The sequence below is a fragment of the Mustela nivalis genome, assembly GCF_964662115.1.
Source record: "Mustela nivalis genome assembly, chromosome: 5".
NCBI classification, from domain to species: Eukaryota; Metazoa; Chordata; class Mammalia; order Carnivora; family Mustelidae; genus Mustela; species Mustela nivalis.
The window spans coordinates 21,308,168-21,588,946 of record NC_139024.1 but is presented as its reverse complement, the minus strand read 5'-3'; the positions used below and the strand labels follow the sequence as shown (position 1 = coordinate 21,588,946).

The 280,779-nt window shown below is 39.8% G+C and overlaps 1 protein-coding gene across 10 annotated transcripts; it reads right to left on the bottom strand.

Moving 5' to 3' along the window:
• Positions 1-68,670: 68,670 nt before the first annotated feature.
• Positions 68,671-235,851, bottom strand: CDK19 (cyclin dependent kinase 19). 10 transcript variants are annotated; one of them, XM_082731965.1, is made up of 15 exons: positions 235,431-235,851; positions 227,796-227,850; positions 194,893-194,954; positions 173,275-173,350; positions 118,262-118,372; positions 115,921-116,061; positions 94,266-94,323; positions 89,122-89,253; positions 84,827-84,970; positions 84,589-84,658; positions 80,221-80,293; positions 79,718-79,815; positions 78,732-78,810; positions 77,763-78,029; positions 68,671-73,041 (listed from the first exon to the last, which is right to left on the bottom strand). In XM_082731965.1, exons 1-15 carry the CDS (start codon positions 235,556-235,558, stop codon positions 72,910-72,912), a joined length of 1,626 nt encoding a protein of 541 aa, XP_082588091.1. In that variant the 5' UTR covers positions 235,559-235,851; the 3' UTR covers positions 68,671-72,909. The 10 variants fall into 10 exon arrangements, with proteins under 10 accessions (XP_082588091.1, XP_082588095.1, XP_082588096.1 ...); XM_082731969.1 differs by lacking the exon at positions 227,796-227,850 and having other exon boundaries at positions 235,431-235,604; positions 235,800-235,842; XM_082731970.1 differs by lacking the exon at positions 227,796-227,850 and having other exon boundaries at positions 235,431-235,604; positions 235,814-235,839.
• Between the last annotated feature and the right edge of the window lie 44,928 nt (positions 235,852-280,779).

Sequence of the window (280,779 nt, the reverse complement as noted above, 5' to 3'; positions counted from 1 at the left end):
GCATATTAAATGAGATCAGTGTCTCCCCAACTTTAGCATCTAGCCATTGGGGACCACCTTCATAATTCCAATATCTATACACATTCCTGAATGCATTTTTATTTTTATTTCTTTAAAGATTTTTTTACTAATTTATTCAACAGTTAGAGATCACAAGCAGGCAGAGAAAGAGGAGGAAGCAGGCTCCCCGCTCAGCAGAGAGCCCGATGCAGGGCTTGATCCCAGGACCCTGGGATCATGACCTGAGCCGAAGACAGAGGCTTTAACCCACTGAGCCACCCAGGTGCCCCCATAAACGCATTTTTTTTAAAGATTTTATTTATTTATTTGACAGGCAGAGATCACAAGCAGGCAGAGAGGCAGATAGAGAGAGGGGGGGAGGCAGGCTTCCCGCTGAGCAGAGAGCCCAATGCGGGGCCCGATCCCAGGACTCCAGGATCATGACCTGGGCCGAAGGCAGAGGCTTTAACCCACTGAGCCACCCAGGCACCCCCATAAACGCATTTTTAAATGAAGTTCAAATCAACTCACATTTTTTAAAGAGATTTTATTATTTATTTGAGAGAGAGAAAGAACACAGGTGAGCATGAGCAGGGCTGGGAGAAGAAGAGGGAGAGGGACAAGCAGACTCCATGCTGAACACAGAGCCTGATGCAATTCTCCAGGAGAAAAAGCAATCTGCTGAAGGTTGCCCACACTGGGGCTGCAGAGCCAGATTCCAACCCAGCTCTGTCTGACTCCAAAATTATTGCTCATAACCATGACACTGGCACTGCTTGTTACCAAAAAAGAGTGCAGAATTGTGCACAGTTACCCTTAAAATGACTGGTGTGGAAATCTGGTGACTTCAAACCACCAATTGCCCCAACCTCCTTAAGAACGCCTAACGTTAGTATGCCATTAGCCCTCAGAGACACCCATCCAGCAGGGTGTTCAAGTCAAAGACCTTAAAGCTCAAAGAAGGAAGTAATCGCTCCAGGGTGAGGTAACCTTGAAGGCTTCCAGAAGAATCTGATAGTTGACTAAAGATTTGAAGGGTAAGTGAATATTGCCAGGCAGAGGCAAGGGAGAAAACATGTTTGGGTGGAGAAAATAGCCTGAGTAAAAGCCCAGAAATAAAAATCCAGGCACGTGTGAGGCCACAGTGTGTGGCAGCGCAGCTGACAGGCTGAGAGCAGGTGTGTTTGGTGCTTTGCCTCGTGCCTGGCACACAGAAAATAATGGGTACATTTCACCGAACGGCCTTGGAAGGCACTGTTAAGAGCTCACGCTCTGCAACTGACAACCTGGTTGTAAATTCCATCTTCATCACTTAAAAACCGGGAAGCCCCATCCAACTCACATGTTTCTGGGATCACTACCTGGTCAAAAGGGTTGAATTCAGTGGTGAGGTCAAATGAGCCGCAAGTGCTCTAGTCCCCTTTTCAGTTGCAAAGAGCAGCAGGCCACATTCAAACCAACTAAAGTAAGAAAGGGGCTTTTTTTGACTCACTGTGGAAGAAGTCCAGAGCTAGAGCTAGCAGCAGGTGCCATGGGATATGAAAGAACAATATCTCGGGTTTCCCTTTCTCTCATTTTCCATCTCTTCCCTGTGCTCTTCTCTGGTTCTTTGCATAGATCTAGATCCCAGATGAGAGAAATCCACTCCTTCCCACCTACAAGTCATTTTTTCAAAGCCAAGGTTGAAGGTGGGGGAAACCAGAGTGCTCTGCTCCACTGGCAGGCCGGCGGCACAGGGAATTCTCTGATTGGCCGGCCTGTGGCAGGGTAGGGAATCCTCTGATTGGCTGGCCTATGACAGGATAGGGAATCCTCTGATTGGCTGGCCTATGTCACATGTTCGATTCTCATTAGAAACAGCTAGACAGTCCCTCAGGAAAAAGGAGAACAGCTTCCTGGAAAGGGATTCCAGATGAATAACATTTAGAAACTTTTAACAGTGTGCTTAACCCGTGGTAAGTGCTTAATAAAAGCTAATGTTATGAAGACAGGCCAAGAAGGATAGGTAAATTAAGGCCACAGTGCTTAGAGCCTTGAATTCCAGGCAGCGATTACTGAGCTTTAGTTAATGGGCAGCGAGGAGTCAAGGAAGGCTTTGTCCCGTCTGGTGAACAAGGTTTGTTTGGTGAAAATTGGTCCGATAATGGGGTGTGACAGGAGGAGGAGGAAGATGGGGAAGATGGTGGTAGAAAAGTCCATTGGGAGGGTGATACGCTTGGAGTCCAGTGCTGAGGATGCAAATTAAAGAGGTTGTCAGTAGAAACAGAATGAAGGGAATTCCCATTCAAGTGGCGGAAAAGGCAGAACGACCGGCTCTGGCGACTGGCTGCCTGCAGAGGGCACGTACATAGAGGAGATGAGGAGTCCCGGCGCCTACATGCCTGAGTGACTGAGGATGATGGCCTGGCCGTATGGGTTCCTCTCTTCCCTCTCTTTCCATCCTCCTCCTCCTTCCCTACTCTTTTGGGGAAGATGCAAGTCTCTCTCATCCTAGAAAGCCAAGGCTTTGGTGCATTTCACTGGCATACCCACTGTGGGCTCCAGTGGGAACAGCTTTGAAAGGTTTGTTTCTTAAACAAATGCAATATGCTGACAAATATTCAAGTGAGTGAAATATTTTCCCTCTCACCATAAAAGATAAACAAACAAACAGGATCTGCAGGATGTGCAAAAGATTTGGAGTAATGGTTGTAGGTCTCTTTTAAGAGCATGAAATGAATAAAAGTTATGGCTAAGAACCTTGAGTGTTATAATATATCTATGTTAGAAATATAGGTGTGCCTGGGTGGCTCAGCCGGTTAAGCATGCATGGGATTCTTCAGTTTGGCTCAGGTCAGGATCTCAAGGTGGTAAGATCCAGCCCCCCCCCCCCCCCCGCAATGGTTGGCACTCAGGGTGCAGTGTGAGATTCTCTTACAGGCTCCCTCTGTCCCTCCCCCCTCTCTAAAATAAATAAATAAATCGATTTTTTTAAAAAAAGATATTTTAAAAAAGAAATGGTGAGCATAGCAGAAGATAGATTTCTCCAATTTCAGGAGAAAGTTGCAAGGGGTGTGTGTGTGTGTGTGTGTGTGTGTGTGTGTTGTTTCTGTGTTTGTATTTCCAAGTCTGTGAGTGAGCTGAAGAACAACAGACATGCTGGAAGCAGCTACATGTTACAGTGATACTGACCAAAGTATTCGGAAAGTGAGGAGCAAGTCTGAGGAAGGAAAGAGAGAGATTTTCTTAGTCCTACATCTAAACTGTGTTCCTGGGATGCCTGGGTGGCTCAGTTGGTTGGGCAGCTGCCTTCGGCTCAGGTCGTGATCCCAGCGTCCTGGGATCGAGTCCCACATCAGGCTCCTTGCTCGGCGGGGAGCCTGCTTCTCCCTCTGCCTCTGCCTGACATTCTGTCTGCCTGTGCTCGCTCTCTCTCCCCCTCTCTCTCTGATAAATAAATAAAATCTTTAAAATAAATAAATAAATTAATTAATTAATTAATTAATTGTGTTCCTTATGGGCCCGGAACACTAAGAGGAGGGTTGCAGGGTAAGGTGCACTGGAATCATCTGAAAGAACCTGTTACTTAAGCTACCCAGTCTATGGTATTTTGTTATGGCAGACCAATACTTGGGTATCTTTTCAGAAATTGCTTATGCATAAACAAGCAAAAATAAATATATTGGTTTCCATCCCTTTTTCACACAGATGATTCTGCAACTTACCATACTGTATCTTGGAGAACAGTTCAAGTCGCTCTATTTTATTTTAAATAGGGGCATGATATTTTCCCACTGTAGTCCATTTATCCAAACTTCTGTTGTTGAACATGATGCTGCAATGAACACAGAGGTCCATATAGCTTTTCAAGTTAATGTTTTCCAGTTAGTAGAATTGCTGGATCATATGGTATTTCTATTTTTAATTTTTTGAGGAACCTCCATATTATTTTCCATAGTGGCTGCACCAATTTACATTCCCACCAACAGTGCACAAAGGTTCCCTTTTCTCCACATTGTACCAACACTTATTATTTTTTTGATACCAGCCATTCTAACAAGTATGAAGTGATATTTCCTTACGGTTTTAATTTGCATTTCCCTGATGATAAGCAGTGTCAGACATCTTTTCATGTAGCTGTTTGCCTTAAGCTTTTCTTTAATTGGAACTTCCATATTTTGTTTAATTTATTTTTTTTCAGTTACAGTGTAGTCTTCCATTGCATCTACTGATTATTTTTCTCATTAGTAGCCAATAATTTTATATTAAAAGGCTGCTTATTCTGTGTGTGTGTGTATTTTTTTCAACCAAGCCAAATCACTTTCCATACTGTTTGACATCATTTTTCAGGCGATTCCCTTAAACTTTCAAAGGATAACATTACCTCATTTCCAAGTAGTGGTTATGCTATACCTCTAATTCTTCTCTTTTATCTAATTGAATTAGCTAATACCTGCAGAATGATGTTAAATAATTGTAGTGTTACTAGACATCCTTGTCTCATTTCTGACTTTAATGGGAACATATTATTTCTCCATTAAACTCAATGCTGGCTTTAGAGATAGATCTAGTTAATTGTGTTAAGAAAGTATCCAACTATTGCTAGGTTACTACATCTTACCAGGAATAGATACTGAATTTTATCAAATGCCTATCTAGTAATGATTGGACAGATAATACTAATTTTCTTCTATTATAATAGTAGATCTCCTAATATTGAATAGCCCTTGCATTCCTGGAATTCCTAATTGTTAATGTTGGTATTTTTTTAATATGCTACTAAAGTTTTATTTTTAATGTTTATGTTGGATTGTTGGATTGATATTTGTAAGTGAGATTACTCTATGGTTTTCTTTTATAAACATCATTGCATATTATCAGTATTATGTTGGCTTCATATAAAATAATTTGGATGTTTGAGGAACCTGGGTGGCTCATTCAGTTAAGTGTCTGCCTTCATCTCAGGTCATGATCTCAGGGTTCTGGAATTGAGCCCTAAGCCCCACACGGTGCTTCTTCCCCTCCCTCTATCCACCCCCAACTCATGCTCACTCTGTCTCAAATAAATAAATAAAATCTAAAAATAATAACACTAATTTTTCTCTTTCTATGCTCTGGAATAGTTTAAATAGCATTAGAATCATCTTTGTCTTTCATGGAATTCCTCTTTTTTTGAAACCCTGCTTTACCGACTTTTTCAGTGAACCATCTACTTGTCCTAACTGCCTTAGATAAGAATATTTTATTATTTCCAAACTTGATAAACATTATCCTTATAACCATAAGGACATTAAAATATCATGAAAATGAAGAAATAATCAGAGGAATGTACAAATGTCTGTGTATTTTAATACAGTGTTGTTTATAATAAAAGCAAAAAAGAAAGTAACTTAAGGGTTAACTAGTCACAGGGGACTGGTTAAATTATAATGTTTTCTATATAATAAAATACCATGCAGCTATTGAAAGTATTGTTTTGGTATGGGAAAATAAGTCTTTCAGTTTTAATACATTCCTGAATCATCTATAGCTTTTATACTAGGAAACTGTTACTTTTATAATAAATAATATATAATTTTAAAATAAAAATTAAATGATGGTATTGTTGTCTATTTATTCAGATGGAAAGATGTTCACAACAGATGACAGTGAATGTTTCAAAGCAATATGATCCCACTTTTTTAATGTGTGTTTCTTTAGTTGTAGAAAAGTTTGGAAGTAATTTTCTTTTTTTTTTTTTAAGATTTCATTTATTTATTTGACAAACAGCGAGAGAGGGAACACAAGCAGGGGGAGTGGGAGAGGGAAAAGCAGGCTCTCCACTGAGCAGGGGGCCAGACACCGGGCTTGATCCCAGAACTCTGGAATCATGACCTGAGCTGAAGGCAGATACTTAATGACCAAGCCACCCAGGCGCGCCTGGAAGTGATTTTCTTGAGCTAATTGAATTTGGATTTTTTTAATGTTTTTATTTTTTTAAAGATTTTATTTGTTTGAGGGCGAGCCTATGTGTGCAATTGGGGTGGGGGGTGCGCAGAGAGAGAGAGAGGGAGGGAGGCAGAGACTCTCCAGCAGACTCTACAATGAGTGGGGAGACCCACGTGGGGCTTAATCTCACAGCCCCGAGATCATGACCTGAGATGAAACCAAGAGTCAGTCACTTAATGGACTGAGCCACCCAGGCACCCGTGTTTTATTCACATATCGTTTCCATTTTCCTAGGGTGATTATACATTAGTTGGATGGATGGGCAAATAGATAAATAGAAGGATGAAACGCAGTATTTCAGGATTGAACAAAAACCGTTACAGAATTAACCAGATGAAATGTCAGAATGCTGGCTGGCTCTAGCCTACCCAAATAAAACCCCCAGTACCAACCACTGGTGAAAGTAGTAAGTATTTTCTAGTCCCACCCACACCCCCGCTTTGGAAATTGAGTACCCACCATCTGCTGGGCTGCCTAGTGCAGCAGCTCTGAATTTCCAGGACTTGTGTTAATCAAGCCTTTAACATTTGTCTGAGAATATCTATATACTATGTAGAGTACTATAGAATATACGTATATATATCCTATAGTAGGATATATATATCCTTTCCTATAGTAGGATCTAGAATAACAGACTATAACAGCTGCTTGGACCTTGGAGATCATTCTGGAACAACCCATGCTTTTTACTAATAAAAACACTGTGCTGAGAGAGGCAACTTGGCAAACAGCAAAATACAAACAAGGTGGGAACTCGTTTGTTTGAATTTGTTCCCATTAGACCACAAGAGGCCCCTAACTATGGTTACTTGTACCGAAGTGTCACCCACACTGCCAAATGGAGAAGTTCTGGAAGAGCCGAAGATTCTATGAGAGTAAGATCCTCCCCTTTCCAGACCAATGACAACTACTTTGCTGATCACTGGGGGCACAATCAGAGAAGTTTAACACATAGTACCTGCCTTAAATAGCTTCATTACCAACAAAACTATTCATCAGACCCATACAGGCAGAATTCAAAGCTAAGAAAATTCAAAATAAGTTTGAAACCTAGTGGTCATGTCTCGTTTGTGTCACTAGATGTCCTTTCACCCTCATTTTTATAAAATATTTTCTTCTGGGAGCAACCTTCTCACCCTTCCTTTAGCAGGGATAGATATAGGTTTTGTGAAATTTGAAGTTTATGCAATTTGGAGAAACCACTCCAGAGGATAAAAAAAATTATTTAGAATGAGAAAAAAATTCAATGCATCTTGCATTACAAATTTCAAAAAGCTGACAAATACAAAAAAACAAGATCTCAAAAACTAACCTAATATTTTTATTACTGAATGCTCTGACACTCTTTATAATCCTTTTATCCTCCTTAACGTTGTGCACTGGATCAAACCTTACCTGAACGTAACCACATCTGGACTTTTCTGTTACATAAGCCAATATTTCTCTTTGTTGTCTAAGCTACTTGGAATTATTTACAACACAGGATACTAACTGATACAGAGATAATGAAAAACTCATAATAAACCTTAAGGGTAAATAGATCTCCACGTATAAGGAAAAGCACTTGCAAAGCACAGCTTACAAAATATAGAATGATTTGTGCAATCATACAATTGCCTCCACTAGCAGAAAAGAACTTAGAATCACTTAATTTTTAGTACTGTGCAACAAATATAATTAAATCACGCAAGGATATATGAGAGAATAAAAACAACTGTAAGGCCAGAACAATAAAACAAAAAGATTGTTATTGCCTTTACTAAGTACTTATTAATTAGCACTTAATGAGAAATGGTTAAATGGCACCTTTGATGTGGTTGCCTAGAATTAATCATTGCCTAATACTGTTTTATTTCCAACAGAATAAAGAAATAATTGATCTGTGTAAAGATAAAAAAAAGGGGGGGGGAGTTTAATTGGCTAAAACTCTACTTAAAATCCATTCAGTGAGAACATTTGAAAGCAGCAAGCAGAAATCATAACATACAAACAGGCATTAGGTAATATAGCTTTGAGACATAAATATGCTATGGGAAAACAACAGCTCTGAATAGAAAACTCTATACAACTTTTTGCAGGATGGGGAAACAAATGGTCGTTTTGAAACTGTGTGAGCTCAGCATGGGTCTGTTTGGAATAATGAAAGAAAGGAACCAAAACAATAATTGCAGAATATGATGGAAAGGAATCCTGCTGGGATTCATGGCTTAATTACTGCCTGCTAAATAACAGAGAAGGCAAAGCAAACTAAGTTTTAGCATGTCTTCTACAATTACGGTTCATTTAATGATGACCTTTTTGTATTTGCCTGGAACCTTAAAAAGGAGAAAAGGACAGGATAACTTGAGAGGTCTGCAAAAACGGTTAATATTGGGGATGAATTTTCTTTACAGCAATTTGGCAAAACAACTTCTCCAGTTACTGCTCATAATGAAAAAATGGGTTCCTTGGCAGAATCACAGCAGCAGGGGGTGGGGCCTCAGATAGCACCTCATCTAGAATGTACTTTGCCCCTAAATTAAAGGACTTGTTGAAGACCACGCTCTCAGTTGGTAGCCCAGTGGGCAGTAACTAATTCTGTGTAACCTTGGTCAAAGAGAGAGTTAAGCTTAAGGAGAAATATTGCAAGTTAATGCCTAATTAAGTGCTTCCCGTCCCCCTGCAAATTCTCCATCAGTTCTTGCCACCTTCCTTCTCTCCACCTACCCTCAGCAGATACCTGAGAATATCCCCTTTTCCCCCAGTTACTTCAGTTACAAAATTTGAGATTTATTCTTACAGGAAAATATACCACCCTAGGTTATGTGTTCCAGGAGGGATCTCATCCACTATCATGTCTTAGACCTCCCAGCCTGGTGGTGACCCTCAGCCAATGTTTGTGGAATGACTGCCGTGCCACAAAGGTAACTGACTTTTCCAGTAAAGGCTCCTCCTATTAGCTGGCCTTCAGTTTCTTGGGTTTCCTAAGACAGCTCACCAGCCTGCCTTGCCAGTAAGCACAATGGTCTTTACGTGCCAATTCATTTATCTTCTATGACACAACTTGGACCAGCTGGACTCTATCATAGGCAGAACTTTCCCCTCACCCCTGATGTGACTGCCTTCAATCACCCAGCCTCTCAGTCTCAGGTGACACTTGTTATTTCACCAAGGACACGGTAAAGAAGAATTAGTAAAGGTCTTGTACACACTCCCAGCACCACATCTAACCTCTCTCCTGTCTTATGCCTACATACTCTGCTTTCTCACCACTGTGAAGGACAGACTCTGTTCCAACTCAGGCCACCCCTGCAACCTGTGACCCGTGTCCCCATCTCCTCTCTCTTACTCAAGGTCATCAGTCATGCAGTTACCTTCTCTCTCCCCCACATTCCCCTCTCTGCTTCAGATCTCTCATCTGCATATAAGAATGTCCCAATATCCTGCTCTAAGCATTCTCACTCCCTGGTTTCCTCCTGTCTTGAGGGCTATTCCTTCTCAGTGTCCTTTCCTGAATCTTCTCCCTCTTTCCAATTCTAAATGCTAGATTGCTATAAGAGTCCACGGACCTCTTCTCACTCTGCACTCACTCTCTCACAGGTGTCATAGTTTTAAATACTATCCTTACACCTGTAACCCCCAAATCAGGATCTCTGACCCTGAGCTTTTCCCTGAACTCCAATTTCTTGACACGTCACTGGAAAATCTGATGGGCACTGAATTATGATTTTTCCAAAACAAAATTTGTGACCATTGATCTCCCTAAAGCCGCTCATCCCCAGCATCCTGTATTTTAGTGACTGGTACCTTCAATCTCTTAATTACTTAGACCCCAAACGTTGGGATCCCTTTGACTCTTCTTTTCCTCTCAGATGCTACACCTGAGCAGCAGCAAATCATGTTACCTCTACCTCCCAGGTACACCCCCTTCCCCCCACTTGTCACCACCATCCTTGCCACTTCCCTGGGCTATTGAAGTGGCCTCTCAACCGATTTCCCTGCTTTTGTTCTTGTTCACTGACCCCAGATGATTCGCAATACAACAGCCAGAGCGATTCTTTGGAAATATGGGAACTGCTACCTTAAAGAAACTCTCACTAGGACAGGTACTAGAAATGTTATGGTTTGTGATAGAGGAAAATTGGGAACAAGCTGTCAATGGAGAAATACACTGTGGCATATTCCTATGGCAGAATACCATGCAAGAGGGGAAAAGTGAGGGCGTTCCATATGGGAGATACAGGAAGATCTTGAAAACACATTGCTTTGAAAAATAGCAATTTAGGAAAGTGGTTAAATAATTTATGATGCATCCATATAATGATAGTGAGTAAATAGAACAATATGTACTAAATGGAAAGATGTTGAGGTACCTCGGTGGCTCAGCCTGCTGAGTGTCCTGTGAGATTGAGCCCCACATCAGGCTCCACACTCAATGGGGAGTCTGTTTAAGATTCTCTCTGTCCCTTTACCTGGACCTCTCCCCCTACTCACACACATGCATGCTTATGCTCTCATGCTCTCTCTCCCTCTCACTCTCTCTAAAATAAACAAACAAATCTTTTTAAAAATATATATATATAATTTTAAAAACAAATATAAATTAAAAGATGCTCAGGATATATTGTGAAAAGGTAAACAGAAGGATCCTTTTTGCCTAGTAGAAATGTCCTTTAAGAAAAGAAATATAGGCATATGCTTAAATATATACAGAGTATCTCTGGAAGGTTACACAAAGGATGGACAAATTGGTGTCTTCTAGGGAACAGAACATAGGGATTAGATGAAGAGGAGGACCTTTATTTTTCACTTTACACTTGGGTGCTGCAAACTTTTTGCCATGAGTATATGTATTCTTTTATAGCCATATTCTTAATCCTGAGAAACTGTGCCCACCATGCTCCTTGTCTGCTAATATGCTTTCAGCCCAGCTCTGTGGGTGCATAACTGTGTGCTTAACAAGTATTCACCTGGATTTATAGCGTCATTTTGCAGGAAACTGCCTCTGAACCAGCATGTGGTTAGGACTGTTCATCTCCCATTTAAATGCTGCTGCATAACACTCCCAGCTGCCAGGGGGGCCCACAGGAGCTGATCTCAGTGTTAAAAAAGACTTGGAAAATTTCAGCTTTTACTGGGTTCCAATCACTTCTGTTTTCCCCAGTATATTCAAAAGGTACAATCCTGCTCTATTTCTTCTGGCCTTCCAAATAGGTAAGTTCTCTCTGTGTTCTACAGTGTGATCGCACTGCGCAGAAACGCTCTGTACATTCCCTACAATTAATCTGTCACTATAATGGTAACAGGAAAAGAATAGCAGTGATCACGCAGTGGAAAATGAATGCAGACTTCTGTATTACAGATTCAATTCTCTGGACAGACCTCCCCCTACACACCAGCTAAAAATGCTAGATGAAATTATCTGAGTGGTTTAATTTACCTAAATTTAAATATGTAAGAAAATGTTAAATTCGGAGTTTTGAGTGAGACATCAAAATGCAATCAATATTAGGCCCCAAACCAGTTATTAGACAAAGATGAAGATGTTCATCACAGGCGGCCAAGAATCCAAGCCGCTGGAGACAAAAAATAGTGCAGTCACTTTCCACCTGGAACCCCACTACGGTGGGCTTGTGGGAAGAGTTCCCTGATGAGAGCCTCACGATGCTGTGAGGGGTGATAGCCCCTTTCCCAGGTCTAGTAAGAGGAGCTTCCAGGAAACCTCTTAGATTGATATGTGTTTCCAGAAATTGTGGGACACAGGGGACAGGTGACTCATGGGTGAGGAAGCTAAAGGTAGAGGTCTGGGGCAGCAGGGCAAACAAGCAGAGTGTTTTTGTATCACGATGAATCTGCATTCCAAAATTTATATGAAAATGCAAAGCACTAGAATGGCCAAAAATCTTTGGGGGAAAAAAATTGTTGGAAAACTTATATTATTTGATTTCAAGATATATTATAAAGCTACAGCACTGAAGACAGTGCATGTTGGCATAAAGGCAGACATACAGAGCGACTGAACGGAAAGTCCAGAAATAGATTTACACTTATACAGTCAATCATCTTTTGACAAATGTCCCAAAGCAGTTCAATGGGAAAAGGATAATGTTTTCACCAATTGGTGCTTGGATAAATGGATGGTCCTATGCAAAAAAAAAAAAAAAAAAAAAAATCTATAAAAAATTAACTTGGATCAAAAACATACACGTAAGAGTTAGAATTTATAAATTCTGAAAGACAACTGTACTAGCTAGCTATTGTCTAGTAACAACATTACCACCAACTCAGTGGCGTCAATCAACACACATTTGTTGTCTCACAAGTTCTGCGGGTCAGGAGTGCAGACATGGGTAATGAGTCCTCTGCTTAGGGTCTTATAAGACTGCAGTCATGTCAGCCAGGCTTGCAGTCTCATTCAGGGCTCCACTAGGGACAGTTACTGGCAGAAGTCAGTGCAGTTGTAGGACTGAGGACTTCCATATATCGCTGGCTATTGGCAGAGGCTGCCCTTAGCAACTAGATGCCCCCCACTCCACCACAGTTCCTTACAATGTGTGGTTCTCCAAATGAATACTTGCTTCCACAAAGCCAGAGAGAAAGAGACCCCAGCAAAGTGGATGTTAGAATTTTAAGTTACATAATCATGTAATCACATATTTCTCTCAGTTTTGCCATATTCTGTTGATGAGAAACAAGCCATAGGTCCTATCTACACTCAAGGCCAAAAGCAACTGAACAATTAAAGAAAGTATATAGTTTTTCTGCACTAAAAGGGGAAAAAATGTGCATGACCCTACAAATCCTTTGTTTAAAAAAGTTTTATATTGCTGTTTCTTTTAAACTGAACTGTATGGTGATATCTTTTCTACATATGCTTTTTTTTTTTTTGAGGCACAATTGACATACAACATTATATTAGTTTCAGGTGTACAACATAATGATTCAATATTTGTATTTATTAGGAAATGATCACCACAATAAGTCTAGTTAATATGCATCACCACACACAGTTACAGAATTATTTTTCTTGTGACAAAAACTTTTAAGATTTATTCTTAGCAACTTTCAAATATGCAATATAGTATCAACTATACTCACCATGCTGTACATTACATCCCTGTGACTTATTTATTTGATAAATATAAGTTTGTACCTTTGACTCCCTTCACCCATTTTCTCCCAACCCCCATTCACCCCACTTCTGGCACCAATCTGTTTACTGTATCTATAAACTTGGTTTACCTTCTTTTAGATTCCCTATATAAGTGAGATCATACAGTATTTTTCTTTCACTGTCTGACTCATTTCACTTAGCAGAATGCCTTCAAGTTCCATCCATGTTGTCACAAATGGCAAGATTTTGTTCTTTTTTATGGTTGAATAATACTCCTGTGTGTGTATGTGTGTGTACATTTTTTGAAGCTAGCTCCACACCCAATGTGGGGCTTGAACTCATGAACCTAGGATCAAGAGTCCCATGTTCTACTAACTGAGCCAGCCAGGTGCCCTGTATACAATTTACACAATTTTTTTTTTACCCATTTCATCCATCAATGGACACTTTGTTTCCATGTTCAGCTATTGTAAATAATGCTACAGTGAACATGGTGGTGCATATTAGATCTTTTTTGAGTTAGTGTTTTTGTTTTCTTTGGATAGATACCCAGAGTGGAAATGGTGCATCACATGGTAGTTCCATTTTTTTTTTAATTTATTTATTTGACAGACAGAGATCACAGAGAACCAGGCAGAGAGAGAGAGGAGGAAGCAGGCTCCCTGCTGAGCAGAGAGCCCGATGCGGGGCTTGATTCCAGAACCCTGGGATCATGACCTGAGCCGAAGGCAGAGGCTTAAACTACCCAGGTTCCCCGGTAGCTCCATTTTTAACTTTCTGAGGAACCACCATACTGTTTTCCACAGAGGCCACACCTATTTACATTCTCACCAACAGTGCACGAGGGCTCCCTTTACACCACATTCTCACCAACATTTGTTACCTCTTGTCTTTTTGAAAATAGGCATTCTAACAGGTGTGAGATATTATCTCATACTGATTTTGATCTGCATTCCCCTCAAATTTGGTAATATTGAGCATCTTTTCATGTACCCATTGGCTGTCTGTGTATCTTATATGGACAAATATCTATTCAGATCCTCTGCCCACTTTTTAGATAGTTTGGGTTTTTGCTATTGAGTTATATGAGTTCTTTATATATTTTGGATATTAACCCCTTATTGGATATATTATTTGCAAATATTTTCTCCCATCCAGTGGGTTGCCTTTTGTTGATGGTTTCCTTGGCTGTGCAGATGCTTTTTACTTTGATGTAGTTTATTTTTGCCTTTGTTGCCTTTGCTTTTGGTGTCAAATCCAAAAACTCATCACTGAGATTGATGTCTGGGAGCTTACCCTTGTGTTTTCTTCTAGGAGTTTTATGGTTTCAAGTCTTCCATTCAAGTCTAATCCATCTTGAGTTCATTTTTGTGTGTGGTATAAGTCAGTGGTTCACTTTCATTCTTTTGCTTGTGGCTGTCCAGTTTTCTCAACACCATTTATTGTAGGGATGTTCCTTTTTCCACTGTATGTTCTTGCCTCCTGTCATAAATGTTTATTTCTTGGGTTTCTGCTCTCTTCCATTGATCTATGTGTCTCTTTTCATGCCAGTACCCTCCTGTCTTGATTACTATTCCTTTTTAATATAGTTTGAAATCAGGGGCAGTGATGCCTTGCGTTTTGTTCTTCTCAGACTACTTTCACGATTCAGAATATTTTCTGGTTCTATACAAATTTTAAGACTGTTTGTTCTATTTCCCTGACAAATGCCATTGGAATTTTGGTAGAGATTGCATTGAACATAGGTTGCTTTGGATAGTACAGACATTTTAACAATATTCATCCAACTCATGAACATGAATATCTTTCCATTTATTTGTGTTGTCTTCAATTTCTTTTATCAATGTCTTGTTCTTGTCAGAGTACAGGTCTTTCATCTCCTTGGTTAAATTTATTCCTAAATATTTTGTTATTTTTGATGCAATTATAAATGGAATTGTTACTTTCTTAATTTCTCTTTCTGATAGTTCATTATTTGTGTATAGAAATGCAACAGATGGGGCGCCTGGGTGGCTCAGTGGTTTGGGCTGCTGCCTTTGGCTCGGGTCATGATCTCAGGGTCCTGGGATCGAGCCCCGCATCGGGCTCCCTGCTCCGCAGGAAGCCTGCTTCCCTCTCTCTCTCTCTCTCTGCCTGCCTCTCTGCCTACTTGTGATCTCCGTCTTTCAAATAAATAAATAAATTAAAAAAAAAAAAAAAAAGAAATGCAACAGATTTCTTCAGGGCACGTGGCTGGCTCGGTTGATAGAGCATGTGACTCTTGATCTCAGGGTTGTAAGAACAAGCCCCACATTGGGTACATTTTGTTTCCTGCAACTTTACTGAATTTATTTACCGGTTTTAATGGATTTTTGGGGTATGGTCTTTAGGGTTCTCTGTATGTAATATTATGTCATCTGTAAATAATGACAGTTTTTCTTCTTCCTTCCCAATTTCCTTCCTTCCCAATGCTTTTTATTTCTTTTTCATGCCTAATTACTCCAGCTAGGGATTATAATGTTATGTGAATAAAAGTGGCAAGAATGAATATCCTTGTCTTGTTTCTGATCTTAAAGGTAAAGCTTTGAGTTTTTCACTGTTGAGTGTCCATGTAGGTCTTTATTTCCCTATTTAGGCTATAAGTTCCTGAAGAATGAGGAGTATCTTACACTTTATCAGTCTCAAGGCACCCAGCAGCAGTGTCTCACATGTCTTAAACACTCAAGAAACATTTGGGTAGGGACGCCTGGGTGGCTCAGTTGGTTAAGCGGCTGCCTTCAGCTCCGGTCATGATCCCAGCGTTCCTGGGATCAAGTCCCACATCAGGCTCCTTACTCAGCAGGGAGCCTGCTTCTCTCTCTGTCTCTTCCTGCCATTCTGTCTGCATGTGCTCGCTCTCTCTCTCTCTGACAAATAAATAAGTAAAATCTTAAAAAAAAAAAAAAGAAAAGAAACATTTGGGTAGAGAGTCAACTTGACACAATGGAGAAAGTATGCAGGCTTATGGAATAAGGGAAAGATGAATTCAAATCCCAGCTCTGCCATTTATTTGTTAGGTAAACTCAAACAGTACTTAATATCCTGAGCCTCAGTTTCCCTCTACAACCCCACAGTTTTGAGATAAAATAGGTAAATGTGTATAATCTACTGTTATTTGTAGATGTAAAATGAGTGCATGTTAACATTAAGCAAATAATTAAAATGCCAGCTTTCTGTGATGGATATTTCTTTGCTATCAAAACATCATGATTCCTTTTGATTCCTGCTCCCTTTAGTGTAAGAATAACCCCACTCAAATGTACATGCTGTAAGGTGCCCCAGCAATGACCCTTACCTGCAAACCATCTTTTCCCTTGAATAAACTTTCCTAAAAATAAATCCGATGAACAACTAAAATAGGTCAGAGCATCTTCTGAATTCTAATTATAATATTTCCTCCACAAGAGGGCACAGTGTGACTGTGTATACTGTATGAAAGAAAGGTTAGTATTATACAACAGATACTCTGCCTCAGTAACCATTTTCATTTGAAAATTGTTTTTATATACTTGCATTCATTTTATTCTTTAAAGCAAGAATAATTGAAAGCAGCATATTTCCACCACTTCCTTCTGGAACATCTTTTCTCAGGCTATAACTGGTTAAGTACAAACTTAGCATCATTCTCTGTTTAAAGTAGTGATTCATCTCTTTTCCTGGAGTCATTTCCTGTAGGTCCTTAAGAGGCCTTCTAGCTCCAAATTACTGTATATTCCCGGTTCTTGTTATGTTTCCTGCAGGCCATCAAGTTCATGGGTTTTATTATAGCCTTGCAAATTAGCAGGAAAAAATTTACTAGCCCATAAACATTTTATCAGCTTCATCTTGTTCCTGGGGCCAGATTGGTAACAAAACAGCTGAAAGCACTGTTATGCATAACTTCCTCGCCTATGAAACTAATGATTGTTATGCAACCCGTTTCTAACTTTTTATTTCCTCCTTGCAAAGGGTGTCAATGTACAGTGGCTACGGGCATGAATGTAACCAAATAAACCCGTGACCCAACACTATGCAATCTGTGGCATGCGTGGTGAAAGTGATGAATACACAGATGGATTTCATTGGCAAATAGAAATTCCCCCTCTCCTGAAAAGTCTCCTTGGCCTCTGCTCAAGGAATGACTGGCCAGAACATGTCAGTTCCCCCCTCCTACTCCTTGTCCCTTTGCTCCCCCTACCCTGCACCCAGACGCCTAGAGGGCGAGTAGGCAGAACCTTGGCACACTATTTTATAAGGGTTTCTGATCTCCGGACTGAGATGGATGTTTCCACACTTAAGAAGTTGGCACCTGGGTGCTGTGGTGCCATGGCCTAAGTCACTATCTACTTTTATCCCTTTGCAAAATCACATGTATTTCTTTGTGACTGCTACTCCCCATCTCAACTTAGACTTCATCCTGGCCAGCATTAACATGGCTGAGGATAAATATCCTTACCCCTATACTTTGGGAATGTCTGCCCCTTTCTGTAAGAGTAGTTGTGGTTCTACATCTTTCTCTTTCATACCAGCTACAGCTCTGCCCCAGGACCACACCAGTCTACCACCTAGCACCAGGTGGGAGAAAAGCCACACAATAATTAGTAATCCAGGCAGATGGGCCACAGAAGAGAAACAGTTTCACGTAGGCAAGAAGGCAGGTGAAGACAACCATGGAGAAGAGGCCAGTTTTTTTTCAACCATCAGGACTTCCCTCTTTAAAGTCAAGGCTCTGGGTAAGTCAGTGGGAGTCTGACTGGTCTCATTATTGGGCACTGGCTCCTGATTTGAGCTCTGCGCCATAAGCAAAGGGAGTTGGTAAGGAAAGTGGAGAGTTGGCACCAATAAGAGAGGGCAGTTGAAAGTAGGATCCCCAGTGGTTCCTAGTCCTGGGTTGCCGAGCAGGATGTGAGGATGCTGACAACATGAATTTCAAGTCGGACTGTAGGACCCCCTTTTTCCCAATGAATATACCAAGAGAGGTGAATTTCAGCCTGTGAAAATGGAGTTCAACAATGTTTTCTCCACTACAGGATTTCTCAGAGTCTTTCACAGGCCAAAATTTATATCTCCCAAAGGGAGAGATTATTTTACCACAAAACCTGTTTTTGGAATAATGTCATACAAACCTAGTGTTTTAAGTTGCACACAAGGGAACTTTTTTTCTAATCATCTAATTTGAACCAATTATCTAAAAGAAAAAAATGTGGACAGCTACATGTAAAAGAATAAAACTACACTGCTTTCTTACACCATACACAAAAATTAAATCAAAATGAATTAAATACCTAAATGTGAGACCTGAAACAATAAAAATCGTAGAGGAGAACACATGTAGTAATTTCTCTGACAGCAGCCATTTTGGTAGAAAAAAAAATCAACATTTCCTAGATATGTCTCCTATGGCAAGGGAAATAAAAGCAAAAATAAACTGTTGAGATGGCAACAAAATAAAAAGCTTCTGTATAGCAAAGGAGGCAGTCAACAAAATGAAAAGACAACTTGCTGAACAGGAAAAAATATTTGCAAATAACATATCTGATAAAGGGATAGTATCCAAAATATATAAAGAACTTACATAACTCAACACCAAAAAAGCAAATCATCCAATTAAAAATGGGCAGAAGACATGAACAGACATTTCACCAAAGAAGATGCACAGATGGCCAACAGACCCATGAAAAGATGCTGAACATCACTCATCATCAGGGAAATACAAATCAAAACCATGATGAGCTATCACCTTATACCCGTTAGAATGACTAAAACCAACAACACAAGAAACAACGAGTGTTGGTGAGAATGTGGAGAAAAAGGAACCCTTGTGCACTATCGATGGGAATGCAAACCGGAGCAGCCACTGTGGAAAACGGTATGGAGGTTCCTCAAAAAATTAAAGATAGAATTACTATATGATCCAGTAATTCCACTACTGGGTATTTATCCAGAGAATATGAAAACTCTAATTCAAAAAGATATATGACCCCTATGTTCACTGCAGCATTATTTACAATAGCCAGTTTACAGAAGCAGCCCAAGTATCCAATGATAGATGAATGGGTAAAGAAGATATGGTGTATATATACAATGAAATATTATTCAGACACAAAAAAGAATGAAATCTTGCCATTTGAAATGACATGGAAAGATCTAGAGGGTATAAGGCTGAGTGAAATAAATCAGTCAGAGAAAGACAAAGACCATATGGTTTCACTCATGTGAAATTTAAGAAACAAAACAAACAAAAAAGGAAAAACAAAAACAGGCTCTTCGGTATAGAGAACAAACTGGTGGTTACCAGAAGGGAAGTGGGTGGGGGGATGGGGGAAATAGGTGAAGGGGATTAAGAACACACTTATTATGATGAGCACTGAGTAATGTATAGAATTGTTGAATCACTGTATCACATATAACACTGTATGTTAATTATACTGGAATTAAAATAAAAATAATTTAATTTTAAAATGATAAGTGTCATTCCTTACTAAATAAGAGCAAAATTGTTTTTCATCTGTGACCAAAAAATAAGACTGAGGAATACCTCTAGGATGTTTTTAGGGGGTTGGAGATAGCATTACCCCTATACATTTGCAAATACCCAGGGTCCTAGTGAAGCGTATAAAAATTGCTTTTCATGCAGCTGCATCTTTAACCCAATGAGCTCTTAATGCTTCTCAGATGTCACCTTTTAAGAATCCCCAAGTTCTAAAAACTGGTTTATAGGTTGCCTGCCCCATGATGTGATAAACTGATAGATGAAGAGGCTGCATGTTCTTTAGGCAGGCTCTGACTGCCTGATATCAGGCAGACCTGAAATAATAAGGAACTAGGTGTTGTTACCATTGTCTTTAATAATTGCCATGGCAACGCAGGAGATGAGCACACAAGAAAATGTTTTGGCTGGGTCATTTGGAGGTTGGGGAGTGCTCCCTACCCATCTACAAGGCTTCCATGAGTCCTGCTGATCTTGCTCTGCTCTGCACTGTGAGTAGGTCAAGAAGAATGTCCTTAGAGCATGTCTGAGTAAGTGGGGAGAGCCAGGAGTTACTATCTGAATTCCAAATGGAGGAAACCAACCATCAGTCTTCAGGGCTCAAGAATAAATAACGAGGGACGCCTGGGTGGCTCAGTTGGTTAAGCAGCTGCCTTCGGCTCAGGTCATGATCCCAGCGTCCTGGGATCGAGTCCCACATCGGGCTCCTTGCTCAGCAGGGAGCCTGCTTCTCCCTCTGCCTCTGCCTGCCATTCTGTCTGCCTGTGCTCGCTCTCTCCCCCTCTCTCTCTGATAAATAAATAAAATCTTAAAAAAAAAAAAAGAATAAATAACGATAGCTCAGTATATATTGAATTGGGTTCATGTGATCTAGCCATAAACCTATAGACACTTTGCACCTATAGAAACTTCCTCTAAAGTGTCTTGTGTGAGTACCTGTGTCAGATTGGCCTAAAAGGTAACCTACAAAACTCTGACCTATGAAACTCAGCCATCTATTCTGAGATGAAAAAACCAGAAACTGAAGAGAGAGAGAAAGAAGGAAGGAAGGAAGGAAGGAAAGAAGGAAGGAAGAAAAAAGAGAAAAGAATCCTTAATCTCCTCCAGAAACCCAGGGAGAGGGAGGAGGTTCATACCAATACTTGTGGCCACACGGAGAGAGGACTTAAATGGCCTGAGAAAAAATGTGTCGTTCTAAGTGGAGAAGAAAACGGCTATTGTCTAACACTTAAATCAGAAATACTGTATAAACAGCCAACAGCTGTTTTTCAGCCTCTGCTTTTTAGAGCAAAAGCCAATAAAAGAAAAGACATACTCTTTCAAATGTGGTTTTTGTTCAGAGCCCAGATTTTCTACAACTAATTTCCAACCCAGAAGTAGGTTCTGTTTTGGATCGTCTTGTTTTGAAGACCAGAGAAAAGGACAATGTTTAGTGCGACAGCACAGATCTGGATTGAGGCTGAGCCAAACAGACTTGCCATACCACGGGGAAGGCGTATATGTGTCCGAGGGAATTTTAGTATTAAAAACCAGAAGCCAGGGGCACCTGGGTGGCTCAGTTGGTTGCGTGACTGCCTTCGGCTCAGGTCATGATCCTGGAGTCCTAGGATCCAGTCCCACATCAGGCTCTGCTCAGAGGGGAGTCTGCTTCTCCCTCTGACCTCTCCCTCTCATTCTCATTCTCTCTCTCTCTCTCTCAAATAAATAAGTAAAATCTTAAAAAATAATAATAATAATAATAAAAATTAAAAATAATTAAAAAAATAAAAACCAGAAGCCAGTCCTCTCAAAACGCTCCTCAGTAACTGCATATTATAAAAAAGAGATGTTCACTTTGCACGCGGAAGTAGGAAACAAGGTGCGTGTCTTTGAGGTATTGTTTGATTTCAGGACCCTGAATTACAAAATCATCAAGGAGAGTAAATGACACGGTTCGTTCTTTTGTTGTCCACATAATGAAAGCCACCTGATAAGACCAGCAGGACTCTAATGAGCACCCGTCTTGTAAATAAGGAAATTACAGGGAACTTTTAAAAGGGATATTCAGATGAAAAATTACTAGCTAAGTCTTATAATTACGAAACCAGAGGAATAAAATAACAGTGAGGCGAGGCCTGGTTTATAAACAGAGACTCAAAGATATGGCCTTACTTATTCCCTCTTGGTGCCTCTGTTAATGCTGTTTACTCCACCCTGAACACCAGCTTCAGTCCCTAAAGGAAGTATTATACCTACTTTGGGTATTAGCTCTTCACTCATCTCTAACTTTTCTATTATAAAAGTGTAATGTATGTACATACACATACATGTATGTGAGGAGTGACAGAGAGAGCTTTGAAATGTTCTCTTTCTCATATCTGCTATCTTTAAATGGCAATATGCAGGCTATGTTTGCTTCCGCGTGTGTATATCTTGTTTCTGTGTCCATCTGTGTCCATCTGTGTCCACATGATACCGCTCCCAGCTTCGTGGCAGAGCCGACCCTCTGAAGGCCCTCCTGCTACAAATCTTTTAGATCCTAAACACAAATTCATTTTTTTTTTAAAGATTTTATCTATTTGTCAGAGAGAGCGAGCGAGAGCGAGCACAGGCAGACAGAGTGGAAGGCAGAGTCAGACGGAGAAGCAGGCTCCCTGCAGAGCAAGGAGCCCGATGTGGGACTCGATCCCAGGACGCTGGGATCATGACCTGAGCCGAAGGCAGCTGCTTAACCAACTGAGCCACCCAGGCGTCCCCACAAATTCATTTTTAATGTGGCCTGCAGAGAGCAAAGGAACCCTCCAGAGTCCAAAGAAAGGAGCAGTAAGCTGAAAGCCAAGCAGGAGTGGTAAGGTGAGTACAGGACCAAATCGACCCCTATGTCCTGGGCCCATCGCAAGGTGCAGAAGGCAAACTCAAGTAAACTCTGACTGTCGATGGGGCTAGATCAGTCATCTGAGTCCTGGAGGAACCAAACGAAAAACTCCTTTGGAGTAAGTAACTCTGATTTAGGCCCTCAGCACTTCCACAGATCGAGCAAAATGAGTTCAGAATCAAATATCACCAGACAGCAAGAAAATAAGCCACAATAGGTAAGAGCAAGCAGAAAGCACAAATTCACAAATTGCTTCCAAGACTTAGGTACTGGAATTTTCAAAAGCAAATTTTTAAATACTATATATGAAATATGAACAGGCAGATTTGGAAAAGAGCTAAGTAAAATATTTTTAAATGAAAAATATAATTGTTGAAATTAACAACTCAATGGCTGGAGTAAACAATATCTAAGACATAGTTGAAAAGAGAATCAGGGAACCAGTGTGTCCGAAGAAATTACCCAGAATGCAGCACAGAGAGACAGGAAGCATATGAAAGAAGGATGAAGACATAGAGGATGGAATGAGTTCTAACTCATCCTAACTCATTCTCATGCTGATCCTAAGAGCTCCAGAAAAGACTAGGGACAACAGGTGAAAGGCATTATTCGAAGAGATAATGAATTGAGAAAGTCCAGCACTGATGAATGATAAGAATCCACAGAGAGGGGAGCACAATAGAGACTATGCAGGATTAAAAAAAAAAAATTAAATCTATACTAAGCACATAGTAGTCAAACTGCAGAATGCTAAACTCAAAAAGAAGATCTTAAAGGCAACAAGCAGGAAAAAAGGCAGATCACTAACAAAGAAACCTATAAAGCATCAAGAGAAACGGAAACCAGAAAACAGGTAGAATAATATTTTCAAAGTGATAAGAGAAAAGAACCCAGAAATGCATGTGTGGCAAAAGCTGCTTTTAAGAATGAGTGTGGAAGGGCGCCTGGGTGGCTCAGTGGGTTAAGCCACTTCCTTCGGCTCTGGTCATAATCTCCGGGTCCTGGGATCAAGTCCCGCATCGGGCTTTCTGCTCAGCAGGGAGCCTGCTTCCCTCTCTCTCTCTCTCTCTGCCTGCCTCTCTGCCTACTTGTGATCTCTATCAAATAAATAAATAAAATCTTAAAAAAAAAAAAGAATGAGTGTGAAATAAATCATTTTTAGATAAACATGATATATGAAGGAAAAAATGAACAATATGAAGGATGCTATGCTTAAGCCTCCTTCTGGGCATCATACCAAGAATGCTTTTTTGTGAAGAAAAAGATTTAAGCAGGAGTTTAACATTTACTTAGTTGAGTGACAAAGAGGGTTTTTGGTATTCCCTGACTCCCTGGGAATTCAGGAAACAATTGAGTTATTGGTGGTTTAAAATGTCAGAGAGCAGTAATCACAATGTGCTTCCCACTCTCAATTACTTCAAGTATTGTCTGATTTTGAGGCTATTCTTGAGAACTAAATGTTTTTCTAGTATATATTGTGCAGTTTCCACGTGCTCAGTGTGACTAATGCATTAGTCACAAGTTATAATATGAGACACTCAAGAAAAGACAGTCTTGGTCTCTAGAATGACTCTCTTCCCAATACTTAGGCCCCCACCGTGCCCCCCACCCAACCAATTATTGTCCCCTACCTCTGATATTGGCTCTATTCTGGACAAAAGATACCTCCAGAATACAACCTATTGCTTCTTGAAGCCTTTACTTCCCTAAAAAGCTCCAACATGGGCAGACATTCTTCCTGTATTTCTCATTCCTTTCCCTATAATCTCTTGTCTACTAGTGGGGAAATGTGTGAGCTCAGCTATTAAGAGAAGAGAAAGAGGGAGACAAGAGAAAAACTTAGCTGGGGTTGACACAAGTCCAACAAAGATATTTTAAGCTGTAGTTTTTGTAATATGGAAAAGCAGGGACCAACCCAAGTCTCTACCAATTAGGATCCAGCTAAGCAAATTTTAGCAAACTTTAGCATCTGAAAAAAAAATGGAATCTGATCTTGCCATGGTTGATGACAAATGCAAGCCTCTGTGGACTCTGGATCCATGTGGCTTATGGGATCGCATCCAACTGTTTATATAAACTCATGTCAAACTGATAAACAAAGGTCACAGACTCAATTGTGCACCAGGGTTACCACTGGTCATGCAGACAGAGGGCTAAGAATTAAGAAAAGATACAGATTTTTCTAACTTATTAATTTATCACTTATTAGTAAATTTATAGTGAAAGGGTTTTAATGTTGTTTCCAATGCTCCATGAATTTTTACATGTTTTTCCATAGAAGAGATACATCTTTATTTAAAATGGCAGACTAAAATATATATATATATATATAATGGTAAATATATTAGAGTCTAAAAGGAGACAGAAACCACACAGTAATCTAAAAGGGGAGTTAACTGTAAGGAAATATTAACTGGGAATTGGAGTACAAGAGATTGGCTAGTAAGAAGTAAAGACTGCTCTACAGAAAACAGGAATAACAGGCACAGAGAATAGCTGTCGCCCTTACAGCTGAGCCAGAACATTCAGGAAGAGGCCACCTCTTTCTAAGACTGAGATCTAGACCTTATTGGAGAGGGTACAGCCATGGTGCTCTGAAAGAGTTCATAAGGGGATGCACTGGTGAGACTTTCCAGAGACCTGCTGTCTGGAGTAGCGAGGAAGCCATCCATTGAACGAGATACCATGTCCTAGAAATCATGACAGAGCTCTCCAATGGGGTGCCAGGGAAGCCATCCAATGAGAGGTAGCCCACCTTTGGCACTCTATTGTGACCCTCCAGTGGGGGTTCCAGTGGGAATCATTCACAGGGATGGCCCCGGGAAGCTCCCCACAGGAAGGCCCCATTGTGGCCGCCCAGCTGGCGGGGCAGAAAGAGCCTCGCAGGCCATAGGAGCGTGCCAAGGCAAGCCCCCTGGAACCAGCAGAGAAGCCCCAGCCTCTCCCAACATCCCCGTCTACTGACAGAATCGCACACCACACTAGCTGGCAAAGCAGAGCCGCAAAAAGGGTCCTGGTCCATTATTGTAGAGCAAGGGTGAATTGGGACGTGATAGGTGACCAGTTGGCAACTTCTGCAAGGAATTTAGCTGATGGCTCTACCTATGTTCATTCCAGGTTGGAAGGCCTGGAATTTCCTATCAGAGAGTCAAGCCTGTGCCGGGAGCCTGGGCTGCTGAGCAGACAGCTGAGTGAGCTGGTTCTCAGCCTCCCTGTGTGCAAGAGCTTTTATGAAAGCCCACTGACTTTCCTTACGAATCATTTCTGGTCTACCCAAGGCAGGATGGGCCAAATGGGTCTCCCAGTCTGGTTATTTAAAATGCACATCTAACGATACAAATGGGTCTTTTAGCTGTGTCAAGGAAAATAAAGAAGTTAGAATACGGTAGGAATGAATTAAGAATAATGAACAATGAATAGGTTTAGTGGTTAAATAAATGCCACTCATGGTGTAAAACTTCTACAGCATACCTTGGGACAATGTCGTGAACAAGAGCCTCGGCTCGGAGCGACTTACTGATTGTGTCAGCTGGGGCAAATTACATCACCTCTCTGTGCCTCGGTTTTCCCTTCTGCAAGTGGGGACGACAGTACCTGCTTCAGAGGATTGTTGGGAAGACTAAGGAGTTCATGGTAAAGCTCTGCAGACCAGGTAGCACTGAGCTCCGAGGGAGCCAGTTATCACTGTGAATATTTGAGAACAGATACACCCAGGCTGATGTACGCGAGGTCCCTCGCAAGTCCCTTACAATCTCCCCTGCTCTCCTCCCATAAAATGTTGACCTTCCCCCTCAGTGTTGTTTCCTGGGGGGCAGGCAGGCACCGGGCAACCAAGGAATCATGCCGTGTAGCCCCTCCATTCCAGCGGTCACCCAGGACACTGGCTTAGCGCTCCTCTATCATCAACGCTGGACAAAGAGGCCAAAAGCCAAAACAAGTAAACTGGCCCCCGTAGAACTGATCCAAACGGCCTGGGGCCTGGCAGTACCGGTGGAAGGGCTTGAAAAGAAAAACAACCAAAAACAACACACAGGCTTGTCTTTGTCATGACTGACCCAGCTCGCAGCCAGGCATGGAAACAGAGCAGCTTTATGAGAAAATGCCTTTCTTTCCACGCGGTAATTGAATCCAGTTGTGGCTTGAGGTTGCACATGAGTGGGGTTTAAGAAACGTTTGCTTCTTAGATACATCTCCCCCAGCTGAACAGTCTTTTCTTTCTGTTGAATTCTCCTTCAGCAGGGTGTTAAAGCTCCCGCAGACCATACGATGCTTTGGGATCTGGCTCTCACGCTCACCCTAGAGATAACTGGCCATCCCGTAGGCACTTCAAAAACTAAACTCGTGGGCGAAGTCCAAGATGGTCTTTCTGGATCCTGGACCCTGCTTTGTAGCAAACAGTTGTTTGGGGGCAGTTTGGGGGGCAGCTGAATGTCCGGAACACGTTAGATCAACTTTGACAGAATTCCTCTTCAAAGGGGCCCTCCTTGTCTGATTACCATCCTGCGCCTGGAAAACCCCCACGGGGGAAGTGGGCTGAGGTTAGGACAGGATGTTTCGGAGTCAGATTTGGTTGCATCTTGTCCCATGGCTACTGCTGCCCGCTGACAGCATGCTTTGCTCCCTTAATGAAACGAAACAGTCCCTGTTCTAGCAATTGCCACCCACGTGAGGACAGCAAGTCTTCCACCGCCCAGCTGGAGTCCTGCCCTGGAGCGCTTGGGGCACACATTCAGAGACCTTAGCCAGAAACTCCTCAGTAAAGCATGTTTTTTAAAAATTTTTAATTATTTTGGTATTCTTGCATGATGAAATGTTCCACGTGGGAAGTAGTGTGGGATAGGAGTTAAGTGGGAAAGAGTACATTTCCTTCAGAAACATAAAAGCAAAAGATATTGGGCATTCACTCCATGCATTAGAGTCTGATGGGCAGAGCTGACACCATGTTGGCAGTCTCTCCTGTCCTCAGACTATGAGCTGCCGCTTCCAGCCTCCCCCTATGAAAGGCTTTCCACCCAGTTAGGTCAGGGTACAAACACTTGGGGGGCACAGACCACAGGGGCCACCCACAGAGGTGTGGGCAGGGCATGCAGAAGCCACCGGGATGGGCAGTGCAAAGGCACGGGGCCAGTAACAGTGGGCACAGGTACCACCCCTTGCCCAAGGATTGAAGACAACCAACCACTACTAGATCTAAAGAGAAAAAGTGATGACATGTCTACGAGGGCAATTCCATAGCAAGGAGCCAGGAGAGCAAGAGCCCCCACCCCCACCACGCTCGCCAACTCAGAGCTCTGCCTCCTGCAGGGGATCTCCACCAGCAGAGCCCTCTGGAAGCTGGAGGGTTGAGGGGGCCTGTAGATGGCCCCGCATGGGTCAGCCTCTCAGGCATAAGCAGGTCAGCAGAGGGATGTGGAAGAGCCAGTGGGAGACACACCCAGCACACACACACCATATCCGAAGCTCATAGAAGATAGGGCCTAGGTTTTACTCCTTGTTATATTCAAAGGCCTGGCCCATAGTTGCTACCTGGTATATTTGTTTCTGAACAAATGCATGAAGGAAAGAATGAGAGCGTACCCACATCCATGAAAACTATTAGTGCCAGATGAAAAGCGAGTAGGAACAAGGGATGACAGTACACCCACACTAGAAATTTTCACAGGAAAGGGAAGGCACTGTGGACTGCTTAAGTGGAAAGGGCTTCGTGGAGAAAGTTGGAAAGCTGGGTCTTAGAGGAAAGGCACGGATAGATCAGTGGGGACACCATTCCAGGTGGAGGAAGCAGGACAAGCAAGAACCCAGAGCCAAGTGTTGAGGAAACAGCAGCACAGAGTGGGAGGTTTGCGCAGAGACCAGGAGCTGTCATGGGGACCAAGCTCCAGAGGCCACAGCGTGGTGGCCCAGGAGCCTGTGACATGCCCTGCGTGCCGAGGGCAGACTCAAAGACCCAGACAGCTGAGCACATAGTAGTCAGACCAGGGAGGGGACAAACACCAGAGGTTCCAGATACACCTGAGCAACAGGAATGAGAAGGAAAGGAAAGAGAGGCACCAAGTGAGAGAGAAGAGAAGGACTCAGTGCACTGCTGTGGCGGGGGATGGGGGTAGACCGTGACACAAGAGGCTGAGAGCCTGGGCAATGACCGAATTGGTGACGGAGGACCCCGTCAGAGCTGTGCTCTCCCCATCGGCCACCCTACCCACCAGTCATGTCTGTGGCCACCCATCACTGTCGCCACAAGAAAACTGAGGCAGCTGCCAGAGGACACTACCCAGCCCTGCCACTAAAGTCCTCTCCTCAAACTTCGAAAGCTCCCAATGCCAGACTTCCAGGAGCTGTGGGGAGCAGGTATGCTCAGTGGCGGGGAGGGGGAAAAGGCAGCGCGTTAGCCCTGCCCCACCTCCTTCAGGCCTCAAAATAGTACCCACGCCCTGGCCTGGAGGGGGATCCTAGCCCACACTCATCTCCCCATCTCCACTAGGATGACGCAAAGGGTTGGGTGGGAAGGCAGACATCTCTGTCCCTGGGGAGCCTGGCCCCCCAGGAAGGCCCACCGGTGCTGGAATTCAGAAGGATGGACATGGTTGAAATCAGGAACTACTGTGCATCCCAGTTGTGAGGGGCAGATGCATCTCCAGCCTCCCTGGAGCTTCTTCCTTTGCCACCTGCTGCCCTGCTCGGTCACAGACTTCCAGTCACCTGGGCCTTGTGTGGATAAGTACACAGTGCTAGCTTGCAGGGAAGATTTCCCCTAGAGACCTCGGGAGCTCACGCTGGCTCCACTGCCATACCTTCCAAGACACAAAGTAAAAGAGAAAGAGAAAGATCTCAGCACTGAAACCTTTGTTGATTTTCTGAAACTGAGTGAAAGAGGAAAAAAAATGAAGGCAAAAGGAAATTACATCTGTAAGTGAAATTCTGCAATTTCTGTTTATTTGAGGCCAAAGTTTCTAAGCTCATAACCAAGCACCTGGTTGTGCTGGCCCTGGGGAGGCACAGAACACTAGATGCCCAGGATACAGCTCCTGGTCTGTTTCAGGACCCTCTTCCCCTTTACCAAACTAGATATTGCTTCCCACCCCCTTCTTAAAACTCTTCCTCAGTTTCACAGACCCCTGTTCTTTTCCGGTTGGACTACTTCTCTAACTCCTTCCTCCCATTCCCTAAATCAGCATTCTTCAAGGACTTGCCCAGTTCCCCTGACTTTTTTTTTATATTTTATTTATTTATTTGATAGAGATCACAAGTAGGCAGAGAGGCAGGCAGAGAAAGAGGGGAAAGCAGGCTCCCTGCTAAGCAGAGAGCCCAATGCAGGGCTCGATCCCAGGACCCTGAGATCATGACCTGAGCCGAAGGCAGAGGCTTTAACTCACTGAGCCACTCAGGTACCCCAATCCCTTACTTTTGATTGCTCCCTTAGAAACCTCTCATATCCTCATCCAGAGTTATGCCTCCAACCAAACCCTCAGTGCAGGTGACATGGGCTAAAAGCGTAGCTAATAGTTTAATGGGGCGCTTGGGTAGCTCACTTGGTTAATCTTCCGACTCTTGATTTAGGTTGTGATCTCAGGCCCTGAGATGAGCCCCAGGTTAAGCTCTGTGCTCAGCACGGACTCTGCTTGAGAGTCTTTCTCTCCCCCACCCCTCACGCTCACATTCTCTCTCAAAAAAAAAAAAAAAAAAAACTTAAAAAAAATTAAAACTTAGCTAATAGTTTGAGCCTCTGAGTTGTAGGTGCTCATATCCAGTTGCCTTCTAAGCAACCCCACTTACCTATCCCATCGATCCCCCAAACTTAGTATGTCCAAAAGGGGATTCATGGTCCCTTCTTTTAAACTTGTGCTTCCTAGAGGCCAACATGGAGTCTCCCATGCCATGCAGGGGCCTGTGTCCAGCAATGACGCAAGCAGTTAAGGTACTGCAGCTGGGGGATATCACCGGCACCCACATCAGCTGATGCCCCAGAACTGATAAGGAGCAGAACCAGAGGAGGTCTCAGAGATCCCAAACTGATTCAATCCCTTTAAAAAGGGGAAGATTTGGGCAGCAAATCGTCAGACTCTCCAGACCTGACCCCTCTACATCTGACCACTTCAAAAAGGCAAGTTCCACTGAAGGCTCTGCCCGACTGATCTCTGACAGAACCAAAGCCCTTCCCTGCTCCAGCATCAGAAGCAGTGAGTGTCAGAGCTGACCCAGACTGGACCGAGACCTCATCTCAGCTGCGCGCCCCCAGAACTGACTTTGCGTTTGGTGCGTTCACTTCCTGCAGCCTTCTGTTAGCTTGTGTGCTGTGTGCCTTGTCTTCTGTCCTGCTGTGTGCCGCGTAAGAAGCCAAGTTCAACCACATGGTGAACTGTCACTGAGTTTGGAATTCTGGACCTGCTTTAGAATTGTGACTTAACTTTGCTTTATGATCGAATACAGCTGATATTGTGGAAACAAACAGCTCATGTGTGCACCTTCATGGCGTGTTATGACATGCTTCCTCCATGTTCTTCCTACCTCTGCACACGGCACTACCATCCTCCCCATGTGGAAATCTTGGCACCGCCTGTGGCTTCCATATGCCCTCTGACCCTGTAACTTTTGTCTCTACAGTAGCTCTTCCCCACCCCCGTGCCATCTTTTCCATCCTGACACTCTCCAATTGCTAATGCCCGCCTTCCTGCTTCAGTCTGGCAGACTTTAGAGGCCCTCGCTCAGGTCTCCCTGCCTCCACTTGCTCTATATTCCATTCTGTTTCACATATCGTTAATAAATTGTTCTCCCTGAAACACAGTTCTGCTCCACCACCCCAAAAGCCCTTGGTAGCTCCCGCTGCTTTGAAAATAAAGCCGAAACCCCCTCAGATGAACCTTCAGTGCCCTCCCTAAAAACCGGCCCTGACCTCCTCCTGACCGCCACACCCCCTTCGCTCTAGCCACACAGATGAACGATCTGCCCTCTGGACACATCCCACACTTCCTTCCTCACCCCATTCAAAATAAGGGTTTCACAGTCTTCTAAAAGACCTCTTTTCTTTCTGTTAAAATATGAGTAACAAAATAAGGGATACTGACGAAAGAGAGGACTGCAAATTCCGCCAAATAGGATCACCCACCTCGTATTTCCTGTACGGAACAGAGAACACATCCCAGATTATTATCTGACAGGGTTACAAACAGAGCTTTGTTTGCTCATGGAATTCACCAACTTGGAGTGGAACCATCACCTTCTGAGGACCCAAACATTTTCTTGGTGACTCACCTGTTGGGGGGAGGAAAGCATCATCTTTCCTGCTCTGAATTTCTATAACTGAAAAGAGACTCTGGGAGCAGATAAGATGGTAACAGAAACTATCACTGCAGACCTGAAATCTTGTGACTGTGAGTTTTAGGAAGCCAAATAACATTGGAGATGTGGCGCAAAAATTAAAAGAAAACCAGCCCACAGAAATGCGTGGAGGTACAAAGAGAAGAACACCCCTGGGTGCTCCCTTCTCATGCATTCCAATTCCCAAGCCCTTGGCCCAACCAAGAGATGGCATCAGAATGCTTTCAAGAACCCCACACATGCCTCACCAGTCCAGGCACGCCAAAAGGCAAGAGGTTCTTTTGGAAAACCTAGGTGTGGCGTCCTTTAATCCATATTAAAAGACCCAATTCGTGCATCCTTTGGTCTATACAATATCTGAAATTTTAGATTCTTCTTTCAAATCCCTTGTCCATGTAGTGCTATTTCTGTCCCTGTGGCCTTTGAGATGTTCAAAAGCAACTGAATCTTTGGCTTCTGAAAGTGCAAAAGCACTCTGAGCACTAAAATCCCTCCAAAACGCAACCAAACATAAGCTTAGGGAATGGGATATTTTCTTAGCAGAGAATGATACTCTGGCCTATACAACCCGGGCTTGCATCCTGTGGTAGGAGCTACTAGTTGTGTTGCTCTGGGAAAAATTATTCACCCTCCCTCAGCCTCAGTTTCCTCATCTCTGAAATGGGATGAATCGGTTACTCTGCAGAGTCCTAGGAGGATTAAAAATAACATGTCAAGGGTGTAGGGCAGGACCTGGCACTGAAAAAGTTCTCCTTAATAGTGAAATTATTTTTAATGGTGAGAATTTGGTTGGAAAAGAAGACTAGGTTAAGACACATGAGGGGTTTTTTTCTTTAAAGAAAAAAAAAGTATTAGTAAATAAACTAAGGTGTATCCTTCAGATTTGTGTCCATTTGACACGATTTATTTAGTCACACCTCCAGTATGATTCTGGCACTTACTACACTCGAAAGCAAAATCTTCCCATAATCTGTCACAGTTCTTCTGTCTATGCAAGAAATATTTCACTGTTTTTCCAAGACAGAGATTCCCAGGATATTATTCCCAGAACAGAGCCTAATTTTCCGGTGAGACTCCACCTCTCCCCGCTCTCTCCATCTCCCCACTCTCCCCACCGCCCCACTGCGCCCAACCACCCCCCGAGCTTCCTCCCGTCCCCCCATGCTGGCCCCCCCTTCCTTTAACTTCCATTGGCTGGATGAGGGTTCAACCCCACCTCCAGGGATTGGGGAGTGGCCCAGAGGTAACCAATCAAAACATCATATTCTCTGGCCAGTCATTGGTTCAGAGATAAGCATGTGACCTAAATCTGAGTCCCTAGGGAATTGTGGGAGCCACTAGAAAAGATGCTCTCTTCCACTTGCCCATCAGCGAATCCGAGAGGATGTGAAGCAGAGGCCACTGAGGGGGTGTTATCATCCAGCCGCAGTTAGGAAGTAGCACAAAGGCAGGTGGGGCATTGGAGAGAAGATTCAAAGCCCCAAGACAGAACGGGATTGGAGGGGAATAATCCAAATTACTGAAATGGCAAAAGGGACGACAGAGACATTAAGGGGTGAAAGGAAAGAAATAAGAGGATATTAGAGAAAGAAGGAGTAGGGTGACTGGGTAGCTCAGTCAATTAAGCAGCTGCCCTCTGCTCAGGTTGTGATCTCAGGGTCCTGGGATTGAGCCTCACATCGGGCTCCCTGCTGGGCGGGAAGCCTGCTTCTCCCTCTGCCTCTCCCCTGCCCAATTTGTGCTCGCTCTCTCAAATAAATAAATAAAATCTTTAAAAAAGAAAAAGGAGTAGATGAAACAGGTAAACAGAAGAAAAGGACAAGGACATCTTCTCCAGGCTTCTCTGAGTTTCAGCCATTTCTGTTCCTCCACCTCTTCTTCTCTTCACTTACCTGTACTCATTTATTCAACTACAAATGTGTATTACTTGAAGAGTAAAAAGGAGGTAAGATAACCAAATGTCCAGGCTTCCAGTGGGGTGGAGCTCACCGGGTATGAAGGGCTCTTCCCAGGAGAGCCAGACACCCACCCTATCTTCAGGCAGAGGCATCAGCTGCAATTCTCCTGTGGCACTAACCTGGATAGCAGCTGTGCGAGCCTAGGGATGTTCCAGAAGCTGAGCTTGGACTCAGAAACCATCCCTCTGCTGAAAAGGGACACATGACATATGAGGCCTTTCCTTGCTGGACCAGGTCACTTTCTCCTGTTTTCCTTCCCAGCAGGTAGGCCATGCACTAAAGAACAGCTGGCTGCAGAGAAAAGTCACAGTCCAAGAGCCAGGCATGCTGGGAGTTCCCTAGAAGCAGGGAAGAAAGGATGGATGGTCTCATGAGCCCCTTTCTAGCCTCATTAGCATCTCCCTCACTCCTGAAAACCAGCACACTAAGATGAAAAGTCTTCACAAAAGTAGTTGTGCCTTTGGGAGGAAGACAATTTTTGTTTGTTCATTTTCAAGGCATTAAAGCTTTTTATTTTTCTTACTCTTCCCAGATGTACTATACCAAGTCTACCTTCTCCAGTGGGTAGTAGATCTCTTAATGGCATCATCAGCAGATCTGTAATTTTCAAGTTGTTTTCAGATATTAAACCTCAGTAGAATTTAAAACATCCTTTCCAATCTTGGTTCCATTCTCACATTCTTAGCTCCCCCCACCCTGTACAACCTGGAACCTGATTGATTGAAGGTCTAATTCTGGGTCGCTTCCTGCCCCTGCTTTCTCCTTCCAGATCAGGTTCCTCTAGTTTGTTGGGCTAAAAGTTAAGACAGGGAGAGGGCAGGTGTCTTATACAAACAGACCACTGCTGTAGGCTATACTGACAGTTGATGCCCTCTGGGAGGTGGACACCCAAACACTGGCCTCCTCTGGGGGATACATATGAGTTCTTCAGAGGCACTTGCAGGGCAGGAATATGGTAAATCCAGGTTCAACCCTTCCATGTTCTTCAGCTCCCATCACTGAATGTACAGCTACAGACTATTTGAGCTAGAGTTCCCTGGGGAGTAGGAGAGGACTATCTTAGGATGGAAATGGAACAAATCCAACTACTTTCTAAGTAACAAGCACATGAGCCACAGAGAACTCATTCCCTAGCCTTGGCAAACTGGGTGTGTTCCAGGTTCTCCCTGCAACCCTTCTGTGTGCCTTCTCTTCTTTCTCCAAGACTCTTCTCTGCTCCTAATGATGTACTGGTAAATCAGCAAATCCTTTCTCAGTTGTCCAACTGGAGAACTACTTCATATCCCAATCTTTATTAATGATTTTCTCAGAATCCCCTTACTGGAGAGAAAAGACAGCTACCTCTATTTTTCATCCCCACAGGAAGGGGAGGCATTGCTTTTCCTCATACCCACTATACTCCAATGACTCTTAGATTGACTTCTCTCTCTCTTTCCTCATCTTTTTACATATAATATGGTGGTTGGTCATAACAGGGCCACATCTGTCTCATCTTAGGAATCCTTGGTTCTCTGGCTCCTATGGATGTTGGCTTGAGTATTGAGAAATTATCTTTTCTCACTCTTGGGTCCTGGTACCCAGGCCAACAGAAGTAGACCCACCTAAGAGCTTGCTACATGTATAAATGAAATGAAGTTCCATCTCCAGAACTCTCCATCCTTTCGTGTAGAGGCAGAATTTTATCATGTTTCATTTTCCTTCTGCCTGAAGGACTTTCTTTCATGTTTCTCTAATATTTCTTCCAGTACAGGTTTGCTGGGGCTCAATTCTTTCAGGTTTTGTGTATCTAAAAAGTCTTCCTTTTGCATTCATTTCTTACGAGACTATTTGGTTGGGTATAGAATTCTAGGTTGACAATTTTTTCTTTCAGACCTCTGAAGGTTATTGTTCTTTTTTTTTTTTTTTTTTTGCAACTTGCTTTATTTCTGACAAGAACTCTGCTTTCATCCTTAACTGTGTTCCTCTGTTCATAACTTTTTTTCTCTGACTACTTTGAAGAGTCTCTCTTTTTCACTGGTTTTGAGCAATTTGATTATCTTATGCCTTGAGAGAATGTTCTTCACGTTTCTGTGCTTGAATTTCACTCTACTGAGTGCTGGATATTCTTTTATTTTTAATATATTATTGGGTGTTGTTCTGGGACACAGTTACTTGGAAATAGTTTAGTCCTTTCAAGGCTTGCTGTTAAGCCTTGTTAGGAAGGACCAGAACAGCATTTGGTCTTAGGCTAATTAAGCCCATTCCTGAGACAGTACCCTTCTGAGTACTCTACTCAATGCCCCATGAATTTTAAGGTTTTCAACTCTGGCTGTTGGTGTTAAGGACTATTCCCTGTCCTAAGTGAGCTCTAAGGATTGTTCCCTCTGATCCTTGTGTGTGCTTCTTTCCCTGGTTTAATGGAGTTCCCTCACATGCTATGTGATGATCAGTACTCAGCTGAACACTTGAAGATGATACTCTGTAGAACTCTGCAGTGTTCTGTGTGTACAGTACCCCCCCCCCAAGTATTCTGTCCTGTGACTTCTAGCTTCATTGGTCTCCCTGGGATCCCAGCTCCATCTCCTCTACTCAGGGATACTGCTGGGCCCCACCCATATTCCCCTTTGCTGCACTATGGCCTAGAAGTTCTCTGAAGGTAGTCCACTGGGGACAATCACAGGATTCACCTCATTTGTTTCCACTTTCCCAGGAATCAGTGCTGGTGGTTCAATGTCTGAAAATCATTAGTTCAGTCATTTTTCTGGTTTTTCACTTGTCAGAATGCTGGTTTGAGTGTGCATTTCCTGGAATTTCCAGGAAATACAAAGCTCTTAGATGGACTTTACAAATCAGCTAACCTCATACCTCCCATTCACCAGTAAAGAAACTGAGGTGGGGAAAGGGCCTGCCTGAGTTTGTGGCAGACCCTGAATGGGGCCAGTTCTCCTGACTTCAAATGAAAATTGTTTTGAAAGAAATGAGCTCCCAGGAGAAAAGAAAGAGCTTGAGGAATTTCAAATCAAGACTCCTGTGTGTCAAAGAGTAGAGTCAATTGCTGTCACTGCCCTCATTTCAACATTCGCCATGGGTTTAGTGCCTTCAATGACAGTGGCCCCTTACCTCGATTTCTGCATTAATGAGGAGGCTTTCACTCTTTCCCTCCATCCTCTACCATGTCAGTCTCCTAGAAGGATACTGTGAAATCTTCAGAACCAGGAAGAGGCAAATAGTAGAATTGGAATTTGAGCTCATACCCCAGAGACGTCCCAAGGGAGCCTGAATGTCCTCTAAGCAAATGCATTATTATATGGACAAGGAAATTGGGACCAGACAGGCTCACTGGTGCACCCAAGCAGGCCAAAGATCTTGGTTTTGTGCTCGGAGGCCCATGTCTGAGAGACAGTGTGTTTAAGTGTTAAACAGTCAGCTCTTAATAATGCTGAATTTTCAATATACCCTCAGCTCACTTCATTGTTTCCCTGCAAGAACCACTTCACACCCAGCTGGGTTTATGTGTCAGAAACTTTTCCAAGTCTTTCTGCCCATGTCTTCAGTGCACTTACAATAGTCTGTTTTGCTTGTTTATCCACGCAGTGGGGTGAAAACTCCAGACACAAACCTGGAGTCACTGTGAAAGGAAGTTTTGGAGAGGAGGACCAATGCCAGAGAGGAGGAGGAGGAGAAGGAAGGAAGGAAGCAATGAAAGCAATAAGCCCATTTCTCAGGTCACTTCAAAAGCCTCCAATTTGAGATACTGAACAGATAAGCATCTATTTTTTCTTTGCTTTAGGAACTGCCCCTCCCCGTTTACTTTAATACAATACTAAGCACACACTTCTCAGCACGTAAGAATTCAGGGACAGTCCAGGTTTTGATGCAGGGGGCAAACTCTGCCTTGCCTTGTTGACTAGTCAGCACAATGGGGCCTTTCAGTGCAAAAGCACATGGTTCCGGGCAACGTGACCTAAGAGCTGGCAAAGTCTCTGGGCAGCACAAAGGAACGGAACTTGTCTTTGTGCTATGAGCTCAGTGTTAGTGTTTGGATTGCCCTGTGGTTCAGGGCTCCATTCAGGGCTCAGGCAATGGTCAGTGCCACTCAGTTGCACTTCCTGACCCCTTTCCTACACCTTGCCAGCCCAACCTATGGGGAGCCCGCAGCAGACCAGGATCCAAGAGAAGGAGGCAAGGCCAGGGTGAAGATCCCCCAAGGAAAACACCTGTGTGCATATAAAGCTGTTTTTGTAGTGGTCAGAAAACACTACTCTCTACATACCGTGGTCATTGTTTTCACTTCTTTGGTGAATGTGTAAATTTTCACAGAGTGTTCCTTTTTTTTTTTTTTAAGACTGTATTGATTTATTTGAGAGACAGAGAGTGAGCAAGAGAGAGAGAGACTGAAAGAGAGAACATGAGCTGGAGGAGGACATGGGTCTTGATCCCAGGACTCCAGGATCACCACCCAAGCTGAAGGCAGACACTTAACCAGCTGAGCCACCCAGGCACCCCCACAGAGTGTTAAATTAAGCAAAGTCTGAAAGCGTAGAATTTTCACATAGATAAAAGTGGGGAAGTCAAATTGGGTCATTAGGAAGAGCCTCGTGTCAAACTACATCTTACATCCAACTGGAGGAAGAACTATTTTGAACATTGTCCTTAAGGCAATTTAATGGGTATTACTTAATAACTGTCCCCCCCCACAAGGCCCTCACAGCATGAGGTGGGGTCTCCAGGGACTTTTTATCTCAAGCCTCAGGTTGATGGGGAGGGAGCACCGGGGACAGCTGGGCTGGAGTGACATTCTGTCCACTGACCGACCGATCTTCACCTCTTCCTTAGGGCAGCAAAATACTAACCTGTCCTTCTTTAAACAGCAGCCCCAAAACCTGAGGAGGTCCTGATGTGCTTTCCAAGCATCAATTCGGCTGTTCAGCACAGTTCGGGGGGTTCACTGGAAAGGGCACTCAGCATACGGCAGTTACTGAACACCTACTACGTGGACTTTGGACCTGCTGCCAACCTCCCTGATCACCGTTTCACTGAGCTCTGGTCACCAAGAAAATCAAGAAGGCCAAGAGACTATTAAGGATAAGATAAAGGATATTTATGGAACCCTGCAGGACTTTATACTAGGCTCTTCCTTGCAGTATCTCATTTAATGTTCAAAACAATAACCGTGAGGAGGGGACCAGCCTCTCCCATCTTCCAGAGGAGCAAACAGGTTCAGCGAGTTGGAGTGGCCCAAGATCCCAGAACTAGAGCCCAGACTCACACCAAGCGAGTGGACCCACAGACCAGGCACTTACCCACCAGCTATTGTGAGAGCTGGAGAACAAGGAGCAGGAGGCAGAAAAAAGAAGGCAAGAAGGTGGAGTTGTAAGGCAGGTGGGGTTCACATCCCCTGTGAATCTCCCCTAGCTGAGATGGAGAGTTCCTCTCCACAATGCCAGATGGAGAGACCATAAAGAGAAAGAAGAAAAAAGAACAAAAACAAAAACAAAAAACACAAGAACCACCCCAGCTCCCAATGAGGAGCCAGCAGCGGAGTGCTGATGGCAAAGTCTCGGTGAGACACTGTGGTTTATGCTCTTTGTCTTCCTTCTCCGGCTCCCCTAGCAACGGAGCGGTCACACCAGCGCTAACCCACAGCACAGCATGCTTACTTGCCTCTTGCTTCAGGCAGCAGGACTGCTAAACAGAACCGCATGCTGATTTCTGCTCCGTTAAGCAAGGGAACCGTCACCAGGGTCTGCCTGGTGGAAAGGGACTGAAAGCAGATGGAAAGATGCTTAGACTTCAAGGTTATGCAAGAACAAAGAAGAAAGAACAGGTTGCAAATTATTTTTTGGAATATTGAGCTATGAACAAAACCCTGACACTCACCAAGACAGACAGCAGAGGAAGTAAAATGGGGGGCGGGGGAGAAGATCGTGACTGAGGCTGCTTTGGCACATCTTGCCGCTGCCACGTTTTTCTAGAGTGTCTGAAAATCCTGGTCTTTAAAATACATATGCTCTTTTTTTTTTTTTTTTTTTTTTTTGAGCCGTGTGTGTGTGTGTGTGTGTGTGTGTGTGTGTAGCCTCAGGGCTGAAAAACAAACAACTCTATCTCCATGAGCTCATGCTGGAGTCGGTGTAAATTGTTTCCCTCCTATGTATAATGTTTCTAATTAGGACTATTATGGAGGACGAGCTTTGTGGGTTGGTGAATTGGCTCTTTGTGCTAATTGCAAACAGAGGGCTCTGTGCCGGCCTGTACTGGGCTGACCTGCTTCTTAGATGCATCACTAGGTGGAGCGACCCCTCCAACCCGGCTCCCCTCTGTCCTGCATCAGGGGAGCCACCGAGAGGACCGGCTCTCTCCCCCTCATCACATTAGTCATTGAAAATAAGACCACGCAAAGAGATGATGACCCCGGCTTCTAGCTGGCCCTTTTACTCTGATAAAAACACCTTTCATTCACAGAAGTCCTGGGTGAAGCTGTTTCTCTGCAGGGGAACTATTTCCCTGAAAGGAGGAGGGTGAACGATACACAAATCTCCTTCCTCTGCATCAAGAATTTTGGAAGGATCGCACTTGGACATCTGTGAAATGAAAACTGGAGAAGGCCTCCCTTTCCCGGACCCGCTGAGGCCTCAGAGGAGGAGGTAATCTGGAAGGTTTGAGACTCCCTGGCTGGGACTCCATGGTCCCGCGAGAAAGACTTAAGAAATCAATCCTCCACCACCTAAGCAACTGACTAAGCTCAGGTAATTGCCTTCTACAGGTAAAAACCTTGGTCATCCTTTTAAGAACCATCTTATTAATTACTACCTCCCGGGTCTGGCTGAGGTATGCAAGGCCTAGAAACGCAGAGTTGGCTTGGCATGGAGGTCTCTGCGTTCCTGGTCACAGAGGCCCTCAGAAAGGTCCCTTGCTGATTGAGCAAAACGTTTCCATCGTGGGACTAGAGGCTTCAGAGTCTACAAGAGAGGCCAGAATTTTAAGGTGGGTGGAAGCTGGCACGTAAAAGCCTACCCCAGGGATCCTGATAAGCTCAGATGGGGTGATGGCAGTGGTCTTGGGCACGCTTCCCATTGCCTCAGTGCCCCGTCCAGGCCTGCAGAGTCAGGATAGCCCAGCTCACAAAGCCAAAGCCACATGGAAAGGAGCTCAAACTGTGGCCAGAGAGCCTGAGGCTGCCAGAAAAAAGTGCATCCTCGCCACCCCAAGGCAAAAATGAGACAACAGATCCTTCCGCCTGCAGATCCTTCTGCCCAGGGGCCCATTGGCAGCTCCCTGGACCCAGGAACCAAGCAAGGCGGAGAATCTCCAGAGGCGGCAGGACATGGGGTTCTGGAGCATCTAGCTGCAAGCCGGCTCGGGGCGTAGAAGCAGACAGCTGCTCTGAACCCCAGAAGCATTCATGCCTAATGCCCACTGGTCTGTCTGGATGCCGTACCCCCACTGGTCTGTCTGGATGCCCTACCTATGACTGAATTTTTTATTTGGCTTAAAAGGAGAAACACCAGTATAGCATAGTGTATTTTTAATGAATCAATTTGTTTGGTTTTGGAGAACTACCATTCGTTCTGGGACAATGTCCTTTCTACATTTTTGGTAGAAAAAATGGGGGGGGGGCTTATTATTTCAGAAACAGATGGGATATGTAATAGATGATAACATTTTTTGGCTTTGTTTTTTCATATTCCTATTTACCAAAATAAGCTATGACGATACTATGTTAGTCTTCCCTTTTGTTTGTGTGTTTCTGTTGGTGTGTGTGGTAGCTTGAAGATGGTCACAAATTCTTTGGCACTTCTCCCATGGAGAGGGGCATCTAATTTGTCTCCCCTTGAATCTGGGCTGGCCTTATTGACTTACTTGGCTGATAAAATAAAGTGGACATACTAGTTGAGATCTCCGACAACTAGGTCATAGGAAGCCCTGCAGCTTCCTCTTAGGCCTTCTGGAACACTTACTCTGTGTTCCAGCACCAACTGCCGTGCTATTGGAATGCCCCAGAAGCCATGAGCATAAGCCCATAGAGAAAGGAAGCAAGGCCCCTGGCCAGTCTTGGATGAGATGCTCCCTGATAGCCACATCCCACTTGCTAGACATTGATGAGCCCTTTCGAAAGAGGATCCTTCTGCTCCAGCTGATCTGTCACAACTGATACACATGGCCCAGACATGAATTCCACCAACGATGCCCAAATTGCAGCTTTGTGAGGACAATAAATGACTTTTGTTGCTTTCAACCACTAAGTTTGGGAGTGATTTGGTACACAGAAATAGATAACCAAAACAGCTTGTTTGTCTAAACAGTTTGTGAAATTCAAAAGTCAGAGAACTGCTGTTCATGGTGTTTGTTAAACATCTATGTCAGGTGGAATCATGGCTCCCCTCCCCCAAACATGTCCATGACCTCATCTCCAGCATTTGTAAATACGTTCTGTACATGGCAAAAGGGAATTAAAATCACAGATAGAATTAAGATTGCCAATCAGCAGACCTTAAAATGGGGAGACTTTTCTGGGTTATTTGGATGGACCCTATATAATCACAAGGGTCCTTCAGTGTGGAAGAGGGAGGCAGAAGAGGAGGTCAGAATGATGCAGAACTTGACCTCTGTGGCTGGCTTTAAAGATGGAGGAAGGAATGTGGATGGCCACTCAAAACCGAAAGAGGCAAGAAAAGAGGTTCTCCCATAAAATATCCAGAAAGAAACGCAGACCAGCCAACCCCTTGATTTTAGCCCAGTGAGGACCCATGTCAGATTTCTGACCTTCAGACTGTAAGAACATACATGTGTGTTGTCTTAAGACACTAAATTTGTGGTAATTTGTTACAAAATCATAGAGAACGAATACAAAGCCTAGCCTGTGCTACTATATACCGTTGACCTCTTACCCAGTGTCAGAATAGAAGGTTTAATATACTTGAAAATCTTGTACAGCCCCTATTTTAAAGATGGGACTATAGAAGCCTACAGACTTAAAAGTTAAACAGCTAATGTGTATTATATCGAGGACTAGAACTCAGGTGCTCTCAAATCTAAATTCCTCAAGGAAGGGAAATTTGGGGGACGATGGGAAGTTCTCTTTGATTCATCATTCTATCCCTCCTGTCTAGAACAGTGCCTGGTACATGGCAGATATTTGTTGAAATAAAGGGTAAAAAAAGTCACCAAAAGACAAAATCCATAGCTTCATCAAAGACAAAAAAATTCTCCATCACATCTTATATTTTACATCAGATTATGTGGCTTTTAACAATGTTCTATCTTCAATCTCACCATTTGCCCAATGTCAATTACAAGTTATATATTTTTATATAGATACATGGCACAAAACTTTAAAAATATGAAAGAATACAATGAAAAATCTCATTTTCATCCTAATCTCTACACATCACCACAGTTACCACTTTCTCATGCGTTCTCCCAAAGATACTGAGCCATAGCTTTGAGACTTTAGGTGGAACGGTTTTAAATGTGTCTACTGTAGTCATTGGATTTGTACCTTCTCAGCAGCTCTGTTGTCATTTGTCACTTTGGCTCTGAAAGAGTCTGAATTACTCCCTGTAACTAGGCAAGACTCACTCAACAAGGCGTTCCCTGCCCAAGGCGGAAGTCAGGGGTCTTCCCCGGTGCTGGGGCTTACACAGACCTTGCACAATAAGGCTTATGGTGGTTACTTAGCTCCAGGGCTGGTTAGTTGAAGCCCAGGCAAATCTGACACTGTGTCCCATGTCCCACAGCGGGTGGAAGAGACATGAAGATCTCAGTCATGCTTTCCAGAAATGCTCTATGAAGGTTGATGTACACGCAGTTTCCTGCTTTAACCACTGGTTACTGATATAGTTCAAGAGGCAAACTGGCTCATTTTCCTGAACCAGTTAAGGAGTAGCCGTAGGATGCTAAGTGGAAGTAGGGGGAGCAAGGAAATGTCACGCCTGTCAGCTGTCCCCAGATGCTCCTCCCCAGCGTAGGTGAGAATCCTCATTGTACCCTCTTCGCACTGCACACGCCGCCCCCTTGCAACTCAGTCTCTCCTTATTTACACGTACAATACTACTACACAGAAAAAGTTTGTAACATGTACGACTGATTACTTGTAATTATTTGATTAAAATCTAAAGACACTTCATTTAGACTAGAAGCTTCCAGAGGGCAAGGACGGCACTTCTTTGCCTCACGATTGTATCTCCATCAACTAAAGCAGCTTGTGGCAAATGGGTACACAATACAAAGGTGTTGAGTGAATAAATAAATGAGCGGAGAGCCAACCTTTGTACCAAATGCCAGGCATTCTCGAGTGCCCGATATGTACTTATTCTTCCAATTCTTCCAACAACCTTTTGAAAACAGGCTGTACTATTACCCCTTTTACATAGAGGGAAACTAAGGCAGAAAGTGCTTGAGTAATCTGCCCAGTGAATGGCAGCCTGGCCCAGAGCCTAGCTGCTTAACCACCACATGACATTGCCTTTCAACGAAATTTTGGGCAGGTGCCCAATGACCGAGGCTCAGCTGCCAAGTGAGGCAACGAGGGCTTGTGGAGCCCAAGGAAGCGGAAGCGTGTGCAAGACCAGGGACACAGGGAGGAGAGGAGAGCCGCAGACCAGTCGTCGGCCTGTCAACGGGGACCCTGGTGCCGGGCGTCACAAGTGGGAGTAGGAAGGTTTGGCCTTCAAGCCTGAGGGGTTTCTGCTCACATTCCTCCTGTGCCTCTGACCACGGCCAAATGCCAGCACTGCAGATTCTGAGGTGAAGCGGCGCCGTGGTGGGATTTAGGGTTTGAGGGAGAGGACGAGGACGGAAGGACAGTGCCGCCCCCTCGAGGGAGTCAAGCCCTCACCAGCCGCCAGCCTCAGCGGAAAGTGTTGACACACGGGCAACACCAGCGACCCCAGGCCCTGGCCTCAGTGGGCCCCTGCAGCCTCCTCTGCCCGTCCGGGGCCGCTCTGGGAGCCCGGCACACGTTCCCCGAGCCCCAAGCCCCTCGTGCCTCGGACTCACCCTGGAAATGGGCTGTTCTCACTCTGTTTCTGTCTCGCGGCCTCGTCCCCATCAGCCACCCTCCAGCCTCCCGCCGGGCTGGTCCGAAGCTGCTGGGCCAGCAGCCCCCGCCCTCCCGTCAGCGCTCCTGCCAGTAAATCAGACTCCGCGCCGCCCCTCCCCCGACCTCCAGTGCGGGACCTACCGCGCATGCGGCGCTGCTCTTCACGTTGCCGTGAGATGGCCTCCGCGTGGACCCCATGCTGGAGGCAGCCCCCTTGCGGGGATCTGGAACTCTCCGCCGTTGGTGCTCTGCGCCGGCTCTGTCTCACTGCGCATGTCAGGTTGAAAACCGGCGCGTGCTGGGCCCCTTCTACAGTTCTTAGCCCTGGGGACACACAAGTAAACGCTTTTTTGTTAAAGGAAGATGGGTTATTGTCAAGGAGGTGGGGAGGTATTTGGGGTGCAGGTAGAGAGGGACCCCACACATCGCAGGCCCGCGCATGCCCAGGCCGGCACCCCGCTCACCATGGCATCAGCACCAGCTCCGTGGCCTGCCTGCGCTGTCTCAAGATTTAATCTCTCCATGAGCCCTCTCGGGTCTCGGGGGCACTGTGGGGCTCAGTCAGTCAAGGGTCTGCCTTCCACTTAGGTCATGGTCCCAGGGTCCTGGGATGGGAGCCCAATGTAGGGCTCCCTGCTCAGCGGGGAGCCTGCTCCTCTCACTGTCTCTCTCTCTCAAATAAATAAAAATCTTTAAAAATATATAAAAACGTAATAAAAAAAAAAAATGAATCCCTTTTGATCCAAAAGGAGGAGCGAGAAGTTGTGGCCCCAGAGCTGTGAGCCAGAGTTTCAGGGAAGGAAGGAGATTGACAAGGAGAGAAAGTCTTCTGCCAATCGTCATTTCCTTCTCCAAACTGCAAGAAAGCATAAAGTAAGATATGAAATAAAATAAAATTTAAAATCCTTCCCAGTGCTTTCAGAGGTAGACCAGTCCTGGCCTCTTCCCCGAAGACACTAATAACCTCATTCGGTTTTGGTGTGAGAGCAACTGTCTATTTATAATAACGTTCAAGGTCCCCGCTAAGAACAGGGGATGAATTAATACTTAGGAATTTCTCTTCTCTGCAAGTGCCCTGCCATTTAAAAAAAAAAAAAAAAAAAAAAAAAAAAAAAGCTGCCATTTTGATGACTCACATTTCCCTCAAAGACGAGATAAGCACCTTGATTCATATCCATGTGCAAACGCCCCCATCGTGCAGGGAAAGCGGTTCCTCTGAAGGGCTGGGGGACTGAAAAGCCCCTGGTTTTCTCGGAGGACTCTGCCTGCCCCCTCTTGGTTTTCAGGAAAGAGGGGCCAACCGGTCACATTCACTGCCTCCTAATTCTTCCTTCCATGCTTGCTTTCTTTCTAACTTTTTTTTTTTTTAAGATTTTATTTACTTATTTGACAGAGATCACAAGTAGGCAGAGAGGCAGAGAGAGAGGAGGTAGCAGGCTCCCCGCTGAGCAGAGAGCCCAATGCGGGGCTGGATTCCAGGACCCTGAGATCATGACCTGAGCCCAAGGCAGAGGCTTAACCCACTGAGCCACCCAGGCGCCCCCTTCCATGCTTTCATTTTAACTTTTACTCTGTAGGAACTGAAAAGTGTTTTGTGAATCTTTCACCCCCATCAGTATTTCAGTACTCTCTACTCCAGGAAATACTGCAAGAAAATTCTTACTGAGGAATTTGGATCGGTAGTGTGTGTGAGAGAGAGAGAGAGAGAGAGATTTTTTTCTGGGTTTGGGATCAGGGTAATGCTTCCCTAATAAATGGAGTTGGAATGTGTTTCCTCCTCTTCTGTATTCCGGAAGAGGCTGTATAGAATTGGTATTATTCCATAAATGTAGTAGAATCTGCCTGTGAGAACATTTAGACTGAGCGTTTATTTTATTGAAAAGTTTTAAATTATAAATTCAGTTTCTTGTTAAAGATTTATACAGAATTTCTCTTTCTTCTTGAGTCAGTTTTGGTAATCTGTGCCTTTTCATGATAGTCCTATAAAATCCTTTCATTTTCTCAGGGGTGCCTGGCTGGCTCAGTTGGCAGGTCATGTGATCCTTGATCTTAGGGTTTTGAGTTCAAGCCCCATATTGGGTGTAGAGATTACTTAAAATAAATAAACTTGAAATAAAATAATAAATAAAAATTTAAAAATACTTTTATCAAATTGGTAGTGATACTCCCTCTTTCATTGTTGATGTTGATAATTTGTCTTCCCTCTTGCTGTTCCCTAATTGTTCAACTCTAACTAAAGGTTTATCTTTGAAAAAAAAAATCTTTTCAAAGTACATAGTTTTGGTTTAATTGAATTGATTCTGTGTTACTTTTCTGTTTTTTATTTTATTGATCTCCACATTGATCTTTATTTTTTTCCTTTCTTCCACTTACTTAAGGTTTCATTTGCTCTTCTTTTATGATTTCTTAAGATGAACATTGAGGTAATTGGTTCATAATATTTCTTCTTTTTTAAAGATTTATTTTATTTATTTTAGAGAGAGTGTGTGTGCAAATGAGCATGGTGAGGAGGTAGGAGGGAGAGGGAGAGAGAATCTCAAGCAGACTCAGTGCTGAGTGTGGGCCCAACCTCGGACTTGATCCCATGACCCTGAGATCACGACCCACACTGAAATCAGGAGTTGGATGCTTAACCTGACTGCACCACACAGGTGCAGTAATAGAAGTATTGGATGTGAATTCCTACCGACCACTGCTTTAGCAGCAGTTCATAAATTTTAATATGTTCTCTTTTAAATTAATTATGTTTTGAATTTTCCTTTAAAAAAAAAAGATTTTATTTATATATTTATCTTAGAGAGAGAGGAGGGGAAGAGGAGAGGGAGAAAATATCAAGCAGACTCCACCCTGAAAATTGTCAATTTCTTCCTTCAATCCTGTCAATTTTTGCTTCATATATTTTGGGGTTCTGTTTGTTAGGTGTGTATATACTTATATCTTCCTGATTTATTGAGATTTTAAGTATTATGAAATACTTTACTCTGTCTCTCATATATAGATTGTTTTAAAGTCTGTTTGATATTAATACAGCCATTCCATCTCTCTTATGTTCACTGTTTACAGAGCAAACATTTTTCCATCCTTTTATGGTCCATCTATTTTTATCTTTAAATCTAAATTTTGCCTCTTAGAGACAGCATATTATTGAATCTTATTTTATACCCAGTGTGAGAATTTCTGTCTTTTCCTTTCTTTTCTTTTTTTTTTTAAGATTTTATTTATTTATTTGACAGAGAGACACAGCAAGAGAGGGAACACAAGCAGGAGGAGTGGGAGAGGGAGAAGCAGACTCTCCTGCTGATCCCAGGACCCTGGGATCATGACCTGAGCCAAAGACAGATGCTTAATGTCTGAGCCACCCAGGTGCCCCAGAATTTCTGTCTTTTCATTGGGTGATGAGTAATGTAATTTAATGTGATTAGTGATAGGATTGGATTATGTCTATCATTTTGCTATTTAATTCCTATACATTGCAGGTCTTTTTGTTCTTCTGTTGCTCATTTGCTATTTTCTTTTGTGTTAAACAAATATTTTAAGTGCAACATCTTTATTGTTGATTTTTAAAGTATTTTTAAAATTTATTAATGATTCCTCTAGGGATTAAAATCTTACATTGTCATAATTTAGTTGTTCAAGTTAATTACTTGACTTAATTCCAATAAAATATAGCAACCTTACTCCAATATAACTCCATTCCCCCTTTCATTTATGCAATTTTTGTGTATTATATATGTGTTCATTATAAACTTAATCTTAGTGTTATAGTATATCTTTACAAAATATTGATTTTTAAAGAAATTGAGAAGAAAAAGTGTATTTATACAGTTTTTTACATTTGCCCACGTGTTTACCATTTCCCATGTTCTTCATTTTTTTCTATTCTTTTCTTTCCTTTTCCTTTTTTTTCCTTTCTTCCTTCCTCCCTTCCTTCCTTCCTTTCTTTACCTTTCCTTTCCTTTCTTCCTTTCTTTTTAATGATGAAAACTTCACATTTAGAATTAGCCAGCTGGACTCCGTTTAAATGACCCCCATTTTGTTGGCAACATCCAAAGCATCATAGTCAGGAGCCAGACATATGTCTTCTTCTGTTCATCAGGCCTCATCAGGGTGTTGACCCTGGACATCAATGTCACAGAGCTTCCTCATGGCCTATGTGATCCGGTGCTTGTTGACCTGGACATCCACAATGAACACAGTGAGTTATTGTCTTCTAACTTCTTCATGGCTGACTCAGTGGTTACAGGGAACTTGATGACAGCATAGTGGTCAAGCTTGTCTCTCCCCAGGCATTCTTCCAGAGAGATTTGGGTTGCCTTCTCAGCCGCAGTGTCGGGCCATTAGAAAGTAGGTGATATGTGGATCTTTCTGTGCGTGGCTATGAACACCTTTTAACACCATTATCTTTGCCTTCAGAGCCTTTGCTTTGGCTTTGGGGAAGGAGAAGGGATATCCTTCTTTGCTTTTGGCACCATCCTTGTAAAATACTTCGTTTCTTCTCTGGATTCAAGTTACCATCTTGTGTCACTTACTTTCAGCCTGAAGAGCTTCCTTTAGTATTCCTTATAAAGCTGGTCAGCTAGCAACAAAATTCTATCTTTATCTGGGAACATATTTATTTCATTTTCATTGTTAAAGAATCTTTCATTTTCATTGTTAAGGGATAGTTTTACTGGATATAAAATTCTTGGCTGACAGTGTTTCTTTTTCCTTTGTGCAATCTGAGTATCTAATTCTATTGTGTTTTGGCTTCCATGGTTTCTGACAAGAAGTTGACCATTATTGTTCCCTTGCACATAATGACACATTTTCTCTCACTGGTTTCAAGATTGTCTCTTGTATTTGGCTACCAATAGTTTGACTATGATGTGTCTAGATGTGGATCTCTTTATTCATTCTGCTTGGAGTTTGTTATGCTTCTGGGTCTGTAGATTACTGTTTCATCAAATTTGAGAATTTTTCAGCAATTATGTCATGAAATATTTTTCTGCCACTTTTTCTTTTAGCCTTCTGAGACACCAGTCACATATATGTTCGTATGCCTGGTGTTATCTCACCAGTCTCTGAGGCTCTGTTTACTTTTCTTCAGTATTTTTCTTCACTGTCTCTCAGACTGAATAATTTCTAATAATTTGTATTCAAGTTCATTGATTTGTTTCTTCTTCTGTGACCTCTCCTACTAGAGTTTTAAATTTCTGTTTTTATAGATTTCAATTCAAATTTTCCATGAGGTTCTTTTTTTTATAATGCCTACTTCTTTGTTGTGATTCTCTACTTGTCAAGTCATTGTCACTGAACTGTTCTTTAGTTCTTAAGTGCAGTTTCCTCTAGTTCTTTAAACATGTTTATAATAGCTATTTTGACATTTTTTTCCTGCTAAATCTAGTTTCTGGGCTTACTCAGAGAGTTTCTCTTATTTTGTTTTGTTTTGAGTATAGGGCACTTTTTTTTAGAGTATGAATCAGATTTCTTGTTTCTTCTCATATCATCATTTTCCTTGAAAATTTGACATTTTAGAAAATATTCTATAGCAACTCTGGACTCTAATTTCTTTTTCTGAGGTGGTTATGTTGTTTTTATTAACTTGTCTGAACTTAATCTGTGGAATATGTGTCTCCTTCAGTGTGTGGCTATGAATGTTTCTGTTCTGTTTTTTGTTTTTAATTCTTATGTTTAGTTTTACCTAGTTCCCAAAGCATTGTCCCTGGGTCTGCATAATTTAGTGGCCAGCTGATGACTGGGCAGATATTATGCTCAAATGCCTTAAGCCTGTAAGATCCATTCTCTGTTGATGGATCTATATGTGGGTTGTAGAATGCATTCAAAGATCAGTCAGTTTTCAAGTCTGCTTGACTTGTACTTTCTTCCAGGCTCTCTTGACTCTTCTTTGTAAATATGCATAGTTTCTTGGTCAACTAGAGATTCATGGAGAACTTACATAGCTTTACTATGGCTCTCTTATTTCTGGGGTTTCCCCATTAAATGTCTGACTGGTCAGCCACTCATTCCAATCAGGACTACAATCTCGGGCTAGCCACCCTTCTAAGTTTCTTTTTTAAATCCTACTGAGTTTGTTGCTTGGACTGACAATACTGCTGGGTGTGGGTTTTCACCTTTCATTCCAAATCAGATCTACCTCTGTCTGACAGTGAGAATGTTGGTTTTCACAGCCAGTATGGTGCAGGTAAAATGACCAGGCTAGATGTGTTGGGGGCACAGGGAAGGGAGCCCATGAAGGCCTCAGACTCTCATCTAATCATTTTAACATAAAAGGTTAGCAGCTTCTCATGACTAAATGCTTCTCAATTTGTTCTTTCCCTTTGCTTGATTTCCCAGACCCTGAAATTGTTTTTACCATTTTGCTCAGTTTTATATTTTATTTTTGGGGGTGAGAATATGCCAACCTTTCACTCTGCCATAGGCAGAAGTCCCACCCAATATATATTTTCAAAATACAATCAAACTGCACATTCTGTTTTCTATACTGAAAAGTCTATCTATTCTAGATTTTCCATTTCCTTTGTGAATTTGATAAGTAGACTTCTTTTAGTTGCTTTTCTGAATTCCAAAATTGAACTCTGGGGATCTTTATCTCCTTTGACCTAGGATCACTTTAAAAACTCAAAGAAATTTTAGATTACCATGTAGTTAGGAGACTCCTAACCTGGACCCTTTAAACCTTGGGAATAGGAGAAAGTAGTGACAAGGACCAAGAGGGGCAATTAATAAGATAATTTCCATATTTAAAAAACACTACATGAACATTGTATGATTACAAGAGATAAGGCAAAGCCTTCCACAGTGTCTCGTTTCTAAGTTTGGGGGTGGAATTACTTCAACTCAATATAAGGGTTCTGGTAATCTTATGCTGATCAGAGGTTTTTGCTGGTAGTTATAAATAGTGCCAGTTAACAAAAGTGGGAGAGTAAGCCAATTATTACCTAATAAAGAGGTTTATTTTAAACATGGGTGTGGGTCCAAGGGAACAAAGTTAACAAAGGGACCTTAGAGATAAAATAGATAGAAACCTCTGATGTGGCCCACACCTTCCTGGTACAGATCAGGAAACATAAAGCCAGTCCAGTAGGCCACATGGCAAGTTAATAGCAGGACCCAAACCTACATCTATGGGCAACTCAACTTTCCCTTTAAGCCTAGAAACCTATTACAGCACAGAGTACACAGTCACTATCAATTAGGTCCTGTGATTTAAACAATATAAAATACAGATCGATGCTATCTAACAGAACTTTCTGCAATGAAGGAAATATTCATATTTGTATTGTCCAAAGTGGTAGCCACTAGCCACATGTGGCTATTGAGTACTTGAAATATGGCTAGTAAAACTGAGGAACTGAACTGAATACTTTATTTAATTTATAGTCGCTAATGTTTTGGAGAATGAATATGTAAACAATGGAGTCATTCATAAAATTAAATTCCTCCTCTAAGCTACTCAAAGCATAAGGCATTTATTTTCAAACTTTATTTTTAATTTTTTTAAGATTTATTTATTTATGAGAGAGAAAGAGCATGAGCAGGGGGAGGGGCAAAGAGAGAGGGAGGCAAGCAGACTTCTGTGCTGAGCAGGGAGCCTGATGTGGGGCTCCATCTCGGGACCCTGAGATCATGACCTGAGCCAAAGTCAAACCCTGAACCAACTGAGCCACCCATGTGCCCTTCAAAATTTAATTCACAGAATCCATTCTTTAAAAAAAGAAAATATTATTCCCAAACTAATAATGTGTAAATCAGCAAAGCAAACATGAGAATGGGCAGGGAGCCAAACTGTCCCTCCTCTGCTTGCCACCTTTACTGAGCCTCACCTGACCCACCTGACCCACCCACCTGGGCCCTTGGATACCTCCTCATAAGCTCTCAGACTGCACTGAGCATCATGTGAAAATCACCAACAAAAAGTGCAGGAGAATAGAGCAGCAGCACGTAATTCCCCCAACAATATCAACTGAGCAGCAGTTGGGAACTAGATATTGGTCTAGATACTACAGAATTACCCAGGAAATATGGCCCCTGCAACAAAGAGACAGGAAAAGGCAATAATGCTTACCAATAATATCTTAGCCAGAAGCTATCCATACCTTATCTTATGTTATCATCATTTTAGCTCTGTGACATGTTATGATCTTCATTTCACAGACAAGCATACTAACTAGGCTCTGGAAGAGAAATAGCTCACCCACAACTGATCAGGAGGTGGTGAGACCCAGGTCAGCCAGACCCAAAGCTGTGTTGTACCCCCATTGGGGCTCACCATCTAGATGGGGGGGTTGTCTGTACCTGGGGGCTCAAGTATGCTCCCTTGGGACCTGGAGTGAGAGAAATAATATTGTTCTGAGGGTTAAAGTATCATTGGATCAAAAAGGACAGAGTCACAAGTAGCTCCCAGAAGCTTCTGCTGTCACCAGATAGAGCTAAGGGTAGGTCAGCCATAAAAGAACAGGAAAAGAGAGGCTGAGGCTGATAAAGACAAAGCAGAATTACAGTCAAGGCACTGGAATTTGGCAAAGGAGCTGAGTAGTTCTAGCCCTTACATAGCCTTCCAGGGCATCCAACTGCAAGAGGAAGACAACAGTGTGATACTGTGATATAATAAGAAATATATATTTGGTCTTTGTTCTCAGTTCCTAGCACAGAGCTCCCAAGCCCCTGGTAATTTTCTGAATGATAAGGGTAATAGGAGCATCTTCTGTTATAATATTTGGTCTTAGCCTCTGTTTCCTGACACAAAAGCTTCCAAGACCCTTGCAATCCCCAGAGTGAAGGGAGTGACTTTTCATATGCTAATGAGATTATGGGTGGCTAAGCCTCTAAGATACCTTCAAGATGGAGGACTGGTCATGATATCAGCCCGTTCCCCAGGCTCCAGGGAGTCTAGTCGAGAGGGGCTAGAGATTGAGTTCATCACAAAAGGCCAGTGATTTAATCAATCTGCCTCCATAAAGGCTCTGGACAAAGGGGTTGGGAGAACTTTCAGGATGGGGAGCACATCTGGGAGGGTGATATGCTCAGAAAGGGCAAGGAAGCTCCATGGCCCCCCATTTCCCACCATTCCTTGCTCTATGCATCTTTTCCATTTGGCTGTTCTTAAGTTCTAGCCAATACAATGAACTGGTAGTAGGTAGTAAACTACCTGAGTTCAATGAGTCATCCTACAAAATTACTGAACCTGAGATGGGGGTTGTAGGAATCCCTAATTAATAGCCCGTCAGTCAGAAGTATAAGAGGCCCAGACACATGACTGGCTCTGAAGTGGGGGAAGTCTTGTGGAAATGAGCCCTTAAACTGTGGGGTCTTCACTAATTATAATTAGTGTCTGAATTGAATTAAATTATTAGACACCCAGGTGGTATCTACAGAGAATTGAAGAATTCTTGGTGTAGTAAACCCACATGTTTGGTGTCACAAGGGTTTGGGTACAAAGGATCATATTAATCAGCATCGTGAGCTTAGAACCAGAGAATCCTCTGGTCCTCCAGCTCCCTCGTTTCTGTGTCCAGGCTCCCTGTGCCCTCTCTCTCCTGTTGTCTGCAAGAGAAGGAGGTACCAGCTAAAGGACATTCTCTTTGGTGATGCCTGTCACTGTAGTTCTTCCAGAAGGCTATGACCTCTGAGCCAGACCACCCAACCCTAGTGCATACTTCTTCCTCACCCTACAGCCCTCTATGCTTAGCCGTTCCATGCCCAGAGGAGGGTGGGTTTGCAACCAAGTCCATAGTCTGAGAAGCTTCTGTCATTGGATAGGGATTTCTCCTGGTTTTCTGTAAAGCCATGACCCCAGGAAGTGACTTTACTGATTGAATATTGAGATGTGAGAGTCAGAGTTGAATGACCAGCAGAGCTCACAGACTCTGCTTAGGCCCAGAAATTATATGAAGCAAAGACTTCAAAGCAGCTATTATAACTATATTCAAAGAATTAATGAAAACTATGATGATGAAGATTGAAATACATACAGAGTCTTTGACAGAGAAGTAGAAACTACTAAAAAGAACCAAAGGGACATTCATTTATAGCACAAAGGGCTGAGGAGGTCAACACTTCCTCTCACAGAAAAGAGAAATCTGGACAAAACGGTCAAAACATATATAACATTTTCTTTTTGAAATTGAAGATCCTTTGCTCAAACAGAAGTATAGATGGGAGCTCATCCGGCAAATGGAACAAATGAAAACACCTGCCAGTCAACAGACCGCCCTCCACCCCCAGCTGAACTGGCAGCCTCCTTTGGTTCATCGGCAACACCCCCGTCAGAACCCCGGCAGTGGACCAGTACCCTGATATTTGGGAGCTCACCTCCTGTTCTTAGATCCTTTAAAGCTGAGGTTCAGGTTCTGGATTGTCTGATAGTAATCCCACCCCCACTGCCCTTGGTTTAGCTCGGGGGATGTCATTAGAACCAGCTCCCCCAGTGGTCTTTTTAGAAATCTGTGGGGACTTTTAGGGTAATCCAATGACTGGAGAGTACTGCTGGCCTGCAGTGGGGGAGAGCCAGAGTTGCTGAGCACAGTAAACTGTGCAGGCTGTGCCCCACAAGAATTGTCCTGCATCCATTGCAACTTTTAAATGCCCTCAGTCATTTGTTAGGTGAATTTTATTTTTGGAGAGAAAAAAAGTGCACAAGTTGCAAGAGAGGAGTGCTAGGGGAAGAGGGGAGGAAGAGAAGCTTAAGCTGCACAGAATCCCAAGTGGGGCTCCATCTCACAACCCTGAGATCATGACCTGAGAGGAAATCCAGAGTTAGATGCTTAATGAACTGGGCCACGCAGGTGCCCAAGGGCCCAAGTGAAAATTTTGTTTATAATTATTTGAACCTAGAACCAAGTTTACCTTATATATAAACAAAAAGTATTTTTTGCATAGTTTTCATATACTGAATTGCTAGGAATGAGTTTACCACATAAATCAAGGTAAGTTGTACTTTTTTGCTTATCATTAAGATTGTTTATCATTCATTTATGATTTCAGAAAGTCCCATCATTAACAGCACCATGGCTTATGGCATTCCAGCTGCCAAGACCACACATTACATCAGCATGCAGTAATTCACTGTGGCTTCTCCTGTAGTTGTGACGTTTACATATGATAAACTATATTACTTACTACAAGTAATATACTTTATCATAAGTTCCTTTTCCTTTTCTTCTCTTTTATACTACAGCTAGAGCACTAAATTGATAAATGGTTGACCTTAAACGACAAGGGTCTCTTATATACAGATTTTTTTTTATGCAGTACAGAGCTGCAAATGTATTTTCTCTTCCTTAGGATTCTCTTAACAATATTTTCTTTTCTGTAGCTCCATTGTAAGTATACAGTATATGATACATGTAACGTACAAAGCATATGTTAATTGACTGTATCTTTTTTTATTTTTTAATTAGTATATAATGTATTACCAGTTTCAGGGGTACAGGTCTATGATTCATTAGTCTTATATAATACCCAGTGCCCATTACATCACATGCCCTCCTTAATGTCCATCACCCAATTACCTCATCCCCCCACCCACCTCCCCCTCTAGCAGCCCTCAGTTTGTTTCCTATGATTAAGACTCTTATGATTTGTCTTGCTCTCTGGTTTCATCCTGTTTTATTTTTTCCTCTCTTCCCCTATGATCCTCTGTTTAGTTTCTTAAATTCCACATTATGAGTGAGATCATATGATAACTGTCTGTCTCTGATTTATTTTGCTTAGCACAATACCCTCTAAGTCCATCCACATTGCTGCAAATGGCAATATTTCATTTTTTTTAGTGGCTGAGTAATATTCATATATATATATATATACAAATATTATATTTTTTCATATATATATATACATATGTACATACTGGTGTATATATATATATATATATATATATATATATGTCTCACATCTTCTTTATCCATTCATCTGAATCAACTGAGTATATTATTGATAAAGCTGCCAGTCAACAGTAAGCTATTAGTGGTTAAATTTTAGGGGAGTCAAAGGTTATATAGGATTTTCAACTGGGGGGTTGGTGCCCCCAAGCCCCATATTGTTCAAGGGTCAACTGTATTTTGAAGTTATATGTATAGGCCAGTTGCCTTATCTATGAACTTCATGCTAGATAAAGGGGTGTTACATAAGTATTTCTTATAGGAGCACTGGGTGCCTTAGTTGGTCAAGCACTCTATTCTTGATTTCGGCTCAGGTCATGATCTCAGGGACATGAGATCGAACACCGTGCTCAGGGGAGTCTTCCTGAGATTCTCTGTGTCTCTTTCCTTCTGCCCCACCCCCAATCATGTACACGGGAAGTAAACACCAAATAAATAAAGAAAATCTTAAAAAAAAAAAAAGGCATTTCTTATAAAATAAGTTTGTTGGACGGGACAGAGGTGAGCCACTGACCTGGACAATACTCTTGTCATGTCTACCTTCCCTCCATTCCTTTCATCCAACAGGGAGCCTAGACAAAACACAAACAAATAAGAGAAAACATAAGGTATTTCAGTTAAACGCCAAAGTGAATGATTCAGACTGGGTATCTAGGAAGAATCCTTCCAAAAGTTGTTTAATGGTAGCTGGAGTAACTTGGGAGATTTCTTGCAGATGGGACTTCAGCAGGGCTGTGATGGGGAATAAGACTAGGAGGAAGGAGAGGGGACCTACCCAAGTTTTGCACACAGGAAGAACTCAGTGCGAAAGAGAGAACAGTCTCAGCCCTGACAACATGTGGCAGACGCCAGGCAACCACAGGGAGACACAGGGCTGTTGTGTATGTCCTGTTTCCTACCTACAGTTCTGGCTCCGGGGCTTGTGGTGAGTTATGGATTTCACTGTGACAGCACTCTGATGATTGTTTATCATCTCAGCCTGCCCCTGCTGGGAAGGAATAAATGTTTCATTTCTAATTCAGAGCCACTAAAAATGGTAATATTAGAGTCATTCATTTAAATATTAAATAAAGGTTGCAGATCCTGGTGATAATTGTAGTAGACACTCAATATGTAATAGGCTATTGCTTTGTAACAATTAACGTTTCATAAAAAATTAACATTTCCAGAAACAATTCTTTGAATGTTCTATACTTGTGCCAATGGCTTTGAGACTCTGACTGGTGAGAACCCCATATGTGGATGATTTTGACTGCAGATATGGGGGGGAAAAAAAAGAAATTGATGTTTAAAGTAAAGACTATTTATAATGTCCCAGAAGAGAACTCCAGAGATAGGGCAGGTCTAGGGCTGGTACAATGAGCAATTCAATGCAGTTCTCAAGACTACAGGCTCTTTCCACTTTTCTTTTCAGTGATCCTTGGTATTTCTCTGCAGCTTCCAAGGCTGGCTGCCTTCATGGTCTTGAGATGGCTACCACAGCTCATATTTAGAAGTCCAGAAATAGAAAATGGAATGTTGGTGTCTTGGTTATCGTTTTAAGCTTAAAACAAATTCTCCTAAAAACCCTACCTGAAAGTTTTACCTCAGATTTTATTAGCCAGGATTGCATTACATGCCCATGCTTGAACCAGTAGCTTAGCAAACGGAATGAGTCCAATGAGTTGGGTTTGGTCCAATCACTTGTCATCCTCTAGAGCTGAGGAGGGGCCCAGCCTCCATGGAAGGAGAAAGCAACCCTAGAAAGAGTAAACCAATAGGGCTTCTGACAGCAGGGAGGAAGCAGGGAAAGGCCAGGGAGGAGGCAACAACATTGTCTGCCACAACCAGGGATTTCTAAATTGGTTTCCACAGAGCATTCTTTGGAGGTGCAAGAAATAAGAGGTCTTTGGTCAATTAAGTGTGGGATGGGGTGCATTAAATCATCTTCCTGGGAATTCACAATGTCATCAGCATATTAAAGGCTCTGAGAAAACCTGTAGTTCATGTTAAACCCAGAATTTCCAGATGTGTATAAACTTTTGATTGTGAAAACCTGTGAACAACACAACAGGAGTAGTGTTTCGTGAAACGTCTGTTTGTGAGACACTGGGTTGGGTTGGCTATTGGATCCTTGTTCAGCTTTTGTAATATTTTAAGTTGGATTTAGGTGTTAATAAGTTTTATGTGTCAATGCACTTATAAGAAAATTTTAGACAGTTTTATTTTAGAATGTTTTGCTACTTTTTAAAAAAACCTTAAAAATGTTGCAAAATTCATTTGTTCCCTTCTCCAAATTAGAAAGGGTGTGGTGGCAGTGGTAGGCTGGAGACCAACTTGTTTGCTGAAACTAGATCTGGTGTAAAGATCTAGATTCTAGATCTATTGTTTTCATTCTTAGCCTCTGGAGCAAACAAAAGTTAATTTTGCTGGCCAGGGTAAGCTCCAGATAAGCTGTCCAGCCTTTCTGTTATTTTGTTTTCCCACAGAACACAGGGTCAGGAATAATCCAAAGAGACTATCCAAGTCACATGGTACATAGCCCACTCCAAGGGCAATACAACAGTTAATAGTTTCCAAAATGAGGGTATGCGGCCTCGCTTAGGTTCACTAACCACTTAGAACAGTTTCAACTTGGGAAGTTGCTCTATATGCTCAACCTGATTCTTTACAGCTCACTCACAAATGCAACTGAACGTTGACTATGTGTGTAAGGCCCTGGAATTTCAAAGGTGAACAAAACCAGAAGCATGGTCCTTGCTTTAAAAAGTGCACTATCAGGGCGCCTGTGTGGCTCAGTCAATTAAGCATATGACTCTTGGTTTCAGCTCAGGTCATGATCTCACGGTTTTGAGATCAAGCCCCATGTGGGGCTTTGAGCTCAGCACGGATTCTGCTTGAAATCCTCTCTCCCCCTCTGTCCCTCCTGCTCGTGCTCTCTCTCTCCCTTTGAAATAAATGAATAAACGTTCAAAACAAGAACAAAACAACAAACAAGCGCACTATTTAGTTGATGTCACGATACAAGTCCAAATGTTAACATGATACCAGGATAGCTAAATGATGCAGGCAACTTCACCAGAGAAGCCACCAGAGAATATTAATTAAGACTACAGGAGACACACCCTGAATTGCTGTCTAAAAACTTATTTTCCTTTTTCCAATTTTCACTGGAAATAAAGAGCGTGTTACAACAAATTGTATAAGAATTTTCACATAATTTCGTTGTTGGAAGCCCCCACTTAACTAGTTCTTTGGATCATTTTCCTATGAAAGTTCCTATGAATTACAAATGAGTAATTATATATGAAAACTATGTACACACATATATTATAATCAAAGCTAAGCTCTTTTTTCTTAATATGGATGGGGAAACAAATATAAACCTATTCCTTGTTTATACAGAAAGAAGTACGTGGGAAAGTGGTTTTTGAAAAGATTTTTTAGATGCATGTGTACAATTGAAGTGCTCATGATTAAGAGAGCTTAATACATTTCTACAAATACCTTAGGGGGAAAACGCCTTTGTATTTTCCGGCCCCCTCTCCTCTGCTCCATGCTCTATTTTCATCTGGACCTTCTCTTTCCTTTTACGCTGTAGCCTAGGCCCTGCTCAATTTGGATGTTGATGGCTTTCTAGAAGGGAACTTTGTTTTATTGGTTTGGAGTTTGGGCTCCGCTCGCTCCCACTCCACAGGCCTTTCCTCCATGTCACTCCCCAGCAGACTGGAGTCTCACCTGCTAAGGGCTGCTCTTCTCAGTGGGACCCCTCATGTTGTCTAGGTACAGAGAGAGGATCTCTTTCCCTTTCTTTCTTCCCTCCTGCCCCTTGAGTGCCTCATACCATCCAAACTCAGCCTATGAGAGCTAAAGGGCAAAACCCAAGAGCTGTTTTTACTCCTGGTGGTCTTTCTCCAATGAGTGATACAAAAGTGTTGATAGTGAAGGGGTTTGCCAGTCTCTGGACTGTGTCTTTGTGAGATGTGATGACTCAGGAATTGGAAGTACAGATGGTAACTTAGAAGAACCACAGCGAGGAACTGGAGGAACTATGTTCTCTTTGGCCCTAGATTTTGTGGGTGGCTTCTGCTTCATGTTGCAATTTCATGTCCAGAAAAGATAGTTGCTCTCATTGGTGTAATCATAGCTACAGATGGTATAGAAACAGTATCTAATGCATCTATTCTCTCCTTTTTAAGTTTTTATTTATTTCTTTAAGATTTATTTATTTTAGAGAGTGGATGAGTGCGTAAGAAGGAGGAGGGGCAGAGGGAGAGAGAACCCTCAAGCAGACTCCCTGCTGAGCATGGAGCAGGTCACAGGGCTTGGTCACAGGACCGCAAGATCAGGACCTAAGCCAGAACTAACTGAGCCACCCAGGCACCCCTAAAGTTTTTATTTCAATTCCAGTTAGTTAACACAGAGTATAATATGAATTTCAAGTGCACACTGTAGGGAAATGTGGGAAAGCAAGAGAAAAAGTGATGGGTATTGCCACCAAAACACAATGAAAGAGTCCCTCATCTTTTGATGGTGTTTCCATAACGAACAAACCCAGATGCTTGTTATAGAGCCCCCTGCTTCTAAGAGTGCTCCTTGGCACAATGGGTGGTGTTTTTGGCATTCAAATGGCTGACCAGTAATCTGTGTAGATATAGACGTCATTCTCTGTACAAAGAGAGAGCATCAAATAAAGGAGATGAAGGGTAGTAAACTTCCTATTTATACTAGAAATGCATTCAAGCACATAAAAATTTCAGAGGAAGGAGTAAACCAACAGAATCCACATTTACTGTGAGCCTACTACGGGCCAGGCATTCTTCTGGGCACAACACATATTAAATGATTTAATTCTTAAACTCTATGAGGTAGATGCTTTTTTTGCATCTAAGATCAGAGAGGTTCAGTAACTTATCCAAGGCCACATAGCTCAAAAGAAGAAGTGCTGGGTTTCAAGCCTAAATTTGTCTTCAAAACTCATGTTCTTTCTCTCATGCCATGTTAATATGACTGATTATCACAACTCAGGGATCATTAGAGGCTATAAATGGAAATTATCCCAGTGATTTTTAAAGTAACCTTTATGCCCAACATGAGGCTCAAACTCATGACTCTGAGATCAAGCATCCCATGCTCTGCCCACAGAGCCATGCAGGTGCCCTAGGCCTGTGATATTTCACCAGCTCAGTTTTTATGGGGTCTTTTCTGCAATGTGGTGAAAATATAATGGGAAACACCATGAAATCAAATCATGGGGACCTTTGGTGAATTGAGGTTTTTCTGTTCTTGACATGAGAAATATACTTCCTTCCCCTGAAATGTCAAGTTCAGAGATTAGGTTCCCTCAAACACTTGTGAAGCTGTCACATGGGGTAACTACGAACCTCTTTGCTCCTACACCTACTGTCCTCATTGATATTCAGTGCACTGACACCACAACTACACAGAGTTTCAAGGAAAATACACATTTTAAAAAAGGACTGTCATTAACAAAACCTGAAGAAGACTTTGTATTTCGTGCTCAGGAAACAAAAAAAGATTTTTATATTTATGTGAGATAATCAATTTGCTTCTCCCTAATCCTAAAGAATGAGGTTCATTTAGTACTCAAGGACCACATGGTTTCCTGGCAAGGTTAGAAGCATTAAATAGACTTCCAAAAAAGGAATGTCAAAGGAGTCAAAGGCCATGCAGAAGACAAGAGGCCCAAGCAGAGCAGGAGAGGGGAGAGAAACTGACTCATTGAAAGGAGAACCAAAATACATTTTTTTAAGGAACAAGACAGGAGCGCCTGGGTGGCTCAGTCAGTTAAGCATTCAAGTCTTGATTTCGGTTCAGGTCATGATTCAGGGTCCACAATCAGTAGGGAATCTGCTTGAAGATTCCCACCCTCTGCCCCTGCCTCCATGCTCTTTCTCTCTCTCAAATAAATTTTATTTATTTATTTATTTATTTAGTAAAAGGAGTCAAGACACTATTTTTGGCCTATCAGATTTGTACATAATTTAAAGACTGCTCATAATGAATTTTGGTAAGGCTAAGGGACAGGGACACTCACACAAATTACTGGCGAAAATAAATTAATCTAGCCTTTTTAGAAGGCAATTCAGGAGTATATGTAAGAAGAGTATGGTACAAGTCTGGAGTTCTCAAACTCTAGCATGCATCAGAATCACCTTGAGGTTCATCATAACCAAAGTGCTGTGCCCCTCCCCCAGATTCAGAAGTATGGGGGAGAGTCAGAGAATTTGCATTTCTAACAAGTTCCCCCATGATGCTAATACAGCTGGTCTAGAGAATACACTTAGAGAACTACTGGTGTAGATGGCTGGGAGTCTGGCTCTGATGCTTGTCAGTTGTGTGACCTACACAAGTTACTTAACCTCTCTCAGTTTTTTGTTTTTTGTTTTTTCATTTATTAAAAATGGGGACGACAGGGTACCTGGCTGGCTCAGTCAGTGGAGAGTGCAACTCTTGATCTTGGGATCATGAGTTTGAGCTCCACATTGGGTGTAGAGATTACTTAAAAATAAAATCTTAAAAAAAAAAATGGGGGCAATAAATAGTGTCTACCTCAGAGAGTTGTGAGAATTAAAGGTTAATAAATGTAAAGTGCATGTGGGAAGTACTCACACTAAATGTTAGCTCAATAAATGTTTTAATTACCTGGGTGGCTCAGTGGGTTGAGCCTCTGCCTTTGGCTCAGGTTGTGGTCTTAGGGTCCTGGGATCGAGCCTCACATTGAGCCCTCTGCTCAGCAGGAAGCCTGCTTTCCCCCTCCCACCCCCGTCTCTCTGCCTGCCTCTCTGCCTACTTGTGCTCTCTCTGTGTGTCAAATAAATAAATAAAATCTTTTAAAAAAATAAAATAAATGTTTTAATTTTTTATTAAGATTTTACTTGAGAGAAAGAGAGAGAGTGCATGTATGCACACAAGCACACACGTGCACCATCAGGGAGGTGGGGCAGAGGGAGACTCCCGAGGAGCTGGGTGCCTGATGTGGGATTCTATTCCAGGACTATGACATCAAGACCTGAGCCAAAGGCAGACACTTAGCTGACTGAGGCACCCAGGTGCCCTTCAATATGTTTTCTTAATTAAAAAGTTCATTCTTTTTGATTGGACAATTCCATCTCTAAGTATATATCTCCAGAGAAATATTTATATTACAACCTAGATGAAATAAATTTATCTAAAAATATAGCTTAATAAAATATTCTTGACTCAGGAAGAAAAAATATAGCTCCATAAACTTTAGAGTAATCCCAACTTATAATGAAAATGTTTCTCATAAAGAAAACGCTGGGGGGCACCTGGGTGGCTCAGTGGGTTAAAGCCTCTGCCTTCGGCTCAGGTCATGATCTCAGGGTCCTGGGATGGAGCCCCGTATTGGGCTCTCTGCTCAGCAGGGAGCCTGCTTCCTCCTCTCTCTGCCTGCCTCTCTGACTCCTTGTGATCTCTGTCTCTGTCAAGTAAATAAATAAAATCTTTTAAAAAGAAAGAAAGAAAGAAAGAAAGAAAGAAAGAAAGAAAGAAAGAAAGAAAGAAAGAAAGAAAGAAAGAAAGAAAGAAAGAAAACAAACGCTGGAAGTCCTCACTGGTGTCTTCTACCAAACTGTTTAAGGAAGAAATAATATAAGTATTGTACAAACTCTGTCAGACAACAGAAGAAGACATAACATTTCCCAAATAATTTTATGTGTCCTGCATAACGTTGACACTAAACTTGACCAGGACATCACAAGATAATTAGAGACCAATATCCTTCATGAATATAGATAGAAAAATTCTTTTTTTTTAATACAAAAATTCTTAACAAAATATTAGCAAATATGTTGTCAAAAATCGACCTTTGTGCTCTGGAGCCAAAATATGTAATGCAAAGACAGAGTTTGGGTATAAAGAGGAACAATAGCTTTATTGCTTTGCCAGGCAAAGGAGGTTGCCTTCAAAACTGCAAACCCGCCCAGAGGAAGGGGCTGGGAGTTTTACAGAGAAATACAGGATCTAGCCAGTTTGGGTAGGAATTGTGTACGTGCTGGCAGCCTCCCTTGCCATGTCTTCAGGGTGGGATCAGGTTCCCGAAACAAAAGGCTAAGATGGGAGGGGAGGTTTGCAGAAGAGAGGGAAAAGGTTATTTAAAGGTTTATGCATTTCTTTTTGAGAGAGAGAAAGAGTGTGTGCGCGCACATGTGCAAGTAACGGGGAGGAGCAGAATCTTTCTTTCTTTTTTTTTTTTAAGATTTTATGTATTTATTTATTTGACAGAGATCACAAGTAGGCAGAGAGGCAGGCAGAGAGAGAGAGAAGAGGAAGCAGGCTCCCTGCTGAGCAGAGAGTCCGATCCGGGGCTGGATCCCACTGAGCCACCCAGGCGCCCCAGGAGCAGAATCTTTGAAGCAGACTCGCCAATGAGTGCGAGCCCCACTCGGGGTGCTTTATCTCACAACCATAAGATCACGATCCTAAGATCCTGACCTGAGCTGAAACCAAAAGTAGGATGCTTAACCAACTGAGGTGACTTTAAAATTGAGCTTTGCCGAAGCCTGAGTGTAGCCATTTTGATTTTGTTCCACTTTCTGCTTTTAAGCAGTTTCAAATCAAACCTAGCAAATTAGAAGAAATGGTAATACACTGTGACCAAAATCTGTATCAGTTTCCAATGTTTGTTGTAACAAATTACCACAAACTTGGGGGCTTAAAACAACAGAAACATATTCTTTCCCAGTTCTAGAGGCCAGAAGTCTGAAATCAGTGATGGCAAGGCCACATATCCTCCAGAGGCGAAAAGACAATTCATCCTTGCCTCTTCTAGTTTCTGGTGACTAAGAGCATTCCTTGGCTTGTGGCTACATCACTCCAGTCTCTGCTTCCATCTTCACATCACCTTCTCTTTGTGTTGATCCCAGGAATGCAAGGCTGTTTTAACATCTAACAAACAGTCCATGTCCACATCCTGCATATTTCCCCTCACTTGAGCAGGGCTTGTGGAAAGGATGGAATAGTCCTATTGGTGATTACATTAGATTATACAAAACCCCACTGCAACAGACCAAAGAGGAATTTTTCCTGGTGGCCCTAAAGAAGCCAACCACTGTGTTTTCGAGAAGGCCACGTGGCAAAGTACAGTCTCTTGGAGCTAAGAATGGCTCTCTACAGACAGACAGATCCTACAACCACAGGAGCTGAATTCTGCCAAAAACCAATGATCTTAGAAGAGAACCCTAACCTTAGATGAGTTCAAAGTCCCAGTTGCCACCTTGAAATCTGGTGAGACCCTGAACAGAGGACCCAGTCAACATAGGACCATACTCCTTACCCTCAGAAACAGTGAGATCACAAACTTGTGTTGTGTTAAGCCAAAAAAAATTTTTTTTAAGTTTATTTATTTATTTAAGTAATTTCTCCACCCAACATGGGGCTCAAACTCACAACCCCAAGGTCAAGAGTTGCATGCTCTTCTGACTGAGCCAGCCAGGAGCCCTTGGCTGAACATATCTTTTAATGTAATTCGTCATATTAACAGCATAAAGGAGAAAAATCATACAATCATCTCATATGCAGGAAAGGCACTTAACAAAATTCAGCACCTGTTTGTGATTAAAACTCTTGTCAAAACAGAAGTAGAAGGAAACTTCCTCCATTTGATTTAGGGCATCTATGAGAAACCTTTATCTAACATCATACATAGTGGTGAAATATAGAATAGTTTCTCTCTAAGACTGAGAACATTACAAGGTGTTCACTCATACCAGTTCCAGTCAACATTGTATGGGACCTGCTATCCCATGCATTTAGGCAAGAAAAATAAATAAAATTCCTTTAAATCAGGGAGGAAGCAGTACAACTGTCTTTATTCACAGATGACATGATTGTAAATCTAAGGGAATCCTCTCATATTAGAACAGTGAAATTGGCAATGTTGCAACAGGATATCAAGGCAATATGCAAAACCTGATTGTATTTCTCTATATAGCAACAAATAATTACAAAGTGAAATTTCACCCCTCAAAAATTCTACCTTCCATAGAACACTAGAGAACAATTGGCCATGTTCTTTGCAACTTTGTAACAAGGATTGCCTTTTCTCCAGTTTCCAATTACCTGTTCCTCATTTCCATCTGAGATCTCATCAGAATGGCCTTTATGTCCATATGTCTACCAACACTCTGTTCATGATTACTGTTGTGTTCCCTAAGAAGACGGAAGCTCTCTCTCCCGCTCTCCTCTTTTCTTTCTGAGCCCTCACCCGAATTGCCTCTAACATTTCTCATTTCGGCCACGCACCTCAGACTCCTCCAGCCTCCCATTATCCCCCAGTTTCAAAGCCGCTGCCACACTTTTAGGTACTTGTTACAGCAGCAGCCCATTTCTTGGTACCAAAATCTGTATTAGTCTGCATGAACTGCTGTGACAAAATACCGTAGACTAGGTGACTTCAACAACAGAAATTTATTTTCTCATGGCTCTGGAGGCTGGGAAGTCCAAGATCAAGGGCTGGCAGGGTTTGGTTTCTGGTGAAGGCTATCTTCCTGGCTTGCAGATGACAACCCTTTTCCTGTGTCCTCACATGGTAGGGAGAGAAGGCTGTGGGGAGAAGGAAGAGAAAGTCGGGGAGGGAGGGCGCAAGGTAAAAAGGAGAGGGAAGAAGGCTCTCTGCTATCTTTTCTTACGAGGAAATTAATATGATTAGATCTGGGTTCTGTCCACCCCCACCCCCAACCACAGTCTTATCCTTATGACTTCATTTAACTATAATTACTTTGATAAAGGCCATGTCCAAATACAGCCACAAATATGGAGGATAATGGACACATTTGGTTCATAATAGCATCTTGATGTGAAAAAATTCAGTAGTATTTTCTGAAAAAAAAAAATCTAAGCAGCAGAAAGTCTGAAAAAGCAGAATGTACCTAATACATCTTAATGTTGTCAGTATTTTCATCTCTTTCCCTTATATTCTCTCATTGATAACAAATGAACAAATGTTTCTGACGGGCATGTGTTTTGCTGGTCCAAGATGGCTTTCTACTGCCTGAGAGATAAAATGATGCTATTTGAGGTGTTAAAATGGAATATGAGGGGCGCCTGGGTGGCCCAGTGGTTTAAGCCTCTGCCTTCAGCTCAGGTCATCATCTCAGGGTCCTGGGATCGAGCCTCACGTGGGGCTCTCTGCTCAGCGGGGAGCCTGCTTCCCCCTCTCTCTCTGCCTGCCTGTCTACTTGTGATCTCTATCAAATAAATAAATAAAAATCTTTTTAAAAAATGGAATATGATCCAGGAATTCTATGCCAAGGTAATAAAAAAAAAATGATGCGAATGACTTGCCCTATTAATTGTTCTGTGTTGGGGATCATGACAGGTGCTGGGAGTGCAGGAGGAGTAAAACCCAGGGGGCTGCCCGGGAAGAACTTACAGTTGGCCAAGGACACAGACCTGTCCTTTCAAAGTGATTTCCCCAGGAGTGGTAAGGGGCTTGTGCAGTCGTCCACATTCTCTTATTCAGGTGGCTGGTTAGAAAGGCACCTATGGTCAAAGAATAGTCTTCCAAGGGAAGCTCTGCTCTCCAAATAGCACCATATTGAATACACATATGGTCTGTGCCAAGCTGTGAAGCGTGGACATGTGCAGTATCTATTTTAAATAGAAATGCAAGTTTTGTGTTTGTGCCCCTTAAATATTCTTCAGTTCACTCCATGATGCCCTTGACTTTTGGAGTAACCATGTTAGGTTCATCAAATAAATTATAAGGGACATCCCGGTAAAACAGAGCATTCTTATAAAAAGAAGTAGAACCCATTGCCTCTCTATCCACAAAATGCCGCGTATTTGTTTTTTTCTAAAAGGCCATTCTCATCTTCCTTTTTTAATAAAAAGGATGTTTTCCTGAGAAATGTTTTAAAAACTGTGATTTTGGTTCGGAGGCATATGTAAGCAGTGTGTCTGTGGTTTTGTGACATCATAAGCATCCTGAATAAAATAACATATTGCAACTTCCAGGGAGACTTTGCATCTCTGCAGGACGAGTTTCATCTGAAAAGCTTTTAGGCATGCAGATAAAATTTTGACACTAAAACTTATTCACAGTCTTCCTAGACTCAAAAAATCCACCAAGAAACAAAGTCAATTAAATTTTATTACAACCAAGAATATAAAATAAATGCAATGTAATTTATTTTAGCTTTAACAGTCATCTCAAGAAGGGTGTCAGGACAACTCAAATGCGGGGAAACACTCTGGACTCCAAAGTGGCTGCTCTCCTGCCCCCCACGGAGCTCACTTGCTGGGGGGACAGCTGGCTCTGAGTGCACACCTCGCCGCAGAGTGTGGGAAGCGTACGCGGTCATCTCTATAATCATAGAAAGAGGGATGCGTGCAGAAAATGGCTGAAAGAAGAGACAAAGACAGGTACACTTCACAAACAGGAATTATGGGAGTTACAAACTAGGCAGTTGAGAAAGGATATACTACATAACATATATAAAAAGTACTTTAAATTGCTGTTAAAAAGGACATCTTCAGTCCAGATTTTGTGTAATACTTTTAGTGTCTACACAGACAAATCTTTAAAAAAATTAAATAGTATTAATTTACTAAATATTTAGGAGATAACAGTGCATTAAGGATTTTTTTCAATATAATACATACATATCACTCCTTTGCAGTGATAGCACAGAAGAGTAAGTATGGCCTTAGGTACAACACATTTCTTTAAAAAATCCTAAAACAATGAACTTTGCTTTATGGTATCTGTGACTACTCTTGAAGATGATGGGGCCTAAACTGCTAGGTTTGATATAAAACGTTACTTAATCCTTGAATCCTTCGAGCCTCCTTCAGGCTAACTGCTGTCTTAGTGCCTTTCTCCATTCCCTTGAAAGAGATCACCGGAGAGTTAAGGATTTCCAATTTTCCTAGAATTTTTCCTTCATTGTATAGTGTCTGCCACATCGTTTTATTCAAAAGCAGATTAAGCTGCAAATCCTTTTGCCCGACGATTTTTCCTATTCCCTGGAGCAGAGAAAACAGCTTCGTTTCAGAGGCATCCACCCAGCAGCGGCTTCACCATGAGTGAGGCAGTGAACATGGAGGTAAGCGTCGTCCCTTTCCATTCTTCAATGTCAGGTTCACAAGAGCGAAAGAGTAGTGCAGAAGGCCAAAATTCTAAGTACTAAAGTTTTAAAACCACACAGATATAAAAATATACATGCCCTTGGTTTTCATATGTTACTGCACGACCTACTATCATCACGAAGATTGCTTCAGCCTCGTAGAAACAGCCCTGCCACCAGGCTACCTTACCCTGGAGCTGGCTCTCCTGAAACTAGAATCCCTTTTCCCAAACACACAGCTCACCAGAAAGCTATTTGGAAACTGATTTGTAATATGGAGGGCAGAGAACTTGTATTCCTTCCTTCCTTTCAAATAACCTCCCTCTGTTTGGGTATTCTCATGGCTTGGGGGAGGGGGACTCCCTGCGTTCTCAGGGAACAAGACAGTAATGCGTCTTCGAAGAGAAATGAGGTCATTTGGGGACTACAAAGGTAAATTTTAACCTCAAAAGGCGTCACAGGGCTCCCTCAAGGTCCCACAGTTTAGGGTTCATAAGAATGTTAAAGGCTTTGTTCCCGTTTGCAGGGAAAAGGAAATCATGAGTCTAAATTATTTCAAGGGTACTGGGCCCAACTGGCACCCCCAACTCTGAGTCAAGAACGGGAAGAAAAGGGCCAGTACCAGCACAGTGACCAGAATAATGCGGGCATCTGCCTGTATCCTGGAGAACACCATGGACTAGAAAAACGGATGGTACCCCTCACGGATTCTGCATCAGTTCTGCCAATAAACTTAGCTATCTGCAAGGAAAGCAGGGTACTCCTGTGATTACATAAGCACGTATCACAAGAACAGTATATCAAAGTTGCTTATGAAGTATGAAGGGGCGTGGTATTTTGGTCTACACCCATAGGTGGGCTTTCCTCTTATTAACTCTAAGTGCCCCCCCCCCCCGCCCCAGGGCAGCCACGGGGCTTCTGTTTTCCCTGTAATTTCCCACAACCACTTCAGAAGTGCATTCTGCTTATAAGGGCCACCAACTGTTGTTGAGAGGCTGCTGTGAACATTTCAAAGCCACATTAATGCCTGTTGTGATATTTAATCGCTGGCCTTCTCTAAGGTCAATAGAAACCTCTCGATAACACTATCACACAGCAGCTTTGGAAATGATAACACAGCAGCTTTGGAAATGATAACCCTAACCAAGTGAGTTTAGAAGTAAACAAAAGGACCCTCATACGCCTATAAGCCAGTCCTCTCATCCCAGGAGAACTTGCGGTTGTGGAATGGACCCTAAGCTCCTTAAGGACAGGAAGTATGTCTTGCCCTTTGAGTCTCCCAGCCGGAATGGCCCTGGGCACATGGTGATGGTGCAGCGAGCAGCTGATGGCCAATAACTCTGGACAGTGAGGCTTCAGGGCACAGAAAAGAATTTTATACAGGCAGCTATGTTATGCAAAGGGCTATTAATTTCCCATTTTAAAAAAAATGGAAGGGGTGAATTACCATTGAGGCAATCAGAAAATTCCTTCCAATGGAACATGCCAACTGCTTCATCTTCCATGTTCATGAGTGTCACTATATAGCTTCTATTATTAATAAGCATTATTATGCTGAGATCAGTAAGGTCCTTGCTGGCTACAGTATCACATTAATAGTGCAAAATGTATACTGGCTTCTGTCTAAAATCTTATTTGTGTATGGACCCAGAGTATCATAACCAGGTAGATAAGTTCACAAATAGTTTTAAAAAAATGCATATAGCTTGCATATACAACAATCAGCTATTTCTTCTAGCTCAAGAAAACATTTAAAACAAGGCTGGTGCTGCTAGTAGCATTCAGAAGAACACAAATTTCTTGCCCCTTACATTACAATGGGAGCTCTAAGTCTTTACATTTCCTGTGACTCTGGGAAGTGAGGGGCTCCTTTCCCTGGCTGAGAAAGAACTCAGCCTCTAATTCATAGATCCTGGAAATGTATAGTCGTGTATACTATCTGCCCACAGTTTTTTAGGCACAATTATTAAGTTTTCTCCTAGGGGCAAAGAAAGCATTCAGTGCAATGAAAAGATTCTTGATAGAATTAAGTTTCAGTTAACAACAGCAAAATTATGCATACATAATACATCCTCGAAACATGAATAAAACCTAAATTTTTAACATGCTTTAAAAATAGTCACTCTATGTCTAATGTAAATATGAATGGAGAACACTGCTCTTTATTTTAGAAGCAGGCTAAGTTGCAAATGAATTTGCAGGCTTCTGTTTGAGTACTCTTGATTATGTAAGAAAGTTACTCAAGCTAACCCCCAACGTGAAGAAACCAACAGTTCTTTAGAGAAGCCAACTTTATGTACAATACACACCAAAAGCTTTTCCTTCAAAGGTAAGTAACACATCCTTTGATCGATGTTACTCCTTAAAGAAACCCTAGTGCAGTTAATACTCTCTTCTGCTTTCTGGTGTGGGGCACCAGAGGGCTGCAGTTCTTCAAAGCTCTTGAAACCCTTTTTAAGGTAGACTTAGCTACGTGACGGTTAAGTGAAAATTCTTCAGTACTGAATACTCTTCAGAACAAGGTGATTCTGGGAACTACGTTCCATATGAATGATTGATTATATAAAAACTAGCACATACTTCAGTTCTTCGTAGCATAAAGCATAGTAACTGTAAAGATCTAGGCTGTTTTTGGTTGTAGGTTCCCTCAGTCCCACCGTTTGTCTTTTTTTTTTTTTTTTTTAAGACCTTCCCTGAAACTAGATAAATAAAAACGTAATAGTAAAGTACTTTGGGACAGTAACAGTTCCTGTTTAAGACTTCCATGAGCAAAACAGTCATATTCTGTGAAAACAACGTAGTGCTTTAAAAGGTGCATTTTTACCTGTGTCGCTAGAGCAGTTCATGACGTATAAAACTATACACCGCTGGAGTCCTGTTTCTAAAACATTAAAATCCTATTAAAAGAGCTTTGAAAAGATAAATCATAGTGATTGCTACAGCATGAGAAAGGTGCACCAGGAAATCCTTCCAAAAAATGCTGAAGGTTACAGAAGTGAAGTGCTAGGATTAGATCAGACACTGGAGGAGAGTCGCTGTGGAACACATGCGGGGACAGGGTGCTGCGGAGACTTCACAAAAATCTTCTTGAAGTCCATTAAGAAGACACATCAGTTAGTCCTGTAAAAGTCAGGATGGAGCCTTCCTCCTAAGTGGAGGAGCTTGAGACGGCATCATCGATTGCATTTTTTTGGTTCTTTTCAACGCGGACATCATATTGCTGGAGTCTGCGCCCTGGGCCGCCGTCAGTAGCGGTGGCCCGGGTGAGACGGGTGGTACTGCGTGCTCTGCTGGGACGAGGACGAGTAGCCGAGGGTGCTCTGGGACTGAGAGGATCCCTGAACGCTGCTTTGGTAATTCAGGCGAGAACTGGAGTGCTGGGGGGAAGGAAAGGGAGAAAGGGAGTCACTGGGGGAGGCAGAGAATGGCTCAGGGTGTTCATCCTGACAGCACGGGCTCCTGCTTCAGATCCATGGTAGCGCACAGCGGACGTAAGCTCCTTAATACATGTTGCGTATTTGAACACACGGCCTTCACCACTGGGACAACCAACGTGTTTTGGCAGGCATGGAAGTGTGGGGCTGGATTTCTTTGGGGCATAAACCGCAGTGGCAAAGAAAGGCAGAGGGGAAACGCAGGCTGACCCCTGCTCTTGATACTAACTCTGCTCAGCTGTTCTTTGTGTGACTGAGATTTGCAAACAAGAATGATCAATCTGGCACTGAATTAGTGGTATTCGTAATGTATCTGGATGTGCTGTTAATGTCCTCATAAGAAACAACAAAGTGATGATTAAGAAGTCATTTCTAGAGGCACCTGGGTGGCTTAGTGGTTAAGCGGCTGCCTTCGGCTCAGGTCCTGATCTCAGGGTCCTGGGATCGAGCCCCACATCAGGCTCCCTGCTCAGCGGGAAGCCTGCTTCTTTTTCTCCCACTCCTCCTCTTGTATTCCCTCTCTCACTCTCTCTCTCTCTGTCCAATAAATAAAGAAAATCTTAAAAAAAAAAAGTCATTTCTAGAGAAGAGAATTTGCAGAGGTGGCGGCTACAGTGGCCTCAGCAGCACCACCCATAGGACAAAACGCGGCAGGGTGGGTGGGATGGGGCACAAGAAGTGCGTTGTATAAACCTCAGGGAACATTTAGAATGAAAAAAAAATAGTTCATGCATGAGAATGCCCTCAAGAGAAAGCAGAAACAAATGATTTTAATTCAATATTTTTTTTATCACCTTAAATGAAACATTTATCTTCATGGTACCAAGAGGAAATACGAAAAGTATGTTTAAAAAACCATCTATAGGGGCACCTGGGTGGCTCAGTCAGTTAAGTGGCTGCCTTCAGCTCAGGTCATGATCCCAGGGTCCTGGGACTGGACTCCCTGCTCCACAGAAAGCCTGCTTCTCCGTCTCCCCCTCCCTGCTGCTCTGCCTACTGTGCTCTCCCCCTCTATCTCTCTGTCAAATAAATAAATAAAAACCTTTAAAATAAAAAATAAAAAATCCTCTATAGAATAAGAACACCTGTCTAGTTAAAGATAAGCATAGCTGGAACCAGTGTCTTTAGCTAAGCTCAGAAGGCTGGTTTTTCCCAGGAGCAAAGTGGGAAAGAGCTTACTAATAAAACCATTACTCAGAGTAAAAAATGTAAATGACCTTGTGGTGGCACTGAGGGTTTAAGGAAAGACATATCAGCAGGGTCCCCCCGCTCAGTGTGCAAAGGCTGCCAAACCGAACTTGGAACATCTGGTCTAAGACAGCAGGGCCAGAAGATAGTCTTGGTGAAAAACAGCTCTGCCTGGCTTCTTCTCTGTTACAGAACTCTGGCTAGTTGCAGAGAGCAAGATGGAGTCACTCATGTCAAGCAGCCACTAAGGGGCCCGCAGCTACCAGATACTGCCAAACCCAGCACCAGCTGACGACACTGCAGAACTCAATCACCAGAGGCAGGGGAGGCTGGCAGGGGCCCAAGACTCACTAAATCCCTCTAAAAGGGGAGAATTTCTGCAGCACACTGTCCCACTCCTCAGACACTGACCCCTCTATGCCCGACCACTTCAAAAAGACACCTGCAGCCGAAGGCTCTGCCTGACCGATCTCTGAACAGAACTGAGTGCCGAGAGCGGCCCCGGACTGGACCGAGACCTCCTCTCAACCGCGCACCCCCAGAACTGACTTCTGGTTTGGTTCGGTAACTTCCTACCCTCTATTCTACCTCGCTTGTTGTGTGACTTGTCTTACGTTCTGCTCTGTGTGCCATGTGAGGAGCGAAGGCAATCGTGTGGTGAAAAGTCACCGAGTCTGGAATCCTGCATCTGGTTTACAATGATGTGAATCCTGCTTTGTGAGTGAATAAAGCCGACATCACGGAAAGACGCAACTTGTGCCTGCGCCTTCCTGGCGTGCTCATCACGCTAGATGTGTTAGTGTAAGAAGCCTTTCGGGCTTCCAGATTCCCATGTTTTATTTTTAAGTTTATTATGAAAAACATGTTCTTTGCACTCACAATTGCTAGGCTGGCTATGATCACTTTACTTTAGCAGATTAGATTCAGCACGAAGGTTCCTCCACACTCGGCAAAGAACAAATGTGTTGAAATGTGAGTCACGCGTAGGTGCAAGGGGCCCTGCCACCTCCACAGCGCACAACCTCTCCAGCTGAGGCGCTGCAATATCTGCCCGTTCCATAGATGACGCTGTTTTATTTTTAAGTGGATAGCATAGTATGGGAGAAAGAAAAGCAGCTTAAAGAATTCTTGGATTTAAAAGGAATACAGTAGGATAGTAATCTGTCCATAATGAACTATTCTCAGGTGAATATAATACAGTCCAAGACACAAAGATGAACCAGTTATAAGAAAGGTTTGGTGCTCCCATAATAGGAATAAACTACTGTTGGGGCAAAACAAAATTTATAATAAAATTCAAATATGTTCATGACTACTACCCAAATAGCAAGCTGTTTTCAGTACATCAAAATGAAGCCTCGATTCGTTTCATTGTGTTTAGAGAAGAAAACCACAGGCCCAAATTGTGTCACTTAGGCCAAATCACCAAACCAGAGCTTAATACCAAAGCTAATTGCAGTTTCAACTTTCCCCAGAAATGTAGTTTACCAGGTCAGCCAGGAAATTTTCTGATGGGTGCCAAAGAGTCTGCCACCTGGGCCTCTCTATTCCCCCAAAGGAACAGGAGGTAATTTGCATGTAAGACCCCCCCTACCCCCCTACCCCCCCCTCCCGCTAAGGGAAAGTGACCCAGCCCAGACAATCTTTTCTACTCTTTAGCTACTCACTCTCTTACCCCGCCTTCCTTCCTAGAAAAACCTTCCATTTTATACAGCTCCTAGGAGCTCCTCTCGACTTGCTAGATGGGATGCTGCCAAATTTACAGATCATTTAATAAAGCCAATTCGATCTTCAAACATACTCTGTGGAATTTTGTTTTTAGCCTGTGGAACCAGTGTCAGTGCTAGTGTGTACCCCACTGCTTGCACGGACTCTTCCAAAAGAAGTTTTCAGAGAAGACATTGTGTTATAACACATTCATTTGTAGGTATATTAAAAAATGTAAAGCCGGTTGATGGAGCTATTTATTATGTCTTTCTCATTAATGTTTCTCTTGATTCCCATTTCTTATCAGTGAGTTTATGGCTCCCTTGTCTGAGGGTTTTTTTAATCTCCATCTTCTTTCTCCTCTTCCACCAGAACCCTGAGTCTTTTTTTTTTTTTTTTTTAGTTTTAAGGGTGTTTTTTTCTCCCCACCCCCACCCCCTAGATCTTATACTTTCCTTAAAAATGAGGACTTTAAAAAAAAAACAAAGAAAGAAAATGAGGGTTTTGTGGGTTTTTTGTTTTTCATTTTTGCAGTATTCCCTATGGTGTTCACAGGTATTTTTACCTCCCTCTTCCCAAATACTAATTATCCTTAGACTTTTTTCCCTTTAATTTCCCAAATTAGTAGTACCATCTGTAGAGGCCACTTTTAGACAATAGGCTCGAGCAATGGGAACTTGATCAAGGCAAAAGGGCCCACAGCAACCCCCTGGCTGAACACAGGCCCCCTCAGGGGACCCACCTCAAGGAACCACAAACCCCAACTGATCAGTGCGCTACTTACAACCAGGCACAGTTAGCGAACAAAAGGAGAATTCCATAGTCACCAAACCTCCTCACCTTCCCGCTTTTAACTACAGCCCCTGACCCACCGCCTCCTGGCACACTGCCTCTCCTGCGCTGTCCTCCACGGCTCCCTGGTGGTAGACTCAGTCCACTTCTATCTCCTTTGCTACCCTTTCACCGCCGGGACCACCAGCGGCCACTGGTTTCCACCCATCCCTGCCCCACACTTGGGAGCCCCCCTCCCATCAAGAGAGACACCACATTTCGACAGATACCACACAACTGTACGGTGTTTTTTATCTTCATAATAAAAAGTATCTTCAATTCTCAGAAATACTTCCAGTGTGACCTTAACAGTGATTTCTGAAAAGTCTCAATCTTAATCCCTTTCTATGCTTACATGGCTACTTACTGATTATTTCCTCTCAGTGAACAGCAAATCTTTCTCAAGTATGCAGCTTATTTTGTCCAAAATAAGCCACCGCTCCTCTCTCTCAGTTGCTTATCTAGTTATCTTTTTCTGACCCAAAGCTGACAGGCAGCTAGAAGGATAATAGGAGAGATTTTCTTTGAGGAGGGAAACGCCTGCCTCAGCTTCCCTCCTCAGGAAGGCAGGGAAAACAAGGCAAGAATGAAATGTTTTGCGATTACATGAAATATGACCAAAATGTTCATTTTCATATAATGACCTAGAAATAGGATTGTAGCATTTGTACAGTCGAACTTTAGAGTTAGGTACTACATAAGTCTAAATTGACTTCTGGGTTGCCTGGGTGGCTCAGTCCGCTGAGTGTCAGCTTTGGCGCAGGTCCACATTCTGGAGTCCTGCCATCCAGCCCCTCTGTGGGGTTCCCCACCTGCTTCTTCCTCTCCCTCTGCCTCTCCCCATTGCTCAGGTTCTCGCTTATGCTCGCCCTTTAAAAAAAAAATCCTACTTCCCATTTCACAAAATGTACCGCCGTTAAAAAAACCAAGTTGAGTACCTGATAATCTGAGGGCAGAACAGGCCCGCCTGAGTTTGCGCCCGAGGGCCCCAGGCGGGGCTTCTTGTTCGCAGGCACCTGACTGAGGCCCGAGTCCTGACTGTGCTGCAGGCCGGGCCCCGCACCCCCGGTGCCCGTCCCAGCCCCGCCCGCAGTCCCATTGGTCTGCGTGCTGTTCTGCTGCGGTGGGGGCGCCTGTGGGGGGGCTGCCGCCTGCTGGGGGGGCGCTGTGGGCTGCTGATGTTGGTTCTGTTGCTGCTGCTGATTCTTGGAAAAAAGAGAAACAGGTCAACTCGGTATGGAACCACATTAACAGGATGGTACTTTCTTTTCCTTTTCCTTTTCTTTGTAACAGGACATCACTTTGAGAACTTGATAACACGCACGTGACTGCCCACCGAGCTGGACTAGGTGAGACACGCAAGTACTGCAGCTGGCGACACAGCATCCCCAAAGGTCAAGAGTCCCGAGCCCCGAGCGGGATTCAGTCTCTGAAGTTCGTTTAGGATTGCGCAGTCATCTTCCACCCCAGTCCCAGACACCCCACTGGAGAGCATGCGGCACCCAGGAAGTAGTTCTGCACTCTTGGAGCGGTAATGATCTCCATCATGAGTTTGGAAAAGCAGAGGAATAGGGGGACGGCCTGATATATTCGATTACCAGCTAAGAGAAAGATGCTTTGAAAGCAGGCGGCACAAAGCGATGGTGATGACACCCAACAAACTGAACGCACAATTAAGAATTGGGGAATAAAACAGGCTCTAAAACGAATCGGAGGTTCATTTATCTGTAAACTTACTATATTTCAAATCACAAAGTACAACTGCAATCACTTAATTAAAGTGATGTAATTAATACATACTTAATTAAAGGCAGTTAAATACACAGGAATCATTAAATTATACTTCCCTAAATTCTTTCTGCCTCCTTTACTCTCTGGACGTGAAGCATATACTGTGTAGCTTATACCTTGTCACCTTTCTCTTCAGGTTCATCTTCGTTAAGGAATTCTCGTTTGGGGTACGGAATCTGGCAGCCAGCAAACACACTACAAAATCATTAAAAAAAAAAAAAAAAGAATATACATCATGGCCTACAGTCTACAGTATCAGTGATCTTGTTAACTTGAAATTCCACTTTTTTTCTTAACATATTTCCCATTCTTCATCTATAACTACTATTTGCTAGATGCCTCCCAAGATAATTCAATTCAAGCAAATCAGAAAAGAATTTGTGGTGTGCCTGGGTGGCTCAGTCAGTTAAGCTCCAACTTTTCATTTTGGCTCAGGTCATGATCTCAGGGTCGTGGGATTGAGCCCTGTATTGGGCTCCGACAATGCTGGGCGTGGAGCCTGCTTAAGATTCTCTCTCCCCTTCCGGCCCGCCCTCCCCTTTCTCCCTCTCTTAAAAAACAAAACAAAACAAAAAAAGACTTCATTGTCTACATTTTTAAAATATTTATTTATTTGAGAGAGACAGAGATAGTGAGAGCGAGCATAAGTTGGAGGAGGAGGAGAACTCAGGCTCTACACTGAGCAAGGAGCCAGATACGGGGCTCGATCTCAGGACACCGAAATCACAACCTGAGCCAAAGACAGATGCTTAACACACTGAGCCATTCAGATGCCCCTGTTGTCTACGTTTTATACCCAATTGTATAAACTCATCTGGCTGAACTCATCTGGCTGACTGATCTAAAAGTCCCACCTGTTCTCAGCTTGAGCTTTTTTCTGTAATACCAAATAACAGTGAACCCTAAAACACTTGTTTTCATTCACACCTCTCTATTGCTTTGCCTGTTTCAGAATACACGCCCTTTCTCTTGAGGACTTTTTCTCCAAGGCAGTATTCATGGAGAACTTCCGTAAGGCTGCGGTAAAGTGTTCTCTGACTTTCAGCCACCATCGAACACCCTCAACCTGGAGCAGAGGACACAGAAAAGGTAGGATACATACTCTAATGTTGGCAAGGGGTCCTCCTGAAAATAGGGATCCTGCAGAGCCTGCTCCGAGGTAATTCTCTTGGTGGGATCCATAGTAAGGAGTTTCTGAAGCTAGAGTAACACATAAGAAATTGATAGCAAGTGGAAAGATCACTTATAAGTCAATGTGTTGACTTTTGTATAAATGTCTAGCAGGATAAATATCAAACACCATTTTGTGGAGCTCACCATGCTATTAATATGCTAGATGCATGTATGTGAGATTGGCAGAAATCATTAGTGTTAAAGCCCTTTAAGAATGTAATTTTTTTTTTCCTGCTGATAAATCGCTGGAAAAAATTAAATCTAGAAGTCAAGGGGGACATCTCAAAAGAAAAATGTTTAACTTTGCCTCAACATCCACCAATTTCTTTTCTTTCTAAAGAGGAGGAGTAGCTAAGACAATTCCGTGGTGAATGGAACGAGGTGGGCTTGTGCCACGGACCCGAAGTCCCCGTCTGGAAGACAGGCACCTACCAAGAGGAACACTTTGCTGTCAGGCTTGACCTTGTGTTTCTCCATGTATTTTATGAGGCTACTGTTGGCGTACCTGCAAAGACATGACAATGACACATCACTGGGAACACTCACACATTTCATAAAATGTGTATTACTGAAGTACAGTTTATACAATTTGTATTTTTTAACGGAAAGCTCCCAGATTGGTTTTCCTATAAGGCACATGTTTAGACCACTGTATTTTTCTGATTAATCAAAGAACACATAACCAAATATTGGTTATGTGTGAAGAAGCAGAAATTGATAAACAGCCCACATAAGAGTTTCTATTGTTACGATGGCTTTGGAAAACAATTATACATTAACCATTAGAGTTGAAAATGTGAACGACCTAAAATCTAGCAATTCCTCTCCTGGGTACATACTCTAAGAGATTCCTTTGTGCATGGATATCACAGGAGACATGAAAAAGAATGTTCTTAGCAGCATATCTATAGCAGAAAACATGTAAATAATACAAATGTCTACCAACTAAAGAATGACTACATTGTTTTATATTCACAGAATGGAATGTTACACAATAGTAAAAATGAATACAGAGGCTGAGTGGGGAATAAAAGCAAATAAAAACAGACTATAATATAATTTATATAAAGTTCAAAGATATCTTAAACTGGAACAATAATCCATTTAGAGATACAAACATCTGTGGCAAAACCAGAATAAAAAACATGGAATGAACAGGAAGGCAGGGTAGAGGGTACACAGAGCACTTCGGTAATCTTAGTAATGTTCTATTTCTTCTGTTCAAGGGTGAGTAGAGGACTGTTTGTTTTATTATTCTAAAAAGACTGTGTATCATATTTTTGTCACATATGTTCTTTCCTAAATATGAAATATTTCATATTAAAAAGGTAAAAAAATAAGTAATATATAAGTTTATGGTAGAAAATTTAGAGAATAAAGTATAGAGAAGAAAACTGAAATCACTCATGGTCCAGCCATTCAGTGATTTAAAAGAAACACACAAAAAAACCACTGTTGAGATTTTGCTAATTTTCCTGTCAATTTGGCTACATATCTATAGATGATACAAACACAGAAGGGGTTTGTTTTATTTTTATAAAATTGGGATCATACTAAACAAACTGTCCTACCTCTTTTCACTTAATAATAATAATGTTTCATAAACATTTTTCCTTGTCTAACACTACCTAAACTACTAATCTGCAATGGTTGTATATTCCTACTGTTGTTACTGATGTTGTTTCTTTCACAACAGTTAAGATATAGGGGTCCTTGTAGGTTAATCTGATCCGCATAGTAGGAGACAGTGCTGCACAGCCTATGAGAATCAGAGACCCCTTCCAGAGCCTGACTCTGGCATTTACCAGCTGTGTGATCATGGGCATTCATTAACCCCTGTGAAAGCCTTAGGTTCCTCCTCTGGAAACTGAGGATTATAACCAATACAGGGTTGTCGTGAGGACCATATGAGAAAATGCAGGTAATGGCTTAGCACCAAGCCTGACACATAGTAAGGACTTAGCCATGCGTGGCTGCTCTGATTGCTTCCATAGGAAAAATTCTTGGATTTATTAGGTCAAAGGATATGTACATTTCAAAGCCAATTGTATGTGCTCTAGAACCTTGCTACACAAAGCTGGCCCTCAGATCAGCAGCATAGGCCCCTGAGAGCCTGCATTTTTAACAAGGGCTCCAGGTGATGTGTATATACATTAAAGTTCGAGAAACACTGAGAAACAAGGAAGCATGCCCATTTTATCATACCCTAGGTATGTTCATTTTCAAAATCTCTGCCATATATATTAATTTAAAATTTTCTCAGGGTGCCTAGCGGGCTCAGTCGGTAGTGAATATGATTCTTGATCTCAGCGTTGTTAAGTTCAAGCTCCATCGATCACTATAGAGACTGCTTAAAGATAAAATAAAATAAATTTTTTTTTTTTTTTTTTACAATTTTGCTCCAACACCAGAAGTATTTTTATTAGCAAGGTAACCACTAAGTTTGTTAATGGGAAGAAATTTTAAAGTTTATATAGAAATGGAGTTTGTCTATATACACATCTTTGGACTTTATGTTAAATCAACTGATTTCCTGGGTTAACTCCAGATTCTAAGTTATTTGTTTCTATCATAATATCGGGCCATGCTTACTGGAACATTCAATTTGAAAGTCAGCTTAGAGATTTCCTTTTAGTTCCACTTTCACCTTGCCTTCTACTGAGCTAATAACCCTGGATAGATTACAGAAAGTCCTATTCACTATCCTTCTCAATTCACTGAAGAGTAATTTTTTTGGTTCTTTTCATCTGATACAATGAAAGGAAGTTATATTACTTTTTATGTCATTTCAAGTCATGTTTTCTGGAATTTTTAAATTATATTTTACTTCAGTGACTCGTATGTACTCCATTAGATTTAGCTAATTTTTAATATATTCCTTTCATCTTATGTATCAGCAGTCTGCTTTCACTGGGGCAGAACCATTTGCCTTAGACATATGGGCTCTTATCACTGAGCTTTTCCTATTACTTTTCCAACTGAATTTCATTTATCTTTTAAAACTTCTCTCCTTTTATTTCTGGTGACTGTAAACACTATCATTTTATGTGAAAATTTTCCTTTGGTCTTTAAACCCTAAGATAAATGTTAAGAGCTTATATTAATTTTCTCCATCTTTGATGCTATTAGCATGTCTTCAATTACTTGTGCCACTTCCATTAATACCCATTTGACAAGTAACTAATGAGCATGGACTATATGCCAGGCTCTGGGGATACATATAACAGTGTATAGAGTAGACACAACTCATACCATCTAGGGGGAAAGGCAGGTGAGCATTGAAAAGTGAACTGTAGGGCAAAGTCATCAGTGCTGAGAGAAGCAGCAAGGATGCTACGGGAGTACCAAGGGGAAGTACCTAACTCAGACACAGAAGGTCAAGGGAGACCTCCGCAGGCAAGTGATGCCTAAGCCAAGACCTAAAGGATAAGGAGAAAGGATAAACAGGAGTTAATCTGAGGAGTTAAAATGAGTGGGAGGAAAGTACATTCTAGACTGAAGGAACAGCATGTATAAAAACCCAGAGGTCAAAAAAAAGCTCTGGGTTTTTCAGATTCTTAAAGAAATTAATGATGTCCAGGTTACAGAATACAAAGTGGACAGTGGTTTAGTAGATGAATTAAGCGATCCTTAAGAATTGAGAGCAGCGGTGAATTAAGAGCAACTAGGAGACCAACACGATCCAATTTGCTTTTGGCAATGACTGTAGTTTAGACAATGAGTTGGAATAAAGATTGGAGGTAGAAATACCACTTGGAAGGCCACAGCAGATCCCAAGTGAGAGATGGGGGTGGTCTGTCGATTGGGAGAGAATGGGATAAGAAAAGGATCAGGGATATCTCAGGTCTTGGGCTTCAACAACTGGGTGAATCATGGAGTCATTTCCTAAGATAGGAAATACAGCGGGAGGACAGTGTGGGAGGAGAGAGGATGAGTTCAATTTTGGACATGTAACTGAAGTATTTATGGAACATTCAAGTTGGGATTCCATAAGGCAATTAGACGTGGGTCTGGAACTTGGAAAAGAGATCTGACTCGGATGCATAAACTGGGAGTTATCAGCATAATCAATGGTAAATTGTGGCCAATAAAATCAGAGAAACTGCGGGAGAAAAACGTCTAGAGTGAAAAGAGAGCCCAAGAAAGAGCCTTGGGCAATACACGTGCTATCTTTAGGAGAAAGATAGAGGAAAAGCACCCCACCAGGACCATGTACAAGAACCACCAAAAATGAGGACTGCCATTTCCTGCTTTGCTTTATCAGGTCTGCTTTTGTTCCTATAAGCCATCCTGTCCTGAAATCTTCCTATTCAGTTCAGAGAATCTCTTTCGCCTTTTACTCTAGGCATGTGCATTGATAACAAACTCCTCTGATGTCACCTTTATTCTCTCATTTCTGCTCAGTATACACCAGTGTGTTCTACTTAGCTTCTGGGCCATGCGTTTGTCCTTCTGCTATCCTTCCTGGTTGCCTCACCCAACATTTCGGTCACAGTCATTATTCAGATAAAGATAAAAATCACAGTTGCGGCCTTGAACTCAACCCTCATTACGCTAAAATAGGAGAGATGTTTAAACACTATATTGACCCTTAAAATTCTTAAAGGTTTGTAAAATACTACAGCCTAAGCCTGACATGTATATTTGCAACATCTGGGAAATCACCTTTCAATCAAAAGCATAATTAATATATTAAAATCTAAAATTCTGGTTTAAATGCCAATCTATCTGTTTTTTAAAAGGATCAATTTAAATATTCCCACTGAAATTACTACTTATATTTAATATGAAATTACTTACGTTGTTCTTCTAAAGTCTTTCTGAAGTGTGGGGTATTCTGGCATCTTTCTAATATCTTCCCAATCTTTATCTTACAAAAAAAATATCAAATATTACTATAGAACATAAGGTTACTTACATAAAATAATCTACTTATTTCAGTTTAAAAAATACATAAAAATACTCAAAATATGCTTTTGAAAAGGAATTAGTTATGAAATATGACTCCAATATTATTTTGAAAAGAAAAATAAATTACCTGCAGGAAACCCCATGACACTAAATATCCGATCTAGTTGATCATGATGAAAGGGATTGCTTGTTTTTATATCTTCCTGACGACAGTGAAAAATAGGTTCTGAAGTCAACAATTCAGCAAATATGCAACCTATTGCCCATATATCTATGAAAGCAGGAAAACATTTATTATATTTCTTGGGTTATAATTCCCGAGTATAATCACAACCTACATATAAAAATATTTTTCAGCGATGGAATATACACAGTTTGACAACTATATTAAATATATATATACATATATATATATACATGACATGAAATAGCTGTATCATCACATAACAGATTAAAAGCCAAATAAAAAACATTTACTTATAAATTTCCTAAAGAAGATACACTTGGGAAACTCAATTTACATTTACATGAATTTACATTTAGGCAAAAGCTTTTCTAACAACTATTAATAATGTATCACTAAAGCATTCAACTGATCATCTAGTGCAGGGTTACTCATGATCTGATAGACTAAAACAATATCAGCATCAGGTTTAGTGATATATTCCTTTTTTAAAATATATTCCTTTAAAACAATCAAATGATTAACGATAGAGCATAATTTCTGATTTGTGAGTAGAGACAATACAGACCATAAAAAATGATTTGGAAAAACTCAACTTTTGTATGAAAGACTACCAACTTCAACATTTTCAACAAATTGTAAGATCCAGAAGCTGATAAACACAAGTATCGACGGATATAACATGACACCCATAGAGATCGATTTTATTTGAATATATTCACTTGGATTAAGCTGCTCCAACCCTCCAGGACAAAGTTAGGCATAAGTTTAAATATTTTAAATCACCAGTTACAGATTGTTCTATTTGGATTTTACACGTTGAAAACTGTAATTTCAATTCTGACTATAATATATTCACAACGTTTTGCCAAATACACAAGCGAATTAATTTCTGTAAGATATATATTCATACTTGACCACTTAAATAAATGCTATTTAATATTTTTTTAAATGCACAGACCACGGTATAGGATAGAAAAGCACAGTGTTCTATAGCCTACTAAACATGGGAATCACATTCTGTAGAGAAGCTAAATAAGAAAAAAGTCCATTAGCTAGAATTAAAGTTGGTATGCTATTTCATAAAACAAACTGCCAAATGAAAAAAAAAAACCCACAGAGTAATGTCTTACACAGCTGACCCCATTCAGGAGCAGCTTCCTTTCATGTAAGGTAGACTTCTGGATAACGGAAACATACCCCTTCAATAATCGTTTTTTATTACACTATTACCTGCCATCTTAAGAGGCTATAAAATATAATTTAATCTTTCTTAATGACTCAGAAGAGTCCTCCTAAATATCCATCATGAAAGAGTAGAGTAATAGTACTTGTCAGTGTCTACTTTTAAATTGTTCTCTCTCTCCCACATCGCTTTGTTGTCACTCTTACCCCCGAGGCAGCTGCCTCTGACACAGTCCCATGTCTCTTCCTGCTGGCTGCCTCTGCTATGCAGTCAACTGGGACTGGTACTGCATGTTCCTGGTCATGCCAGTTTCTGGGTTGCCTTCCATGTAAAGGACGGAAGCCAGAATCTAGATTCCCCTGAGAACTGCTAAGAGAAGGAACCTCAGGGTAGCAGGTAATGTTGAGTTCTAGGGTTTCTTGCTTCATATTAGCCTCTAATTTTAAATGGTCATCTGGCTCTTGTATCATCTATAACATTTCTCAGCTCTCCCTCCTTTGTCAATGACTTATTCCTCCCTCCCTCTACACACACACACACACACACACACACACACACACACACACACTTGTTGTCACTCCCCTCCCCCTCTAAATGTTACTCCATAAAACTTCACTGATATCAAATCATCAAACTCTTATAGTCCTGAATAGAAATAATACTCCTTTCTGACATGAACCAGGTATGGAGGAGAGTAAGAACAAGTGAATGCATACATATTTATTATATTTCTAATGTCTGCTATGACTATATTTGAAATCTAAAAATAACTGATTTGGGGATTATATTTTTATCTTTTTTCCTAATTTCTATCCAGAATGGATAATAGCAACTTGACTAAAATTGGAAGCTAGTGATTATACTTTTAATCTTTATCTGTAAGTTGCAAACTGGTTTAAATTCAATTTCGGTTGTCCTTGCTCTAAGGAAACAGGAAATACAGTTGATTTCCAATTCATACTCAATTATCTTTATTTCCCCCCAACAAAACATCTAGTTTTATTTCAAGAGTAGAAGAGTTCATCAGAAAATATTCATAGAACTGTGCTTCTCAAAGTGTGGACAAAGTGTATGAACCACATACACAGAATCATATAATGGCACTAATCAAAAATGGGACTTATTGGGGCACCTGGGTGGCTCAGTGGGTTAAGCCGCTGCCTTCGGCTCAGGTCATGATCTCAGGGTCCTGGGATCGAGTCCCACATCGGGCTCTCTGCTGAGCAGGGAGCCTGCTTCCTTCTCTCACTCTCTATCTGCCTGCCTCTCTGCCTACTTGTGATCTCTGTCGGTCAAATAAATAAAATCTTTAAAAAATATATTTAAAATAATTTTTTAAAAAATGGGACTTACTACCATGGGTTTGCTCTATAAAAATCTCTGAGAGTAGGACAGACTTTGGTGGGGAGTCATTTAGTTCAATGGAAGGTTTTGGCAGAATGTGCCTTTTCTTACTGTCCTTCACACTTCTCCTCTTCACTGTTCATGACTGAGAGATCTAACAGAAGATATAGACATAATTCTAAAAGTTGCAAAGATACAGTTCCCCAGTGAAAATCACTCACTAGAATGTAAGCAGAGTCAGGTTCTGATTTTAACCCCTCCCTTGAGAGCGTTCCATTCCTTCCCTCTGCTTGTGTGGTTCTCCCCCCTCTGGCCTTCACAGACAGCTGCCATGGGCCGGCCCGACACCAAGAGCATGGCCTTGGCGGCCTCTGAATGGGCCTTACTCTGGGCTCAGCTGCTCACAAAAGGGCTGAGGGTTGGTCTCACACTCCCCTACTGTCAAACACTCATAGGCTTTTTCACGAATCTAATAAAATCTTTCAGCAATATTCATAAAGTATAACAAAATGCCAGCACCATCCCGGCATCTCAATCCTTGGACAAAGGATAAACGTGTGCTGGGCGTCAGAATTCTGCAGAAATCAAATCTCCTGATGAACAAGGTCATCACTGTAGTTTAATCTTTGTTACTCCTTTTGCCCACAAATAGGTTCATTATCGGTCTAATCTATTTCAAAGAACTACCTTTGTCGTTCTTTGCATGCCATCAGGCTTTTTATAAATTTAACAGAGAGGCTTGTGCTCATCTATTTTTCATAATTTTATACTTTTATAGTGCCTTAATTCAATAGAACTTAACCAAAGCAGCTAAACATAGTAAAAAATGATACTAGTCTAATACCAGTAAATGGAAAATTCAACAAAAGGGAAATTTCAAGAAATACAACCTGGCAGATTTCGGTACCTTATAGAACTAGCCCATCACAGTGAGAGAACTATCTACCCTTCTCTGTCCTCTCTTTTTAACCTCATTTACAGAAATCTCGAGGTTTGAGGCGAGCTCTCTCTTCCTGACTTCCCCCAGTTCACAGCTGGGCCCTCCCGTGCACACTGGAGTGATCGGTTAGCAAAATCCCTGCTGTGGCTGTTCGGGAGCAGATTTTAAATCCTACAGAGAGTGTGTTTGTAACAGGTTTTCTTATTCCATTTTTTCACTTAGTGAAATGGCAAGACGCTGAGCACAGCTAATGCACCCAGACTCTATTTCCTGCTGTAATGGGGAAACCGCCATTCTGATAACGGTAATGGCAGGAGAGAAAAATTAGTCGCATTATTTCTTGTTGAGGGAAGGACTGACTGACTGACTTTTCCCCAGACAGAAGGGGTTCTCTTCCACACCATACTCTGCCTGGTTTCTGTTTTTCCTTCTGTGGAGAAAACAATTCTAAACCTTTCTCCAGTTCTTCTGATCAATGGTAGGTAAGTGCAAATAAAATTAGCGCGTTATCATCTCCATAGCAACTCAACAGGATCAGATAACTCTATTCTCTAACAGAAAATGCTTTCTTCTTTTTAAAGAACCATTTCTCCTATAAAGTTAAAAATCCTAATCTACCAGAATATAATATCTAGGAATACAGAAGACAACGGGACTTTTGAAAGAAGTATAAAAGTGGTTTTTAGAAAGCAGCTTCCTTATTATTATACCATTTGGTGTTCATGATAATTCGATGCTGCGACAGTACACCATTTTAGACTAACTTACCAATGGCCTTTGTATAATGCCTTGCACCAAGCAGAAGTTCAGGAGCCCGATACCAAAAAGTCACAACTACTGGATCCAAATCTGCCAGTGGCTTTAGAGGAGAATTGAATAATCTGGCAAAACCCATGTCAGCTAAAAAAAAAATGAAACAAATTAAGATAAAACTCAGTTTGGCATGCTACTAGAACCATGCAAGGTTGAGGACAACAGCCACTAGCCTTATAAAGCAATCCTTTTCCTCCCTTTTCAACCAGGGGTCTGCACCAGGCACCAGATCCCCCCTTCGGAGGTAGATATTACTACTGTGCCTATTTTACTGAAAAGGAAACTTAGGCTTAAAGATAGTCTGACTTGCCCAAGGTCATAGAGCTAGTAAATGACACAGAGTCATAATGAGAAGCCAGGTCTGACTTCAGACCCCTGGCTTTCAGAAACATTGCAATAATCTTAAATTATTTTATAAAATTGAAATAGTCTACAAGTTTCCAGGATTAATTACGACCCCTGTATGCCTGTGCATCTAAAGGCTGACTGTATCTTAGTTTGGTGTGAGTTGGAGTTGTTTCGTGGACACATGAAAGCCAATTTGCACACATTTCTTCCCAATTCTGAATTCACTGATGTCATGCTGGTGACTGGAAATTGGCTATGATGGAATATTTGCATCCTGAAAAACAGCAAATGCTACAAACTGGGGCTTTTTAACCTCAGAGAGTCACTGCTGTATAATTACTAGCACATCATAAACATGTTTCCAAGAACATTCCACACAATATGTACGACATAATCCTATAATTCAGGATTTAACAAAGGTCTATATCAAAGCTAACAGATTTAGATTAGAGATGTACACAAGTAGTAGAAAGAATAGTTATTACCATAATAAGTTCCTGGAGACTATTTAATTTTCTTAAGATTTCTAAAGAACAAATACCTTTTTTCCTCCTCTCTCTCTGCCTGCCTCTCTGCCTACTTGTGATCTCTCTCTGTCAAATAAATAAATAAAATCTTTAAAAAAAAAAAAAAAAGAACAAATACCTTTTATCTATCAAGCACTTTAGAGTTTAAAGATGGTTTTCACACATATCATCTATCACTTCATCTGATCCTCATACGAAAGCTGGCTTAGTATTTTGTTCACCACCTCTGAGATAAAGAATCTAAAGCCCATGGCACTGAAATGACTTGCCCCAGGTCATAGGGATAGACAGTAAAAATGTACTCAAACCATGTTATAATTTAGCACCTGTATTCTTAATCACTGATCTGACATCCAACAGACACGCCCATGTCACAAAGGTAAAATCATGAGAATAAAAGACCTCTATGACTTGAAATACATAATACACACAGTATATTTTGATTGCGTAAGAAATAATGTACATTCTGTAATAGCACATTAAGGTTTCAACTATAGAGAATCATTTAATCTAAAACTGACATGCTATGATATACATTACAATTTTAACTTAGAGTGATTTTGGTTTTTTTGGAGTTTGAATAGTTTACAAGGCTTTCTGAAGATGCTTTGGAGAACACAGGTCATAAAACAGAAAGCTATCCAAGGAAGACTATGCTATGCCTGCTCTTTCTTAACTAAATTGCCCTAGAGCAAACAAAAACATTCAAAATCATTCTACCAATATTACGCCTACTTAAAGCACCGCTTTATGTATTTAATAGATGCTGATTGTTACTGATGGCAAAGTTATATGAAAACCATGTATTTTTAAGTAAAAGCTGTATTTCTCCCCTTATTCTCTACCTTCTTAGTTTTAGACAAGCCTCATCGATTCGCTGCCAGATGAGATTAAGTCCAAAGGAAACAATAAGCATTTTTCAAAAATAACTTTTGTTTATCGTTTGAACTTTAAAGGAGTTTCAAACCCTTTCAAATAATCAGTACTTTAGGGGTGCCTGGGTGGCTCAGTGGGTTAAGCCTCTGCCTTCGGCTCAGGTCATGATCTCAGGGTCCTGGGATCGAGCCCCGCATCGGGCTCTCTGATCTGCAGGGAGTCTGCTTCCCTTCCTCTCTCTGCCTGCTTCCCTGCCTACTTGTGATCTCTCTCTGTATATCAAATAAAATCTTAAAAAAAATAATAATAATAATAAGTACTTTAGACATAAGTAACCAGCCCAAACGTTACTAACAGTTGTTTTCCTAAAATTAGATATGAGTGAAACTGTCCAATTCAATGAACTGCAGAAATAACATTCTGGTGTGAGTGCTAATTAGATAGTATCAAATGAAGGAGAAAAACAGGAAAAGGCAGTGTCTATCACTAAGGGACTTACAGGAGGCTGAGGTGACAAAATACACGGAGTAGATAAAAACAAAAAAGGGTAAGGGCTGTAAAGCTAAAAGGCAAGTTGCCGTGGCTTCTACTAGACTCGATGTCCTTTGAGGGGAGGGCTCATATCTCCTTCCTGGCTTTAACTGGAACAGTGTTTGGCAAACCTCTGCAGAGCTGGACTACATTGAACGTGGGACTTGAGCTGTATTTCTAAAGGGTGAGCCACTGTGAACAGCAAAGGGAGCGAGCAAGCATTTCAGGTGAGGCCTGAAGTCTTTAGGCTGTTGGGGCAGGGGCAGCTGAGGTACAGCAAAGGGGCCCCTGCATTTTCCATTTGCACTTTTATTTTCAAATCCTTTTCAAAAAAGGACTATGTTAAAATGTTAAGCATAGGCATCCATTTCTAAATAAAATTTAGAAACAATTAAATCAACCAGATTGTTGACTGGACTGTTGGCACTGCTTATTGCTTATTTTAACCCTGACTTTATCCCTAATCTTGGATAGAATTACAATCCTAGAACTCTTAACAGGAGGGCAGCTGATGGGCCTGGCTGGAGCCCAGAGTTTATGCTGCAGAGAACTAGAGAACCCTGGGGGTAGCGAGAAGACAGCAAGGGCGACGGACGAGGGGGGAATGAGACAATTGATACAAACCAGGGAGAGCACAGGGTGGAGATGATGAATTTGGTTTGAAACAAAGGAGGAGAGGTTACCAGCAACAAATAAAAGTAAAGATAAAATCAAACTAAGGATTTCGGCTAGGGTGAGAGAAGAGAATCTGAGATTCAGATTGTAAAACGATTTTTAGAGAATCCATGATTTTAAGGGCACAACTTAGCAGTTCCTTAAAGAAGTAATGGTAGAGGGAGGCCATGCCCCAAGCAGGTGCCTAGGGGATCTTGAAGCAAAGGCTAATAGGAGTAAAAACGAATAATAAATAAAGTGCAGAAGAAAAAGCAAAAAGAGTAAATAGAAACAGACCAAGGGAAAAGACAGTCCTGAAGTCAGACTAGTCAGAGGAAGGAATGACTAAGGCGATACAGGAAAATGGTGACTCACTATGGGTCTCTGGCTCTGGTGAGACAGAGGTCATAGGTGACTGTTGGGAGAGCAGTTTCGACAGAGGGATGGAATTAGAGGACAGATTATAACAAATTAGGGTGAGTGGAACCCGTGAGTGAACACTGTGTGTTCTAGAAGTAGAGGAACAAGGGGGAGAAAAATGAACACATGGTAGAGAAAACACAATGGATATGAGAAGATTTATTCTAGCATTGGGAATAGGGTTATCAATGTTTAAAGGTGATGAGGAGAAACCTGGGAAGCGGAGAGTGGAGACACAGCAGTATGAGAACTTAACTACAGCAGGAAGATATTTAGAACCTGGGGGTGGGAAGGGGAGGTCACCAGCCTGCACTCAGGAGGGGAGAGTCACTCTGTTGGAGACCCTCTCAAAGGCAGTGCGGTACTGACAGAACGTGGGTGGTGAAGGTACAGCAGACATCTTTGATATGGCTGGGCAGCAGCGCTGGTAGGGAAAGAGACGCCAGACGTGGAATTTAAGTTTTCAGAGATGCTGTGTAAGCTGCAACCTCTCTAAAGCCAGTTCCCCTACTTGCTCACATCCACCAGGCGGGGGGTTGAGTAAAGTAAGTGAGGTAACATGTGACGGCATTTACCAATGGACAGTGAACTGTCTACGTGACAGTCCCTCACAGGGAAGGCTACCATCACTACCCTTTCCCTTTCACCAATGTCTAGCAAAAAGTAGGGACTTGAGTGCCTACAAGAATAAAGTGTGAGCATGAAACAGGAGCAAGTGAGAAGTGGTGGAAAGGGGGTGGGAGTGCGTGGAAGGGGGTACGGGAAGGAAAGCAGCTACTTGGTTCTTAGTGACCACAGACAATGTTTTTTAGGACTGTGAATCTCAGTAAACTCAGCGTAGAGGTATAAAGAAAGGGAACGTGGTTTAAAACAGCTTTCTCTGGAATTGGGCTAGCAAACTAATTGAAGAAGTAGAAAACCAAGAAGCAGGCAGGCTCAGTTGCAGGAGGACAGGATGGATAGGTAGCAGGTCAAGTTAGCATGATTTCACATCACCCCTAGTATGATATATTGGGACAGCAAAGAAAGCAGGTTGATGAAACAAAATTTCTTTTAAAATCTTTCTAAAAACCATTGAACATTTAACAAATGTAATTTCTATTAAAAAAAATCAGAATAAAGCATTTCTTTAGCTTATTTTCTCCCCCAATATGTCATGGGTATGAATGATGCCAATTTCTCTTAGAACAACCTTCAGGGTTACAAAGGAAATTTTAATATATAGATAGGATTCTTGCTGGTGCCTTAACCTAAGACCACCACCAAGTAAGACAGTCTATAATGATATGTATTCATTTGGAAAAAATATGTTGGTACCTGGCCCAGGGATGCAGGGGGCAGGGGACAGGTATCTGGGAAGATTTGTGTATTAGATCAGGTGGCAGAGAGGCATTCAGGAAAAGAACACTGGTGAAGGTGAGACAAAAGCAAGACTTAGCAGATTATGTTTAGGGTAATATGCAGAACAGTAATCACAGCATAAACACAAGCTTAGGTACTGTATGGTTATGAAGTTTTCGTTTCGGGCTTGCTTGCCTGAGCTTAGAATCACAGAACCTTCTTTGGGGAATAAACCTAAGGAGTTTTATAAATTATTTCTCTACATTCCCCAACATATTTCCTAAAAATATAATGAGGAAATCATGTGAAAATTAGCTACTTAAACAAGAGTCTTAAAAAGGGGACACCACCTTTGCAGCCGCTACAGTATCTTAAGAAATTATTTTAGAAATAATTACCTACCTATTTTGACTCTCCCCCTTTCAGGACCTTCTCCCATTACTAGGATATTTGCTGGTTTCTAGAAATAAAAATAGAGCATTCAAATTACTATGTTTATTCTTTTGACATGCTCTAAAATGGAAAGAAGTTCTTAAAATATGAAAATACCATTTCTATATTTGCATCAAAACCGTAAGAGAATATTAAGTACCCTCTATAATAAAAGCATTTGACATACTTGAAGTTAGCACTAAACTTCTATAAACATCACTGCTTTGAAAACATCTTATTTTCAAAATTATATCATACAACTAATTATAAAGAAATCGAAGCTATCATTTCTGTTTACTCCATGGAAGTAACAAGTAATAATAATTTTTTTAAAAACCTACACATACTATAAATTACTGCCCATAACTAAGAGTTTTTGTGGTTGAAAATTTTTATGTAAAATTTCCACCCACATCACTGCCTTCATTTAAATGGTTCAAATGGAATATTCCTTGCTCGATATTTCTAAACTACTATAGGGAAGCGTGATCAACATTCACGAGACTCCATTAAAATCCGTACGCAAAGTGAGAAATTCCAAATAGAATTTCAAGATGTAAGAAAATAAAAACCAGGACTAATACAGAGCTCTATAAAGAAAAGAATGAGCTGCAAATGTATACACTGTTTTTTAAGTCATCCTCATTTGTAAATCTTTGGAAACAGAGGAACTGTGGAAACAGGCTTTTGGGCAAGTCAGTCCCCTCTGAGAAAATAATGATTTTCTCATAGGGAGAAAATTTATGATTCATTCGTTCAATCAATGAATATATTTTTAACATCTTCTAGGGAGAAAAAAAAACATTAACAATTAAAAGGAAACACAAGCGCAATGATGAACCAAATTTGTAACCTCCAAATGCTCATTACATAAGTAGAAAGAAAAAACAAGAGCTCTGTATCTTAAAAGCTAATGTCATTTATGAGTTACAGACAGAAGTGAGGTCTTGGGTTAGAGGTTAAACCAGATTACTTTAAATCCCCTCCAATTTGCTGGCTCTTTTCAAAGTTTCAAGGAAAACAATAAGCACTTAAAAAAAAAAACCAGCTCAAAGTCAGAAGTGATTAATCAGAGTTTCCATTGTTGAGGGAAATATTCATTGGAGGTGAGGGCAAGGGTGCTTTCCATTAGCCAGATCCCGAAAAATGAACAGGAACTAGCATGGTAGAGTAGAAGGGTAAGAGAAGGGCAGGAGGGGAAAAAGGCTATGAATGACGTAGGCTTAGGAGACGGTAACCTGGACAGAACTCTGTACAGAAACCAGAGGACTCATGTTGGGGGTGGTAAAGTGAACCTAGACTTGGGACAGTCTTAAATGCCAGGTGAAGTAATCCGACCTTTATGTGACAGGAGTGAGGTGACAGGAAAGGGGGCATTGTCAGAACTAGGCTATGTCCAAGGTCTTCTCGGCTGAAACAGAGTACGTGGTGTGGAGCTCAGGAGTAACACTGTGAAGGAGAAATTAGCAGGACTTTGCATCTAGTTGAAGTCAGAAGACTAAGACAAAGGGTGATAAAAAAAAAAATTTCAGCAAGGTTTTGAGTTTTTGCAACTGAAAGGATGATGGTGCCTTTATTACGGAAAAGTTATGAGAGGCCCTAGTCAGGGAGGGGAAAACAATGTGAGATGCCTAAGTCCCACTAGCCAGGGGAATGGAAATAGGAAGGTTTGGATTTGAAAGTCATTGTCACTGGAGTATGATGACTGAAGACGACATGAGACAAAATTAGTTTATCACAGCCAAAAGAGAAAAGAGCACTAGACAAAACCCAAACCCGCAAGGTTCAAGTCTGACAACAACTTATCAACGATCCATTATAGATAAAACACAGTACCGCAGACTTTCTGGGAAGAAAGAAAAATAAAACATGACGCTCTTAATTTCAAATAGCTTTCAAATCTAGTAGGGAAAGACAGACAAACTGATTTTTAGAATATCAGGCAGGTTACAAAAAGTACCAAAATAAACCAAAAGTAAGTAGAAGTAAAAAGATAACGGTAAGAGCAGAAATCTATGAACAAGACGGTATTTATGAAGCCTCTAGGACAACTACTCCAAAAGAAGAGAAGGTACAAATAAACATTACAAATTACAGGAGTGGCCATAAAAACAGGTCCAATGGAGGTTAGGATAGAACCCCACAAAGAACTTTGTATCGATTAATTTTAAAATGTGTACAAAATAGACCAAATGAAAAAGATGTAACGAACAAATTGACTCAAAATGAATTATAAAAGCTTAAGAAACCAATACGTGCTAAATAAATTTAAAGTTAAAAATCTTCTTACCAAGAAAACACTGGACCTCAAATCATCACAAAAGCAAGTTCTCCAAATTTTCGATGAACAAATTGTTCAATCTATTCAAACATTTGCAGAGAATAGAAAAAGAGGGAATGCTCCCATTACATTCTAGAAGGCCAATATAATCTTGGAAGAAAACCCAAAGTATGAGAAAGAAAAATTTCAGGCCAACCTCATAAATATAGATACAAAAATACTCATGAGTATAGATGTAAAAATATTGAACAAAATATTATTAAGTCAAAAGCTACTAACAGGAATTCCAGGATAGCTTAATGTGAGAAAACCTCTATATGTCCTTCACCCCCTTAGCATATTAAAAAAGAAAAATAATATAATTATCTCGATAGAGGCTCAAAAAGCACTTGACAAAACTTAACACCCATTCATGATAAAAATCTCTCAGCAAGTTAGACTAGAAAAGTACCTCCTTAACCTGATAATGGGTATGTATCAAAAACTAAGAAGTAGCATGGGAAACATTCTCTTTAAAATTGGGACTAATGCAGAGATCCCTACCATTACCACTTCTAAAATCAACATCACAATGTAAGTCTAGATATATAAAGCATTAATTAAAGGAATATGGATTGGAAAGGCAGTAACAAAATTATTCTCTGAAGATGACATGATTATTTACATAAAATTCAAAGTATTTACAGACAAATTACTAGCAATAGTAAGAGAGTTTAGTAGGATGCTTGACTAACTGAACAATATGAAAAAGCCAACCGTATTTCTATATATCAGCAAAAAAAAAAAAAAAAAAAAAAAAAAAGGTAGGAGGGACACCTGGGTGTCTCAGTGGGTTAAAGCCTCTGCTTTCGTCCCAGGGTCCTAGGGTCAAGCCCCACATCAGGCTCTCTGCTCAGTAGGGAGCCTGCTTCCCCTGCTCTCTCTCTGCCTGCCTCTCTGCCTCCTTGTAATCTCTGTCTGTCAAATAAATAAATAAAATCGTAAAAAAAAAAAGGTAGGAAATAAAATTTTTGAAAGGCAGCACTTCTATAGTAATAAAAAACTATAAGGTTCCTAAGAATAAATACACTAAAGGAGGTACAAGATTTTTATAAAGAAAATCTTGAAACTTGTTCTTAAATATTAGTAAGTCCTAAGTAAATATTAGTAAGTCCTAAGTAAATTAAGAGGCCAGCTTATAGATAAGAGAACTCTATAAAGACATCAATTTTCCCCATACTTATCTGTAAATTCAATTCAATTTCAATTCTAATTCCATCTAAGGTGTGTGTGTGTGTGTGTGTGTGTGTGTGTGTGTGTGTAAACTTGAAAAGCTGATTTTAAAAAGTGGAAAATAAAATGTATGTCTAAGAGCAAAGACCTAAGGTTGGCCAAAATAGTCATGAAGTACTAGAGGTAGGGGATGAGGAGAAGCACCTGGCTGGAAACAGGACATCACAATTTATTTTAAAGCCAGTAACTAAGACAGTGTTACACTGATAGAGAGAGAAAGAGAGACATATAGATCAATGGGATAGAATGGAGAGCCCAGATAGCACCATGATACTGGGAGAAGAGGAACTTCAAGTCAGTGGAGAAATGAGGAACCATTTACTAAATGCTGGTGGCACAAGAGGTCATCCAAGTGGGGAAAAAAATAAATAAAATGAAAGCTCACCTCGTACCATACACACAGTTTCAGGCAGATTAAGGATTTAAACATGAAAAACAAAACTTTAAAACTGTGGAGGGTAAAGGAGATTGCAGAGAATATCTTTCTGACATTGGAAAGAAAGGTATTTCTTTCATGTAGGAAAGAATTCCTTAAACAAGATTTAAAAAAATCATAAAAGAAAAGACTGATAAATCTGGCTATTAAAAATAACTTTCGGGGTGCCTGGGTGGCTCAGTGGGTTAAGCCACTGCCTTCGGCTCAGGTCATGATCTCAGGTTCCTGGGATCCAGCCCCACATCAGGTTCTCTGCTCAGCAGGGAGCCTGCTTCCTCCTCTCTCTCTGCCTGCCTCTCTGCCTACTTGTGATCTCTCTCTGTCAAATAAATAAATAAAATCTTTAAAAAAAAAAAAATAACTTTCAAGGGCGCCTGGGTGGCTCAGTGGGTTAGGCCTCTGCTTTCAGCTTGGATCATGGTCTCGGGATCCTGGGATCGAGCCCCACGTTGGGCTCTCTGCTCAGCAGGGCGCCTGCTTCCTCCTCTCTCTCTGCCTGCCTCTCTGCCTACTTGTGATCTCTCTCTGTCAAATAAATAAATAAAATCTAATAAATAAATAAAAATAAATAACTTCCATGATGCCTGGGTGGTTCAGTGGGTTAAGCCTCTGCCTTCGGCTCAGGTCATGATCCCGGGGTCCTGGGATCAAGCCCTGCATGGGGCTCTCTTCTCAGTGGGGAGCCTGCTTCCCCCTCTCTCTCTGCTGCCTCTCTGCCTACTTGTGATCTCTGTCAAATAAATAAAATCTTTAAAAAATTTTTAAAATAACTTTTAACCATCAAAAATAAAGAAAATTAAAAAACAAAGCACAAACTGCCAGAAGTATTTGCAATACACATCAGTAACAAAAATTTTGTGTCCAGAATAAAGAACACCCACAAGTCAATATAAAAACAATCTAATAGAAAAATGAGCAAAATGTCCAAACAGGCATTTAACAAAAGAAGAAACATTTTACCCGTAAGCATATGAAGATGCTCAACCTCATCGATCACGAGGGAAATGCAATTAAAATCACAGTGAGATACCATTTTACACCTAATATATGGGTTAAAAATTAAGAACTATTGAGTAGGAAGTAGGTCAGGAGGAACTCCAATACATTGTTAGTAAGAGAATAACTTGGTACAGCTTCTTTGGAAAGCAATTTGGCATCATCTTGCAAACCTGAACAATTACATACCCTTTGACTCAGTAATTCCATTTTTAGACACACCAGAGAATGTTCATAGCAGCATAGATTGTAACACACACACACAAAAAATCTGGACACAACCCAAATTTCTAGCTAATAGAAAAATGGAGAAATTAATTTTGGTAGAATCACACAATGAATTTTAAAATAGCAGTGAAAATTTGGCAGTTACTAATAAAGGTTAAAAAAAAAGTCTGAATCTTGGAAGCATAATGTTGAGTAAAAAAAGCAAGTTTAGAAGACTATATACAGCAGAATGCCATTTTCATAAACCTTAAAAACCAAGCAAAGCTAAAGAATATACTGTACAGGCACACATACAAATGGGATAAACTTATTTTTAAAAAAGGAGTGAATAATGGATTCAAAGCTTAGGATATTTATTAATGTCTTCAGGAGGCAGGAGGTTGGGAATGGGGGGGAGCATAAACAGAAGCAAGCTATCAGTAATGTCCCAGTTACTGGGGTAAGTGACAAGCTCTCGACTGTTAGGCTTTTGTAAGGTACATAACATTCCAAATACTCTTTTTTGTATATATCATATATTAGGAAAATAATAAAGACAAAAAACAAAGCGAGGAATGGGGATATGCATTGCTGGGAGGGTGTCATTTTCAAGAGTAATAAGCACTATTTTAAATGGCTCAGAGAATGCCTTCTTTTGAGAAGGGACCTTTTGGGATAAGACCTGAAGAAAGTAGAGTTAATAAGCTGCTGTAATCTAAGGGAAGAGTCGTCTAGGTAGAGGGAAGGGGAAACTGAATGGTTAGAGACAGGAGCTCGCCTGGTGAACTGGGGACCTGCTAGGGAGAACCGTGGGCATCAGGAAGCACAGGATAAGGTGCTGAGGATTCCAGAAAAATCTGGAAAGCCAACAGAAGGCTTGCTTGCTGTTCCCGATGGTTCTGCTTTTGGCACAAGTCATCGGAATACCAGAATTCGGTAGGTTCTCGAGCACCGTCTGGTACATGCTCTGAGAGTAGGTGAGGGCTCCCACGAGATTTGCAGAAGGGCAAGGTCATGGTGCAGAGCAGTGAGGAGAAGCCTTGGTGAACTTGCAGGCTGGCTAGCTGGAGAAGGAGTGAAGAGGTCAATGTGGCTGGAGTCAATGAGACAGTAGGAGAGTTAGCACAGGAGAACCAGTGGAGAGATACAGTGAAGCTTATCAGTCATACAGAATGACACAGGAACTTGGAAAGACAAGGTTTTACATGACTAGAATTCACATCACTCTATTATATATTACCTTTTGTCCTACCCATAATTCTCATAGGTTGTACAATATGGATTTTGCCATTTTGCCAAATCTCTGATAGAAGGATATGGAGAGACTATCATTTTCTGTAACACACATTTCTATAATGTTTGACTTTGTATTTTTTGGTATACATTAGAGAAACAGGTTTTTTTTTTATTTTTTTAAAGATTTTATTTATTTGACAGACAGAGATCACAAGTAGGCGGAGAGGCAGGCAGAGAGAAAGAGAGAGAGAGGAGGAAGCAGGCTCCCTGCTGAGCAGAGAGCCTGATGTGGGGCTCGATTCCAGGACCCTGAGATCATGACCTGAGCCAAAGGCAGAGGCTTAACCCACCGAGCCACACAAGTGCCCCAAGAAACAGTACTTTTTAATAAAAAAATAAATAATGCTGAGAGAAATAAAAGGTGCTTTGAGGAAAACAAGCCAACGAAAAACCCTGTGAAGGAGCAACTAAGGTAAGAAAACAGCATTAGGGTTCTAGAAGCTAAGAGGGCTTGAAAAGGAAGAGGTGGTCTTTAGGTGCAATAGAATGAGAGATGGGAAGAGACAACTTCTGCCCATTTAGAGACACCATAAATGAGACCCTAATAAGCAGAAAGAAGGTAAAGGCAGAAGTAGAGTATACTCTTGAAGGCCTTAGTAGGAATAGACTCTCCGAGATATAAAAATTCTTCAGGGGTCTGGCTGGCTCAGTCAGAAGGGCATGCAACTCTTGATCTTGGAGTCATGAGTTCAAGCCCCCCCACTGGGTACAAAGATTACTTAAATTAACAAAACTTAAAAATTATCAAATTATCAAATAAACCACCTTACATACCCTTTGCTACATTATTTGTAATTCCTAAATTTTGAGCTTAAACCCTTTCAAAATAAATCTGTAAGATAAAACACAAAGTATGTGATGCAGAAGCAAAGCTGCTTCACATAAGAAATGAAAATAGATTATGAGCCTTTGAATGGGAGAAGAGCAGGAAGCTGGTCTCCGATCACTGCCAGCTAACTCTCAGAAGTTTGTGCGGTCGTGTTCTATAGAAACAGGGAATGTGAGCACCACAATGGAATGAGGTTACAGAGAGAGACAGAGAAAAGAGGATTCTAGCCGGTACCGAAGTTTGTAAGGAATACCTTTAATAGAAGATACTTGAAGCCTATGGAAGCTCTAAGTGTGGGGTCCCCCTGTAGAGCGTGAGGTGAGGGCAGAGGCAATGACGTGGTTGAGGGGAGCAGTGGCTATAAGCTCTTTTGTACAACCTAAGAAAGGAACCCAGGACTTGGCGGTATCCACAGAGAAAGGCTGCCATAGTCAAGTTAAGACCCAGAATTGCACAGGAAGTCATTTTTAAATACGCACCCCTTAACTGGGATTACATGCCCCCCCCCACCGCCAGAACAAGTAAATAAATATTCAGGTCACATGATATGTGATTGTTTCAAAATAACAATGATAACAACAAAGCATCATTATATGCATCATTAAAATACATTTACATTTTCAAAGCATTTTCATATCAATCATTTCCTTGAAATACTCAAGGGCCTCCAGGTCTGGGGCAAGTCTCAGAGCGCCACCTGATCCTCAAGGTTCCAAACCAAGTCACATTTACAGATATCATGCTTCATTTTCAAAAGACTAACTTTAATAGTGATTACTTTAAGTGAAAGTATATGCTTTAAAAAAATAAATTAAGCCAACTGCAGCTCAAGCACACGCGCCCACACCCACGCACAACCTGAAAGAACTTAAGAGAGGATACCAAAGTTGTTCTGACCTACTTACATCCCAATTAACACGGACGACGCTTTACTAAAACTCCTCTTACTGTGAACACAAAATGCCAGCTGTGAAAGAAAGTGATACTGCTGGGTTTGCACACTTTTGTTACCATAGCAACAGCAGAAATGGCAGGAATTGGATGCCTCACATTTAAGTTATCAGCAATAAAATCAGATAGACAAATCAAGGCTACAGGGTTCGATTCGTTTAAATTGTACTTTAAAGGCAAAAGTCAGGGAGGTCATGTGACAATGTGATTACTTAGAAACTATTCTCGAAATAATCAGCATTTTAGCAAAATTTAGCTAATTCTGAAGTTACATTCAGGATGCTTTGCATGTACTTTGGATTTGCTTTCTCCGTCTATAGAATCAATTTTCTCCCCACAGGTTTAAATTTATTTTAGTTAATTGGCACCTCATAAAAGAACAGCCTAAAGATACACAATTATCCTTTGCTATATTTTCTTTGTACTCCCCACCCCAGGACATTTGCAACGAAAATATGAAGCCACAAGATGACTCTTACCAGCACCAATAAAGAAGACAGGAAAACACAAACACAATTGTCTACAATCCTGAATAATAGGGACAAAACCAATCAGAGTATCAGTCAGGCTCATTTCTGAACAATGAATACCGCGGGCTTCATATGGATGGCTAGAACTATTCTTTTACTTCAATATACTAGTGGCACCACTCTCCTCACATTTGATAGGGAAGTACATTCCCGGGAGAAAACCTTCCATTTATGTTCTTTATACCGTTTTCCATTGTTCACCCTGAACAAAAAAGATTCTGTGTTGAAACAAATTGCGCAAAGAACGAGTGAGATATATGTGCTTTGTTTCCTTAGCAAAGACAACGGTCATTTGCTAAGAGCCTCAGTTTAACATAACTGTATATGCCTTAAAATAACCTTCTTGATAGTATAAAAAAAGCAGTATCTGCTTTTTCTAACTGAAAGAAATACGAAGATTTCGCTTTTACAAAAAAGGTGAGAAGCGAAGATCGTCATCAGCTTTGTTGCACAGGAGCCCTCCTGGTGGCCGTGGGTCCCGCGCAGGGAGAATGGCCCGCCAGCTCCTTTCCCCACGCAGGACTCAGCATCAACCTACCACGGCTTGCAACTATGAGCATCTGGGCTTTCTCGGGATTTATGATGTGCATCTGGTAGCAAGATGTGTCCTAAGGCATCAGAAACGCCTGAGGGAGGTTATTTCTTGGCTCTAGGAAAGCTCAAAAACTTCCATAAAAATTAATGGTTACCATTTCTTTACTCCATTTCACCCTACAAAAGATTTCATAGGAACATTCTACTTTGGGATACTGGTAAAAACCCATAGAGGTTTTTTTTTTTTTTAATCCCAATTTTAGTTTATTTTAGAGTTTCAGCAACCATGCATATGCTAATGACACTCAAATCTATAACCACAGGTCTCTAATCGTCGATATAGCTTAGAGTTAGGTCAATGGTAGGTTGGCTGTCTCCAAAGTCATCTCCACTTGTTCAACCAGATTTTTTACTGCCTCTTTTTCTGGTATTCCTTTCTCAGTCAACAAAAGCAGAAGTCTGAACACCCTGTCCTTTATTCCTCAAATCGAATTCTCAGATCTGATTATCTCCCTTTCTAAATATTCAGCTACTATTTCCGCTCCTGTCTATCTTGATTACCTCTGCCAGGTCTTTGTGACTTCACCACCACCTGATTATGTGTCTGCCATCCCGGCACCCTCACACCAATTCTCCAAAACCCTGTCTCAGTGGTCTCTGTTAAGCAAAAACCTGACCAGCTCAGCTCCAAGCGGTCACAGGTGAAGCCCTCACTTCTGAACATGATGGTGAAGAATCACCACAGTCGGGTCCTTACTCTTCCTTTCTGCTTCGTCGTTCACTTCTCGCTTCGTTGTTCACTTCTCGCTTCGTTCCAATGATACCAACATGCTTGAAGTTTCTTACCCCATGCTCCTACTACCTGGAATGCTGCCCTGCATATCCCCCTTTTCGTTTTATAAATTTCTATTCCTCCATCAGAGTCAGCTCAGTGTGAGTCCTCTCAGATCGCCCCATCCAAACTGGTCAGACATCCTCCTGTGTTCACTACCTTACACATAGCAGATCCCTGACTATATCTCATAATGTCTTTTTTTTTTTTTTAAACATTTTTTTAAGATTTATTTATTTATTTATTTGACAGACAGAGATCACAAGTAAGCAGAGAGGCAGACAGAGAGAGAGGAGGAAGCAGGCTCCCTGCTGAGCAGAGAGCCCGATGCGGGGCTCGATCCCAGGACCCTGAGATCATGACCTGAGCCGAAAGCAGAGGCTTTAACCCACTGAGCCACCCAGGCGCCCCAGTCTTTTTTTTTTTTTTTAAGATTTTATTTATTTATTTGAGAGAGAGCACATGCATGGGGGGAGGGGATGGGAAGAGGAAGAGGAAGCAGCAGATTCCTCCTTGAGACAGGAGCCCAACAAAGAGCTGGATCCCAGGACCTGGAGATCAAGCCCTGAGCCGAAGGCAGACACTTAACCAACCCAGGCCCCTCCATCAGTTAAGCCTTGTTGTTATGTGATGATCCGTCTGTGTTTCTTCCCTACCCTACCTTCACTGAGGGAGGGGACTGTATTTCATTTATGTGCGTAGTCCCAGTGCCCAGCATAGCTCCTGGTACATATTAGATCAAAATCTGTCTGTAAAGCAAATATTCTGAGTCTGTGAGCCACCACTTCCCCCACAGAAATTCAGTTATAAATGAACCATCTACTTACAATGACAATTAGGTTCCATAGTTCTATAAGCTTCCTACTTTGGCTATATTGTGGATGAAACAGGCCTTTGTATTCAGAGAACCTAACCACTGTTCGAACTGCTGTTTCTAAGCAGAAATGCCTTCCCAGTTCAAAATTATTTATCTACAACGAGATGCAGGCTATCTGTAGCTCAGGAGCCGTCTGCAGTATTAAATGCTGTGATTCATTTCATTTTGCCTTAAAATTGTCTGGAGGCATCTGTAATAGGTTAATCTGAATAACCCCTGTTCATCAAACCTTGGTGTTCACAGTAAACAATGCCTGCCAACCCAGCCGGCACAACAGTTAACAATGCACTTCTTTGTTTTTGCCTTTTAGGAGTGGTTACAGGCCTGGACAGCAGAGATAAGGTTTTCTTTTCTCTAACAAGAACCAATAAAAAGCAGCCATTATGAAAAGCTTAATGCAAGACAAACAACAGGTATCTAGAAGACTACTTAGCTAACTAACTGCAAGGTCACTAAGAGTACAATCAAGATAAATCCTACACTGATGGCAATGCCAGGACTAATGCTACAAAGACACTCAGATTCTATCCTTCTCATTAACGAGTACAATCTGTCCTCAGAGGAGCCATGCCGGTAGGAAGAAGTTTTCTATTTACATCTGTGGCATTCATATTTAAGTCAAATAATTCAGTCTTACTATCATGAGACACTAAGAATGGCAAAGGCTCGGCTCCTCGCTCCGTTTCTCCGCCATGGTGGTATGTGCGGTTGACTGCTCCCGGCCATGTCTTCTCACCAGACTTTTCAGGATCAAGCGCTTCCTGACTGGGGAGCAAAAGCAGAGTCGTCCCATGCCCCCCGGCATTTGGATGAAAACTGGTGATAAAATCTGGAGCAGCTCCAAGAGTAAATAGGAGAAGAGCCAAGCTGGGTCTAGAAGGGACAGCGCAAGAGACAGCACGTGCTCACGCTGCACGCGGGTCACGTGATCACGCTGCACGCGGGTCACGTGATCACGCTGCACGCGGGGTCACGTGCTCACGCTGCACGCACGCGGATCACGTGCCCCCATCCTATCACTCTGTAAGCATCACGCCTACCTCAACAATAGACATGTTTTATAGGGGAGGGTGGATGGCTGTTCTCTGCTGGTTCAGCAATAAATAGGGGCAGCCTTTGGTTTGGGGGGGGGGGGAGGTCAGAGGTAGAAATTATGAAAATGAGCCCTCTCTTGTGACTCATGAAGACAGGCAGGTGAAAGACCTACAGCCTTACCCAAGTCCCATGTCTCCCTGACACTGGCAGACGCAGGCAGGATCAGAACTCAAGTCTCTCAGAAATGCACCACAGACTGGGGTTATGAGAACAAAACCACATCTGGAAAATGCACAACACTTGATTTATGGCCCTCACCTCTAGAAGCCTTCTACTCAGATGAGTGCTTAGTTGAGAATATGGTCACCCAAAATAATCATCATACGCAATCTCCCAATGAAATAAATCATCAGTCCGTGCATGTCAGATCCCCTTTTGATGATTACACCATCATTCTCAATGAGGGATGAGTGCTAGTCACATAGGATGCTTGTGGTAGTGATTACCCTGGTATACGCATTTGTCCAAAGTGATCAATTTCTAACTAAAATGGATACATGTTATTGTTTGTGAATGCTACCACAGTAATACTAATTTAATGAAACAAGATACCTGAAATGATTCTTCAGTTTTAAATGCAGGCCTCAAAGTGTTGGGGCTCCTGTCTGTAGCTCTTGGTTCTTAACCATCCTGCCATTCCTGCCACTGTGGAACAGATCTTGACTATTGCCTCTTGGCAACTTTGTAGTTAGTTTGGCAAACCACCCTCTAGATACAGATATCAGTACAGGCTACTAAAACTTCATGCAGAAGTCAGGGATCATCACAGGAGCCTGTCCCTGAGCTGAACCTGAAGAGGTCTCAACCCCTATGAAGTGGGCCCTCTTGGAAGTGTGATTCTTAGTGTCTATCACCTGTCTATGGAACAGATGGCGCAGCATTTCACTCCAGCTCACACTGACAGATGTGTAGGACTGTGCAGAAAGCTCCTGTGACTGGGGTATGGGTGTGCATGACGGAAAAACCTGTCATGGCCAAAAAAAAAAAAAAACAGCACAGGGGTACTTGGGTAGCTCAGCTGGCCAAGTGTCCAACTCTTGATTTTAGCGCAGGTCATGATCTCAGAGTTGTGAGATCAAGCCCCACATCCGGCTCCATGCTAGGCCTTAAAATTCTCTCTCTCTCTCTCCGTCTGGCCCCTATCCTACTCACACACACTCTTAAAAAAAAAAAGAAAGAAAGAAAGAAAGAAAAGACAATCAGAGTCCATATCTAGAAAACACCTCAATAATACTTTCTCACATCTTAAGGTATCCAGAGCACCTTAAGAAACATTATCTCGCCTCGTCTTCACAAGGCCTTACAAACAGGCAGAATGGGAGTCACTGCACAGGGGAGACATCACTACCATCAAAGGCCTTCGGGCTGCAGACATGAACTGCTAAGCTACAGACTCTCCAGGACTCAGCCCCAAGAACTAGTAAAGGACCAAAGGTCACCAGCAGGATCCCCAATATGATTCACCATGACAAGATCTGCAATCGTCCAAGGTCACCTAAACTCGCAAGTCAGAAAATATGCAAGCCATATTTTCCTTTTTCATTGTTAGCTCTGCATTCTAAAAGAAATTACGGTGATTAAGTCATATTAAAATAAATGCTACTTTCTGCCATAATTCTTCAAGTAGCATGTTAACTTAATAAACCAAATAAAAAATAATAAAAGGAAGTCATTCAATCAGCATGATTATTAGAAGGAAAAATAAGTTATTTGAGGCTCTTACTCATTTTGATTTCACTTAAGCAACCTTTTTTAACTGATATTTTTAAATATGAAGACTCGGTAAAAAATATTAGTACTGTTTAAATATAAACAGGGTGAAACACAGCTTACTTTTTTTTTTTTTTAAAGAATAACACCAAGAAGCATGTTCACATGTTTCTAATAGGGCTCTATATTGTAAAGCTGAAAGGGCTATAGTTTTAGGCGAAAGGAATTATGGGAAAGAACCAATTAAAAGAAAGGGCATCCTTGGATTACTGACGGGATCCAGAAGCTTCTACAGAGGGAAATTAGGAGGAATTCAGGAATTCTTGTGCTAAGACTGGGAGACTAACAATTGTACAAAGTACCTATCATTATTCTCATTTTATAAATGAATAAGCTGGGGCTTATAGATCAAGATTAGCTATCTTAGAAATAAAATTTTTTAAGTCTAAGATCTCAAAGCTCCCATTTCATAAGAACTAAGCAAGGCTAAACTCTAAAACATTACTAAAATTCTTCAAAACGCCAGCATGATGGCTGCAATGATATTTTAAGGGGGTTCATTGTGGTATAAAACATTCACCTTGCCGGGCCCTGTTTAGCACAGAGAGAAGCTGTGCTGCATACAGAGATTTCTAGAAAATTCTCCAACCACCGAGCACTTATTTTAATCAAACCTTCACAAAGATGAACAGTACAATACTTCTTCTCCAGCTGAGTGGAAACAGAGGCCATCTTTGACTTTTGGATATTGGTCTTTCATACAGTGATGTTCCTAAAGTGCCTTCAAATGCTCTCTATTAGTTAAAGGACTATAGTATTTCATGCCTCCACATGGTGTCCTTTTACTGCTTCTCAGCCACCTGTTACAACTCAGCAGCACTACCAAATTTTGGTACTGGGAAATTTAAATTTTTCTTTGCATTTTTGCCTTCATTTGACACAAATGCATGAAAAATAGAAATAAGAAAGTAGTACTGATAAGCATAGGCCTCAGACTGTACAACAAAGATGGGATCTCTAGGTACCTGTGCTTCAATAATGGGGAAGGAATGGAGGGGACAAGAGAGGATGCAAAATGAAAGGAATATATACCAAATGTTGAAAACAAATCACTGAAGAATGTTTGTAAAAGGGAAGGGATAACTAGTTCATTATAATATCTTTTAGCTCTTTAGAACCAGAACTATCCCCAAACTCTTGCCACTCAAGCCACTTTTCAACATGGAGAAAATGATACATGACTTCCTGCACTTTCTTATGTTTCCACTAAATAAACAGAGTAGTAACAGGATCCAAATACCATGTAAAAGACTCTTAGAGAATAGCACGGAGGACACTGGGAGAAGGAAGGGAAAAATGAAGCGGGGATATCGGAGGAGGAGATGAACCATGAGAGACTGAGGGTTTCAGAGGGGAGGGGGTAGGAGGATGGGTGAGCCCGGTGATGGGTATTCAGGAGGGCACAGATTGCATGGAGCACTGGGTGTTACACGCAAACAATGAATCATGGAACACTACATCAAAAACTAATGATGTACTGTATGGTCACATAACATAACATAACTAACGTAAAAGCCTCTTTAGAGGTCATGGTAAGCAGCACTGGACATGGTTCCCAATATACACTACCCCCGTCCACTGCCGCACAGCACACACACCCTTGTGTAATCACTCCCCCGCATCCCGAGTGTGGGCTGCACAAATGACTTCTAGTGAACAGGAGACGGCAACAGTAATGGGATGTCCCTTTCATGATTCACTAACAGAACACTTTGACTTCCGTCTTGCTAACACACACTCTCTTGCCTTTTTGTTGGCTCACTCTGGTGAAGAAAACTGCCATGTGCAGAAGCCTACATGGCAAAGAACCAAGGGAGGCCTCCACCTATCAGCTCATGAGGAAATGAATCCTGCCAACAACCACGTGGACAAGATGCTTCCTAGTCAAGGCTTGAGATGATGGCAATCTTTTAAGGAGACTCTGAAACAAAGGATCCAAATAAGCCACACGGAGATTCCTGACCCACAGAAGCTGTGAGATGATAAATGTTGTTTAAGCATATTTAAAGCAACTAAGTTTGGGGCAATTTGTCATACAGCAGTCAGTAACTAATACAGACTTAAAACATACACAGCCAACAGGTCATAAACAATCGAAAATACTGTTGAAAATCAAGTATTCTGCCTGAACAAGCTGGTGTCACGGAAAAAAGTAACAAATCAAAACTATATAGCTCTCTGTCAGTTAGTATGACAAAGTATCCAGAGTCATATATTACACATTTCTCTGTAGCTAGAATATCTATGATACCATTTTCTTTAGTCAACTGAACTATATCTGACTCTAAGTATTGGCAAGTTTATTATTATTATTATTATTATTACTATTAACCTCTAATAGAACAAATAAGTCCTTAAGTCTATAACCAAAGTGACTTTTTGACAATCCTAAAATGTTTAGTAGATGTTAACCAATAACTAAACTCAAAAGATTACTGGACACAAAATTATCTTCTCCTACAACTAGATCTTACAAATTTTCCATGTACCATGTTTGCAGATAATATAGTTACTTGTGCCCATAGACTTCAAAAGAGTACAAATTCACCCACTACTGTGAATGATAACTACCACATTCAAACCCGAAGTTAAAGAGTTTTAGGATGGGATGCTCACAAATATATTTTTTAAGATTTTATTTATTTATTTGGCAGATAGAGATCACAAGTAGGCAGAGAGGCAGGCAGAGAGAGAGGGGGAAGCAGGCTCCCTGCCAAGCAGAGAGCCCGATGCAGGACTCCATCCCAGGACCCAGAAATCATGACCTGAGCCAAAGGCAGAGGCTTTAACCCACTGAGCCACCCAGGTGCCCCCACAAATATTTTTTTAAAAGACAGAGCAGGTCAGGGCCCTGGGGGGTTTACTCAGATCTTTCATTCCGTAAAGACCTAGCATTTATCATGTGTTAGATACTGAGAAATGAAAGTGACAGAGATAGTTTAACTTCTAGTTTAGTTTACGCCACTGATCCAGTAGAAATACTGAGAAACTAAGGAGCCATAAAACCTAGCCACACTATGACTTAGCTAGTATTTCTCTCTTTGATAAAGAATAATAAGCAATTGCCAGATGCTTTGCTGAAATGCAATTCAAGTCCTAACTTAAAACACAAACAATATACCAACACTGGGAATACAAAAATTAGTAAGATATGATCCTTGCGCCCCAGAAGCTCCTAATTTTGAAAAAGGGATAAACTGTATCTTGGCACCCTTCCAGCCTACGAGAATAGTCATCTAATAAAAGTGAGTCATCCTAGATTTCATCTTCTTACTCTTAGCTATATCCTGCTGTAAAATTAAAATACATCTTTCTTCCCTTGGTGTTTACAAGTTCCAAATATTTATAGACTCATGTCTCTACTTCGCTGTCTCTCAGCCAAGATGAATATCTTTAGCTCCTCCCCTCCTTTCCTTTTAAAGCAATTCCTTAATATAAGTAATCTTTTTAGTGACTTCATTTAAATTCTCTATTTCTGTTTTAAATTCTGGGATCCAAATGACACAACTAAATACTATTTCAGATATGTAATCAATCACAATAAAAAACCCCAATCTTCTTTGATGATATAATGCCTCTGTTTGTAGAGTCCAAAACACTGACTTTTTTATTTACTTTTTAAATTTGGGGTGTTATACTATTACATTGCAAATTTATATTTAATGCCTTTGATTGTACGGATCTTGCAGGTTTCTCATGTCAAATGAAAATCTAGAGATGGTACATACTCTGAAACAATGGTAACCAACAAATAGTATAAGGCAAAATTTCTTACAGCAATAGGAAACAAAGCATTAAAAAAAAAACACTCCTGACTAAAACACAACTCTATTAAAATAGGTTCACACACAAAAAAATTTTTCAAATGTCCTCATCATGTTTTTTTTTTTTAAAGATTTTTATTTATTTATTCGACAGACAGAGATCACAAGTAGGTAGAGAGGCAGGCAGAGAGGGGGGGGGAACAGGCTCCCTGCTGAGCAGAGAGCCTGATCCACCATGTTTTTAACACCACATTCATATTTTATATACTTCATATTTCTATACTGACTACAGAATACATCTAAAGTAAACATACAATTTAAATCTTCTACTCCTAAAAATACTTTGGCAGATCCATGACAATACGGTCCAAGTACCAGGATTCAGCATCACTGACAAGAACTAAGCAGGCTGACACGGGGCAGAGTCTCACTGATTCAAAGTTTCAAATATTATTAGTTACTTACTTAAAGAGAAGAGGCATTCAGTGAATGCAAATTATGAATGTGCTATACAAGGTCAGTAACACATTCAGAATATATTTTTTTCAACATCATGCTATGGTTGAGGTAATAATAAAAGTGGCTTCTTTAATGGGAAAAAATTTTTCATTCTGGGGAAAAATATATTCATTCTGTTGTTCCCAATTTTTTTTTTTTTTTTTTTAGTTAACTCTACACCACATGCAAGGCTTGAACTTGCAACCCTGAGATCAAAAGTTGCATGTACTACCCACTGAGCCAGCCAGGCACCCCTGCTGCTTACAAACTTTCAGCACTTAAGAACAAACTCCCAGGGTGCCTGGGTGGCTCAGATGGTTAAGCATCTGCCTTTTGGCTCAGGTCATGATCCCAGGGTCCTGGGACCGAGCCCCACATCAGCCTCCCTGGTAAGACAGGGAGCCTGGTAAGACAAGCCCCCTGCTTGTGCTTGCTGTGTGTGTGTGTGTGTGTGTGTGTGTGTGTGTCAAATAAATAAATAAATAAATCTTGAAAAATAAATAAATAAAATATCTCTAGGCTGGTATCTTTGGCTTCCTTGATCAGGCTCTAACCAGTATCTTTCTGGTCTTAACCACATACTACCACAATTTAGCTTATCCATATTGGAATCAGACAGAACTCCATACTCTTTCTGGGACAATTCAAGAGCTTTCTCCCCTCAGAAGTTTTTACACCCAACACTCCCTTAGGTTACCCTACTTTCTCAAATCTCTACTTATGATATCAGTGTAGCCGAGAGAGGTCTTAGGTGCCAGACTCAAGCTTCACTTCCTTAAGTCTCTATTTCAATTCTACTTATCCTTCAATGTCTAGCTCACGTGGCAGTTCTGTGAAGCTTTCCTTTTTCCTTCTGCCCCTCATAGCCTCTTCTAACCTTGAGGAGCATGTAGTCTGTGCCTGTCACATAGCCACAATCACATTCTTTCTCATCTAGTTTATAGCGCAGCTGTTTGTGCCCATGGCAGATTTCTTCTCTCAGAGTAAAGTCCTGAGGAGAAGCTCTTCCACGCAGTCATCTCTGTACTGTCCCCATCCCTCATGCTTTAAACATACAAGGTCATAATAAGTGTTTATTATAGACAGTGTGTTGAAAGATATAAATACGTTACTTGATCCAAAAGCATACCATAATAATCAGTATTCTTACTCACATTCACTCACTGAGGAAATATTTACTCAGTACCTATTGTGTACTCAGGTACTACTAGCATGCCAAAATGAATCATAGACCCGGCTCTCTCAAGAAGTATATAGTCTAGAAGATGTTCTAAGGTACCTGTATATACTGCTACCATACTAACAGATAAGTATCATAAGAGAAGTAAAGAAGTACAACAGCAACCAGCAAGAAGGAAAGATTATTTCCAAGTAGGAATGGAAACGAGGATAAATTTTAACATTTGTCCAAGTCCTCAAAGACAGGTAGTATTTGAATATGAAGAGACGGGGTCATAAGTAAAGGCCACTGAAGCAGGAAATCTCCGGACACAAGGAACAATCAATGGTTTAATGGTACAGTGTAAATGAAAGATGATAGGTATAAAGAAAAATTGTAGGGGTGCCTGGGTGGCTCAGTGGGTTAAAGCTTCTGCCTTTGGCTCGGGTCATGATCTCAGGGTCCTGGGATCGTGCCCCGCATTGGGCTCTCTGCTCAAGCAGGGAGCCTGCTTCTTCCTCTCTCTCTCTCTCTGCCTGCCTCTCTGCCTACTTCTGATCTCTGTCAAATAAATAAATAAAAATTAAAAAAGAAAAAAAGAAAGAAAAAAAAAAAGAAAAATTCTAAAGGCAGTTGGAGCTATATCTGTTATGACCTGGAAAGCCCAATAAGGAACTAGAGCTTCAGTTTGTAAGCAATGAGGAACTATTTCAAAGTTCTTGAACAGGGGCTGTGTAGTTATTTAGATGGTCCAAAGTGGATGGAAGGGAAAGAGACTGCAAGGAGACAAGTTGAGAGGCTAGTACTATCCTTCAAGGAAGAGATAATAAAGGCCTGAACTGAGAATGAGGCACTAGGGATGGAAATGGCCAAATGGAAGAGATATTTTAGAGGTGAAACCAACAACACTAGGCAAGGTCTAGATGTATAGTGCAAGGGTCTGCAAGGGGTAAAAGAACCTTCTAGGTTGAGAGGAGGGTGATCCCATAAATAAAATAGACATGAAAGCAGCAGCAAACCGACTAGAAGAAAACTGAGTCCTAGTCATACTGAGTTTTAGTACAGGCGGATACTCACCTGACAAGATCAGAAATAAAATCTGTTAATCTATGCTATTCAGAATAAAATATACAACTTTGTGAAAAAAAGAGAAGAGCTGAAATTAATCTTCAATAAAAGATTCTGATCAATGATTCAAACATGATTATGAACTCAAAAATAACTCACATCAGTTATATTAAGCACACAGCAAATTAATATTTAAAAAACACATTTATGAAGAAGGTTTTGAACTGGAATGACCTCATGTACCCATGTAAAAATGTGCTGATTCTGTGGTTTAGAGTAAAATGACCAGGTCAAAGTCTTTGGGAACAGTTCAAATTTAGGAGATGAAATGCATCTACTGAATTGGGAAGTCCCTCTTTGTGGTTACCTTCATTGGGCTTCAACTTAACTTCAATGTCACAGCAAGAGATGGTCAAGTCAGACAGCAAGGGGTACTAACTAGATGTCCTTATATATTCACTCCTCTCTATAACAAATACTTCTCCTCAATTAGCAAAACTGAGTCGACCTAGATTTATCCCTACCATATCCCTAGAATTGCCAAAAGCCTAAGAAATAATGATCATGGAACCACTTCTCTGAGGGGAGTTGGGGAATAAAATTTCCAATTATAAACTCATGGGTATTACGATTCAGTAACTATTCAGTAACCATGTTTTCTCTTGAACAAACCAAAAAGATCTCCCCAACACAAGCTAACGTGACAATAATGCAAAGATAACCAGATTTTGACATTAATAAATGTTTGTTACATGTATACTGAAAAAAAGGTAAAATCAAACATTTGATTTGTTGATAATACTGATAACATTTATTGATAATACTGATAACATTCTGTTCACTGGATGCAATGTCATTATTTCAATTTAGCTCTTAAGGAAAAAAAAAACAATGAGAACTCAATCTTTAATTATTAATGTTTTTACTAATAATGAGCAGTAATACAAAAAAATGGATTGAAAGGTACTTATTTCACATATGACTATTCCATTAAGATTATACCAATCATTTTATAGCCATGCATAAATACAATGGAAGAAAAAACACCAAATGTTCATAATGGTAATCTTTTAACTGCAGGTTTATGGGTGATTTTATTTCCTTCCCTTTTGCTTATATGTGTTTCCAAAATTTTCTACAATAATGTTTATAATAATTGCACTAAGAGGAAAAAATATTTTTAAGAGAAGGTAAAAAATCGTATTGATCAATTTAAAAAAACATACTTACCAGATCTCTGTGAAGCACCCAATTTGCATGGAGGTAATGGATACCATCAAGAATCTGGTAAAGTAATGATTTAACCATAGATCTTGGCAACTGCATGGGCTTTTTATTTGCTTTTGATGCACGGTGAAACTTAATAATATGCTAAAAATTAAAAAAAATAAAACATTCAAAATAATATATAGTATTTGCTAATATTTATATCAATAAAACACAAGTCTACAATGAACTCTCCACATTTAAAAATTATTTATTCAATGCCAATAATGATGCAAAGAAAAATAATTTGAATACTAAGGTCAACCAAATAGAACCTGTATTGGTGGTCAGTCAATGTGACAAGGTTATTGGGGGTATAATGACTAGATTTATTGAAACCATCAAGATTTTCATTAAATAAAACTAAAAGATAAAAAGCATTGATACTTAAAAGCTTACATAAAAATAGCACTAGTTGTATTCTCTATTGACAGAATGAAAGACTTAAAAAAAAGAAGACCCTCTGAATCTTTACTGTTCTTTTTTTTTTTTTTTTTTTTAAAGGAAACTCCATGCCACACATGGGGCTGGAACTCACAACCCCAAGATCAAGAGTTATATGCTCTACTGACTAAGCCACCCAAATGCCTCTATATGTTTACCATACTATAAAAAGTTAGCACTTAGAGCATTTGTGTAATGTCATTGACTATATGTGCATTTCAATTATTAGAAAGTTCTACCTTCTTTGGCACAGCGTGAAATTAGGTTACATTCTAGTAGTTAATATTTAATAGGAAATCACTGGGAAGGAGGAGGGAGAGAAAAGTGGGAAATCCAATACCACTGAAATAAATACAACTACATCAACATATTCATATGTTTACGTCCATATGCTATTTTATAGGTCATGAAAACATTATAATCATAGGGAAGAAATGCTACCCGTCCCCCAAACCTGCATCTACATCTCCACCTCACCCCGATGCAAAACATGACATAATGGGTATTAACGGCCATTTAAGCCCCTATTAAACAACACTGGTAACATTGCTCCACTAACTTTAAAATGGTCAGATAGCATGGAAAAATTTTAAGCTATTTACATTGCTTTCTTGCTATTTTTTTTAAATAAACTGTTCAACAATATATACTTTATTTAAAGAACTAATAGAAAATTAGGGTTTATACTATTGCAACAGTGTCCAAAATATATATATAGTATGAACTTTCAACTTTCAACATTTTATAGCCACATCAAAAAAAAAAAAAAAGAAAAGAAACAAGTAAAATTAACATAATGTATTTTAACACAGCATATTAAAGACATTATCATGTCAACATATAGTCAATATAAAACATATTAATGAGATATTTTTCATTTTTTTCCTACTAAGTCTCCAAAAGTCAGTATGTATTTTATATTTATAGCGTATCTCAATTTAGACCAGCTACACTTCCGGTGCTCACCAGGCACATGCGGCTGGGGACCATCATGTTACAAACAACAGGTCTACAGGACCTGATACTCCAACATGCTACAGGTTTTTTCCTCACATCACTGATATTCAAAATGAATGTTATCAAATAAATCTTGAGAGAAATATAAAGGATACAGAGAAATGGAGAAAACATAATTTTGATGATCAGTCAGGAAAAAAATTCACTGGACATTCTTGTCAATGTCCTATAATAGTATACATTCTTAAAGTTCCTTCAAGACCTGTAAGTCTGTTAAAGTTTCTCCAAAACAGATGAGCCATATTTATAAATGACACGCCACACTATGTTAAGTCAAAACTTAACTACCAAAAATTTGGACTTACTGCCATGTCTGAATAATTTTTACTTTTAGCAACTCCTTGGGTAAAATGTTTAAGTACCCTGATTTCTAACATAAAAAACTTGGAATTAGAGTTTTTGGCTAACATTCATAAAACTAAACATATATACTTCTATATAATTGGCAAAATGCTGCAAGAGACTGAACCTTAACTTAGAAAGAGAAATTATTCACAAGTACATAACTGGTGAAATTTGAACTAGTGTGTGTACCACAAAAGAAAGCAATTTTCACTACACACTATGAGTAAACTGTCTTTGATGACTTGCCTAAAATTAGTCTCACACACATTAACACTTTTCAAGAGACATTTCTGAATGTTACAAATACCATCTTCTCAGTATATGACAGCGTTTATTGCTTGAGTTCTCTTAAATCTGCATTTGCATTTAATACTTATTTTAAACTCTGGTCAACAAAGCAAGTTTTCCTTCACGTGCATTAGCAATACGCAGCATTACATACATCTGTTTCTCCGTACCTAGATGAAGAGTCCTAAAAATAAAGCGAGTTTAGACTTACCCACAAATCATGTTCCGCATAATCAAAGAGCAGCCACACCTTCCTGTCACTGTGAGAAAGGAACACCTTCTGCAAGGCGATCACGTTAGGGTGCTTCAATTCTCGCAAAAGCTGAATGCAAGAGGAAGAGAGGGGGTCACTCTCCTGTTCGCAAGCAGGGGGCAATGATGCATTTTCTAGTGAAATCTTTGAAAATTTAGACAATCCAGATAAGCAAAATGAAAGAAAAAAAAAATACCCCTCCTCTGAGATAAGCTCTGCCCCCTCTTGGTGCATACCCTTCAAATTCTTTTTCCACACGTATGTGTGTGTTTTCAAAATGGGATCATTTTAAACAGTAAAATATAAAACAGTAAACAAAAGCAAATATCTTATCATGAAGTAATTAAATATAATTTGGAATGTGCTTTTTTTTTTTTTAACTATTGAGGGGCAGGAATCATGTATTAATTCTGGTTTTTTCTACCCTAGCACAGTAGGTACTCAGTAAATATGTGACAAAAGAAGGAAAGAGATTTAACAATCTCTATACTTACCCATGCCTAGAATACGAGTTTGAGGTTTTTTAGAAAAGCAGGGAGTATAAGGTAATGACTCTCATTCCCACTGATTTAAAAAAAAAAAAAAAAAAAGGTGTGGAGAAGAGGTCCCATAAATATAGAGAATAAGGCATAGGCCCTCACAGAATAGAAGCTGGACCCTGATAATAAGAAGAAAATCATAAGAAGACAGACCAGATCTGCAAGTGAAACCTTAGCCCTTGGCACGTACCAGGCAGCTGCTTGATAAATTACTTAGCAACAACTTTCGCTGTTCGAGGGCAAAGCCTTATAAACACGCCTGCCTCGGGCATTCCTTAACCAGGGTTCAGATTTAACACTAACATGCTCAACTTGCTATTTTAAATGTCTTTTAAACGTAAAACTCTGTGGGATATACAGAAAGAGGAAGCAAAATTTCTACTGGATATTTTTTGTGTGTAGGATATACATGCTTTTCTCTCGTTTAAACCTTCTAACAACCCTCTGATCTACATGAAACCTGACGGCCAGTGTTATAAAGTAACTTGACCAAAACCAAACATCTAGAAAGAACAGCAGTTTGGATTTAAAGAGATCTGCCTAACTCCAAAGTCCATGCTTTGTGCACTATGGCTAAAGCCCTTGTCTTCATTTCCTATAGTGTGACAGGCAAGACAGACATACAAATCGATCAATGAGGCAAGAGAAAAATTGTTTACCCATTTTAATAATTTTATTATTTTCTTCCTAAGTGCCTGAGCTGGAACCCTGTTAAAAAAAAAAAAAAAAATTGTGCAGGGCACCTGGGTGGCTCAGTGGGTTAAGCCTCTGCCTTCGGCTCAGGTCATGATCTCAGGGTCCTGGGATCAAGCCCCGCAACAGGCTCTCTGCTCAGCAGGGAGCCTGCTTCCCCCTCTCTCTGCCTGCCTCTGCCTACTTGTGATCTCTCTCTGTGTGTCAAATAAATAAACAAAATCTTTCCCAAAAAAATCATGTGAATTCCATTTCTGGAAGTTTTATAAATTACTTCCCAGTTGCTGAATTCTTTACTACTTTCAATGCTGTTTCCCAGTCCTTCAATTCTCTCAGTTTGGTTCTGTCCTTCAGCTTTTTCTCTTGGCCTGCCCTTTGACCACCTTGCTGGAAGGCGGCGCTCTACCAGGTATAATTTGGGCATGGTTCCCGGGTAGGACTCCCTGGGTTCTCCCTCAAGCCACCTGCCCCAGAACACAGCTAAGAAGCAAGAGTTAGGATGGGCCGGGCTGCCCTCAGATACCCCTCTACTTTGCACAGTGTGCCTCAGGGTTCTATGCACATTTCCTACTAGATCTAGGTGGGAAAGGAGAGCTGGAAAGAAATGTCCAAGGAAGATATAATAGTCCTATTCCCTTGGTGAGCAGGGAGGGCAGGGGGCCGTTAGGCGAGTGCTGGGCATCAGCTGCTGCCTCTGCTCCCACTGCCTAAGCAAGGTGAAACAATCCTGCCTCTTGCTTCAGATGCAAATGTTAGACATGATACGCCCCTAATCAATGACTGTATCTGAGAAAGTGGGGGATGCAGAACTATGCCCAGTTTTCCTGCTTGTGAATGGTTTAGGCTCCTAGACTCAGTGGGTTAATGTTTAATGACCCTATTTGCTATGGTCAACCTTCAAGCAGTGGACCCTGGTGAGAGGCCCTCGTGCAGAAGCAATGTCTTGTCCCCTCTCTGACTCTTGGTATTAATGAACTTAGAGAGTTTGGCTTGATGAAGTCTCTACCCAAAATACGTTCTCTTTGTCGCCTGCAAGTGGAAGGGAGGTGAAACTCACTTCTGCATCGACACCAAGCTCTGACTCGTCCGGGGGGGAAGGGTGGTCACATGCAGCAATATTTCACCCATATCTCTAAAAATTTATGTTTTCTGTGAGTACAAATTGGTGATCCCTCTACAATGCAACCAATTTAGCTCCCACGTTTAAACATTATTTTGAATAGGTAATACATTTACATAGTCCAAAAATCAAAAGTACATAAAAGGATATACACTAAGATGTCTCATGACCATGCCTGGCCCTGGTGACCATAGTCCTCTTTACCTGCCAGAACTAACAACTTTTATTAGTTAATCCTTCCAGTGTTTCTTTATGCCAATAAAAGCAAATATGAATATATATTTTTATCTGTCCTTACTTACTCAAAATACAGCACTTAACTTTCTTTCAATACAATCTATCCTAGAAATTCCCTCCACTATCAGTATACAGTATTAGTAGGTAGAAATCTTTCTTTTTCTTTATTACAGCAGCAATGTATTTCTAAGTCTTTTCCTTTCTAGTTCTTTTTTTTTTTTTATTGTGGTCAAGTGTGCATAACATAAATTTATCATTTTAACCATTTTTAAGTGTACTGTTATCCTTTGGTACTCGTTTTGCAGAAATATCTCACTTGTACTAACATGAAGTGTTACAGTCTTTATTCATTCAAGTAAGGCAAGGGGTAAGACAAAGGCCAAGTAACGGTGAGCCTTGTAAGCCATGTGGAAGTGTCCCCAGCAAGGGTCTCTAATATCACTGGAAGTTTGCTAGGCACAGGGGTAAGTGGAGAAGACAGCAGGTATTAAAGGTCCCACACTTTGACTATCTCCTGTGCATGTCTCATGGTCAGGTCACCGAACAAGGAAGTCTAAGGGTGATGGAATTTAAGACGACTCCCAGATTTGGCTTCACGGAATCATCTGTATTTCAGGTGTATTTATATTGGTATATTTTTATACTGCTTTAACTGTTTAAACTGCCCCCCCCCATTAAACCTTGAGAACAATGTTTAATGCATTCCTGTATCCCCGGGGATGAACGCAGAGCCCTGCACATAGAAGAAGCCCTGTTTTTAGTGATCTTATCTATCTGGAGGGCTTTCAATGTCACTGGTGTGCAGAACTCCCAAATGTTTTTCTCTAGCCTGCACATCTTCCCTGAACTCCAGCGATGTGTATCCAACCGCAACAACATCTCCACGTGAGTGTCTAAGGACCCAAACTGAGCTGGTGATCTCCACCTCCCCTGTCCTCTGTCCCAAATGCTCTACCCCCTGCCCCCCCCACTGCTCAGTACTTAGCAGCCTCATCATTCCAGTGACTCAGGTAAACAACTTCATCTACTTTAATTCTCTTCACAATGGCCCCTTCTCAGCAGTCTTTCCTGGTTCTTCTATTTGAAATTATAACGGCCCTCTGCACCTTTATTTTTCTGCAAAGCACTATCACTGTCGGAAATTACAGCTCTATATTCCTTATCTATAATTCTAAAGAGCTCAGAAAACAAAGGCTTCTAGGAACTCATGTAGGAAAAAAAAAATTTAACATCAGCGAAAAAAAAATACACTGTCAAGGACATACCCTTTCAGGTTATCAGATTCTGATTCTACCGAAGCTATTTTACAACTCTGTACATTAGAGACAACTGATAACAATGAAGGATAATTCTTGTCTATACACGTGCAAACTGTCCTGTCCAGGAGAGGTTCACCGACTTCCCTCTCCCATTACGGAAAAGGCGAGTTCTGCCTCAATTTGCCAATCATTTTAATATTCCTGATCTATAAATATGTCTAAGAACTCTCCTTTGAATGGGCTATACCATCTACTGGTTCCTTCATTTAACAAGTTAAAGAAAATCTTCAAATATGTTCCTTTTATACCTGTATCATATCATAATTCTATCGTTTTGGAAAACTATCCTTTGATACTCGTTTTGCGGAAGTATCTCACTTACACTAATGTGAAGCTGTTACAGTTTTTATTCATCCAAGTGTGAATGATCATACTTCTATACTAAAGAATGTTAACAGGTTTGATTACTGCTTCCCTGGGTGCTAGGTAACATAATATATATACCATATTATCTTTCTAAAATCTTTTTAAATTTTTTGACTCTAAAACACATCTGGGGGCGCCTGGGTGGCTCAGTGGGTTAACCCGCTGCCCTCGGCTCAGGTCATGATCTCAGGGTCCTGGGATCGAGTCCCACATCGGGCTCTCTGCTCGGCAGGGAGCCTGCTTCTCTCTCTCTCTCTCTCTCTCTCTCTCTCTACCTGCCTATCCATCTACTTGTGATTTCTCTCTGTCAAATAAATAAATAAAATCTTTAAAAAAAATAAAAAATAAATAAAAATAAATAAAAAAAACACACATCTGGTTCCTGAGGCTTCATTTAAGGAATTGGGGGCCTAGGTATTGTTTTATTTATTTTATCTTGTTTATTGTCTGTCTCTCTCCATTAACCTATAAACCCCATAAAAGCAAAGTTTTTGCTGGTTTTATACCTCCCGTGCTTAAAAATGATGCCTGGCACATAGTAAGCACTCAATAAATATTTGTCACAAGAATTAAATCTACTGAACTTACTGAACTTACCTAGTTCCTACAGAATAAACCAGTAAATAGCTTGGAATATTATAAAACTTCGGTATCCTTCCAAAGGTGTTTTGAATGCTTTTGTTTTTAAAAAAAAAAACTGAACGGACTACATCTAATATGGTTTTTCTAAGGATACTGACTTTCTGCAAGCTACATCTATTTTAAGCTTAAGAAGGAATAGTTCTCTCTACTAGTGCCCACACTACCAGAAGCAGAAGAGAGCTGCTTTGATGTGAAGAGCAGACACAGAGCTCTTAATAGCTCAGGGTGAGGTATTTCAGCAGCACAGAACCTGAAACGGAAAAGGGTGCTGCAAGAGTGTTTCCTGAAAGGACTGCGAATGAAATAAGTGCTACAAAATTCTGAAGAAAATGCACACAGGAAAAGGGGACCAGGGGGACACACCTGAGAAACAAAACAGAGATGAATCCCATCACTGGTTAATTTCAAGGCTAGTTTGCTAATAGAAGGCTAGACTAGACCCTAAATAAATGCCACACAAGAGTATATTCTCTACCCCAATTTACTGAAGCCGACAAATGAAAAAAAGGAAATTTCTCTACCACTCATTACTGAAGAAACAAATGTCCAATAATAAAATAATAAGAAAACCAATAAGTGAATTACAGTATAACCACATATTGTAGCCTCTAATGCATATGCCAAGAGTTTTTAAATACATGAGAAAAGACTTGCACTATAATATGGTGATGTAATATAAAAAGGCTGCAAAATATTGAATGTCCATAAAATAGGAACTACATCAAAACATTAATATAGTATCAGGGTGGTGAGATTAGGTGTGATTTTTACTTCTATTTTTCTGTTTTACAAGTTTTCTACAGTGAACTCCTATAATTTAAAAACTTACTCTTATTTAAAAACTCACACATGTAAAAAATAATAATAAAAATAAAAATAGGGTTGTCTGGGTGGCTCAGTGGGTTAAGGCCTCTGCCTTAGGCTCAGATCATGATCCCATGGTCCTGGGATCGAGCCCCACATCGGGCTCTCTGCTCAGCGGGGAGCCTGCTTCCTCCTCTCTCTCTGCCTGCCTCTCTGCCTACTTGTGATCTGTCAAATAAATAAATAAAATCTTTTTAAAAATTTAAAATAAAAATAAAAACTCACACACATGTATATATACACACACACCCCCTAGAGACAGTTCTTTCTCTCCAGAAAGATATGTTTTGCTAAGATAAGATACTATCAAATTACCACAGTTTCTTACGTGATTGATCTGTAAAGGGAGTCAAAGAAAGAGAGATGGTCATACTTGTACTTTCCTTCATTCTTGGCAATATCACATTTTACCAATGGACTTGAATTTCTTGTCACACAAATATTTGTTCAACGTGACATCATGCAACTACAGATATGCTTTAATCTTATCTAAATAATAGTTAAGCATAATGTGATTTTCCTGTGAAAATTCCACACTAAATGATAACACCTCCTGTGCAGATACTCAGAGTACTAATATTATCTCAAAGGAGCCTAATGAAGAATGTGCAATGACATCCCAAGATTTTATCTGATCTTCCTTCAAGGGCATATTAGTGACTATAAAAAGTATCCAATCTTCACTATCTCAAACATATAATAATTCAAAGTTACAATCCTAATCTTTTTTCTCTAAGGCACTATTTAGGATCCTGACTCACTTTGGGGAGGCTTGGGCTAAACTACCAATTACAAAACCCATCCTTACTTTTATACACACATCCTTCTTCCCCTCTTATCTCCTCTTTCTGTTCTCCAAGTCTCTGATGCCCCTATGGGTTCCAGATTCCTCTTTTAGGGTCTCTGAGTGGAAAGGGTCCTCTTATACTTCAATAACTCACTTATCTCAAAGTAGATTCAATTTTTAATTCTTCTTCTTTTTAAGAGAGGGAGAGAGAGAGAGGTGGGGGGTGGGGCAGAGAGAGAGAATCCTAAGCAGGCTCCATGCCCAGTGCAGAGTCCGACACGGGGCTCAATCTCACAACCCTGAGATCCTGACCTGAGCCGAAATAAAGAATCGGACACTTATCTAACTGAGCCACCAGGCTCCCTCATTTTGCTATTCTTATTTGATCTGTTGAAAGTAACTATACGATTCATCTGACTCTCAATCTTTCCCATGGTGAAAACGGCTTTACTTTAGGAAACACAGAGTGTATCATTTTTTTAAGGATATGACCCCCACCTCACACATACACAAAAAAGGAAGATAAATAAAGCAGTTTATCTTTAGGGCAAAGAGGGGACCCTAAAGTGCCGCAGTATTCCTAAACTGAAATCTAAGAGTTAGCATTTTGAAATCTGCCGTGTCCACATCTGTGACAGCAGCCCTTTGGGAAGCCGGTCCTTCCAAGAGCGTGGATGCATTATAACCTTCCAGCAGGTGGCACTCCTACTCTGAAAAGGGGGTCTACAAAACAGTAGCCCAGCTCTGGTTTCAGGTGGCCCTAAATTATTTGGCTTCATTTTACTCTAGGGACACTGCATTACCAGTCATAAGCTTCAGGAAGGTCAGTACTCCCACTGCCACAAAGCAGAGGTGACAGTGAAGCAGCAGGCCTAACGCAAAAAGTACGGGTTTTAGGATTCTGAGATCTGAGTTTCAGTCCTGATTTATTAAATGTATGATATAAAGCAGGTTGATTTCAAAACTCCTCTGGGCCTCATGGAATAATGAATATCTACTGCCAAACACAAACACAGGATCTGTAAGAATTAAATGAATATAAGTACATTGACTGTGTAACACAACACATAGGACATATTAAGTACTTGATATAGTTATTACTCTTATTAATTACCTCTTATTAACAAGAATGTGATGTGGACTAAATGACACAATATATGCAGAATGCCTCCTGGCATATAAGCTCTTGGTGAAAAACAGCTGTTATTACCTGTATAACTAAGTGGAAGAGATCAATCAGTCGGGACAGAGAACCTGATTAAAAGGAGATGTGGTGCTAGGGCGCCTGGGTGGCTCCTTAGGTTAAGTGCCTGCTTTTGACTTAGGTCATGATCCCAGGGTCCTGGGATCGAGCCCTGCTTCGGGCACCCATCTCAGAAGCAGACTGTCCCCTGGGCAGGGAGCCTGATACCAGGCGGTATCCCAGGACCCCGCAATCATGACCTGAACTGAAAGCAGATGACTATGAGTGTTTTTATAAGCACTGCGAATAGAAAAAGTTTAAGTATGAAAAACAAAACCAATGCAAGTCAAAATAAAGAGTTTACAAAGTGAAACCTATGGGAACTGGAATTCCAAGGGCTTTCTGATTCATTGAGGGGTAATCAGAAAATCTTTTCTTGTTTCAATGCTCCTAGTTGAAAATCCTCCCAACCTTCACAATTACTGAAACTAAATTTGTCTTTGACTCTGGACATTGTTTTAGAGTCTTGGGGTTTCAACAAATAAACTAACAAATATTTATTTTCCTCTCATCTACCCTTCTGTTTTTGTCCTAGAAGTAAAAGGAGGAAGGGGGGAAATCTAATTTAAAAACTGCTTATTTAGATCCTTGCTTAAAAAGAAAAAGAAAAAAAAAAAGGACTGTCTTATTCTCCATAATTCTGTCTCTGGTTCTCTTTTCCTTCTCTGTTCTGCAGTCCCTCTCGACATCTTACTCATGTGTCTGAGGTTAGCTATTACTTTTATGGAGAATCCCAAATCTCAATCTCTATCTCTAATCTTGCCCCTAAACTCTGATATCAATTTCCAACTATGTATATATACATCCATATGAAATCCCACTGCACCTAAAAACCCACAGATCCAAGACAGAACATCACTTGCCCACCTCTACCTCTTAGTGTGTCCACTATTTACTGCAGTTACATTAATATTTCCTCACCAATAAGGTGGGCTCAAAACTTATAATCAATCAGTGTCAGCCACTGAACAAGTAAGTGCTACATACTCTGCCTTTCCCATATCACTCATGAATTCTCATCTTTACACATATGCTCCTGTCTCTGCCTGGAAAGATCTTCCCTATCCTCTTTGTCTGATGAATGCCTACTTGCCGTTTTAGAAAGGCAGAGTCCTTTGTAAAGGACAAAGGAGGAGTTTATCACTGCTTCTAAGAAGTCTTCCCAGAAACTCCTACTCAGAACTGGGTATCTCTATTCTGTTTCCATCTATCCTGTATTTCTTGTTAACACACCACTAATGAAATAAAATCATGATGTAGTTTAATTCTCTATCTCCCTTAATAGATTTAAGGTCCTGGAGTACAGGGACTATGTCTTCTATCTCTGTCTACATTTCCATTGTCTTGAACAAGCCAGACACATGGTAGGTGTTCCATAAATGCTGGATGAATTCATGAATGATGATGTAATGCCTATCTCTTCTATTTTTTTATAAGATCTTTTTACTTACTTGAGAGAGAAAGAAAAGTACATGAGTAGGGAGGGGTAGAGCAGAAGGAGAAGCAGACTCCCCGCCAAGCAGGGAGCCCAGTGCAAGGCTGGGATCATGACCAGAGCCAAAGGTAGATGCTTAACCGACTAAGCCACCAGGCGTCCCTCTCCTATTTCTTCTAATACATTCTATGCACTGACATCAGAATATCTTCCTAAAATAAAATGTCTGATAATGTTAACTCTCCCATTCCAAAAATCTTAAATGACTTCAAAGTTAAAACTCCTAAACACAACATTCAAAACCATCCACAACAAATGGGGGATGGAGTACCGGAGGGAGCTGAGACTCAAGAAAAAACTGCATTGTAAATGAGGCAGGTGGATAAGATCCAAATTAAGGAACCATGAGCTTTTCCCTGATAAAGGGAGTATGATCACTACCATATAATGCGGTCTTCACCTTAAAGATATTCCCTATGCCATCATCACGAATAAGCTCCCCAGGTCTCAGAATTCAGCCCATTACCCACAAAGCCTTGCCCTTAGACATGCAGATGAGGCAGAAGTATGATAGAAAATACCAGGCAACTAGCAATGACAAAGAAAGAAAAAAAAGTCAAAATTCCTTAATAAACATGAGTGCCTAGCCTGCTGCAAGCACAGGGAGCCTCCGGTTAAGTTTACCACGTAAAAGAGACCAAAGAGGAGAAAGAGTAAAGAAATAATTTTTAAATTGTAATTATGATGAAGCTACTAAGAAAAATACAGAATATGCATACATAGCAAAGCTCACCTGCTCTGGGAAGTCAGAGAAGGTGCTCCTAAGGCTTGTTGGAAAGAGAACTGAGAAGTCCAGAGTCTCCACCAGCCAGCAAGTGCACCATGTCATGAAGACACCAACTCTAAGAGCTCCTTCCCCAGGGCACATGGGTGGTTCAGTGGGTTAAGCCTCTGCCTTCGGCTTAGGTCATGATCTCAGGATCCTGGGATTGAGCCCCGCATCAGGCTCTCTGCTCAGCAGGGAGCCTGCTCCCCTCCTCTCTCTGCCTACTGGTGATCTCTCTCTGTCAAGTAAATAAATAAAATCTTCAAAAAAAAAAAAAAAAAAAAGAACTCCTTCACCATTCATCTTTTAAGAGCACATATCAAATGAAATTCCAACTTTATTCTAAATTTTCCATGGCAGACTTCTATCACTGTGTAACAGAGATGTGTCATTTCTTTCCAGATGAATATTTATAAAACCACCTAGCCCAGGACCTGGCACAAAGCAGACATTCAGTAAATTTTGTCGAATGAAAAAAACGAAAGCCATAGTACTTGAACTGGTTTTCAAATATGTTGGTTAAATCACATTTATTCCACATGGAAAAAATATTTTTAAAACCAAGAAATAAAATTTCTAACAAGGAATTTAGTAAGCCTGAAAATTGAAGTTGATATTTGATGAGTTAAAAGCCAATAAAGTAATACTTTTATCCTAAATGGCCATAATAAACTTTATTTTTACTTCAGTGCACTCTCAAGCTATCTGGGTTCACACCTAACCTGTACCTGTAGAGCATATACTTCTAAAATATACGGTTTAGCTTTTCTTTAATACAAGCAGGCAACCAAGGAGCCTTGAAAGTCATCCCTTGCCAACTCCCTCCCTGACTGCCATCTAGATGGTTCCAGGTGGAGATCTTCAGGGAGAAGAAGAGGGTTTCGCTTTCTGAAGGAGCTTGTTTCATTTGTCCTGGATATTCTGCTTTTCATAATGACTGATGTCATCAGCGGTCAGACACCCCTCCCATACAATTACAAGAAACTGCACTAACATTTACAATTTATAGCTAAAGGTTTTGATTAATTATTAATAGCTAAAATACCAATACCAGTAACTCAACATATTTCACATCGCTATGCTTCCAGGGAAGATAAACACAATGAAGTCAAGGCTCAAAGAAATTAATCATTTATAGCTCCTGAAGACCTCACGGGAATTTAAACAGTAGTAATGAGTAAAGCTACTAAATGATCTGACCAAAATGTAATCCAGGAAATGTCTACTGTATTGTTTCCATTAAACAAAAATCTACTTCCTTCCTACTCTGCTTAAAAAACCTTTGAAGGCATTATAAGCAAACACAGAGGGGGGTGAGTTTCCACAATGAAATAAACGACTTCTTTTATATTAAACAACTACTAGAGTTAATGAATCCTAAATATTTCCAGTGAGTTTTAACTTTAGTTTTTTAAAAGAGTTACACTGTGACATATGTGACTTTTAGGAAAATATGTTAAAACAATGGGGGGGAACCTAGTAATTACTACATTATAAAAATGAAAGATAATTCAGGGCGCCTGGGTGGCTCAGTGAGTTAAAGCCTCTGCCTTTGGCTCAGGTCATGATCTCAGGGTCCTGGGATCGAGCCCCACATTGGGCTCTCTGCTCAGCGGGGAGCCTGCTTCCCCCTCTCTCTCTGCCTGCCTCTCTGCCTACTTGTGATCCCTGTCAAATAAATAAATAAAATCTTTAAAAAAAAAAGAAGGATAATTCAAAATACTGTAACTTTCAATAATATTGTGTTTAGCAAAGCACAGATGCAAAAAAAAGAACATTAACTTTAAAGTAAGCTTTCTTTGAATAATCCTGGAGCTTTGAAATGTCTTCATTCATGGCTGCCTGTAAAATACATATAAAGTGTCAAATCTCACTAGACCCTCCTCTTTGAAATGTAATTCTTCAACATAAGTTCTGGTCGTACTTAAAACAAACATCTGCTATAGGGAAAAGCTCCTTTTAAATAAAATTCACAAGAAAAAGTTTAATAAAACTATCTTGTTCTGAAAATATATCCCAAATAAAATCAAAAGGCTAACAACAAATATGGAAAAGATCACCAAATTGTAAGACATTAACATTAAAGGACTAATTTGCTTAATTTGCAGGGCTTATAAAAATCATTAAGAAAAAAAACACTTCAATAAAACAATGAGAAGAGAATATGAATAGACATTTCACAAAGTGAAATAAAACTAAAATAGTAAAAAAATTGTATGAAAATATGACTATCTCACAATATAAAAATACAAGCTGAAGCAATGGAGATATTTTTTATCTATGAGACTGGGAAAAAATTTTAAAGCTTAAGAGTTTCTAAATGGTATCAATAGGAAACTGACTGAATAAATTAAAGGCCCATCCCTATGGCAGAATATTACATAGCCATTAAAAAGAATGCAATAAGAATTAGATAGATCTGTATTGTTGGTATGGAAAGAGTACCAAGATAAAATGTGAAGGGACATAGATACAACAGAATATATAACATCTTTTGATAATTTTAAAAAATACAGGGGCGCCTAGGTGGTTCAGTCATTGGCTGAGGATAGGACTCTTGGTTTAACCTCAAGTCGTGATCTTGGGGTCATGGGATCAGGTCCTTGTCAGGGTCCATGCTCAAGGCAAAGACTGCTTGTCCCTCTCCTTCCCTCTCTGCCCCTCCCCCCACTCACACACACATTCTGTTTCTCTAAAATAAATGAATAAAGAGAACCTGGGTGGCTCAGTCAGTTAAGCAGCTGCCTTTGGCTCAGGTCATGATACCAGAGTCCTGGGGTCGAGCCCCACATTGGGCTCCCTGCTCAGTAGAGAGCCTGCTTCTCCCACTCTCTCCCCCCAAAACTCACTCTCTCTCTCTCACAAAAATAAATAAATAAAATCTTTTTTTAAAAATAAAACAAAATAAAATGAATAAAATATTTGAAATTTTTCTTAAAGACAGAGATATATATGTGCTAATATATATATTACAATACATTGGTAAGGCCAAAAGGAATCATTTATAGTAGCTACTTTTGTACAGAAGCACCAGGCTGAGAAAGAGGTTTAAAATTTTTCATTTTAAATCTTTAAATAATTTTTTGAATTCCTATTATATTATACTGTTCTGCATTTTTCAAGTTAATTTTTGTAAAAACCTACTCTAAGATATGGTTTTTCAAGCTGCAACCATTAATGGATTAAGAAATCAGTTTAGTCAGTTGCAACTAGCAGTTCCCATCCACCAGGGGAAATCACCTCAATTGGGACTGGAGAAAAAAATAATTGAAAACACTGTGTACCTCATAAATTATGAGCAAGAGAGAGCCAGAACATGAGTGGATCACAGTCAAAAAGAGCTTGAAAACCACTGCTCTCAGATATTATATGTTAATACTATTTTTAGTCAGGAGCAATCCTACTGACCCTATCCTTTCCAGTCCAAAGCCAAGAACCACCTTATATTAAGCTAGGTTTTTATATGTCAATTCTTAGTATGACCAAGTTGAAAAAAAATATTAGTTGAAATGATAATGAAGAAAAATATATAATTTCTGAAAAATCTAAAGAGATGTATTAACAAAACACTATACAATGTACATGAAGACTTGAATGAATTTCTTTAAATGAGTGAATTTTAAAAAATGAATCTACATACATTTATTAAGGCAACAGCCCCACATTTTAAGTTCTAAACATTAATAATCTCTGGAATTGATAAGATCAAAATTAAAGAAGTTTGGTTAAGATTGTTTATCTATTAAGAAATCACCAAAATAACGGGCTTTTTAAAAAATGCTAGGCTATCTGAGAATTTCAGAATATTGACAGAAGACCATATAGCTCAAATACATATACAAAAGATATTCGCAAAGTCATGTATTTTAGGATCTTTTTGGTGTCAAAGGATGTGTTTATTCTGGTTACAAACACAATCTATTGCCCAATCACCTGTTTGATGAGGGTAGATAAATAACTAAAAATTGATTAGCCAGGATTAGGAGCATAGTTCAGTCACCATAAATTAAGTAAAACTGAAGAACTACAGGAGAATGAAATCAAAAGACTTTTTTTCACTAACATGGCAACTAAACCCTATACATTATGCAGTCAGTGTTTTTTTAATTTCACAAACTTTAATTTCATGTATCTTTACTCCTTCCATCCTTTACTCCATTTCAGTCATGCCCCAGCCTCCACTAAGCCTTGCTGGCTTTTGGCTTCCTTTGTTCCTTTCCATTCATGAAGGGCTTTATTAATGATCTGTCACTCTTCCAAATCCCAATGGCAATTATATATACCACTCATTTCGAATTTAAGATTGATTACTTATATTATCTACCTTTTTTATACATATCTTAATACTTTTATATATTGTTATGTGCTTATAATAACTCTTTGGTAAACTATATGGTCATTCCATACGATGAATACAGTAAATATCAATAAATCGTTTTAGTTATATTTTTAAGTTTTCATATAACTTAGAAGTAAAATTGTTCCATGAACATGGGCATGAACATGTCTAAATAGATTCTAATACTCCACATCCCTCCCAGGAGTATGGGGTCATAGGCCAAAACTAATTTTGGAAGCAGCTTAGTCCAATAAGTCTTTAAACAAAGAGATAGGTAGGAGCGCCTGGGTGGCTCAGTTGGTTAAGCAACTGCCTTTGGCTCTGGTCATGATCTTGGAGTCATGGGATTGAGTCCCACATCAGGCTCCCTGCTCCACGGGAGTCTGCTTCTCCCTCTGACCTTCTCCCCTCTCATGCTCTCTCTCACTGTCTCTCTCTCAAATAAATAAATAATCTTTTTAAAAAATAGAGAGATAAGTAGAATACTCCTCAGCCATCAAAAAAAGTGAAATCTTGCCATTTGCAATGACGTGGATGGAGCTAGCAGGTATTATGCTAAGTGAAATAAGTCAATCAGAGAAAAACAATTAATATATTATGTCACGCATATGTCAAATTGAAGAAACAAAACAGAGGATCATATGGGAAGATGAAACAAAACGAAATCACTAACACCTTAGTTTTAGTGGGGGGGATAGGATTATGGGGTGATGGACTTTCAGGAGGGCATGTGATGTAATGAGCACTGGGTATTATGTAAGACTGATGAATCACTGACCTCTACCTCTGAAACTAGTAATACATTATATGTTAATGGAATTTAAATTTCTCTTGAACAAGAGACCAGGAGGGAGGATATTACTGGACATGAACAATGGCAATAAGGATAGAAAGGAGGTCAATAAAAAGAGGGATGCGCAGAATGAATATGATACGTAAGGGCAAATGATCCAGGATGACACAAACCACAGAACAGATAGTGGTGTGATTTCCTTTTTTTTTTTTTTTTTTAGATTTTTTATTTATTTATTTGACAGAGAGAAAGAGAGAGAGCGAGCGAGCACAAGCAGGGGGAGGAGAAGAGGGAGAAGCAGATTCCCTGCTAAGCAGGAAGCCTGATGCGGGGCTCTGTTCCAGGACCTGAGCCGAAGGCAGACACTTACCCGACTGAACCACCCAGGCACCCCTGAGAGTGCTATGATTTAGAACCAAGGAAAAGCATTACAGCTTTGAGGTGGGGGAGAAATGTTGATTTTACTATCAAACATGATTGAGTTTGAGATATTCATGGGGCACCTTGACAGCAGTCTTGGATATGAAGATCTGGAACTCAGGAGAGAGTGTGCAGTTGGAGACAAAAAACTGAGCGGTCATCAGCACAGGGGATAAGACGGGCCCAGAAGTGTTTTCATGTAAAGGTGAGAAGGGCAATTAGTAGAGAGCACTTTAGGGAAACAAAAACATTTTAAATATCTTATTTATTTGACATAGAGAGCGCATGTGCAGGGGGAAGGGTAGAGGGCGAGGGAGAAGCAGGATCCCTGCCCAGCAGGGACTCCATCCCAGGACTCTGGGATCATGACCTGAGTTAAAGGCAGATGCTTAACCGACTGAGCCACACAGGCACCCCAAAATGAAAACATTTTAAGAGTCTAAGAAAGATTTAAGAGAAAGAGGATCACACAAAGGCTCAGAATGCATACTCAGAGGAAAAGCCTTCTTCTCCCAGGAGAGAGGATATTGGTATAAAAACCGGAGGGTTTCCCTTCTCTCTGAAGGGAAAATGGATAATGATTTTGAGCGTTGAAAGAAGTGTCTATCTGTTAGATTTGTCAACCTCTGTTGGAGGAATTTAGGAAGCGTAGGAAGAACAGTTTTCTCCACTGACACTTTAAATTCCAAAGGAAAGGTGTCATTGCTATCTTACTCATTTGTTATTTACTGCATGGAGAACAAAGCCGGTCATTTGGTGGACACTCAACAAATTTTCTTGTGGAAACAAAGTCAGATTGCAACAATAGCTAGGCTGCTCTTAACAGTGGTGAGGAGAAACCATCAGGCCACAAATGAAGCGCTAAGGGCTCAGAAACGTGGTTCTATATTGTTTTGCTTTGTGTGGTAGGAGAATCTTCAATATTTTTTAAATATGGAGAGAGAAGAATCCACAGGGCAGGAAGAAAACGTAAACATCTGCTTAGACTTCATATATGACCCTTCCCAGAATTATCTAACTTTAGCTCAAATGAATATCTAAATGGTTGAAGATCCGAAACATTTTGTTTTAATGAGTAGGAAAAAAACAACATAGGATTACGATACAGAACAGAATAGCCTCCTTATAAGCGAGCAAATATAGCAAAATCAGCTACTGAACCACTACATATCTTCCCCAGCTTCCTGTCTTCCTCTACTTCGAACTCACAAATTCTTTAAAGGTGTCCCTATAGCAGGGGCAACAGCACCTTGTGGGAGTCAGAGGTTGGTACAGGTGTGATGGTAATTAGGGGAACTAAGGGAATATGGAAGGGAGGAGGAGGAGATGAAAGAACCTTCAGGAAGGCTATTGTTAAATCACAATAACATTTGTGATTTAACACAATTTGTGATTGGTAAGATCCACATCATTTAAAAAAGAAGGAGGAGGAGGAGAAGAAGAAAAGAAAAAAGAAGAAAAACATGATCTCACATAAACGTCCATGGTTCAGAAAACGTCAGATCTGGGGCGCCTGGGTGGCTCAGTGGGTTAAAGCCTCTGCCTTCAGCTCAAGTCATGATCCCAGGGTCCTGAGATTGAGTCCCGCATTGCATCGGGCTCTCTGCTCAGCAGGGAGCCTGCTTCTCCCTCTCTCTCTGCCTGCCTCTCTGCCTACTTGTGATCTCTTGTCTGTCAAATAAATAAATAAGATCTTAAAATTTAAAAAAATTAAACATCAGATCTGAATCTATAGCATCTATTAAATGTGAGCATTTTTAAAAGATCTGATCAAACAAAAAAATGGTTAGCAGTTTCTCTTATCCTACACCTATTTCTGAAAACATTGACACTGGAATTCCTTGACCTCACTGGCTGGCCTCTGGCTTGTATTCGACCTCAAGCCACACCAACCCACTTTCAGGCTACCCAGCGCCCCATGATGCCTCAAACCACAGCTGCTTCACTGCCAGAAAGGCCTTGACCCTGTCCTGCAAATACTCAAGACACTCCCCTTCAAGATCCAGCTCCATAACCTGGCCTTTTCTTGATAGCCCCTTTCCGCCTTTCTTGGCCCACCACTCCCCTTCACTCAAAATATAACTGACCACTTCTCCACTGGTACCGTACCGTACCCGCTCACTTTTATCATACCCACCTTTAACATCTGACTGTTCTGGTTGTGTAACTGCTCACCTGGCCAGACAGTCGCCTTTCCTGTTCATCTCACTCACTCCCCAGAGTCTAGAGCAGAACCTGATACATGTAAATGCTAAGCAAAGTGAAATACAAAAGACTGCTGCCATCCATTTTGGAACTACAAAATTAAGGCCCTCCACCAAAGCAATACCCTACCTAGATGTCTATAGCTTCGCCAACCACCTACACCACCATTAGAGCAACTGAACCCCAGAAATAAGCAATCACAAACAAAACCATTTCCGAATAGAGATAAACACACTGTTTTTGCCCAGATTATGAAGGATACAAGTTAAAACAGAACTTATCTTGGTCTCCCCAGATGTAAATGTGATTTAAACTATAATTCTACATTTTGGAATGTGTTTCAATTACACTACTACATTTCCAACGTCCTCAATTTTACAGATTTTCTATAACCACAAAAATAGTTGTGCATCTCTAAAGAGAGTGATGACGTCCGTATTATAAATCTGCATCATAAATCTTTCATCCACTTACCATGAGTCATTTTTGCTTAACTGGTATTATCATATGTTAATTACTTAGGCACACAGAAAGTTGTGTGGGTTTCTTTGACGATTTTTATTTACTTGACAGAGAGGGAGCACAAGTAGGCAAAGGCAGAGGGAGAAGCAGACTCCCCACTGAGCAAGGAGACTGACGTGGCACTTGATCCCAGGACCCTGGGATCATGACTTGAGCTGAAGGCAGAAGCTTAACCGATTGAGCCACCCCCAAAAGTTTTAAACATTTTAAAATTATAGAAGTAATATATGCCCAAATGCAATGCCAGAATCCAAAAACATAGAAAAGCACAATAGAAAAGCACAATATAGGTCACCTGCAATCCTACCAGACAACTTGCAAGTACTTCTGATGTCCTCCCAACTTTCCCCCACGCACATATACATATGATAACAATAATAATCACGATGACCACGAAAAAGCTGCTGCTTTATGTGATCTTATCACAGGATGACACAGGCATCCTGCTAAGCAATTCTGCCATGTTATTTCATTTAATCTTTAAAACAACCCAATGAGATAGGTGCTATTTTTAATCCCTCTTTTACAGTGGAAAAACTAAAGAGGCTGAGAGGTTAGGTAAATCACACAAGGTCACAGAGCTAGTTAAGTGGCAGAACGAGGATTAAGAGAAATCTTGGGATGCCTAAATCCCAGATCCTACTTACCTATGTATGTGTTTACATACACACACACAATCTTTTCAAATATTTACACAAAAGTAGGGAACACACTAACCACGTGGTTTTGGCACCAACCTCCTCTCACTTAACATATTGGGAAAACCTTTTCTGGGTCCATGAATGTCTATGGACATTAGCAGTCTCCTGGCTGCAAGCTATCCCACCGCAGGGGGTTGAAACAAACTGAACTGGCACATTTATGTTACTCTGATATTACCTATGCTTTTTAATATTAAAAACAGTGCTGTGATGAATAGCTTTCGTCTGATCCATTCCTTCTGAGACAAATAACCGAAAGAGGAAACACTTTTTAAGGCTTTTGGTCGTTATTCGGTTCTTAGCTCCATTTCAAGGGCTCCAAAGCCCTGTGACTAGTGACCACATACTGGACAGCCCAGACATTTCCCTGACTGCAGAGCTCTACTGGATTAGTCTACACTGTACTAGATCATGTGATCACTGCTGAGTTCTTGAATAGGTCACAGCCTCCCCGTTCAGCCTGAAGCTGGCAGGGGTAGGAAACTCCTCTATATTCACTTACTACTGAGGTAAATTACCCATCAAGGTAACGGCCACTCTGACCCCACAGCTGCGGCACTCAGGACAAACACTGGAGAGTCAGCGCCCCCCTGCAGCTCCACCTAGGGTAGGATAGAGATGTTACTACTGACATCACTGGTCCCATTTTGTCTCCAGCCCTAGCTCCCAGCCTGGATGTGTTACCAGGTTTACATGGAGAGGCAGGCTTTCTGATCAACCTCCTTAGCCAATTTCTCCTGAATGGGCTGGCTGGCTGGCATATACCCTCACCCACTTTTTTTTTTTTAATTAATTTATTTATTTATTTATTTATTTATTTTCAGCATACAGTATTCATTATTTTTGCACCACACCCAGTGCTCCATGCAATCCATGCCCTCTCTAATACCCACACTTTTAACTGTATTGTTTCCCACCACAGCTCTTCAACAGGAGGACGGTGGAAATGAAATTCTCCATCTGTTTTCCTAAGGTGATAGAAATTTTTCTTGCATTCTACCATTTGGGTTGTTTCAAAAGGAAATTGGTTAGAGGGTGAAAATAAAAATAATCACCACCGTGGACTCAGAAGTTAAAGCTTTTTAAAAGTTTATAGATATTAGAAGTTTTAAATAACAACTTGATATCTCAACTATCTCTCTTTACCTTTCCATTTAGAATCCTCTTAAGAAATAAGTACCTGGGGCGCCTGGGTGGCTCAGTGGGTTAAAGCCTCTGCCTCTCCCAGAGTCCTGGGATCCAGCCCCATAGGGCTCTCTGCTCAGCAGGGAGCCTGCTTCCTTCTCTCTCTCTCTGCCCGCCTCTCTGACTACTTGTGATCTCTCTCTGTGTCAAATAAATAAATAAAATCTTTTTTAAATAAAAGAAAGAAAGAAAAAGAAATAAGTATCTAGTGATGTAATGAGCTCGTGCAGTAAATAAGACTGATTAATCACTGAACTCTACCTCTGAAACTAATAATATTTTATGTTAATTAACTTAATTTACATTTAAAATGGTTTTAAAAAACAAATTTAAAAAATAAAAGAAATAAGTACCAAGGAAAGGTTTGCCTTGGTAAAGTATCAGAATACATTAAGCAAGAAATAGTATATTGTCACAAATTTACTACATAAATAGCAACTAGACTTTACATGGAATCTTTATTCATGGCAATGCAATTTCTTTGAGGTAGAAAGAAAGGAAGTATTTTCTAATGTTTTTACATAAGAAAATAAGTATCAGCCCACATGTAATTACAGAACGAAAAAGCAAAGACTAAAAAACAAGAATTGAAATTCTCAGTTCTCACAATCATGCTAGAAAGCCTTTTTAAAAGATTTTATTTTTGTTTATTTATTTGAGAGAGAGAAAGAGAGAGAAGGAGCATGAGTCAGGGGAAGGGTGGGGGAGAAGCAGACTCCCCATTGAGGAGGGAGCCAGACCTGGGGCTCAGTCCCAGGACCCTGGAATTATGACCTGAGCCAAAGGCAGACATTAACTGACTTGACCCACCCAGGCACCCCATAGAAAGCCTTTTTAAGGAAGCTATATTATTCTTTAAATTTTTACATACCATCAAAATATATATAGAAGAGTAGAACCCGACCAAAAATAATATTAAAGATAAGCTTCTGGTGGATAAATCATCTGTTTGCTGCAGATATTTATCTGTATATCATTACATGTTACTATTTTTCCAAAGAGACAAATAGGGTTTTGACTTTAGGAATTCATCGTCTCACAGACACAAAAAGATTACAGTATCAATTCTAATTTCATTTTCAGATTCCCTCTAATTCAGACAACAAAATATGTACAGAATTGAAAATATTATGCCCTAACAGCCAGTAGATCACAGCTAACAAGGCAAAGTACAAGACACCATTTGAGAGGCTGCTTGTGACTAGAAAAAGCAAATACAAGAGAAAAACATTAATTTCTAAGCAAACAAAATTAAAATCAGTCTTAAAGCCAACTCAAACAAAAGCAGAACTTTCACTTCATGCTTTGTCAAAGTGCCAAGACAGTCTTGTGAGAGAAGATCTGTTCTGGTTCATCAGGAACTCATCTGGGAGTCATTTCTATTTCATCTGGGAGAAGCTCTGAAAGCAGCATGTTCTAGCACTGCCAAACATGGCTGACGTGTGCGGAATCAGGAGCCAACCACACAGAAACAACTCTGAACAAAAACCTGGGTCACCAGTCAGAAGACAGAGCAGGAGATCTAAATGAAAACATAATACACCCGTAAAACACTCAAGAGGAATCCAATCCACAAGACCATAGGCTTTATTTCCCCATTAGATTCAAGCACCGAAACTAAAATAACAAAAAGGGGGGGGGCAAGCCACAAGAATCTAATTTTATTCCATCTATAATAAGAGAGCCTCACACATTATTTTTTTTTAAGATTTTAATTATTTATTTGACAGACAGAGATCACAAGTAGGCAGAGAGGCAGGCAGAGAGAGAGGAGGAAGCAGGCTCCCTGCTGAGCAGAGAGCTCGATGCGGGACTCGATCCCAGGACTCTGAGATCATGACCTGAGCCGAAGGCAGCGGCTTAACCCACTGAGCCACCCAGGCGCCCCAGCCTCACAGATTATTGATGAATATGAGCAATATCTACTATAAAGTTCTCAAGAATAAGAAAGAATGAAATGAGAGGCATATGATAAAAGAAACTCAAGAACATGAAACGACTAAAACTTTTTAAAGCTAAAATCCTACACTAATTACACCTAAAAGAGAAAAAATGATACCTACTGTGTATTTCATAGAAATACACCATGATACATAATTTTAATGTCTCTGTAGTTATAAATTCATAATGGATAAGCACCGAGCGCCAGCTGTTTCTGCAGAGAAGAATTAACAAAGTAATGAATTGTGCTTTATTAATTATACCTACTATACCCAAGGCTAATTATTTTTAAGAAAGGGCCTGTCTTAACAAAAATCCTTGGTAAATGAAAACATGACTTGGCTTTCGACGGGTGTTTGAATTAGACAGGTCTGAAATGTTATAACAGGATCAACAAATATATGTACTACAGCTTTAACAGAGCTGTTTATTTATCATTGAAAACTAGGAATGTCCTAAGTGCTTTAGTCACCCTTCCAAAAAATATTTTGATATGCTTAAGTAAGAAAGAGCAAGAAAATCACTGAAAGACAACAATCTGACACTATCTGACACAATCTCTATCTTGATAGAGAATTTACAGGATAACTCTCTCTATATGATGTATGTTACACAGACATATGAAGGACAGGTAGTTTTGGGTACTAGTTGGTCAAAGTAGCTACTTTTTGGAATTAAAATAAAAACGTAAATAATAGAACACTGTATGTTAACTAACTGGAATTTAAATAAATAAGTAAATAAATATAGCTACTTTCTTTAAACTGCAGTTGCACAAATTTACAATGCTCTAAGACAATGTCTTCCCAACTGATGTTATTATGTGAGATATTAATAGCTATGCTGTTCCTGCCCTCCCCACCAAACGCTCTAGGCTCAAATAAGTTTGGAAATGTTGAGTCAAACAAGTTTCTTGACTACGTTTCAGGGTCCTTAAAGGCTTGGGTGTGCCATGGACCTCCAAATGGGGATAAGCAGCATTTTCTAAATATATTTGACCATGGGATCCTCCCCCTTCCAAAGCAGAGACTCTAGTAATATTTCCAGAGACTAGTACTCTGTGGAACATATTTTGGGAAAGAAATAACTACCCTCAAGACAGCCTACATGTTCTACACTGAACAGAAATGCAAATTTACTAGATAAGCTATACCATAAACATTAAGTAATGTTTGATTTCTGGAAACAGCAGGCTTGTACGAAACCACCGTGCTCACATCTATGGACAATTCCTCTTCTAACAGATTTCACGAAGAAGACAGGACCTTTGTTTCATTAGCTCTCATTCACCCTTTCCCCTGTTTTTGTCTTTGGTGTCCTTGCTGTCCAGGTTTCCTTGGTAAAGTGGAAGAAGTGAGGATGCTGAAAAGTAAGATTATCTAGGTCACTGAACAGGACCACCATGAAGCAAGATCAACAAGGCGTTTATCCAAAATGGCTGGAAACAGTGTCAGTGAAGGAGTAGGTTAGTTAACGATAGAGACCTTATTAATGCTAATTGAGCGGTGTAGAGTTTCATGTAAGAAAGGCATGCATGAAGCTCACAACAGTAAGAAGTCAAGCAGATCTAGAAGAAGATGGCAAGGAAAATGTAAAAGGTTGAGAGACACTATCATGACCAAAAAGAGGGCCAGCCGGATAAAAAGCAAGGTACTAGTCACAGTATCCAGCGTGAGACTGCCTCTTAGTGACTTACTCAATCCAGCAAAACCCCTCTGAATGAGGCCCAAAACACACATACCTTGTACTGAAACCTGCTCTAAAGAATATTTATTTTAGGGGCACCTGGGTGGCTCAGTGGGTTAAAGCCTCTGCCTTCAGCTCAGGTCATGATCTCAGGAGCCTGGGATTGAGCCCCACATCGGGCTCTCTGCTCAGCTTACCCCTCTATCTCTGCTTGCCTCTCTGCCTACTTGTGATCTCTGTCTGTCAAATAAATAAGTAAAATCTTAAAAAAAAAAAAAAGAATATTTATTTGACTTCATACATATTTTCACTAAATATGTTTTTAATTTTTCTAAGCACAAAATAACAATATTGAAAAAAGTTTTGATTTTAAAATTCTTACTTTACTATTTCACTGAGAATTATAATTACACTGAATATTCTTTTTTACTGAGCTAAAATGCCTATAATATAAACTTTTCTATTTTAAAGTTTATTTAAATGTACTGGAAGTACAGTGACTTCTAGGATACTCATAAAGTTGTGCAACCAGCACCACTGTTTAATTCCAGAAAATTTTCATGAACCCAAAAAGAAACCCCATACCCGCTGAGCAATTACTTCCCATTCTTTGTGCATCCCAGCCCCTGGAAACCATTAAACTGCTTTCTGTCTCCATAGATTCAACTAGTCTAATCATTTCTTTTAAATAAAATCATACAATATGTGGCTTTGTGTATCTGGCTTCTTCCACTTAATATTATTAGGGTTCATCCATATTGTAGCAAGTATCAATACTTTACTCCTTTTCATGGCTGAATAATATTCTATTGTACGGGGATGCCTGGGTGGCTCAGTGAGTTAGGCCGCTACCTTCAGCTCAGGTCATGGTCCCGGGGTCCTGGGATCGAGTCCCGCATCGGGCTCCTTGCTCAGCAGGTAGCCTGCCTCTCTCTCCACCTCTGCCTGCCTCTCTGCCTGCTTGTGTGCTTTCTCTCTCTCTCTTTCTGACAAATAAATAAATAAATAAAATCTTTTTAAAATATATATAAATATTCTATTATACGGATATACCACCTTGTGTTTATCTGTTCATCAGCTGATAGACAACTGGGTTGTTTCTCTTTTTTCGCTATTATGAATAGTGCTGCTATAAACATTTATGCACCTGTTTCCAGTTCTCTTGGGTATTTACCTAGGAGCAGAGTTGCTGGGTTAGATGGCAGTTCTATGTCCAACTTATTGAGAAACCACAAAAATATTTTTTCCAGCTTCTACACTATTTTACATTTTCACCAGCATTGTATAAGGGTTCTAATTCTCCACATCATCATCAACAGTTGATATTTTCCTTTTTTATTACTATTGCCATTCCAGTGGATGACAAGTGGTATCTCATTGTGGGTTCCTTAATAATTAATGATACTGAAAATCTATTCATGTGCTTATTGGCCATGTGAATACCTTCCTGGGAGAAATGTCTATTCAAGTTTTTTGTCCATTTTTAAATTAAATCATCTCTTTTGGTGAATACTCATTTTTAAATCTATCAAGCAACTATCTTTTCTTTAATTTTTCATGTCTATAGACTGGTTTTACCAATATTTGGTAGGACATTTTCCTCTAACACTTAATATTTTCCTCTAATATTAATATTTTCTTCACTGTCCTCCATGTTTATATCTCACAATTACCTTCTAGGGCAATGAGGGCCAATTGACAATATCTAATATATCTAAGGGTAGCTTACTATGTGAAAAAGAGAATATTATGCTACTAGGTTAACAGGTCAAGATTTACTTGGTGATTTAAACTCAGCCAACATTTTCTGAGCTTTGTTAAAGTACTTAATTATAAGTCTCACGAGTACTGAAAATCTTCACAATGGTGCTACCATTCATTTCATGTTTTCAGTTCCTTGGCAAAAACTTGATTTAAATGATATAATCAAATCTCTGAACTCTGAAATGCCATGTAGTCTGCTTTTCATAGCACTTTTATAAGATTAAGTAATAGACTAAAAACAATGGAACACCTTTCTAAGAATAATCAAAGTATTTTGGGATTGTAAATATTTTTATTTTAGTATCCTAAAATAGTTGGCACTACTCAATGACATTCTTCATGAACAAAAGCATATTACATTCATTTAAAAAGCATACATTTTCTCTATGGAAGGAAGTGTAACAATACCAATTGTGTTTTAAATCCATGGGGACCATTAAAAAGAGTTACATAAATAATACTGTGGCTTTTCTGAGCTTTGGGGTAGGCAGGATTATGAAAAAAAAGATAAGATAATTAATTTACAGATATAAAACATTTCCTTCATTCCACATTTAACACTCAACTTTTAAGATTTTTTTTTTTTTTGACAGACAATGATCACAAGTATGCAGAGAGGTAGGCAGAGAGAAGGGGGAAGCAGGCTCCCTGCTGAGCAGATAGCCCGATGCAGGGCTCAATCCCAGGCCCCTGAGATCATGACCTGAGCCGAAGGCAGGGGCTTAACCCACTGAGCCACCCAGGCACCTCTTAAGAACTTTTTTAAATAAAGAAAGCTCAAGTATAAGGAAGTCATAGATATACCAACATATGTTGGTATACATACCATTTTTATCAGAGTATTTAACATGATTTTATACCATAGAATAAGTACTCCCTGTATAAAAAAAAAAAAATCAAGCCATAAAATTCATACTTCATCTATTTATAAAAAAGTACACCTTACCTGACCAACTATCAGTTCAAACATTTTATCAAACTTTGGGGTGCCTTGTCTGGCTCAGTCAGAAGAACTTGTGACTCTTGATCTTGGAGTCATAGGTTTGAATCCCACTTTGGACACAGAGATTACTTAAATAAATTAAATTAAAAACAAAGTGCCAGTCCAAATATTTTATCAAACTTCAATTTAAAAAGTATGACTTTAACTTAAAGGAAAAAGCCTGGATGGTTCAGTTGGTCAAGCGTCTGCCTTTGGCTTGGGTCACGATCCCAAGGTCCTGGGACTGAGCCCTCAGCAGGGAGCCTGTTTCTCCCTCTCCTCCTTGCTTCTGCTGTCTCTTGCTATCCTCTGTCTCACTCTCTCTAGTAGATAAGTAAAACTCTTTTTTTAAAGTATGACAAATAAGAATATCTAGTGAATGACAAGGGAACGATATATACAGTATAACCCACCATGATGCTGGTACTGAGGATCTAGGAACCACACTCTGAAAACCACTACCTTAGATCATGGCAAAGAGTCTTTCTATAGAAAGAGTCATTTAAACAAGTATTTTTAAAAATCTTGCAAGACAGTTAGTCTTCCCTAGGGTTGCAGGCTTTGATAGACTCAAGTTAAACTGGAAACAGGAGCTCAAGGGTATCGGTCCACAAGCGTTGTGTATTTAACAAATTGGCACTTTCAATCTCTCGGGCAAATAAAGCAATCAGTCAATCAGTCAATAAGAACCTGGAGCTCTGGACATATTAAATACTTCAGCTAACATTTAGAATAGCACTCTGGAAACCTCCTAACACGGAGAAATAAATCTCCTGTTTTCAAGACTCTCTCATTTTTTTTGTTTCCTACTGTTAAACACATATTAAATGGTGAATCCAAAAAGACAAAAAAGAAGATTCCCAGGTGCCAGAAACAAAGAGAAAACACTAATCAGAGCCAAAAGAATAAGCTGGTGTATAAAGCCTATGGAGATGTGCAACCTGGATACAGGCCCTAGAAGCTGAGGTTCTAAATCCCCACTGGAATATGGAAGATGACATCTTAGGTATCTAAGATTGGGGTACTGGGATAAGCCATTCCACAGAACCCTGAGGCCAGGGGGCAACACAGTGAGAAGTCAGTGAAAAGAGGACCAGAAATTCTATCCTCTGGCTGGAGAAGCAGTAAAGAAGTTTGCTGTATATCCTGGGCCTTGTATTACACAGTAAGCAGAACATGTCAAACGCAAAGGGAAAATCTTAAAATCAGAAAGAAAACAGATTACCCAGAAAGGTGAGACCATGACGCTGACAGCAGACATGACATGAGCAAGAATCAAGCCCAAAGGACCAAGAAGAAATCTTCAAAGTGCAGGAAAAAAACAATATTTAATTCTGTATCTACCTAAGTGATATTTGAAAAGTGAGGGCAAGACAGACATTTTCAGCCAAAGACTAAAAAACTGGTTGGGGCGCCTGGGTGGCTCAGTGGGTTAAGCCTCTGCCTTGGGCTCAGGTCATGATCCCAGGGTCCTGGGATCGAGCCCCAAATCGGGCTCTCTGCTCAGCAAGGAGCCTGCTTCCTCCTCTCTCTCTGCCTGCCTCTCTGCCTACTTGTGATCTCTGTCAAATAAATAAATAAAATAAAATAAAAAATGAATTTAAAAAACTGGTTAAACAAGTCCTTGATGAAAGAACCATTAAAAATATACCCCAATAAGGAGTATATGCAATAAAGAACCATAAAATAATAATAATAAGTAAACCTAAGTAAGTCCTGACTGTAAAGAAACCTAAAATATACAAAGTTGGGGGTGGGGAGAAGGGAGAGTAAGTAAAAACATGGTAGAACTAAAATAATAGAAGTAACAGGAGGGAGAGAGCTGAGTTAAAGAGGTTTCAAGTCTTACCACTTGCAGGAAACAGGGTAAAGTTGAGAATTTAAGTCAAATAAGCATGTAAAAATATAAGAATAAATGCTAAATTAGAAAAAAAAATGTGATTTTCAAGCCAGATGTTTAGAAAAAAGAGAAATAAAGGAAACTCAACCAATACTTTAGAAGCCAGAAAAGAAGGGGAAGAAAAATCAAAGCATGAGACATAGAAAAGAGAAAAACTAGAAATAAAAAGAAATATATGAATAAACACATTAGGGTAATGCATTAGGGTAAACTCTCCACAGTTAAAAAGGATACTGAGATTAGAAAGGAAAGATATTAAAAAGAAAACTAAAATTAATTCCACAAAAATCAATTCCATTTTAATTAGAAGAATGCTAGCTTTTCTTTGGAATAAAGAGCTAAAATAGTAAGCAGAATGGTTTTTAACATGCCAGTGGTTTTAACAATCCAATAGATTGCTACAAGTGTTCTGAAAACTCGGATTCACAAAGTTATGTAACAGCACATGGCACCAGAATTCCCCAGTGGTCTGAGACTTATTCTTAGGAGAATCAATGAGCTTCTTTGCAACAGAAAACAACCTTATATTCCACTCCCATCTCTCAAGAGAAGGTCTGGACAAGGAAGTGATTCAAGGCCCTGACTGGGATAAAGTGTGACTTTCAAGACCTTGGACAAGACTTCTTTCATGATCTTTGGCAGAGTCTTCGATGCTCATGTAAAAGCAATGATTCATGGGGACCTATGGAGCTTCCTTCTTCATGAAAACAGCAAAACCAGATGTATTACCAGGTATGCCATCAGTTTTGATGGTAAGCCACTTTTCACTGTTTTCTCTCTCAATAGTCTTTCCAGTGTTCAAAATGGGTTCACAAAACAAGAATCTTGATGGCCTCAGCATGCTCATAAAAGACAAAAAAGAGCAACCAGCTTTACTAAGGAAACAGCAGAATCTCATTTGGTTACATGCTCAAAGAAAATGGCTAGCTGCCAATGCCTTTAAAACCTTGACTTGTGAGAAAACAAAGGGAAAAAGTCAACCGCTCTAGAAGAATGTCACCTGAAAAAGGCCTTCATGGTTTGGCCTCTGATCACAAGCCATCAGGGGTTCGGAGATCTTCACTAAGACCTCTCCAATCATATCACTACTTTTACTTACCAGATTTTATAAGATAAGGCTTTTTGGTGCTGGGGTAAATCCAAATTTTGGTAAGGTTCAAGCCTTTTCAAAAGAAGCCACCTTCTTGTCAAAAGGAGTCACACTATCCAGTATGTTTTCTGGCTGGGCAGACATAAAGGCATCTTCAGCTGTGTGGCTTCATTAGCAAGAATTAATAAGAATCTTGCTGGAGAAAAAGCAAGGCTTTGTATCTTTGCACATTCAGCCTTTAGAGTAAGGTCAAAGGACACACAAGTTTTCTTCTACTTTCTTTTTCTTTTCTCTTTTTTTTTTTCCCTTTCCTTGTCTTTTTAATTTTTAATTTTTATGTAGCCTCTGCATCAATACAGACAGCATGGTAAATTTTCATTGATTCTTTTTTAAAAATTATTTTATTTTTTTATTTGAGAGAGAAAGAGAGATAACAAGAGAGAGCACAAGTGGGGAGGAGAGGGGCAAGCAGATTCCCAGCCGAGCAGGGAGCCCGATGGGGGGCTTGATCCCAGGACTCTAGGATCATGACCTGAGCCAGAGGCAGATGCTTAATCAACTGAGCTACCGAGACGTCCCCAGTTTTCATTGATTTTTATCAATGGGAAAGTGTCTGACATTGTCTCCACATGCATCAACAATGAAAACTGAACATAATCTAACTGGTTACACTAATGACCCAGGACACTGTACTTATTTAAAATAAGAGAAAGAAAAAAATACCTAAGCAATTTTGACTTGAAGGGGGGAGAAAAATATTCTTAAAAAGCCAATTGTCAGGGGCGCCTGGGTGGCTCAGTGGGTTAAGCCTCTGCCTTCAGCTCAGGTCATGGACCCAGGGTCGTGGGATCGAGCCCCGCATCGGGCTCTCTGCTCAGCAGGGAGTCTGCTTCCTCCTCTCTCTCTCTCTGCCTGCCTCTCTGCCTACTTGTGATCTCTGTCTGTCAAATAAATAAATAAAATCTTTAAAAAAAAAAAAAAAAGCCAATTGTCTCCCATCCAAGTTCTAACCAGGCCCGACCCTGCTTAGCTTCCGAGAATAGACGAGATCGGGCACGTTCAGGGTGGTATGGCCATAGACAAAAAACCAATTGTCAAAATAATAGAAAAACATACTTTTTAAAACCTTTTATTTTTTAATGTTTTCAAACTTCAGTTCACAGACTCCTAAAGTCCTAAATTCCCTTCAAGTAAACAGGTAAAGAATTCTTGGTCTTTTATCTCTAAATTCATTTGAAATATGAAATATGACAAATATGCATTTGAAATGAAAAAAAATTAGCAAATATTGGACTTGAATATTGTGGCAGGATGTATTGTCCAAAGATGGCCATAACAGTATCTCCAGTAACAAATGCTTCCCTAGAATTTGCCACCCTCCCAGCAAGAGGTGAAGTCTATCTGGGTGTACATATGCACACATTATAACCAACAAAATGCAGCAAATGTGATCTGCATAGTGTATGAGGTTTTATGAAAAACAAAACAATGCAACTTTCTCCTCCTTCCCATTAATACTTAAGCTTGATTTGACTATGCTGATACCACCATGTTGCACAGAAGTAAGGCCACACACATGGACAGGTACTCTGGTCAACAGTCCTAGACTCTTCAAGTCTTCCCAGCCCCCATGCCAGATATGGTGGTGACAAACTTTCAGATTGTGAAATGATTATCCAAATTATTCCAGCCCCTAACAGTTGATCCCAATCTTCAGGTTTTCCCAACTGAACACCCATCATCATAAGAGCTGAGAAAACTATCCCCATTGTGCCTTTTTGGAGTTCCCAACTCACAGAATCTACGTGCATAATGAAAAGTGTTTTATGCTACTAAATTTTATAATAGGTGTTAGGCAACAATCCTAACTGGATCTCAGGAGGGAAAAAGGTAATCTCATTTCTAAACTCCCATTTTTTTTTTAAGATTTTATTTATTTGACAGAGATCACAAGTAGACAGAGAGGCAGGCAGAGAGAAAGGAAGGGAAGCAGGCTCCCTGCTGAGCAGAGAGCCCGATGCAGGGCTCAATCCCAGGACCCTGGGATCACGACCTGAGCAGAAGCTTCAACCACTGAACCACCCAGGCGCCCCGTAAACTCCCATCTTTTTTAACCTAAACAAAAGGAGTCTTCCTATCTACAAAAGATTGGGGAAAATATGATTAAAATTATACCCAGGCTTTCTCTTGTGTCTACCATCAAAACTTTTAAATAAGTAAATCAAAATTTGGGCTCCTGGGTGCCACACATCAGGTTCTCTGCTCAGCAGGGGAGCCTGCTTTTCCCTCTCTCCCTCTGAGTACTGCTCCCCCTACTTGTGCTCTCTCTCTGTAAAATAAACAAAATTCTTTAATTAAAAAAAATAATAAATTTAAAAATAAATCAATCAATCAACCAAAATTTGTACTAATCCCTCCTGATTTTCACAAACGACATTAAAGGTCTTATTTATACTTCAACTCTTAATTAAGTCCTACAGAAATTACACGAACAAGCTCATAGCCTAGATGAACTGCTTATCTAAACTGTGATTTCTTTTCCTTTGTGAGAATTAGAAGAATATTCACTTCCTACTTTTTGAAAGAATGATTAACACAGTCCAGCAACACCTAGTATGTCTTCTATACATAGTCTACAATTGATAGTGATCATTTATTACAGAGGCTAAGAGCCTGGAAAACACACAAACATTCTAAACTAGTTTTAAGAGAAAATAATCCAAACCAGCCATTATAAATGCAACAAACTAGATGAAATCTTACTGAAGTGCAAACACTGACTCACGGCAATGGAAACTGGTTCTGAAATAACCTGTCTAGAATGATTATTCAGAAAATTCCTTTTATCTCTTCTATACTCTAGAAGTAAAAATAAAGAAAAAAACTACATATCAACAAAAGTCCATAACCTGGTGAGGAGTGAAAAAGCATGACTTACCAAGGCCCTGCTGATCCTCAGGGACCGCAAGGTCACCCCCCCACCCCCAAAATCTTAGTGTCTAGTTCTTATTCTAGCTAGAAATACTGTGGAGCAGGGAAGGATATGACCACATCTACAGTTTAAGAAGACCAATCTAGTGGCTATGTTGGGGCCAGGAGAGGCAAGGAAAGAGAGAATACTACTGCTAAAACTTAGGCACAAAGAGGGCTTAGACAAAGGTAATAAAAATAAAAATAAAAAAGGTAAAGATGAAAAAATTTTGAAAGAAAAATTAACAAGATTTGGTAATCCAGTTGGGTAAATCTTGAACTAGTACAAAAAAAAAAAAAATAGAGAAGATATATATCTAGCTAAGATTAAGTTTTGGTTTCTATGCCTGAATTAAATATAACTGAAACTATAGTGCAACACCAGAAGTATTAATATACAGACATCTAGCTGGAAAATGAAATATACGAAGTCACCCAGAATTCTAAATCATATGGAAATGGAGGAGGTATCAGCCAGTGGAGTCTTTCAAATTGATACTGTGAATATAGAGATGAAAAGAGCCAACTAAGCAAATGCAAAGAGTATTCACAAAAGCATTCAAAACAGTTAAGTCTTGGGAGGGGGGTGGAAAGACAGGGTAACTGGGTGATAGACATTAAGGAGGGCACGTGATATAATGAGCACTGGGTATTATATAAGACAGATGAATCACAGGCCTATACCTCTGAAACCAATAATCACTATATGTTAATTAATTGAATTTAAATTTTTAAAATGTTCTTAAAAAATAAGTCTTCAGGGCGCCTGGGTGGCTCAGTGGGTTAAGCCGCTGCCTTCGGCTCAGGTCATGATCTCAGGGTCCTGGGATCGAGTCCCGCATCGGGCTCTCTGCTCGGCAGGGAGCCTGCTTCCCTCTCTCTCTCTCTCTCTCTCTCTGCCTGCCTCTCTGCTTACTTGTGATCTCTCTCTGTCAAATAAATAAATAAAATCTTAAAAAAAAAAAATAAGTCTTCAGCTGATATCCGCTAGCTGATATCCGTCAGCAATTTTTTCACTATTGTATCTCCACATTTGGAATTTACTGAATGAATCAGTAATTAAAGTACATTAAATACAACCTCCATAAATATATCTATGCCTCCAAAAATATAACCTATGGTAACATCAAAGGATTTCTTACGGATCTATAGCTTTCAAAAACTCCAGCAAGAGAATGGGAAGGAAAGAGCATGGTAGCCAAACTAGAACATATGCTTCTGGAATTGTGAAAAAGCCAGAAAAGTAATTAGAGATTATTAGGCTAAATGAAATAAGTTACTCAGAGAAAGACAAATTTCATATGATTTCACTCAAATGTGGAATTAAACAAAACAAATGAGCAAAGGAAAAAAAAAGACAAACCAAGAAACAGACTCTTAACTGTAGAGATCAAACTGATGGTTATGGTGGGGGGGTGGGGGGGGTTATATAGGGGATGGAGATTAAGGAGAGCCTTGAGGGGTGGAGGGATGAGTTATATAGGGATGAGGATTAAGGAGAGCCCTTGCTGTGATGAGCACCATGATGGGTAACGGGTGACATGTGACATATGGAACTGCTGAATCACTATATTGTATACCTGAACCTAATAGTCCATTGCATGCTAACTAACTGGAATTTAAATAAAACCTTTTAAAAAGAAGAAAAATGGGTTTAATAATTTGTTATAAATATGTCTTCCCTAAACCTTCTTGAAAAAATAATGAATTAAATTCTGAGATGAAACTGATATTACTAAAAGCCAACAGATAGTAAGAACCAGCTCAAAATGGATGATATAACTTAAAATTTTAAATGTAAAAAGATTTAAAATTACTTGACATTGATTTTACAAATGAGTAGACCAAAAAAAAACCCCTACAAAAACAAAAAAGAAAAGAAACCAGAGGAACAGATCCTGAACAAAATCCACCATGCAGCCTAAGCGGTTGGAAAATCATTACAAGAGTATGATGAGCATCGCTCTTTGCACTAATAGTATTTCTTTTTTTTTTTTTATTTATTTTTTATTTATTTTCAGCATAACAGTATTCATTATTTTTGCACCACACCCAGTGCTCCATGCAATCTGTGCCCTCTATAATACCCACCACCTGGTACCCCAACCTCCCACCCCTTCAAAACCCTCAGATTGTTTTTCAGAGTCCATAGTCTCTCATGGTTCACCTCCCCTTCCAATTTCCCCCAACTCCCTTCTCCTCTCTAACTCCCTATGTCCTCCATGCTATTTGTTATGCTCCACAAATAAGTGAAACCATATGATAATTGACTCTCTCTGCTTGATTTATTTCACTCAGCATAATCTCTTCCAGTCCCGTCCATGTTGCTACAAAAGTTGGGTATTCATCCTTTCTGATGCAGGCATAATACTCCATAGTGTATATGGACCACATCTTCCTTATCCATTCGTCCGTTGAAGGGCATCTTGGTTCTTTCCACAGTTTGGTGACCGTGGCCATTGCTGCTATAAACATTGGGGTACAGATGGCCCTTCTTTTCACTACATCTGTATCTTTGGGGTAAATACCCAGGAGTGCAATTGCAGGGTCATAGGGAAGTTCTGTTTTTAATTTCTTGAGGAATCTCCACACTGTTCTCCAAAAAGGCTGCACCAACTTGCATTACTAATAGTATTTCTTTTAAGATTTTTATGTATTTATTTGATAGAGAAAGAGAGACTACCAGCAGGGGAAGCAGCAGAGGAAGAGGGAGAAGCAGGCTCCCCCTTGCTGAGCAAGGAGCCTATGCTGGGCTTGATCCCAGGAACCTGGGATCATAACCTGACCCGAAGACAAGCTCTTAACGGACTGAGCCACCAGATGCCCTGTTCTAACAGTCTTATAAACAGCCTACAAACTCCTGGATACAGGTATTGTGTTTAAGCAGAACTTACAAATTATTTAACTGAAATTTGGCAAGATTTTCATTTCTTATTTAAGCTGTTCAAATATTATTAAGAGGAAAAAATGTCAATTTAATACAAATTCAAAAGTGAACTCTTCTATAAGCAAGAAACTCACTGGGAAGCTCACATTACATTGATGTGTAAAATCCTCTGTTACAGTCTGCTTAAAAATGCTTTCTTAAAAATAAACAGTTATGTTCTGTTGGCTCGATTTTATAAATAAACTCTTACTGAAAGCATTTCTCTTTTTCAACCCAACTTGTGAAAGATGCAGCGTTTGCCGTAAGAAATTGGTAAGGTGTTGCTATGGGAACAATATTTTAATATTATTTTAAAACACCAGTAGCTTCAAAGAACAATGAAATAAAGAAAAACTAAGGGGAAAAAGGGGGAAAGAGTATCCTAATAGTTCACGATACAACCATTATTAATCATTCTGCAACAGAACTTCATATACCTTTTTCCTTCTGTACTTGTAGGGTAAGTATCAGGAGATACCTAAGAAGATAATAGGAGAAAGCCTAATAATGCCGGCTGTTTTGAATAAACAGCTATAATCAGGTCCTTCCTCCAAAAGTTAAAGAAGGAAAGGACTCATGGGTGAGCAAAAACTATTAAGGGGCCTTAATTTTGGAAAGCCCTCAGAATCAAAGCATTCTCAACAACTCAAGCCTGGAGAAAATGAGGCAGGGGGAACTAATTAAGTAATAACTGGTAACAGGTATGGCCTGAAAATATTCCCTGCCTTATTATAGATACATAAGTGGGGTTTTTCTTATCTTTATTGGGTAATTGAGAAAAATGTTTTAAACTAGTGGGTTAAGTTTATTTTATCTGTGTTAATTAAGAACTTCTTTTTAAAAAGATTTTATTTATTTGAGAGAGAGAGAGAGCACAAGCAGGAGGAGCAGAAGAGAGAAAAGCAGACTCTCTGCTGAGCAGGGAGCTAGATGGTGGGCTCAATCCCAGGACACTGGCATCATGACCTAAGCCAAAGGCAGATGCTTAACTGACTGAGCCAGCCACGGACCCCCAAGAACTTTATTTTTGTTTATAGCAAACACATTATAATTAAGTGAGAAGGAAAGAGTACTATATACTTCCAAAATATACCTTGCCTACAGAGAATGAAGCTCTTCAGACCCCTAAGACAAAGACTTAGGAGGAAAAAAGTCCACTAATGGCTATTCTTTTGCTAAAGAACAATTTTACTTCTAGATTCTAAATAGTAGCATGGAACATATGGAAGGGTTAATAACGACAATACTTTGCATTAGCATAAAACCATAAAGTCTACAAGGTACTCTCACATAAATTAAACTGGATGCCATTTTCCCCAAAAAATATGAAGCTAGAAAGGACAGCCATTACTATGTGGCACATCTGAACAGGTCAACAATATAATACTGAGTTTAAATAATATGAACTTTTCAATAAGTAGGAAAGATGGAACCATACAAGATAGAGTTACATTATATAAGACAATTTCTCATGATGGACATCAAGACACATCATACAAGTCAACCAATATATAAAAGATTCTTGGTTGAATTGTAATTAACACTAACACTAATATTATCTATGAAGCTTTGAGAATACCATGTCCAAAGTGGCCTCACTCCACTTACTCTACTATTCTTCCAAAATGTATTCATTCACAACCTTGTAGCACTAATTATATTCAAAAATGTATCTTGTGGGGTGCCTGGGTGGCTTGGTTGAGCGTCTGCCTTTGGCTCGGGTCATGATCCCAGGGTCCTGGGAGGAAGCCCAGCATCTGGTTCCCTGTTTGGCAGGGTATCTGCTTCTCCCTCTCCCTTTGCCGATCCCCCCAACCTCATGTTCTCTGTCTCATTCTCTGTCTGAAATAAATAAATGAAATCTGAAAAAAAGTGTCTTGTCTTCCCAACCAGCATATGACCAGCATATAAGCTCCATAAGGGAGAGAACCATGTCACGGATCTTTAAGGATCTTTAAGGATCTCCAGGCAATATGCAGGCCCATAAAGTTTGAGAATTTCTGGACTGTAGAATGACCGGCTGTGATGATAATGGAGATAAGCTGATATAGAAAGGATACAGGCAAATCCAAAAAGATAGAAAGTAGGTTAGTGGTTGCCACGGGCTGAGGGCAGTGGGGGGAAGGGACATGACTACCACTGCAGGGTACAGGGTTTCTTTATGGGGTAATGAAAATGTTCTGGAGTTAGTAGTGATGGTTGCACTACTGTGTGAATATACTAAAAATCAATGAACTGTACATTTTTTTTTTATTTTTAAAGATTTTATTTATTTATCAGAGAGAGAGGGAGAGAGCGAGCACAGGCAGACAGAATGGCAGACAGAGGCAGAGGGAGAAGCAGGCTCCCTGCTGAGCAAGGAGCCCGATGTGGGACTCGATCCCAGGACGCTGGGATCATGACCTGAGCCAAAGGCAGCTGCTTAACCAATTGAGCCACCCAGGCGTCCCTGAACTGTACATTTTAAACTGATGAGTTTTATGGTATGTGAATTATATCTCAATTTTAGAAAAGAATATTATAGCACTGGACCCTCTGCAGTCCCTCCCCTGAAGGAGTCTGATTGCTTCAATACTATATGGTTGACTATTAATATTAAATATAGAGAGTTACATGCAAAACTATTCCCTTGAATAAAACCACCCAGCTTTCTCTACTTCTATAAACTATACTTTGTTCACTAGTTGTATTTGATATAGATTGTGAATGGCAAATCATCTATGTCTTCATAAAGAGAAAAGAGAAGAATGGGTAATGAAGAGCTTCAGCAGAAAGTCTTAATTATAAGACTGTAATAATTTTAGTCTAATTATATTTCTAATTATATTACTATTATATCATCTTCTGTAACTTTCCCAAAACTAAGCAATCAAATCTGTGAAATTCAGGTCAACTTCTTGCCTACCTCTGCTCTTTTGCTCAGTATATCATGCGGTCATCCACCAAGCTGATCAAGAGAGAAACGCTGTGGTCAGCCTTGTCTTCTCTTGCATTCCCCAACACTAAATGTCTGCTTCCTCCAATCCCTTTATTATGTTCCAACACAAACCACTATCATCTTTCATTTTGGCTTCAGCAAAAGCTTCTCAACAGGTATTCCTCCATCCATTCATGCCCCCCATCTCCGATCCGCTGAAAAGGCAAGGATGGTTTTTAAATCAAACTTATGGGACACCTGGGTGGCTCAGTCAGTTAAGCTTCTGCCTTCGGCTCAGGTCATGATCCCAGGGTCCTGGGACTGAGTCCCACATCCGGCTCCTTGCTCAGAAGGAAACCTGATTCTTCTCCATCTCTGCTTGCCACTCCCCTGCTAGTGCGCTCTCTCTCTCTCTCTCTCTGACAAATAAATAAATAAAATCTTTAAATAGATATGTAGATAGATAAATGAAATCAAATTTAATACTGTCTCTCTTAAAAACCTTCAATGGTTTCCTGATACTCTTAGGATAAGTCTTAGCAATTTACAAAGCCATTCAAGATGGCCCAGCCCTGTTAACATAACATTCCTATCCCCAACTCTTTTCTCTCAACCCAACCGTATTAGACTTTTATTCCCTTAATTCCAAAACTCTCTAGTCTTTATTTTGTATTTTTTATACTACTAGTATTTTATTGAGGTAGAATTTACATATAGTAAAACACACAAGTCTTAAGAGATCAGCTTGAATTCTGACAAACATAGACATCTATTTAACCATTAACTAGATCAAGACAGAGAATATTTTCATCACTCCATAAAGTTCCTATGTACCATTTCTACCCAACCCTCCCTCCAACTCCATGCAATCACAATTCTGATTTCTATCACAATAGAAATTTCTGTCATTCCTGAATTTCATATAAATGAGATCATACTCGTATGTATTCTTTTGAGTCTGGCTTCTTTTATTCAACTTAACATTTCAGATACATATTACTGTATCAGTTTTCTTTTTTAGAGTTAAGTAGTAATCTTTCCTATAGATATACCATAAATTGTTTATTCATTTTCTGATTGATAGACATTTGAACAGTTTCCTGTTTGGGGCTATTATGAATAAAGCTTTTATGCACATTCTTCTACAAGGGTCCTATGTTTGTATGCATTAATTGTTCTTGAATTATATACCTACAGATGGAATTGCTGGGTCAGACAATGTGTCTCTGGATAAATTCATCAGAAACTGCCACGTTTTTTCACCAAAGTGTCTATACCATTCTACACGTTCACCAGTGCCAGTTACTGCATATCCTCACCAATGATGGATCACTCTTCTTAATCTTAGCCATTACAGTGGATGTATAGTAACTTTTAATCTAATTTTTTAATCAAAATGATATATTTATAATTTTCAAAAACAAAACAACATAGCAGAGATTATAATCTAACAATCCTCTAATCATCCCTCCCCTTCCCTATATACAACCACTTTTAACTTTTTCTGGTTTGGGTTCTCCTGATTATTGCCTATCTCTAAGCATTTATGTCATTATTCTTGACTTAACTTTAAACATTATTGGGTTTCATGTATTATAGATGGAAGTACAGTTCATTTGCCATGCTCCATCTCCATGTTCCCTCTCTATCTTTTTATACTCAGATGATCCTTTTCAGTTCATCTATTGTTTATTTTAAAAATTATCCTTAACACAAATTTTTTGTTTCAACTTTGGATAGCAAATTTATCATACATTACTGAAGGCGACCCTAGCTATAGCTGTAATTAAACCCCAAAATTCCAGATGCTTAACACAACAGAAATTTATATAATGCTCTTGTAATAACTAATAATTTAGTAGGCTTAAGAGAATTAAAACAGTGTACTTTGAAAACATACTTGTTCATAAAATTAAGAGCATCCAGGCTCATTCTCTCTCATTTCTGGGCCTTCCTACCTGTGGTTTCCTTAGGCCAAATGCTCTTCCCCACTTCTTCCCTTCTTTACCCAGCCAGCTCCAAAGTGTCCTTCAGATTGACACAACCACAAAAATCCCCACAGAGCCCTCCCCACTCCCTCATAAGGGCTATGTGTTCTTCCAGCATTGTGCTTAACTGTCCTAACACTGATTACATTGTGTTGAAATCTGTGTTTTCTTATCTGTGTCCTTCAAAACTATAAACTTTTTAAAGGAAAAGAAAAAAATTTTGTTCACTGCTTCTTCCTCAATTACAACAGATACTCAAATATTTCATGAAAAATCAACTCATTTAAATAATTATTCATATATATATTATTTCTGTCACTTATACATTAAGCCACACACAGTTAGGGGAAGTAGAATCAGAAGGGATCCCAAATTTTAGATAATACAAATAGTCCACAAAGTTTAATTTTATATTTCAAATAATAATTGGCTTAAGCAGAAAGCTTAAAATCTTCCACTACTGAGAAAACTTAGAACAAACACAATTGGTAATACTGTTAATGTAACAAATTCAAACTGTTGCATTTATTCAAGAATTTATTAAGAGGCCACTTTGTTCCAAGCATTGTAAAACAGATTCCAAAAATTCAAGACTGAATATATCAGACACAATCCCTGACCTAAAAATTATAAAGGCAGAGTGAATCTAGACTGAAAATACCTTTAATGTATTATGAACAACAACAACAAAAAACCCACAAAAATGAGAATCTCAACTTTAAGAAGTCTAATGGCTTATTAATTTTTGTTTTCAAAAAAGCACTTCAAATTGTTCATTAATAACTTAATTGAGCAATTGTTTATTAATAAAGGATCTCCTAATGCCTCTGGTAAAATTCTGAGTAAAAACCTACATATCTTGCATAACTGAACAGACAGGAAGACAGTCCCAAATAAGAAGAAAAACAGATAAAACAAGTGTAGTCTTTTTGGCTACAGTTGTGGAACAGATCTACTTTTGGCAAAGAGCAGAAAAAACAAAAATACCTAAGAAATAAGGCAGAAATAAAAAGAGAAATATCAAATAGGATAAACAATAGGAGAAGTAGTAGTAAGTGAAATGAAAAATCAAATGACAAGATAAAAGTATTATCTAATGTGCTAATGTGCTTCACCCTTACATTCCAGATTCAAGGTAAAAATCTAGGGAGCGAGAATCTCCTACGGCACTGTGAAGCCCACAAGTTAATCAATTGATATACACCACAGTATACGTTAGCACAACACAAAAAACAGTGCAAATTCAATGGTACCCAAAACCACACACTGCAACCCAACTCCATGTTTCACAATTAGGTATGCATCTAGGGATCTGATTAGCATTTAGATATCATAATAAAAATGCCTGGTTCTGCAGCCTGCGTGGCTCCGTAGGTCAAGCATCAGACTTCTGAGTCCAGCTTAGGTCACAATCTCAGGGTTGTGAGATTGAGCCCCACCATGGGCTCTGTGCTGGGTGCGGAGCCTGCTTAAAATTCTTTCTCTCTCCCTTTGTCGCTCCCCATCTTCCTTCTCTTTAAAGAAGAAAAAAAAATAGCCTTATTCTTATATATTTAAATATGTTATTTCATTACAAACTACTTTCCTTTGCTTTTTTCATAATAAAGGTTTATCATTATCATTCTGTTTTTAGTTATGCATGAAAATAGGTTATATTATCTATAAATTTCAGTTCAGGATAGTAAATAGAACTATACAATAATTCTTACAAAGGGGGAATTAATTAGGTCAACTCGCATTAAGGAGCACTACTACAGCATCTACATTTAGGAAGGAAGTTATTGGATAACAAGGCATGTGTGTCTTAACTTTACTAGATATACAAATTGTTTTCCTCAGTGCTGTAATATAATAATTTACAATTCTACTAGCACTATGTGACAGTTTCAGTATTCCAAATCATTGCAAATACTGGATGCTGTAACCAATCTAGTGGGCAAAAGGCATATCTTATTATGGTTTTAGTTTCTGTTTCTCTGACAAGTAACATAATTGGGCATCTTTTTTATTTATTGGCCAATAATGTTTCACTTTTTTAAAAGTTCTTATTTAATTCTTCAGATGCCTTTTCTATTGGATTAAAATTACCTAAGATTAGGGGCAGCTAGGTGGCTCAGTGGGTTGAGCATCTGACTCTTGATCTCAGCTAAGGTCTCTATCTCAAGGTTGTGATTTCAAGCCCTATGTTGGGCTCACAAAACAAAACAAAAACCTAACTTTAAGAATTCTTTCTGAGGGAGAATAACTTAAAGTAAACACCATGCCAGCAACAACCAAAGGCCAAAACCACAAATAAAATTGGGCTTCTCGGGGCACCTGGGTGGCTCAGTGAGTTAAGTCTCTGCCTTCAGCTCAGGTCATAATCTTGGGGTCCAGGATCAAGCCCTGCATCGGGCTTTCTACTCAGTGGGGAGCCTGCTTCGCCCCCCCCCACACCTGCCTTTCTACCTACTGGTGATCTCTGTCCAATAAATTTTTTAAAATCTTTTTTAAAAAATAAAAAAATTTTTTTAAATAAAATTAGGTTTCTCAATCAGATTATTTTAACATAAGATGGTAGGGTACACTTAGCAGAAAGGCAGACAATCTGGAACGGAAAAAAACTTCTCTTTTAAATTAGAACTTAGAAAAAAAGGTGACAAAGCAGTTTATACTCAAATCTGTTATTACTACGATGAAAATAAGATTTTCAAATATCTTTTTCTCTTCTTGATATGCTTTTACTATAAAGAATACTATAAAGATTACTATAAAGAATATCTTTTTCTCTTCTTGATATGCTTTTACTATATGCTTTACTATAAATTATCTTGGGTAAATTTCAATCCTCTGGCAGTTATTCAGTTTCAAATGCTAATTTACCATCAACTATTTGAATGCTGTATTATCTAATAATATCAGTAAAATCTACAAACTGTAGAAATTCCAGTTAGAATGAATTTCTCCTAAGTAGCCTATTCAAACCTTGAAATTACTGAGTTGCTGAGTATGTTCAGAAGCCTGTAAGCCAATATTTATGTTTAATCAGTTCATCCCACTCCCATTATATACTGCCTTTTATAATAATACCAAATTATCTGGGGATGCCGATGCCTAGGTGGCTCAGTTAGTTGAATGGCTGACTCTTGATTTCAGCTCAGGTCACTATCTCAGGGTTCTGGGATGGAGCCCCACAGTAGGCTCCATGCTCAGCAGGAGTTAGCTTGAAGATTCTCTCTCACTCTGCATATGCTCTTACCCCCTCCCCCACTTAAGCACATACACAAACTCTCTCTCTCTCTAAAATAAATAAAAATCTTTAAAAAAATAGAATTACCTGTTTTTGAATAATAATCTTCCTTTTTTCAATATGCAGTCTATTAACTCTAGTTTGTATCTGTTAAAGTTCTATTTCTCTCTCTTTTTTAAAGATTCTTATTTACTTATTTGACAGAGAGCGAGAGATCACAAGTAGGCAGAAAGGCAGGCAGAGAGAGAGGGGGAAGCAGCCTTCCCGCTGAGCAGAGAGCCCGATGAGGGCCTTGATCCCAGGACCTTGAGACCATGACCTAAGCCGAAGGCAGAGGCTTAATTCACTGAACCACCCAGGCGCCCTAAAGTTCTATTTCATCTTAACAAACCATCAGAATGGTGTGAAGTCATTTAAGTCAAAGACCTATATTAAAAATGTGAACAGCTAATGTCACCAGAAAAAGAGATATAAAGCCAAAGTAACTGAACAGTAATATGAGACTATGTCATTATGATAATCCACTGGTACTTGGAAGTAACTAAGCTGCTTTGCCTAATTATACTAAATTCTTAGCTATCATGTGTTATTGTATCAAAACCCTAATTATGGGCTCTCCCTGTTTCTGATCCCTATCACATTAGATTACCCCATTCACTAGCTCTCTAGTGATTCAAGACAGCTACTGACTGACCAAGAACCTCCATGCCTCATTCACCTGGTTACATCCTGAAACCCCAGCTGCCTCCCACGTCCCCAGCCTTCTCCGCGCCCTCATTATCCCTGCCCTCCTTTATTTCTCCCAGGCAAAATCCTAGTCCCCAGTCCTCACTGTTTGGATAAGACTATTTCTTTCCCTTTTTCTGGTTGCTGTAAAGCCCCCCTAATCTGTGACACTATGGCTAATCTTCCCTGATCCCTACTCTAGTTTCTAATGCCTCAGACCCCTGGTCAGTGACCTGGATGTGAAGAGCCTATTTCCTTTTAGAAAACTATGACAAGGCAAGGTATAGCCTAATATAGAAGACTTTAATTATGAACATGTTTCTCCCTCAAAACAATGTTATAAGTAGTGCTCAGGTACGGCAGTACTAGAGTACCACAGCTCAGTTACCTACGGGTAAACAGGTGTTGGTACAGTAGACTGGTAACCTGGGCATGACTTATATCAGTGTTCCCTGAAGCAAAAGGCATTTCAAACAACTGGCTTAAAAAATAAAGACTTACCAGGGCACCTGGATGGCTCAGTAGGTTGAGCATCTGACTCCTGGTTTTCACTCAGGTCATGGCCTTGGGGTCATGGAATTGAGCCCCATATTGGGCTCTGCACTCAGTGCGGGGTCTACTTGAGATTCTCCCCCTCTGCCCCTCCCCCTCCCACCCACATGTGCTCCTCTCCCTCAACTAAATAAACAAATAAATCTTTTTTTAAAGAAATAAAATAGACATCCATCTTCCAAAAAACCCTGTTCTGTATTCTCTCAGCAAGAAACACTATGTTACAAAGAGCAGTGATCAATTCCTCTAAATTGACTGATATATTTGAAGGAATGGGGGCATGAGGGCAAAATCATATCTGCTGCTATAAGTACGTTTTAAATATAATCCAGCATTCACAGACCACAGTGAAGTAACTGAATTTTTACAAGTGTATTTACTGGCCTCCTGTTTTTATTACTGATCAAAGCTAAGGCCACTAACAACTTACCTTTGCATCACATTGACAAACTCAACTTAAGAGAAAGGAGGAAACCTAACCTTCACTGAGAACTGATTATGATTTAAAACATTTATATGCTTTAAAAATGTTGTGATAGTAGGTACCATTAATTAGACAGGAAGAAACTAAGGTTCACAAAAATTAGGTATTTCAATAGTTGGGTTATGAATAATTTTTATTAGGCCAAAAAAAAAAAAAAGAGAGAGAGAGATTGGATGTTTAATTCCAAATCCAAATAAATCAGAATAAGTAGTCTGAAGGATGAACTAGAAACATAATTAGAAATTAGCCATATTTTAACCCAAGAGCTTAGAGGCCCATGTAGTTTACATCACTAAATATATGCTAAGGTCAGACTCTGCTCTCACAGGCAACTCCTCCCCTTCCTAAGAACTGTTAAGATTCTTGAACATGTCTGGAAAAAAGTATTTGTCCAAGTATTTCGTGTGATTTAGCTGATATTCTGGTTCCAAGGTACAGCTGAGAATGACCTGGAACATAAGCAAGAGACTCAGAGGCTCAGAGAATCTGAGAAATCTGGGCAATCTGTGGGCAGCTCCATGGCCAGCTTCCTTGGAAATGCGAGCCCTAGAGGCAACTCAAGACATAACCCGACTCCCTGCTCAAATAGCTTCATTTTTAAATCCTGATTATACATCAGTATTAATTAATTTAATTAAAATAGCTTCATTTCTACAGCTACCTAGAAAATGGGTCGTTGAAGAGCAACGTGCCCAAGACATACAGAAGTGATGGTGAAGTGCAGATATGACTCCAAGTCTTTCTGAATCAAAAGTCCATATTCTTTCTCAGTTTACAATCTGAAACCAAAGTCATATTTAAAAAAAAAGTTTTTGAAGTTTTCCTACTTTGATCTCTTTTATTCTGAATCTAAGTTACCAAATTTAAGTTAAACTTTATAATTTAGTATCTTCTATAATATGCTTCAAAAATTAAATGTATAGAGCCTTAAAAATAATTTACTTTGACCAGTGAAAACAATTTCAACTAAAAATTATATTTTCTTTGATTAGAGTTTAAATAGGAAAAAGTTGTTACTGTCAATAATAATAATAATAATAGTAATAAGAACCATTTACTGTACATTTACACTCAGGCTATAAAAGAAGCCCTTTTCATACCACTATCAGATTTATTTTCAGTGCTTTACTCTACATAACATCATTAGTATAATTTTGATTCAATATTATTTAAGAGAAAAAGAAGCAACACTAAAAAAATAGGGAACAGTCAATTAAATCTAATCTAATTAGAGCAGGAAGATGAAATTAATCATTTTATATTTTTAGAATTGAAATAACTAATTTATTTGATTTATTTAGTAGGGAGGATCCTGATACAGCAAAAAGCCAACTCTTCCAATTACACACCCATTCTTCACAGATAGAAAGGAACTACAGAAACCACAGGCCCCTAAAGGCACTGCTTCCAACCAACTAGTCTATTCTCCTAAACAAGAAGACTGAAAAGTGGGTGAGTTTTCAGTTACATATATGACCCATGTTCCCACACCAATCCATCTTCCCTCACCATAACACACATACACACATACACACAAACATACACACAAAAGTGGTGAGGAAAACCAATTTTACCTTTTCCAAAACTGTTCCTTCTCACCTTAGCTACCTTTATTAAAAAAACTCAGAAACCATTAAAAAAAAAAAAAACTCAGAAACCTACATGACCCACCACTTTTCTAGCACTGGAAACAATAGGTATTTATTAATTCTTTTTTTTAAAGATTTTATTTATTTATTTCACAGAGAGAACAAGAGTGCACAAGCAGAGCAAGCAGCAGAGGAAGAGGGAGAAGCAGGCTCCCTGCTGAGCAGGGAACCCGATGTGGGACCCGATCCCAGGACCCCAGGATCATGACCTGAGCCAAAGGTAGATACTCAACCATCTGAGCCACCCAGAAGCCCCAACAATAGGTATTTAAGTCAGCTTCTGAGAATACAAAGATTTACTGCGAGTCTTCTCAGAAGAAACAAAGTGGCTTGAAATAGAAGCACACACACACAGATACACACACACACAATGATAAATTATAAGAGACTCGTGACCTAACATATATAGTAAGGCAGACAGATCCACCACAAGACTGAAGAATCTGCTTGTGACTCCTCTTACCTCTCCCTTTTACCTTCTCAGCTCTTGAAAGGAAATGAAAAGTGCTATTAGCATGGTTCCTCCCTATGAACTGACACTATATCCATTTCCCAGATTCATCCTAAAATAATCCCGAACCCTATCCAACTCATACAAGATTCTGTTTTTCATTGTAAAAATATATTTATTTTGCCAAGAAAGCTAAATATATTTTACATATATATGAGGAAAGTAGTAAATATCACTATTCAATCAATGCAAAAAAAAAAAAAAAAAAACACATTTTAAAAAGGAAAAAAAAAATTATGCTGAGTCTTCAGTCCCAAAAGTAAACTTTTGTTTGTTTCTAAGGAGAACACAAGGACCATACCAAAGAACAGATTTTGCTCAAAGGCAATTTCATACATAATTCATTTAGTTCTAGTCTCCTAAAACCATGCCAAATTTTTTATACAGTTATCATTATATAAAAATAATTATTAAATAATCATGTTAAAAGTCTACTAGAGGGTGCCTGGGTGGCTCAGTGGGTTAATCCACTGCCTTCAGCTCAGGTCATGATCTCAGGGTCCTGGGATCGAGTCCCGCATCGGGCTCTCTGCTCAGCAGGGAGCCTGCTTCCTTCTCTCTCTCTCTGCCTGCCTCTCAGTGTACTTGTGATTTCTCTCTGTCAAATAAACAAATAAAATCTTTAAAAAAAAAAAAAAGTCTACTAGAAAAAAAACTTTTCTACTCTTAGTGGTTTTCACAAAAACTTAATATTATAGTTTGATTTTGTCTCCTTCATAGAAAGGGTAAAATACCTGAATTACACATCTATTTCCAAAAATCTATACAACTCTATAAAGTTGGACACATATATAATAAAAAATTTGTATTCCATGCAACATAAAAGCAATTGAGAGGATATAATTAATCTTGATAAGAATAAACAGGTATTTCTCAACCTTCAATATAAGAAACTTTAACAAAATAGTTTTAAGGTTGATAAAAAGAAATATATTAGTAAGAATTGGAACCTTCCACAGACATTTTAAAGTTCTTCTCAAGGAATCCACAGCAAATGTACATTTTATCAATTGCATTTCACACATTTAAAAAAGCAAAAGCTTATTCTTTGATGACAGGGGAAAGTTCCAGGCATTCCACCGAAGTTTACATAGTGGCCTGTTACACCCCCATAGTGGCTAGAGAGGTGAAGAAATGGTGGCAAGTCTGTTAACTGCCATTCCATCCTGTCCACTCTGTGCTATGCAGAAAAACTGCAAGGGACAGTACATTACAGCTGATCCCATCTGTCACCTGTCACCATGGAATCATCGGTGCTGGGTGCTGGCAGTTACATAGAGTCTGGACAAAACTGTGCAGAGGTAGGGGCGCCTGGGTGGCTCAGTGGGTTAAAGCCTCTGCTTTTGGCTCAGGTCATGGTCCAGGGTCCTGGGATCGAGCCCCGCATCGGGCTCTCTGCTCAGCGGAGAGCCTGCTTCCCCCTCCCTCTCTATCTGCCTCTCTGTGTACTTGTGATCTCTGTCCCTTTGTCAAATAAATAAATAAAATCTTTAAAAAAAAAAAAAAAAAGCTGTGCAGAGGTGAATGAGGAAATGGCAAATGAAAACCAGCAGTCAAGAAAATAACAAGAATGACAGGAAGTCAGGTTTTCTCTATTTCTCTTCCCTCCTCAGCCTATGCCTCTGCCCTGCTTCCCTGACTAATTGTCCTTTCGGTCTGTCTTCACTTTCTTTAGGAACAGCTCTGTTTTTTGAAGAGTACTCAGGAGTCTTACATATATATATATGTAAGAAATAGAAGCGTGTATATATATACACACACACACACACACATACACACACACATACATACACACTCAGGAGTTTGAGATAGAGAGAAATTATTTCATTTTTAAGTAATCTCTACATCCAACATGGGGCTTGAACTCACAACGCTGAGATCAAGAGTCACAGACTCTGGGCACCTAAGTGGCTCAGTTGGTTAAGCAGTTCAGGTCATGATCCTGGGGTCCTGGGATGGAGCCTCGCATCGGGGGTAGGGGGGTGGTTTATGGAGTTGTCTACATTCTCCTGGATCTACAGTCCAGTCCCTCTTCACTCACCTTACACTCTCTGTCCTTCTACCATATCAAACAGAAAAATCCAAATCTGCCTTCTCACACAGGGTTGCTAATGAAAAGAACCATACAGTCATGCAGACTGGTCCCATGACTCATCTCCTCCTTTAGGTGGACTACAATGCTTCTATAATCTTATCTTTGATCAGCAAATTTTCACATATCCTTCATCAATTACCTCAAATGCTCATCACTTAACACCACACCTACAAAAAAGAGGCACACAAGAATGTAACTACCTCATCATCTCCCTAGCAAACTGACATATGATGACATCAACATTTCTTTTCTCACTGTAGTTTCCAAGAATAAACTTAAGTATTCCATTTCCTATTGATGGTCCATCCTTCCAGCTGGGCTATGATCCACTGATTTTTAAAAATTCTTCATTTATAGACCCTTTATCCACTAAACCTATACCGCTTTACTGGTTTACTGATTTACTACTCCAGATTTACTGAGACATAATTAATGTGCAATAACCTGCACAAATTTAAAGCATACCATTTATGAGTCTCGACATAGCTGCACACCCAGGAAACCACCATGACAATTAATATGATGAAGACTTACATCCTCTCCAAAGATTCCTCACACTCCTTTGTAATATTTTCATTTCTATTCTTACCCTCAAGCAAACACTGATCTATTATCTACCACCATAGATTAGTTTGCATTTTCCAGAATTTTCTATAAATGGAACCAGGTAGGAAAGAGTGCAACTAGAAAAAAATATACTGTAACTATTCCCATGTACAAAACTGTGGGCATGTCCAGGAAACAGATAAAAAAGGCTCCAATTTCTCACCCATTAAGGCTATACAAGCAGGATATGAAAGCTAAAGCAGAGTCCCAAATTAAACAGCAAAAAGATACTTATTAGAACAGCTAATATCCAGAACACTGACAATAACAAATGATAGATACAATAAATGTAGAGCAACAGGAACTTTCATTCATTGCTAGTGGGATTACAAAACCGTACAGTCACTTTGGAAGATGGTTTGGTGGTTTCTTCCAAAGTACACATACTTCTACCATACAATCCAACAATTGTACTCCTTGGTGTTTACCCAAAATAGCTGGAAGTTATGTCCACAAAAACATGCATACGTCCATATATGCATGCACTGTTCATAGCAGCTTTATTCATAATTGCCAAAACTTGGAAGCAACCAAAATGTACTTCAGTAGATGAATAGACAAATGCACTACAGTACACCCAGACAATGGAATACTATTTAGTGCTAAAAAGAAATGGGCTATCAAGTCATAAAAGACATGAAGGAATCTGAAATGTCCATTACTAAGTAAAAGAAGCCAATCTGAAAAGGACACATACTGTATGATTCCAACTACAGGACATTCTGGAAAAGATAAAACTATGGAAACAGTAAAAGGATCAATGGTTGTCAGGGGCCAAGCAGGTGGGAAGGCATATAAGATAAATATGCAGAGCATAAGGGATTTTTAAGGCAGGGGAAATATTCTGCATGATACAATAATGACAGATACCTGTCATAAATATTGACTAAACCCAAAGAATATACAATACCAATAGTGAAACTTAATGTAAACTATGGATTTGGGGTATCAACATAGGTTCATCATTTATAACAATTGTACCACTCTGGTAGGGGATGTTGATAATGAGGTAGGCTATGATAGGTGGAGGAGAGAATATATGAGAAATCTCTATAGACTTTCTACTCAATTTTGCTGTAAACTTAAAACTGCTCTAAAAAATAAAGCCTATTAAAAGAAACACATAGTAATTTTGGAGTTGAAAAGTACAACAACGAAAATGAAAATTTCAGCAGCATATCTGAGTTGGCAGAACAAAGAATCAGCAAACTTGAAGGTAGGGAATTGAAAGTATCCTGTCTACAACAAATAGAAAAAAAAATAATTAGGAAAAATAAGCAGAGTCTCTGAGACCTGTGGAACACCATCAAGCCTATAAACATGTGCATGTTGGGGTCTCAGGAGAAAACAAGAGAAAGGGGCAGAAACAGTATCTGAAGAAATGATGGTGGAACATTTTCCAAATTTTACTGAAAAATATTAACCTATACATCCAAGAACACAACAAATTCCAAATAGGATCCACACTTACACACATATAATCAAATTGTCAAAGGAGAAAAAAGAAAAGAATCTTGAAAGTAGCAGGAAAAAAACTCCTTGTGTACAAGAGATTCTCATAAATTTAACAACTAAATTCCCATCAGAAACCAGGGAGGCCGGAAAGCAGTGGATTAATATAGTCAAAGTGATAAAAGAAAAACACTGTCAAATAATTCTATATCCAGCAAAACTATCCTGCAAAATCAAAGGAGAGCCAGTGAGGAAAGAAAAAAGAAGTAAGACATTCCCAAATACAAAAGCTGAGACAATTCATCACTAGCAGATCTGTTTTATAAAAATATACTAACTGGAGACCTTCAGGTAAAATGAAAGGACTACAGACAGTAATTTATCTACACAAAAAATAAAGGGTACTGGTAAAGGTAAAAACATGGGTTTAAAAAAAAGAGCATAAATGTATTTTTGTTTGTAACTTTTTTTCTTGTATATGATCTAAAAAACAACTACATAAAGCAATAATTACAAAACTGTGTTAGCAGGCTTGAAAGGTACAAAGAAATATGTATTCACTTAGCCACTACATAAGAACATCCATGCTCAATTTACATCAAAATCGCTATCACACTGGGGCTAGGTCATTCAGGTAGTGATAAAATACTAATCAATCTAGAAACTGCGTACTTTCTAAACATCTATTAAGCAAATTCTCAATAAAACTATGAAGACTGTGAATGGGTCATGCTTTTCCAGCTTCTGCACAGCAAAATAAACAAAATGAAAAGGCAACTTACAGAATGGGAGAAAATATTTGCAAACCATATATCTGATAAAAGGTTAATATCCAAAATAAAGGGAAGCCTGCATGGCTCAGTCACTTAAGCACCTGTTCTTGGCTCGGGTCATGATCCCATAATCCTGGGATCAAGCCCTGCATCCGGCTTTCTGCTCAGCAAGGAGTCTGCTTCTCCCTCTGCCCCACCTACTCCCCCCATGCTTGCTTACTCTCTCAAATAAATAAATAAAACATTTTAAAAGAAAAAAAAAAGAATATCCAAAATATATCAGAAACTCATACAACTCAATAGTTTAAAAAGAAAATCCAATTTAAAAAAATAGGCAGAGGAACTGAATAGACATTTTTCCAAAGACAACAAATGGTCAACAGGTACATAAAAGGAGCTCAACGTTACTAATCATCAAAGAAATGCAAATCAAAACCACAATGAGGTATCACTTCACACCTATATATGACTATCATCAAAAGACAAGAGATAACAAATGCTAGTGAGGATATAGAGAAAAGGGAATCCATGGATTCCTCATTATAGAGAAGTCTCTGTTTCAAAAACAACATCTACAACTAGGCTTTCATTTCCTAATAACTAATACCTTAAACATCAGCTTTTTTTTTTTTCTTGGGTCCCTTGGTGGCTCAGTTGGTTAAGCAACTGCCTTTGGCTCAGGTCATGATCCTAGAGTCCTGGAATCGAGTCCCACCTCAGACTCCCTGCTCAGCTCTGCTTCTCCCTCTGACCCTCCACTTTTCGTGCTTTCTCTCTCTCTCTCAAGTAAATAGAATCTTTAAAAAATCAAAACAAAACAAAAAAAAACCTCTTTAAAAAAAATCAACTTTTCTCCCAATTAACTCATAGAAAGTGAATTAATACTATACTAAATGATGGTACTCTGAAAGAGCAAAATTGCACACTATATTCATATTGGTTGAGATAATATGTTTAAGAATTTTAGGGAACTAAAAATCACTTACCAAATGCTTAATAGAAAGCTGCCAAGCTGAAGTTTTTTAAACAACGTATTTATATTCTAAAGCAAACTTAGGATCATGGACTGCTAGTAGAATTTTTTTTTTGTTCTTTTTATTCACTTATTAATTCAACAAACATTTATGGACCATCAGCTATGTGCCAGGCACATAGGAACTGGGGATAAAAAGACAAAATCTCTACTCCTTAAAGTGTGCACAGTCTACAGAGGAGCTCCCATTCTGAAAGCAAAGAATTTATGACTAGAAGAGACTTTATAGTTCCCTTATTTCACAAATAAAGAAACCAGCATTAGTGGCTAGTAAGCCAACAGACACTCAGGTCTACATATTTCCTGCTCCTGTGCTCTTTGCATAACACATTTTCTCTGACTGAGTGGTGATGGAGTCCTTCCATGTGGGTGAGGCAGAAAATGGAACTGGGAACAATACGTGGAGAGTTACCAAATTAGAAACTGAAACACCTAATGGATACAGATAATATAAATATTTAACAATTTAGAGACAGAAATCCCTAATAGATCTGATATCATGATAAAGCCCCAAAATGAAACTAAAGAACTAAAATAAGAAACCGAACTAAAATGAGGTAATATAATGAATGGTAAGCCTTCAAAGCCATAATTATGGCTTTGCCTCTGTTTACTGATAATGTTAAAAGGGGATATTAAAAGTACTTATTTCATATGACTGTTGTGAAAGCAAATTAAGTCTTGAAAGCACTTAGTAAACCTAATAAATACTCAGTAAGCGTCAGCTACTGTTATAGACAATCATTTATTTTTTAAGATTTTATTTATTTGACAGACAGAGATCACAAGGGGTGGGGGGAGCAGGCTGCCTGCTGAGCAGAGAGCCCGATACAGGGCTCGATCCCAGGACCCTGGGATCATGACCTGAGCCAAAAGCAGAGGCTTTAACCCACTGAGCCACTCAGGTGTCCCTAGACAATCATTTCTTAAATGCACAAGTATGTCATATAAAGACAAAAAAATGATCTTTCTTTAAGGATTTATCTTATTATTATAATGATAGCCCTATTTTTCTAGCACTCAGTAAAATCTAGTATTAAAGCATGTATTTCAAAAAATATATATTTAATATGCATAATATCTAATATCACCCTTTCTCTGTAGGCATAGATCAGTCCCAAAACTACAAGAATAAAATTATTATTTTCTTAACAATGAATTGTTAGTTCTATTGGTTAATTATATTATTAATTATGTTAATTCATAATTTACACTAATTAAATCATCTTGTAGTTCAGTATTCCTAAGATTATAAATCCTAAATATCATTAAAAGAATGTTTAAAGATGCCTTTCAAGTAATTAAAAAATTTATGCAGCTTTTCTCATCTTCTATAAAATATCATTGAACTAATCGACATCTTTGAAATAGATGGAATACATCAATGAAACTATTTCATATTAATACCATTCATCATCCAACATCAATAACAAAATAAATAACGTATTAATATCCACTTACTGCAATCTCTCTGCAAGCCGACATGGATATTCCTGTGCCTTCAATTTGCTTCAGTGCATATTCCTTTTCATCTTTTCTGCATAAAAACAAAAAAAATTTATTTTTTCTAAACATTATTTTCAGATTCAAAATCATAACTATGAAAACAATAAGTATACACTGGCTTCTCAGTGAAATATTAACACTCTAACTAGGCATGCACTGCTTACTGCTTCTGATAATATTAAAACTACAGAAATATGAAATACCAAAAAAATTCATGTTACGATGAAAACAGTAGACAGAGCCAAATCACAAAATTCAAAATTGAAACAGGATACTAAACACAGCACTACTTTCAAACAGTAAACAAGCATAAATATGAGCATATTGCAAGATAATTCTACTCCTGTCTTAATTATCTGTAATCTATGAAAGCATTCTGTTCTAAACATTAACTACAAAAATAAATGACAGATGTAAACTTCTATATCTGTTTAAAGTAATTTCAGAGATAAGAACCACTTAATAGGAGGGATGGGCTATAGAAGAATATCGACCCACAAGGGTCACCCTACTTCTGATCTAGAATAGGGAACATTCAAAAGCCTCAAAACCTCAACCAAAAGCCTTAGAAAGCCACCAATATCTCATTCTCAAGAACTCTAGGAAAAACCTAGTGTTACAGTGAATTTTCCAAATAATGTAGACAGGGTTAGGGATTCTGCGAAATCCCAGTAGTTACCAGGGTGCTCAATCAAGGGAAAACATCAGTTCAATAACGGTGATACAGTCCATAAAAATATAGTATCGCATGAGGGGCACCTGGGTGGCTCAGTCAGTTAAGCATCTGCCTTTGGCTCAGGTCATGATCCTAAGACCCTGGGACTGGGCCCCGCCTCCGGCTCCCCGCCCCCGCCCTACACGGAGTCAGCTTCTCCCCTCTCTCTCTGCCTCTGCCTCTCTCCCTGGCTTGTGCTCTCTCTCTCTCTCAAGTAAATACATAAAATCTTAAAAAAAAAAAAAAAAAAAAAAAGTAGTATCAGGGCGCCTGGGTGGCTCAGTGTGTTAAGCCTCTGTCTTCGACTCGGGTGATGGTCTCAGGGTCCTGGGATCGAGGCCCACATCAGGCTCTCTGCTCAGCGGGGAGCCTGCTTCCTCCTCTCTGCCTGCCTCTGTCCCAACTTGTGATCTCTCTCTGTGTCAAATGAATAAATAAAATCTTAAAAAAAAAAAAAAAAGTATCACACGAGTACAGCAACACAGAATCCTCAGGATATTGACACTAGAACCAGACACAACAAAATGTCAGAAATGTGGTTCAGGTTGTGGGTTCTGAGAAGAGGAATATAATCCAAGCCTCTGAGTTTTATCTTTTGATTATATTGGAGCCTCAGCAAATTTTCATCACGTCATGACCGTTTTCTCCAATGATAGCACCTAAATGGTGCCACATCTGTCCTACTTACCTATTCCTTATCTTCCCCATGTGCATTTACTAGCAGATAAAGCAGTTTTTTTAAGTAGGCTCCACACCTAGCTCATGGCCCAACATGTGGTTTGAACTCACGACCCTGAGATTCTGACATCGAGACCCGAGTTGAAATCAAGAGCCACACACCTAACTAAATGAGCCACCCAGGTGCCCCACAGAAAAAGCAGTTTAAGAGGTTTATTTATTATATGCTTTTTAAAACATTTTATGTGCCTTTTGAAGATTTTCACAATCATCTAGGGTTTGGGCAAATAAGTGAATTATAGTTACTTTCTCTTACCATCAGTTTGACAATTATATCCATTAAGGAGCATTTTGAAAAACAGAAAACATACCAGATATATCAACAGGATATAGACTGTTCTGCAATTATTAAAATGATAATCATGACCATCAGCAGAAAATGGAAAATGTTTACTATGTGTTAGTGAGAAAACACATGCATTATACCAGATAAAAATATACATACATCGAGCTATACGCTGAAGATTACTTAAAAAATGAAAATCAGTTGTGTTAAGATGTAGGAACTTATGTTAATTAACTTCAGTGCTAATATTATATTATATTGTCTTTTAAATTAGAATTAAAGGGAAAAAGAGAAAAGCCAAAATAATTTGACACCCTGAAAATAGTCACCTACTAAAATAATCCTTAGTATCTTCAAAGTATTATCTTAGACATGTTTTAAAAAGCAAAGTCAAAACTAGGGAAAGCTTAAGTGATCACTTTTTCCTTTTTCTCTATACTGTTTCCTCCAAGCATAAAACTAGACTTTTTCCAGCCTACCCAGTAGCCACTAAGAAGTACCAACAGCAGGTAACTGAATGTAATTAAAGCCAAATGTTCCCCACCCCCAACCTTAAATGTACATGTGAACATGTGTGCGAGAGCACTTATGCCTAAGATGTTTAACACAATGCTCATAATGCAAATTTCACACTTAATAATTAATTTAACTACCAAGTACTATTGCTAAATATTTAAGAAATTTGTTAAATTCTTAAAACGAAATTACATAAGCTCTCTGGCAAAATTTTCAATGAAATCATAATTTTTTAAAACACAAATATTTCAATCCCCAGTTCCTCTAAATGAAGTGCTCCAGAAGCTCATGTAATTGCATGGTTTTATTTTTAATACTGTAAAGAATATTACACAATCTGGATACGTTATTGTTGCTATGGAAACCATAAGTGGGTTTGTTTTTTTTTTTTTTTGCAGTAAGTCAAAAAGTGCAAAATTAACACATCACATTAATGACTTTTGAATTTCACATCCAGGCTGTCAAAGGAATTTGAAAGCTTGAGCAGAATAAACTGAAGCATACATAGGCCTTTACTCTGAATTACAGGATGGGATCTAGGAACAAACCCAGTAATTATTTCACTTAATAAGTTTAAATATAACTTCCATCTGCTAAATTAGCAAAATACTCGAAGATCTGCAAACTTAAGGTTTATCTGCAGCTTTGACATTGCGAGTGAAAGAAAGTAGATTATCTAATGGCCCTTTCTCTTGTATATTAAGTCAGATGATGAGTGATAGATAAGGTGGCACATCTGAGGTTTCCCATATGAAGAAGTGGCAGATCCCAGAGGGCACATGGGACTCACTTTCACCACTTTCACCAGGGTGCTATGTCAGTGCCAGTCTTTGGTCAGATGCCAACACCTTAGTTATGGAAAATGCAGATGCGTCCTTCCCCACAATGACCACAAATACTTCAAAGATTAGCATGTGGGACAGGGAGGCTTTGTCGCTCTCAACCTATGGGAGTGCTGCCCCTCTTAGAAGCTTTCTCCAAGTGGTAGTGACGATTCATACCCCACAGCTGGTGTGTCTCGGGCACACATAATATTAAGTATCACAAAGGAACAATTTGTTCTTTTACGTGACAAGGCTGAAAAGCAGGTACACCTGCCCTTCCTACATTGCTACAATAGCCTGGCTTTTGAGGCCGCTTGTTCTTTCTTAAAACGATCTTATTTCTAAATTACTTTAACTTCTAAATAAAAACCTGTACCCCTGAGACAAATGATATATTATATGTTAATTTTAAAATAATAAATAATAAAATAAAATACTTTATTATTTACTGCAATAAAGACAAAGCAATTCCAAAGCCTTCAGAGGAACTACTGTCTAAATTTTAGTGCATATTAGACACCATGGTTAGAGTAACTGCATATTCATAATAATCAAAGGTTACTAAATAAATCCAGGAGAATCAAAAACATGTAACTTTGTAGAATAAACATGGGTATATTTAATATGTACTTTTTTAAAAATTTAAAGACACTTCTTCTATATGGCTGTAATGTATATCAAAACCATGTGGGCTTCCCTCTCAGCAGTGACAAAGAAAAACAATTATTCAACAAGAACATTATGTAATAACAAAATAGAAAAATAAATTTGGAAGACACTGCAATTCTATTAAACTTTCCATCTGAGACACTATGTTCTGGAAAACTCATGATGCAAGCAATTCTATGCATAGTAGAAAGTATAAGCAGCACATATTTGTACAAGTTGTAGAAAATGCTGCCTTAAAATGAAAGCTTTGTCCCAGACAGAAACCAGGCTCAGTGGTAGAATTTAAATGTAATTCAGGAAAGAATTTCTCAAGTTTAAAGAAGCACGTTCAGGAACATTTCTTAAATAAAATATTAGGAACCGGTTTAATGGAAATGGTAGTCTCGTGCCTTTCACTAATGTCCAAACTTGGTGACCAGCCTCCAGTCACTTTTAGGAAGGTAAAGTACCATTTGGCAGCCTGTATGTACAAGTGTAGGCCAAAACCCCATCCGTTATCATCATCATTAGGCCTAAGTCTTTTTTGACTCCCATCAATTCTACTACCAAGCGTCCAGATCAGCCCTGGGCCATCTTTGGTCTTAAGGATCTACGACAGACAAAAAAAATTAGAAGCATCTTTCAAGATAAGATGAGGAACTTCAAGCTCAAGCAAGGCTGAGATAAAAATTGTAATCTTCATGGGGTGCCTGGGTGGCTCAGTCCAATGAGTGTTTGACTCTTGATCTCGGCTCAGGTTATGATCTGAGAGTCCTGGGATCAAGCCCTGTGTGGGGCTGGCTCTCTGCACTGGGGAGTCTGCTTGAATATTCTTTCTCTCTCCCTCTCCCTCAGCCTCTCCCTCTGCTCGTTCTCTCTCTCTCTCCCAAATCAATCTTAAAAAAAAATTTTAGTCTTCAAACTAATAGGGTTAAAATGCTTTTCTGTTTATATGGAAAACAGAGGAGACTTATTATTTTATTTTACAGCAACCAACAAAAAACTACTGAGTAAATATTGTACGTCCCAACATCCAAACTCCGAGGATGAACAAAATTAGAGACTGACAAACCTAGATATCCTGAAGTTCCCAATCCACCTAGAAAGAGATTCTGGGTGAGTGGAAAACATATGCGTATAACTCTGATATGATGCCCCCACACCCAGGCTGTATGCACACCAGACGCAGAGAGGATGAGATTAACGTTTCTCTCCGAGCTTCAGGGAAGGTAAACTCCATGAATGATGCCTTTAAGGGAGAAGCTCCTCAAACAGGGAAGGCATGAAGGGGTCACAGAATTGCAGACAGAAGTACAGCATGAGAAAAAAAACAGAGGCACATTCCAGAAACTACTACTGTTTCGCAGGGCTGGAAGGTGGGGCATGATACAAGAAGCAAGAGACAAGGTTAGAAAAGTAAGGGAAAGGGGGCGCCTAGGTAGCTCAATGGGTTAAGCCTCTGCCTTCGGCTCAGGTCATGATCTTAAGGACCTGGGATTGAGCCCCACATCAGGCTCCCTGCACAGCGGGGAGCCTGCTTCCCCCTCTCCCTCTCTGCCTACTTGTGATCTCTCTCTGTCAGATTAAAAAAAAAAAAAAAAAGTAAGGGAAGGGACTATGTGAGTCCTGCAAAAAAGTTTGTGCTTCATATTGTCAACAGTGAGGAACAAAAGGTTTTTAGAACAGAAAAGGTAGTTAACTGATCTTCGCTCAGAAAGATAACTCTGGTAACTAGAAAGGTGGCACACCAAACATTTGGTAGTTTGCGTCAAATGTCCAGATAAGAGAAGATGAAGAGCTAGATTAGAACAGTGGCAGCAGAGAACAAATATGGATTCAAAAGACATTTCTGAGGCAGGACTGACAGAATTTAGTAACCAATTTGATTCTGAAGGTGAAAAAAAGGAAAACTCTGAAGACGGATGGAGAGAACCCCACTAACCAGAGAGATGATGGCATGAATAAATGGAGACCAGGAAATATAAGCTTTTACTCCACAGGCAATGAAAGTTACATATGAAGATTAATCTCATTAGGAAGAACTGAGATTAGAGGTGTGAAAAACAATGAGGAAGTGACAGCAATGTAAGTGTGAGCAAGTAGGGATCCGGATTTATATAATAGAATGTTAGTTCCAAAACGGGTGTAAAATGACCCTGTTAAGCCCTCCTCATTTTAAAGAAGAAGAAGCTAGGGAAGCAGCTGGCAGCAGAGCTGAGACGAAATCTTCCAGTTCCAAGTCCAACATTCTCTGTAACAGAGTGGTAACAATAAGACTGGAGAAAAGAAGGAACCTTTGTGACAGTCATTCTATAGAAGGAGTTGGCAGGACCAAGTTAACAAATAGTGAAGATCAAGGAGGCTGAATCAAGGAGAAGTCTTGAGGTTCTGAGCTTGCTGATGGTGAGGACCAAACTACGAAGAACAAGACTTGGGCAGATCTCAGAAGGTCCTTCAGCTCACAAACGACTCTTCGACAGAAAGAAAAACTCCAACCAAAAATGAAAATATCTGAGAAGTTCAAAAGGGAGATGCCCTAAAGGAGAGAAACTACTATAGTACTTTCAGACTGAAAAGACTTGAGCCTATATATATGTTACCAAATTAAAGGAAGTAGCACAAAGATGACCTTATTGGTGTCTAGAAAAAAACTCAAGGCAAGAAGGGGAAAAAGGAAGAGAGACAGAGAAGGAAGAAAAGACAAAAGGCAGAACAATCTCTGAACACTTTCTCTCACATCCTTTAAGAAGACAAACTATTCTATGAATTGGTCAAACTTCCTTATCCAAATCTTAAGAATAGAACTCAAATAATGAAATCATCAGAGATATAGTATCCAAGATGGTACAATATTACCAGTTTTTATAGTTAGGTTTTATCAATAAGTTATCCTTCAAACAATACGACAACCCAAGTCTTACCAACAAATTTTTTTTCAAGATGTGGACATAAATCAATATCCTACCCCTTTCTTTTAATATGGGATGATTAGGCTTAACAGATTAAGAGGCTTCCGCATCCCACAGGGGAAAACATAACTATATGGAATTTTAAAAAACTGGAAAAACAAAAACCAAAAAAGATCACTCAGGTTTACATTGGTATCATTCTGAGTTATTCAATATTATGAACTCAGTATTCAGCCAGCCTAATAGTAATGATTCTTTACTGGAGAACTCTTTCCTTTGTTATAAAATACCATAATATTTTAAATTTTTTTATTATGAAATTTTCCAAAACTGAACAAAAAAATAAATGACAGTGATATCCTATGTATCTGTCACATGGCTTCAACAATCATCAACATATTGGCCAGTCTTATTTCCACAGCCTATCCTCCTCTTGATTATTTTGAAACAAAACCCAGATACCACGCCATTTCGTTCATTAACAGTTCAACCATAATATCAATCATAGTATCTTTATATATCAATATTCAACCATAATATCTTTAATTATCAGGAATTTTTTTGTTTAAACAATAAAAGACATTTAAAATAATTCTGAAATATTAAAAACCTGTAACACAAGTTACTCTATTTGGTATTCCCCTTATTAATGAAAAATGTCAAATAGTACTAGCACCCTCTTAATGTCTTCATCTGTCAAACGTTCCATCTACTCATTCTCTAAACATCACTAAAATACAATAATGGTCTCCTCATTGAAGTTCAGGATTCCCTTTCAACATGGAAATTTGACAAGTTTCTTTTTTTGCCTTCATTCGTTTGGAAAACTGCCTTTATTCGGGTTTTCTTAAAAACTGATCAATGTATCTCTTTCTCTAAAAATCAGTCTTTTATGTTATACTATGTCCATTCAGAATTCCAATTCCAGATAAACATTTACTAATTCAAAGGCTCTAAAATGATAAAATTTCCAAAACTCCTATATGGCAAATTTGTATGGCTCAGAAGTTATTTCAATTAAAACAACTATATCTGTGGTAATACTTTAAGACATAAGGCATCTGAGTGTTAAGTTTAAAACAAATAATTCAGGATTATATTACACAGAAAGCAATCATTAGCAAATATGTCGTATAAACCAAATTGTTAATATAAAATATTATCTTCCAGGTGCCTGGGTGGCTCAGTTGGTTAACTGGCTGACTTCAGCTCAAGTCATGATCCCAGGGTCCTGGGATCGAGCCCCCCCATCAGGCTCCCTACTCTGCAAAAAGCCTGCTTCTCCCTCTCCTTCTGCCCCTCCCCCTACTTGTGCTCTCTGTGTCAAATAAAATCCTTAAAAATTTTTTTAAAATAAAATACTGTCTCCTAGGAGAATTCTTGAATCTCAAATCAAATTTACTTGCTACAGAAGATAATATAACAAGTAATGCCAGACTCTCCTTTGTGCATGTGCTGTGTGCCAGGCCTTGAGTTGGGCTCTAGGAACAATAGGAAGAGCAAGATGATCCTTTCCCTTGTGAACCTTTACACTGAGAGGCACACCAGCAAGGGACACAATCTGATAAGCAGTACCACATATGTATATGCAAAGTACATCAGATCAAGAATGGAAAGGTTTTGGCTCTGGTGGGAGGAATAGACAGAAAGCTATCAGGTATGTAAGTTCAAAGAGAACATCTTGAGAGGTGAGTAGGATTTCATTAAGCAAAAAAGAAGGCTCAGGGTCTTATGGACACCAGAAATATATGGACGAAGTCTGAAGATTAAAATCTATGCTATATTCAAGAAATTAGCAGAAGACTTACATAGCTGGAACACGAGACATGAAATAACACAAAAAGAGCAAAGTAGAATTAGCATAGTCTTATACGGTATGCTAATAAGTTGGCATTTTCCTGTATAATGAATGGGAAACCATCAGAAGTTTTCAAGCAAGAGAAACCTATGATTGAACGGGTACTCCCAACAAGCAGACAGTGTACAGGATGGATTAGAGGATTTAAAAGCAGAGGTTGGGGAAATAGTGTAAAAACTCTGGAAAAGGTTGATAAGGACCAAAATCAGGGTAAATATAGTTAAGAATGGGAAGAATGTATGTAAGATGCATTCCAGAGATAGACTCATCTACCGTAGCCAAATGGGCACACTGAAGGCATTAAAGAAATACTTGATGCGTAAATGTGTATGCACATCTGTGTGTTTGTATGAGAGAGGGCTCAACAGCCAGAGAAGCAGCTGAAGATGACTGAGGTTTCTCGCAGAGTGTTCTCTCAGTGAAAGTAAGGCCACTGACACTATCCCTTCTACACTCCCCGCCTCCATAAAGAATGCTGACAATGAGCCAGCTCACAAGCGGAGAATCATTTCATTTTGGACCTGGTGATTCTGAAGGGGCTACTAGATAGCCAGAAGAAGATGAACCAAAGGAAATAAAACAAATGGAATTTGGAAAAGAAAACATCACTACACCAGCAACTGTTAAAACCATAGAAGTAAATGTGATCACAAGAGAAAGTGCTAAGAAGAAAAAAGGGCTGAAGATGGCAGTCACTGTTCTTTCATATCATGGTACCAACCTACCCGTATAAACTAACAGTGCTCACAGCAGAGGTTAAGGGACTCATAGGCTTCCAGGACCCCAAAATTCACTGATGGCCAAAGAACTTAGAGGATTAGGGGTTCCTGCATGGCGCAGTTGGTTAAGTGTCCAACTCCTAGTTTCAGTTCAGGTCATGACCTCATGATCACTGATTGAGCTCTGCATGGGGCTCCATGCTCAGAGCAGAGTCTACTTGAGATTCACCCTCTACCCCTTCCACTCATGCTCTCTCTCTTAAGATTAAGAAATAAATCTTAAAAAAAAAAAAAAAAGAACTTAAAGGATTAAACATAGGACCCATAACCCATTCACAGCACCCATGCCACTGGAGTTGGTAAGTTCTCCTATAATTAATGCTGCCCTCCAACAGCATACAGAAAGAGAAATTTTCAAAAGACCTTAACAGGCAAATCGAGATGTGAGACACTCTATAAGAAAATTGGCCTAGCTGCTAAAAAGAATGGAAAAAAAAGATTCATAAATAAAGTAGATGGGGGTGAGGGTAGTCTATTCAAGACATGTAATAACCAATAATGTGCATGAAAATCTTAAGTAGACTGCAGTTCAAATAAAAACAACTAAAAAGTAGGGCACCTGGGTGGCTCTGTCAGTTAAGCACCTGACTCTTGATCTCAGCTCAGGTCTTGATCTCAGGGTTGTGAGTTCAAGCCCTGCATTGGGATCCATACTGGGCATGGAGCTTACTTTTAAAAAAAAAAAAAAAAAGCTGAAAAGGTTTATTAGTGGGATACCAGTAAAAACTTAATTTATAGACTAGACAATTTTATTTTATCATTGTTAATTTTATCTTTTAATTTTTATTCTATTAATTTTATTTATTTATTTGACAGAGATACAGAGAAAGAGAGAACAAGTAGGGAGAGCAGCAGGGAGAGGGAGAAGCAGGCTCCCCAAGGAGCTGGAAGCCCTATGCAGGGCTCGATCCCAGGAGCCTGAAATCATAACCTGAGCCAAAGACAGTCACTTTAACTGACTGAGCCACCCAAGCCACCCAAGCCACCCACCAAGCCACCCAACTTAATTTTCCTAAATAGAGGATAATCTATGGTGATTATGCAGAATATCTTCACTCTCCGGATATACAGGTTCAAGTATTTTGGGGTCTCATGCCATGACACTTGCAATTTATTTAAAATGGCTCAACAGCAACAAAAGACACACACACATGTATATATATACAGAGTGAGAGATAAAGAAATACAGAAAAATGGTAACAAAACTGAAATCTAGGTGGAGGGTAAGTGTGGATATTCACTATTCTATAATGTAAGTTTTTTGTGCTTTTTTTGCCTTTTTTTTTTTAATCATGTATTTATTTGTCAGAGGGAGAGAGTTAGGGAGCACAAGCAGGGGGAGCAGCAGGCAGAGGGAGAAGCAGGCTCCCCACTGAGCAAGGTGCCCTGTGAAGGACGCCATCCCAAGATCCTGGGTTCATGACCTGAGCCAAAGACAGATGCTTAACCGACTGAGCCACCCAGGAGTCCCTCAACTTTTTTCCTTTTACAAAACTTTTCTCAATAAAACAAAACTGAGGAGGAAAATAACTAATAGGCAGCCATTAGAAAGGTAAAAGAAAAATAAGGAAGTTGTATACGGAAGCTAAAAGACAAGTATTAAATCATAGCTGGGCAACGGTGGCGAAATAAGAAAGGAAGGCCAAGAGCAAGAAGACTGTGGACTAGCCTCTCAAAGACCGTCTCCAAAGAACTGAAACTACTTCCAGGTTTATATAAAGAAAATATAGGGCAAAGGTGGGTGCGCGCGCGCAGGCAGGCAGTGAAGGTCATATGGAGGCGGTCATGGGCTCAGTCACGAGGCGGGGCTTAGAAGCTCAGGGCAGTCCTTACTGGTTCAGGGGGTAGTTTTGGTTCCCATCAGGGGATGCTCTGCCCTCAAGGTCCAATGCCTGAGCCAAGAGACAAATGGGAAAGAAAAACGCAACTAAAAAGTCTGAGTCAAAAGGGGGGCAGCTGAAGGCCTCTATCACGATTCAAAGCCAACACTTAAAATTTAAATATGTATCAGTTTTTCACCATACTACTTGAGTTTCTACTAAACCTAGACCACTCAGGAATCTTCTTTCGATAAAATTTAGGTTTTGCATGTTTTCCTGGTTAACCTTAACTACTGTGATGATAGAAAATGTGATATTGTGATAGAATAAGAAATATGTATTTTGGACTTCCTCCAGGGTTCCTGGCTCACATCTCCTAAAACCCTTGTAATTTCTTAAGTGTTTAGAGCGTAAGAGCATCTTTTATTATAATATCTGGTTTTTGTTCCTGGAATAGCTCCAGAAGGATAAAAGTAAAAGAAACTCTTTTGTTATTCATAACAAGTCCCTTTCAACCAAACCTGAGTTTATATAATGAGGCAATGTTTACAAAGTCTCTGGATGGCTGGTCGATATGGGGGAAAACTAGGTGATGAGAAATTTTACCCCAGCCCTCAACCTCACCCATATCCCCAAGAAGGGGGCTAAAGGTTGAAAATCAATGGTCAAAATTTAATCAATCATGCCTACATAATGAAGCCTCAGCTCTGAAGTACAGAGTTCTAAGAGCTCTAGACGGGTGAACAAGAATACATATACTTGGGGCACCTGGGTGGCTCAGTGGGTTAATCCTCTGCCTTTGGCTCAGGTCATGATCTCAGGGTCCTGAGATCGAGCCCCGCATCGGGCCCTCTGCTCAGCATGGAGCCCGCTTCCCCCTCTCTCTCTTCCTGCCTCTCTGCCTACCTGTGATCTCTCTCTGTCAAATAAATTTTCAAAAATCTTTTAAAAAAAATAAAAGAATATATATACTTGCCAAGAGGCTGGGATACCCCAAAACTGCATGGGGACAGAAGCTCCGGTGCTTCAGACCTTCCAGACACAGACCAAGCCCCATTTGTTCTTCATCTGGCTGCTCATTTGTATTCTTTAATATATCCTTTGTAATAAACCTATAATCTAGTAATTAAACTTTTCCTGAGTTCTGTGAGCCATTCTAGCAAAAGTCTGAACTTGGTGGAGGGTGTCACGGGAACATCGAATTTGTAGTTGAGCTGGACAGAGGTGTAGGTGACTTGGGAACCCACCACTTTCTATGAGGGTCTGAAGCTGGGGGCATTTTCCTGTATAATGAATGGGAGCCCTCAGTCTGTGAAGTCTGCACCAACCTCAAACAGTGTTGAAATTGAGTTCAATTGTAGACTATTCAGCTGGTGTTGGAGAACTGGTCAGTATGAGAAATCAATCACACATCTGGTATCAGAAGTGTTCTGGGAAGTGTTGGGTTTAAGTAAATAGAAATTATGAATAGAATAAAACAAGAGATTTTCCTTTTGGAGAATCTATTTAAAAATATAGTAAGTATACAGGGTGCCTGGGTGGCTCAGTTGGTTAAGTGACTGCCTTCAGCTCAGGTCACGGTCCCAGGGTCCTGGGATTGAGCCCTGCATCCGGCTCCCCTGATCAGTGGGAAGCCTTCTTCTCTCTCTCCCACTCCCCTGTTTGTGTTCCTTCTCTCACTGCGTCTCTCTCTGTCAAATAAATAAATAAAATCTTAAAAAATAACAATAATAATGATAATAATATAGTAAGTATCCCTGCTAAATCCCAAGCAAGGATTATAATTTGAACTATTATAATCCACAATCTTTGAAATACACTTGAAAGAAAAAAGTGAAACCCTTTAAAGGACTTTACTCGAAACTTTAATCAGCTTGGCACATAAATCATAAAGTAAAAAGTCAGCTAATTATTAGCTATTAAGAATTGATTTTCTGGGGTGCCTGGGTGGCTCAGTGGGTTAAAGCCTCTGCCTTCAGCTCAGGTCATGATCCCAGATTCCTGGGATCAAGCCCCACATCGGGCTCTCTGCTCAGCGGGAAGCCCGCTTCCTCCTCTCTCCCTGCCTGCTTCTCTGACTAATTGTAATCTATGTCTATCAAATAAATAAATAAAACTTAAAAAAAAAAAAGAATTGATTTTCTTTTAAAAATTGCAATGGAGGGGGTGCCGGGGTGGCTCAGTTTGCTTAGTGTCTGATTTCTTGGTTTCAGCTCTCATCATCTCAGGGTCATGAGATTGAGCCCCGCATCAGGCTCTGCATTCAGTGGGGAGTCTGCTTGGGATTCTCTCTCTCCCTCTGCCCCTCCTCCCACTTATGTACTCTCTCTCTCTAATAAAATAAATAAATAAAATCTTTTTAAAAACTAAAATAACATAAAAAAAAAAAATAAAAGTTTCCATGGAGGTTTACCTGAATTAGTTTGTATAAAAATCCAGGTAAGCCTAATGTTGTCAAATGATCCACTTCATACGAATGTCAACCTAAGACCAAATTTTAGTCACTAAAAAGCCAAAAGACAAGAAGTTAGGAATATAAAGCTGCTGCTCATCCAAGAAAAAAGATAAATAGCAATTGTAAGAACTAGCCCATCAACTTGTAATTTATGGGGAAACAACATTTTTTTTTGTTATCATAAAACATAAAAAGTAATACCATCCAATAGCACAACACATTTATAGTAAGCATTATAATAATGTTTATATTTATATGGTCTTCAGTATGAGGCAGGCACCACTTGAAAAGCCTCACTCTACTAACTCTTTCAATCCTCACAATATGCTGTGAAGCAGATACTATTGCCATTCAGTCATATAGATGAGGACACTGAAAGCAGAGAGGTTAAGTAACTCACTGTAGGTCACAAAGCTAGGTAAGGGGCAGACTCAGGATTCGCCTGAATCTAGGAAGTCTGTCTTCAGAGTCTGTGCTTTTTTTTTTTAAGATTTTATTTATTTATTTGACAGAGAGAGATCACAAGTAGGCAGAGCAACAGGCAGAGAGGCGGAAGCAGGCTCCCCGCCAAGCAGAGAGCCCGACATGGGGCTCAATCCCAGGACCCCGGGATCACGACCCCAGCCAAAGGCAGAGGCTTTAACCCACCGAGCCACCTAAGTGCCCCCGGTGCCCCCAGTACCCCCAGAGTCTGTGCTTTTTAATCACTACAGCTTCATGTCTTCTTATTCCCCTTCTGGAAAAAGGCAACAGCATGTACTGCAGACAAAAGAGTATTACGCCCTTGAGGGCGTAAGGTTGATGTAGAATAGGGGAAAGCAAGAAAAAGTTGAAGGAGGAGGAGGTTCGGCCAGATCAAGCAGAACAGGCAAGCCACATTAAAGAGACTGAACTTTTGTTTAATGATTTATTTATTTGAGAGAGAGAGAGAGAGAATCTGGGGGGTAGGAGGGTGGTAGAAGGAGAGGAGAGAGAGAGAATCCCAAGTACACTCCCTACTGAGCCCAGAGCCTGGCACAGGGCTCAATCTCAGGACTCTGAGACCATGACCTGAGCTGAAACCAACAGTCGGATGCTTAACTGACTGAGCCACCAGGTGCCCCCAAAGAAAATGGACTTTATCCCAAGAAAAAAAGTATTTTAAGCAATGTGTGTGTTTGTCATTTGATGTTTTTGGTAAGTTGAAGTTGAGAGGACTGTGGTGGTGTCTAAATGGAGATGCCCAAAAGGCATCTGGGTGAACCAAGAGCTTAGAAGGGAGACTATGGGCTGGAGACAGAGATGTGAAAGCATTTAGGAAAGGAAATCTTGAGACTGGAAGAGAGGACAGAACCCTAAAGAGCATCATTTAAGAAAAAGGATCCTACAGTAATAACACTGTAAACAACATGATTTGATGCTTAACATTGCTAAGTGGTTTCTCTTTATTTCCTTTACTCTGTTCTTCCCAAACTAAACACTAAATTCACTGAAAACAATGATACCTCTTCTCTTTACAACTCCACAGCCTTCACATATTAATTAAAGGCTATCTGTGGGGTACTTAACCAAATGAGATATGAGGAAGGGATAAATAAAACATACTTGATTTTAGGAAAATATTTTTTTTTAAGATTCCTTCGATCTTCCATTTCTCCCGGGCTTTTGCTCTCTCTGCATTAGCCACACTACTTGCTGCAAGACAAGGCTGGGGACCAATGACATGGAGGCAGTGGTTCTGTGATCTAATCTCTCATACTCAAAATCTGATAAGCAAATCCAGTTGAAATGATTTTAAGAGAAAAATGGAGGATAGGAATTCTCATTTAAAATAAAGAAGACAGGGGTGCCTGGGTGGCTCAGACAGTTAAGCATTTTGATTTCACGTTATATATTCTTTTTTTTTTTTAAGATTTTATTTATTTATTTGACAGAGAGAAATCACAAGTAGATGGAGAGGCAGGCAGAGAGAGAGGGAAGCAGGCTCCCTGCTGAGCAGAGAGCCGGATGCGGGACTCAATCCCAGGACCCTGAGATCATGACCTGAGCCGAAGGCAGCAGCTTAACCCACTGAGCCACCCAGGCACCCCACGTTATATATTCTGATCAAACCCCTCGCAGGCTCCACAATCAGTGTGCTCTAAATCAATCAACCAATCAATCAAGTCTTTAAAAATAAATAAAAGACAAAACTTGTTCTATGGCATTTTGCTACTACAGCAGGAATTTTTCTTATATTTTTATACTATATTGTCAAATCACAAAATACTTCCTATTTTTTACTGTCTTTTCCATAGTGATGGATCTCCCTGATCTCTCTTCCCACTTTTTTTTTTTAAATGAGGAAGAACCAGCTAATGTTATTTGACTCTCTGATTCTTTTTTTTTTTTTTAAAGATGTTATTTATTTATTTGTCAGAGAGAGAGAGTGAGTACAGGCAGACAGAGAGGCAGAGGGAGAAGCAGGCTCCCCGTGGAGCAAGGAGCCCAATGTGGGACTCGATCCCAGGACGCTGGGATCATGACCTGAGCCAAAGGCAGCCGCTTAACCAACTGAGCCACCCAGGCGTCCCTCTCTTCCCACTTCTTATTCCCATCCATTAGACAGGCTTTCCGAAAATTTTGTAACACTCCAGCCTAAGGTCAAAGCTCTCGTCCCTGCATTCACCAAGCGCAACTCTGTATTATACATAAGACATTCACCATTCACCACTTCATATGGTACTTTTACATGATGTATGACTTAGAGAGCATGGGATATGGAATTATACACCTGTTATACTAAGTCACACAATTAATAAGTTACTTACACCCTCAGGTTATCAGTTTTTGCATTTGTAAATTGAGAATAATAGTAACAACACCACACAATTGTTTTGAAAATAACTGAGATCACATATGTAAAGTGCCTAGCACGGTGTCCAGCTATAGGCTCAATAACTGTCAGTTCTTGCATCAAAATTGTAAACTTTTCTTAGAATAATATGAAAGAAGTCCATGAATAGGCATTTCAGTTAAAATGCTTGGGAAGAGGGTACCCAGTTGGTTAAGTGTCTGATTCTTGATTTTAGTTCAGGTGATGATCTCAGGGTTGTGAGATCCTGGCTTTGGAACCTACTTAAGATTCTCTCTGGGGGCACTTGTGGGGTACAGTTGGTTAAGTGTCTGAATCATGGCTTCTGCTCTGGTTGTGATCTCAGGGTCATGATCTCAGGGTCGTGAAATCGAGCCCCATGTCAGACTCTCTGCTCACAGGAGAGTCTGCCTGAGACTCTCTGGCCCTTCCCCCATCCCTCTCAAAATAAATAAATCTTTAAAAAAGAAAAAAAAAGGATTATCTTTCTCCATCTCCCTCTACCCCTCACCCCCCAAAAAAGAATGCTTAGGAAGTAACACAGGAATATGAGTTTTGGGCAAATATCAGCCAAAACAAAACATAACATTTGAAATTAACCTTTCCTCTATGGAAAATAAGTTTCCGGAGAGGAGGTGTCATTATCATGTGTACCTTTGTAGCCATCAGAATACCTAGCAACTAACAATCAAGTATCTTATGGATTAATTGATTAGAGGACTGATGTTATTGGTTATCTCCCTTTCTAATGGAGGTTTATAGGAGAGCCATGGTAGATGTTTAACCTTATCTGAGTGCTCCTAATCCCATCCCACAGAAATTTCAATGAGGGGAAGGAATCCTCCTATGATCTAATATGAATAGTAAATTGCATCTCTTGGACTACTGATTAGGATAATCTATCAAGATTCCTTATACTTCATGAAGAGAAATTAGATGGTTTTCCTGCTAAGATCAGGAATAAGGCACTCCTATTCAGTATCACATTGGAAGTCCTAACTAATACAGTAAGATAAGGAAATAAAAAGTATACAGATTGAGAAGGAAGACATAAAACTCTGTTCATAGATGGTATGGCTGCTTTTGGAGAAAATCCTAAAGAATCAACAAAAAACTCCTGGGACAAATAAATGATTATAGCAAGGTTGCAGGATACAAGGTTAATATACAAAAGTTAATCACTTTCTTACATACCAGCAATAAAAGTTGGAATTGAAACTGAAAACACAAGAACATTACATTAGCACCCCCCCAAAATGAAATACTTAGGAATGAATCTAACAAAACATGTACAAGATCTATACAAGGAAAACTGAGGAGAGAAATCAAAACAGATCTAAATAAAGGATAGATAGATATTCCACGCAGGTGCCTAAGAAGACCCAATATTGACAAGATGTCTGTTTCTCCCAATGTTATCTATGGATTCAACAAAACCCCAATCAAAATCTCACCCCATTATTTTGTGGGTATTGACAAAATGTTTCTTAAGTTGACATGGAAAAGCAGAGGACTCAGAATATCCAACATATTATTAAAGAAGAAGAGTACAGAACACTGACATTACCCAACTTCAAGATTTACTAAAAAGTTAGAGTAATCAAGACAGGGTAGCACTGGCAAAAGAATAAGCATATAGATTAACAGAATGGAATTGAGAGCCCAAAAATAGACCTATATAAATATAGTCAAATAATCTTTGACAAAGCAACAAAGGATAGCATTAGAGAAAAAACAGTCTTTCAACATATGGTGCTTGAACTAATGGACATCCACATGCAAAAAAATTAATCTAGACATAGACCTTGCACCCTTCACAAAAATTAATTCAAAATGGAACATAGATCTAAATGTAAACTATAAATCAATAAGACTCCTATAAGATAATGGAAGAGAAAATCTAGAATGACTTTAAGTTTGGGGATAACTTTTGACTAAAATTTAAAACTTCTGCTCTGCAAAAGACATTTATGAAACTAAAAAGACAAGCCACAGATTGGGAGAAAATATTTGCAAGATAGTGTCTATTAAAGGATTGATATTCAAAACATACAAGTTAATATTGTTTAAATTAGGGACACCTGGGCGGCTCAGTCGTTAAGCATCTCCCTGGGCTTGAGTCATGATCCCGAGGTCCTGGGATGGAGCCCTGCATTAGGCTCCCTGCTCAGCAGGAAGCCTGCTTCTCCCTCTCCCACTCTCCCTGCTCCTGTTCCCTCTCTCACTGTCTCTATCAAATAAATAAAAATCTTTAAAAAAAAAAAAGAAAACCTCAACAATGCAGGGCGCCTGGGTGGCTCAGTTGGTTAAGTGTCTGACCCTTGATGTCAGCTCAAGTCTTCTTCATCTCAGGGTGGTAAGTTCAAACACTGCATTGGGCATTGGAGCCTACTTTAAAAAAAAAAAAACCTCAACAATAAGAGAAGAAATAACTCCATTTTAAAATGGGCAAAAGATCTACACAAACATCTCACCAAAGAAGATATGCAGATGACAAGTAAGCATATGAAAAGATGGTCAACATCACATGTCATTAGACAGTTGCAAATTAAAACACAAAATGAGATACCACTATACACTTATTAGAAAGGTTAAAATCCAGAAGATCAAATGCTGAAAAGGATATGAAACAATAGCAAAACTCATTATTGTTGGTGGAAAAGCAAAATGATACAGCCACTTTGGAAGAGTTTGGCAGTTTCTTACAAAACCAAACATTCTTTTATCATATGATCCAACCATTACACTCCTTGGTATTTACCCACATGAATTTAAAACTAAATCCACACAAAAATAGGCACATGAATGTTTATAGCAGCTTTATTCATCATTGCCAAAACTTGGAAGCAATCAAGATAACCTTCAGTAGGTAAATGGATAAATAGACTATGGTATATCCAGACAATGAAATGTTACTCTGCATTAAAAAGAAAGGAGCATCAAGCCATGGAAAGGCATGGAGGAAGCTAAAATGCTTATTACTAAATGAAAGAAGCTAATCTCGGGCTACATGCTGTGTGATTACAACTATGCCATTCCAGAAAAGGTAAAATTTAGAGATAGGAAAAGATCCAGTGGTTGCCAAGGGCTCAAAGAGAAGGAGCCAGGGATAAATGGGTAGAGCACATTCAGGGCAACAAAATTATTCTGTATGATATCATATTCGTGAATACATTGATTGTACATTTGTCAAACCCACAGAACATCTACAATAAAAAGAGTGAACTATAAGGTAAAGTGTGGATTTTAATTCAAAATGACGTAACGATACTGGCTCATCCATTACAACAAATGTACCACATTAAAGCAAGACATTAATTAATAGGAAGAGGAAGCAGTAAGGGGATCTACGAGAGCTCTCTGTACTTTCCACTCAATTTTTCTGTAAGCCTAAAACTGCCCTAAAAAATAAAGGCAATTATTTTTTTAAAAATACTTTAAAAGCCATCCATGTCACCACATCTTTCTCATAGAAGCTGGAGGGTGAGGACCTGGGGAGGAGAGTCTTTCTCTGCCTTGACAGAAGCAGAACTTTCTATCTTTTATACTAGTACTTAGAATAACCTACTGAGATTCTCAACTGGTAAGAAAATATACCACACTCCAAGAGTTAATTAAGCAAATACAAGGCTGTAGAGCCAACTAGTCTGAAAATGAAGCATGAACAGGCCTCCAAGAAATTACATCCACTATTACTGCTAAATAGAAAATAGTAAAGGAAAGGAGAGAGGGCCTAAGAGGTAAAATTGCAACTAACCACAATATACAGTCTGAAACTCATCTATCTTCTCATTAACTCTCCCCCCGTTAATAAAAGAAGCTTCTCTGAATAGGAGGAAAGTGAAAGAAATAGTTAAACTCAGTTGATTTTAAGATGGAGTCTGTGTTGGGCACAAAATAGGAATTTAAAGAATATGTACCACCCTAAAATATACATATGCACATATATATATATATACTACCTTGACTTTGCGTAAGGTATACAACCTGCACATAAGATGTAATGTGCAGCCCCACAAATAAAACTTCCAGAAGACATAAGGAAATCATTCCTTTGATTCCCAGATTTCTCTCTAAAAACTAGCCACATTATGAACTTTATGTCTAAGAATACATTTTGTTAGCGGCTATAGATGGTTAAACAAAATAAACAATGGGCACCCAGGTAGCTCAGTGGGTTAAGCCTCTGCCTTCGGCTCAGGTCATGATAACAGAGTCCTGGGACCAAGCCCCACATCAGGACCTCTGCTCAGCAGGGAGCCTGCTTCCCCCTCTCTTTCTGCCTGCCTCTCTGCCTCCTTGTGATCTCTCCCTCTCTCTGTCAAATAAATAAATAAAATCTTTGTTGTGTGTGTCTGTAAATAAATAAAATCTTAAAAACAACAACCACAACAACAAAAAAAGTCCCTCTATACAAGTGTCATCTGAAGAAAGTTCATAAATGGTTTTATGAGTTCACAGAAAGTAGTAGTTATCATACCTGGCATATAAAAGGGAAAAAATATTTCTATTAAAAAAAAAAAATTAAAGAAGCATTGCCCAGGAAAGGTATGTCACATTATTTTCTTAAAAAGTAACTCATTAAGAAGGTCTCTATAAAAACATATTTTACAAATATGTGGGATGTGTTTGTTTCTCTACTGAAACAAGAACTAACTTGAGAGAAGGGCATATTAACACATTCTGAAAAGAGAGGTAATTAACATATTGGAAACTAACATTTTTGGCACATGGGACCTACAGCAAGAATGTCTATCCTCTAGTCATGAGTCATGGACTAGGCTGCCTCTATTGTGAAGCAATCTTTCAGTAAAAGGAGCAGTAGGGAAGAATACAGCAGATGAATAATGACTTGGACAACTTCCCAGGAAGAAATCATCATGAAGCTAGGTCTGAGACAGCTAGACAGTAGATACTATACATTATGCTAATGCTCTCTTTTCTTAATCACCCCTACTGTTTAGTTAACAGAAGAGGGTGAAATTCAGTCTTTAGTTCTGTCTAAAGTTTTCTATTTGGTATGGATTTTAATAATACTGAATAAAATTATACAACTTGTTCTTAAATTTTGTGAATTATTTAATGCATTATTATAAATTATTTGTGATGACATTCGTGAAGAGTTCTCACCTGTCACATACCCACCCCAGCACACACACACAATGACACCAGAAGGCAACACTCTGCTTTACCTTCTGCTGAAAAGTCTGCTACCTCCAACGCTTGAGGTCCATACACGAAGCCCTCCTGGTATCTATGAACACAGCAGAGGCAAAAGGCAGAGAAGTTTATGTAGATTTAAAGTTACACTGCCCAAAACACAAAATGCCAAATGCCTATCATAAGTCTATATATCTGCCAAGGAAATTGGATTTTAGATTTGACAGTGAGCACATCAACAATATATTGATAATATTCAGAGTTCATTATATCTTAGGTAGCTAATTATGTGGAAAAAAGTAAAAGGGGAGCCTTAATTAATGTATACTCCCACCAACAGAAGTGATTTAATGTCTCTGAAATACTAAAAAAGCAACAAGTATGAATTCATATATGGTCAAAGCACAATTTAATTTTTTAAATTATGTGAGAGATGGGGCACCTGGCTGGCTCAGTCGGTATAGCATGCGACTCTTGATCTCAGGGTGGTAAGTTCAAGCCCCACGTTGGGCACTGGATGCATTTAAAGATAAATAAATACATAAATATTAAAAATAAAATTATGTGAAGAGCCAATACACACATAAGAATATGAAAGAAATTACATAGAAAAATATTCACAAAATGGACTGTGATAGACCCTACAGCTCAAGCTAAATTCCATCTTAGGACATGAGATTATTGGAGATACTGGAGAAAAACAACTGGAAACAGACCTGGAAGAGGACAAGGTAGAAGAAAAAGGGAAAAGTAGGACTGAAAAGATATTCTAATGCCAAGTTTGACAGTAATTTTGAACTGAGCGAGGTACTACACATGCTAGGCAGTAAGGGGGAAAATCTACCTTGTTCCAATATTATAAAATGAATATAAGCATGAAACATGAACAGCTCTTCAGAAAACTTCCATTTAAAAAACTAAGTATGGGGCACCTGGGTGGCTCAGTGGGTTAGGCCGCTGCCTTCGGCTCAGGTCATGATCTCAGGGTCCTGGGATCGAGTCCCGCATCGGGCTCTCTGCTCAGCAGGGAGCCTGCTTCCTCCTCTCTCTCTCTCTCTGCCTACTTGTAATCTCTCTCTGTCAAATAAATAAATAAAATCTTTAAAAAAAATAAATAAAATAAAAAAATAAAAAAAAATAAAAAACTAAGTATGTAATCAGGTAAAATATTTAGAACTCAGATTTCATCTCATTGTTTTCTAATGACAGGGATAAAAGATTGTAAAATGCAGTTCGGGCATGAGGGAATCAGATAAATTTTAGTAGCTATTAAATTTAAAAGAGGGCAGATGTTATCTTTATGTAATATTTAGAGATCCTAAATGTCATCAAATAATTAGGAAAGAAGATACAAAGTCCTGTCTTAAAACATGGTACGTCAAGAAAGAAACATAGCATTACAAAACTTTGGCCCTAAAGTCAGGTGGCTTGAGTTCAAGCTCCAGATAAATCATTCAGTTGCCTTGCAACATCAGGCAGTCCACTTAATTTCTTAGTACAATCAGAGTTGTTCCATGAGGGCTCCTTTACCATCTCACAGATTTACAAGGAATATCAAAAGAAAAAAGATGTTAAAAATCACAGAATGCTATATTTTGTAAGAATTTAAATCAGTGCATTTGACTTAAATTAACAACTTAATAAAAGTTGTCATACAGGGGTACCTGGGTGGTTGAGTCAGTTAAGTATCTGCCTTCGGCTCAGGTCATGATCCTAGGGTCATGGGATCGAACCCCACATCAGGCTCTCTGCTTAGCGGGGATTCTGCCTTTCCCCTCTCCCTCTGCTGCTCCCCCTGCTTGTGCTCTCTCTCACTCTCAAATAAATATTCTTTAAAAAAAGAAAAAACTGGTCATATAGAGGGACTACAGAGTACCAAGCCAAGGAATTTGGAGAACTGGATGGGGAAGATGGCCCAAAGCAAAAAAGACTGAGTTGGCCAGAAGAGCCTAGAGTACTTGTCAGAGCTAAATGGCAGCCAGAAAGGTCACCATCCCCAAGAGAGGGTTGTATCATATTACTGATTTAGCATTTTGCCCAGCACTATCTGCCTCGGATTTATCTTAAGTCCCAAACAATCTTAGAGACTGCGCCTTCTTTAAAGTGCTGCTTGTGACTGTCTAAACTGACAGGATTATTGAATATATTTCTAAAAACCAAACAGATAATATCCCACCCGATAAAACAATAATGGCAGCAAAGTCTTCTATGGAACATATGATGTGCCAGACACAATTAAGAGCTCCACGGGCATGAGATCATTTGGTCTTCATAATTCGGAGATTTTACCCTCACTTTACAAATAAAGAAACTGAGACCCAAGACCTTAAGAAGCTTGCTTAAACACACACAGCCATGGGGCGCCTGGGTGGCTCAGTGGCTGGGCGGCTGCCTTCGGCTCAGGTTATGATCCTGGAGTCCTGGGATCAAGTCCCACATCGGACTCCCTGCTTGGCAGGGAGTCCGCTTCTCCTGCTGACTTCTCTCCTCTCATGTTCTCTCTCTCAAATAATTAAATAAAATCATTTTTTTTTAAATTTAAAAAAAAAAAAAAAACACACACACACAAACACACAGCCGGAAGTAGCAGATGTGCAATTCAAACACACTACTTGAAGAGCCACACTCTTTGTCACTGTGTCATACAGTCTATGGAATTAAAAATCATACAAGCCAGGCAATTATCTACTGTAAGAAACCACATAATAATAAATATTCAATTTCTTCATAAATGTTCAATTGAATTCAGTGTAATCAATCATGCTATATAGATCCTTTAGCATTTGCAACATTTTCCCGGAAAATTAAAATTCAAATGATTGTTGTAGAAAATATGTAAAAAAAAAAAAAAAAAAAGAGAGAGAGAAATGCTTATGAGCCCAGTCATGAAAGAGATAGATAGACAGACAGATATCTCCAAATAACAGTAAAATAATACTGGTGTTAGACTAGCAAGATTGAGTGATTTTGTTCCATTTTTTAAAGTTACTGCCATGTGGGACACCTGGCTGGCTCAGTCAGCAGACCATGCTATTCTTGATCTCAGGTTGTGAGTTTAAGCCCCATGCTGTGTGTGGAACCTACTTAAAAATAAATAAATAGCAGGGCGCCTGGGTGGCTCAGTGGGTTAAGCCGCTGCCTTCGGCTCAGGTCATGATCTCAGGGTCCTGGGATCGAGTCCCGCATCGGGCTCTCTGCTCAGCAGGAAGCCTGCTTCCTCCTCTCTCTCTCTCTGCCTGCCTCTCTGCCTAATTGTGATCTCTCTCTGTCAAATAAATAAATAAAATCTTTAAAATAAATAAATAAATAAATAGGGAAACCTGTGTGGCTCAGCCAGTTAAGCATCTGATTCTTGATTTGGCTCAGTTCATGATTTCAGGGTCCTCAGAGCCCCACATCAGGCTCCCCACTCAGCGAGGAGTCAGCTTGTCTCCCTCTTCCTCTGTCCCTTCCCCTGCTCTCTCTCCTCCCCTCTCTCTCTAAAATAAACAAATAAATATTTAAAAATTTAATTAAATTGTTGCCACGTGATTATATAACTCACTCTTAAACATGTTATAAGCTTCAAAAATGAGATAGTACCACATGCCCATTAAGATGGTTACTACCAAAAAAAAAAAAAAAAAAAAAGATGGTTACTACCAATTTTTTTTAAAGAAGGAAAATAAGTGTTGGTGAGGATGTGGAGACATGGGAACCTCTGTGTACTGTTGGTGAGAATGTAAAATGGTGCAGCTGCAAAACAGTATGGCAGTTCCTCAAAAAATTAAAAATAGAATTACCATATTATCCCACAATCCACTTCCAGGTAGAGCCAAAAGGATTCGAAGCAGGGATTCTCAAGGAGACATTTATATGCTCATGTTCATAGCAGCATTATTCATAATAGCTAAAAAGTGGAAGCCACCCAAGTCTACACTGGTGGATGAATGGATAAACAACTTGTGGTATACTTGGGGCATGCCTCCTGTAATCTCCAAAGATGGAGGCACCCACTTGACTGGGAGACCATACAAGCCCTAATGAAAGACTTGCAAACTTCTTGGAATTATCATTGCTCGTATCACCCTCAGTCATCAAGCAAGGTTGAAAGAACGAATCGGATCCTCAAACTTAAAACTTCAAAACCTGCAAAAAACTACTGGACTTCCCTGGCTAAACAACTGCTTTTGATCTTGCTGACTGTTCCCAGTATCCCCTTTGAGAAACGAATTCATTCCACATAAGAAAATTGCAGCAGACCAATGTCTGGCATACCACCTTCCGCTGATCCTTGGTTGCTTTGGGCCAGTATGACCAGCTACTGTAAGTCTCTAATGTCTCACGCTCAAGCCTATTATCAACAGGTTAAGCCATCCCAGATCCCAATTCAAAGGATCCTGTTGGTCAGTCTGGTGATGGTGAATTCCAGAAACATCACCAGGGGATCACAGCCCTAAAACCTTATTGCAAGGGATCTTATCAAGTGCTCCTGATGACTGACAACGCTGCAAAATTAAAAGGCATTGAACCTTGGATACGCATCTCACAGAAGGCTCCAGCCAACACCCACTACGTACAGACACTAGAAATCTCCAAATCAATTTGACGAGGAAGAGAAGTAGCTGACATCAAGGGAGACTGTTTCCACCCAAAATGATAGATCAAGACTCAATACTTTAACTAAACATGAAACTTTCTCCTCCTCCTTTCCTTTCCTCTAGCATTGGCCTGGAATGATTGTGCCCTCATCTTTATCTCCCAGGTCATTGCTGGTAAATAGAACAACCTTTTGTTTCAGACTAGGAGAAAATCTAACTTTGCCCCTAATTTTTTTTTTTTAAGATTTTATTTATTTGACACAGAGAGAGATCACAAGTAGGCAGAGAGGCAGACAGAGACAGGAGGAAGCAGGTTCCCTGCTGAACACAAAGCCCAATGTGGGGCTCGATCCCAGGACCCAGAGATCATGACCCGAGCTGAAGGCAGAGGTTTAACCACACGGAGCCACCCAGGCAACCCCCCAATTTTTTTTAAGGTTTTATTTATTTATTTATTTGACAGAGAGAAAGCACCAGTAGGCAGAGAGACAGGCAGAGAGAAAGAGGAGGAAGTAGGCTCCCTGCCAAGCAGAGAGCCCGATGCGGGACTCGATCCCAGGACCCTAAGATCATGACCTAAGCTGAAGACAGAGGCTCAACCCACTGAGCCACCCAGGCGCCCTTATGCCCCTAATTTTTTACAATAAAATGAGACATCTCATTGGAAGGTTCCCCTCAACTTACACTGCTAATTTAAAAGGGACCTAGCAAGAAATAGTCATGATTCAGGATCCACTTCTTTGACAGATCCCTATTTCCCTGGTTAGGGATAAATGTAATGAGGCTATGATCAAGAACTTCTTCATTCTTAAAATTATTGCAAAATCTGCTGCTAAAGTAATAGCTGCTCCCCGCCCAAAAAAAAAAAAAAAAAAATCCTTAGACTTTCTAGTCAAAGTTGTTCTTGATAACAGGATAGTTCTTGGCTATCTTTTAGCTGAGCAAGGAGCTCAGGAGTTTGTTAAAGCCAACACCAGCAGTTACACCGGGATTAACATTTCTGGGGAAGTTGAAACATCACTACTAAGATCACTCAGCAGGCCACTTGCCCAAAAAAGGTAACTCCTACAGGAGGTTTTTCTTTGACCTACATGATTTTGACTTGTTTGGGTCTTGGGGACCATGGCTTTGAAATGTCCTCCAAACACTGGAAATTATCCTGTTTACAGTAATCATAATACTCCCTGGCAAATTGTATTCTCACAAAGGCTCTAAGTTAAACGACTGTTTGCAGCCACTAATCACCAAGCAAAAGATCTCCTCAGAAAAGGAACAAAGAGAATGACTGACTTAAAAACTGCAAACCTTAACTTGTTACTTGTGCATATCACAGAGATTAAGCAAAAAAAATCATGACCTATGAATACCACACAAAAAAATTGCAACAACTGTGGGAACTTTCCAGAGCAGTAACCAAGAGTGCTACTCACGGCCTTAAATTATGAACACATCTCTCAGTTAAATCACGAGTGTGATCTCTAGGTGACAACTGTTAAAAAGAAAATCAAGGGTGGGGGAGGGGGGAATCCTGGGTGGCCAAGTCAATTAAGTGGCTGAGTCTTGATTGTGGCTTAGGTCATGATCTCAGGGTCCTGAGATGGAGGGCTGCCTCAGGCTCTGTGCTCAACAGGGAGTCTGCTTGAAGATTTCTCTCCCTCTGCCCCTTTCCCCTTCCCCACACCTCTTGCTCCCTAGCTTGCTCGCGCTCTCTCTCTCTCTCACCCACTCTCTCTCCAAAATAAATAAATCTTAAAAAAAAAAAAAAAAAAGAAAAATAAAGAAAAGAAAAGAAAAAAGAAAATCACAGGCCCCCAAATGGCATCACTTTGTTTAAGGTCCCCATGTCAGTAAACCAGGGCTTAATACCAGATCTAGTTGTAGTCTCAACCTCCAGTGTCTTTTTTTTTTTTTTTAATATTCTATTTATTCATTTATTTGGGAGAAAGAGAGCGAGCAGGGGGAGGGGCAGGAAGAGGCAGACTCCACACTGAGCACAGAGCCCAACAAGGGGCTCAATCCCAGGATCCTGAGATCATGACCTGAGCTAACCAACTGGACCACCCAGGAGCCCCTCAATCTCTAGTATCTTAACTGGTCCATTATAAATTTTCTGACCAGCACCAATGAGGTAATATGTGCCATGGGCCTTCTCTATCCCCCAAATGAAGATGAGGTAATCTGTATAATATGCCCCAGCCCATTCCCTTAAGGGCATGTTATCTTGCCTAAAACTGTCCTTTCTTCTCTTTTCCTTATAACTTCCTTGCCCCACACTCTTTCCTATAAAAACTTTCCATCTTGTTCTACTCCTTAGAGCACCTCTCCACTTGCTAGATGGAATGCTGCCTGATTCATGAATCATTTAATAAAGCCAATTAGATCTTCCTTTTTTTTTTTCTGACACACGCTACAACATAGATTAACCTTAAGAACATACTAGATGACACAGTAAGTCACAAAAGGACAAATACTATGTTATTCTACTTCTATTGAGGCACCTGGAGTAGTAGGCAAATTCATAAAGACAGAAAGTAGGATGGTGGTTGCCAGAGCTAGGGGAAGGGGAGAAATGAGTTAAAGGTACAGGGTTTCAGTTTTACAAGATGAAGAGTTCTGTGAAGGATGGTAGTGATGGCACACAAAAATATGAATGTACTTCATGACACTCTACACTTAAAAATGATTAAGATGGGGGTGTCTGCAGGGGGTCAAGTTGGTTAAGAGTCAGACTCTTAGTTTCAACACAGGTCATGATCTCAAGGTTGTAAGACTGAGCTCCACACTGGGCTCCATACTCAGCCCAGAATCTGCTTAATATTCTCTCTCCCTCTTCCTCTGCCCTTCTACCTGAGGGAGAGAACCTCAAGCAGACTCCACACTGAGTGCACAGCCCCACAAGGGGCTCAATCTAATGACCCTGAGATCATTTCTTTTTTTTTTTTTAAGATTTTTATTTATTTATTTGACAGACAGAGACCACAAGCAGGCAGAGAGGCAGGCAGAGAGAGAGAGAGGAGGAAGCAAGGATCCCTGTTGGCAGAGAGCCCAATGCGGGGCTCGATCCCAGGACCCTGAGATCATGACCTGAGCCAAAGGCAGAGGCTTCAACCCACTGAGCCACCCAGGCGCCCCCATAATTTCTACTGATGCCATTTTTCTCAGTGTTCATCCTCTTTAGCACCAAAATACTTAATTTTATGAAAAGCTTAGTTGGAAAGAATCTCTTTAACTCAAGGGTTAAAATAATTTAAGCATAATTTTTGCTCCCAGAACTTGAACAGAATGGTATCAAAATAATGGTTTCAGGAGAACCTGGGTGGCTCAGTCAGTTAAGCGTCTGCCTTCAGCTCAGGTCATGATCCAGGGTCCTGTCCTGGATCGTGGGATCGTGTCCAGCATCAGGTTCCCTCCTCAGCGGGGAGTCTGCTTCTCCCTCTCCCTCTCCATCTGTATGCTCACATTCTCTCTCTCTCTAATAAATAAATCTTTAAAAAGCAATAATAATAAGGGCTTCAATCTTCTAGTTTTCCCAGAATACATTCTCTATTTAGTTACCAAACACATTCTTGCATTTCTAGAGTAGCAATTAACTCTCTTCTATAAGATACTGCAAGTATTACTACTTAGCTCTTGTACTAAACTGGTCTCCCCAGCTCCATTCTCAATCCTCTTTGTGGCAGATACTGCTGGCTGTCTATACCCACTCTCTCTCTTCTCAGTAACAGACCCCGGCTTTATTCTGGGTCGCATGCCCCCAGGTAAAAGTGCCCCCTTCCCGGGCTTCCCAGCTGCTACAACTTGTCAATGAGCTGGAAGTAGAAGTCATGAATGTGACTTCCAGCAAAGTTACTTGAAGGGAAGTGACTTAGTGGGAGTGTGTCCGTTACTGGGACATGATGGATAGCAATCCGGCGGTGATTTTGTACCACAAGGTAATGGAAGAAATGCCAAAGGACAGTGAAGCAAACAGGAAGAACCCAGTCCTTGATGATCCCAGCTTCATCTTACAAACAACGACTTGTAGCCTTCGTGTACCATCCGGCCTTTGCATAAGCTGCTTGTGATGTCCTTTTCCTCAATCTTTCTCCACCTGTTTTTCAAGTCTCAGCTCTTCCAAAAAGTCTGCCTGCTGCACCTGCCACTGACACAGGCGCAGACAACACTTTCATGCACCAGCTATGAACAGTCTTCCTTTTCTGTGTTCGCCTTCTCTATGCAAGTTCTGTAGAATTTTTCAGTGATAATGTAACATTGGTTTTTTTATCTGCCTTAGTCCCTGAGGTCCAAGTCCCTGAGGACAGAAACCATCAGTAATTCTTTGGCTTTCCATAGCCCTTAACACAGGGTCTAGAGTACACAGAAGTACTCAGTAAATGTAGGGTGAATGAATGAAGTTCAGAGAAACAATCATTCGCGAGGCCTTTAAAATTTTAATATCCTCAAACTTTTTTTTTTTTTTTTTGGTGGGCAAGTAAGCAAAGTTTACTGAGCGGCAGTACAAGCTCCAGAAGAGGGAGGGGGACCCACAAGGGCTGCCCATTCTCAAACATTTAAAAGCACACTGTTGCCTTCATTTCAAATTACAAAAATTCTGATATCATGGAATATATCAGAAGACATTAGGATTTTTTGCCAATTGGTAACAGTGTACTTAATTTCCTACCTATAAAATATCATTTCTCTTCCAAAACAATACAAGTATCTTGAGTGAATAAGTAAATCTACACAAGTAAACAACTTGCGAGGTGTTCAAGAGAAAAAAAGCAATAGAGAATATTTTCTCTCTTTGCAAGATATCCTTCTAACACATATTGAGGACTATTTATGTGCCAAGCATTATACTAGGCAGTTATAGAACAGAATAATGAGCTCTTTGAAAGAGAAAAAGCCCCCAAAAACTGAGAGTGCATCTATCCCCATCTCCACGCAATGAGAAGGCTTAACGGAGATGGCCTTTAGAATTTTATTTTTAGAAGAGAGACTTTAGTTTTCCATTTTTTTATGAACTCGTTTGTTTTTAGGTAAGACAGAAGGAGCCAGCGTCTTTCAGCGCCCACTATGCAGCACTGTACCAGGTTCCAAACATACATAATTTCAACTAAGCTTCACAAAAGTTCCTTGAGATGGTTCTTCACCTCCTTTTAAAGGCTAAGTAGTACATGATCTGTGAAAGTTAAACAGCTAGGATCTGAACTCAGAAATGTGTACCTCCAACAATGGTTGTCCATTACATGCTCGCTCTTAAACTCTTAGACATAAAATATAGGAGCCAAGAGAAAGATACCAATAAATAACTCACCAGTTAACTAAGTTTTCATATGCTTCATCACTATTTACAACATTTTGGTTGGGTGCAAGGAAGCAGATTTTATTTATTTATTTGACAGAGATCACAAGTAGGCAGAGAGGGAGGCGGGGGGTGGGGGTGGAGAAGCAGGTTCCCCGCTGAGCAGAGCCCAATGCTGGGCTTGATCCCAGGACCCTGGGATCATGACCTGAGCCAAAGGCAGAGGCTTTAACTCACAGAGCCACCCAGGCACTCCAGGAAGCCACTTTTTAAATGATGAGAAAAAAACTAACTTTGAAGAATGCCTAGCTGGCTCAGTGAGGAGTGCATACAACTCCTGATCTCGGAGCTGTGAGTTCAGGCCCCACACTGGGCTGGACCCAAATAAATAGATAGACAGATAGATAAAATGACTGATAGAACCAAATCTATTTCCAACCTCCATCCCAAGTGCTTACACCAGCTGTCCTATATTACTTATTGCTGTTTCTTCTTATCATAATTTTATTCGTTTTTCTTCTTCTGTGTAGAATACAGAGATGTAACAATAATTTTGATTCTGTTCCTAATAGTCAAATTGCCTCCCACTGGTAGTTATGATAACGTCTGTAATCTAAGAAGAATAAATTCTCATTTATCTCATTCCGTACACGCTATTCCCATTGTAGCCTACAGTTCCACAGTTATACCAAGACACTAAATTCTTTTCTTCTAATCAAGGAAACTGATGTTTTTAAAAGGATAAAATAAGATGATGCTTTGTATCCACAGCCCACGAGATGATATTCGAGGAAGACAATGCAGAGTACTACATGTGGGAAGGGGACGGAGGAGTAAAGAAAAGCAAAGCAAGGACCCTAGATAAATTCGCAGCATAATTTTTCAGAGTACAAGACCTTATCGGAAGTATTATAAATTTTCTTATCAAGTAAAAGCATAATAAAGTTAAACTTGAAAACAATTGGAATATCCACATTACTTTCCCTCCTCCTTTTAGCATGAAAATTCCAAAGTTGGCCACTTCTTTAAAAACACATAATTGGGGGGGAGGGGAAAGGGAGAGGGGGTGGGGTTATGGGCATTGGGGGGGGTATGTGCTATGGTGAGTGCTGTGAAGTGTGTAAACCTGGAGATTCACAGACCTGTACCTGAGGGGCTAATAATACATTATGTGTTTATAAAAAATTAATTAATTAATTAAAAAACACATTATTGGCTTTGCCTTCCTTCAGTTTCTTCTACCACATAACAAGTATCAACAATCAAATGGAAATTAGAAACTATGTAAACTCTTCTTCTGATTATAAATTACATGAAATTCTCTTTCAAATCATATAAAATACAGAAACAAAGCCCAGATTTATAAAAATACAAACCAAACACATGGGAAAAAATCAGAATGTTCTTTCATTTCATTGTGTAATTGGGTCAAATGAAAGCAGCAAATAGCACTATCCAATACAGACTTCTACCCAGAGAAAAAGATAGGGAGGGTGCCTGGGTGGCTCAGTTGGTTAAATGTCTGCCTTCAGCTCAAGGTCATGATCCCGGGGTCCTAAGATGGAGTTCCAGGGCAAGCTCTTTGCTCAGTGGGGAGCCTGCTCTCCCTCTGCCTCTGCCATTCTCTCTCTCTTTGTCTCTCATGAATAAACAAATAAAATCTTTAAAAAAAAAAAACTTTTTAAAGAAAAAGCTAAGTAAAGAAAACAGGGATAAAGACAGTTCAATAGGTTACAATGGTTGAAGAGCAAATCTAAGGATTTTCATACTTTTTGTGCTGCATTATACAGTCTCGGTTCTATTAAAAAGAACAAAACTATAATGTTCTTAGCTGTAATAATGATATTATGGTTATGCAGCAGAATGTGCTTATATGTGGGAAAGGGATGTTAAAATATAAAAGGCTACAGTGCCATGTTTAATCCCATCTGAAAAAGCAAGAGAGGGTAACATTAATGACCTAAGTCTTTCTCACCCGGGAACAAATGACTTAGCTCCATAAACCCTGCCCACCATTAACCAACCAATCACCTTTTAGTTAACTGGATACAGAGGATCCTTCACTGAGTCCATGCTAACACTGCATTACTGTGAAGATGCCAGTGGGCCAAAGTTTTACATCATGAATTCTATAGCCTTGTTTCCAATGAGGAGAAACAGAACAGAATCTGGTGAAAGCAAGATCCTACTCAGAGACCTGGAGAGCCCTTAATTAGAAGTCAAAGAACCTCTGCCAGTAACTTGCCCAAGTGTCCCCTTTACCCCAGTCCAATCCCAGTTCCTCAAAATAAAAATCTAAAGACTGCAACAAGAACTTTGTGAAATGTAAAAATTATGCCTCAGTTACACACCAACAGAGAAGCTGCTAACCTTAAGTAATTCAAGAGAAGAACAAACAGTAAGACAAAAGGGCAAAATATAATATATAATAGCTCTTATCTGTCCAAAATAGAATTGAATTCTTAGGTTTACCCTCCCCTTCTAAATAAGCCTGGAAACACAGGATAAAAATAAGAACAAAGGACACACTTTCCACTAGAATGATGCCATTGGCAAAACTGCTATTTTTCCTTTTACGCCCCCTTCAAATGACCCCACAATTTGGTCCCAAGTTCTCACACCTCTGGTCCTCTCTGCCATCCATACCAGTGCAAAACTCATCATGAAATTCCTCACCATCAGTCTACACACCTAACTCTTGGCAGTAGAGATCTCTCAGGAATGCCTACGTTTTATATTGTCTGCACTTTGCAAGTATGTTTCCTTTTACGATCAGAAAAAAAAAAAAATTACTATTTCCATTTGGGGAACGATGACAATCTATTCCCTTTGGAATCTATTACTCCATGTCTCCATCAGGTTAAAGGCCAAGTTCTGAAGCCAGGCACACGATGATCATGCCATGATCATTGACTTAACTTTGAAGTGGTTCAGAAATACATAAACACATTTACAGAGAAAGCAAATACAGCAATCTGTTTAACTGTTTAATCTGAATCTGGGGATGGCAAACTACAGCCCAGGCCAAATCCTGCTGTGCCTGTTCCTGTAAATAAAGTTCTGTTGAACACTGCCATGTCCATTCCTTCACCCGTTGTTTTGGAGACTGGATGGTCTCCAAAATCTAAAGTATTTGCTGGCCCTTTACAGGAAAAAAAAAATAAATTGCTAACTCCTGACTAGAGAGTGGGCATACAGGTGATCATAACAGGACTAAGTCTTTAATAAAATTCCATGTATGTTGGGGCACCTGGGTGGCTCAGTCGGTCAAGTGTTTGCCTTCGGCTCAGGTTATAACCCCAGGATCCTGGGGTCAAGCACTACACTGAGCTCCCTGCTCAGAGAGGAGCCTGCCTCTCCCTCACCCTCTGCCTATTGTTCCCTCTGCTTGTTCTTCTCTCTCACTGTCAAATAAATAGATAAAATCTTTTTAAAAAAATGTCCCTGTATGTTTGAAAGTTTTTATAATCAAAAGTCGGAAATATATGCAACTTTATACATGAGTCTTTTGATGTCTCAAGAAAACAGATGAATACAGAAAGAGATCTTTGAGACAGAGAGCTTGGACACAACCATAATAGTGGTATGATACTGCAAAGAGTTATTATGCAGGTTTTAGTGCAAAAGGGAGAACTTTTTAAAACAGCATTTGATGATACCTATTTCCAAACACAGCTACCCTAGTAGAGATTTATGCTACAGAAATACACAAGTATGAAAAGATGAATAGTGATAGCACAGCTTGTCATCCTCCAGAGCCTGTTGCAAGCACTCCACGTGTCACGCAGTCCTCAGAGGGTTAACTTGCCCAAGTCAAACACCTAAAAACTGGTACAGATGGGATTATGAATCCAGATAATAGAACTTCGAAGTCCGATCTTAATTGCCAAACACACTGCCTTTTGAAAAAAGTATGAGGAGAAAATGAATGCGAAATACCCAAAAGATGAATACAACAGTGAATTCACAAATGAAGATGTTAAAACTCCCTGGTAATAAAATAATAATAATAATAATATCAATAAAGGTAAAATATCATCTGCCTAGGAATTTAGGTTAGTGGGCAAAAGCCAATGTGGGGAAGGACAAAAATAAAGAGAGAGGACTGAGCCCTTTTGATGATACAAATTGGCTCAACCTACCTGGAGAAAGAGTGTGATGATACAGTCCTAAATTTGAAAGAGGCATACCATGTGATCCAACAATTCTGCTTCTAAGAATTTATTTGAAAGAGATAATCAGACAAGTGGGCAAACAAATTATGCATTATTCAGTAAAAAAAAAAAAAAAAAAACTAGAAACCACCTAAATATTCATAAATAGGGGATCAATCATATTAAAACATTGCAAATGAAATACAATAAAACAAGATGATTATACAGATCTATGTTCCTATAGATGTATAGAAAGGTAACCTCATAAAGCATTTAGATTAAAAAAATAAGATTAGGGGCGCTTGGCTAGCTCAGTCCATAGAGCATGTGACTCTTGATCTCAGGGTTGTGAGCTTAAGCCCTATACTGGGTGTAGAGATTACTAAAAAATAAAATCTTTTTTAAAAAAAGATTAAAATTACATATGTAAAATGATCTTACATTTATAAATTATTTTTCTAAAGGCAAAATTTGTGTTTGTGTACATACCACAAATGGATAAAAAGATATCAGAAAGAAAATGCACCAAAACACTAAGTAATTATCACATAATGGTGGGATTTTGAGTGTTTCTTACTTTCTCCCTTATAGCTTTCTTTACTATCTAATTACTTTTACAGATTGTGCACTTTTATAATTATTTTAAAAACCATAGTCAATTGCTTTTTACAGCTCAAGAATCACCATCTCCTTATTAATAACACACGTATAACCATTTCCTTGTTCAGAGTATGCAGTGTATATTTAAGTAATAAATTAAGAAGAAAAAAAAAGAAATTCAGAACAGTTTGTTCTTAAGGACTTCATAATGACCTAGAAATAAAAAGATACTAAAGAACCAATGATCATCAAAATTTCATGTTAAAAAAAATTAATGGCAACAGCATTAACCCATATATTATTTATAGTATAAAAGCATCACCTTCGTTAATCCTCACAGTTCATAAGGAAAAGACACTGTCCTACAGATTTTTATTTTCAGACCCTAATCCTTTCCAGTTCCTCCCAAGGTATTAAAAAACTTTTTATACACATTTAGAATTTATCTAGCCCACACAGGAACTGAAATCTCCTCCAGACCTCTGAGTTCATTTCCTCTTTCACCTCCATACAATGTATTTACCACTCATCTTACTAAACTAAAAACCACTTCTCCGTCTGGCTTACTCTTTGGTCTTCGAAATTCAGTTATCATAGGATTTCCCCATACTGGGAGGGTTTCTCAAGCACCCAAACCCTCATGGATCAGTTCAGTGTCCCTCCTAGTAAACCCCACAGCATTTCATACAAAGCTATATAAAACAATTCATAGCCTTGTACTGTAATCTAGTTCATTTTTTTCTCTAGATCGTAAGGAAAGGAACTACATCTTTTATTATCACACTACTAATTCCTAAATAGGGTTTTTCAGTCAGTGCCAAATAAATAAGTGAATAGTACTGCTAATTATGCCATATATGTCTAATTTAGCCAAATACACTGTAGTCCTATAAGGCTGGAACCTTGTCACAGGTCCCCTACACTGAAATAAAGAAAACACTGCCAGACCTACATGTAAGAGCTGAAACTACAAAATTCTTAGAAGAGAACAAAGGAGTAAATCTTTGCAACCTTAGATCAGGCAGGAGTTTCCTATTACAAGCGACAACAAAAGACATAAACTGGACATTATCAAAATTAGAAACTTTTATGCTTCAAAGTACACCATCAAGAAAGTGAAAAACAATCCAAAATGAGAGAAAATATTTACAAATCATAACTCACACAAGATCCTAGTATCCAGAATGTATAAATAACTCTTATACCCAACAACAGTAACAAAAAAGAATAAAAAGAAAACCCAATGAAAATATGAGCAAGGGAGTTGAATAGACATTTCTCCAAAGAATATACACAAATACCCGAAAAGCACAAGAAGATATTCCACATCATTAGTTATTAGGAAAATCAAAACAAAACCACAATGAAATGACAGTTCACACCGACTAAGGATGACTAAAACCAAAAAGACAGACAAGGGGCACCTGGGCAGCTCAGGTGGTTAATCATCTAACTCTTGATTTCAGCTCAGATCATGATCTCAGGTTATGAGACTGAGCCCCCGGGTTGACCTCTGTACTCAGTGGGGAGTCTGCTTTAAATTTTCTCTCCCCCTCTCTAAAATAAATAAATAAATAGGTAGATAGATAGATAGATAGATAGATATTGCTCTTAATTAAATAAAAATAAAAAATAAAAAAATAAAAGAATGATGTACAGTTGACCATAGAACACAGGTTTAAACTACATGGGTTCATTTATAGGCAGATTTTTTTTCAATGAATATATGTATAGTACTGAAAATGTATTTTTACAGTTTTCTTAATAACATTTTCTTTTCTCTACCTTGTTATAAGAATACCATATATAAAAAATACAAAATATGTGCTAATCAACTGCTTATGTTACCATACAGCTACAGGTCAACAGTAGGCTATTCGTGGTCCAGTCTTAAAGGAATCAAAAGTTATATGCAGATTTTCATATGCATGGGGATTGGTGTACCTAACCCTGGCATTGTTCAAGGGTCAGCTGTATTCATACATTGGACAGCATGAGTGAACTTTGAAAATACTATGCTAAGTGCAAGAAGCCAGACACAAACCAGGTATAGTAGGATTTCATTTTTATGAAATATCCATAATAGACAAATCCATAGAGCCAGAAAGTAAAACAGTGCTCCTAGGAGCTAGGAGAATGGAGAAATAGAGAGTGACTGCTAATGGGTACAGGTTTCTTATGGAATGATGAAATATTCTAAAATTAGATAGTGGTAATAACTACACAATTCTGTGAATATACTAAAACCACTAAATTGTTAAAAAAAAAAAAAAAGCCTCTGCTAAGGTAGACCTAAATAAATATTTCACTGATGAAAATGGCAGTACTTATAAATCAGTATCTTAGAAAGTTTATAGAAAAGTACAACCCAAAAAAATGATAAGTAATTTACCTTCTTTAGCTCTTCATTAAAGATTATTGATGCTCCATAAGCAAACAGTTCTCATTACCTTTATATTAGACTTTTTCAGATAAGAATGTTGGGGTAGGAATTAGAAAATAATAGAAATATACCAGACACTGAAATATACCATGTGATCGTAAGGGAAGCATTAATATTTCTGGACTTCTTTTAAGGCAAGTGATTTGAACAAGATGTAAGATCCCACGAAGTGCTAAACACTTGTGTTTTTACTGCGAGCAGTAAGTACATCCAGAAAGAAAATAATTTTTTTAAGATTTTATTTATTTAGAGAGACGGGGGGGCGGGGGGCATGTGCAAGCAGGGTTGTGCGATCAAGCCCCATGCGGGTGTTCCATGCTCAGCATGGAGTCTGCTTGTCCCCTTCCCTCTGCTCCTCTTCCTGCTAGCGCTCACTCGCTTTTTCAAATAAATAAATAAAATCTTTAAAAATATAAAAATGAAAAATAAAATAATCTAATAAATAAGGTTCTCCTGTTTTATATGTTTTATTTTGAAGGATTAAAGTAAAATAGCCCATCAAAGAACCATTTCTCTTTTCTAAAACAATAAAGTTTATAACAATTCATTGTAAATGGGGAGGAAAATTCTAGCTCCCTACTAATCCTAACAAGATTAATCCTTTTCTCAAAACTAAGGTGACTATAATTTTTACTCAGTACCTACCTATTTGCTAATTTAATCTAAAGGGAAATTTAGCATGGAAATCCCCTTAATATATCTGGAGAATAATTAAACCAATACATGTTAGGAATTTTTATACATTATGGTTTAATTACCCCTCACAGCAACCAAATGAGAGAGAAATTTATTGTCATACAAAATTTAACAGGTAAGGAAATTAAGGTTCAGAGTTATTACCAAAACCTCAAAGCTAGAGAGTACTAGTTCAAACTTGAGGGGTTCTAGTTTCAGTCAGTAAAAAGGGACATTCAAGAAGTTATTTAAGAAGGAATAAGCTGGGGCACCTGGGCGGCTCAGTGGGTTAAGCCTCTGCCTTCAGCTCAGGTCATGATCTCAGGGTCCTGGGATAGAGCCCTCCATCGGGGTCTCTCTGTTTGCTTCTCTGCCTGCTTGTGATCTCTCTCTCTGTCAAATAAATAAATAAAATCTTTAAAAAAAAAAAAAAGGGAAGGAAGAAAGAAAGAAAGAAAAGAAGGAATAAGCTTTATTTAAATCATTTGGACTCAGAAGTACTTTGTTTATCCAAATACCTTTGTAATGGAAAATGTTTTTCTGATAAAAGTACTGAATTTATAACCCCAATAAACTAAACAAAGAAGTTTAGTTGGCAAGAGCAAAGATCACATGTAAAATTTAGTATTACTAAATTCTGTTCTCATTTAAGTCCCAAATTTCTCTGTTGTGTGTAGCCATAATGTCATATGGCTCTACTTAAAAGCCCATCTTTATCCACCTAATTTTATTTTTTTTTAATGATTTTATTTAATTATTTGAGAGAGAGAGCATGAGAGGAGAGAAGTCAGCGGGAGAAGCAGACTCCCTGCCAAGCAGGGAGTCCGATGCGGGACTTGATCCCAGGACTCCAGGATCATGACCCGTGCTGAAGGCACTCGCCCAGCCATTGAGCCACCCAGGCGCCCCAATCCACCTAATTTTAAAGCTTTATATGGACTTGAGGGTCTACAAAATTTGTTTTGGTTAATTATGGAAAATCTTTATATAGTGTGGGAGACAGTGACAGTTCACAAATTAATCATTAAGTACTTGGGTGATAGCTAAGCTTTGTTAAAAACAACAGGCTCAAATGGAATCACTTATTCTAAGCTGCCTATCACCCAACCTAGCTCTATTTAATTAGTTTAGGCTCTCCCAGAAATGGAAACTTGAACCAGTCAAGAATCTCTATTCAGCATTAGTTAGAGATAATCTGCCTGATAGACCCTGCCATGCCCTAAAGGAAAGTAACCTTGCCAAAACCAATCTGCTTTTTTGTCTACTAGAACTTTCTTGTTCCCTCTCCATTCAGCCTCTAAAAGTCTTCATTTTGTACAGCTCCTAAGAGCTCCTTTCTATCTGCTAGATTGGATGCAGCCCAATTCATGAGTTGTTGAATACAGCCAATAAGATCTTTCAAATATATTTGGTTGAATTTTGTTTTTTAACAGTTAAAAATGAATTCAAAGGTTTCTTTCTCCTTCACCACCTCAAAGTGAACTCTTCTACAATGTGTCACAGATTATTATCAACTAGCTTCCCAAAAGCCACTCACAGTCTGCTTTTCCTTTGCCTTCTGCTATGCTAGAGAAGGCACTTGCTTACCACTTGTTTGGCACAGCCCCTTTTGTCTCTCAGCTTTTGCCTCTTCCCGTTGCTTCCTGCCTAGAACCTGGAATCAGTACCTGGAGATTCAAAACCATTTGACCGTGTGTACAAAAACCACAAAACAAAGGGAAGGAATATTACAAGGATCTCTTGTAATATTATTGGCTAGCTGCACCAACACAGTACTCTCCAACTCTGGGCTTTTTGATACAAAAGAAAATAAATGCCTTACTTGTTTAAGTCCATTATTGATTGGTTTTTCTGTCACATGAAGCAACAACTGACACAAAAACACCCCTTAGCATGTGTTCTTTCCAGAATGTAAAGGACGGCTAGATCTACCCCTCTTTCCAGCAGTTTGAAACTTTTTTTAATGCTTTTTGACCATTTCTATATGTAAAACACATCATACAGTTTTCTTCAACACACAAGTAGGAAAAATGTGGATACTAAGATTACATAAATACATAGTTTTCCAAAGGGAGAAAAATGCTTTTCATATGTCAAAAATATTTATTAACTATAAACTGGATAAACACTGGTGACACAGACAGAAGATGAACTACAATACCTAAGAAGCTAAAGAGAGATATAAATTGTACAACTGACCAGACCTTTATCTGAGTTTCAGGAAAAGTATATAGAAAAATTGCTCTAATTCCTATCAGGCTAAGACAGAAATGATTGCACCTATCAAACTGTGATAATGAACATTCAAAGCATGAAAAGTATTTGAGTTGGCTCAGAACATGGAAGAATAGGAGGATCCTAAGCCACCTAGTGCCACAGACACAACCAGGTAACACCAACACCAGCTTCAATAACCCAGAAAAACAAATAGAAGACTTGCAGAACAAACTCCACAACTAAAACTGGGGAAGAGGCCACATCAAAGAACACAGGAAGGGCCAAGACACAGTCTGGGAGCAAAACAGACCTTGGTCATCCTTGATGGGGAGACAGATGGTGGCATGGAGAGAGGCATAAAAATAAGGCTTTCACACTAATGAGGAGGACAAATCCCCATATTTGCCTTTGAAAGCAAGAAGGGCCAAATTTCGTTAGTTCTTACAACAGTAGAACTTAAAGCCTGGAATTTTAAAATCTGTGGGCTCCACTTTCGCAGAGCCTGGATGATGTGAGGAAGCAGAGTCCCCACCCATAAAGAGACAGCAGACAAACAACCCATGCAGATACAGTATAAAACCAGTAATTTGAAAACTGCCAGGGGCAGGCAGACGGGAGAGTGATTTGCTCATCTCAGAGCATGGCCTAGAGAGATAGGGATCACAGGGAGTCCGCTCCAGGAACAAAGGAGCCGGCACATGCTATTTCCCTCCCCCACCCCAAAGCATAAACAGCCACTGTGGGAACTAGCACAGTGTGGACACTCACTACTTACCTTGCTTACACTAAGCCTTGGCCCCCTGCACATTAGTGGATCCACCAGTCTCAGGCATGCTCCCCTCACTCCTGGTGCTGTGTACCCCTCCCCAAGAAAACCAGCACAAATTACACCATCATTCCCTCTCCTGACCACCACCCATTGTAGGACCTCAGTTCTGGTTTCACCAGCACACTACCACACACCTTGTTAAAACACACTCCACCCATGCTAGGGACCAAACACTGCCCCCGATAGGCAAAGAGAGGCTCTGCAGACAACTGAACTGAAGGGAAAAGAGTCCCAGACTCAACAGCAAAGCACACACAACACACATAGGAGATATTCCTTGAAGTGCTAGGCCCTGGGGAACAGGGGACACCGCACTGCAGGGCACTATAGGACCCCTTTTTCATAAAGCTATTATCATTAAGAGCAAGAAAAGTAGCTGACTTTCCTAATACACAGAAACAGATGCAGAAAGTCAGACAAAATGAGGAGACAGAAAAATATTTCCCAAATGAAGCAACAGAACCAAACCACAACGAGATACCAAAGTGAAACATATATAAGTAATATGTCTGATAAGAGAATTTAAAGTAACAATCATAAAGATACACACTGGACCAGTGTGTGTGGAGTGGAGGACATCAGTGAGATCCTTTTACAGAGATTAAAAAAGAACCAATCACAGATAAAGAACACAAGAAATGAAATTAAAAATACACTTGATGGAACAGCAGTCTAGATAAACCAGAGGAACAAATTAACAACCTGGAAGACAGAGTAATGGAAAGTAACCAAGCTGAACAAAGGATAGGGAAGAAAATTATGCAAATTGAGAATAGTCTTAAGGAACTCAGTGACTCCATCAAACATAGTAACATTGACATTATTGGGATCTCAGAAGAAGAGACAGAAAAGGAGGCAGAAAATTTACTTGAAGAAATAATAGCTAAAAACTTCCCTAATTGGGGGAAGGACACAGATATCCAGACACAGAAGGCACAGAGATCACCCAAAAATTAAACCAAAGAAGTCCATATCAAGACATATAGCAATTAAAATGGTAAAAAATAGCAATAGAGAAAATTTTTAAAGTAGCAAGAGAAAGGGGTGCCTGGGTGGCACAGGTGCTTCAGCATCTGACTCTTGCTTTTGGCTCCAGTTGTAGTCTTGGGTCATGAGATCAAGGCCAGCATCAAGATCTGTGCTCATCTGCTTGGGATTCTCTTTGCCTCGACCCCCTCCCCTGCTCTCTCTTGCTTTCATAAATAAATAAATAAATCTTTAAAAAAAAAAAAAAGGGCAAGAGAAAAGAAGACAGTTACACAAAAGGGAAACCACATAAAGCCATCAGCAGATTTTTCAGCAGAAACTTTGCAGGCCAGGAGAGAATGTCATGATATATTCAAAGTGCTGAAAGGGAAAAATCTGCACCCAGGAATACTCTATCCAGCAAGGCTATCATTCAGAATAGAAGGAAAGATAAAGAGTTTCTCAGACAAACAAAAACTAAAGGAGTTTATAATCACTAAACCAGCCCTACAAGAAACATTAAAGATGACTCTTTGAATGGAAAGGAATGACCATAAGTGAGAGTATGAATAGTAAAAAACACAAAAGCAGTAAAAATAAATATTTCTGTAAAAATCACTGAAGGGATTCATAAAGTAAAAGGACACAAGGGGCACCAGCCTGGCTCAATCAGTAGATCATATGACTCTTGATCTTGGGATCATTTGTTCAAGCCCCCTGGTAGGCACAGAGTTTACTTAAAAAACAGCAAAAGAAGTATATAAAACACAATACCATATACCTAAAACATGATGGGAGGAGGAGTAAAGAATGGGTTTAAATTTAAGGAAACATCAGATTAGTATAGACTGCTAAATGCAGAAGATGTTATATATAAACCTAATGGTAACCCCAAATCAAAAACCAGTAATAGACATGCAAAGAATAAAGAAAGGAATTCAAGTATATCACTAAGGAAAGCCAGCAAACTATGAAAGAGAGCAAGAGAAAAAAGAACCAGAGAAAATCTATAGAAACAACCACAAGGGGCGCCTGGGTGGCTCAGTGGGTTAAGCCGCTGCCTTCGGCTCGGGTCATGATCTCGGGGTCCTGGGATCGAGTCCCGCATCGGGCTCTCTGCTCGGAGGGGAGCCTGCTTCCTCCTCTCTCTCTGTCTGCCTCTCTGCCTACTTGTGATCTCTGTCAAATAAATAAATAAAATCTTAAAAAAAAAAAAAAAAAAAAAAAAAAAGAAACAACCACAAAATAGTAACAAAATGGCAACACATATCTATCAGTACTTTGTCAATAGACTAACCACTCCCATCAAAAGAAATAGGGTGAGGGAATGGATAAAAAAGCAAGAAACTCATTTCAGACTGAAAGACACCTGCAGATTGAAAGTGACAGGATGGAGAAACATTTATCATGCAAGTAGATATCAAAAGAGAGCCACGGTAGCAACATTAACATTGGACAAAATAGGCTTTAAAACAAAGACTGTAACACGAGACAAAGAAGGACACTATATAACACTAAAGACAACAATACAACAAGAGGATATAACAATTATAAATTTTTATGCACCCAACGTGGGAGCAACCAAATACATAACACTGTTAATAACAAATAAAGGAAATAATCCATAGTAATACAATAACAGCAGGGGATGTTAACACCCCATTTACAATGATGAACAGATCACCCAAACAGAAAATCAACAAGGAAACAGTGGCTTTGTACATGTGCTGCCAACGCGAGAAAAGGAAACAGTGGCTTTGAATGACACACTGCACCAGATGGATTTAACAGACATATTCAGAACATCCCATCCTAAAACAGCAGAATACACATTCTCTTCAAATGCACATGGAACATTCTCCAGAATAGATAACATATTGGGCTGCAAAACAAGTCTCAACAAATTTTTAAAAAATCAAAGTCATACCATGCATCTTTCCTGATCACAATGCTATGAAAGTAGAAATCAACCAGAAGAAAAAATCTGGAAAAACAACAAATAACATGGAAGTTAAATAACATGCTACTACACAATGAATGGGTCAACCAAGAAATCAAAGAAGAAATCAAAATTTATATGGAAACAAAATAAAAATGATAACGCAAGAGTCTAAAATCTTTGGGATACAATAAGTCGTTGCAAGTGGGTAGTTTACAGCAATACAGCCCTACCTCAAAAAACAACAAAATCAAATAAACAACATAACCTTCACTTAAACGAGATACAAAAATAAGAACAAATAATTAATCTTTAACAAAGCAGGAATAGTATAATGGAAAAAGTCTCTTCAACAAATGGTTTTGGGAAAACTGGACAGCAACATGCAAAAGAATGAAACTGAATCATTCTTTCACCATACACAAAAATAAACTCAAAATGGATTAGACCTAAATGTAAGACCTGAAACTATAAAAATCCTTGAACACAGGTAGTAATTTTTCTGACATCAGCTACAGGAACATTTTTCTAGCTCTGTTTCCTAAGGCAAGGAAAATAGCAAAAATAAACTACAAAACTAAAAATAAAAATTTTCTATACAGCAAAGGAAACAATCAACAAAACTAAAAACCAACCTACTGAATGGGAGAAGATATTTTCAAATACTATATCCAAAAAAGGGTTAGTATCCAAAGTATATAAAGAACGAATGTTACTCAATACACAAAATACAAATAACCTAATTAAGAAATGGGCAGAAGATATAAATAGACGTTTCTACAAAGACACACAGATGGCCAACAGATACACAAAAAGATTTTCAACATCACTTATCAGAGAAATACAAATCAAAACTAAAATGAGATAACACCTCACACCTGGCAGAAGGACTAAGAACAAAAACACAAGTAACAACAAGTGTCAGTGAGGCTGTGGAGAAAAAGGAACCCTCTTCCACTATTGGTAGGAATGCAAACTGGTGCAGCTACTCTGTAAAACAATATGGAGGTTCCTCAAAAAATTAAAAATAGAATCATCCTACAATCCAGTGATCACACTACTGTGTATTTACCAAAAAAATACAAAAACACTAATTCAAAGGGATACGTGCAACCTTATGTTTAGTGCAGCATTATTTACAATAGCCAAACTATGGAAGCAACTCAGGTGTCCATCAGTAGATAAATGGATAAAGAAGATGTGTACACAGGCACACACATACACAGAGAGAGTATTATTCAGCCATAAAAAAAGGATGAACTCTTGCCATTTGCAACAACATGGGTAGAGCTAGGGAGTACAGTGCTAAGCAAAATAAGTCAATCAGAGAAAGACGAATACCATATTATCTTATCTTACTCATATGAGGAATTTAAGAAACAAAACAAACAAGCAAAGAAAAAAGAAAGACAAACCAAGAAACAGACTTTAAAGTTTTCATTTTAATTCCAGTTAGTTAACATATAGTGTTATATTAGTTTCAAGTGTACAATGTAGTGACTGAACAATTCCAGTGCTCATCACACTTCTTAATCCCTATCACCTATTGAAATAGATTCTTTTTTTTTTTTTAAGATTTTATTTATTCATTTGACAGAGAGAGAGATCACAAGTAGGCAGAGAGGCAGGCAGAGAGAGAGGGAAGCAGGCTCCCTGCTGAGCAGACAGCCCAATGCGGGGCTCAATCCCAGTACCCTGAGACCACGACCCGAGCCGGAGGCAGAGGCCTTAACCTACTGAGCCACCCAGGCGCTCCTATTGAAATAGATTCTTAACTACAGAGAACAACTGATGTTTCCCAGAGAAAAGGTATATAGGAGGATGGGGAAAATAGAAGATGGAGATTAAAGAGTACACTTATGATGAAAAAATAAAATGATTAAAAAAAAAAAAGAAAAAAGGGATGGCTCAGTTGGTTAAGCGGCTGCCTTCGTCTCAGGTCATGATCCCAGCGTCCCATATTGGGCTCCCTGCTGAGCAGGGAACCTCCTTCTCCCTCTGCCTCTGCCTACCACTCTGTCTGCCTGTGCTCACTCTCTCTGACAAATAAATAAATAAAATCTTAAAAAAAAAAATCTTTAGAGTTACTGAAGAGGAGAAAAGAGGGGCACATGTATACTGTATGTAATGGTGAATGAAACTAAATAGGAAAAGAAATTAGGAAATATCTATTAAGAGCCTTAAAATGATTAATGTACTTTGACACAATGAATTTCTTTATAAGACTATTGTAAGAAAGAACCAGATATATGAACCAAAATTTATATACTAAAACATCTATTAGTCTTATCTGTAATATCAAAATACTGGAAAAAACTTAAATGTTCAATAATTAGAAAGAGTTAACTAAAAGCATTACAAATCCACATGATAGAATATAGACATCAATTATAAATCAAGTTTTCAAAAGAAATTTAATAATATGGATAAACATTCTTTACATCTTAAATAAGAGGATCCCAAACAACTTAAACAATCTTAGTTATCTTACTAACTTGTTCATGACGACTCTAGGTCAAGAGATACCTAATAATTCCAGAACGGAGGTTCCTCAAAAAGGTTAAAATATAACAACCATATGATCCAGAAATTCTATTTACTGGTATATAGCCAGTATCCTGAGTATCCATGGGTAGATAAATAAAACATGGTATGTATATACAATGGAATATTTTTTATTCAGTCATAAAAAAAGAAAGAATCCTGCCATGTGTGACAATACGAATGGACCTTGAGAGTATCATGCCAAGTAAAATAAGTCTGAGTGGGGCATCTGGGTGGCTCAGTTGGTTAAGCGACTGCCTTTGGCTCAGGTTGTCATCCCACAGTGCCAGGATCAAGTCCCACAACAGGCTCCCTGCTTGGCAGGGAGTCTGCTTCTCCCTCTGACCTCTCTCCTCTCATGCTCTCTCTCTCTCTCTCTCTCTCCCAAGTAAATAAATAAAATCTTTTTTAAAATAAAATAAGTCAGAGAAAGGCAAACAGTTTACCATCTCACTTAAATGTGGAAACTTTAAAAACTAAAATAGAAATAGAGAACATATTGGTGGTTACAGGAGTGGGAAGGTGGAGAGGAAAATTAAAAGCAGTCAAAAGGTATAAATTTCCAGCTATGCGATAAATAAGTTGTAGGGATGTTATGTACAGCCTGATGACTATACTTAACAATACTGTATTGTATATTTGACAGCTAAGAGAGAAAATCTTAAACGTTCACATCATATGAAAAAAAAAATTGTAACTATGAAGTAGTGGATATTAACTAAACTTCAGATAATCATTTCACAACATATACATGTATCAAATCATTATGCTGTACAACTTAAATTAATACAGTGTTGTATGTCAATCACATCTCAATAAAACTGAGAGTGGGAAAGGAGAAACCCAGAATGAGAGAACTACTTTACACCCACTAGAATGGCTAACAAACAGAAAATAGCAAGTGTTGGTGAGGATGTGAAGAAATCAGAACCCTTATATACTATAGATGGGAATATAAAATGGCACCACTACTGCAGAAAACATCTGGCAGTTCCTCAAAAAGTTAAATATAGAATTACCATATGACCCAGCAATTACACTCCAAGAGAACTGAAAACATGCTAAAACAAAAACTTCAGGGGCACCTGGATGGCTCAAGTGGGTTAAGCCTCTGCCTTCTGCTCAGGTTATGATCTCAGAGTCCTGGGATCAAGCCCACATCAGGCTCCCTGCTCTCTTTCTGCCTGCCTCTCTGCTCCTTGTCATCTCTCCCTTTCTCTGAAATAAATATATAAAATCTTAAGGAAAAAAAAAAACTTCACAAATGTTCATAAAAGCATTACTCACAATAGCCAAAAAGTGGAAAACCACCCAAATTTCTGAGTGGCTAAATGGACAAACAAAATGTGGTACATCTATACAATAGAATATTATTCAGCCATCAAAAAGTACTGAAGTAATGGGGCGCCTGGGTGGCTCAGTGGGTTAAAGCCTCTGCCTTTGGCTCGGGTCACCATCCCAGGGCCCTGGGATCAAGCCCCAGATCGGTCTCTCTGCTCAGCGGGGAGTCTGCTTTCTCCTCTCTCTCTGCCTGCCTCTCTGCCTACATGTGATCTCTGCCTGTCAAATAAATAAATAAAATATTTTAAAAAAAAAGTACTGAAGTACTGATATTCATCACAATATGGACAAACCTTGAAAATATGCTAGGGGTACTTGGGTTGCTCAGTCAGTGAAGCGGTCCAACTCTTATTTCAGCTCAGGTCATGATGTCAGGGCTATGGACTCAAGCCCTGTGTCCTGTGGCTGGCTCCACCCTCAGCAGGGAGTCTGCAGGAGATTTTCTTCCTCTGCCCTCCCCCCACACATGCATGTGCTCTCTCAAATAATAAACAAATAAATCTTTTTATAAAAAAAAGAAAAAAGAATGAAAATATTATGCTAAGTAAAAGAAGCCAGCCACAAAAAGCTCCACAGTGTATGATTCCATTTACATGAGATATCCACAATAGGCAAATCCACATAGCAGAAAGTAGTTAGTGGTTACCAGTATCCAGGGGAGGGGAAATCTGAGTGATTGCTTAACAGGCAGGCATGTATTTCCTTTTGCTGTAACAAAAATGTTCTAAAATATTTTATCTTTATGAGATGACAGAATTAACTAAACCTATTATGGTAAATCATTTCACAATATATATAAATGAAACTATTGTACTATACCCCTTACCATTATGTTATACATCTTTTTTTTTTTTAAGTTTTATTTGTTTAAGTAATCTTTACACCCAACGTGCAGCTCAAACTCATGACCCCAAAATCTAAAGTTTCCGGGATGCCTGGGTGGCTCAGTTAGTTAAGCGTCAGCTCAGGCCTCGATCCCAGGGTCCTGGGATCAAGTACCGCATTGGGCTCCTTGCTCAGCAGGGAGCCTGCATCTTCCTCTGCCTGCTGCTCCCCCTGCTTATGTGCTCTCTCTCTCTCTCTAATAAATAAATAAAATCTTTTAAAAAGTTAAAAATTTAAAAACTAAAAATAAGGGTATTTGCCTTTTTCCCATTAGTTATATATACTCTACAGTTTAATGTTTTACCATTTTTAAATAGGTAATATAAATATAGTAAAATAAATATGTGGATATTTTTCATATAATGCGAGAGTATACACTTTGTTCTTTTTTTTTTTTTAAAGATTTTATTTATTTATTTGACAGACAGGTCACAAGTAGGCGGAGAGGCAGGCAGAGAGAGAGGAGGAAGCAGGCTCCCCGCTGAGCAGAGAGTTCGATGTGGGGCTCGATCCCAGGACCCTGAGATCATGACCAGAGCTGAATGGCGGAGGCTTTAACCCACTGAGCCACCCAGGTGCCCCTATACACTTTTTTCAAAAAATCTTCCTCTCAACCCTATTTTTCTTCCTGTAGACAATCATAATTAGCAATTTGTTATGATACTTCCAGTCTCAGTTTTTGCAGCCTGAGATTACATCTCATTTAACCTTGTATACTCACTACCTATGGTACAATACTTGGCTCAAGGAAAGGAATCAAATGATAAATACTAAACAAGAGATTAAATGAATGGATACCAGAAAAATGGAGACAGATGAAAAGAGATAATAGACGGACAGAAGAAAGGCAGGTGGAGGATGGATGGATGGATGGAAATTTGAACAGAGATAAGTTGATGTGAACAGATGGATGTTATTGAGAATTTACTATTATATTAAAGTGACAGTAAAATCAATATAATTTCTAATATGTGAAAATAGAGGGATACCTGTCAGTTAAGTGGCTGCCTTTGGATCAGGTTACAATTCCAGGATCCTGGGACTGAACTCCCCATAGGGCTCCCTGCTCACTGGGAAGCCTGCTTCTCCCTCTCCCTCTGTCCCCCAGCTTGTACTCTCTCTCTCTCACTCTATTTGAAAGAATAAAATATTTAAAAAAAAAAAAAAAAAAGCGTTAAGAAAAATGTTTCCATTATCTTGGTCTAGCACTCAGATTATAAGAAAAATATAAGAGGAAAAGCTAAAAACAGCACATGGTTGGGGTGCATGGGTGGCTCAGTGGGTTGAAGCCTCTACCTTCAGCTCAGGTCATGATCTCAGGGTCCTGGGATCGAGCCCTGCATGGGGTTCTCTGCTCAGCGGGGAGCCTGCTTCCTCCTCTCTCTCTCTACCTGCTTCTCTGCCTACTTGTGATCTCTCTCTGTCAAATAAATAAATAAAATATTTTTTAATTGTCCTAAATCAAAGACAAAAGAAAAAGCCCACTAAAAGATCCATAAGAAATTGGCAAAGGGGGGCGCCTGGGTGGCTCAGTGGGTTAGGCCGCTGCCTTCGGCTCAGGTCATGATCTCAGGGTCCTGGGATCGAGTCCCGCATCGGGCTTTCTGCTCGGCAGGGAGCCTGCTTCCTCCTCTCTCTCTGCCTGCCTCTCTGCCTACTTGTGATCTCTCTCTGTCAAATAAATAAATAAAATCTTAAAAAAAAAAAAAAAGAAAGAAAGAAATTGGCAAAGGGAGTGAAGGAATAGGGAATGTAGTAGAAGGAATGCTACTAGACTAAATATCATTTTTTACCTTTGAAGTTCAAATTAGATGCATAAGTTATCTATTCAAAAAAATACTTTAAGACACAGAAACATAAGCACTTAAATTAAAAAATAAATAAATAAAGACCTACATTTTCTAGACAGAACTTTGGTGAAATTTTAAAATGCCTAGATAAAATGAAAAATCCTAGGACATTCCAAAGAGGAAAAAGCAAGCTTCCAATAAAGAAATTCCCATGAGCAACAAGAAATACCAGAAGAACAGCAACAGTTTTGGATTCTAAGACAAAAATTATTCTTAATATAGAATTCTATATTCAGCCAAACTATTAATCACGTATGAGTATAAAACACATTATCAGATACACAAGAACTCAGAATATGTACACATCCTATATGAAAAAGCTACTCTAAAAGGCGTCCTCAACTGAACCAAAACAAGGAATCCAAGAAAAACCACAAATGAGATGCAAAGAAATGTTATTAGCTAAGTAAGCTCCAGAATATTTGAAGAAAAGGCAGAATAACTTAAGAAAACTCATTAGGCCTTAATACCTGAAGTCTGTTTTAAAGAGCAATTACTTAATGCACAGATTACTTTTCCTTCTCCATGGGTCTTAATATTCTAATTCATCCCACAGTAATTTCATAATCACAGTATTTTAAGGCTATTATATGGTTTTCAGTGTTCCCTCTTTAGAATCAACTCACAGGGACACCTGGGTGGCTCAGTTGGATAAGTGGCTGCCTTTGGCTCAGGTCATGATCCCAGGGTCCTGAGATCAAGCCCCACCTCGGGATCCCTGCTCAGCGGGGAACCTGCTTCTCTCTCTGCCTCTGCCTGCCACTCTGCCTGCTTGTGCACTCTCTCTCTCGCTCGCTCGCTCTCTCTCTCTGACAAATAAATAAATAAAATCTTAAAAAAAAAATCTACTCCTAGACAAAAAGCAGGATGCTATAAAAATTATACTTTAAATATAGGCAGATGGAGAAAAAAAAGTAGGAGAAATATATTACTTTCCTTAATATTCACATCAGGAAGATCACAAATATCTAAACTGACAAGTGAAGAAAAAAATTTATGATCTAGAGTCTTAATAAAAGTATTCACTATAAAAAATCTAAAATAACAAAGGTAATAAATTTGAACATTGAGATGGGAAAGGGGAAAACAGGAGGTAATAAGACTTCACAAAATTGTTCAGCTTTCCTAATGGAAAATCAACAAAAAACATCTAAAATTGATAAATTGATAAAATTGATAAATCAATGATAGTGGTGTCCGGGTGGCTCAGTCAGTTAAGCATCCGACTTCCAGCTCAGGTCATGAAGTCAGGGATCGAGCTGGGATCAAGACGGGATGGAGCTCAGATGGGAGTCTGCCTGTTCCTCTCCCTGTGCCCTGCCCCTCTTGCTCGTGCTCATGTGCACTCATACTCTCTCTCTCAAATAAACAAACATTTTTTTAAAAAGAAACAGAATTATATGTGTATTATAGTGTTAAGCACCAGTAAAACTTAAAACAGAAATAGTTAACACTGGTTACCTCTGAGAAATAAGCAAAGCTTGACAGTGGACAAGATGAAAGGCTTTTATTTTTCATTCTACATACACTTATACTGTTGGGAGTTTTAATCAGGTACAACTATTACTTAATAAATTTTAATAGCATAAAAATAAAAATATTTCCACTTTAACACAAATATACCATAAAGATCAAAAACTGCTGAGAAATTAGTTAACAGAACTCTGGTTTTCTAAGTTACACAACTTTACAACAAAATTACATACAATTTTTTTTCAGGAAAAAAGGCAGGCCACTTTTTTTTTTTTTTTAAAAGATTGTATTTACTTATCTGAGAGAGAGACAGAGCAAAAGAGCACAAGCCAGGGGAGAGGCAGAGGGAGAAGCAGGCTCCCAGCTGATGTGGGACTCCAAAGGTCTCAGGATCATGACCTGAGCCAAAGGCAGACTCTTAACCAACTGAGCCACCCAAGGTCACTTTTTCTTTAAACTTTCACTTAAATCCAAAACAATAAGATTCACTCAGTGTTTAAGTCACTCTTAAAATGCAATTATAGGTGGGACACCTGGGTGGCTCAGTTGGTTAAGCAGCTGCCTTCGGCTCAGGTCATGATCCCAGCGTCCTGGGATCGAGTCCCACATCGGGCTCCTTGCCCCACAGGGACCCTGCCTCTCCCTCTGACTCTGCCTGCCACTCTGCCTGTGCTCGCTCTCTCTCTGACAAATAAATAAATAAAATATTTTTTAAAAAATGCAATTATGGTGTGCCTAGGTGGCTCAGAGGGTTAAGCCTCTGCCTTTGGCTCAGGTCAAGATCTCAGGGTCAAGATCTCAGGGTCCTGGGATCGAACCCTACATAGGGCTCTCTGCTCAGCAGTGAGTCTGCCTCCCCCCCCCCCCGCCTGCCTCTCTGCCTACTTGTGATCTCCATCAAATAAATAAATTTTTTAAAATGCAATTATAATAATTACACTGCAAAAGGGAAAGCGAAATAGGAAACTAACTTTTGTCAAAAGCAACATGCTTTGTGCCTCAGACCACAGGGTAGTTTCATAAGTGAACTTATTTAACAATCATAAAGAAAATTGTAACTTTCCTACAGAAAGATGCAACTAACCTATAAGGCAAACTAACCACATGTAAGGCAAAAGTTTTACCTGCTTTATCCAGCAGCCTTGGATTCACCTTTCTGTCGAAATGTAAATATCTACAAAACAGTTTACCATGACATGGTTTTGGTCTGTGGTCACAGTACGAAACAAAATTAAATCCATTTCCTAATCAGGTTCTCCTTGGTAACTGAGATCATCAATCACAAAATCCACTGAAATAATATTTTTTTATAGAAAACACACAACAGGGGCTACCTTGGTGGCTCAGTAAGTTAAGCATCTGCCTCCAGCTCAGGTCATGGGCCAGGGGTCCTAGGATGGAGCCTTGCATGGGGCTCTGTGCTCAGCGGGGAGTCTGCCTGTCCCCCTCCCTCTGCCCTACTCATGCTCTCTCTCTCTCCCAGTCTGTCTCTCAAACAAATAAATAAATAAATAAATTTTTAAAAAGGAAAGAAATAAAACACACAGGGTTAAATCCTTTATAAGGAGGGTTTATTTCTCCATTAGAAAGACTCATTATATTAGAAATTAAAGATATTTTTAAGGATACCAATTATTTGAGGACTTTACAGGTTTTTCTCTTTGATCCATCACTTACTTTCGGATAAGAATTCAAACCCTCAATAAAAAACTACTGCTGCACACTTGTTTCCTGAATTACATCCTGTCTCCTCTCTTGAGATTCTCTTTCATCCTGCACAATGCGAGCTCAAAAGGGCTATTACAGGAAGTGTTGAACTATCAGCTATTTATAAATGGACAAAATCTTCAAATAGCTTTGTCAGTTACTTCTTCATGGTTCTAGACCTTAAAAACTACCTGTTTTTAAAGAAACAGTCATGTTAGTGACTCAAAACATTAAAATGCTCTCTGGGGAAAAAATATCTTGTCCCTTCGTTTTAGGATCTAAAAGCAGCACTAACATTTACACAATCCCAGCATCACAAGATAACAAACAGGTTGATCTTCAAAAAACACATTAACCAAATAGCCTTACTCTCATCACTTACCACCAAGAAAATTTCAAATTGTAATCTATTGCCTTCAAGTCTTCTATATTGATGTCTAAACTTCACTGTGCTACATAAGCATTTTGCAAAACAAGCACACATAATACCACATATTAACTTTTTATCCAGCATATTCAGTCCAAACATAGTACACAAAAGTAAAAATCCTTGATTCATCAATACTGACATCCATTACATCAAAAAAACCTTTTCACAGATCTACTTTTTTCCTATATGAAACTCGGGAGACATAAAGTTCCCATGCTGCTAAAACAGTAACCTGCACTTCCTATAGCAAACTAATGATTTAAAACTCATTTTTAGGGCCACCTGGGTGGCTCAGGCATTAAGCATCTGCCTTCTGCTCAGGTCATGATCCCAGAGTCCTGGGATGGAGCCCCGCATCAGGTTCCCCACTGAGCAGGAAGCCTGCTTCTCCTTCTCCCACCCCACCTGCTTGTGTTCCCTCTCTGTGACTCTGTCAAATAAATAAATAAAACCTAAAAATAATAATAATAATTTTTAAAACCCTCATTTTTATTTATGAATAATTATTAATTCTTAAAGCCTTAATTATTTCTTTTCCTTACTCTCAGCCTTCTTATCCCCATTCTTTTGACATTTAGATCTCATATATCAGCATGCTAGCAAATCATTTCAAGCCAGTACTTCCAAAGGTAAACAGCTTACAGAATTTTTAATTAGTTACATTAATATGCACAAAAATCCTGTGCCTAATATCCTGTACCTACTAGGATATTCACTGTAGTATTAGTACTAGCAAAATACTGGAAACAGCCTAAATGCCTGTCCATCAAGAGGGATGGTTAAATAAATTATGTAAGTCAATACAATGGAACAGTGAAACTATTAAGAGGAACTAGGCATCTCTGCATATCAGTTATGTAATGATCTTCAAATTATATTTGTTTAAAAATAAACATATACTATTTATAATTAAATACACACAACCCCAAGAAAATCTAAGATAGAAAACCAAGAATGGCCGCCTGTAGAAAGGCAAAAGGGTGGGGAAAGAGAAGGCTTATATATTACATTGTGTATCTTTTTATGCACATGCACTTACTTACTGAACAAACACTTTTTCTTTTTTTAACAAAACACTTTTTTGAAAAAGTGATCAGATATCCTTGCTTGTATTCACAAATTGACAGTTTTTCAGTTCAGGTATCAGTTTGCCTTCCAAACTGTTTCAGCCTCAAAATCCTTCCTATAACTTGAAAGGCATGAGTTTTTTCCTATTTCACTTGTCCACACCATCATATACACATTTTTATTAAATGGTCACTTCAGGGGCACCTGGCTGGCTCAGTCAGCGGAGCATGCAACTCTTGGTCTTGGGGTCGTGAATCTGAGCCCCACGTTGGGTGCAGAGATTACTTAAATTAAAAAAGTCACTTCATGGATTTGAAAATTGTGTTGCTAAGCCACTCATTCCAAAAATTCGAAACCTTCCCAGTTCAGTATCACAGGGAATGGCCATTTCTCAGCCACAGTAATCACATCCCTTGAGCCACATGTGGCTAGTGGCTACTATACTGTAGAGCACAGATGTATCTGCATCATTGCATCAAGTTCTATTGGACATCACTGCTCTAGACTACGGGTTGGTAAACTAAGCAGGGCAAACTACAGCCTCCAGACCAAAGTCAGCTAACCACCTGTTTTTGTGAACAAAGTTCTACTAGAACATAGCCATTCTAATTTAAATTCATTTACATATTATTTGTGGATATTTCCGCACTACAACAGCAGATTCAAGTACTTAAAACATATGTCTCACAAAGCCCAAAATATTTAGTATCTGCCTCTTTGTGGAAAAAGTTTATCTGTCACTGCGCTAAACAATCAAATTTCATTAAAAAGAGCATTTATGGGCGCCTGGGTGGCTCAGAGGGTTAAGCCTCTGCCTTCGGCTCAGGTCATGATCTCAGGGTCCTGGGATCGAGTCCCGCATCGGGCTCTCTGCTCAGCAGGGAGCCTGCTTCCTCCTCTCTCTCTCTCTGCCTGCCTCTCTGCCTACTTGTGATCTCTGTCTGTCAAATAAATAAATAAAATCTTTAAAAAAAAAAAAAAAAAGAGCATTTATTTCCCTTGGGCTTCAAAAATAAAGTTCTGAAGGCTTGCACTGCATAAATGAAGAACCAATTAAACATAAACCAATGACCATTTGATTTACTAAGTGCTAAAGATACTAAGTTTATTAACATAAACCCATCATCTCAATAAATTTCCTAAAGTATGCTTAGATGCTGACATTTTCTAAGCATCTCTATAAAATAGCTAGTAAAAGCACAGAACAGGCACCAGGGGTTGCTTCATCAGTTAAGCTTCCAACTTTTGATTTTGGCTCAGGTCATGATCTCAGAGCCATGAGATCAAGCCCTTCAGGTTATTATTTATATTGATATCACACATCTAAGAACAAAGAAGAGCAGAATCACATCTAATGAATATACTTGGTGAGTAAGAGGAGGCTTCTAGAAGAAAAGCTATTTGAATTGGGTATTAGGGATGAGCAGGAGTATGCCAAGTTAATGGGAGTGAGGAGAAAAGGGACAGAGGAATAGCAAAGCAATGCCATTCTACTTTGAATGCAGGGAAGAAAAAATAGATATGAAAAGGATTTACCAAGTCCTAGAAAATATGAATTCAATGCTACAGAAGCATGGCTTGAAGACTCTGGAATAAAGGAGGGAGTTAGTGGCAAGCATAAAGGCTGTAAAGACTAAAGACTTTAGGATCTGAATGCAAATGGCTTTACATGCTGAAGTGAGGAACTAAGATTGGATGTGATGGTTTGAACCAGAGAGAATGCAGTTTTCCAAGATGTGACATGATTAATTTTATTTTGTAGAAAAAAACCAAGCCAGGCAACTTGGATCTTGGACTATCATGAGGAAAGACTAAGATAATAGCAGAGACCAATTTGTCTACTGGGCAAATCAGAGATGGTGGACCAAAGTAAGACAGTGAGAGTGGAGAGAAACCAGATAAAGAGAACTACAGGCCTGCACTTCTACTTTTTTTTTAAATGTCAATGTGATATCTTCCCTTTTCTGTATTTGTTGGAATAGATGGATCCTTTGCACGGATAAGGTTTATAGAATAAGACTGTCAAAACTGGAGGCAATGTGGCCTTTGGTATTAAGAAGGAAAACACATTAGAAAATGCAGTAACTCAGTGATGAGATCTGGATTACTGTCTTATAATTTGCTGTGAGGCCTGTCTTTGTTGTGAGACTACGGTCATGACAACCTCTAACAGGTCTGGTTTTCTCATTTGTAAGAAGAAATGAGACTAAATGATCTTAAAACTCTTGATAGCTTCCTAAAATGTTATGATCATACTGCTACATCTTTAACCCCCATAGATCTAAAAAAAACAAAAACAAAAACAAAAAATGGAATGCAAATACTATCATCTATTTTAACTATAAACCAAATATGAAAAATCTATCAAAACCAAGCTGTTATGGCCGTGCCTATGTGTGTCCACGTGTACCTAACAAATTTATTAGTGAAGGATTTCATAACCTACATTAAGACATGTAAGACACCAATTACTCATCTGTAACTTCATACATAGTCACCAACTACTCATCTGAAACCTTAAGGCAAAACTGAAACTGTTGTCAGCCATTTCACTTTCAATTACCAACTATCTTTCAGACATCTCCAAAAAGAAGCATTCTTTGATTGGAGTGGTTCAAAGACTAAATGAATGTCTGCAAAGTTGAATGGCAGTATTGTTGGGTACAACAGTTTTCAGACATAACACTATCCTATGGAATCAAGTTTGTTTGAACCTCTTATTGACAAAAGAACTTTTTAACAATATTCCTTTATCAATCAAAACAAAGTTTTTCAAATTTAAGAAATATGGTCTTGAGATTTGTAACCATAAACTGTTATATGTGACTTTTTACTGTTAAAAGAAAAACTATTACAAATTCTTGTTCATACTAAAAAATCTAGAAATATTCTGAACTTGTTTCTCAAGAATAACTTTTAAACCTGACTTTATTTAAAAAGAATGGTTGGGTCAAAAGATTCTCTTCCTCCAAAACAAAAAAAAAGAACAATTAACATTTTTATTGAAAGTGAAAAACCCAAATGTGATCTTTCATTCCCACTGTTATAAATTTATGTAGTATAATTAACATAGCCTAAGTTAAAGTCATATTTCAATGACAATCTTCTAAGGTTTTTTAAACTGTAACATTAAACTACAAGCAGAGGCTTTTCTAGTCATGCTTCATGCTACATTACTTCTTCCTGGGTTTCTCCAAAAGACCTGAATGATTCTTTGGTTATATACTACATTATATACATCAGAATAATTTCTCTTTAATGAACCCATGTGATTTTTTTCTTGCTCCCTAAAATAGCACTATACATTTTTTTCTGAATTAACCAAAATAAATTCTGATCAGAGTAAAATCCTTTACTATGGAAATGTACATCACAGTTTAGAACCATTACTAAAAACTTTCTATTTTTTTCAAATTGCTGTTATCAATGAACATAAAACTAATCCTACCAACCCACAAGAGATTTGTGTTTACTGTAAGCCTCAAATCTCAACTAGATCCTTGGTCCAAGAAAACCTACCTTTATAATGATTTTTCTTACAAGTAATACAGTGATATCAACTAATGCTTTCAGATCCTACAAGTTTCTTTAGAACGTATATTTTGAAAATACACAACTATTCTTATTCTATTAAAGAAACTTCATTAATTCTAATCAAACAAATTTCACTCAAGAAGAAACTGTAGTCGAATCAAGAACTTTATTAGAGGGGAAAATATTCAAATAGAACAATTGGAAGCAGGAATTAAATTATCTGTTTTCTGTTATAGCCCACGCTACCGAAATACAATTCAAAAGCAGAATTTTCAATTTTTCTCAAAAGTTGCCTAATAAAGGGAAGCTATTTTAACAACAAGAATGAAAATACATTTTAGAAATTCCAGATTAAATGTATTATAAAGTTAGCATGAGGAGTTTGAAAAACACCTTGTTACTTGTTTTGTAATGCCAATGTCCAGATAGGAAAACTAGATGTCCTCTCCCCAAGTCTATCTGATAAGATTGCTACATGGACACCAGTGAAACAAGTAAAGTCAATATTCCAAAAACAAAATACAAGTTAATTATAGTACCTCACATTCCAAGCTATGAATCCAAGGACACTTGGCAATTAACTAAATGAAAGCATTATGAGAAAAGTTTACAACTGAATACAATGGGGCCCGTTTAGTTATAAGACAAAAATTACTTGCAGTAACAATCCTTTACACGTGTATAGTACCTGGTGATTTCCACCATACTTTATGATAAAACAATTTGTAAAGTTGTACTTTCTCGTTCTCTGTACGAAATTAGCACAGACTCTAACGACTTTCATCCTAGAGTTCATAAATCAACTGTATCAGAGTGCGCAGAACGGTAGGCAGCACTTCAAATCTTTACTAATGTCATTATGGCTGATTCTCACTTTATCCAGAAATGTTCCCTTACTCTCTTTCATATAGTTTTTGAAATCTAAGTCTTTGAAATCTAAGGGGGACAGGTAGATAGACGTTTCTGGACTTCTAACTCTGGGGGAGGAGAATTCCTGCCAGGAAGGGCGGTGAAGAGGCGATTGGTTCAAACCTATCCTTCGCAGGCAGGGAGCTGGTTCCACCTGTCCTACAGCATGAGCCCGTCTACCCTACAGGACGGAGGACAGACGCTCTCAATACTTTATCCAGCTCGTCTTCTCCTAAGAGAACAATCAGTAAAAGCTTCCTAACCTCTTAGGTTCTCCCACAACTCTCAGGAAAACAAAGATTCACATTCCGTTCTGGACAATCTAGGTGCTCGATAAAGCCCAGCACGCAGTCATTCAGCCAGGAAACGGAGTGGAGGACATCAGAATATCCAAGGGGGGGGGGGGGGGATTTACCAGAGAACTAGGCGAACTCTGAAGTTCTGCGGGTAAAACGCGGTTCGTTTCCCACGAGGTCCTACATTCGAGGGAAGGTGCGGAATTCGGAATGTGAAAAAGCGAAATCAGGGCAAATGAGGAGGGATCCAGAAGTCGCCGGGTCTAGGCAGGGTGCGGGGGCTGCGCTGAGGTGCCAATGGGCTGGCTGGCCCCAAGGGCAGAGGTGCCCGGCGGGTCAGACCCGTGAGGCTGGCTAGGACCCCAGCGCTCGGCCGCGCGACCGGTTCCTCGGCTAGGTTTCAAACCGCCGCCCCCGGGAGGCGCTCAGCCGATTGGAAGTTCCACAACGACCGTCACCAGCCCAGGGTCGGAGCGGCAACTCCTCGGCAAAGCTCTCCCAGCCCTCCGCGTCTCCCCAGGAGACCAGACCCCACAAACTCCACCTCCAACCGAGGTCCCAACTCGAGTCCCGCCGCCAGCTCCACGCACGCGGAAGGCGCCCTCTGGGACGGGACCGACGCCCCCCGACTGGGCTGCGCCGCGGGAGTTCGAGGGGCGCGACGGGGCCGCGCGGGGGGCGGGCAGCACCAGCGTCCCTCAGTGCGCGCTGGAACGCCGCCCCGCGACCACCTCCGCCTCGCCCCTCCGGAACGGCCCGACCTGGCTCCGACCCACCCATCCCGCGCGGTCGCGGGCAGGGCGAGGACCCAAGCGAGCCTACTCCCCCCGCCCCTGCTCTTACCCATCTTTCCGCCTCGCCTTGTAGACGTGCCCGTAGGTGCCGCGTCCCACTTTGCACCCTTCGTACTCAAACAAATCCTCCACCCGCTCCCGCTCCGCCGCCAGCTTCGCCTTGAAATCATAATCCATTGTCTGCTTTCCCCATAGAGGCACCGGGACGCGGGGGCCGCCGCCGCTCAGTCCCTCCTCCTCCTCCTCCTCCCCCCGCGACCGCCGCTCCACTTCTCCAACAGCCGCCTCTCGGGCGCGCGCGCGCCGCCCGCCGCCCCGCGGTCCGCCTTCAGCAAGGGACTCCTCGGCGGCCGCGGCAGCCACCTCCTCCACCTCCTCCTCCTCCTCCGCGGCGGCGGCGGCGGCGGCTCCCGCAGGCAGCCCCAGTCCCGCCTCCCCCCTTCATTTCCTTGTTTTGGAACCTGGTGGGCCGCGCCGCGGCTTCCTCGAGCTCATTAACGAACCATCCCGCCCACCCTGAGGTCGCGGGGCTCCTGGGAAATGTAGTTCCGAAGGCTACAAAAGAGGTTGAGTTTTGCCAGCAAAAGGAATACAGCACCCAGGTTGCTTTGGGCCGCCACAGCCCCGCCCCCACGAGGCGTGCACGCCTGCGTACTGGGGCCGCCCCTCCCCCTCAGGTAGCGCTGGACTGCCAGTTCCTGTGAAGGTAGAAACCTCAAAGTTGCAGTATTCTTTCTGCGAGTCTGTGGGAACTGGTGAAAAGAAGGCCCTTGTTCTGGTGTGAGGAAGGTACTGCACTATAACTGCTTCCAGGCGAGAAGGAGAGTGGAAAGTATTTGGCAAGTGCTTTGCTCAGGACTTTGCTCCAGCGGTTTGAGTGGCGAGGGCTGTGGTTAAGGCAGTTGTACTGCAGATTGTTTGTTTTTTGTGACAATTGGTCCGCCTGTTACCCCGCCCCCTCCCCTGTCCAGCCGCTCATTGGCTGAGACTAGAGAATGACGTCCTCGTTGGTGCGTGGGTATCCCCAGGCTTTGGCTTCTGTCCCGCTCCTGATTGGTAATGGGGTGTGCTCGGTTGTTTCTGATAGGTTAATCTTTTTCCTTTACGATGCAAAAACCGTATTTCAAAAGCTGAACCATCAGCGATTTCCAAGTCCTAGCATCGGTCTGAGGAGAACTTCTGAGACCTAGCAGCCAATCATCCTTCTCCTCGCGGTCCAGTCACGGTCTCCTCCTACCATATGCGGTTCCCACAGCCAAGCTTTGGCCATCTGTCTAAGGACAGTTAAAGTGCCAGGGGCGGGGAGCCTGGGTGGCTCAGTGGGTTAAGCCTCTGCCCTCCGCTCAGGTCATGATCTCAGGGTCCTGGGATCTGAGCCCGCTGGGGCTCTCTGAAGGGAGCCTGCTTCTCCCCACCCCCGCCTGCTGCTCAGCCTACTTGTGATCTCTCTCTGTGTCAAATAAATAAAATCTTGAAGAAGAAAAAAAAAAAAAAAATAGTGCCAGGAGGATAGATCGTTTTCAAAACAATCATCAGGTTTGGATTTTAAAAGTCTTTTTATGGTCTATTCATAATGATGACATGCTCCTAGAATGTTTAAGAAAGTCTCAAGGTAAACATGGATTCATTTAATTATTGCGTGCTTAACGTGTCAGATGCTTAGGATACAATCTTAAACATGATTGCTGCTAGGATAGGACTAATATACCGCTTTTAGTGGGAGCACAAAGGAAGAAATGGTCACTTTTATCTAAAGTGGTAAGGAGAGTTAATAGTGAGTGACCTGCCCGCTACGTTTTGGGAGAAACCTGGAAAACTTGGGGTGGGGGGAGGGATGCAGATCGTTTATTTACTACAAGAGTAAATTTCTTGGGAAACTTCTCAGATCTTGAAGCCAATCAAAAAGTATGTGAGTTTCTCTTATTTCCAGGAACCGTGATAAGTGCTGGAGATACCAGATGAAATTGGTCTTCTTCCATCCGGAGAATCAAAACCTATTGAAGAAATAAACATGCAGGCAAATTAAAAATAAACCCTGTGGGTACTAAGAGCAATGGTAGAATAGGAGGACTACTAGAGGAGTCAGGCTAAGCTTGGGAAGTCAGTTTGACCCAAAATTTTAAGAACCTTATGTGAAACGCAAGTGGGCAAAGAGCAGGAAATTATTTAAGACAGGATGGCAAATACATATATCAAGAGAGAACATGATATATTCTGAGAAATGCAACTAGTTTGAATGTTACAGATTAAACATGTTACAGATTAACATGTTACAGATTAAAGCAGGGAAAGGGGATATCTAAAAAGATGTTAGGTAAGAGAACAGATTATGGAGAGCAATATATGTCAAGTAAGTTTTAGATTTCATCATTTTATAGGCAATAAGAAGCCATTAAAGACTCTTGAGCTAGGGAGTATTATCATCAGTGCTGTGTATTCAAAAACTCCTCCTGATGACAGTGTTCAAAATAGATTGGAAGAAGGTAAGAACAGTAAAGCTATTGCCTCAAGGCTCCTGGCTGGCTTCCCAAGTTGGTAGAGCATGTGACTCTTGATTTTAGGGTCTTGAGTTCAAGCCCCATAGCATGAAGCCTATTTTTAAAAAAGAAAAAAGAAGAGGAAGGAGCTATTGCCTTAATACTTATACAGGGATAGATGGGCATAGATGAACCATAGATGGGCAGTGCTGATCATGAGAAAAAGACAGATACCAGAATCATTTATGAATCAAATTCAGCAGAATCTAGTGGTTAATTAAGTGTGGGTTTAAGGGAGAAAGCATAATCCAAAATGACTCCCAGGGTTTTGACTTGAACAATAAGGTAAATATGCGGTGCCTGGGTGGCTCAGTGGGTTGACGCCTCTGCCTTCAGCTCAGGTCATGATCCCAGGGTCCTGGGATTGAGCCCTACGGTCTCTGCTCAGCGGGGAGCATGCTTTCCCTCTCTCTCTGCCTGCCTCTCTGTCTACTTGTGATCTCTGTTTGTCAAATAAATAAATAAAATCTTTTTAAAAAATAAAGTAAATAAAAGAATAGGAGCAATTGTTTAAGAAAAGAATTTTAAGTGTGGCTAGAGCACGTTTAATCTGAAGTGCTCATGCGGCATCAAGATAGCAATAACAAGTAAGTCGAATTTAAATAAAAATTTTTTTAAAAAAAGAACAAGTAAACTTGTTGAATATTCTTACCTGCTGACAAGATGTCTGGCCTAAATGTATAGACTGAAAATCATCAGTGTAGAGTATGGAGAATATTTTTTGGTTGATTGAGAACATTTTTTGTTTGACTTTTTTTTTTAAAGATTTTATTTCTGGGTGCCTGGGTGGCTCAGTGGGTTAAAGCCTCTGCTTTCGGCTCAGGTCATGATCCCAGGGTCCTGGGATCTTCCTACTTGTGATCTCTCTCTGTCAAATAAATAAATAAAATCTTTAAAAAAAAAAAGATTGTATTTATTTATTTGACAGAGAGAGAGACCACAATAGGCAGAGAGGCAGGCAGAGAGAGAGAGGAAGAAGAAGCGGACTCCCCGCTGAGCAGAGAGCCCGATTCGGGGCTCGATCCCAGGACCCTGGGATCATGACCTGAGCTGAAGGCAGAGACTTAACCCACTGAATCACCCAGGCGCCCCATTGGTTGATTTTTAACTATGGAGTTTTGCATTCATTTTATCCTCAAAATATCCCTATTAAATTTCTTGATTTAGAGGCGCCTGGGTGGCTCAGTGGGTTAAGCCGCAGCCTTCGGCTCAGGTCATGATCTCAGGATTCTGGGATCGAGTCCCGCATCGGGATATCTGCTCAGCAGGGAGCCTGCTTCCCTCTCTCTCTCTCTGCCTGCCTCTCTGTCTACTGTGAACTCTCTCTGTCAAATAAATAAAATCTTTAAAAAAAAAATTTCTTGATTTATTGTTATTTTACATATGAACATATGAGCTAGTAAATTAAAGAGACAAGGCTTAATGAGTATGTACTTGGGCGTATATGAAAAGTGGGAAAATGTGTAAGTAAAAAATCAAATATAGATTATGAAAAAGTTAAAAAAAAACGAAAGTTTTACCACACCCTGTGTTAATAAGGAAATGAGGAAATATTCTTCTACATTGCTAGTGAAAGTGCACATTCACAAAATATATACCAGTATATACATTAGATTTTAATCTTGGCAGCATCTATCAAAATTACATAGTAGTTTCCAAAAAAAATAATAATAATAATAATAATACATAGTAGTACCACTGCTTGTGGTGGATGCTGTGATGTACCCCACAGAATGGATAAATAAAGTATGACACATCCATCAGTGGATTATTATGCAGCCCTAAAAATAATACGAAGGCCATAAACTATTCCTCTCAGATCTTTCCGTCCAGGGAGGCTCCATCTGCTAAGCCCTGATTCTACCACTGCATTTGCAATGAGGCCGCACTCCCCGTGGACTGCTCCCAGCTGATGACTGAGCGTAGCAGGATGTTCAGGCAGGTCCATTCCTGCAGGATGCAGGATTCCTCTGCTGTGTGACTTTGTCTTAAGGAATCCCCAGGTTTAAGCCTGTCTGAAACTTTCTTAGAACTATGTTGCAGTCTGAGTCACTAACTACCCCAACCCTCCTAACTTCCCACCCGCCCCCCCTTCATGGGGCTCAAATCAGCATCACTATCTGATTGTGTCCAGCTCCTTTTCCTCCCTCACAGGCATTTCCTCCAGTAAGTTTCTTGCATGTCTAATCCCATCTTGGTATCTGCTTTTGAGAACACTTTAACACTTTAACAATGAGGAAATTGTTTACACATTGATATGAAAAGACCTCCTATATATATATATATATATATTTTTTTTTTAAGTATTTTATTTATTTGACAGAGAGAAATCACAACTAGGCAGAGAGTCAGGCAGAGAGAGAGGAGGAAGCAGGCTCTCTGCTCAGCAGAGATGCTGGCTCGATCCCAGGACCCTGGGATCATGACCTGAGCTGAAGGCAGAGGCTTTAACCCACTGAGCCACCTAGACGCCCCTCCCAGATATATTTTTAACTGAAAAAAAAAAAAAAAAGGCAAGGATCAGAAGAGTGTAATATGCTAAAATTTTCATACAAAAGGAAAAATATGTATTTGCTTATATATGCATAGACTGATCTCTAAAAAGACCACAGGAAACCATTTGCTCACGGAAGGTAAATGGCTTGAGAATCAGGGATAGGAGGGAAAATTTGTACTGTATGCCTTTTTGAATTTTGATTCATAAGTGTTGCCTTTTCAGAAGGTGAATAAATATAATTTAAATGAAAAAAAAGTAGGGGCACCTGGAGAGTTCAGTCAGTTAAGTGGCTGACTCTTGATTTCAGCTCAGGTCATGCTCTGGTGAGATCAAGCCCCACCCGGAGGCCCATCTCAGACTCCCTGCTTGGTGGGCTTGAGATTCTGTCTCCCTCTGCCCCTCCCCGCTCCCCCCATTTGTGCCTCTGTGTGTGTGTGTGCGCACACACACACACACACACTTACTCCTTCTCTCCCTCTCTCTAAAATAAATACATACATCTTAAAAAAAAAAATAGGAGCCTGGTTAAGAAAGGAGAAAGGTAGAATTGAACCTACCATAGTCAAGAGAAGTTCAGAGTTTAGATTGGTTATTATTTCTTTTTTTTTTTTTAGATTTTATTTATTTATTTGACCGAGGGAGAAAGCACAAGTAGGCAGAGAGGAGGGCGGGGTGGGGGGCGGGGAGCAGGCTCCCCACTGAGCAGGGAGCCCAACAGGGGACTTGATCCCAGGACCCTGGGATCGTGACCTGAGCCAAAGGCAGTCACTTAGCCTACTGAGCCACCCAGGTGCCCCTGCATTGGTTCATTTTTAATAGGAGGAAGATTTTCATATGCTGTAGGGAAAGAACTGGTGAAGAAAGAAAAGGTGAAAACATAGGAAATGTTGGAGCTAAAATATGGAGCTTCTAGGGGATAAAACCAAATCAGGTAGCTTCACCCAGAAAGGGAGAAATCTTCAGAAGGTGAGTGGGGAGAGTAAGAGTAGGCCCTCATAAAGGAAAGGGAATTGAACTGAGAGATTTCTAGCCTCATTATAATAAAAGTAATAACTTCTGTATGACATGGGAAGCATGATCAAATGCAGAGGAAAAAAGCAATGGGGCTTGAGCAGGGGGCTTGAAGAAGGAATGAGGGTTTTGGCTTTTTTTTTTTGGCAAGCAAGCAGAGTGGGAATGAAAGTTAACAATTATTGAATCCTAGGCATTTTATATAAATTAGCTAATATGAGCCTTATGACCATTCTATGGGGAAGATATGTATTATCTGCATTTTGCAGATTTAAAAAACCCCCGAGGCTCTAGGAAGATAAATTATGGAATGTTACAGTTAGTGATAGGATTTAACCCCAGGTTTCTATGACACTAGAGGACAATACTGTGAAGGATTAACAGGGCCATTTATGTAGATCAGATAATCCTACTGAGACATCCTCTTTGTCTTTTTTTTTTAATCCTCTTTGTGTTAAACTCTACTTTGTATATGTTAAAATCACTACCGCTACTTTCTTTTTCTTCATATGTGGTTGTTAACAGTCATCTGTTTCCACTTTCTCAGTGGGTGGAATAGTCATAGGGTTTAGGAAGTACAGAGACTATAGCATTGCCACAGCCCTTGAGATGTTCATTGTGTTAGCACCTTAAAGAGGCCTTCCTTGCCTTTGCTCTTCCACTCAAACAGTAGCAGCTTTCTGGCCAATCAGATTTCAGGGAATGAATCGCCATGTAAATACCTGTGACTCTTCTGGGAGGCATATTCAGCCTATTTAAACATTGATTAAAAGTCTGAGAGCAAAGTTCCATTTAATAAGGATGGTCTAAGTGAAATGCTTAGTATCTTTAGGACACAGTCAATGTCAGGGAAGCTGAGAAAAGAGGAATGAGAGGCAGTCGGAGATAAGAATCAGACCTCTGGGGTGCTGGGTGGCTCAGTGAGTTAAAGCCTCTGCCTTCGGCTGGGGTCATGATCCCAAAGTCCTGGGATCGAGCCCCGCATTGGGCTCTCTGCTTGGCAGTGAGCCTGCTTTCCTTCCTCTCTCTCTGCCTGCCTCTCTGCCTACTTGTGATCTCTGTCAAATAAATAATAAATAAAATCTTAAAAAAAAAAAAAAAAAAAAAGAATTAGACCTCTTCAGGTGCATGGTTGGCTCAGTAGGTTAAGCTTCTGACTCTTGATTTTGCCTCAGGTCATGATCTCAGGGTCGTGAAATAGAGCCCCCAGGTCAGACTGTGTGCTCAGTGTGGAGTCTGCTTGAGATTCTCTTATCCCTTGCCCTCTGCCCCTCCCCTGCTTGCCTGTGGGAAATAAATAAATAAATAAATAAATAAATAAATAAATAAAATATTTTTGGGAAAAAAAAAAGAATTAGACCTCTTCCTGCTAGGACTCCCAAACTAAGGGAGGGATACCCACCTGCTGTTGACAAGGTATGGAGAAGAGCTGAAGGCCTCTGTCAGTTTAAGGCTGCTGTGAACAAATTGCCACAGGCTGGGTAGCTTAAAAGAATAGGAATTTATCCTCTCACAATTCTGGAATCCAGAAATCAAGGTATACCAAGTTTGGTGCCTTCTGGGAGAATCTGCTGCATGCCTCCCTCCTAGTGTGGTGACTGTCAGTTGTCCTTGGCAGTCCTTGGCTTTCCTTGGCTTGTGGCAACATAACTCCAGTCTCTGCCTCTGTCTTCACATGGCCGTCTTCCATTAGTCATACTGGATTTAGGCCCTACCCTAATCCTTATGGTACAAGTTACCACCTCATCATAACTTCTATGCATCTACAAAGATCTTATTTCTAAATAAGATCATACTCTGAAGTTCTAGGTGGGCATGAATTTGGGGGGAACACTATTCAACCAGGAACCGTGCTCAGTTTTTACTGTCACTGAATGAGGGACCATCCTGAAAAAAAGGAAGAAAATGATCTTTTCCCTCGTCCACACAATATTCAGCAGGAATGGGAGGGTCTTTTTGGCATCCCCAGACTGGGCTTTCTTATTTATATTTTTCTTTTCATAAAGGGGAGTCTAGGGGCACCAGGGTAGCTCAATCAGTGAAGCATCTGACTCCTGATTTAGGCTCAGGTCATGATCCCAAGGTTCCTGGGATCTAGCCCCATGTCTGGAGCCTGCTTCTCCCTCTGCCCCTCCCCCACTCTTGTAAGCAAGTGCTCTTTTTCTCTCTCTCACATGCTCTCTCTCTCAAATAAATAAAATCTTTTTAAAATAAGCACCTGGCAGCTCAGTCTTTAAGTGTCAGCCTTTGGCTGGGGTTGTGATCCTTGGGTCATGGGATTGAGCCCCATATCAGCAGGAAGCCTGCTTCTCCTTCTCCCACTCCCCCTGCTTGTGTTTAATCTCTTGCTGTGCCTCTCTCTGTCAAATAAATAAATAAAATCTTTTTTTTTTTAAGAAATTTTTAAAAATAGAAAATAAAGGAGAGTCTAACTACAAAAATATTGTTAAAACACTCCCTCTCCTTCTTTTAGCCAGGTTTCTCTGCTCTGATAACAAAAACATATCATGGTGAATGAGTCTGATCTTTAAAAATTAGCCTTGTAGGGGTGCCTTGCTAGCTCAGTTGGTAGAGCACACAACACTTGATTTCAGGATCTGAGGGTTATGAGTTCAAGCCCCATGTTGGGTGTGGAGTCTACTTTAAAAAAAAAAAAAAAGTAGCCTTGTGAACAGGTTACAAGATCTTCTTGTTCTTATCATTTTTTTAGTAGATAAAGTGTGTGAAAATATAGAACTTTTCAAATATACAGGAACTACAGTGTGCTACAAAATAACAATGAAGTAGGTTTATTCAGCTGATGCTTATCTCAAAGAGAATTGGGGACATTTTTATTTTCATTCAAAAAAGAATTCCAAATAGGAGCAAGGTTTCAGAGCTACCTTATTTGTCTTTTTGGCTTACTATATTTTCAGGAAAACAGAAAAAGAAACAGGAAGTTCACAAATATGACTTTCCCAACTATCTTTTCATTCCTTAAACTTTTTAGCTCGAATACAGCACAAACCATTCTCTGATATCTGAATGTAGCCTGCCCTGGGATCTAAGCAAAAAACAAATAAATGATGATCACACAGAAGTTCATAAGACCTAAATCACATGCCAGTAAGGAATTTGAAAAGTTTGGCCTACACATTTAAAAACTGAGTTCATTTGACACAGGTAGAGAATCACAGTGAAAGAAAAAAGTAATGGTTTCAACCATTAGCTCAAGTCAGAAGGAAAGGCAGGTGTGCCCCACTTCCAATGGATTAGTCATGAGGAGAACTAAGCTGCACATCTTGCAAATCAGGTTCAGTGCATATATGATAGAAGGAGTGAGCAAAATCATGACTATTTTTTAATGCTTATACCCTTAGTCATGACCAGTTATAAGCTATGTGGAAGCCACGTTTGAATATGGAGATAAAATTTCTCTTACCACAGTCTACTCTAGGTCAGGGAAATTTATTGAAGAGATTTACCAAGTTGTTTCCTCATGGTTCAAGGCTTCACTCAGGATCGTATCTTCAAGAATCTTCTATGGCTTCCCCAGACTAGGTCGGGTGCCCCTCTCCCTGTGGGTAACACCTGTGAGACCTCTTTACATTTCTTACCTTAAGCATATCATATTTACCTGTCTTTCTTCCCAGACAGGCTGTGAGCTCCTCAGTGAGCAAAGATTAGATTGGTTGATTCCAAACTATATATTTGATTATTTTTTCACTGAATATACAATTCCAAGTTAAAAATGAAATTTCCTCAGAACCCTGAAGGCATACCCCACTATTTTCTAACAGTCAGTGATTCAATTGTATTAGAAATCTGTCTTGGAATGCCTGGGCAGCTCAGTCGGTTGGGCTTTTGCCCTCAGCTCAGGTCATGATCCCAGGGTCCTGGGATTAGGTCCCTCACTGGGCTCCTTGCTTGGCGGGGAGTCTGCTTCTCCCTCTGGCTGGCATTCCCCTGCCTATGCTTGAGCTCGCTCTCTCTCCCTCTCTTTCTCTGACAAATAAGTAAATAAATAAAATCTTAAAAAGAGAAAAAGAAAAATCTGTTTTACCCCCATACTTTTTTTTTAATGATGTTTTTGAAAGATTTATTTATTTGAGGGGTGCCTGGGTGGCTCAGTGGGTTAAACCACTGCCTTCAACTCAGGTCATGATCCCAGGGTCCTAGGATCGAGCCCCACATCAGGCTCCCTCCTCAGTGGGGAGACTGCTTCCCCCCCCCCGACCCCGCCTGCCTCTCTGCCTACTTGTGATCTCTATCAAGTAAATAAATAAATAAATCTTTTTTAAAATTTTAAAAAAGATTTATTTATTTGAAAGCACGTGAGCTAGGGTGGGGAAGGGCTAAGGGAGAGGGAAAGGATGAGAATCTTCAAGTAGACACCCTGCTGGACATGGAGGCAACACCATTGATCCCATGACCCTGAGATCATGGCCTGGGCTGAAATCAAGAGTCAGACTCTCCACTAAATGAACCACCCAGGTGCCACACCCCCAAAAAGATTTATTTCTAAATAATCTCTATCAATAACCAATGTGGGGCTCAAACTTAACAACCCTGAGATCAAGAGTTGCATGCTGCACTGACTGAGCCAGCCAGGTGCCCCTAGGAAATAGAGTATTTCAAGATGTATCTGGGTATGGGTATTTTGAATGCATTTTGCTCTCTTATTTTCTCTTTGATTTTCCTTTCTCCTCTTCACTACCATCACATCACCACTCCTTATTGCACCCTTTTTGAGGACACTCATTGACTCTCATGTTGGACCTCTTAGATTTTTAAACTAACTTGTATGCCCAGCATGGGGCTCAAACTCACAACCTTGAGATCAAGATTTGCAAGCTCTTCCAATTGAGCCAGTCAGGCACCCATCTTAGATTGAGTCTTTTTTTTTTTTTTTAAGATTTTATTTATTTACTTGACAGAGAGAGATCACAAGTAGGCAGAGAGGCAGGCAGAGAGAGAGAGGAGGAAGCAGGACCCCTGCAGAGCAGAGAGCCCGATGCGGGACTCGATCCCAGGACCCTGAGATCATGACCTGAGCCAAAGGCTTAACCCACTGAGCCACCCAGGGACCCTAGATTGAGTCTTAATGCCTCTTAATCAGTTCTTTATTGCTCTGTCCTCTGATAAGGGCCTTAGCATTTTCTCTCCTCTTAGAGAACACTCTGGGATTTTGGCTTGGTGCTAAATGTCTGATGCCTTTGGTCTGGCAGTATTTTGCCCACATGAAGAATGGAGCAGATTAGGGAAAGTCAACTATTCTAGATGCATTTCTTCAATTAATATCCCAGCTCTAACATCTATTGCTGTATTTCCTTGTATGCCAACTCCAGTAGCACCAACATTTAGAGGTTTGTGGCAGACTAGTCACCTGCATCTCTCCAGCCTTGTAAATGGGGCCTGTAGCTTCCTCATTCCATGTGTCGGAATAGTCTCGTAGAAATGTTTTAGGGGTGCCTGGCTGGCTCAGGCAGTGGAACATGCAACTCTTGATTTCAGGGTTGTACATTCAAGCCACCTCCCTCCCGCCCCAGGCATAGAGATCACTTACAAAGAAAACTTTTTAAAAAATGTTTTAAAAGCTCATTCTCGATTTCCTCACTACTATTTTTTCTTCTTTGTGCTTCTGAATCTCTATTTCAGTGATGTCATAAGAGGGATAGAAAGGAAAAAAAAGAAAAACAAGGGACAGGAAGGAAACATGTTTACCACCTCCATCTTTAACTAGAAGCAAGAGTTGGCACAAGGGCATAAGGCTATGTCTATTTTACTTACCAATAAATAACCAATGCCTAGTGGTTTATAGTATTCCATACACACTTAGCAATTTCTTTAAAAAGAGAATGCTTCGGGTATCCAGAGAGTTTATCCTTCTTTTGTATGACTTACCATCTACAGTAGCCAAGTGAATATGACAACAGAATTGGGGATGTAGCACTCAACTTTTTGTTTCTTTGCTTTGTTTTTGTGTTTTTAATAGACTTTATTTTTTAGAGCACTTCTAGATTCACAGCAAAATTGAAAGGAAGAAACAGAGATTTCCCATGTACTTTCTGTCCTTCTCCATTATTGGGGGATATAGAACTAGTTTTAAGGATTCAAATACATCTAGAGAAATTAAAGATGATTTTATCCATGTAGGGGAAAAAAAAAAAAAAACAGTGCTTCAGGCAGCCTACCCAGCAAGTGGTAGTTTGTTAAAGATGATTACAATGTAAAATCTGAAACCAATAGCTATGAGGTTTTCATATTCTATTATCTAAAAACTCAACATTGGTCTATCTTAATATTGAACGTATCTTTTTCTCACACATTAATGTGTAACATCACTCATTAGTCATTTGGAAAATGTTTCCCAGAGTTATGCAGATCTAACAAATGTTGACATATTCCATGATCATAAAAATCATATTTGTTAATATCACCAGGGATCTCATTAGGAACTCTTTAAGAATTGGGAAGATGTCGAGATGCCTGAGTGGCTCAGTGGGTTGAACCACTGCCTTCAGCTCAGGTCATGATCCTAGGGTTCTGGGATCAAGCTCTGCATCAGGCTCCTTGCTCAGCAGGGAGCCTGCTTCTCTCTCTGCCTCTGCCTGCCACTCTGCCTGCTTGTGTGTGCTATCTCTCTCTCTCTCTGACAAATAAATAAATAAAATCTTTAAAAAAAAAAAAAGAACTGGGAAGATATCAAGTTCACAATGTCAGATCAGTTTTTCAAAATACTAATTTTTGCTTGAGAACTCAACTGTTACCATTGGTAACAAATGCCATCAATTCTTTTCCTTGAAGTAATGGGGTCACTTCATTCATGTCCTTTTTTTATCCTTTAAAGATTTTTTTAAAAATTTTTTACATAATCTCTAAACCCAACATGGAACTTGAACCTACTCCCCTGATATCAAGAGTCACACATTGTACTGACTGAACCAACCATGTGCGCCACTTCTTTCATTTCTAAGAAAATGCCATGTCTGAATAATCGTGGTTTTTCAGGCAGCTATTCTTTCAAACAGAAGTGATAGCCTATGGGAAAAGGCAGCTACTTGAGCTCACAGTTCCAGTGATTACACAAATGTTTTCCTCAAGACAACCATTGTACTTCAGTATGCCGTGGAAGTGCTTTGTCAGCCAAAGCACTCGTCACACAAAATATTAAAAAGATAGGTTCTCTAGGGTCAAGATTTAATAAATCTAATAATTTTTATGCTTCTTCAGGGACATTCCTATACAGACTGGCATTTTCATTATTGTGAATATGGCAGTGACGAATGCAAGGACTACTAGTATAGTTTGGTGCCATTATCTCATATATGTTGAGACACCAGCAATGATACCCACCATTGATTGCTCTCACACCATTATTGAAACAAACACAGTTTTTTTTTTTTTAAAGGCAAATAAAGTCTTATTATTTCTATGAAAATACTTTTAACCATGTAGGCTTCCAAAAAGGGCATTAGGGGTGCCCAGGAGTCCATGAACCATACTATAAGAACTGCTTGATAAATAGCCAGTGCCCTACCTCACAAGTTCCCAAGGGCTGCTGTAACCGAATATCACACTGATTAGGCTTAAAGCAACAGAAATGTATTCTCTCACAGATATGGAGGCTAAAAGTCTAAAATCAGGATGTCAGTAGGGCCATGTTCCCACAGAAGTTTCTTCCAGCTTCTGGTGGCCCCAGGCGTTCCTTGGTTTATGGCAGCATAACTCCAGTCTCTGCCCCCATCTGTATGTGGCCTTCTCTGTGTATCTGTGTGCTGTCCTCTTTTTATAAGCACATGAGTCATTAAATTTAGGGCTCACTGTAATCTAGCATGAATTTGTAGGTGAGGAAAAAGTTTTCCTTGACCCTCTTAGGGTCCCTCACTGGGTCTGAAAATAACTTTTATATGACACGGAAGACCTTTGTAAGGAAATGAAGACTCATAGAAACAGACCTGAGATTTTTATGCTAGATTTGATGAACAGTAGACAGTTGTGATGAGTTAAGGAGATATGATGTGTTAAATTAATGATAAGTTAAAGAGAGTAAGTGTAGTAACCTGAGGAAAACTTAGCAAGGCCTGTCTTGTTCATATTCTTCTTAGGATCCCTTTGCTTTCCTTCAGACATAAGGCTACTCCTTTTCCCTGGGATGTAGGGAGGCCACCTCTCACATGAGCGTTTTATGATCTCTTTCAGAGGGTGAGAGGGAGGTGGTCAGGATGACTTTACTGCTTCTGCTGTTTTCTCCAACCCCTTCAGCTTAAAATATTCAGTATGCCAAGATGCCGTATTTTGGGATAGTGTGTCCTAACTCCTATCAACCTCACCTTAACTAATTACATCTACAAAGAACCTATTTTCAAATAGTATCACATTCTGAGTTTCTGGGTGAATGTGAACTAAGAAGGACACCACTCAATTACTTGACGACCATACCCACCAGTATTCCCTGCTGGAAGGTACACCCATCCCAGAGTCGCTATGAGTCTTGGCAGCTTAAAGTCCACAGCTGTCCTTTCTCTAGAGTCCAGAGAACTGCACTTGACAAAGGTAACTGTTTCATCTAAGAAGATGGTTACCCCCTCCCAGAGGCAGCTCACAGTTGGCCTTCTTGCCTCGAGGCAGTATTTCGTGGTACAGGTCATATACCAAAGTCCCCTTAGGATAAGGCTGAATGAAGCTAGTTTCCAGCTGAGATGATAACCTGACTTAACTTTCCCCCCTACTCCATGCTACTCCCCTCACTTCCTTTTTTTTGAGAGCATAATCTAAAATAATTCCTGAATCAGTTTTCACCTCTCTGACTGGCAATTATATAATGATTGCTGCTTTTCACTAAAGATAGGGAAATTGGACAATGTTATACATTCTCAGTGGGAAGGTAAACTGATGTAATCTCCCTTGAATGCAGTTTGGCAAAATGAATTTTAAAATTTACATATATATCCCCTTTAACCTAACAATTCCACTTTCAAGAACTTTTAGGAAAGTAATCCCAGGAAAGGGGGGACAAAAAGTAATCCCAAGCAAGTGGGTAAAGATACATGTACAAAGATGAAAATGACTATGGTTTTTATGATAAAAAAAACAAAAACAGTTTAAATATTAGTTAAATAAGTAATACTATATCCCTTCAGTGGATTACACTACAGACATTTAGAAATATGGTATAAATCTAGTTTGTATTAATAGGGAGGGATGCCCATTTATATCACAGAGTAAAAAAAAAATCCAGAAATTTTGAAAATATTAAAAACAACACAATAGATTCTAAAAAACTTTCCAAAATATTCTTCATTTAGGACGTCTCCCCAATATTTCTGATCATGCATTTTTTTTGTTTCAAACTATTAAGAAATTAGTAGGAATTCTATGTTATTTTTATTTTTAAATCATTATACAGGACCTGGCTGGCTTAGTCAATAGAGCATGCAACTCTTGATCTTGGGTTCAACCCTTGATCATGAGTTCAAACCCCACATTGAGCATAGAGCTTACTTTAAAAAAAATCATTGTAAAACATAAGACATCAACTGGGTTAAGTTTTGTTTTAATATATATATGCCTTCATTTATTTTACTGGGAATGAATCTAGTGAAAAGAGCAAAAGAATATTGATAGGCTAAAAAAGAGTTGGTCCCTTGGGGCGTCTGGATGGCTCAGTGGCTTAAAGCCTCTGCCTTCCTCTCGGGTCATAGTCCCAGAGTCGTGGGATCGAGCCCAGAATCGAGCCCCGCATCAGGCTCTCTGCTCAGCGGGGAGCCTGCTTCCCTTCCTCCTCTCTCTCTGCCTGCCTCTCTGCCTCTTTGTCATTTCTGTCAAATAAATAAATAAATCTTAAAAAAAAATAAAATAAAAAAGAGTTGATCCCTATTGGTAAGGGAAGAAAGAGTATTTTATTCCAGTTGTCTACATGCCTCCTACAGGTTAGAAAAATTCTGAGTGACCATGCCTATAACTGATACATAAAATATTCCTCTGATTGTGTAAATTAACTTTCCAAGAATTATAGATAGTCCATTTCTAGAGAGCTTGTTACGGAATTTTCTTTCAGCCTCTGATGGTTTTTAGCAATTAAGGAAGAAGAAAAAATTCTGCTTAGATTCCATCTGTCTTTAATCCTCAAGTAAAAGAAGCAGAGACCCCGTAAAAGTCACATTTTTATTATCTTAGCAACTACTTTCCAGTTGTACCATTAAAATATATTCCCTTAAACTGATGCTGCTTGGATAAGGACTCATGCAGCGCGTTCCTCTTGGACCTTACTGCCAAGGAAATTGTCTCTGGAATAAGTTCCTTATATAAATACTGAGTTTTCCTCCTTGCTATGGTGATTAGGAAGATAAGATTTCAAACTTGCCTATGGTAACTGTGATAGACTACATGGTAGGTATTTTTCTTACTCAACTTCCAATGATTTTCATTTTTGTTTCATTTCTGTTTTAAGCATTTTTTAAAAGGTTATTTGTTTATTTGAAGGAGAGAGGCACAACAAGAGAGGGAACACAAGCAAGGGAAGTGGGAGAGGGAGAAGCCTGCTTCCTGCTGAGCAGGGAGCCCATGTGGGGCTCGATCCCAGGACTCTGGAGTCGTGACCTGAGAGGAAGGCAGACGCTTAACCAACTGAAGGAAAGCCGAAGGCAGACGCTTAACAACTGAGCGCCCACGTGCCCCTGTTTTAAACATTTTTGTATGTATCTCTTATAAACCCTATTTCATCATTTATGGAAACTTATAATTTATATCTTACCTATTCATGAATTTATATCTTACTTATTCATAAATAACTGACTTTTCTGTAAAGCCTTTTTTTTTTAAGATTTTATTTATTTATTTATTTATTTATTTGACAGAGAGATCACAAGTAGGCAGAGAGGCAGGCAGAGAGAGAGAGAGGAGGAAGCAGGCTCCCTGCTGAGCAGAGTGCCCGATGCGGGACTCGATCCCAGGATCCTGAGATCATGACCCGAGCCAAAGGCAGTGGCCCAACCCACTGAGCCATCCAGGCGCCCCCTAAAGCCTTTCTTTTTTTAAGATTCTGTTTTTTTATTATTTTGGCAGAGAGAAAGAAATCACAAGCAGGTAGAGCAGCAGGCAGAGAGAAAGGGGTAAGCAGGCTCCCCACTGAGCAGAGAGCCTGGTGCCGGTGCTGGGTTTTATCCCAGGACCCTGAGACCATGACCCAAGCTGAAGGCAGAGGCTTAAGCCACTGAGCCACCTAGGTGCCGCAGTAACTGACATTTCTTATGAATTTATAAAAACTATTTTCTACACATTTTTTTTCTAACATTTTATTCATCTGTCAGAATGAGAGAGAGAGCAAAGCAGGGGGAGAGGCAGGCAGAAGGAGAATATGGCTCCCCGCTGAGCAGGGAGCCTGATGCAGGACTTGATCCCAGGACTGTGGGATCGTGACCTGAGCCGAAGGCAGACGCCCAACCAACTGAGCCACCCAGGTATCCCTATTTTCTACACACTTGAATGATAAAGGGAAAAGTTATTCCCTCTAGGCAAGACATGAAAAAGGAAAGAAAATAAACTATTACTTCATACCTACTATAAGACAGGTGCTATCATAGCCACTTTTTATCTGTTTTTATTCCTTTAAGAATCTTGTGAAATAAAATCCTACATCTAGAAATGCTAAGTGATATGTTGAAACTCACACTGTTATTCAGGAGTAGACCTCAGAGTCTGATTCTTAAAACCATGCTTTCTTCATTGTATTACACTGCCTACAAATTTTATGACTGCTGGAGTGATCAGCAACAACTCTACCTTCTTCAAAACATTTTTCTAAGGCAATCCCTCTCAAACATTAATGCACAGGGCCACCTTGGTTGATCGGCTGGTTAAGCATCCAACTCTTGGTATCTCCTGGGTCATGATCTCAGGGCTATGGGACCCAGCCCAGCATCAGGCTCTGCACTCTGAGCTCATCAGCGAGTCTGCTTCTGTCCCTCTGCCCCTCTACAACTGTTCTCTCTCTCTCTCTTTCTCTCAAATAAGCAAATAAATCTTAAAAAAAAATTAATGCACAAAGGAACCACCTGGAAATCTTGTTAAAATACAGATTCTGATTCAATAGAGCTGGAGAGGGGCCTAAGAATCTTCATTTCTCACGGCACCCAGGTGGTACTCATGCTGATGCTGTTGATCATGGGCTACACTTTGCGTAGCAAGTTTCCAGAGTCTGTTAACCCTGGATTGATCCAAGTAGCTGCTATATCAAAGCTATGAAATTGAATACCTGCAATATTTCTAAAGTTGCCAACAAAATAATCATTGCAGCTGTGCAGAGAAATATATAACTTAGAGATTCCTAAGTCCCTGCTTCCTGTGTATAGCAGCCTTAAGTGGGTATAACTCCCCTCAAGCAGGTGGTTCTTTAGATAACGGGGTGCGGGGGAATCCAGTTAATTAAGACATCTCATTTCCTAATCACATTGGTTAAGTATATTCTTTCAAACCTGGCAGCTTTCTGGGTGACTTCAGTATTCATACAGGTGACTCACGATACCCTAAGCTCCAATTATGATTACCTCCCTGCATTTCAGCCACCATGGCAGTATAGGAGATTAGAGACACAGAATAGCCCTCTCATATAAATAATAATAATAACAATACTTCTTTTTAAAAAATCTATTGAAATACATTTCTGAGATACTAAAAAATTAAGGAATAACTAGAAGCCAAAAATCAAGTGAAAGTGGAAAACAAGAGAGGTAAGCAAGCACAAAAGGAAGATTTTATGGGGCTTGGGGGTGTCTTCTGAACTCTAGTGAGCTTGGACTAGAGTTCTAATGACTATGAAGGGTGTAGGGACAAGAGACAAACCCAAGATTCTAGCCAAGGTAGGGAGTGTAATAGGAGATCCTTAACACCATGCGACATACTCATACACAAACTAGAACACAAAGGTCTACACTTTTATCTAACAAAACCACCTGCCTGACACCATAGGACAGCAAGAAAATTTATCTGTCTCAATCTTGGCTCTAAATAGAAGGGGGATAAACTATCCTAATAATTGACCAAACACAAGCATGGGTTCATGGCCCAATTCAAAGTATCTATTGTTAGAAGACAATTCTTCATAAGTTGTTCAAGTTTCTGCACATCTTGTGAACAGAGGCACTGACTCTCTGTGTTCCAGACTATCTTTTCAACAGTTTATGTAGTAAGCAGTTTTGGAAGATAGCGATGGTGTCTCCCTCTGGACCAGAGGCAGGTTTGTGTACAGCCTTCGAAGATAGCCATAAAGTCTGCCTCTGGAGAAAAAGGTAGGCATCCTTACTGCCTATTATAAAATATGCATGTTCTTTAAGTTCAGGGTTCCCTTCCTATAATGCAACCCACTAGCTGTAAGATGTCACCTGGCCTGCTTTGTGTTGCCTGTGGGAATTCAGTCTTGGGGAGCCAACACAAATGCTGAAACTCTGGCTACTACTATTGCTTTGAGTAATAACTCTGACCCAATAGTAGTGTGTCTTCTGCCAAAATCCATGTGATTAATAGGAAAAAAATCCATGCAATTATGGTAGGCTAACTATGGCAGAGTAAAATCTCAAATCTTTCATAGTTCTTAATGTGTAGGTGGTGTCACCAAACACCTTGGGCTCAGGGGGGCTGGCTGGCTTTTGGTAGAGCACATGACTCTTGATCTTGGGGTTGTGAGTTCAAGCCCCACATTAGATGTAGAGCTCACTTAAAAAAAGGGGTGGGGTGGGGTGGGGAGAAGGAAAGGAAGAAGAAAAGAAAAAAAAACCTTATGATGAAAATATATTTCAAATTGGTCCATGGGAATCTGGGTGGTTCAGTCTGTTAAGCATCTGCCTTTGGCTCAGGTTATGATCTCAGGTCATGACTGAGTCCCACGCTGGGCTCCTTGCATGGCAGGGAGTCCACTTCTCCCTCTGACCCTCCCTGATCTCATGCTCTCTTTCTCTCACTCTCTCTCAAATAAATAAATAAAATCTTTTTAAAAAATAAAATAATAGGGCACCTGGGTGGCTCAATGGGTTAAGCCTCTGCCTTTGGCTCGGGTCATGATCCCAGGGTCCTGGGATCGAGCCCTGCATCAGGCTCTCTGCTCAGCAGGGAGCCTGCTTCCCCCTCTCTCTCTACCTACTTGTGATCTCTGTCTGTGAAATAAATAAATAAACTCTTTAAAAAAATAAAATAAAATAAATTGGTCCTAATTTTGTCACACCCCTAGAAAGCTAATACAGTTCTCAATTTGTGATGGATTATGTCCCAATATATCCACCGCAAATTGAAAATATTATAAGTTGAAGACACATTTAATACACCTACCTAACTAGCCTACTCTAAACATGCTCAGACCCTTATATTAGCTAATAGTTGGGCAAAATCAACTAATACAAAGCCTATTTTATAATGAATGTTGACTATCTCATGTAATTTATTGAATACTGAAAGTGAAAAACAATGATTGTGTGGGTACAGAATGGTTTTAGGTTTTTTGTTGTTGTTTCTTAAAGATTTTATTTATTTATTTGTCAGAGAGAGAGAGAGCACAAGCAGGGAGCAGCAGGCAGAGGGAGAAGCAGGCTCTCTGCTGATCCAGGAGCCCAAGGTGAGACTCAGCCCCAGGACCCTGGGATCATAACCTGAGCTGAAGGCAGACAGACACTTAACTGACTGAGCCACCCAGGCATCCGTGGTTTTTGTTTTGTTTTGGTCTTTGTTTTAATTTTTGTTTTTTTATTTTTATTTAAAGTAGTCTAGCCCCACAACATGGTGCTCAAACTCATGCCCCTGAGATCAAGAGTATCATGTTCAACCAACTGAGCCAGTCACTCCCAGAATGGTTTTAAGTGTATTGATTGCTTACCTGATGACTGGGTAGGTGAGTGGGAGCTGCAGCTCACTGCCACGGTCCAGCATCACAAGACAGTGTGTACCACATATGACTCGCCAGGGAAAAGACCAAAATTCAAAGTACAGTTTCTGCTGAATGCATATTGCTTTTAATAAACTGACAGTGAAAAGTCAAAAAATCCTAAGTCAAACCATCATTAAGTCAGGGACCATCTGTACAAGCAAGAGAAAAACCTCCCTGGAAGAACGGAGACCTCAGACAGTTCCCAGAGATAATGTACCAAAGAACCGTGAGCTTTTAGTCAAGTCATCAAACACATAAGAAAATAATGCACCATGAATCACTTAGAATCAGTTAGAATCAGTTTCAGATATTAGAATTATTATTAGGTACAGAACATAAAATAAATCACCTGGATGGCTCAGTTGTTAAGCAGCTGCCTTGGGCTCAGGTCATGTTCCCAGGGTCCTGGGATCGAGACCTGAATTGGGCTCTCTGCTCAGCGGGGAGCCTACTTCTCTCTTTCCCACTCCCCCTGCTTGTGTTCTCTCTCTTGCTGTGTCTCTCTCTGTCAAATAAATAAATTAAAAAGAAAAATCTTTATAAATATAATAATATAAATTTAATAAGTAAATAATATATAAAAATATAACTATAAAATATAAAAATATAAAATATAAAAAAATAATAGATTAAAAAGAAAAATCTTTTAAAAATAGTTTAAAAAATATATGCTTGGGCACCTGGGAGGCTCAGTTGGTTGAGCGACTGCCTTCGGCTCAGGTCATAGTCCCAGAGTCCTGAGATCGAGTCCCACCATCGGGCTCCCAGCTCTTTGGGGAGTCTGCCTCTCCCCTCTCGTGCTCTCTCTCTCTCTCAAAATAAATAAATAAAAATCTTTTTAAAAAAAATTAAGGGGCGCCTGGGTGGCTCAGTGGGTTAAAGCCTCTGCCTTCAGCTCAGGTCATGTTCCCAGGGTCCTGGGATCGAGCCCCACATCGGGCTCTCTGTTCAGCAAGGAGTCTGCTTCCCCCTCTCTCTCTGCCTGCCTCTCTGCCTACTTGTGATCTCTGTCTGTCAAATAAATAAATAAAATCTTTTAAAATTTTTTAAAAATATATGCTTAAAGAAATAAAAGTGAAAATTGGAGTAAAAAACAAGAGGTTGTTTTAAAAATGAACAGTCAAGTTTACCAAGGAACCAGATAAGACCTTGAAAAGAAATATATAGTTGTTGAAGCGAAAATTTTAATGGGTGGGTTAAATAGCAGTAGAAATGTTGCTGCAGGGGCACCTGTTGCTCAGCTGGTTAAGCGTCCAATTCCTGATTTAGGCTCACATCATGATCTCAGGGTTGTGGGATCAAGCCCCATGTCAGGCTCCAGCATAGAGCCTGCTTAGAGTCTGCTTGAGATTCTCTGCATAGGAGTCTGCTTGAGATTCTCTACCTCTACCTCTGCCCCTTCTCCCACCCCACTCACTCGGACTCTCTCAGATAAATAAATAAATCTTTAAAAAAAGAAAAAGAAATGCTGCTGCAAAAAGAATGAGTACAGGAACACCTGGGTGGCTCAGTTGGTTAAGCAGCTGCCTTCGGCTCAGGTCATGATCCCAGCGTCCCAGAATTGAGTCCCACATCGGGCTCCTTGCTCCGCAGGGAGCCTGCTTCTCCCTCTGACTCTGCCTTCCACTCTGTCTGCCTATGCTCGCTCTCGCTCACTCTCTCTCTGACAAATAAATAAATAAAATCTTTAAAAAAAAAAAAGAATGAGTACATTGAAAAATAGATCTGAGGAAATTACCTAGAATGTAGTACAGAGCAAATATGAAAGCAAGATTAGAGCAATAATAAGATAGAGTTAAAAGGTCTGTATATGGGATACCTGAGAGGCTCAGTTGGTTAAGCATCCGCCTTCAGCTCAGTCATGATCCCAGCATCCTGGGATTGGGTCTCACATCGGGCTCCTTGCTCGGCAGGGAGCCTGCTTCTCCCTCTGCCTCGGTCTCCCCCCTTGTACTCTCTCACTCTCTCTCTGTCAAAAAAATAAATAAAGTCCTTTTTTTTAAAGGTCCACATCTGTTAAATCAGAATTCTAGAAGAAGAGAGGAGAATGAAGAGGCAGTATTAAAAGTTACAATAACGGCTGAAAATGTTCCAGAATTGATGAGACTGTATTAGTTCCCTGTAACTACTGTTACAAATTACTGTAACAGATTACCATAACCATTACCATAACTTACAAATTTCAATCCTATCATTACTGTCACAAATTACCACAATTTACCATGACTTGTTACCATAACCATAACATTACCATAACCAGAAAAAGACTGTATCAGTTTCCTATCACAACTGTTACAAGTTACCATAATTTACCATTACCAACAACACAAATTTATTACCTTAAAATTAGTAGGTGAAAAATCCAACTTGGGTCTCATTGGGCTGAAATCAAGATGTTGCCAGGGCTGCATTCCTTCCTGGAGTCCCTGGAAGAGGATCTGTTTCCTTACCTTTTTCCAGCCCCTAAAGGCAGCCTGAATTACTTACTTAGCACATAGCCTTCTTCCTCTGTCTTCAAAACCAGCAGGAGCAGGTCAAATTTGTCTCACATCACATCATTTCTGGTTCTGCCTCCCCCTTCTATATTTAATCCCATTTTGATTATATTGGGCTCACTTAGATAATCCCAAATAATTTCCCTATTTTAAAGTCATCAGATTAACAATCTTAATTTCACCTACAACCTTAATTCCTCTCTGTCATGTAATGTAAGATATTCACAGGTTCTTAGGATTAGAACATGAACATCTTCGGGGCGCCTGGGTGGCTCAGTGGGTTAAAGCCTCTGCCTTCAGCTCCGGTCATGATCCCAGGGTCCTGGGATCGAGCCCCGCATCGGGCTCTCTGCTCAGCAGGGAGCCTGCTTCCCCACCTCTCTCTCTGCCTGCCTCTCCACCTACTTGTGATCTCTCTCTGTCAAATACATAGATAAAATCTTTTTAAAAAAATGGACATCTTTGAGGTGCCATTGTTCCAAATACCAAAGAATCTACATGTCCCAGGATGCTAATCAATTTTTTAAGACTTTATTTTAAGTAATCTCTACACCCAACATGGGGCTTGAACTCACAACACCAAGATCAAGATTCACATGCTCTACTACCTGAGCCAGCCAGTGCCCCCCTGCCACCAATTTTAAGAAGAATAAAAAGAATCCATATCTAGTCAAAATCCAAACCTAGTCATGTCGTAAGGAATCTCAGAATGCCAGCGACAAAGAGAAAATATGAAAACATCCAGAGAGAAGAGAGATTGCCTAAAAATGGGCAATATTACAGTTGACCTAACAGCTACAACTAAAGTCAGAAGAAAGAAGCATAATATCTTCATTCTGGTAAGAAAAACTGATAGCCATTCTACACTTATTTACTGAAAAATTATAATCTAAGAACAAGTGACAAAGAAATGTACTAATTAAGTGTAACGTCAGAGAATTTTCCACTCAGAGACTCTCAGGATGTTCTGAAGGGCAAATCTTGGGCTGAAAGAAAGCACACAACAATCTGAAAGGCAAGAGGGAATGATGAACAAAGAATTACAGAATATGCATTAGCCATACTTTTACTACAATACGCTGTGTAACAAACCACACCAGAAACTCAATGGCTTACCAACAAGCAGTTATTCTCATACTTACTGGCTCCGCAGACACACTGTCGTTTAGCTGATCCAGGTTGACTCACCTCTGCAGCAAGCCTCAGGCCACAGGTTGGGCTCAGGTTTGCTCTTGTCTCATTCTGGGAGCAAGGGCTAAAAAGGTAACTATTACTTAACCAGTGTGTGTGTCTCCCACTAGATCACAAGTACTTTGGGAAATGAAAAGAGTATTCTTTATTCACTGTCGAATTCCTGGTAGCTAGTGCTTTGCCTAATACTAAGTGGAAATCCAAGAAGTTTTTGCTAAAGAAATTAATAAATCAACCGCACTGGCCATTATGAATTACAATTACGAACGGCACTCTTAATTGCCAAAGAGCCCAGCAAGTGGTAAGTACTTAGTAAGGGTTTAATATTTTTAACCACATTAAAGGAGAGAGGGAGCGAAGAAAGAGAAATGAAAGGAGAGAATGAAATTTGATCAGTTTTTAACGAACTCTAGGCAGACAGCCTCTCCTCTGCTGTCCTGCCCGCTGTTCCCTTGTGGTAGATTCCGTAAACTTCTATCTCCTTTAAAATAAATAAATAAATAAAATAAAGTGAATATCTCTAAAATGAGTTATACTTTCCTATTAATCCTTTCAATCCATTCAGCCTGTGGATAACAAGATAAGTTTTATTGTTATCATGGCCTTTTGAAAATAGCTCTACAAAATACAGAGGCATTTTTTAAAATTCATAAGTTATTCATCTGTTTCTATATTTGCATCTCAGATTTTTTTTAAAGTTTTATGAGGAGTTCTGAAATTGGATTTTATAAATTTACTTTGAAACATGACTAGTTATGCCTGAAGGTTTTTTTGACATTAAATCAGTTTGAAAATCTAATTTTGACTTTCTCTAAGCAAGGTTTTTTAAAAATTCAGTTTAACATTTTTATAAGATCTATATTAAATCTACCTGACTTCTCACAGAATCGCTCAGTGTGAAGGTTTTCTCCTCTCTACCCCTGTTCCCCCTCCTTTTATCTTTCACAAACATTGCCCCCCACCAATAACTCTATCGCACTCCTAATTCCTTCTTGACAGCTATTCCCTGAAGACCCAGGCTTCACAGGCACTGACCATATTTTCCTTATATAGTAAACAGACCCTCAAGAAGAGAATTTGGGGATTGGGTTCCTCACCTAGTACAGCATAAACAAAATGAAATTAGGATACTAATCATGCATAAAGGACTGCTTCATGGGTTTATGGGCCTCACCTTCGGAAAGGCATCAGACTTAATCTTGTCTTTGAATTTGTGTTTTGCAATTGAAGCTCTCAATAGGGCAATGAAGCATTCTTGTGAGCAACCGAAATACACTGGGAGGGAAGGAGGCAGCTCACGAAGACAAGGGTTCAGACCCCCAGGCACAGCAGATAGCCTGGGTGTTGAGCAGTTGACCCGGCAGCCCAGTGCTGTTCCCACCTTTGCCTGGGCCAAGGTCTGGGTCCAGCCTGGTGTAGGTGATGATGGCAGCACAAGCTATAGGGGTGGCAGCATTGGCCCAAATACTGATTGTCTGGCCTGAGTCCCCAGCAGTCTGGCAAGAAACACTATCAACGAATTATTACAAAATGAGTGTGCACGTGGATATTATAATAAATCATTTCAGAGAGTTATCAGAATTCTTGAGTTTAAATTCCAGAGCTTTAAAGATGACAGTATTGCAAAGCATGTATTCATGGTTTTTACAAATAATTTAAAGATTGTCACATGTGATGGAAAAGAACACTATTTTCATATGACGCTGTCAGTGAGCACACTGAGAATGAAGAGAATTTGAAAATTAATTTTTTCCTTTTAATTAGATGCACAATAGGACGCATAAATAGCCACTTTGAGTTATTTGCAAATCACAAAGCCACTTCCAATTTCTTGTATGACCGTTACAAATTACTGGAAATGTCAGAAGAAACATTAAACTGCCATTGCATAAATTTACATTTACAATTAAATTCAAGCTTACAAGAAGCTGATATATATGTAGAGTAACTCTTTTTTTTTTTTTTTTTAGTTTATTTATTTTTTTTAGTAATCACTACACCTGGGGCACCTGGCTGGTTCAGTCAGAAAAGCCTGCAACTCTCAATCTCCAGGTTGTGAGTTCAATCCCTAAATTGGGTGTAGAGATGACCTAAAAATAGAAATTAAAAACTCTAAAAAAAATCAGTACACCCAGTGTGGGGCTGGAACTCTCAGCTTCAAGATCAGGAGTCACATGTTATTCTGACAAAGCCAGCCAGATGCTCCTTAAATCTTTTAGAAAAATTATTTCATGTGAATCATTAGCTCTAAGTGAATTAAAATATACATTTTTTGTGTCCCTGGCTGACTCAGTGGACCATGTGACTCTTGATCTTGGGATTATGAGTTCAAGCCCCTCACTGGGCATGGAGCCTAAATATATATATATATTTTATAGAATGTATATATTTATAATATATATTTATATGTATATAAATACATATTTATAATATATTATATAAAATATATACTTACATATAGAACCTATATAAGTATAACATAGCTTATATAAATATATTATGTATATAAGTTATATTTTTTTTTAAGATTTTATTTATTTATTTATTTATTTGACAGAGAGAAATCACAAGTAGATGGAGAGGCAGACAGAGAGAGACAGAGGGAAGCAGGCTCCCCGCTGAGCAGAGAGCCCGAACCGGGACTCGATTCCAGCACCCTGAGATCATGACCTGAGCCGAAGGCAGTGGCTTAAACCACTGAGCCACCCAGGCACCCCATAAGTTATATTTATATTTTCATTGTAAGTTATCAGAAAATTACCCCAATGTTGTCAAAGTCTATGAAATACTCTTAATAGCTCCAATTGTTGTATCAACAGAAAGATCCTTCTTGAAATTTAAAATTACCAAAAATTATTTGCAGTCTGACATTTGCCGAGACCAACCGATGTTACTTTCAATTATATTGATTACAAAATGAATTTGCTAAAAGTATAAATTTTGATGACCTAACAAATGAATTTGCAGGCAAGCATGCCAGAAAAATCTTATGACCAATGAAGAGATCACATTAGTTAAGTATTTATTTAAAATTGTGACACCAAAAATACATTTTTATAATTAGTAAGTTTATGTTGTTACTCATGTATCATTGCCTCCATGTTTTATCAATCATAAAATATTTTCAAAGGAAAAAGTTTTATGTTTTACTGTGGCACTTGTTTATTGCTTTTTTCTTTATTTCCTGCTTTTTGTTTATTTTCTTAAAGAATCCCCATTCCACTTTGTGATTGTATTTTATTTTTTATTTTGAGGGGCGTGGGTAGAGGCAGAGGGGGAGAGAGACTCTTAAGAAGGCTCTATGCCCAGTCTCACAACCCTGAGATCATGATCGGAGCGGAAACCAAGAGTGAGGTGCTTAACCAACTGAGCCACCCAGGCACCCCTGTTTCCTGCTCTTCGAATAAGGGTCTCTACATTTTCATTTTGCAGTGGGCCGAACAAATTATGTAGCTAGCTTTGAAATGGCATGTGTATCGGGGTTCTGAGGTACCAGAGGAACAGAATCAAATATACATATTTCTCTAATACATATATAAATATGTATATTTCAAGGAGTTGTTACCTGAAGCAACTTTGGGGACTGACTAGTCAAGTCTGAAATCTATAGGACAGGCTAGGCCTCTGGCTAGAAATTCAAGCAGAAGCTAAAGCTGAAGTCCATTCAGTGGAATTTCTTCCTCACATACTTTGCTCCTTTTTTTTTTTTTTTTTTTTTAGATTATTTATTTATCCGAGAGACAGAAAGCAAGATACAGAGCACGAGTGAGGAGGAGGGGCAGACAGAGAGGCAGAAGCACACTCCTCACTGAGCAGGGAGCTGGACTGACCACTTCACAGGGCTCAATTCCAGGACCCTGGGATCATAACCTCAACCTAAGGCAGATGCTTAACCGATTAACCAAATGAGCCACACAGTGGCCCCAATACTTTGCTCTTAAAGGCATTCACCTGATTAGATAAGAATAATTATCCAGTTAATAATAACAGGGTAATCTCTTTAAAGTCAACAACTGTAGAATTTAATCTCCATCCCACCTACAAAATTCCTGGATTAGTGTTTGATTGAATAATTAGGTACTAGAGTCTAGCCAAGTGGACACATGAAAATAACCATTACAGCATGGGATGACATAATTTCTTAAAATATGATCTCTCTGAAATGGAGGGCCTGAAAAGGGCAAGGCTTTGAGAATTCAAGTACTGGCTAGTCCAGCATAATGATAAAGATGGCCACAGGAACTGAGAGGTGAGATTTCTTCTAGTTATACTAGTGATTAAAAGAATATCCAGTAAAAATAAGAAAATGTCAAGACATTGTGTTCTGAGCTCAAGAAATAGGTAGAAAACCACAGAAATTCTATAACCTTAAAAAAAAATTGATCTCTTGCAAGTGCCTGGCAGAAAAGGCCCCAGTTGAATTTTGCAAATGACAGAATTCCAGCAGAACACAAAACTTCACCAAGTCTTTCTTTTTTAAGTTTTATTTATTTAGGTACTCTCCACACCCAAAGTGGTGCTCGAACTCGTGACCCCAAGATCAGGAGATCAGGAGTTACAGGCTCTTCCAATTGCCCCTTCACCACGTCTTATGCTGAGAGTAGGATAGAAGTTGAGACTTGAGTTGGATATATTTGGATGAACTAAGGCAAAGCTGACAATCTTAAATACAAATTCCCCTGAACATCCCTTGCAAGTAAAAACAGAACCTCTTTCTCTGCCTGAGGAAACTGATTTTCCTTGTTAACGGACTCTGTAAAACGTTGCCTAAGGCTGTGACTTTAGTAGAGGATGCCTGCTTTCCCGAAGATTCACTCCCACCTGTCCCTTCCTGTCTCCAGAAACCAGTTAATTTTTCAGGGAACCCCCCCCCCAGGGGAAATCTGCATTTCTGTTCCAAGAAGATATGGTTTTGCATACCAAAATAATTGCAAAACCATGCAAGTCTGTATTAATAGGAAACTGGGAAGCATGTAGGAATGGATTCTAAGAGTGTTAGAGCAAATAAGATAGAATATAACCCCAAATTGGGTACAAGTTATCAATATCAAGGCTCTGACTTGAGATCTTGAATTTAGTGTTCAAATTGGAGTACCTGAGATGGCTCTAACAGTTGGCTTGGTTAGTTGACTGAAACCTCATCTAAGCAGTGCTTATTGTTGGGAAAGAAGACATCCTGATTTTAGTTCTATTTGTGATTAATCTTTTTTTTTTTTTTTGAGGTTTTTTTTTTTTTTAAAGATTTTATTTATTTATTTGTCAGAGAGAGAGCGAGCGAGAGCGAGCACAGGCAGACAGAGTGGAAGGCAGAGTCAGAGGGAGAAGCAGGCTCCCTGCGGAGCAAGGAGCCCGATGCGGGACTCGATCCCAGGACGCTGGGATCATGACCTGAGCCGAAGGCAGCTGCTTAACCACTGAGCCACCCAGGCGTCCCTATTTGTGATTAATCTTTAAAACATTCCTATGTAGCTTTTTTTCTAAGTAGTTGTGAAATACAGAAGTAACATGATCATTATACCATCCCACTAATAAAAAGTTATCTAATATTTTAAAAATCAAAATCCAGGGACGCCTGGGTGGCTCAGTTGGTTAGGCAGCTGCCTTCGGCTCAGGTCATGATCCCAGCGTCCTGGGATCGAGTCCCACATCGGACTCCTTGCTCAGCAGGGAGCCTGCTTCTCCCTCTGCCTCTGCCTGCCATTCTGTCTGCCTGTGCTCACTCCCCCCCCCCTCTGATAAATAAATAAAATCTTTAAAAATAAATAAATAAATAAATAAAATAAAAATAAAAATCCAGGTTGGATACCCCCAATCTCATTCCCTAGAAGTAGCCACTGTTAACCATTTGATATATATTTTCCAAAAATTTTTAATGTAATGCAAATGTAAATACATACTGTTTGAGCACATTTCTAAGGCAGAATTATATGGACCGAGATTAAGAATAAATCACATACTACCAGGAATGAAAGATCAAGAGTGAAAGGAGGGTCATAGCTCCAGGGGTTATACATACATCCTAAATTTTCTGGGCTGAACCTGGTTTCAGTGTCCTGCCCCGTTGTTGGACTTTATTCAAATCATATGTCCAAAGCCTACATTTGGAGAATATAGAAACAAGAAATGTTGGGCGCCTAGGTGGCTCAGTTTGTTAAGCAGCTGCCTTTGGCTCAGGTCATGATTCCAGGGTCATGGGATCAAGCCCTGCCTCTAGCTCCCTGCTCAACAGAGAGCCTGCTTCTCTCTCTCTCTCTCCCTCTGCCTGCCTCTCTGCCTACTTGTGGTATCTCTCTATCTCTCTGTCTAAATAAATAAATAAAAATATTTTTAAAAAATGAAACAGGAAACATACTTAAGCAGAGGGAGTAGGTAAGTGTGTATGTGATGAGTGAGATTAAGCAAAACGAGGCCAGGCAATGAAATGATAAACTCAGAAGAGTTTGTGCTTGATTTGTTAGGTGCTTTGGAACTACTATGAGAAAGGATGTAGGTTAACCAAATTCATCAGTTATGAGGCATCCCTGGGTCCAGGCCCTTTTATGACAAAAGAAATAGACCAACCTCACAAACTCCTGCACATTGAACCTCCTAAGTAGGGCTCAACGAACAAACTGTGAACTTCTGAGTAAATGTTTAATCTCTGTAAGCTTCAAAGAGGAATTCCATGAGGAGGAATCCTTAATTTTAAAAAAAGGCTAATAGCACCCACCTCACAGGTTTAATGGAAAGAACAAATGAGAGGATATTTATGTGAAATGGGAGTTAAAATGTAAATAGTCATAGAAAAAAAGGTCATTGTTATCTCAATATTACTTTATGTAATAACTAACATTGAGTACTTACTGTATGCTACGTACCTTTCTAAAGGCTTTATGTGTATTAACTCTTAAAATTAATTAATGCAAGGCATAAAAAGCTACTCAACAGCTAATTACTGTGAAGAATCTATATTAATGATCTCATTAACTTTTCAAAGCAACTCTGTAGGAATTTACTACTAATACAGTCTCCATTTTGCAGATCAAAAAGCTGAGGGATAGAGAGGTTAAATAACTTGTACAAGATCACCTGGGAAGTGGCAGAGCTGGGATTTGAATCCAAATCCTTCAGTACTCATCATTTTGTGTGCGAATTATATGAACCAGATATCCTGCAAGTTTTATTCTGTATTCTATGTTGTGCTTGATTCTGTAATGTTCCTGTAATTTATTTGGAAGTATTAAATGTTGTGCTTGATTCTGTAATGTTCCTGTAATTTATTTGGAAGTATTAGAAAAATAAACCAAACTTATTTATTGAATGATGTCATAATACAAGCCTAAATCTCTGAGCAAGGCAGACGCTTAACCGATTGAGCCACCCCAGTGTCCCTCATTCCACATTTTTATGCACAGCTATAAATCAAAATGAGACACTAGTTTGTTCTTTATAGTTAAGAGCTTGTTTTTTTTTCTTTTTTCTTTTTGATCTGTCTCTCTCTTTTTTTTAAGATTTTATTTATTTATTTGACAGAGAGATCACAAGTAGGCAGAGAGGCAAGCAGAGAGAGAGGGAAACAGGCTCCCCACCGAGCAGAGAGCCCAATGCGGGGCTCGATCCCAGGATGCTGAGCTCATGACCTGAGCTGAAGGCAGAGGCTTAACCCACTGAGCTACCCAGGCGCCCCTGGATTTTCTTTTTAAAAAAATTTTTTTAAAGATTTTATTTATTTATTTGTCAGAGAGAGAGAGAGAACACGGAAGTAGGGAAAATAGGCAGGGAGAAACAAGCTCCCCACTGAGCAGGGAGCCCGATGTGGGACCTCATCCTAGGACCCTGGGAGTGTGACCTGAGCCAAAGGCAGCCGCTCAACAACTGAGCCACCCAGGCACCCCTGGATTTTCTAATATGTGTTATGTAGCTACTCATGTTTAGACTTTCTCCCCACCGCCCTTAACAGTGGATAATATCTATTTTGTAACTCATAGGCCTATCAAATAAAGGCTCGAATTCTAACCTTATCTCCAAAATAAATGCAACAATAATAAATGATTCGAGGAATTGCTGATTTTGATCTCTACATTTGTTCATTTTTATAACAAACGGCTTATGGAAACCTCACAGTATTATTTTAACAGTCTCAATTTCAACAGCAATAGGTACTCAGTGAATAGTTGTTGAATGAATGATTGGGTTAATTGGTTAATTAATTCATGAATGCATAAAAATTATGCCTCAACCTAGATGTGTTCTGGGGAAAAAATAAGACAAGAAAAATTCATAGGTATAAGTTACCATGTCATTCTTCAACCACCTGAATTTCTGGACTAATAGTTGAGGTTAGGAACTCTGTTTTGCCTCTCTGTATCTACATAATTTTGCATCTCTTTAATTATATTGTGGAATGATTGTAAGCCAGCACAAAGCTCAGGGTTGTGTCATCTGATTGGCCCACCACACATCTGCACGCCGTGTGTTACTTAGCAACGTTTCCCTGCTCCCCCTCTCCATCTCCTGTTGGGAAACCTACTCGGAGGAGGCGGAACTTGACAGGGGTGATGGAAAATCCAGTGACCAATCCTTAATGTCCAGGAATTTTCAGATACTACGGATGACTCTTTGTTTTGGATGGTGAGTTTTGTTCTTTTTTCTAGCTTTTTCTCCCCCCCCCCTTATTTAAGGATTAGAAGCTATATATTAGAAAGTTTGTTCCACAATGGAAGATGCAGAAGAGAAACGTGTTTGACTGGAATAGGGTTCCGTAGCAGTAGGGATGCCCCACCTCAATTGCTAAAGACATGGCTGTTGAGAAACATGGACACTCCCCTTCTCACACTTTGGGTTACAGTTAAGCAAGACACCACTTCATACCGGAGACTGAATTTAAATGAGCTACAACTTTTATGTAGGTCAGCAAGGCGCACGAAAAGGAGAATAAATGAGTCTAAAGGAGAAAGGAATCACTTCTTTCTATATAACTCCTTGGGTGGAAGTATAATGTGAATGGACAAAGTAAATTCTCCTTCAGAGTAATTATAATTCTACGTGGCTGAAGTATATACATCAAACCAGCCTATTGGGACAAAACTAAGATAAAATTACTGTAATGCTTTGTTCACATAATTGCTTCTTAAAAAAAAATTAAGCTCTAAAATACTCAATGGAAAATAAAAGTAATAAACTGAAGTGATTAATTACTTCCTTAAATATTGCTTTTCTTAGGAATATTCTTAAGGAAAACTAAGCTTATAAGCAACAAAAAGGTTGTATTCTTTTTAGGGCTTAGTGCAAGTAATACTTGGTATGAAATAGGTTATAGAAATATCAAAATGAATGGAAAACTTCCACATTTCATTTAGATATGAAACTAAACAGTACTGTGACTTCACTATTCAAAGCAGATAAAAATTAACTTGTCATACACAGTTAAACTCTTAAGATATTCTAATTTTTAATTACCCAAGTGTAGAAGCAATCTATTTTCTTTCATCCACTATAATGATTATTTTCATTTTTGGTCCACCTTAAATAAGGATTTAATGACTGTAAACACTGTGACTGACTTATAAATAAAAGTATGGTTTTTAGTATCTCAGAATTTGCAAGTCATTTAAAGAGGAATCTACTTTAAAAGCACGTACTTTGGGGACGCCTGGGTGGCTTAGTAGGTTAAGCATCTGCTTTTGGCTCAGGTCATGATCCCAGGGTCCTGGGATTGAGTCCCACATCGGGCTCCTTGCCCAGCGGGAGCCTGCTTCTCTCTCTGCGGCTCCCCTGCTTGGCTCTCTCCCTCTCACACAAATAAAATCTCTCAAAAATAAAATTAAAATAAAAAATATGGGGCACCTGGGTGGCTCAGTGGGTTAAAGCCTCTGCCTTCGGCTCAGGTCATGATCCCAGGGTCCTGCATCGGGCTCTCTGCTCAACCTTCCTGCCTCTCTGCCTCCTCGTGATCTCTCTCTCTCTCTCTCTCTCTCTGTCAAATAAATAAAATCTTTTTAAAATAATAAATAAATAAAAGTGCATACTTTGTAAAAAAGGAAAAAACAGGGCGCCTGGGTGGGTCAGTTGGTTGAGCGACTGCCTTTGGCTCAGGTCATGATCCCGGACTTCCAGGATCGAGTCCCAAATCGGGCTCCCAGCTCCTTGGGGATTCTGCTTCTCCCTCTGACCTTCTCCTCTCTCATGCTCTCCTTAACTTATTCTCTCTCAAATAAATGAATAAAATCTTAAAAATAAATAAATAAAAATAAAAAAGGAAAAAAAACATGCTACTTTGTGATATGACCAGATATGAGAGTATCCATAATTATCTGATGTTTCCCTATACAAAAAGTTATCTACTCTTCTTAACAGTGTAATTTCCCTTACTTCAAATTTTTGTAATTCTTTCATTCTATGGAATGAGATTCATTAGTTGAATTTATACTGAGATGTATAAATTCCTAGTTTCATGCATTTTATGTTCAGTCCTTTGAAAGGTCCTCATCTTGTGTTTACACATAGTCCTAAGGACACGACAAAATTTTGTTCAGTTGAAAACTACAATTGTGGATTTTGGTTTTATTTTATTTTATTTTATTTTTTTAAGATTTATTTATTTATTTGACAGAGAGAGATCACAAGTAGGCAGAGAGGCAGGAAGAGAGGCAGGCAGAGAGAGAGGAGGAAGCAGGCTCCCTGCCGAGCAGAGAGCCCGATGTGGGACTCGATCCCAGGACCCTGAGATCATGACCTGAGCTGAAGGCAGCGGCTTAACCCACTGAGCCACCCAGGCGCCCCATTTATTTTTTTTTTTTAAAGATTATTTATTTGAGAGTGAGAGCACAAGCGTGGGGAGCAGAGGGAGAGAGAATCTCAGACTCTGCACTCAATGCAGAGTCTGACATGGGGCTCAGTCCCAGGACCTTGCGATCACAACCTAAGCCAAGAGTTGGATGCTTAACTGACTGAGCTACCCAGGTGCCCCTTCAATTGTAGATTTTGAATAAGTAATACTAAACTGGTTCTGTTAAAAATGTGAAGATTAACCTGTATCCCTGGGGCAAATAATACATCATATGTTAGTAAAAAAATAAAAATTTAGAAAAGCTGAAAAAATGTGAAGATTAGGTACACTTACAAATATTTACCTAGGGAGGTTCTCTCTATATTCTGTGAGTACATGGCTAAAAATTTTCTGTTTTGACAATTTCTCAGGAGAGACATTTTTTTTTTAAGATTTTTATTTATTTTATTTGACAGACAGAGATTACAAGTAGGCAGGGAGGCAGGCAGAGAGAGAGAGAGAGAGGAGGAAGCAGGCTCCCTGCTGAGCAGAGGGCCCGATGCGGGACTCGATCCCAGGACCCTGAGATCATGACCTGAGCCGAAGGCAGCGGCTTAACCCACTGAGCCACCCAGGCGCCCCAGGAGAGACATTTTCAAATAGAGATCTCAGTACTTTATTTGTTAAAATAAAGTTTCAACAAGGACCAAGAAAAAACTTCACAAAAAATATAACCTTACATTTTTTGAAGATTTTATTTATTTGAGGATGAGAGAGAGCACAAGACCATAAACAAGCAGGAGGAGGGGAAGGAGAGAGGGAGAAGCAGACTCCCCACTGATCATGGAGACTGGCGCAGGCCTCCATCCCAGGACCCAGAGATCATGACCCGAGCCAAAGGCAGACACTTAACCAACTGAGCCACCCAGGCACCCCAAACCTTATATTTTTTAAAAAACAAGAAAATAACTACAGAGAAATACCTTTTTTTTGTTATTGCTAAAGATTTTATTTATTCATTTAACAAAGAGAGACAGAGAGAGAGGAAACACAAGCAGGGAGAGTGGGAGAGGGAGACGCAGACTCGCCACTGAGCAGGGAGTCCGACATGGGGCTCAATCCCTGGACCCCAGGACCACAACCTGAGCCTAAGGCAGATGCCCAAAGACTGAGCCTCCCACGTGCCCCACCACAGGGAAATATCTTGAGGTAACTGGCTAGCTCGGTTGGTAGAATATATGACTCTTAATCTCAGGGTCGTGAGTTCAAGCCCCATGTTGGGTGTGAAGCCTACTTAAAATTGAGAAAAAAAAATTTTAAATAAGTGAAATATTTAACTGCCATGTGGAACAGTATTTTCAACATCTGATGGTGAGGACAAGAAAGTACTATTGCCCAGCAAAACATTATCAGTGCCATCGATTATGGCAGTATACAAAGGAGAGTTTTATCTTGTTTATAGACTTTAATTTACTGAATGTATTAAAGGTACAGTTTTATTTTTTTAAGATATTTGTTTGTTTATTTATTTATTTATTTAGAGAGACTGTGCTGTGCTCCCAAGCAGGGGTAGGGGCAGACAAGGAGGGAGAGAGAGAAATCCTTCCAAGCGGACTCTGTACTGAGCGTGGAGCCCAAGGCAGCTCTTGGTTTCATGACCCTGAGATCATGACCTCAGCTGAAACCAAGAGTCAGACACCCAACTGACTGAGCCAGCCAGGTACCCCTTGAAGTTACAGTTTTAAACAGTAACTTCCTTCATTTCACATTCCCCATTACTTTAGAATCTGGTCTCTCTAGCAGATAAAGTCTATTTAGGTTGGTACTTCAAATTCATGACTTTTGTGAAATTCCTTTCTTTTTTCAGATTGTTAAGAATCCTAAGATCAAGGAAATAAATGAAAAATTTCTAAAAATGTCTATATATATTTAAAGTACTGTAATTATATGTATTAAATCTGTTTAAAAAACAAAACAAAACAGAGGCGTCTGGGTGGCTCAGTTGATTGAACACCCAACTCCTGATTTCAGCTCATGTCATGATCTCAGGGTTGTGAAATTGAGCCCTGAATTGAGCTCCTCATTCAGCAGAGAGTCTACTTGGAATTCTCTTTCTCCTTCCTTCTCTCTTCTCCCCTCCAAAATAAATAAATCTTGTTAAAAAATAAAATAAATCTATTAAAAAAACTGATAGTTAAGAATCTTGCAACCAAGATGTAATAGCTTTATTTTATAAAAGAGTGCTGAAACAACAATAAACCATAACAAATCTATAACAAATCTTATAACTTTTATTCACAAAATGTGTTTGACATAATTCTAAGTCAATAAGTGGCATCGGATTATGTAGATTATTCATTGGGTTCATCCTCTGGTTTCTTCCAACATCTATCAGAACTACTGAAGAGCAGGCTGGGTACTGAAGGGGTGATCCTTTAAGTACCTCCAAATCCCTATACCTAGAAAGACCCAGGCATCCCTTCTGTAGGACATTGTAAGGAAATGTCTTTTCTTTGATAGTTTCATGTTCTCAGATAACTTAAAACATATTGGGGCACCTGGGTGGCTCAGTGGGTTAAAGCCTCTGCCTTCAGCTCAGGTCATGATCCCAGGGTCCTGGGATCAAGCCCCGCATCGGGCTCTCTGCTCATCGGGAAGCCTGCTTCCCTTCCTCTCTCTGCCTGCTTCTCTGCCTACTTGTGATCTCTGTCTGTCAAATAAATAAATAAAATCTTAAAAAAAAATTACAGAGGACCTGTAGAATCCAGAATCCATGGTTAGAGAGGTACAAAAAGGCAGAGTCATGGGTGCCAAAAATGAACTTTTAAAAACTATTGAGTCAGGGATTCTTTGGTTACAAGAAAAAGGAAGCTATCCATATTAACTCAAGTAAAAAGGAGATGATTAGAAGTCCCAGAGAGGAAGAGCGCCTGGGTGGCTCAGTGGGTTGAGCATCTCTCTTTTTTTTTTTTTATAATTTATTTATTTATTTGACAGACAGAGATCACAAGTAGGCAGAGAGGCAGGCAGAGAGAGAGGAGAAAGCAGGCTCCCCGCTGAGCAGAGAGCCCGATGCAGGGCTCGATCCCAGGACCCTGGGATCATGACCTGAGCCAAAGGCAGAGGCTTTAACCCACTGAGCCACCCAGGTGCCCCGAGCATCTGACTCTTGATTTCGGCTCTAGTCAGGTTCTCAGGGTCATGGGATTGAGGCAGGCATTAAGCTTCACACTCAGGGTAGAGTCAGCTTGAGATTCTATCCCTCACCCTCTGCCCCTCCCCACACTTGCATGTGCATGTGTGCATGATGTCTCTCTCTCTGTCTCTAGAATAGATAAATCTTTAAAAAAAGAAAAAAAGAAAAGAAAGAAAGAATGAATGAATGAATGAATGAATCCCAGAGAAGAACTCTTGTGGTTCCCAACACAAATATAGCAATGATGTAACTTGTCAGACCATTACTTTCTCTTTCTCTAGAGCTGAATGATTTCTGCTTCCTTTGGCACATCCAGGTTATGGCATATTTCTGAGGACAAGATTTCTCAGTTTATTTGCATGTATACAGCAAAAAATGACCACCACTCCTGAGCCTACCTGAGCTTGTGGTTCTAGTTTCCTCCACAGAGTTACTGACTCAATGTCCAGGCTCAAATAATCAAGCAAAAGAACTTGACTGGGTTGGGTATTCTCCCCTCATCCAATCAGCCACAGTTCAGGAGACAGGGACTAATGGAAGTAGGGCTGCCCCTTCCAGGGACTGTGAGTTGGGCAGATTCTCTGAGAAAGGGATGTGAGCAGGGATGAAACAATTGGTATCTCAAGTTACCAGATACCAGATAGGTTGAAGTTGGACTTTCTCAGTTGTTTTTAAGTCTCCTTCAACTTGGAAGTTCAGGCTGCGGAGGGTGGAAAGGTCAAATCGTATCAGCATATTCTTTATTACAAAATAAGGTAGGCTTTGGTTTGTGGCAGATATAGTTTGTCCTATTAAAAATGGGAAGAGGGTGGGGTGCCTAGGTGGCTCCATGGGTTAAAGACTCTGCTTTCAGCTCAGGTCATGATCTCAGGGTCCTGGGATCAAGCCCCACGTCAGGCTTTCGGCTCAGTGGGGAGCCTGCTTCTCCCTCTCTCTCTGCCTGTCTTTCTGCCTACTTGTGATCTCTCTCTCTCTCTCTCTCTTTCTGTCAGATAAACAAATAAAATCTTTTTTTTAAAAAAATGGAAAGGGGGAGCAATGGCTCAGTCAGTGGAGTATGTGGCTCTTCATCTCTGGGTTGTGAGTTTGAGACTCATGTTGAGTGTGGCGATTACTTAAAAGTAATTTTTTTTTTTTAAATGGATTGTATGAAAGGTTCTTGGTTCCTACGTAGCTCTCCAGCTTCTGGAATGAGTGGAAACTTTGAGTGACCAACTAAGACCTGTTTCCCGGTACCAGAACAGCTCTTATTCTCCAGCTCTAAAATAAAGATACCCTAAGAGAGATCACATATTTATGGTGATAGATTATAGCTCCAATTCTTCCAGTTATTGTCTTTCTCAAATAAGGAGAGTACAAGAGAATAAGCCGTGAAAAAACTTAAACACTTCTTTTTTATTTTTTAAAAAGAGTTAATTTATTTGAAAGAGAGAGTGAGTGAGAGAGAGCATGAGAGGGCAGAAGGAGAGGGAGAAGCAGGCTCCCCACTGAGCAGGGAACCTGGGATCATGACCTGAGCCAAAGGCAGATGCTTAACTGACTGAGCCACCCAGGGCCCCCTGTCAGAGATTTCTTAATTTTTATATATATTTTTTTATATTTTTGTGGAGCCCAAGGTAGAGCTTGAACTCACAACTCTGAGATCAAGATATGAGTCAGACACTCATAGGATATTAGATAAAGAGTCAGACACTTGACTCACTGAGCCACGCAGGAGCACCAGGGATATCTTCAAATTTAACTCCCACCTTTTTTTCTCTTTTTGGTCAGCTAAACTATTTTTAATTTTCAAGCACTCTCTATTGTTCTTTAGACATTTTTTATTTATGTAGTATTCTGTTTTTGTCTGTTTTGTTTGTTTTGGTGGGTAGAATGATTTTTCCTACCCCTATGGTGTATACTTATGATCTTTTTTCTTGGAAGTTTACTTCTACTGACTACAGTATTTGTTTCCTCTGGTTTCCTTTCTTTCCTGTTTACCTTGATCTCTTTCTAAATGTTGAAGGAAAGTTTTCTTCTAATACCTGATACTTGGCCGTAAGCATTTAAGGACTACAAAATGGCTTCTGAACTTGGCTTCACCATAGAAAGGCCAAATGGGGGGTGTGTTTTGGGGGTGGTTGGTTTTGGGGGGGTGTTTGTTTTTTGTTTTGTTTTGTTTTGAGAGACAGCACATGCATGAGGTAGGGAGGTGGGGCAAAGATATAGACTCTTAAGCAGGCTCCTTGCTAGGACTAGATCCCACGACCCTGAGATCGTGACCTGAGCCATCATCAAGAGTCAGAAGCTTAGCGAATTGAGCCACCCAGGCACCCCAAGGTTTTTCTTCTCTTAAAATGAGCCTCAAATGTGAGTATATAGAGTTCTTTGATTTAAGAGGTATTCAGCTTCTTTAAAGTATGAGTCTCCAAACTCTGAGAAGTTTTGAGTTGCTTCCTGAAATTAGATGTTTGACCTGAGGGAGGGAGAGCATGGGGTTAATTTTTTCCTTAGAACTTAAAATTAAAAATTCAAAAGAACTTACCTCCCATAATATTTGACTTAATAATTTACCATAAGCAATAGATACAATCAGTGAATTTCTGTAAATATTTTCCCTCAGTGAATGTGGGCTTTTTTATTTCAGTAATCTCTACACCCAATGTGGGGCTCAAATTTACAACGCAAGATCAAGAGTTGCATGTTTTATCATCAAAGCCAGCCCGGCATCCCAGGGGCTTTTTTATTTCAGTCTGACAGATTTTTCTGAGATAGACTGGTTAGTGGGACCCAAAAGATTAAAAACTTCTAAGAGCACTTCGCCTACCTCAGCCTACCAGTGGCATGGATGGAGTTGCTACAGTCCAGAAGTAACACTTCTATGAACTCTGGAATCAGTACCTTAGACCCAGCAAGAAGGACCCTGCCCTTGCATGTTACAAATATATACCCAAAAAGCACTTATTAAACAACATCTGTATACCTGTCGCTTGAAATTCAGGGCACATTGTTGGCATACTGTGATTCATAAACTTAAATATCCACTCCTGGAAATAACGCCAATTAGAACCCAGGGAAACACTTTTTCTTATCTATGTTGACTATGCAAAAAGCAACTAAGTACAAATGCCATTAAGGTTTATGGTTTACGGTGCTGTTGACAAAGAAGAAAGACCTTTGGAATGTGCGGAGGATCTGAAGAGCAAAAACTGATAAGAGAAGAGACAAAATAATTGTCAAATTCTGCCTCTTATTGTGAATGCGATTTGGGCCTCATGAAGTATCTTTTCCTGGTGCCAAGTATCCATTTTCTTGCTTCTCTCAGGACACCAGAGATACTCACAAATTAGGGTGAAAATTCAAAGAGTTGAACATGGTGGCCGAGGAACATCTTGCAATACTGAACACTTTCACATGATCCTTCAATTTATGTAGGTGCACCTGGGTGGTTCAGTCGTTAGACTGGATCTAACTCTGGGTCTCAGGTCTGGATATCAGAGTTGTGAGTCCAAGCCCTGTGTTGGGTGTGGAGCCTACTTTAAAAAGAAAAAAAATTATGTGAAGGAAGGCACAGGCATAATATACAGGAAATGTGACACAGACTCTTTACATTAGTAGCAAAATGGACATGCTATACAAGAATTGCAAATAGTTTAACTTTCATAAAAAGAGTTAATGTTTCATAACTTTGTAAAAATTAAATTTAAAAACTTACCTCTAGGGGTGCCCAGGTGGCTCAGTCGGTCAAGAGTCTGCCTTCAGCTCCAGTGATGATCTCAGAGTTCTGGGAGCAGGGAGCCTCATTCTCCCTCTTCCTCTGCCTGCTGTACCCCCTGCTTGTGCTCTCTGTGTCAAATAAATAAATAAAATCTTTTTAAAATAAAAAAATAATAATAAGCCTACTGTTATAATTGTAAATTGTTAGTAATTATAATTCATATGTGTATTATCTTTAATTTTAACATAACAACACATTTTAGGAAAAAAATTTTTGTAGTATCTTTTTTTTTTTAAAGATTTTATTTATTTATTTGACAGACAGAGATCACAAGTAGGCAGAGAGGCAGGCAGAGAGAGCGAGAGGAGGAAGCAGGCTCCCTGCTGAGCAGAGAGCCCGATATGGGGTTCAATCCCAGGACCCTGGGATCATGACCTGAGCGGAAGGCAGAGGCTTTAACCCATTGAGCCACCCAGGCACCCCAACTTTTTGTAGTATCTTAAAATAATGTTATTTTATTCAAAAAGGACTTTTAGGGGCACCTAAAAGTGGCTCAGTGGGTTAAAGCCTCTGTCTTCGGCTCAGGTCATGATCTAAGGGTTCTGGGATCAAGCCCCGCATCAGGCTCCCTTCTCTGCTCAGCAGGGAGCCTGCTTCCCTCTCTCTCTGCCTGCCTCTCTGCCTACTTGTGATCTCTCTCTGTGTTAAACAAATAAATAAAATCTTTAAAAAAAAAAAAAGGACTTCTAATTTGTGATATTTTTACCTTTAATTTATATTTTATACACATTCAGAACTTACTTTTTTAATCCTTTAGATGACAGAATGAGTACAAGTTAAGATCATACAGAAAAAGAAAACAAAAAGTGGGGCTCAAAAACAGTAAAAAAAAGTCTCAAAGAAAAAGTTATAAATCCCTTGAAGAGGCTATCTGCTTAAATATTTAAAAATTAAAACGAAGTGTTTATGAGCCACATGAAATTTGCTAACAACACATTAAAGATTCTTTGCTTACTGAATATTTAAATACTGATGAAAACAAGAAAATTATTTTAGCATATTTTGCCAGGCCGATGGCCAGTACATTGTTCATAAATGGCTCTGCCCATTTCCATTAAGGTCATTGTCAATCTTTTCTTATTTTTAAGTTTATATCTGTAGTTAAAAATTTAACTCAGCCTAAGAAATACCATCACTAAATTTGACACATAAGGTATTACAGTACTGTTCTTTTCCTCAGTACTTTTGTTTCTGCATTTTGTGGTGATAGTGCTATGTCTTAGCTTGTATGCAGTTCTACAGTTTCCAACCCACTTTTATCACTTATAAACCCACAACAGCCTTGGGTGGTGGAACTCATGTTTATCTTAGAGAAAACCATGTTTTCAACATCATGAATGTGACAGATTTGGGACCACCAGTGGTATACTGGTAAACGTTTAATAACAGTTATGGAGAACCCTAACTGTAGAGTTGAGCAATTTCCTTGAAGTAAATGCTCCCACCGTGGCCAATTCAACCTACCTCCTTAAAGTTCTGAAAACTGAACAAGTGACTCTTGCAAACAGGAAAAAGCCAGGTCTGGCACACCCCCTAGTCACTTTAAATTCAATCCAGGGACGCCTGGGGGGCCCAGATCATGCTCAGCAGGGAGCCTGCTTCTCCCTCTCCCTCTGCCTGCTGCTCTGCCTACTTGTGCTCTCTCTCCTTGTGTGTCAAATAAACAAATAAATATCTTTAAAAATAAATTAAATAAAATAAATTCAATCCGAAAGTTTATGAAAACTTACATATGTGCCTTGTTCTGAGATTGGGATATCAAAATAGAAGATATGGATGTGCCAATTTAGTTGGCATATTCAACCAACAACGAGGCTATTAAATGGAAAATTATGTGGTCTTAATTACTTTTTTTTTAAGATTTTATTTATTTATTTGACGGGCAGCGATCACAAGTAGGCAGAGAGGCAGGCAGAGAGCGAGGAAGGAGAGCAGGCTCAGAGCAGGCTCAAAGAGCCTGATGTAGAGCTTGATCCCAGGGCCCTGGGACCATGACCTGAGCCGAAGGCAGAGGCTTTAACCCACTGAGCCACCCAGGCGCCCCTATGTGGTCTTACTTATAAATGCTTCTGGAGGGGCACCTGGGTGGCATAGTCAGTTGGGCCTCTAATTCTTGGTTTTTGCTCAGGTCATGATCTCGGGGTCTTGAGATCAAGCCCCACGTTGGGCTCTGAACTCAGTAGAACTGGCCTGGGTTTCTCTCTCCCTTCCCCCCTCAAATAAATAATTAAATCTTTTCTAAAAAATTAATAAATGCTTATGGAGTTCCCAGAGGGTAGTGAGTGTGATAACAGGTAGGTTCTAAACTGGCTCTCAGTGATCCCTGACTGGCAGCATTCACACCCTTATGGAATCCACTTCCCTTCAGTGTGGGTAGAACCTGTGACGTCATTCCAATTTTCTTAACCAGTAGAATGTAACAATGGTGCAAAGCTGGTGGGATGCCACTCCGTAATTACGTTATATTAGATTGTAACTTCCGGTTTACTGGCATACCCTGTTTCTGTGTTTGGTGAAGCAAGATATGGCAAGGACCTATGGAAAGACACTGAGGCCCTCGGTCCAGTAGCTTGCAAGGACCTGAACCATGGGAATGAGGAAATAGCTCCTTTCCTAGTCAAACCTTTAGATGGGATTGCAGCACAGGCCAGTATCTTGACTGTGGCCTTGTGAGGGACCCTATACAGAGAACTCAGCTAAGCCATGTGCAAACTCCTGACTCACACAAACAGTAAGATAATAAATGTGTACTGTTTTAAGCAACTAAGTTTGTGTATTTTATCAGGAACGCAGAGATAATACAGTCAGTGTGTCCTAGAGTACTATTCTAAAGAATGTTAAGTGGAAGTATAGTTAGTATTAGAAATTGAATAAGATTTTCATAGTGTGAAGAATTGGGGGAGGGGCTTTGCGGGAATGTTGGGAGATAAGATTAGTTTGAAAGAGCGGGATCTATTAGGAGGGCACTTAAACATTCATATTTTCAGCTAACACTGGTTGAATACATTATGCCAAATACTTTTTGGGGGGGCAATGCTCTGCAGATTAAGCAAAGGCAAATAAGCTTTTACATA

Bases quoted from the DNA above. Each gene is read 5' to 3' on its own strand.
- CDK19 (XM_082731965.1), bottom strand. From the start codon at position 235,558: ATGGATTATGATTTCAAGGCGAAGCTGGCGGCGGAGCGGGAGCGGGTG. The intron at 227,851-235,430 runs GTAAGAGCAGGG...CTGTGACCACAG, and splicing joins AAGGCGAGGCGGAAAGATGG to ACCAAAACCATGTCATGGTA. The intron at 94,324-115,920 runs GTAAGTATGTTT...TTTTATTTCTAG, and splicing joins GGGTGCTTCACAGAGATCTG to AAACCAGCAAATATCCTAGT.